The 288,358-nt window shown below is 30.0% G+C and overlaps 21 protein-coding genes and 1 non-coding gene across 28 annotated transcripts in view; 13 read left to right on the forward strand and 9 right to left on the reverse strand.

Annotated features, from left to right (window-relative positions):
* Positions 1 to 587: 587 nt before the first annotated feature.
* On the forward strand, positions 588 to 8,746 carry LOC137836873 (uncharacterized). Its single transcript, XM_068645648.1, has 11 exons — positions 588 to 812; positions 1,391 to 1,476; positions 1,694 to 2,139; positions 2,533 to 2,718; positions 3,859 to 3,966; positions 4,328 to 4,531; positions 4,619 to 6,447; positions 6,959 to 7,595; positions 7,686 to 7,832; positions 7,954 to 8,052; positions 8,173 to 8,746. Exons 2-8 carry the CDS (start codon positions 1,401 to 1,403, stop codon positions 7,506 to 7,508), a joined length of 3,399 nt encoding a protein of 1,132 aa, XP_068501749.1. The 5' UTR covers positions 588 to 812; positions 1,391 to 1,400; the 3' UTR covers positions 7,509 to 7,595; positions 7,686 to 7,832; positions 7,954 to 8,052; positions 8,173 to 8,746.
* A 1,710-nt stretch (positions 8,747 to 10,456) lies between these two features.
* On the forward strand, positions 10,457 to 12,313 carry LOC137836874 (pectate lyase-like). Its single transcript, XM_068645649.1, has 2 exons — positions 10,457 to 11,464; positions 11,645 to 12,313. Exons 1-2 carry the CDS (start codon positions 10,604 to 10,606, stop codon positions 12,107 to 12,109), a joined length of 1,326 nt encoding a protein of 441 aa, XP_068501750.1. The 5' UTR covers positions 10,457 to 10,603; the 3' UTR covers positions 12,110 to 12,313.
* A 6,671-nt stretch (positions 12,314 to 18,984) lies between these two features.
* LOC137836875 (probable auxin efflux carrier component 8) lies at positions 18,985 to 21,868 on the forward strand. Its single transcript, XM_068645650.1, has 6 exons — positions 18,985 to 19,606; positions 20,297 to 20,468; positions 20,694 to 20,779; positions 20,898 to 21,055; positions 21,403 to 21,479; positions 21,558 to 21,868. Exons 1-6 carry the CDS (start codon positions 19,087 to 19,089, stop codon positions 21,628 to 21,630), a joined length of 1,086 nt encoding a protein of 361 aa, XP_068501751.1. The 5' UTR covers positions 18,985 to 19,086; the 3' UTR covers positions 21,631 to 21,868.
* A 3,038-nt stretch (positions 21,869 to 24,906) lies between these two features.
* On the reverse strand, positions 24,907 to 27,325 carry LOC137836876 (uncharacterized). The gene has a single exon (XM_068645651.1). The coding sequence runs from the start codon at positions 27,094 to 27,096 to the stop codon at positions 25,060 to 25,062; it is 2,037 nt and encodes a 678-aa protein (XP_068501752.1). The 5' UTR covers positions 27,097 to 27,325; the 3' UTR covers positions 24,907 to 25,059.
* Positions 27,326 to 27,850: 525 nt separating this feature from the next.
* On the reverse strand, positions 27,851 to 34,527 carry LOC137836878 (uncharacterized). 3 transcript variants are annotated; one of them, XM_068645654.1, is made up of 9 exons: positions 34,213 to 34,527; positions 33,546 to 33,743; positions 33,272 to 33,455; positions 32,573 to 32,673; positions 31,334 to 31,442; positions 30,638 to 30,855; positions 29,665 to 29,707; positions 28,625 to 28,884; positions 27,851 to 28,438 (listed from the first exon to the last, which is right to left on the reverse strand). In XM_068645654.1, the coding sequence occupies exons 2-9, from the start codon at positions 33,728 to 33,730 to the stop codon at positions 28,054 to 28,056; spliced, it is 1,485 nt and encodes a 494-aa protein (XP_068501755.1). In that variant the 5' UTR covers positions 33,731 to 33,743; positions 34,213 to 34,527; the 3' UTR covers positions 27,851 to 28,053. The 3 variants fall into 3 exon arrangements, with proteins under 3 accessions (XP_068501755.1, XP_068501754.1, XP_068501753.1); XM_068645653.1 differs by having other exon boundaries at positions 33,546 to 33,776; XM_068645652.1 differs by having other exon boundaries at positions 33,546 to 33,836.
* A 7,688-nt stretch (positions 34,528 to 42,215) lies between these two features.
* Positions 42,216 to 44,431, forward strand: LOC137836879 (uncharacterized). Of its 2 annotated transcripts, XR_011085349.1 has the most exons (3): positions 42,216 to 42,520; positions 43,921 to 44,040; positions 44,174 to 44,431. XR_011085349.1 is itself a non-coding variant. In XM_068645655.1 (2 exons), the coding sequence occupies exons 1-2, from the start codon at positions 42,286 to 42,288 to the stop codon at positions 44,290 to 44,292; spliced, it is 354 nt and encodes a 117-aa protein (XP_068501756.1). In that variant the 5' UTR covers positions 42,216 to 42,285; the 3' UTR covers positions 44,293 to 44,431. The 2 variants fall into 2 exon arrangements, 1 of the variants encoding a protein (XP_068501756.1); XM_068645655.1 differs by lacking the exon at positions 43,921 to 44,040.
* Positions 44,432 to 48,515: 4,084 nt separating this feature from the next.
* On the forward strand, positions 48,516 to 52,619 carry LOC137836880 (plant cysteine oxidase 2-like). Its single transcript, XM_068645657.1, has 5 exons — positions 48,516 to 49,295; positions 50,456 to 50,574; positions 50,674 to 50,836; positions 51,743 to 51,961; positions 52,229 to 52,619. Exons 1-5 carry the CDS (start codon positions 49,076 to 49,078, stop codon positions 52,351 to 52,353), a joined length of 846 nt encoding a protein of 281 aa, XP_068501758.1. The 5' UTR covers positions 48,516 to 49,075; the 3' UTR covers positions 52,354 to 52,619.
* A 7,314-nt stretch (positions 52,620 to 59,933) lies between these two features.
* LOC137836882 (uncharacterized) lies at positions 59,934 to 63,221 on the forward strand. Its single transcript, XM_068645659.1, has 5 exons — positions 59,934 to 60,270; positions 60,380 to 60,429; positions 61,642 to 61,765; positions 61,953 to 62,060; positions 62,375 to 63,221. Exons 1-5 carry the CDS (start codon positions 60,093 to 60,095, stop codon positions 63,019 to 63,021), a joined length of 1,107 nt encoding a protein of 368 aa, XP_068501760.1. The 5' UTR covers positions 59,934 to 60,092; the 3' UTR covers positions 63,022 to 63,221.
* Positions 63,222 to 64,402: 1,181 nt separating this feature from the next.
* LOC137836883 (uncharacterized) lies at positions 64,403 to 69,289 on the forward strand. Of its 2 annotated transcripts, XM_068645661.1 has the most exons (10): positions 64,403 to 64,886; positions 65,596 to 65,762; positions 66,020 to 66,118; positions 66,254 to 66,322; positions 66,393 to 66,533; positions 66,622 to 66,711; positions 67,203 to 67,370; positions 68,385 to 68,460; positions 68,538 to 68,615; positions 68,733 to 69,289. In XM_068645661.1, exons 1-10 carry the CDS (start codon positions 64,505 to 64,507, stop codon positions 68,747 to 68,749), a joined length of 1,287 nt encoding a protein of 428 aa, XP_068501762.1. In that variant the 5' UTR covers positions 64,403 to 64,504; the 3' UTR covers positions 68,750 to 69,289. The 2 variants fall into 2 exon arrangements, with proteins under 2 accessions (XP_068501762.1, XP_068501761.1); XM_068645660.1 differs by having other exon boundaries at positions 68,538 to 69,289.
* A 2,220-nt stretch (positions 69,290 to 71,509) lies between these two features.
* On the reverse strand, positions 71,510 to 89,242 carry LOC137836600 (probable serine/threonine-protein kinase PBL11). The gene is made up of 6 exons (XM_068645261.1): positions 89,050 to 89,242; positions 87,955 to 88,286; positions 87,467 to 87,602; positions 74,175 to 74,311; positions 73,963 to 74,086; positions 71,510 to 72,051 (listed from the first exon to the last, which is right to left on the reverse strand). The coding sequence occupies exons 1-6, from the start codon at positions 89,240 to 89,242 to the stop codon at positions 71,510 to 71,512; spliced, it is 1,464 nt and encodes a 487-aa protein (XP_068501362.1).
* Positions 89,243 to 93,673: 4,431 nt separating this feature from the next.
* Positions 93,674 to 98,183, reverse strand: LOC137836374 (probable serine/threonine-protein kinase PBL11). The gene is made up of 6 exons (XM_068645101.1): positions 97,878 to 98,183; positions 96,516 to 96,814; positions 96,277 to 96,412; positions 95,930 to 96,069; positions 95,541 to 95,664; positions 93,674 to 94,301 (listed from the first exon to the last, which is right to left on the reverse strand). Exons 1-6 carry the CDS (start codon positions 98,062 to 98,064, stop codon positions 93,778 to 93,780), a joined length of 1,410 nt encoding a protein of 469 aa, XP_068501202.1. The 5' UTR covers positions 98,065 to 98,183; the 3' UTR covers positions 93,674 to 93,777.
* A 13,659-nt stretch (positions 98,184 to 111,842) lies between these two features.
* Positions 111,843 to 124,371, forward strand: LOC137836601 (serine/threonine-protein kinase PBL34-like). The gene is made up of 6 exons (XM_068645263.1): positions 111,843 to 112,038; positions 112,449 to 112,780; positions 113,050 to 113,185; positions 122,566 to 122,702; positions 122,783 to 122,888; positions 123,857 to 124,371. Exons 1-6 carry the CDS (start codon positions 111,843 to 111,845, stop codon positions 124,369 to 124,371), a joined length of 1,422 nt encoding a protein of 473 aa, XP_068501364.1.
* Positions 124,372 to 139,901: 15,530 nt separating this feature from the next.
* On the forward strand, positions 139,902 to 140,063 carry LOC137838925 (U1 spliceosomal RNA). The gene has a single exon (XR_011085566.1). It is a non-coding gene; the product is annotated as a U1 spliceosomal RNA (small nuclear RNA).
* Positions 140,064 to 141,602: 1,539 nt separating this feature from the next.
* LOC137836885 (homeobox-leucine zipper protein HAT7-like) lies at positions 141,603 to 144,847 on the reverse strand. The gene is made up of 3 exons (XM_068645662.1): positions 144,308 to 144,847; positions 143,365 to 143,741; positions 141,603 to 142,135 (listed from the first exon to the last, which is right to left on the reverse strand). The coding sequence occupies exons 1-3, from the start codon at positions 144,435 to 144,437 to the stop codon at positions 141,815 to 141,817; spliced, it is 828 nt and encodes a 275-aa protein (XP_068501763.1). The 5' UTR covers positions 144,438 to 144,847; the 3' UTR covers positions 141,603 to 141,814.
* Positions 144,848 to 179,839: 34,992 nt separating this feature from the next.
* LOC137836887 (uncharacterized protein At5g39865-like) lies at positions 179,840 to 182,095 on the forward strand. Its single transcript, XM_068645664.1, has one exon. It carries the CDS (start codon positions 180,407 to 180,409, stop codon positions 181,694 to 181,696), a length of 1,290 nt encoding a protein of 429 aa, XP_068501765.1. The 5' UTR covers positions 179,840 to 180,406; the 3' UTR covers positions 181,697 to 182,095.
* A 15,714-nt stretch (positions 182,096 to 197,809) lies between these two features.
* LOC137836888 (transcription factor PRE5) lies at positions 197,810 to 200,156 on the reverse strand. Its single transcript, XM_068645665.1, has 2 exons — positions 199,551 to 200,156; positions 197,810 to 198,219 (listed from the first exon to the last, which is right to left on the reverse strand). The coding sequence occupies exons 1-2, from the start codon at positions 199,671 to 199,673 to the stop codon at positions 198,067 to 198,069; spliced, it is 276 nt and encodes a 91-aa protein (XP_068501766.1). The 5' UTR covers positions 199,674 to 200,156; the 3' UTR covers positions 197,810 to 198,066.
* A 24,568-nt stretch (positions 200,157 to 224,724) lies between these two features.
* On the forward strand, positions 224,725 to 227,227 carry LOC137836602 (protein FAR1-RELATED SEQUENCE 6-like). Its single transcript, XM_068645264.1, has 3 exons — positions 224,725 to 224,951; positions 225,054 to 227,121; positions 227,184 to 227,227. The coding sequence occupies exons 1-3, from the start codon at positions 224,799 to 224,801 to the stop codon at positions 227,225 to 227,227; spliced, it is 2,265 nt and encodes a 754-aa protein (XP_068501365.1). The 5' UTR covers positions 224,725 to 224,798.
* A 799-nt stretch (positions 227,228 to 228,026) lies between these two features.
* LOC137836889 (protein MAINTENANCE OF MERISTEMS-like) lies at positions 228,027 to 230,636 on the reverse strand. The gene is made up of 4 exons (XM_068645666.1): positions 230,348 to 230,636; positions 229,692 to 229,925; positions 228,388 to 229,617; positions 228,027 to 228,315 (listed from the first exon to the last, which is right to left on the reverse strand). The coding sequence occupies exons 3-4, from the start codon at positions 229,027 to 229,029 to the stop codon at positions 228,148 to 228,150; spliced, it is 810 nt and encodes a 269-aa protein (XP_068501767.1). The 5' UTR covers positions 229,030 to 229,617; positions 229,692 to 229,925; positions 230,348 to 230,636; the 3' UTR covers positions 228,027 to 228,147.
* LOC137836603 (protein MAIN-LIKE 1-like) lies at positions 229,186 to 229,925 on the reverse strand. The gene is made up of 2 exons (XM_068645265.1): positions 229,692 to 229,925; positions 229,186 to 229,617 (listed from the first exon to the last, which is right to left on the reverse strand). The coding sequence occupies exons 1-2, from the start codon at positions 229,923 to 229,925 to the stop codon at positions 229,186 to 229,188; spliced, it is 666 nt and encodes a 221-aa protein (XP_068501366.1).
* Positions 230,637 to 237,272: 6,636 nt separating the features above from the next.
* On the reverse strand, positions 237,273 to 248,342 carry LOC137836890 (ABC transporter B family member 19). The gene is made up of 10 exons (XM_068645667.1): positions 247,705 to 248,342; positions 247,521 to 247,575; positions 246,873 to 247,048; positions 246,088 to 246,288; positions 245,183 to 245,442; positions 244,773 to 245,089; positions 244,379 to 244,602; positions 243,437 to 244,256; positions 242,824 to 243,065; positions 237,273 to 238,707 (listed from the first exon to the last, which is right to left on the reverse strand). Exons 1-10 carry the CDS (start codon positions 247,948 to 247,950, stop codon positions 237,499 to 237,501), a joined length of 3,750 nt encoding a protein of 1,249 aa, XP_068501768.1. The 5' UTR covers positions 247,951 to 248,342; the 3' UTR covers positions 237,273 to 237,498.
* A 21,478-nt stretch (positions 248,343 to 269,820) lies between these two features.
* On the forward strand, positions 269,821 to 274,350 carry LOC137836891 (cullin-3A-like). 3 transcript variants are annotated; one of them, XM_068645668.1, is made up of 3 exons: positions 269,821 to 270,036; positions 270,129 to 270,318; positions 272,180 to 274,350. In XM_068645668.1, the coding sequence occupies exons 2-3, from the start codon at positions 270,158 to 270,160 to the stop codon at positions 274,218 to 274,220; spliced, it is 2,202 nt and encodes a 733-aa protein (XP_068501769.1). In that variant the 5' UTR covers positions 269,821 to 270,036; positions 270,129 to 270,157; the 3' UTR covers positions 274,221 to 274,350. The 3 variants fall into 3 exon arrangements, with proteins under 3 accessions (XP_068501769.1, XP_068501771.1, XP_068501770.1); XM_068645670.1 differs by having other exon boundaries at positions 269,853 to 270,036; positions 270,137 to 270,318; XM_068645669.1 differs by having other exon boundaries at positions 270,007 to 270,318.
* Positions 274,351 to 286,919: 12,569 nt separating this feature from the next.
* The window catches only part of LOC137836892 (uncharacterized), a 9,914-nt gene continuing 8,475 nt past the window's right edge, over positions 286,920 to 288,358 (forward strand). The window contains exon 1 of the mRNA XM_068645671.1: positions 286,920 to 288,358. This exon is cut by the window's right edge and continues 2,160 nt beyond it. Coding sequence (XP_068501772.1) covers positions 287,222 to 288,358 — 1,137 coding nt within the window. The 5' untranslated portion in view covers positions 286,920 to 287,221.

Genomic DNA, 288,358 nt, shown 5'->3' on the forward strand with positions numbered 1-288,358 from the left:
ATTGACAATAAATTTTTTATTCATCACTGCGAGGACTAAACTAAAAAATGTACATATACTTAGGAACTCTAATATCGTAAGAATTTATTTTATATAAAAAAATTAATAATACATTTACTATAAAAGAACTAAGTCAAATATAAATATACAACTTCAAAATACTTCAAATAAAAAAATTCATATAAATATTATAAAAATTAATTTGTTTAAATCATAAAAAATAAATAATTAAATTAGACATAGATAAATATTCAATTTATAAAAATTAAGTAATTAAATTAGACATAGATAAATATTAAATTTCTATGTTAAATTCTCTAATTATTATGTTAATTAATATTTATCTCATGCTTTCATCCCTGATATATTTCTTTTGAAGATTTGTACTTTTATTAAAAACAGAAAATACATTTAGATTGTTCAGTTGAATTTGATTTACTACCCACATTCCTTCAAAAATATACTACTCCAAATTTAATTTCTGGCCAAACAATATAAAATTTACTCCAAGTTTTTCGAATTTAAAAAAAAAAAGAGCATTCCCCAAAAAAACTCATCCCAATAAAAAAAATAGAACCCTAATAACCTAAATCACAATGCAACCCTAATTCCACACCACCCAACGGCACCACCGGACCACCGTCGACCTGCAACCGGCGACCACCGCGCGACGTCTTCTACCCAATCGCCACCACCGCGGGACCTGCTTCGCTCGATCGTCACCACCGCCGCACTCGTTCAGAGAAGACGCACCACCTCCGCACCAGAGAAGACGCAACGAATGTGACTGAAACGCAACGCGAAACCCTAAAGTGAGTTTATTCCATTTAATTTTCCCATTCAGAACGACACCGTTTTGGGTTAAAACAAAAACCCAACTGAACTCGCCAACTCGGAGCAGACTCGCGAGTTTGAACGAGTCACCGAGTTCACTCCGAGTCTGCCGAGTTTACTACCGAGTTTGTTATTTTGATTTTGGTTAATACAGTGAAATTGTGGAATTAATGTGGAACAAGTGAAATGTAATTATGCTTTAAAAACATTTAATAGATACATTTAATATTATAGAATTCGTATATAAATATTTTTTTTATTGAAACAACCGCCTGACGGAGTTCCGCCGCCGCGATCACTGTTTATAACAACCGTTCCAACGGCGCTACGCAGCCATTCACCGGAAAATCCAGCAATAGTGGGTTTCTTCTTCAATTTTTTATTGAAATTATATCTTAGACTATTGTGCTTTCAGCACGTGGTTGCTTCAATCATCTTGGTTCTGAGTCCACTCCTTACACATTATTCACTATATATGAATTCCGAAAACCAATTGCATTTGCTTGTTTCATGAAGCTTTAATACGATATAACACCATTGCATTTGCCTGGTGAAGAAAACTCGCCATGGAACCAACTTGTGCTGCTCGTGCCATGGAATGGAGCATTCAACTTGAAATGGGCCTCCGTTCTGCAAAACCTGGTTATTTAATTCTCTTCTTTCATCCTTTTTTTTTCATCATTATGTTCCCCTTTATTCCTCTGAAATTTGGGCTATCCAAGCAATGGTGCCTATTCAAATAATGCCTCATTCACTGTGTATTATCATTCCATTCAAAGCCTTAAATTTGAAACTGTTATAGTTTTTGTGTTATTTGTTTGTTTTGTTTTTTATGATTTTTGGAATTTATCACTGTCAGGTGCTCCTGTCAAAGCCATATTGGAAATGGAGCCTCGACTTTGGCAATGGAGTAGAGAGCCTGAATATGATGTTGCTCCCTGTGCTATGTTTGGTCTTGTTCCAGGTGAAGATAGAATATTTGCTAATGCTATCCTCTTGCGCCTTGCTGATGCCTTTAGGGGTGGTGACATAGAGACCAGACTTTCAGTTGTTAGGGTTTTCTTGTCTGAACGGAAACATCGCAATAAGGAGAAGACAAAGCGGTGCAAAGGGTTGCTGTCAGAGGCCAGAGTAGCTAATCACTTGGAGTTGTTAAATAGAGTGAAATCTGTTTTTGATATTGGGGATTTGGAGTCGAAGGCACTGGCTTTGGTTTTGTTTGGTTGTTGGGCTGATTTTCTGAAAGACAATGCTCAGATTCGATACTTGATATTTTCTAGCCTTGTTTCTGCTCATGACTGTGAGGTAAAATAAGTACCTTAGTGTTGCTGTTGTTTTAGATGTCTGATTTCTTTCATATTGACGTCTCTTGGTTAGATATGTTTACTTTGATTTTCTACCTGTGTACCTAAATCATGTTTTCCAACGTCTCAAAAATATTTTCTGTTAAATTATATTGCAAGTGAGAAACTGCAATCTTAATTTGATTTACATGACTCTACATGGATGGATTGACACATGATAGTGATTTGCTTGATTGCATTTAATAAAATGGGGAGGTTGACTGCCTTGGAATATTCTCCTAATTTTCTTTAATTGTGAATTCTAACTTGTTTACCTGACCCTATTTGAAGACACTTTTATTATAATTAATTTTCTGTATCAATACATCTAAAATGCTGGGTTGAGATTTCACAGGTGAAAGCATCCTTGTATGCCACTGGTTGCCTTTGTGAGATATCAGATGATTTTGCATCTATTTCAGTGGAGATGCTATTTAATATAATGAATTCATCTTCAGTGTCTTTGCCAGTAAAGTTGGCTGCTGCCCAAGTTTTGGCAAAATGCAAATCCTCTTATTCAGTTGCACATAAAGCGTACAAGGTATTTGATAATTATATATGCTATGACAGCTATAATATTGTGTGACTTTCTCCTAATGTTGGAACTATAATTGTCTTGTTTATCTGTATTTCTAATAACTGTGATTTTATCTTTTTCTGCATATGTCTATGTTCTCTTCCTTTACATTTTCCTAGGGACGTGATTAACAAGATACCAAGTGGAAACAAGGTGGCCTAGAGGAATTATAAAGAAAATACCTTGATTTTTTCTTGTTGAAGCGGAGTTCTAATTTTTGAAATTGGCTCATCTAGTTTATTGTAAATATTTCTTGACATTGTGCCTCAGCTAGCTGTAATAAATCATAACACTAAGCTTACATAAAATGTGTGAAGATAATTCAGTAAAATCTTGTCAAGTTCCTAAACTTCCAAACTTGATCCGATTGTCCAGTAGAAGATGTGCATTTCCAGCATGTGATGGATAGTTTTAGTAGAACGTCTAGTCTCATAGTTTCTATTGAGATTAGTATCGTCTGGAGCAGCTGTCTAAGTCAGAAGCGGAAAACACTATTCATGTGCCTCTCCACATGTTTAGGTGCATTTCATTGTAGTTGGTTACGGTAGTTGTATGCTATATATATAGGAACCTGTAATGACAGTTAAACTAACTGAGTTCAATTGTAAAATCAATAAACTGTGAGAGTTGAGCGAAAGTTCACTGAGAGAGAAACTTCGTGTTATAATCTTTGTGCATAGTCAATTCTGTCATTGACGTAGATTGAAGTTCAGTAACACTTCAATTGAACCACATTATTTCTGTATGTGATTCTTCCTTTGTTTACCTTCTATAATTTATTTTTACGGCTTCTCTCTGTTATGTATTAGTGTTTATGTGGTAGACTGTTCTGCAGTGAATTTGCTTAATTTTTGTTTGAAACTAATACTGTGACTTCATAAGAAAATAGAAATCAGAACTAATTCTTGCAGTACAGTGCTGATATATACTTTTTATTGCCAATGAGCTCCCCGCACTATGTGCCTTGGTTCAATATCCAAACTTAATAGCATAACAATTGTTAAGTTTAACCAACCTAAAGAAATTTGTTACTTTTTCTTTTGTCTGTTTCATCATTGGAACTATCATATTTGGTTTTCTGATATGATGATTGATTTAATGCAGACAGGTATGGAGTTGGTACTAAATTCGTCAGATGAAGATTTTATGGTTGCTATGCTATACTCGCTCTCAAAACTGGCTTGCATTTTAATTCCTTTTACCTCTTGTCAGGTATGTATCTGTCCTACTATATGATTTTGAGCATCCTAGTTGAGCAGGAGGAATGAAAGGTCACTTATTACTTTATCCTTGCTTTAATTTCTGTTTGAAATACTTTGTGTGACCATTTGCGAAGTGTTGTTTTGTTCCTTCAACTGAATGTGATTGTTTTAAAAGTTATCCTTAACATGAAGTTTATGAAACTCATTGCTAGATTTTTTCCTTTGAAAAGGGCTAGTAAACTATTTAAGGCTTGTGGTAAAATAAAGCACCACGCAGCCAGCTTTAGCATATGCATGGATGATGGTCCCAATTCAAAATATATACTATTTCTATGGTGCTTTCCTTGTGTAATTAAGTCATTTGGATTCAGGTGGACTTTCTTCTTTTGTTTCTCAATCGAGAAAGAACTTCACATGTAAAAGAAACATCATTAAGATGCTTGCATTTTTTATTCAGAAGAGGATTGTGTAAGAACTCAGATAGTTCGGCTCTAATTCGTGGGCTATTTTCCATAGTGGAGGAACCTGAAGTTTCATTTTCCATTCAATATAAGGCTCTAAGAGTCTTGCACAAGGTTTGAGTTTGGTACCTGGCAAAATGAAACTCATTTTTATTTCTTATGATATATGAACTTGTTTGACATGCATTAAATGATTGTCAGGTCCTTCTTTCTGTTCCGCCTTCTTCACTTCAAAAGGAACTTCGAGAATTTATGAGGCTTCAAACTGTTATTGAAAACACAAGTCAACATCCAGCTTCTAGGAACAATTGCTTGGCCATTTGTATTCTAGCAGATTTTTGTTGTAGGACAAAGGACAGAGCAGAAATTGAGAATGTTTTTGGTTGTTCTTCCCTGCCATCGCGTGTTATCTCTTTAATCAAAGATCATATCAAACTTATGTTGATGCCATTGTTGGAAGGTGGTCAAAATGATTTGGCAATTTGTCAGGAGCTCCAGTATCTGCTAAAGATTATATTAACTGTTGTTGAAAGTCATCCTTCTCTTGGTTCTTTGGTACTTGATAACATAAAAGAAGTGATTGAATATTATTTTGTGACAATTGCATCTACTGATCCTGCAGTACCATCAACTCTTCTAGCTGTAAATTTTAAAGGAGAAAAGCAAAGTTCCTTTCTTGTTAAATTTCTTTCCAAAATATACAGATTTCTGGTGGCATACCTTGAAAATCTTTATGTAGTTGGTGCTGTTAATACTGAAGTGTTTAGTAAAGTGAATATTTTGGCTGAAATTGTGTGCCAGTGTAGTTTAATTGATTGCTATACACACATATTGTACCATCTGCTATTGCACACTCAACCTATTTGTGATGGCTTAGTCCATGAGAATGATGAAACCCGTCCGGTTAGTTGTCTTGTTAAATGCACAACGTTTGTAAACAAAGTCTTGACAGGAACAAATGGCTGGACTGCTTACAAGGTTGGTGCTCATGCTGCGTGTCAGGGTGAATGGTTGCTAGCTACTATTGTATTCAGGTCATTAATAGAGAAAGTGAAATCTGATTCTTGCTGTAGCTGGTTAAAAACACTGTTCCATTATTCTAGTTCTGAAGAAAAAATCCAACTTCTTAGGCAGCCAAAACAGGGAACCACATCAGTGGAGTTGGCGGGGACTATCAAATTTCCTTTAACACATTATTACAAGGACGATACACATCCGAGACTTGCCAGGAATATCAATGATTGTAATTACTATGATCAGCTTTCTCAGTCTCATGTGGAAGTATGCTCTTCCTTGAAAATTTTGGATGCATCTGTAACAAGTTCTCAAGCATTTTGTTTTCAGAGGTGGTTTTTATCATTAAGAGCTAGAGTGTTGGAAAATTTAGTGGGTGTGGTTAAAGCTTTGAGGGAAGTTTCATTGAATGTGGATCAAAATTTAAATCAGGTAGAGATTGAGAGTAGTGATAAGCTTCAATTCCTGAAGTCTTATCAAGATATTACTCAATTTTCCTTACAACTGTTCAGACTAGCAGAAGAATTTGATCTACTTAGAGCATCTTTCATTGGGATGGACAGTGAAAGTTCTGAAGTCCTTGCAGCTCATGGTCTGAGTTCTTCAGTATTAGCATTTGTAACTGCTTTTGGAGTGTCTAATGTAGACCAAGATTCTCAGAGAATTTTTATTGGTGACAAAACCTCTAGTAATTTACAAGCTTTGACAATACAAAATTTAAGGAGGCTATTTTGGTGTGTGGATCATGGAACCAGAGCGAGTTTCTCTTTGCTGTTGAATTATTTTGATCTAAATGAGATCCGTTTATCCCAAGGATCCGGTTACCGAACTTGTAGCATTGCCTATAAAGACAGAGAGGTTCTCAATGTTTGTAGTTATGCTGTCTCTAGTGCTGCCTGCTTGCTTCAGAAAACTGCATCTCAGTTTACCAAGAATGCTTTGTCACTAGCTTCTAATACTTTGATAAAATTGATGCACATTCATCTTCGGATTCCAAAGTACTTCTTCAAAGTAAGGTATGTGTATCAATTATTCAATGGAATCAGTGTAAACTTTTTAGTGAAAGTTTAAATGAATATGTAGTTTTTATTATGATGTAATTTTTACTGTAATGATCCTCACATGGACTATTATTTTTTCCTTCAATATTCTCCCTTATCTTCCTTTTCATGTCAAAATGAATCATATAATATAACTTTAAACGAAAGGAATTGAATAGTTTGCTTTTGAGTTTGTTTTATCTGAGTCTCAAGAAATGGTTTCCCAATTTTGTTAGTATTTTAAGCTGAATTAGTTTTTCTTTTGTTGTTTAATAGATGTTCTCTTTGTTGTGAACCTTTATACGTTTAGTGCTCTCTGATTTTATGATGTAGTCTCCTTATATGCAAATCTAGAACTGCTGTAGTCCATTTAAGTTCTTAATTTGATCAAGCCACGACCAAGAGTTGGAAATTTGGTGTTTATTTATGTTTCCTAACACTTAAAAATACGGTGTTGAAATATATCTGTTTTGCATTATTTGTGCAGACCATTCATTGGGTCAGAACTTTTTCTCCACAACGAGGACTCTGGTAATGGGGTTGAAATATGTGTTTCGCAAGGCTCCCACATCAGTTTGAATATTTGTCTTCAATTGAAGAATGTGCCCCCAAACCTTGTGGTTAAGTCAACTAAGTGTTACTGCATCCTTCATTGCAGTACGTCCTTCCTCGTCCCATGTGGACAAACCTTGGGGCACTCACAGTCTAGATCTGAAGCTTGGAAAGATGATGAAATTGTTGAGCTGAACCAGAAGTTGGTTTGCCATGTCTTGGATGGTGTGGCCGGTAAGAGGAGAATTTCTATGCATAGTAGGGGCCATGGTAATAGTATGGCTGTGGAGACATTAATGGATTTTAGACCTAATGAGAAAGGGCAGGGGTTTTCACATTGCTCACTCGATGTGTCTAACTTTCCCGTGGGTTCTTACAGAATCAAATGGCATAGTTGTCTGGTTGACAGTCAAGATTCCTATTGGAGCCTCCTTCCTTTGAACCCAGGACCTGTATTTTTTGTTACAAAACCCAGAGTTGGCTAATCTGCTAACAATTTCACAAAGCATATCCATTAAAATAAATATTATTCATATGAAGTATGCTCACTTTATGGCCAACCGATCTTGAAGGTTAGTCCATTATTTATCACTCTTAATTTTCTGCTTTAATTTATGGCTACAATTCCTTCCTGTTGCTGATAATATCAACGGTCTCATTAGCTGCTATACAGTGAACTTGGGCTCTATCCACTTTGAGACTGCTTTTTAATCTACTGCTTCCTAGCAATTTTGTTTCTTTATGATTGGGTACTCATTTTAGAATCAAAATGCTCAGCTTTCAATTCTACAGCAACCTAACTTAGTCAGGTGTGTTCTTGATTTAAGGAAAACAGAAGAAAATTTCTGAGTTATTATATAGTTTTTCGTCGTAATTGTGGCTGCATTGTTGGATTTCACTGATTCTGTTTCATTGAATGTGAACCATCAGGGATGGCTCTCTTGGGAAGAAAGAACTGGATTTGGTAAATAAATGGGCCTTTGAAAATGAGAAGATCATTCATAACTGCCCCGCGGAATTGACAACACAGTAAGGCTGTCGTTCATTTGATGCAGTTCCAGCGAGTGTCATTCCTGATCTGAGCTTATTATTTTTTATTTAGGGACTAGATCCACTAAACTGTATATTGTTTACCTATTGAATGCACAGTGGAAGAGAAGGAACCATACGAGGCAAAAGCACGTGAAGATAAAAAACGTTACAATTACAAGGATGAAATCAGTGGCTACAAGAATCCCAACCCATGAATATTGATTCTGGAAATGAATCTGACAGTGCCTAAGGCTGTTTCTCGACTCTGTCAGTTAATGCACTTCCATAGATGCCTGTTGTCATGGCATGGCATGCAAAGTTCACCCGTGTTCCTTATATTTCTTACCCGTGATGGCATCTCTCACATGCTCCATAGATTGACACATGTTTTTGCTCTTTGAAATGGCTTGATGGCTTGTGAATGAGCTCAAGATTTTTGTGCTGTGCTGGTTTACTGAAGACAGCTGAAGGACGAGCTTAGTGCGTTGGTTAGGTCCCATGCTAATTAAATTAGTGGTCTCTGTTTTAGACCCAATTTCCTAATATATTGTGATAAAATGACAGTCCCTTGGGTTTTTGACCCACGAATTTAGGACTTGTAACATAATTATACCTTCAACTTTTTGCTACATGATTTGGGGCATCCGTCTAACAGTGATATATCTAAGATTGAAAGTTGTCTTTTCTTCAATTGTGTATAATTTTCTCTTTCATTCTGTATAATTTTATATTTTGGACAAAATAACCAGTTAAGAAAAAAAAGTTTAACTTTGAATTTGCTTACATTTTGGAGGTCATTTAAAAGATTAGGTTTCTCTTTTCCAGATGTCCATACCACTTTTAAATGTCTACAAGTTTTTTAATACATAAATATATATATATATATATATAAAAGAAAATTATTACTATATGAGAGTCAAAGGAGTAAGTGATAAATACCATTCTTGACTGAATGGGGAAGTGATTAAAAAAACTATGACTTATTTCATAGAGATTTATTTATATTATTTATAACAAGGGATTCTCTTATTTGATATATATTTATACTTTACACTTAATTATATTTTAAAATTAAAAAAATGATAAAATATATGGTATAAATATAAAATAATTACACATTATAATAACAAAACACATTACAAATAGCTTGTTTGAACATAATAATATATTTCCAATAATGTATTTTTATATAATCATCATTAATTAAAATTATATACAATAATCTCTTCTCTACCGGTTTAATCTCTCTGCATGAACACTTCATGAAACACTCTCCTCGTGTACTTCATCCCTTGTAACACTATTAGTTTAAGGTATATAATTTCAGCTTTAAAAAACATTAATTATAATTTCAGAACTTGGGACAAAAAAGTTCTAATATATATATATATATGTGTGTGTAATAAGTTATAAGGTTATGAACATACCAATTAAGTTTTTGCCAATTTTATCTGTATGAGGAACAAAACTAATAATATTCACAAAATTAGGAAAATTGCAATGTTTCCATGAGAATGCGTCAAATAAACTAATCATAGAAAGTTACTGGAGATTTTCCCGGCTTAATATTTAGCTTAACTTTTTTACAAGTACAAATTGGGCCAAAATACATTCACAACGACTTTTTAAAAATAGTTTATATCTTGAGAACAAAATAACAAAATAAAGTAATTTTTAGAAAATTTAATGGTAGTTTTTAAAATTTAAAACGTTTATTTGAAATAAGTAGTTTTGAAAAACTAGTTATTTAAAAGTATAAAATTTATTTTTATTAAGATAAGCATATTAGAGAAACGCATAAAAACAAAATGGCTACTTATTTTATGGGATGTGATTCTCAAGTAGTAAAAAAATAACAACTAAATTTTAAGAGCACTGAACATTTTCTAATTTGAATTGGAAAACAAAGAAAAATACATTAAATATGATATTCAAATTACATATTGTTACTGTTATTACTAAATGAAAACACAGCACTTTTGGCTCTATAATTTTATTATAAATAAAAAATAAATACAATTAGGAATTTTAATTAGTATGAAAACGATCAAAATAAAAATTATCATTATAAACAATTTCTTATAAGTTAAGGAAAATAAAATCTCAATGCTTTATTATTGTTAAAACCATTTTAAAAATAGATTTGATTTAATAATTCTTAATTTACAGATAAAGATTTGAAGGTATAGATTATTTTGAAGTTTAACCTAAAAATAGATTTTACAGAGAAAAAGTTGGGTGAAGCTGATGAATAGGGTAGTTTGGTGGATGAGATTGAACAGAAACTACATGCATGGCGGAAATCCCATTGCTAAATTTGAACGAAGGTTCCACCTTTGAAGGGTTATCGTTATTCTGAAGCATTTGGGTCCTATAAAAGGGATGCAGTGATGAAGCAATAATCATCAAGCCAAACAACAATCTTGTGTTCTTACTGGTACAGGCTTGCCAAGGTTTTTGTTGATTCTTTCAGCTTCAACAAGATCCCTGACAACCTTGCCACACAAAAACTAAAAAAAAAAAAGACAAAGAAAAATCCTAAGCATTAATGTTGGGAGGAACAATGGCATCAAAGGTTGTCTTTTCCCTGTTGGCCACTCTCGCCATTACCATTCCCTGCCTCGAGGCTGGCATTGCAGAGTTCGATGAGTTTCTCAGAGCTCAATCTGAGAAAGCCCACGAAATCGCTCTTCAATCCTACGTACCAACTCCTGAGTTCGTCACCAATGACCTCAATTACCACGTTCATCTTTCCATGCAGAACGTCACAAGAAGGGGACTGAAGGAAGGGAACAATGCCATTGGGAAGCCCTGTGAGAGCAGCAACCCCATTGACAACTGCTGGAGGTGCAACAAAGACTGGGCCAAGGACAGGTACCGGCTAGCCAAATGCGGAAAAGGGTTCGGAAGACGCGCCGTCGGAGGCCTCGGTGGACCCATCTATGTCGTCACTGATAACTCCGATGAGGATATGATTAACCCCAAACCAGGAACCCTCCGTTATGCTGTGACTCAAAAGGGTCCTCTTTGGATCACCTTCGAACGCAGCATGATCATCAGTCTGCAACAGGAGCTGATGATTTCCTCCGACAAGACCATCGATGGTCGTGGCGCCAATGTTCAGATCAGGGACGGTGGTGGCCTCACCATGCAGTTCGTGAACAACGTTATCATCCACGGGATTCGCGTGAAGGACATCGTGCCTAAGGAGGGTGGCCTGATCAGAGACTCGTACAACCACATTGGACAGAGAACGAGGAGTGATGGTGATGCCATCTCCGTTTTCGGTGCCTCCAACATCTGGATCGATCATGTTTCGCTATCTAACTCCGCTGACGGACTCATCGATGTCATCCAAGGCTCCACCGCCATCACCATCTCCAACTGCCACATGACCAGACATAACGACGTAATCAAACTCATTTTTCTACCCTTATCAAACACTTCACGATCTCAAACACTTCAACCTACACACATTTTTCAAACTCTACAAACAATGCAAACTCATGCATTGGTTTATATATATAGAGAGAGAGAGTGTGTGATGCATTGGTTTTTGGCGAACTAAAGCATTTTTTGATTACTGCAGGTGATGCTGTTTGGTGCTGCTGACAGCTACACTGGAGACAAGATCATGCAGATTACAGTGGCATTCAACCACTTCGGGCAGGGACTTATCCAGAGGATGCCAAGGTGCAGAATGGGATTCTTCCACGTTCTGAACAACGATTACACTCACTGGATGATGTACGCAATAGGAGGAAGCGCAGGGCCTACGATTCTGAGCCAGGGAAACAGATTCATCGCCCCCAACAACGATGCTGCAAAGGAGATAACCCACAGAGACTACGCAACACCAGAAGAGTGGAAGAACTGGCAATGGCAATCAGACATGGACCTTTTGATGAACGGTGCGACCTTCAACAGTTCAGGATCTCCAATAGCCATGAAACACAAGAAGGGTTTCATAATGAAGCCAAGAGACGGCACTCACGTCAGCAGACTCACACGCCATTCTGGTGCCCTCAACTGCTTTGTTGGCTTGCCTTGCTAGGGTTTATATATTTATATATATAGATACATATATACACACACCAACATAATGGTGTGCGTATTCAATTTTTCTTTGTTCTTTTCTGTTTAAACTCTTAACACATGCAGAGAAGACGAGTTGAGTCTTCTGCAACATGCATTGTTGTTTGGCCTTTTGAACTTGGGGTTCAAATTGCGACTAATAAATTTCCAAGTTACGTTCCAATTTTGGCATAACTTTTCTCTTCTCCTCTCTCTTTTTCATACCTACTAAAACTATAAAACTATTTTCAAATTATATATTACAACTCCACAATCACATTATAACTCTCAATATTATTATTTTAATACTTTTTCATATTTTTTAATTACAAATTTATTCTTTATTATATATAATTGTATACAATTCTAAAAATTGTCAAACTATCATTTTTCTTATATATTTTCTTTGTTAATTAAAAAGTAATTAAATTGAGTTTATATATATATATATTGATTATGAAAAAAATTTGATTTACATAGTTCTATTCACTCCATAAATTTAGAATGAACTTCTTATATTTCGAGTGCATCAAACAACCTTAAACAAAAAATAGAAGGGAAATTTTTTATTTTGTTTATCTTTTTGGTTTAACACTTTACAATGAATGTAAAGTAGGATAAAACAAAGTAGTTTCAACTAACATTTCCCAACAAATAAAAAAGGAAAGGAAAATATCATGAATTTAGAAATAAATATATATAATATAGAGTAAATTTTAATTAAATTATATAAAAAAAATAGTAAAATAATAATGTTGGAAGTTGTAAGGTTATTGTATAAAGATTATGGATTGTGAATGTTTGATTGCGTGAAAGGAAAAAACACTATAAAACTTTTACTAATTAAGGAAAGGAATAAGAAGAAGTAAAAGTGATTCCAGCTTAGAGTTTCAAGTAATCTCACTTATCAAACTTAAAATAGAAGAAGTGAGGATTAAAGAAAAACAATTTTGATTAAGAATGCCTGAAATTTTAGTATCACGTTTTGTTCGAAGAATATTTTTTGTCGGATTAAGATAGTAATGATGTTTTGATTTGTAGGTCTAAAACAATTTAGATAACATCTGCCAAAAAAGAGTTCTCTCCAATACCAATTGAGAAAGTAGAAAGAAGAGTGATTTAAAAAAAAATATAATTCTAATAATGTGAGTGAAAAATCACTCATATTAATATAAATAGAAAACTTTTTGTCGAAATTAATTAAGTGCTCCCTTTTTGGTTAGAAATTTTTTAACTAACATTATCACAAAATATCTTAGGCTACATTAAAAAAAATCTTGATTAACATAAAATAACCTCACCTTACATAAATTAGAAGATAGTTTGTTTGACATAAGTAAAAAAACATAGTTAATGTTAACCAATAAAACTATAACTAATATTGGTTGGGAAATATAACTTTGATCTAACATAAACAATAATATAATTATGATGATGTCGATTAAAAAAAAAATAGTAGACTTTTAGTTCGAAAGAAATATTCACTAAGATTTATAAAAAAAATGTTGAGATTATGACTTGTCAATCAAGTTAATAATATTTGGATCTTAATCAACTCAACAACATTCCAACCAAAATTGATTTAAGGAGAGAATAAAAAAAAATTATATGATTTTAAAGATATAAATACCATCAACTCATGCATAGAACTATGTATTTACGAGTAGTACGATAATGATTTGATAGTAGATGATCTAATAAATTTAACAAACTTTCGCTACGATATACTTCAAATAACTCTAATAATATATTAAAAAATGAATTTTTTTCAATACAGTTGAGAAAAAGAAAATTACAAGTTGAAAAAAAAAAAATTCCCTCCACATAATTGAGAATATGAATGTCACCATTAATTAGGAAAAAAAAATGAAATATAAAAAGCAAGCATGAAACAAGTAGAATCTGAATGTCCCTACATGACCCCCCAATTGGAAAACATTTAAAAGGGTTACTAAATATTGTTCTCCTCTTTCATGACATTTTATGCAAACGTCATTACAAATTACACAACTCTTCTTTCTCAATTTTTTCTTATATTCTTTCTTATCTCTCTAGCTTCCTTAATCAACTTCTTCTTTCTCAATTTTTTCTTTAACACTACAAGAAAATCATTAAATAGAAACCAATTTTTAGATACAAAAAATAATTAGTTACTATAGTGACTAAATTAGAGACAATTTTAGAGACTAAAAAAATTTGGTTTCTAAATTAGTTTCTATTATTGTTAAATAGTTTCTAAATTGACGTCCATTTGGTAGCAAAAACATTGGTTGCTAATTAAACACCAATTTAGAAACCATTTAACAATAATAAAAATTAATTTAGAAACCAAAATTTTTTTAGTATCTAATTTAATCACAATAACAATTAATTATTTTTGGTTTTTAAAAATTAATTTTTATTTCATTATTTTCTTGTTGTAAAGTAAACTCAAGAACTCAATTGTTGAATATCATTGCACCACAACACAATTTTACTTTTTTGTTCTTATTATGTGTGTACCAATTAACTAGCATAAGTAGATGTGTGGTGGAATCATTATATGGAACATGGTTAGAGGTGGAATTTTATGGACCACTTAACACGTTCATTAATATTGGCACAAACTAAAAAAAACTATAAGGATCAAAATTAGGACGATTTTATAAAGATTAAGAAAATTATACTACTATGATTAAAAAAATAATTAAATAAAAAATTAAGTGAAAATTAAGTGAATTATACGTGATTATTTGTTAGAAAAATCTTATATTTTACTTAATGGTCGTGATCACTAACAAAACGATTAAACAAATCCGAATGATTAACCTTTTAGTATTAAATGTAAGTGACTAAACATTTAAAAACATTGATATTATTCGTAGTAATATATATAACAAAAAAAAAGTGATGCAAAAATAAATCAAAGTTACTAACTTTTAAACTTTAAAATAGGGAAAGGAATGTTATTTTGTGGTTTGATGAAATCTTCCAAAGCCTAAATAAATTGGGAAAAGAGAAAATAAAAAAATAGGGAAAGAGAGAAAAAGAGAGGAAAACCTTAGATTAACTTAGTTCTTTAATACAGAATCGCGACAAAAATGGCTTTGGAAAAGACTAATTTTAGCATTCATAATCTAAGTGGTGGGGTTATACTCAAAAGCCTCTCCACAGAATATTAAAAAAAACACTTCATATAAAATGTTTTTTTTACTTGTCCAAATTATGTTTTTTTCATATGGATCTAATTATTAAATTAGAAATATATATGACTAAATTTTATTAAAATCCAATAATCATGAATATAATAAACAAAATATTACTTTTATACATTTAAAAATATAATAAAAGATTTTGGAAAACATAACCTATATGATAAGAATTTGAAATCCAAACATTTAAGGTTAAATATGTATTTTTTTTTATCTTCATGCGAAATTGTTTTTCATCTCTAATACTAACTTTAGATCTTATGAATAATTGTAAGAAGAAAATCATTGAAATTGATATCTTATGAATAATTGTAAGAAGAAAATCATTGAAATTGATCTTTGTCAATTTTTTCTAAGTGATAAACGAATTTTTAATGTGGAATATGATGTTAAAATATTTCATGCTGATGGATCACTGGCGTGAATACAATCTATGCTGAAAATTTTATTTGTTACGTTAGAAAAAAAATAGCAAATACTCACTCAAATAATTTTCTTACTACAAACATTTACAAGATTTAAAACTTAAATTAAAAGACAAAAATAAATTTCAATACAAGACAGGGAAAAACATATTTAATCCAACATTTAATAGAATAATAGTTAGTAAATTTTACAATAATTAATCTAATACAACACACACTTATAAATTTATCAAAATGAAAAATAAGTTAGACATGGAGAAAAGGAGTTTATGTATAAATTAACACATATAATACTTTTAGAATAAATATATGGATAAGTTGACTATGATGTACTGTTGTTTTTGTTTGTTTTGAGACTTTCTTTTCCAATTTAAAACTGAAAAGTTGTTAAATGAAATAGTTTATTAGCAATATAAAGCTTTATTGGAAACATTAAAGCCTGCAAATGTGGATTAATAGTGAAGTTAAGATTTGTGTGGTCTATAAGCATTCTGTCACCAACTTTGTGTACACAATAAGTTTTCTTCCTCTGATTATGCCCTCAGAGAATGTGCAATGCTGCAACATTCAAGAATCCTCCAAAACAAAACTTCTTAATACACTCTTAAAATCATGCAACATTAACATTAGCAGCATTAAAACAAAAGGGTAGTCTCAGATATTCACAATTCCTCCATTATTGTTCATTTTACCTGTAATCATCATGGAAAGTAAAGAAGTGTTGCAGAAAAAGCTTTAATGGATGGAGAAGTAAAGAAAAGAGATGATGGCTCTTTTTGTGGCGAAAAAAAATCTCACTCTGAAAAGCAAATTGCCTGCTGGAACACATATTCTTGCACTTTTCATCAAAATTGGGAAATTATTCTTCTTCACATTGTTTTGAACCAAGTCTTTCTTTCATTACTTCACTCACAATTCACTTCTTTATTCTTCTCTGCATTCAAAACTTTCTTTATACACAACATAAATGGAAAACATGGCACATGAATATATTTTGAGTGAATGTCTATACACTCTCACTGTAAACATTATCATTCAATCATAGATTATTATGATATGATAAATATGTTAACTTACATTATAATTGTTTTAAGAGTTATATCAATAATGATTTTTAATTGTATTGAAAAAATATTAATCATTATACTGTAAAAAAATCATTCAATAAATTAATTATAGAGACATAAAATAATTAGTGAGAGAGAAACAATAATTAGTTAATATATTGACTATTATTTTATAGACGGAATATTATTGATATCTAGAATCGTTTATATTATTTTAATATTAATTTATAAACTAATTTATAAATTGATATCTAATTAAAAATTAATCTAGATTCTAAAGTTGAGAAATAAAACTTAATTATATATATATAAATTAGTTTATAAATTTGTATTAATAATAGAAATTATTTAGATCAATATTTTTTTTAATTTTTAAAATAATATATAATTTAGTATATAGTGATATAGTATTTATTGTCTCTAAAATAGTTTTTATTTAATGATTTTTTTTTTAATATTAAATATTTTGAAAACAAAAATTTTCCTTCTTTAATTTTTTATGTTCTATATTGACCTTATTTTTAATGTCATTTTAGTATTAATATTTTAAAAAATCACAATTTTAATCTAATTCTTAATTCACATATATTTGTTTAGTTTATTTTCACTCAATTAAACCTTAGATTTAACCTATTCATTCAAGATATCATTAAAAAATTATTTAAACATTTAAAATATAACAAAGAAGAGGAACACATGTAAGGATTATATTAAAATTACATATTTTTTTCTTATCTAAAATAAAGAAGACTATACTAACACAGAAAAAGGGTCATTAAAATGACCAAAATAATTTATGATTGAATAAGGACTAAAAATTTTTATATATATATTTTTTTTTGGAAGAAAGAAAGAACAAAAGTAATTTATGAAATCGATCTAAGAGGGATTTATGAAATTTGGGTGAAGATGGAATTGTAAATCTTTAGAAATTTGTAAGGCAGCTTTGCAAAAGAATCTATGAATCCAAAGACATGTCAAGATCAAAATCAGAATCTATCTTCTTTAGCTCGTGTGAACATAAATGCCCTCACTTTTATTTATTCATTATTATTCTTTTTCATTGCATTATCATAAAATCATTATATGCCCAAAAAATCAATTAGATTCTCCATACACCATGCTTAAACACACATTTCTGCCATATAAAAAACATGAATAATCAATTTGTTTATTACAAATTGAAAAAATTAATTTCCAATATTCTAACAAGTATTTCGTGTACTATTTCAGTATTTTAAATCATAAATAAAATATTAATTTTTTAAAAGAAATATAATAAAAGAGTTCGTTTAATTGAATAAATAGGTGGCATCATGACATTAGACTATTAAAAAAATTATTAAATAAAAATTAATTTTAAAAATAAAATATAATTAATAATTATATTGATAAAATTAGATATTATTTGAGAGAATAAAAAAATTATTAATATTTAAAATAATTTCTAAATTTATAAGTTAGTTTTTAAATTAGTATTTAATTAGTTTGAAATTAGATATAAATTTAAAAATTAGTTTAAATATTTAAAAACTACATTAAATAATAATTTTTTTAATATATTTTTAATATTTAAAATTAATTTATATTTAATAATTCTTTTAGTGTTAAGGATGTTTATTGTGAAACGAGAAATGTACTAAAGAAATTAATCATCTTCTTCTAAAAAGAGTTGACTAAAATCTATATTACAAAATCCAACAGAGTCGACCTAAAAGACGAAAACTTCAATAGTTTCATTGTTGTAAAATCGAATTTTGGTTAAATTTTTAAAATTTTCATTTTAAATCCTAAAATCAGTAATTTATACAGTAATTTGATTAAATCAGTGTGGAGTGACAAAGTTGGAAGAACACCATGTTAACAAAAAATGTCACAGTTAGTGAGAAAAACTAACAGAAAAATCTGAAAGAGAGACACTATAAAAGACGAAAGTGGGATATTTTAAACTTAAAGGGAAGAAATTTTTGTAGAAAAATTGTATCTTAGTCCTAGAAAAATGAATGATGGATGAAAGGGTTATATATTTGATTGTTGTGGTTGAGAAAAGCATGAGGGCATTGGGAGAAGAATAGAGAGAAAGAATAGAGAAAAGGGTGATGGGTGAGTGTGAGGAAGCATCTTGTAAAATAGATTATTCTATGCTACTCCTAGTGAGATTATTCTATCCTAGTAATTGAAAAATCAGCAAAGTAGCCTAAAAAGCATGTAGGATAGCATATTATAAGCTGTAGATCATGTCCTAAATCTTTCAACAGTTGTTAGTTAGGCATCATGATTTCCTTAGCAGATGTCTACCATGTTGTCACTGCCACTGTCCCATTATATGTCACCATGGTTCTAGCCTACATCTCAGTCAAGTGGTGGAAGCTCTTCACACCAGAACAATGTTCAGGCATAAACAAATTTGTGGCCAATTTCTCAGTTCCTATTCTCTCATTCCAAGTCATTTCATCCAACAACATTTACAAAATGAGCCTCAAACTTGTCTATGCTGATTTTGTTCAGAAATTGCTTGCATTCCTCATCTTCACAGCAATCATTAAGATCAAGGGCAGGGGGGGTTTGAAGTGGATCATAACTGGTCTCTCACTCTCAACACTTCCCAACACTTTGATCCTTGGAATTCCTCTCATGAAGGCCATGTACAGGGATGAAGCTTCCCTTCTCCTGCCCCAGATTATTTTTCTCCAGAGCATGCTCTGGTACAATCTCTTGCTGTTTCTTCATGAGTTGGATGCTGCAATTCCTGCAAGAACCATGCCTGTTGTTGCACCACCATCACAAGACACAGGTGAACATTTACATTTTCTTGATTTGCTCTTACATGGAAAGAGTGGCATATGAAAAAAGGGATGAGAAAAATGACAGGTGCTTGATGAACAAATCTACAAATTCTTCATTTAATTTTCCTGCATGTATCCTAATCCAAAAATGATTTTAATTACTTGATGTCTGATATTATATACCTAAATTATGTATTTATAAATTATTCTTTTTCAGTCAACTGAAGTAATCTATGACAATCAAAGTGGGGCCTGAACCTATTTTAAATTTCTCATTTTTTTTTTCTATTCTTTTCTTTCTTTCTCTCCTCAATCAGATTCCATTTGAATACCTATTCCTCTAAAATGTAATTAAAAGTTGACAAACTATCATACTGTCAATGCATCAAATTAGTCATAAAACTGTGTTCTGTCATTCAAATGTCTTACCTTCATGTTAATAGTATTGTCTCCATATATGTCTTTCACCTTAATACTCAGATAATTTAACTCTTTGAATAAGAGTATTTATTCTTGATTATATGTGGTTAAAGGTGTTTATTATCTTAAAAGACAAATAATGCACCATAGAGTGATTCTATGAAACAAAATTTAGATACAATGCAGAAAGCATTATCATGGTTGCAGTACATTGTTATTGCTGCTATGAAAATTGTGTTACATGTGTATGATGTTCCATTCTTGATTTCTGCATGAAGGAGAATCTGAGACTTCTCAGGAGATACAGTCAAAAGAAGAAGAAGAAGAACATAGAACACAGAGTAAAACAAGGATGTTGCTCATTCTTATGAAAGTGGGGAATAAATTAACCATTAATCCTAATACCTATGCAACTTTCATAGGTCTTATTTGGGCAAGCATACACTTCAGGTATATTGCTACAAATCATTGAGACTAAAATGTAAATGTTTCTTACATTTTCATGATAAATTTATTCCCTTTTACAATAAATATCTTAAAAGTGATATGAACAAAGGTTTCTGATTGCTTGACAATATTCCAAATCTTATACTAATAGTGCATAGAAAACAAACACTTCATATGATTGCATACAATTAAGGAAGAACTAATGATGATTGAATAAATGTATTGCAGGTGGGGAGTGGATATGCCAGATGTTGTTAATCAGTCAATAGAAATATTGGCCAGTGGAGGTCTAGGCATGGCAACTTTCAGCTTAGGTAAGAGAAATTAGTTAGATCAATGGATTCCTGCTATGAACTAATGAACCAACATATCAAGAGTTGGATTGTGACTTAAGAAGCCTTGTTCCTCATTCCTTGAATGAAATTTCAACAGGTCTATTTATGGCATCAAACAACAGAATCATAGCATGTGGGCCAAGGATGACAATGGTGGCAATGGGCCTGAAATTTCTTGTTGGGCCTGCTATAATGGCTGTAGCCTCCATTGTGATTGGATTAAGAGATAGAATGCTCAAAGTGGCAATTATTCAGGTGATCATTACTTTCTTTAGAGAAAATTCTATAATGGTACTTAACTCCTTTGACAGTTATTGCTATCAAGTAAGATATTATTAGATATATTGTCACATACTTCTATGTAATAGGCTTAGCCCATTAGTCCATGTTTTCTGTATGTTGTTCTCTACATAACCATAATCATATGTGTTCTTTTTTTTTATTTTAGCAAAGTTGAATAGTCTTATCTTACTTTTATATAAAAAAAACTTAGTTAAGAAAGATAATTACTGATCCTTGTAATCCTAAAACACTGAAAAATTTTCCCTTTACAGATGATGGAAAGTTACTTGATATGTATTAAATGGTTTTTGTATGTGCAGGCAGCTCTACCCCAAGGAATTGTTCCATTTGTTTTTGCTAGAGAGTATAATGTTCATCCAGGAATTTTAAGCACAGGGTCAGTGAAACTTCTTAGCATATTTCTTTGACAACCTTTGCAAATAAATGATGACAGTTGTTGCTGTTTTGGTGACAGGGTCTTGCTAGGAATGCTCATGGCCTTGCCTGTGGCATTGACCTACTATCTCCTCTTGTCTCTCTGCTTCTGATACACTATGTTGAGTATATATATATATATTATATACCAGAAACAATGACAACAGAGTTTGCATTGGTGTAAAACTAACAGTTTAAACATAGTTGTATATTGTCAGTATTGATTCATATATAGTTAGAAAGAGAAAAAAAAAACAAGATATATTTATTACAAATTGCATGATAAAATAAATATTTTGCCTCAGTTGGTTCAATAAAGAAATAAAGCATGATTGTGCTTTCATCTTTCATCATCTTACAAACTCAAACTACCTAATGCTGTAATTAAGGTTTTGGTGTATCTAAATTGGATGAAGTGACTTGTCGAGTGTGTTACTTAGGATTATAGTTTTGATGGATTGAAGTCTAAGTTGGCTTGAAGTTAAGTGACACTAAAGTGTGATTCAGATGTATCTTAATTTTTTATTAACTGAAGATTTACTTTTAACAGAAGATTACCAACAAAATACACTTAATGGCATTTAGCTTCCTACCTTCTTTAAAATTAAAATGAATAGCTATATTCCAATCCTCTGGACTCGCGAAACACTTGTCTTATATATATGATGGCGCTTGTTAGTGATAAATTTAAGTAGGAGTAATGACAATATGGGTAATTTCTTTAGTCCATCTTATATAAGACTGACCTTCGAACTTGCGAGTCAACTCGCATACAAAATGTTATTTTTTTTAAAAAAAATGAAAAATAAATTTTTAAATTAATTTATTTTTTTGTTTATTAAATTATTTTTCTTCTCATTTATATGAGTTAAAGTAAATCGTCTATCATATTATTATTATTTTTACAAAACACATGTATAATAACATATACGTAAATTGTTTTATTATAATGTTCTAATTTTAATTAAATTTTAATTTTAATTATACTAATAAATTGACTAATAAAATATTTTATTAAATATATACACTTTTTTAAATTAATACATGTAAATACATTATTATTCTAAATGAAAGTAGTATAAAATAATATCTATATATATAATATTATATTTAAATTTTATTATAAAAATGACTTAAATTCGGATGAGTATTGAAACCTAAATTTTATTATATCACTAACTTTTATCAAATTTCGTAAAGGTTTTATGAATTTGGGATTGCGAGAAGTTTCTTTTTGCACCTCATTTCGAAAAATACTCAAATTGTCCATTTTTTCTTTCATTCCAGAATATGGAATCGAGTTATACAATTTTGGAATAAAAACTGAAATACAAATTTGTGTTTTGGATTGTAAAATCTGGAATGGCTAATTTTGAAATTTTTGAGAGTACGAAGGTGCAAGAATAAATTATAGGGGTACAAATTTATTTTTTTCCAAAATAGCGGGAAAGTAAAAAGCATGTTGAATTATAACTGGATCAGCATAACTGAAAGAGGCAATCAAATTATAAAAATCCCAAAAACTAGAAACTTAGAATTATAATGTTTGAAGTACAAAATACAACTTAAAAAGAAAGACACTTAGTCTTGCACCTGTTAACTTGTATGGATCGTCAAAACCCTAACTTGGTAAATGATGATCTCCAACATTATGCTTAAAAACTAAACAAGCAAGAAAGATACGTTTATGATAAATTAATTGTAAATTTTCCAATTGTATTCAATTTATGAAAAAAGTAAAAATAAATAAATAAAAGATGTATATGGAGGAAATAATAGATGATCATGGATTCATTTCTCCTTTATTTTAAATGCTGTTTTATAGAACACAAACACAATTCACTAATATATGTCAAACCCCCAAACTTAACACAAAAATGAAAGAAAAAACAATTTTAAGAAAGCAGAATGTAAAGCAAGATAGAACAACCGAGTATCAAGAATAACACACAAAAATAATTTAACATGATTTGACTGAAAATCTAGTCTACATCCACAATAAAAAAAATTCAGTATGAATAATATATGATATTAAAACACTAAGTTTCTCTAAGTTTCACAAGGAACTATCAACTCACGTTTAAAAATAATCATCAAGTTCAAGTTTCTACATCAGACAAAATTGTTAGTTCAAGTTTCTACATAAGACAAAATTGTCTTACAACTTTCAACTAAGAATGTTTCTCATAAGAACTAATGATTCAGTTACAGTAAACATGAGGTGCCAACATTTATTGAGAAATTTCAGAGAAAAAACGATCAAGATTTACTCTTAAAGTTCTTCATAAACGATAACTAATTCATGAGACAACTCATTAGACAATGACGAACCACTAGATAATGAGACACAAGTAGAAGATAACAAATTGATATACAATCTCAAAATACTAGACAATCTAACACCTTTCCTTTAGACTGTTTAGGAATCTTGAACTCAGATTTTATTTAAACCAAAGCTTCACATTGTCAAATAATTTTACACTATCAACAATCAATCTTACATTTAATTTCATTAACTTCAAAACTTTGTTCCATAAAATACCTGTAATAAAAACCAAAATAACATTGAAACAGTCTTCTCATTTTCTTTAAGTGTTCTGTTAAGGGGTTAGGTGATAATTTTCTTTTAAAAAAATATGCTCTAGAACAGGCACTTCCGAAATATTAAGGAGCCAAACAAAACATACTATGCAAAATAAAATAAAATAAAAAACAATTTTCCAAACAATAAATAAACAAGGCCTTCTAAACTTTCATACAATTTTCCCTTATTTGAACATGTACAATGAGTCATTCATAAATTTAAGAAAGAAAAAAAAATACTATTCCCATTGCAGATAGTGTAAAATATTATTCCCATTTATTTGATAGATACAAGGTACTTTCTACCCAAAACTCTTATCACTAAAGCATCAGTAACAGTATAAAATTCTCCAGTGTATGCAAAATCAATCAACACTTGACAACTTGAAAGCATAATGAATGTTGCAATTAAGGGGTGTGATAAACTGCAGCATGGACATATTGTTTAAGGCACTGTCGCCAGATGATTGCTAACACTGGTCTAGCATGCATGAACTCACTAAGGAACGAAAAACCATAGATTATGAAATTGATGCAGTTTTACTTCAAGAAATAAATGGTTTTCTTTTTTACTAACCAGAAGGCTGGGTCTCACTGGCTCTATATCCTCCTCCTCCATTTTTTTCTGAGCTCCTATTTCTCTTACATTCTACAGATTTGATTCTAGGATGTCTAATCTACTTATGTTCTCCTAACAGCGATATCAATGATATGCTATATAGCCATGATCAACTAGTGTCATAATGCTGAAAAGGCAAAGGGAAGATAAACCCAAGAAAACAATACCGATCACAGCATGAAAAAGGTAGGAAAACGTATGGTTGAACTGGAGTAAATAGTTTAAGAATCTAAATACTTTAATCCATCAGCATACCTCTCTTGTACAGTGAATACATGTTTTTTTGTGTGTTTTCTTTAAATCATACAAACTTCTGTTCTGTTCTCCTCTAGTCATAGCATCAAAATTGCTTCCTTTTGTTCCTGAAAAGTTTGTCCCGTCTTGCATAAACATAAGAGAGAGCAAAGAAAGCGGACACAGAAACTGACACGGAACCCCAGGGAAACGGAGGATCGTTGAAGCACACAAGGGAGGCCTCTATTTCCTGCGAGGCGTGGTAGACGATGGAATGAATGGCATACAGATCATGATCAGAAGACCTCAAGTAAAACAGAGACATCTCAAAATCCAAATGCGACATAGCAGAAACAGCCTTGTTCAGCTTGTACTTGAAAAAGTTCCACCTCTGGACAAACTCCACATGCTGCTTCTGCTTGAGCAGATTCTTAGCCCCACCATGAGTGTCGATGCTCTGAAGAACATCAATGGCACTGGTTATGCTGTAATTCAGCGACGTCAACAGAACATTCCTCCTGGCAGCATCCTTCTGCACAAATGACAAACTCAACATCTCGGAAAACGGCCCGAAAGGCGTCTGCCCCATACTCCATGTATAATCCACCAAAGTCTCATTATGCTGGGGGCTCCAATTCAAATGCGTCGGAGACACCCCCCACATGCTCTGCAGAATCGACCCAACAATGGGGCGCTCAAGCTCCCTGGTCTGCGTGAACACATGCCGTCCATTGCAACTATAATCACTCACAGTCTGCGTGTTCCTCGTCCTAACCGCAATCACCATGTCCTTAAACGCCACCGACTGATGATACCGGTCGAGCAGCAACAGCGAAGTGTAATCCAAGTCAAAAACATACACAGGCACAACCCTACCAAAATCCTCCTCCGGCACGCCAGCCAGCTTCCTCAACTCATCACCAGAATCAGACAAAATCTGGTGCAACCGTTTCGAATCCAAATACTCACTCACAATCAAAGTGTAATTATCAAACAAAAACCTAGAGGTATACGAATTAATCGACCTCGCAATAGCAAACGAGCAAATCGAACACTCCGAAAACTTAATTTCATAATTCTTAAAACTCAAACTCTGATCTCCCAACAGCAATCCATTATTGTTATCAGTGTCAAACCTAAAGCTCTTCTCGATTAACTTCCAATCGAGGCCGGAGATACCCTTGCCATCCGAATCGCTGTGGATGTGGATGAACTGGACGGTGAGGGAATTCTCGAATGTGACAGGTATCCTGAGGGAGGGAGCGAGGAACACGTGGTAGGCGCTCCAGACGAGGGAGGCGAGGTCGGAGGCGAAGGCCTTGTTGGATTTGGGACGGCCGTGGAGGGCGGCGAGGGGGTGAAACTCGCCGCGCGGGATGACGCCGTCGCCGGATATTGCCGGGCCGTAGTCGACCGGACCGGCGCGGAGGTCGATCCAGAAGTAGCGATCTCCGGAGGTGAAGAAGGTGCCGGAGCACTTGGTGACGGCGGCGGAGGATTCTCCGGGGGAGTAGGTGTAGGCGTAGGGTTTGGGATCGGAGAAGGGAGGGAGGTTGAGGAGGTAGAGGTGGACGTGGTTAGGGTTAGGGTTTTGTTTGCGGAAGTGGTCTTGGATGATGGTGTCGATGGAGGAGTGGGGGATGGTGAGGAGAGGGGAGCGCAGAGAGGAAGGGGTGGAGCGAATGCTGGAGGTTAGGGTTTCGGTGAGGAGAGAGGAGAGGGAGGAGAGGGATCGGGAGGGGGTGATGTGGAGGTGGAGGGTGTGGGAGAGGGAAAGGGAGTGGGAGAGGGGGTGGGAGTCGAAGGGGGTGATGACTTGGAAGGCGGTGGGGGCGGCGGCGGAGAGGAAGTCGGAGAGGAGGGAGTGGGAGTCGGGGGGGAAGTCGCCGAGGAGGTGGAGGGAGAGGGAGATGGGGAGGGAGAGGGAGAGGAGGGAGGAGGGGGAGATGTCAGAGAGGAGGGAGAGAGGGCCTTTAATGGAGGAAGGCAGGGAGACGAAGGAGTCGTGCGAAGCCTGAGGGTCGCTGCGGGATTGCTGGCTCAGGAACGAGTCTAGACCGATTATCGGTGCGGCGGAGGACGCGGTTGTCAGAACCAGGATCAGGGCCAACGGCCAGAGGCCGACGGCGGAAGAGGGCCACATGGTACGGTGGAGGACAGCTGAGTGAGAAGTGTGGACTCTCAGGACTCCATTTGGGGAGGGACTGGAAAAAATGACCGAAGGTAATGTTCAGAAGGAGAGAGACAGAGAATTTACTATTAATTGAATTTCTTATTAGTTTTTTTTGTTTTAGAAAATACATTTTTTTTAAATAATTAGACTAGTGTGTTTTTTTAATTCTTTTAAATATGTATAAAAAAATACGTTTTAGTGTGATGGGAAGAGGGGATTGCACTGAGAGTAACTTAACTTGTCAGGTTTTTTGGACTGTTGAAAATACTAGTTCATATTAATCATTTTAAAAAATCTAATTGAACCATTTTGGTAAAGTGCTCTCATTTAATCACATTTTTTTTTGTACATTTAATCCCTGGTGTGAATTCAGCAACTACACTGAACCCTCTTATGGTGTTATTTACTGGTTTGGCCAATTTGACTTTCCTTCAAAAGGGTTGAATTTCTCTATTTCTATTATCCTGAACCACCACCAAAGACATTTAGTGTACTCACAACTCAAATTTAATAATGAAAAACACAAATAATTCCAAATAATATTTATTTATGCCATTATCCATAGCTTTTTCACAGTTGAAATGGATAACCAAGTTTTACCCATAATTTTCTACTTTTAAAGAGGATTTGTTTGACTTGAAAACACATTTGATTGGGTTGAAAAATTGGTAACCATAAACAAAACTGGTATCCTTTGAAAATTTTCACGTCGAGTCTAAAAGAGTTTGAAATAGCAATATCCATAAAAAGAAGTTGGTCACATACAAACTAGCAAATGCGATGATACAATTTCAGAGTTCAATCTTAAGACGTACTGAAGAAAAATATAACACTGTATTATATTAGATCATCCGAAAGCGAAACCCCAACTTCACATGACCAAACTGAAAATTTTTATCTATACAATTTTGGGAGCCACCAAGATAATTAATCATCATCAGATATAGAGTTCCAAAATTTTGATGACGATTCGTTTTCTAGTTTTGCAACAGGATTTGTAGCATTGTTGAAGTCCCTGAAGCACACAACAGCACATTCTTCAAAAGAGGTAGCAGTAGTAATTCTACACCCATCTACGGCCATGGCATCACAGCCAGATTCAGCACCATCATTTGAAGAGCAAAGCAAGGAATTTGTTTGTACACCCGTGTCCACATCCCATACATTCACGAAAGCATTTTTAGGCCCCCCAGTAACTATTTTGTATGAATCCATGTACAATAAAGTTACTTGTCCACAATGTCCGTCCAACTCAGCTATAGGTTCTGGTTTTAATGATTGTTGATTTCTCCTGATGTCCCAGAGCATTGCCCTGCAGCATTGAAGTTGTGGTCAGTGCCGTGCATTGAAAAATACTACCTACCAACTAAAAGATAACATGATGTTTCACCATGATCTTGACAGAGTAAAAACAACTAAATAGACAAGAGTGATTCACTAATTTAGATGATTGCAACAACAGCGAAGTTTCTTCTCTCAAAATAGTAATTGATCATACCTGCCATCACCACCTGTGCATATTAAATATTTTGAAGGAACGGCATCAAATGAACACAACTTGGGTTGATGGACAGCTGCTGTGACAACTTTCTGCATTGTCCTTAAATCAACTATAGTGACAGAGGAACCAGACGCCACATATAATAGTGATTCATGGCATTTCATGTTTACAGGTGTACCAGGAACAGAAGTCATGCCCACACAACAGGAGGCACGTACAGCGGATGATGTAGCAGTACCAGTATCCCAAACCCTCACCTATTAAGATTTAAAAGCTCCAATATTGTTAAAGAATAGCCAAATTTCAAAAAAAAGCATTAAGATTTTATTTTGATTCATTAAACAATATTTACCACTACCACTGAACCATATAACGTCATCTAGTTTAGAAACTGTAAACTTCAAAAAGAAATCTAAAAACATAGATTATAGGTTTAAAACCTAATCTTAGTTACTATAACAATGTGCCACTTTTCTCTAACTGCTACGGTAAACTACAAAAAAGTCACCTATTGTACACCAGATTGAAACTCAAATTGTCAAGAGGCATTATATTTTAGCAAATCCTTATCAACAACAGAAAAAGAAGCACAAGGCAATGAATTTGATATACTAGCAATCAAATAGCATTTAAATAAAAGTCTCCACTGTTTTGTCTTTTCAGTTCTTTTTTTCCTTTCATAAGCCAGTATCCTGCATACTAGACAGAAAAAATGTTCAACTAGTTCAAACAGTAGGTACTTATCACACCTAAGGAAGAAAACACACAAGATCTTGGTTAGTTTGATAGCTTCTAATATTAAGGAAACTAGTTTAGGTTATGTATTTCAGGTAAGCTTTTTTTTCATTTAGTTTTTACAGCAGATACCGTTGCATCCATACATGTTGACTATTACCATACTGATTTTTGATAAATATATGACACTATGTATGTTAAGTTTATCCTTTAGGAAACCAAGGTAATTAACAAAGAGTAAATCAAATCCATTAACAAGTATATTAACATGACAACATAAAAGACAGGAATAGAAGAATTACCTTAGAATCTCTTGAGATGGTCGCCAAGAGTGAAGTTTTGTGCCTAAAAAATGAGGGCATGAAGAATCTATATTATAGCTGAAGATGACTAATCTCAAGAAATTAGTAATGGTGAATACAAACATCTGAGATTTCAACACTTCAGTTGAACTAAATGCACAAATTATCTCACGAACCTTTTCCCCAACTTAAGCATAGCAGTATTAGTTGGTAAACTATAAATAATAATAAAAACTAACCACTAAAAACATGTTTGATGTTACCAAATTATTTTCTCTCCAGTGCTTAAGTGATACTAATAAACAACTACAAAATCTGTTAATAAAAGATAAAGAAGTGATAAAAATAAGAATTTATCACAACATCATCCAACACGTAAATTCCCAGTACCCTCAGTAGTTTAGGATCCTAGAACAATTAATCAGCTAATTGTGCTACCATTTACAACAAAAAAAAACCTTTATTAAAAAGTGGAACTTAAAATGTATGTCCATGTCATGAAGATCGACAAATTTTATGTTGGCCATTGACAACTGTGTTACAGTTAAATTCTAAAGCTGGTTTTAACAAACATGAAGTTAAGTCAGTTGAATTGCATCACTACAAGTTAATCAGGCAGAACATACAGATGAAAATTATAAGAATCCTCAGTATTCAACTTAAACCAACCATGCATCTCTAAATTAAAGTATATTTTACAAGGTGGGACATAAACAAAACAGAAAGTAAATGCAAATGAATTTCTATACAATAACCCTCCCTTCGATGTAAGAATTATAATACATTGAACATGACATATATCAAATACATAAAAACTTTCTAAGAAAATAAAAATAAAATGCATAAAAATTAGACATGACATCTTACTAGAATACTGTGATTAATTTACCAACATTCAACCCCCATAGTTCACTACCCTAACACAAACAAGGAAAGAAAATCATAGTGAACACCAAAATATATCAACTCGTACCCAGCAATGGACATTATATTTACAGGTTTTTCATGCCCATAAAGTGTAGCCTTCAAAGCATGCTGTCCTCGTCTGCCACTAGAGCTAAGAGACCATAGTCGAACGGTACCATCTTCTCCTCCACTCGCTAATACTCTGCTGCTACCCTCACCCAATAATTTATTTGACAGAGACAAGACAGGACCATTGTGGCCTTTAAAGCACCTCAGGCTTGAACCCTACAACAAGGAAAATATGAGAAACACTATCAGCGTAAAAATAGACATGACAAAGAATAAGACTAACTTGCCTTGACCGTGTCAAGGTTCATCTTGCTAAAGTGCATCCAAGAGAAATTCCACAAAAGAAAATATTTCTAGGAGCAAGCATAAGTCTTCAAATTGTGGTACTTTGTTTATTGGTAGAACCCAGAATATACTAGAAATAGAACACAAGGGACAGAAAATTGAATTGTAACATAAAACAACTTCAAGTATTTGTTTATATTTATTTTACCTTTGATCCCACAGATACACATAAAGATGGATATACATACTTATCACAGATATCATTATTCAACTTCTTTATCAAGTATAATATTCCCATCCTTTCATTCTCCTTTCCTACTGGAAACACCTCAAGCATGTGGAATAACAGGAATAAGAACGTTGACATACATTTGGGGACCTATAAAATGTTTCCTAAACTATGTGATACCTTCCACCACAGGCGAATGGAGTGATCGCAGCTGGAGGTAACTAAAACACTTTGCTCTTCTAGTGTTTTGCCTCGAAATTGCGAAGTCACTTCATTAAGGGGAAACAACCTGCAGTTTGATCATTTTAATTCAGCTTAAGCCAATTCACTCCAAATTCCATGGAACTTTCGTTTCTAGGAGGGAAAAATAACTGACTCAAAAAATCAAAATAACAGATAATAATTCTAGGAATATCGTTACTAAACAACAAACCATTCAAATGATTTTATGAAGCAAGTAAAGTTAATTTACTAACAACTACAGTCATATCTCACTAGGTGAGATCAAAGGAATACTATTCACTGTGAGATCCCTCTTACTAATTTCCTCAAATGCCCTTTTTGGTCTCCTTCTACCCATTTTACAAGGCTAAAAAACCTACGATCTACTCTCTTTACAGGTGATTTCAGTTCCCTTATTTGTACATGTACAAATCACCTCAACTGATTTTGTCATGTTTTCCTCAATCTATGTCATCTATTATAAGCTGAAGAGCATAATGTGATTCATGCAGTCGACCTCACCATGTGGGACTTTGGCCTACCATAAATGTCAACTCCCTATCAATCTTCCACAATATTTCCCTTCACACTCAATCATATATCTTTTCTAAAACTAAAAAAAAGTTTATTTTTTTGCCTTTGGTACCTATCCATCATCCCCATTAGAAAATAAAAAAACTTTTGGTGTAGACTTTCCAGGAATAAAACCAAATTGGTTCTTAAAAGTCCTAGCCTCTCTTAATCTTGGCTCCTAAAATAAGGTAATTCACCAATAGTTAGAAAGATGAGAAAAAGAGTCGACCAATTGATAAGTGTCAAAAATACATGTTCATATCATTGAACTTAGGCACTTAAATCTTGAAAAGTTGAATATCTTTTTTGTAAAAAGAACTCCTATCATTGTTGGATACTGGAAATACTTGAAGTCAGAGAAGTTACTTCAAATTTATGAGTTTTTGTTTTACATGTGTGCAACAAGAGAAATCCAAGTCAGCTAATCTGCTGAGCAAAAAAGGGCTAGATTTGTGTATAATCATGCAGAATGTAATTTCTATGTAACTTTTAGGTAAGGAATCAATAAGTGAGAAGGCAATTTACAAGGAAATAGACCTGCTGCCATGATCGAAATTAATTTAAACATGTAACAAAACTAATAAAAACTAAAAACGAAAAAGCAACAAAGGTTACCTAATTTACCTCATACAAGTGATTCTTGCTTTATGATCACTTAAGGTGTTGAAAAAACCTGATGATCCTTTCAGATAGGCATCCAAATCTATCATTTTCACAAGTGAACCCTGCTCACCACACCCGACAAATCAGCAGAGAGCAAAATTCTGAAGATCGGAAAATACTCAATTCTTGAACTAAAACTACACAAGTTTCATTCACTCAGAAATACCTAAGAACACTTTGAGGTAATATTTCACCACATTAAGGAATCAATTTGGTATAAAAAATTAATTCAGTACTCTAGGTAGTTTGATCTTTGGATAGACAAAACCACTAAACTTCACTTACGTTTAGAATATAAAACATTCAAACATAAATCACTTTACTTCAAAACCAATCTCTGGACATCAAATTTAATTACTCATTTGGTCGGCATACCTACACAACCTTCCTGTTTTAATCCTTAAACCTAGAAACTACTCATTTTAGTCTCTACACGTACACCTTTTTAACTGGTTTAAAGGTTAGAACTTAAGGCTTAGGGTGATATAATATATTTCATTGCATTAGAAAATCCTTATGGTTGTATTAGTGCCGATAATTTTGGACGACATAAAACTAAAACGAATTAAACTATACCTTGACCCCAAATATAAGAACCAAATGAGTAATTAAAGCCTGGAATCAATTACATTCAAAGTCAATTTTGACACACAAACTAACCTGTGAGAAGAAAATACTTTTTTCGAGGAGGAGCAAGTGGTTGCAAGGCTTAGCCTGTTGACTAATATCGAGATGGAAGGGATCGAGAAACTTGAATTGTCGCAAGGCAGCGTATCTGGCCAGATACACCTCCCTCGCTCCGTTTCCACTCGAATGGAAAGGAAATTGCTGATGCCACTGCTCACTGCGACATTCCGTTTCAATTCAGTAATTCAATAACAGAAAGCGAACTGGAAGAAGAAACGAAGCGAAGTGAAAGAGAAGGTGTCGTGACCTGAAGAAGCGTTGCCAAATGGAATCGGAATAGGCGAGGCGTTTGAGACCGGAGGATGCCATCGCCAAATTGCAAACGTCGCGGGGGCTCAGGTAGGTGGCGCAGTGAACCATGGAGTCCTCGTCCAAATCGGTTATCGTCGTTTCCGGCGGCGCCGCCGCCGGCGACCGCGATGGCTCCGCCATTGAATCCTAGAACCTGAAAGTTGGGATAGGATCGGAGAAAGCGAAACTGAAGTAGAAAATGGTCACGCGAATAACATTGGCACCACGTAGTTATCATTTCAGTTTGCTAGGACAAGAAAAAATTCAAAAAAAATTAACTAAATTAATTAAGATACAGGGTTTTATTTTATTTACATTTTTTTTATTACTACTAAATAATTTATTCCAAATTTATTTTAAGAAACAGCAAACTATTTACAATTTTTATATTTTTTAATTCAAATTTAATTATAGACTTTTATAAAACGTAATATTTTATTTTAAGGATCAATTGCTTATAAAAGTATATTAAAAAAAAACGTTTCTGAAACCATGGTGAATGAAACGGTGTGCGTGTGGGGGAGATACATTGAAAGCGGAAGCAACAAAACGCAGAATAATGAAAGAAAGAAGTAACGGCCATGCACGTTTAAAACATGAAGGAATAGCTCTAGGGTTTTTACCCTAGGTGTTTTCAGCCGTGCCGTTCTCCTCCTCCTTCTTTCTCCGGCGATGATGAATCTCAGGAGGTGCTTTGCAGATGAACGTTAAAGCTCCTTGAGCTTGATGCTTCCATGGATGAGAAATGGCATGAGCGTGAGTGAAGGAGTGAGTGAAGGCGTGAGTGTATTTATATGGAGGGAGATTTAGGGTTTGTTACGCTGTGGCAATGGTAGCAGGGGACACGGAGAGTGCATGTGGAGACAGGTGCAGCATAGCATGAGTTGCAGAGCTTCTGTTTCTGACTTTCCTGTTTGTGTTGTGCGTGATGAAGAGTTGGAGAGTGAAGGAGAAAAACAAAACGTTAAATAGGATGGGTGAGAGTGGGGTGCGTGGAAAAAACAATTTGTGTGAGGGGTGCCCAAGTAAATTAGACTTTTACTGTAATAAAACAGTAATGTTTGCTATGTCCACTAACATTGTTATGGGCCTGTATTACTTTCTTCCTGCACTTCCAACAAATTTCTCTTTACATCCCATCAATTTTTGGAAACAACTGTTTTACTCCCTTTCAAAAATTACTTCTAAATTAATTTTTTTTATTAATGATTCCGGAACATACATTCCGAAATTAATAAAATATATATTTTTAAAAACATTTTCTGAAACAATAGAATTTTTTAAATAAACTTTTCAGATACTATATACGTTTTGGAATGTATTTTCTAGAGAATCTTCTGGAAAGAGCTTTCCGACATGATGACAAATTACATTGTTTTTTTTATATCAGCAAACAAATTACATTAAGTATTTTGATCATTTTACCTAATTGATAGATTACACGAAAAAAATTGATGGAATTCAAGAAGAAACACCCAACATTATGCTTCAGGCAGTTTTTTTTCCTGTATCCCTACATTTTTCTTCCTGCACCCCCACAATGTTATGTAAAGAGCAAACTATCTCTATTATTTTTTAAAAATCCTAAAATGCACTTGAACTGTATTTATTTTTTTGCATTCTGGATTATGAAATCTGGAAAAATTTTGGATTGACACTTCTGGTAAAATTTCGGATCCACTAATCCGTAATTCAAAATATACATTCCAGATTTAGAAATCCATAATTAAAAAATAACATTCCAGATCTACCAATCCGTAACAGAATTAAGCTTTTAGATTGGAAATCAATAATTTATGCAAAATTTGTTTTCAAAATACCCCTCTCATCCAAAAAAAAAATGATTCAATTTCGGATTGATGAATCTGTAGTACACTCCCAAATTGCAATTTTCGATAACCACGGTACCCTTTTTCAAATAAAATATCAAGGTCAGTTTCAAAATTTTAAAAATTGTGGGGGTGCAAAAAGAAAAACGTAAGGATGCAGAAAGAAGAAACCTTTGCTTGATATTAATATTGAAAGCCCATACAATTCGACTTTTCTTATGGGCCTAAAGTCTTGTGTTTGTTCTCTTTCTTTATTCTTATGTGTGGCTTCTTCTTCCTACACTCTTTACGTTTTTTTAATAACGATGTTGAGGTTAAAGACACTTTTAACACATTCATTCTTTAATTTTTTTTATGTCTTTTAAAAATAAAATTGTAACGGAATTAAAAAACAAACAATACTTCAAATGTAATTATTAACCTTAAATATCGTCTCAACGAGATTGAAAAAACAATTTTCTATCTTAACCACTAAAATAATTTATGTCGATATTTTATATGACCAATTTGATAAAATATTTTATGTACAAGATCTTGTTTATGCTAGTAACATAAATATAAAGATTCTATTAATTTTTGATACATTGAAATTATAAGAAAATTCATATTCTTTTTAAATACTAAAAGAGATTTGGAAAGTATAACCTAAACATAAAGTCTCTATATATGATAAAAAAAACTCGTTCTTATAATTAAAAACTAGTTTGAGAAGTATAATACGACATGTAGATATAGTCCAACAACCAAATCATGAACAGCATCGAATCTTTGAAATAGAATAGTGAAGAGTGGTAGGAAACATGGTGGATGTCTCCTTAAAACAGGCAAAAACATTTATCCAAGAGCTTAGGGATATCATATACTAATACAAGCCAACCATTGTGTTCCACATGTTAGGGCTATAAAACTAGGTTTGGTTTTCTCTTTGCAAAGGGTTGAATTTCTATGTTAGGGTTTGATTGGAGTTGAATCCAAGATTAGCAAAAACAAGACAATAATAATATGAGAATGCATGATTCACGATCCTTCAAAGGGCTTTGAAAGAAGAGTTTTGGTGTTTTTTAAGTGCTTAAACAGAGCATCTTCGTAATTTGCTGTCAAAGGGACCATGTATAGATGTGTGTGCTATGAGTAAACAATTTTTTATTTTTACTTTTTTTTATAAGTAAGAAACAATAATTAAATATGAATCACTTATTTCAGATACAAGTTCAAAGCATTTCATAGTACATTTAATTGTTATGATGTTCTTCTCATTATTCTTACAGTAAAATATATTATCATCCGCAAACTGTAGCATATTAATCTCAATCTAATCCTTTTTCACTTTAATCCGATCATAAAGTCTTTTTTAATGGTTTTTTTTTATAACTTTTGTCAATCCTTGTGTTACTATAAGAAATAAGAATGGTACTAAATGATGAGAATAATACACACGGAAGCAACACACATAATCACGAATCAACTGTAGAAAATAAACAACACAAGATTTAACGTGTTTCTCATTATTCTTATAGTAAAATATATTATCATCCGCAAACTGTAGCATATTAATCTCAATCTAATCCTTTTTCACTTTAATCCAATCATAGAGTTCTTTTTGTTGGATTTTTTTCATAACTTTTGTCAATCCTTGTGTTACTATAAGAAATAAGAATGGTGCTAAATGATGAGAATAACACATGCGTAAGCAACACACATAATCACGAATCAACTGTAGAAAATAAACAACACAGGATTTAACGTGATTCGGTCATCAACTGCAACCTACGTCCACACGGACAACTATTAAGTTTTCATTTCTGTCTTGTTATACACAAATTACAAGTACAATGATCTCTTTAGATAGAGATTATAAAAGAGACACAATGATTAAGCACACTCATTAAACATATGTCTGGTCAGTCCAACCCAATTGGTCCTGACTTCATACCCAACACTAAATGATCACCTTTTCTTAGACCCTTTCTAGGATAAAATTGTTTTCACAAGTGATGGTAACTCTAAGCAACCATGTTATTCTTTAGAAAAGAAAGCTTTCCTTGTATAATGAACACAATACGTTTTAATTACTGTGCTAATTTGCTAATTATACATTATAATCGTGTTTTAATTTTATCGACCTATTATTTTCATTTTAATGATTATTATAGTTGTTTTAATAATTTTAATAGGAGTTTGTTAATCGAAGTTATAATAACTATGGTCTTCTAAATTCCTGGTAAGTGTTGATGGTATTTTAAAAAACCACAACAAAGTTATAATATTTTGATTTCCTATTTTATTTTTCAGTTCCCACGTTTTCTACACACATTTCAGAGGCATATTACATAACTTTTATCATTGACTTTTGGTAGCACACATCTCTAGAAAATGTCTCCCATTCAGACTCTACAATTCAAAACAACTCTTTCCATTTTCATCTCCTCTTAATCATAAGAAAAAAATTCAGACACACAAAGATTTCTCCCTACTAGTAAAAAAAAACTTTTATTAAGACTTTTTATTAGTATTTTTTTTTTCTGTTTGATTTTTTAAAAATGATTTTCTACCTATTTTTTCATGTCGTACTTCTTTATATAACTTTTAGTGGTATCTCACTAAAAGAAATCATGAAATATAAAACAATTTTTAGATACCAAAATAATTAGTTGCAATAGTAACTAAATTAGAGACCATTTTAGAAACTAAAAAAAAATAGTTTCTAAATTAGTTTCTATTATTGTTAAATAGTTTCTAAATTGGTATCTAATTAGCGATCAAGGTTTTAACTACCAATTTATTTAGTTTCTAAATTTGGTAGTAAAAATCTTGGTTGCTAATTAAATACCAATTTAGAAATTATTTAGCAATAATAGAAACTAATTTAAAAATCAATTTTTCTTTTAGTTTTTTAAATGATCTCTAATTTAGTTATTATTGCGACTAATTATTTTGATTTTTAAAAATTGATTTTTATTTCATAATTTTTTTTAAGTGTGTTTTTCTTAATAATATGTTTTATAAGTTCGGAACCTATGCTTATTTATATAGTGGCACATCTTCAAGTTTCTTTGTATGTACACTTACAAAATTGAGTTGCATAAGTTTTAGTTTTGATCATATTATATTTTTAATTTAAAACCTTGTAGTCTAACACAGTAATTATACTATAGCTGAGTTAGTAGTAATCTTTGATTGATTATTATCTAGTTATTTGCATCAAATTATTTGGCAAGTGCAATAAATACTTTTCAGTTGTTGTTTAGCAATAATTAACACACATAGATAAAATTACATGGAGTTGAATAGTGTAAAAGTCAGTAAGGTAATTATTTCATCAAGGTTATGCAAGTTATTGAAATTTGATAAGAATTGACAAAATTAAATCTATATTCATGTCAATTCACGTGTAAAGACCCCATTAATCAATTAATTGTCTCAAATTGATTTTGAAAGTTCTATTGTATTTGTTTTGACCTATGAAGTTTGTTAAGATAACATCGTTAGGATCAATCACCGTATTTGAGGTTGTTCTTAAAAGACACCTAAGTAGGTTAAGAGAAGAAGATGTATTTAAATTACCATTGACCTTGACTCCTAAATAACGTGAAAGTATATACTGATTGTACCAGTATCGAACAGTACTATTTTCACTGCAAGAAAAAAAATAATAAAAAAAAGACATGCTTAAGCACCAAAAAGAAAAGTTTTCCCACTAAATTACTATTTTTCTTTTTAAATATGTATAAAGAAATCTAACATAGAATTTCTCCCTCAGTTTTTGCTCTAGACTTGATAAATATTGACCTATAAGGTTACGTTTTTTAGATAATACATACACACACTGATATTTTTAAAAACTTTCCTGGGTGATTCAACCATGGGTCATTCCCTTTTCCTATAAGTCATGTTTACGGTTTTTAGGTTTTTGTTTATTTTATGATTGAATATTTTTTTGTTAAGTATGACTGAACATTAAGAAAAACAATGGTTAATCTTCCAATCATATATTTTTGTTTGTATGACTAAATATTGTCTATCAATTTTAATATTATTTAATTTAACTAATTTTTATTGATTTAGTGTTTTAAAACAAAATTTTTATATTCATTCACAAGTCAATAAAATGAAGACAATGATATTTTTGTGTGTGTAAAACTATCAAAAAGAATTGTCTTGTAACTTTGCTATATTTCATGCATCACCGGTAATATTTAAATCTTGATTAAATTAATATATATATATATATTATATTATAATTTGAAACAAATGACCAAGAACATTCAAAAATATTATTTAGTTTTTCAATATATTTAATTTTATGACTGAGAATGATATTGTAATGTTTCACTAATTTTAACCTTTAAATTTATTTTAAAATTAAATATGCTATGAGAATTGTAATTAAAGTTACAATTAAACTCGAAGTCAAGTCTCTTGAGGAATGTCCAAATAAGCTTTAAACATTACATCATTCAAGTTTTGTTATCATATTATGATTATTATTATACTTATTACTAATATTATTAATTTTATTATATTATTAATACTATTAATATTACTAATTTTATTATTATTATTATTCATATTATTAATATAATACTAATTATATTATTAATTTTATAATATTAATAATATGTTATACTTATTAGTTATTATTATTATTTATGATTTTATAATTAATTATATTATAATAATATTTTTAATATTATATATAATTATTATGATAATAGTTGGTAGGTAATAGAGATTCGTGGGTAATAGTTGATAGGTAATAGAGATTCGTGGGTAAAAGTTCGTATGTAATAAGATCCGTGGATAATAGTTGGTAAGTAATGTTGAATTTACTCACGAATTCATATATGTAGATAATATTCGTAGGTAATGCTGAATTTACCTACGGATTAAAGTTCGTGGATAAAAATCTGTAGATAATACTGATTTTTTTGTAGTGGCTTAAATTTATGGGTTTGAGATTTGTTAGGTTTGTTACGGTTTCTAGGCTATTGTTTTAGAACTTTTGGGTTTGTTGGATTTTTGGGTTCTATAAGGTGTAAGGTTTCAAAAGTTTAAAATGGTTAATTAGGAAACATGGATTCTCGAATTCTACATCCCTAAGCTAAATTTGCCTTGATTTTCAAAACCATTGGGACACATTGGGCAAGATCCTAAAGAAATTAAAGAACACTTATTAATTAAGCAACTCGAACAATATATAGGAATTTTTTTGGAGGCTTTCGAAAAAGATGAACTAGTATGTAAAAAGGACAGACAATGTGTTGTTTGAATAAATGTTTTTGTCGTCATAAAAAACAATGGTTTGATGAACAAGATATCATATGTTGTGTTTATGTTTTTATGTTTTTTATGATAAAAAATGACTAGATGACTTGTATATTAAAATATCTTAGGAATATTTCTATAACTGCAATATTCATTAGATGGTCAGATAGATGATATGAGAGTCTATAACATATATTTATTAGACGGTCCGATAAGTTTTGTTAAGAGCATAACATAATTCAAATTGAATGTGTTACTTAGTTCTAACCATGATTTGCACAAATATAGTATAGAGTACATCCTTCAAGCATTAACAATTTTGTTCATGATAAATGATCTGCCTAACATGTTGAACAAATAATAGTATTTTTATTATAATTGTTAAAAAATATTCTAAATTCACATATATTTTGAAACCGCATTCAATTAAAGAAACATGAAATTAACTATATTGACTTATTTCTAAGAAGAATAGGATCAAAGAAACAAAATTTTAAAAAATATGACTTAAAAAAAACTATTTAACCTAAAAAAAACTATTTGAACATGTAAATTAATTGGTAGAAGGGGATGACAACAATCTTTCTCAGCAAGTACGATTGTACTAATAGAGAAATATTTACGATCTATACTTAGATACATGTGACTTTTTTAAGTGATCATATAACCACTAAATATAAAAGTTGATATATTTTTTAGGAAATTAATTAATTTTTTATTAAAAATTAATAATATCAATCCATTTATATATAATTGAATGGAACTTCAACACTTACACCGCATCAAATTTTATGAAATAAAAAATCAATTAATATTTACTCTTTCTACACTACAAGAAAATGATTGAATGGTAACTAATTTAGAAACCAAAAAAAATTAGTTTCTATAGTAACTAATTTAGATACCATTTTATAAACTAAAAATTATTGGTTACTAAAATGGTATCTATTATTAATAAAAATTATAAAATAATTAGATACTATATTTTTGGTAGCTAATAATAAAAATAAAAAAAGTATTTTTATAGAAACCATTTTTTTAGTCTCTTGTTAAAATGTAATTGGAAACCATTTTTTTAGTCACTTTTAATCTATTTTAGAAACTAATTTTTGGTGTTTAAAAATAATAAAATTAGAAACTAATTTTATAGTTTCTAATCACCATATAATTAGATACTTACATTTTTAGTCACTATTATTTGAATTTAGATACTAATTTTGAGATAATTAAATTTTATAAAATTAATTATTAATCATTAATTTATAAAATATTTTAAATTAATATGAATGAATTTCCAAATTTATTAGTTTTAGTATAATATTAAAATAATTGATATCAATTTAAAAATTACATTTAAAATAATATTTTAACCTTTTAATTTTATTTAAACATAGAATTAAATTAATAACAAATTCAAAATATTGTTTAAATTAAAAAATTTATGAATTAATTTAAAATAGATATGTATACTTTTTTTTTAAACTAAATAGTGCAGTTTTCAATTTCTAACTTTAACTCTCTTTAATATTTTATCTTTTGTACTTATCTCTCACTAAGCACACACGCACTTGCACTCTGCAACACTCTGCAACGACGACGGAAATGGCTACTCACCCTGGAGCAAGGACGACGGAAACGACAACTCACCTGCAGCAACGACAACGGCAACGCACCTGCAGAAACGACGACGGCAACGGCAACGCACCCTGCAGCAACAGCGACGGCAACACACTCTGCAACGGCAACGGCAACGGCCTCTGCAATGGCGACGACAACACATTCTACAACAATGCGTTTCTCTGCTCCGAAGGAGGCCAACCTCTTCAACCTTATCATTGTAAGTTTCGATTCGTGATCCATTCTCGCCTTTGCTTATCTTTCCCATCTTAAAACATCTTAAAACCCTAGATCTGTTATTTGTATTCCCTCATTTAATTGCTAGTTGAGTGTTGTTTGGCTTCTCTTTTAATCAATCTGATATATTGAAATTTAATTAAAGAGCATCACACAAAGTATAATCCTCATATGTCATTATTTTTCTACCACTGGTCGTCACTTCAAAGTGAGTTCAAACAAACTGTGCTGAAATATGAGTTTCGGTGCTATAGTTGGTACTTAGAATTATGATAATATAGTCCAGAGTATTCAGTGACTGATTGTAGATGATAGACACACATGCAGACAGGGTCAGTCACAGATTCTATTGTTCAACACTTTGCATTTGCATAGCCATAGATATTAGGCAGAGAAAGAAAAGAGAAAGGAAGAGGGAAGCACATACACAGTGGAAAGATAAACTCACACTATGGATTTCTTTTTAGTCTACATACTAATATTTTTTACTTATTGATGATTAAATCTTTGTTAAAGAACATGGTTGGTCATTTTTAATGATTGTTTCATCTGTACAAAAGTTTGATTCCAAAAGTGTCTTCAAGGAACTTGTGTTCAAATTCAACTTAGCCACTGTCATATATAGTAAACTTTGTTTTAGCAATCAAAGAAATGTTTGAAACTATTGTAGTCAAGAAATATTTTCTAATATGAAATGTTTGTATGATTATGAAAATATATATTTTTTCAAATAGAAAAGTGGTAAGAAAGAGTATCAAGTTGGTTTTTATTTTTGTTTGAGGGGTTAGTGATACTTAGCACTGCTATGTGTTGCTGTTTTTGGGGTTTCACCCAAAGGACTGCCTTTTGCCTTTTCAGACCACCTACAAACAGATACTACCTAACAAAAGGGTGAGCATCAGCCTCTTTAAAGTGAAGCCAGATTCCAGTTGAATCACACTTGGGAGAGTCTACCTCTGAACCCAGTATAGCTGTTGAAGGGTAGGTATGAGTTGAGTCTTGAAGCTACCTTTGGGTTTAAAGAGATGTGAATGGATTCTGTGCCTCAATTATTTAATCTAAATTGTGGAGTATTAATTTTGTTGTACAAACAAGCCCAAGGGTGCTAGAAGAGTTTGTTTAATTCATTTTTTTACTCACATTTTCCCTTTTACTTGCTTTTCTAGATAGATAACTTAGAATCTAGTACTCACAATAGTTTATCGTGGGTTCCAATCAGCTTAAGCGATTTGGACAAGTATAACTTCCAAATTCAAAGAACGTGGATTATACTACCGTACTGATAAAATTTTATAAGAATGGTCACTTATATTTTCATTTTAAAGGTTTAATTTGAGTCTGACTGTCTACTAGCTGCTTCAAGACATGTAATTATTTTTTCAGCTGTTAAGGCATCTCATGAAGACGGTTTCTCAGCTGGACACTGGAAATAAGTCTGTTGGTACTATAGCTTATATGGCTCGAATGGAACAACTGATGTAATACCACTATGATGTTAAAAAGGTTATAGTGAGATTGGAGATTATGCCTAGTCTAACCAAATCAGTTTCATGATATCCAAATCAAATATGGCTTTATTTAATATTTCTATTACTAATTATGAGTTGTAATATTATGCTTGTTTTATTCCCTGCAGCTGAGGATTGGTTGAAGCCTAATGTTGTGTTGGAAGCATTTGAAGCCAGGGCTGCTAGGATATGTGTTGCTTGTGCTCAAAATCTTAGCAAGTTCTCTAACCCAGAAGAGAGTAAATGATTTAATCATCTTTTAAGTCAGAAGCCTAGTGTTTGTATTATTATATTCTTAATATTATCTATAAACTAATTTATTGTATGTAATATAAGAATCATTTTTTGAGTAACAATGCATCCTTTGTATATGTTTCAAGGTATCATATATATTTGTTTATCATAGCTTAATTTATTTCTAATGATTTATCTATAAAAGAGGAGCTAAAACATATTGGAATCTGAATTCATCTTCTTGCATGAGAGTAAATAAAGTGTTTGAGTTACTTTTAAGTAAAATCTATCACATTTGTTGTGACAGACAGCTTCGAAAACTTTTACTGGCTAATTTTTCTAATTTTTATTTTTTTTCTTAAACCTAATAAGCAGTTCCAAAGTTAGTTGTCTGTTTATAAATTTGCATGAGAAACATAAAATTAATATTTATATTTACTAAAATAGAAAGATAAAGTACAAATATAGATCGGTGAAAATTCCTCTTGAAATAAAATGCATCTAACAAATGGCAAAAAGAATATGTGATGTTATTTATGGATTACTAATGTATATATTTCTTTATCTTATAATGTTTAAAAAAACTATGAAAATAAAATAATTTTAACTTGGGTTTATTTGATTATCTTTTGTTTCTATCACAATCTTAGTTCACATTCACAATTTATAAAAAAAAAATTGTAAAATTTGAAAAAAATTACTCACTTCTTACCATATCTCGATTATGAACATAATTGTTTTGAGTTGACAAACTCTATAAATTTATTTTAAAATTAGTAAACTTAAATTTACAAATAAATATAAAATAGGAAAGAGTAAGTAGGTAAATAAAATAATATTTTATAATAAATTATATTATTTAGAAACCAATATAGTGACCATTTTTTGGTATTTATATATTTGGTCACTAAATAAGTTTCTATATATTTTGGTCACTAAATTGATTTCAATGAAATTGGTTGTTAATTTGGTTTCTATATAATTGGTCACTAAATTAGTTTCTATATATTTGGTCACTAAATTAGTTTCTATATATTTGGTTACTAAATTGGTTTTTATTTAATGGTAACTAAATTGGTTTCTAAATTAGAATCTAAATTGGTATCTAAAATTAGCGACCATGATTTTAGCCACTTAAGACTATTAGTTTCTAAATTGGTCTCTAATGAAGTTAGTGACTAATTTTATCATTTTAGAAACCAAAAAATTAGTTTCTAAAAACACTTTTTCTTGTAGTGCTACTTATTTTGACAATTGATATTTATTTAAAATCTAAATATCATTTGATAAATAATAAATATTAAAATTAACAACTGTCTCGTTTATATGAAATTTCACCTGAATATAAAGTATGAAAAACGTTTAAAAATATACTACAAAAATATTAATTTATCGATGCTGAAGACATGCAGAAAAATATTATCAATAAATTTGTATTATAACATATTTTTTATAATAAAATATATGTTGAGAAATTATCATTTACACGTGTAATTGAAATGACATTAAAATACATGCATAACTTACATATATACAAAAAGAAAATAAGGAGTTTATTATCAACGGATAAAATAGAATAATACAATTATGACTTTTAACAATTTCCATAAAAGTTTAGAATTAATTGATAATATGAATTTTTTTATGTGATTTTTATTTGGAGATTGAAAATTCACATTGTTGTATCAATATTTGACACATTGATCTAAATAAATTTTAATTTTGAAATAAATAAGTTTACTTCATCTTTACGAAAAAGGTGAAGATATTTTGTTCTTGTTGGTCTCACTTTTCTCTTTAATAAAATAATAAAATATAGCATAGTGCAAGCTTTTGCTTTCTACCAAAGTTTATATTATATTATCACCAATTCAATTTGGACACACAGGTGGGTCAAATACTTTATATTATCAATTTATAATACTATAAATATGTCTTTTTCAATACATAAATATTTATTTTAACCAGTAATAAAACTATGTACGCATCTGTATACAAAGGATATAAATTAAAAATATACATATATTAAAAGTAACCCTTCATATTTAAAGAAATCATATATATATATATATTAATCCAATTAAATAATTTGGTTTCTAAAATATAATAATACTAATACATAAATCTCTAACAAAACATAAAATACAAACTTTATGTTGATATTATACTGTTATAGAAATTTACAGTTGTGTATATCCATTCAAACTATTTATTTATAATAAAATTAAATAAGATCAAATAAATAAATAATAGAATTAAGAAAGGTAGTTAAGTAAGAAAGAGTTTATATATGAACTAATACATTATTTGTGAACTTTAAGTAAGAAAGACAAGGGTGATTTCGTTGACTGCATATTATAAATGTTGCTGATTCCAAAATATATATATATATATATATTAATTAATTAATTAAGGATAAACATGAAAATAGTTTTCTAAATAAATAATTGTCATAAACTAATTTGTTGATCACTGTATTATTCATCAAATATGTATTAAGAGTTATTTTCATTTTCATTATTTTATGCATTAATTTTTTATATTTTTTTTTATGTCTCATAACGTCTCTTCGAACACATTAAACTATATATATACTAACTACATTGATCAACACGAAATCCTTATAAAAACATTTGATATGCATGATTTGATAAGTTCAAGAAATATATCAAATAGACTTTTTTTTATAATTTTTTTCCTAAATATTACATTACCCTAATATGTCACTAAAAAGAATAGATTTAAAATAATAATGTAAAAAATGTAGAACTTATTTTTTCTTAATTTTAATTAAGTTAACAAAGTGTTATTTTGTACTTCATATTTTTATGGTATTTTCAGCGGAATTGTTTTTATATATTTTAGTTGTAGAGTGTCACTTATTAGGTGTCTGAGTGGTAAACACAAATTTTCATGCATGTTTGGTTTTTTTAAGTTAGACATAAATTTTTCATGTGATAAAATTAAAATATTTTTAAAAAATCCATATTTATTTATTTACTAATAAAAAAACTATTTATAATTATATCTAAATTATTAAATTTTAACAAACAAATATAAATATTGCATATATTATCACATTCCTCTTATGAGTTTTTAACTATTATCTCATATTCAAAGCAATAATATTTATCACCTTAGTGCACTATATACTATTTTTTTTAATCATATCTCAAATGCAAAATATTTTTTTTGGAAAACCAGCTTTTTTTAAAATGAGTTTTTCAATATAATATATAACACTAATTTTTAGCTATATAAATTGTGTCATATTATATGGGTTCAACATATTTTATTGTTAAATTTTAAAAACTTCATTTATAATTTTTAGTGAAATATTTTTGTCTGAAATATTTTTTATTTATTAATAAAATTCAGACTCAAAATCGTATTTATAATATTAAAATTTATCATGACAGGCACCACAACTTATTTATCAGTAAAATATAATATAATTAAGAACACTCAAATACTTGTTTATTTATTGGTTTTTGGAATAAATCATTTACTGCTATAAACTATGTAAACTCCCTTATTTACGTGAAGATATCTGAACTCATGGTTTTTGGAATAATAAATAATTTACTGCTATAAAGATGTGTGCAGATTAATTAATATAATAAAAACAAAATGCAGAACTAGGTGCCAAAAATCAATTAAATAACTCATATTTCAGGTTTCCCACTTGTGTTGAACATAATAATATTTCAAATGGCTTCACTAAAGTGAGATTTTTTTTTCTTTGTTAAATATTATCAAATAATCATTAAATAATTCAAATATTATCCTAATTCTTACTAATCTGTATGTAACAGATTCCTTCTATCTGGAATAACAGTAAGTAACTTTAGGGTTTTAATTTGTTTTTTAAGTTGATTGCTTTTAGTTTTCTTTTAAACATTAACTTTTTTATTTTAAGATAAGATATATTAGTTAATTAATTTTCTGACTGGGTAAAAATAAAGATAAGGCATTATTAAAAAAATAATATATAGAAAAAAACTTATATTACAGTTACTATAACTGATGAAAAAAAAAATTGAAACTATACATAAAGAAGGATTATGAAATATAGAATACAGTGTGTAATAAAGAAAAAAAAAAGAAAGAAAGAGAAGGAGTATATACTATATACTATATACTATAGATTATGCAGATATTGATATGATACTACCAACATTAATATAAGATATTAAATGATGGTATATAATAAATTATATATATAAAAAAGAACCCGCTGTTGAAACAGCCCACTGGAATGGCAAACATGGCCCCTGGTTTTCTGATTTTGCTTCCAAAAATCAACTGTTTTTCTCTCTCAACTAACCCTGCCACCACTTCTTCTACCTCTTTTATATCAATATCAATCCACATTCCTTACCCACCTCTGCTTCACCAGCACAATTTTTCATGCCAATTTGTAAAGTTTTCACACCAATTATTATTGTTGTTGTTATTACTAGGATCATATAAACCTTTTACCCCTCACACCAACACAACACTACCAACAACATCAACTGTGAAAAAAAAGTACAAAGAAAATAGTTGCACATGTACACAGTTAGAGAAACTCTACCCTTGTAGCTCATTATTAATTTTTTTTAACTTGTCACATATCACTCTACCCTTTTCCCCTGTTTTTGCTCTGTTTCTTCTTCTGGGGTGTCTTTGTTTTACATATTGGAGAGGCTTTTGGGGTGCCCATTTGGTGAATTTGAGGCTTTGGGGTGTTTTGGCATTGCATTATTGAGTTGGTGGGGGAAAGTTGAGACCTTTTTTGGTGGTGGTGGTTTTGGATGGGGATTGAGAAGGCCTTAACTGAGAGAAAAGGAAGAGAATTTTGTGGAATTTCGAGGGAAACCATTGCCAGCAGCAACTCACGGCGGAACCGGCGGCGGGAGAGGAAGAAGCCGCCGGTTCAGATGCTGTTTGAGACTTGCAAGGTTGTCTTTGCCTCTGGGGGGACAGGCTTTGTTCCTCCCCTTCGGGACATTGAAAAGTTGCGGTCTGTTCTAGGTACTATACCATGTTGTTGTTTTTCTCTTTTTCTTTCTTCTTTTGATTTATGATTGTGGCATGTGTTGTTGCTTGTTATTGGTTGCTTTCCCTCTCATCTGGGTGTCAAAATTTTGATCTGGAATGAAAATGTTTCAATTTGTGTGTTTTTCATCTTGTTGCAAAATGTAATCTCAATTCTAATGTGGTATGGGGAAATATGTTGGATTTTTCTCTTCTTATTGGAATTGTAATAATTTAGTTTGGTCATGGAGTTTGTATTGTTGGAGGGAGGGTGGGTGTATTTTATTTATTTAGTATGTCTATTTAATGTCCCAATACAATAAAATAATGTGAATTTTGATGTGTATGCTTTTGGCAATTGCTTCAATATCACAAATTGCACCAAACTTGTGTGGGGTTTCTGCCTCTTTTATATTCTAATTCTGTGTCTTAACGTGCATGCATGTGTCTTGCATATATGTTCCGAGGTTTCTGCATTGGCTATCAAATAAAAAATGCTTGTTATCATGTGCCTGGTGTGCCCCCACGGATATATATTGACATTGAACCAATTTCACAGTGTGATGTCAACTACGTGTTTAATTCTAATATGAATGACATCAAACATAGTGAAATCCCTTTCTTCTCTCTCCTCCCTCATTTTCTCATGTGGATAATTTTGATTCTCTATATCATTATTTTGGGGCTATTAAGGTGATAAAATTAGCTAGATTAATGGTGATCCAAGACTTGAAATCCTATTATTAGGTGGGAGACAAGACAACCAATCAGTGGATTTGCTAACAAGTTGAATGCTTGTAGCAATTTTTTTGTGTGATGATGATTGCCAAAGAGGGAAAATAAAAATTATTCTGTTTTGGAGGCCTATCACAACACTCATTGTTCAGTGGGAGTTGTTAAACATAGGAATGCTACTCATAGTTGGTTTTACATGTCTGAACCATAATTAATGCACATAGTGAACTTTTGTTGTATATATGTTCCTTTGAAACCACTAACTTGCTTAATCAGTTGCCTGGACCACAGGTAGCTGTACAGTGATGTCAAGAATTATGAACCAATTGTTTTTAACTGTTCTTGTTTTTTTTCTTTGAGTTTAATTATATATGTGTCATGAAAAACATGCAATGCAACTCCTGTGGTCTCTCTTTGTGCAGATGGAATAAGGCCAGAAGACGTTGGTTTGAGACCTGATATGCCGTATTTCAGGACTAGTGCCTCTCAGAGAGTGCCAAAAATCCAGTACCTGCATATTTATGAGTGTGAAAAGTTCTCGGTATTTGCACATGCTAAACCTGAAACTGATTTCTTGGTATGAGAGTGAGTGCTGTTTTGGTGTTGATGGTGACCTTGTTTTGTTGTGTCTTTTGTTCAGATGGGAATATTTTGTTTGCCACCTTCTGGGGTTATCCCTCTTCACAATCATCCTGGAATGACGGTTTTCAGTAAGCTACTTTTTGGCACTATGCACATCAAGTCATATGATTGGGTAGTTGACATGCCTCCTGAATCTCCTAAAATCATCAATCCCCCAGAAAGTGAGCATTTTCCTGTTTTTGTAGCATATCCATGTACTTTTTCACTGTGCTTAGAACATGTTTCCATAACTGTTACACGTCTTTCTAGAAAATGCTTTTAGAACAAAAGATGCAAAGAATATCTTTCTTTAAAAGTACTTTCAGAATCCAAATGTACATTCAAAACGATTATCCAAGCATAAACTTATAATGATGCTTTAAGATAACATTTGGTACATGCCCTTCTGTGTTGAACATGCTGTCTGGTTTAAGAATTTGTTTTTGTAATGGAGAAATGTACCTAGAAGGGGTTTTGTTGCCAACTAGAATTATCTTTAATAATCCTATGGTGTGTGAGTTAGAAACTTCCTTAAGTAACCCCAATAGAACTCTCAAATACCACACAAATCTTTCCAATAGTAAAAAATCATCGTGTACTTTTCATCTCAGAATGATGTGATGTGAATATTTTGGTGATGAAAGATTGATTGCTATAGTTCATGGATACTATGTATGGTCATGTCTTTGTTTACTTTTACGGTGTCTGAGTTCAAGATGCTTGGTGAATATATCTTCTCAGTTGATTTTTTGTATTTGGTCAATATATCTCCCAAGTTTCTTTCCTGCTGAAAGAGAAATGCCAATGACATACTTTTTTACATGCCTTTTCATTAGTCTCATTGAAAATAGAGTGGGATCCACATGATTCAGAGGGCCCCACATAAATTTTACTTAATAATAAAGGAGTTTGTTAACAAATATATTCCCTCCTCTCTATGGAAAATGTGAGAGGACACTTTTAGCATGAAAGGGGAATTGGTAAAGTAGCACCAGTTGCTCTTTCATAGTAATTTTTTACTAATTTGTAATTATAAGCACACCTTCTCTAACAAAAAGGCAACTAATCTTTATATTCTAATTCTGCAGACCAAGCTCCTGAGATGAGGCTAGCCAAAATCAAGGTTGATGCTGATTTCACTGCTCCTTGCAACCCCTCCATCCTTTATCCAGAAGATGGGGGCAACATGCACTGTTTCACAGCAGTGACAGCATGTGCATTTCTAGATGTTCTTGGTCCTCCATATTCTGATAGTGAAGGCAGACACTGCACATACTACCACAATTTTCCATTTTCCAACTTTTCAGGTATCTTGCCACTAATGCAGGCATGCATGCACTGTTATATATACCTTCTTTCAAGAAAAATCAGGATATTCATTGTCATCCAAACACAAAATATCATATAAGATTAGTTTGTTAACTTTTTTCTAATAACTACTTTAAAAGTTATACCAACCATGATTTTACAGATCTGTGCATAACATACACTAAAACCAAATATTGTTGCTACTTTTTATTGTAGTTTAATTATTTCTATTAACAATTATGGATGCACATTATTTCAATTTCCAGTGGATGGATTATCCATACCAGAAGAGGAAAAGAGTGCTTATGAATGGCTACAAGAGAGGGAGGAACTTGAAGACTTGGAAGTAAAAGGAAAAATGTACAGTGGTCCAAAGATTGTGGAGAACTAAATGGCTAATAATCTTATCTTCTCAGATCACATACACTATCTTTCAGTTCCTGTGCTTAGTTGCTGCAGCTGCTGCTGCTGCTGCTGCCAAATACCTTTACAGATAATTTTTCTGTTAATTTCTTTCTTTTTCAAGTAGAGAAACAACTCCTGTGTTCTTCTTGTACCTTTTTTTTTGTATTCTTAGTGTTTTTGTTTTCTTTATGAAACATGAGGCGCTTGCCATGCACTTGGTGCTGTTTTCAGTCTATATAGTTCTTTTGTGTACATACCAAGAAACAGAAAAGGATAAAACTCACTGAAAATTAAACTTAAATGAAGTTGCAATTTGTAGGCTAGTTGGTTATTTAATTTAGTTCACTCTCTTATGATTTAAAGCAGCTACTATATATACAATTCATGTATATTAATAACTTGGTATGCAATGCTTCAGTAAAGAACACCAATATATAGTTTTCAAATATAAAAAGGTTGAGATATAAGATAGTGATAAATTTTGGTAAGTTTTATTTCTCACTTGGAGAATCTCTTTTCTAGTTTAGGAATGAAACAATATTTAAAAAAAGAAAGAATATTAGAAGTGTTGCTATTCCTTTTCAAATGGTGGAAGCCTTTAGCAATTAAGAAGATTATATAATAATATTGTATAGACTTTTTTCTTTACCTTATACATTATCATACTAATAATATACACTATGTAAAACATTTTAAGGTACTATGTTTGTTTTCTAGACAGGACCATTTTCATAATAACTTCAATATATATAACTTTATCATTTTAATTTTATTACGAGTAAAGACAAAAAAAAGCACAATGAAGAGAACAACTAATGTAAAATACAAACCATATTAAGAAAAACAAAGAAATCAACAAAAGAAATTAACAAAAATATAAGTAATATTGCTTATATGCAGCATATTTTCGTGCCTATGCCCTCACAAAATCAGAAAAGAAGAAAGAAGATAATGCTATAGTCGAATTGCTTAACCTTTAATTATTTGTATTAATTATAATGCTTTTGTGAATTTGTTTGAGGACTTTTGAATGTAACAGAAGATGTTTTGTGTGTATTGATTTGACTAAAAATTGGTTATCACATATCTTATAGGGTAGATATTGTTTTCTGTTTGTCGTAACTTGTATTTGAGAATTGGTTGATGATATGTAGAGATTGTAGTAGAGTCTCTAGTATAGTTGTAGGTCAGGTGTTACTAATTCATTTTGACTTGTTTGTATAAAGGTTAAGATAATTTTGAAATGTCTGTATAAGGGTTGGAACACATCTAAAGTGTCTCATTTTGTAAACATCTTAAATTATACAAAGACAAAAGACAGTTCAAATGATTTTCTGTGCTGATATATATATATATATATATATATATATATATATATATATAAAGCTTTATGTGTTATCTGTGAGAATAGTTGCATGCATGAATGAATGATGCTGACATCATAATTAAAGTGATATATATGTGTATATATAGGTATTAAACTAGGCACGTAGCTCCCATGGTGTGTGTATGAGAGGGTAACTGTAGGAAAATGTTGCTGCTGAATTATATATATATAGTTTATTAGGTTCTTCTTGACCTTAAGGGACAAGGAAAGGTGAGAGAGAAGATTTGATGCACGTGACAGAGACATGAAACCTTAGAATGCAAGTTGAAGCTAGCTGGAATGTCCAACGTAAGGTGACTCCTGGAGCAACAAGAGGGTCAGAATTTTCACACACAAAAATAAAACATTAGCAGAGAAAATGGAAATCGTTTTCCATTTTTAAGATTCCTTCGTACAACTTGATGTGTATAGATAACTTCATTTTCGTACTTATCATTTAAAAAATAATTTAATAATTCACAAGAGGTTTAAACTATGAACCAAATAAATTATTTTATTAATTAAACAAGTATTTTTGGTTCTTTGATCTGATCAGGTTTGTAGCCTGGATTCACAACAAAACTGCAGGGTTTTGGCCCAACTCAAACTTTGCTATCAGCAAAGAATTATTTAACATTTTTCGTACATATCAAGATATCATGTACCCTTCTTTTGGATATATACATTTTTTATAATAATCTTTATTCATGGCTACAATAAAAATTACAAATATTTTAAGTTTTAGTTTTTGCTTATGTTTTTATAATGTGATTCAAAATTTCTGAATGTGAAGCTTATTCCAATGTTTTTTTTATCAGTAATAAAAAATAAATAAATGGGAAGCACTTCAGGGATGGTCCAACCCTTTTACAAGAATACATAGAATCTAAGATCTAACTTGACACTTAGAACAACCAGACAAAAGACCAACCAAATCAAGCGCTAACTAGCTTTACCGAATCAGCCGTATACAAGTCAAAGGATCCAGAACCCAACAAGGGTAGGAAAAATAAACTACGCGGTACTTTGCAGAAATCCAAGACCACACCTTTACTTGCGCCGAGGCAAAAACTTCTAATACATCTGTCACTCCTCCATTAAAGACGATCGAGTTCCTATACTTCCAAATTTCACTCACAATTCCAACTCAAATTGCCCCCCCAAACATCATTAATCGAATCAGATGCCTGACTCAACCTGAATTGGATAAAATTTTGCATATGATCCAAATGGATTACGAATGACACTCCAAGCCACTCAAAGCAAAGACACCAGACCCTCCAAGCAAAGTCAGAAACGGAGAACAAGTGACTCGGCGACTCTTCAACCTTCCCACACAAGCAGCATACAGGGTTTTCAACCACCACCCCGCGCCTTACCAAATTAACCCTAGTCGCAATCCTATTCTCCAACACCCTTCAGGCCAAAAATACAACAAAAGGCAATACTTTACACCTCCACAACCTACAGTAGATCGGAGAGAACTCCCCATCACTTTCTTACCTTAATATAAACCGAGTTAACAATAAAACTTTGAGCCCGCCTTCGAGATGCTGCTATCCAACCCCAACCCCCCAGCTTATTCCGATGATAGACATAAATAAAAGGAGTTATTGCTATTAGTTCATATATGGGCAAGTGGCATGAATAAATTATATTATTCAATATAATTAATTTGAGTTAATTGTATACTTTGATATTATTTTCAGAATTTTGAATATTTTCAACAATGTTATTAGTTGATTGCAAATTTAACATGTTTATGTGATGGATGATGTTGATGTGGATTGGAGATGTGAGATAATAACAATAAATACACAGGACTAATGATATGATAAAAGAATTACATATTTTTATTTACTTTCATATTTTTATATATTTTGCCATTCAAAAGTTAAAACCTTACACATTTTATTGTAGTTTAGATTTTTGCATTGAAATAAAACCAAAATATAAAATGATGGACTAAAATATAAAAAAAAAATTAACTAGTTTCACTCTGATTAATAACACCAGCCCAAGAATATCTTTCTGTTTATTTTTAATGATTTTTTTAATTATTGATATCAAGTTTCAATGAAGAAAACATGAAGAACAAAACTTTCTTTTGTTAAATGAAATTAGTTAAAAATATATTCATTAATAACAGAATTAACTACTTTTATTTATGTTTGAATCTGGAGGGATTAATTGGTAATATTATGGTTTTGGTTTCCCACTGTTCCTTGCTGATGGATATAAGCATATGAAGTGGGCTTTTTTAGGTAAATTGGTGGCAAGTTCTTCCTGCACCATATCAATTTCAACCTAACCCTATCATTATTCATTTTTTTCAAAATTATTTTTTATTTTGGATTTGAATATCCAGAATTCAAAAATTATAATTCAAAAGTTAAATTTTTGTTTCAGAAAAGGAAATCCAAAATGCAAAAAATATATTATGAGAAAAAAAATCCAGAACATAAATTCTGAAAATACATTTTGGAAAAGAATTTCGGAAATCAAAAATGTATTATGGAAAAAAATTTCTAAAACACACAATCTGAAAATGCATTACAAAAAAGAATTTTCAAAATTGAATTTTTCTTTAGGAAATTTAAATCCAGAAGTATTCAAGAAAAGGAGATCTAGAAGTATATTTTTATCCACACTCTTATTTCATTTAAGATATTTTTGTCATTTCACAGAAACATTTTCGTCATTTTTAATGACAGATTGACTGCGGCTTGAAATTGATATGGTGTAAGAAGAATTTTCCTAAATTAGTTTGAGAATGGTTTTTGGGAAGAGTATTTCTTTTTCACCCCTATGGTTTCCTTTTGTATCCCAAGGATTGTTTAAAACACAAAATTAACCTTAGACATCCACTGTCTCGGTTAGTCTCTCTTTTGGGTTATGTGATATAGGAATTTTTCAAATTATAAAATTAAGAAGTGTTTTTTTAAAGAGTAATTTCATATTGTGTAATTATAAATTTTACAAAGCCTATTCTAAATTATAAAAATCTAAAAGTCGTTTATTTTTTGAAAAAAATGACTTTTGAATGTGAAATCTAGAATAGACTTTTAAAATAACTTTTGGATTGTATAAACTTATGGATTTGAAAGTTACATATGAATTGTACAATTTAGAAGTAGTTTATTACGAATTGTTCAATTCCAAATTATGACTATGATTATGTGTGATAACTAAGTAGGATTGAAATTTGTACATGATGAACATCTAATTGAAAACTTCCAACAATTTCACCTTATGAACTTGAAAAAAAACAAAATAGAGTGTGCAAATGAATGTAGATAAGAATTATATGGATGATATGGAACCATAGGAATATAATTATTTTTAAATAAGATAGTGTAGATGTAGAAGAACATTTTTGTATAGCCCAAATAAATGTTTGGACATTGATAAAACATAAGATACCTAAAGCCTATTTTTCTTATTCTGATTGGGTACAATGCCCAAAGCTATGTCTAAAAAGGTTGTAAACAAAAGTTTAAAGCATTTTGTGAGGTCAAAGTTTTTTCTAGTTCTTGTCCCTGGATGTGGTAGAACTAGCATACAAGTACACACAAGACAACAACAATGATATGCAACATGTTGTTCTTAAAGCATAGGTATCAATGAAGAGGAAAGGAAGACAAGCACCAAATAACCCTCTCTCTTTAGAGGCACCTCAAAAATACATGATGATAGTCGCAAATGCTTTTAAGTTACATGTCAAAATTATGCTATTTGGGGTCTTGTTCATATGAATTACAATTTGCTATCTATGTAGCACAAACACTGATACGACACAGTACATAAAATCTCTAAAATGTAGGACACATGGACACAAATCTATATATTATAATTATGAATTATATAAATTGACAATAAAGATTTATGTGCACAAGTATGTTCCAGATTATTTTTTGGAGTAGATGTTTTTCATGATTGGTTCACAAGGATTTGTTTCTTATTTTTATAATCATCATAGCAATTTATACAATAAAGTTTGAATTTTGAGAAAATTAATGTATTTTTCTTTTTTAAAATTGTGTTAGAACCGTACTAGAATTATCTTCTGAATTACTTTTTGAATTGGACACTTCACGGATACGTGTCCTACAGGTGTCATACGAGTGTCGGTGTACGGTATCGAACACCGACACGTCATTTAAGAGGAGTGTCCGAACTTCATAATTTGCTATATTTTTGTTAGATGTATATGTTTTCAATGATGAAAATCTGTTATGTTTCAACTTGTTGGGATGGAAATGAAGGACCTTTGCCAAAAGGAAGCCACCATGTTTTTTGATTCCTAATTTAGGTGATCATTCTCCTAAAACCTTCAGTTTTGTCATTTTATATCCACCATCAATATGATGTATTAGCTCATATGTAAAGTAGATGCAGGATGTCTATGAGTTGTATTATTTGGTCTATGACTTTTTTGTGACACATATAGTTTATCCTTTTATAATAGGATTAGAATATCCATTAAATATTTTATTTTATTATATTTTGCTATACCTAAGTAAAATTTTGGAATAAGTTATGAATTGTGCATAAGGAGCTTTCCAATTCATAAGCCTAATTTTGAATTATACAAGTCTTCCTATAACAAGGGTAAAATAGGAGTTGCAATATTTATAGGAGTACAAAACAAAAACATTGAGATGTAAAAGGAAATCCATTTTTGGAATTTTGGTTTTAGACTCAACTAGCCCAAACCATTGAGCCCCTTATTCAAGAATTTTACATCAATCCATCTTTTTCATTTCTATTCCCTTGTTATCTTTCATTTAAAAATTGCATGTTGAACTTGAATAAAGGAATTTGAATAACTCTTTAACCATAACAAGTGTTTTTATTTTTCAACCAGCAAGCCAAGGGAATTTTGGCTTCACCTTTTGTATACACTTGAATCCCTTTTGCCTTTTTATCTAAACAACAACATAACTTGATTATTATATATGTTTACTGGTTTTCATTAGAGGTATCAAGAGTAAAAAAAAAAAAAAAACTCTGCACGATTTTTTAATATTCATATCATTAATATATATATATATATATATATATTTTTTTTTTTTGGTGATGTAACTTTATAATATTGAAATGTATTTATAATAAGACAAATTTTCATTGACATGAACATCTAATAGTTTTTTTTTCTCTCTAGATAAAGTGGTAGTTTCATTTCCATTTCAATGTTTAAGTTGGAGATGAAATTACAATTTTGGTCAAAAATCCAAATATCAAACAAGAACTTTTTTTTATAATAGTTTTCTTACTAACATATGATGTAATTAGTATTAATTAATATTCTTATTGGATAGTTTAAGAAGATAATTTGAATCATAATTTGCCCCCAATCAATGAGGGCCGGCGGCGGCTATATATAGATAGATAAATAAATAAATAAAAAGTATTGATAATGTACATTTATTAATTTATTAATCAATAAATTATGCAAACAAGTTATTTAATCATAATTAAAATAATATTTTAAGAGGGACTTAGAAGATTAAATGACCACTTAAACTTATTGAAATAGACATCTTGTTTATTCATTATTAAAAAAGGAATTAATTTCGTATTTAATCTTACTGAAAGTAAGAATTTGCCGAATTAACAACAGTATAATAATATAAAAAATATGTCTAATATTTTGTGGGGTTTTCTTTAAGTGTTTTAAAAATCCATTTCCATTTTACTTGCAAATATATTATTACTCCCTTTAGTTCTTAATATCTAACAAAAACACGTGTCAATTAAAATAATGAATTTAGTTAGTTCTGTTGATTTTTTTTTAAATGTTATTAATATACCAAATTTACTTTCATTGGTTTTTAATTTTTTATTATTCATTAATAAAAAATACGTATTCATAATATTTAATAAGAACAAGCAAAAAAAATCTCATAATTTTTTTAAAAATATTTTATAAAAGGACCATCCTTTTTTTTCTTCCAAAATGTAACTATTACTTATATTTTTCGATTACATGGAATTTTCCCCCTCCAATAAAAAACTATATATCAAAATAAAATTTGGAAAACTTAAATTAAATCCTAAAAAGTTCAAGAATTATTTAAATTTGTTGAGTTGGTATTAGTATTACAGCACATGATGACAACTAAGAACCACTCAGTCAACTTGACTCCACAAATTTATTATCCAATTAGATCTAGTTTGAATTTTCTTTTAATTATATTGAAATTGCAAAAGCTTCAAACAACTAAACTTTTATCATTGATTTATGCACTTTATTTGTTTTCCCTTCATATTAGGTTTTTCTCTTGCTATCCCTCCTAGCTCTATAAGCCCAGAAAACACCATTCTCAGTTTCCTTAAATGCTTGGTACTATAATACAATGACCAAGATCTTTGTCTTGTTGAGTCTTCTCTTCTTAGCTACTTCTGGGTTTGTCCATGGCTCTCATAAGAAGAAGGATCATATCAGGTTATTTGAGCTCAAAAAAGATGATCTTTCTATAAAGGTCACCAACTGGGGTGCAACACTTGTGTCCCTCATACTTCCTGATAAAAATGGTACACTTGCATCTTCCTTTGTGTTCAAACCTTTTCACTATAATTGTTTTTTTTTTTTTCTGTTTTTATTCATTTTAGGACATTAACTATGTTTTCTTTCACCATGAAGGAGTGTTGGGTGATATTGTTCTTGGATATGATTCTCCCAAGGCATACACTGTAAGTCATAACATGTAAATATTTCATTATATAATTATATATTATGCTTTTTTTTTTTGTAAAAGATATGAGATATGGATACAGTTTTCTTCTTCTTCCAATAATAATGCTCTTCAATGTTAAAAAATAGGTTTTTAAGCTTAACTCAACTTTATAAAACTGGCTCATGGGATGAGGGTTGCACCCACTTATATACGATGAAATGTCCTAATCTTTAGTCGATGTGGGATTTTCAACATTCGACATGAATTGAGACTAAGGACATATTTTTGACAAGTTTAGAAGAAAAGAATAAGAAAAAAACATGAATTTTAACTTTTATATAATTAAAATTAGTTTATTAGAACCCTCTTATATAGCTTATTTAACTTTTTATTTTTAATTTTTGCATAAACTAATTTTAATTAGTGTAAAGAAGTCAGTTGAGTTCTTATATATATTTTCTTCTAATAGTTTTCTAGAGATGTTTGTTGAAAAATACCAAGATCTTTTTCATTTTAATGACAGAGTAAATTTTTTTATTCAAGTCTCAACACTAAAATTTGAATTTTCTGCATAGAAAGTTCACAATAAATTGATTTAACCATATCATAAATACGAGGAACAGAAGATAAATATAAAAGGAGGGAAAAAAGTCAACAATGAATGACTTTGAGATATAAAAAATTTGTTAATTTATAAAAAAGTGATAAATATAGTTTTGTGTGTCTGATATAGATCCAGATATCAAGGGAAAAGTCCATACGTGTTTAGTCAACATCTTGGTATATTTTATTGAATAAAAGTTTATTTTAATGTGAAGCATTCAACACGAAATCAGTATTATAATTTAAAATTTCAATGAAAATGACTTTGAAAATTTTGTATCTCCTTCATTTTCTTTATAAAAAATTGCAAACTTCTCTTTCTTCTTTTATAGAGTAACTAAAATGAAGAATATTTTGTGTAGAAATGAAAGAGTACCAGCTGAAAAACACCAGATGATTTTGAAGTGTTAAGATAAAAACACAATTTCAATATTAGGTCCATTTAGATATAAGGATCAGGGTAAGAGTATTTTTCATGCATTTGTAGTAAAATTATAAGAAAAAATGGATTAAGTGAAAACTAAAAATAACATTTATTTTAACACTTTCTTTTTCTACAAGAGAATTATCATGGGACAAAGAGGTATAATATTAACTGTGGTTAAAATTGCAAAACATTTTGCAGAATGATTCATCATACTTTGGAGCTACTGTTGGTCGTGTTGGTAACAGAATAGGAGGAGCTCAGTTCACTTTGAATGGAATCCATTACAAATTAGTAGCTAATGAAGGAAACAACACACTTCATGGTACACATGTTTTACCATAAATATAATTTTGAACACAATTTTTCTATAATTTATGGTCCATGATGCTGCAACATTATTCAACACAATTTTCTACAATCTATGGTCCATGATATTGAACAATTTGAAGTCTTAGTTTTCTCATATAGAAAGAGAAACTCATGCTTTCTCACTTACCTTATACTTATAGCTGGACCCAAAGCATTCAGTGATGTTCTTTGGACTGTGGAAAAGTATATAAAAGATGGAGACAGACCAAGAGTCACCTTCAGTTACCACAGTTTTGATGGTGAAGGAGGTAACTAAGCATGCTATCTGTTAACTTCATTTCTTTCATTTTGCTGAACCATGAAACCTGTATTTATGTGGTCAAATACACTTTTGCTTTCTCTTCTTATTTTTTTTTTCAATCAGTTCAATATTATACATCGACTAAAGATAAAGATAAGAACATTATCTAGTACATAATAGAAAACATACCAATTATATTTGTACATTTCTAAATATAGTATCAGAACAATTTAAAATTTAGTCTAATACAATTTGTTGAACTTATTAGGCCACCAATTATCAGACAGTTATGCTAATGATGATTCAATATTTGTGTTTCAGGATTTCCAGGGGACCTGATAGTAAGTGTGAGCTACATTCTAGGAAAAAACTCATTGAGAATAGTGATGAAAGCAAAAGCACTAAACAAGCCTACACCTGTGAATCTGTTGAACCATGCATACTGGAACCTAGGAAACCACAACAGTGGCAATATTCTAGATGAAGTGGTGCAGATCTTTGGATCCCAAGTGACCCTTTTGGATGATCATCTCATTCCCACTGGCAAATTTGCTTCTGTGAAGGGAACCCCATATGACTTCCTTGAACCACACATTGTTGGGGAAAGGATCAACCAATTGCCTAAGACCAATGGCTATGACATCAACTATGTTCTTGATGGTGCAAAAGGGAAAGAGATCAAGCTTGGTGCCATAGTGGTGGATAAGAAGTCAGGGAGAGTGATGAAAGTGTTCACAAATGCTCCTGGTTTGCAGTTCTACACTGCTAATTTTGTGAAGAATGAGAAGGGAAAAGGGGGGTTTGTTTATCAGCCACGTTCAGCACTGTGTTTGGAGAGTCAAGCATTCCCTGACTCTGTCAATCACCCTAACTTTCCATCAACTATTGTCACCCCACAAAACCCTTACAAACATGTCTTGTTGCTCAAGTTTTCCACCAAAATTCCACATTCCTTTTCACAATTCTAATTCCAATTCTGTGCTCTCACCCATTTTTTTTTTTATGTGCTTGTTGGTAGCATGACTCCTCTTGTGTTCATGCAAACTTGGCCTTGCTTCATTGAACTGAATGATGTCATATTTCAATTTTCTGCATCTATTGTTATTTCATCTTTACAAACTATGTTATGGTTATCATATTCTCCTATAGAATGCATTTTTTTCTAAAAGAGTACAGTTAGAAAAAGATTAGTCTGTATTATACTAGTTATCATTTATTATTATTACTATTATTATTGATTTGATATCATACTTCTTTATTTGTGAATGCCTTCCTGCATTTTCATCTTCATGTGTTTCTTCTTCTATTTCTATACTTAAAAAAAAAACAATAACTAAAATTACCTTTTTAAGTTAGGTTTTATTAATATTTATATTTTAGAGTATACAATCAGAATGTAAAATATGTATTTTAGATTTTACAATCCAAAATACAAATTTTATATTTCATATTACATAAAACATAATACAAAATTTGTATTTTTGATTTCTAGAATACAAAATTTGCATTTTGGACCTTACAATTCAAAATACTAATTTTGTATTCCAAAATATAAAAATCACAAATAATAACTTCAGGGATTTGTAATATAAAAAATCTCTGAATTACACATTTCTGAAATTAAAAAAAAAAAGTGAGAATATGAGGATAATTTTGGTAATTTTGGCAGTATGGGGTGTAGAAAGAAAATATAAAGGTGCAAGAAGAATTTACCCATTATTAGAAATTGATAAAATTCAGGCCCATATGGCCTATATGATGTAGTAACAAAAATGATATTGGCACACCCATCAATTTATCAGACACTTATAAAAGAGAATGAGAAAAAAAAAATGCAAGTATATAATATAAAATTATGAGTCTCAGTAGAGAATATAAATGCAACTATATCATGTGAATCATATGAATCTTGAAACGGTTTTATATCAAAATTTAGGTTTTAGTTATAAACTGGGCCATATAACTTGAATTGATTTTATAAAACTCTAATTTTAATTTTTTTCTTTCATTTGACAAAGTGATTAAACCGTATAACCCAGCCCAGTCGAATAATTATAATATTAACCTAATCTAATTAACACAATATTTTTTTTAATATTTTTACATGTTTTATGATATATTTTTTAAATATTATATTATATTTTTTAAATGTTTATGAATTCACCATTCAAAATATAAGTTTTCCTATTCAACTAGCATGCTTTCTACACGTATGATAAGTAAGTAAACTGAATCTTATACTAAATTATTTAATCTGAAAGACTTTTCCATTGAAAGAAAGACAATTTAGATTTTATCTATATCAGGGTGCAGCAAATAAAAGCGATTATGGAACACCAAAAAGAAATATCACGTGACTGAAGCAGACAAAATAGGAAAAAAAGAAAAAGAAATGAGGTTGTTGCTGACACAGTCACTAGTTGCTGTTGCAGAGTACAACAACAACATAGGATGGCACTGCTCTCTCATATTTGCATCTCTCACTTCTCTTCAATTGGACCTTCTTCATCTTTCTCTGTTTCACCGACCACTTTTCTCCAATTGTCTTGGTTCTCCACAGACTCTCCAAACCTTCGAGCCACAAACCATTGTTCCAACTTCAATTCTCTTCATTCTGGGAAGACCCTTTTGCAGCACAGGCATAATAGTCCTTGTTCTTCAATGCCGTCTCCTTCTTCTCCTTCTTGGACATCGTTGGATGAGAGTGGTAAACCATCCAAGAGAGTGTGGATATGGACCTCAAACAAGCAGGTCATGACTGCGGCTGTAGAGAGAGGATGGAACACTTTTGTTTTCCCATCACACCATCGACAACTTGCTCGAGAATGGTCGGGTAAGTTCTTCATTTGGAAGGCAATTCTATCTCCCATTTGTGTATTTTTGGAAGAATTTAATTTGGATTGCCTGCAAATGTAAGAATATTTACAATCTCAATCAATTAGGAATCCATCACTATGAATGACTTTGGAAATGATAATTATAGAACTTATGAATCTTGTCATACATGAAAAATCAATGATTCAAGTTGCAAACAAAACATACAACAAAAGCCTTATGCTATTAGGTGAGGTTGGTTTCATGAATCACACTATGCTATTCTGCTCCTTTAAAGATGAGATTTTTAGAGATATTATTTACTATGAGACCCCTCTAAACAACTTTCTCCAATGTGTTTCTTTCTTGGTCTTCCTCTCTCCCTTTTCATAGCTGGTCGTAATCCTAGTAAAGGAGGAGAGCTATGTTAAGCTCTTGGCTGCCAATGTAAAATGAATGTGGACCATGATTGAAGAATTCATTCTGGTGAGCTTCGATTTGTTAATACATGATAGTGGGAAAATGTTTTGTACTGATTTTTTGTGTGTAGAAAGTCAAAATGAAATCCCTTTAGTGTTATGCTAACCATAAATAAGATAAGATGACCATAATTGTTTTGTGCACAATACATTTTCGTGCTCGAGTTTGTATTATTGGTGGACCGGTATATAATACTACTACCATGTCTAATTGTATGAATTTGAAATTTTGGTCTTGATGGGGTACAGAAATTGCAGTAATATGCCCACTTTTTGTTAATGAGGAAGAGGTTTTGGATGAACAGAATAAAAGGGTAGCCACAATTTTTGACGTTTCGAACCCAGAGGAACTAGAGGGACTTAGACCAGAGGATGAGCACGCAGAGAGCATTGTAGTTAATTTACTAGATTGGCAGGTATGTTCATTGTAGGTTGCTATAACAATTATGATGGAATAGTTTGCACAGTTGTTATCCATGAATGATTTTGTCTATAGTTTATTTTTATATCAATTTTAACTCTATGACTTTGACTGCATCACCTCAAAAACCATTTTTTTTTATGGTTTGATCTTCTCTGACTTCAATTGCTGCAACAAAATCCACTGTCTTTTAAAAGTGTAATATAGCTTTTTTTCAGTACATTTCTAATTTTCTTTGTTTAATTTTCTCAGGTAATTCCTGCTGAAAATATAATAGCTGCTTTTCAAAGAAGCCAAAAGACAGTGTTTGCCATCTCTAATAATACATCTGAAGCTCAGTTGTTTCTTGAGGTATATACAAGGAGACTAATTAATGAAGTAAATTTTACAGAGTTGAAGCTTGTGTGTGTGACTGTATATATAATACTAGTCTTTTTCTTTCAGCCTTAAGTCTGTTCTCACAGTTACAACCCTTGGATTTTGTAGGCGCTTGAACATGGTTTAGATGGCATAGTAATGAAAATTGAAGATGTTGAACCTGTTCTCGAGCTAAAGGTATTCTGTACCTAGATGAGACTTCTTCAGTAATTAGGCGTTACCTCTTATTTCAGTTGGAAACTTTCAGGCTTATTTTGACAGAAGAATGGAAGAAAGCAATCTACTGAGCTTGACCAAAGCCACTGTGACACATATTCAAGGGACTGGAATGGGGGATCGCGTTTGTGTAGATCTCTGCAGTCTCATGAGACCTGGTGAAGGACTTCTGGTATGTATCAGTTTCCTCTGCAACATTTAAATTATTTCTTGGCTAATCAGTGAAGCTTCCATTCTTATTGTCCAAATATTTGCAACAGGTTGGATCTTTTGCCAGAGGATTATTTCTTGTTCACTCAGAATGCTTGGAGTCAAATTACATTGCAAGTAGGCCTTTCCGGGTGAATGCAGTAAGTTGTGCACACAAACTTGAAATTAATATATTCATTTCCTTTGATCTTGGGTAAAATCATCTCCCTTTTCATCACAATTCAATGTGGTGACAGTGTGAGAACAGCCATCACATCACATCCCTTTTGGGAAAAGGTATCAGTTATGGTGTTGTGTGCATAATACTCACCTTCCAAGGCCAAGCTTTTATTTAGCAGTACATTAGTCATGATAATTGTTTCCCCTTATTTTTCATGAACGTTGAATAAAATTTATATGTTCTAGAAGTTCTAGTCACTTGATAGCTGAATATTTTCTATCCTTGCATGTCTCATTTTGTAAGGTTAGTTCAGCCTAATTACTTTCTTGAAGCTGAAAGTTTGATGTTTCTAATGTGTTTTTTTTTGTACTTTTTGCATTCACAATGTTTTGGAGTTTCCAGTTAAAATGTTAATGATGCTGTCTGGAGAAGTTGTATGAACCTTTTCTAACCAATCACTTATCATAACAGGGACCAGTGCATGCCTATGTTGCTGTTCCAGGAAGCAGAACATCCTACCTGTCAGAATTAAAGTCAGGAAAAGAAGTGATTGTTGTTGATCAGAAGGGTCACCAACGAATTGCAATTGTTGGGCGTGTAAAGATAGAAAGTAGACCACTAATCCTAGTGGAGGCAAAGGTTTGTGAATGCATTACTGAAAAAAATGATTGAAAAGTGTTTCTTAATGATTTTTAGCTTGATTTCTTCAATGAGTGTGCTATAGTGCACTTGCTGTGGAATATGTCAAGTTAATCTAAAACATATTCTTGAAAGATGTAGCAGTTGATAATACACTGAGATTATAACTTCTCCTTAGAGGTGTATGGAAACTCGTAAAAACTAGATATCAAAGCGCAATGGGTCAGTTTTTAACAAAATTTCTCATGGAAACTAATTTTGAGATAAAATTGATTCTTAAAAAACCAATTTCAATGTTGATCTTTTTCTTGATCCAACTATTTTTTTTATTTTGCTCTCTCTTCCTCTTCATTTTGCCCTTGTCCTCCTCATCTGGTTTTATTGGATAAGATAAAATTGCAAAAACCACTCATTTATCAGTCAGTAAACATGTCAGGTGTTTTTAATTTAAAACCAGAAAGATAAAAAGTGGCTTAAAACAATTTTTAATGGAAGTTTGGGTTAAACCTAGTTTTATAATAACCTGAATTTATATGGTTATCTTATTTTAAGTAGTTCTAAATTAGCTTTGAGAGTTCTCAAATTTCCCCTTCTTTAGCACTTGTAATGAAACCAAGGTGTCATAAAGTAGTATTTCATAATATTAAGGATGAACATTGTGTTGTAATTTTGAGTTTTCCAACATTATCTTGATTCACGTAATGTTTCTCCTTTCCTTGCACAACATTATTTACATGGTGGTTGAGAGCATGTAGCCCTGTAGGTCAAGGTTGGTTCTTCTAAATATAAGTATCTCTTCTGTCCTCCAAACACCTTCACTCACTCTTTTTCTCCTATTGCGGATTGCGGATAAGTTCTTAGAGATAGTGCTATGTCTCATGAAAACATCAAGCAATTTTTTTACTACACATTGTGTGGCAGTAACTTCGTTATCACTATTTCAGGTCCTTTTATTGCTGTTTGCTGATACCTATCCAAAAATCTGATCTGGTAATAATAATTGTTTCATTTCAGATAGAATCAGATACTCAAACTATCAGCATCCTCTTACAAAATGCAGAAACAGTTGCATTAGTTTGTCCCCCACAAGGTAATGTAATCATTTTTTCCTTCTATTTTCTCTTAGTTTGTTGAGTTTGCTAAAGTGTTGTGTATTTCCCTATTCAGGTAATACAGTGTTAAAAACAGCCATTCCAGTGACCTCACTCAAAGTTGGAGATGAAATTCTGTTGAGAGTACAAGGAGGTGCTCGGCATACAGGAATAGAAATTCAAGAATTTATAGTTGAGAAATGAACTAGTAATAATGTATTCAAGTTGTAATAATACTCATTCAAATTGTGAACTTTTGTTCTCCCTGCAGTTATGATGCTAGAGTAGATTATGATCTGGCCAGAGACATGGAAAAGGGCAGCTTATATTTTGCTCTACACAATGACATTGAAGTTGTTGAGTTAGGTTGCGCCAAAGGGTTAACATGATTGCACAACAGCACTCACTCACAGAATTGTTACTGCAATCACCAAGTGTCTGTTAATTTCACCATCATGATTCTAAATGCATCTTGGATGGAAGTAGCTCTCCATTTCCTTCTTTCAAATGCTTTTGGCCTATGAACTGAGGGTTTACATTGGGATTTAAATCAAACATGTTGCATGCATTTTCTTCAAAATTTAAGGTGTCATCTCTGATTTTGGCATTATTGGACAACTAAATTATAGTTCATCCAATTGAACACTTTGTGTCAGCAGCACCTATGTCTTGAAGCAGGTGACTAAGGTTTTGTTATGCTGCCTGCATCAGTTTCCCATTGTTCTCTTCTCTCAGAGCATGTATATATATTTGCAATAGAAGTAATCATTCTCTACTATAAACAAATGAAAGCACAAATGATATCTTTCTAAAAGATAGTTTACATTAGATCCTAGACCTTCTCTTGACTATGATAAAACTGAAAATAATATATATTTTTTATAAGCAACAACTAAATAAAATAAAGTAAGACACTTTAGGAGTATATCAACCTTTATATAGACACTTTAAAGATGTTTCAACCCTTATACAGAAAGTGGTTAAGGCCAACTTGCTCAACATTTGACCTATAGACACTCCTCAAACTTTAGAGACCACCAAACCAATCCTAAAGATTGAAAGGAATGGTAAGTCACATCAAATGAAATCATCATCTATCTTAATAGATCCTTATAACTAATATTTAGTCAAAACAATAAAAAAAAACAATAAAATGAATATATAGCTATATGGCATAAGAAAAGTGGGATTGATGAACACAAGTAACAACAATATTTGAAATTCTAGTATAAAGTATAGGAGTGACATTCTTACCTAAATTTTAATTCAGATTATAATGTATAGGATAAAAATAATTTATTAATTTATTTTGATTCATTAAAAAATTATTCCAAATTTTTTATTCATCATGATTCATTTAAAAAAAATTCTATCCATTAACCATTTTTTTTTCATATCTCCTTATTTTCATCCTAATTTTAATTAAGAAACTAAAAACATGCAATTTAAAACTTATATAATATATTTATGGTTAAAAGAATCAAATTATATATGAACTATTCATTGAACTTTAGCTCAATTTTATTATGAGTTGGAAATTAAAAGTGGTAATAATCAGAAGCAATAAGCAAGAAAAAATTGAAGAGAGTGAATGGGAAAGAGAGAGATAGGTGAATACTATATGGAGAGAAAACATTGCTTCTGGAGATAGTGAAAAACAGGTTAAAAGGTTTTATAAAATATTAAAGCTTTAATTTGGATTATTAAAAAATAAAAACCTTTTAAAATATTATAAAAGGTATATTTTCAAAATATTCTCAAAACATATATTTTTGAACATTTAAAAAAATCAATTTAAGAAAAAACTAAATATGTAAAATTATTTATATTAGTTTTGATATACTAAATATTGAGTAGAAAGTTCATTAGATTTTTAAATATAATGAATGGGCAATTAACCATCTATGAAGAAATTAAATAAATGGATGGATAATCTATCTATTTTTTTTAATTAATTCAGCCATAAAGAGACATATCTATATCCAAATTGGATTTAAAATAAATAAATAGATTTGGATGGAAGGCATTTGCTTCACTTCAAAATCAAATTTGCATCTCTCTTGATCATAATCTTTTGTGTACTGAGAAACATATTTTATCATTTTCTTTTATTTCTCCAAGTATTATTGCTTGAAAAACTTTTTTTTATAATAGTAAGAAAAAAAGGCTTATAACTCATTCTGTTTTTATTGGAAAGATATAAAAGGGTTATAAGTTACAAATGAATTCATTAATTTAATAAGCATGAAAAGAAAAATACAAAAAATACACTTATTAATTTATCAAAATTAATAATCCCAAAAAATCTAGATGATATGATAAGTTTTCCCTCCCTTCTCTTTCTATACATTATTCACACATAAATTTAAATTATGTAATTAAAATATAAAAATAATTTCTTATAAGTCTAATATATTTTTAGAAAAATATTTGGATCGTAACATTAATTTTATAAAACTTATATAGTGAGAATTTAGAGAGAAGAAATTTAACTGAATGGTAATACGAGTAAGTTTCACAAGAATGATATGGAATCCAATCATTTGTTGGTATTCCTTGAAATCTAATTTAGAATTAACTTTGCCTTTCCAAAAGAAAGTTTCGTGAAACAATTCCATGAAAGTCAACAATCAATTAAATTGATAGTGTTTTGAAAATTATTTCAAAATAAGAGTTTTGAAAACCAAAAATAGTTGAGTGAGATGTTTCTTCACCCTCTAGTTTTGTTTTCTTAAAGTTCCTCAGAAGGACAAACTTTTAGAAAACATCAATGTGCTAAGGAGACAAATGCTTTGAAGTGTACTTGGAATCAAATTTTTTAAAACAAAATTTAATAACAAATATGGTAAAGATTATAGCATTCATTATCCATAAATAAAGGATGAGATAATCTATATAACAATTTAGGCATGCTTATACTTTATACTTTGAATGATATATAAATTTCTAGATTTTTTTCTACAACAACATTACATGGAACTAGAAAATAATGTAATTAATTCCACTAGATTTCACAATAAAAAAAATAATATGCACAAGAAACTAACACTAAGTTGGATGAAGTTCCAACTTAGGATTTGATGAAGATGTAACTATTGGATTTGGTGGAGATGGAGGTAAGGGTAGAGGATAGTCTTGGCACTGTGGAAAGTGTTGAAAGCACCTTCGGAAATTTGATGATGAACCTATTCCAAGGTCATACTTGCAAGCACCAAGATGGTTGAATGGACCTATATGAATTCTCCCAAGTGAGGCTGAGGGAGATGAGGTGGAGGCACCAACCATGTCATCATGTAAACACTTCAACTCACGAACTACTTCACTCATAAGGGGTCTTGCTTTTGGGTCAAGGCGAAGACAATGAATAGCTAACCTCATTGTCTTATGAGCAAATTTTGTAGGGTATTGGCCTTCAAGTTTAGGATCCATCAAATAATGAAAATTTGCTCTGTTCCTAAGACGAGGCCTCAACCAATCTATTAGGTTTTGCTCCTCTGTAGGCATTGTTTGATCTATAGCTCTTCTTCCTGTCAACAGTTCAAGTAGAACCAAACCAAAGCTATAAACATTGCTCTTCGAAGTAAGGTGTCCTGTGTCAACAACACTCTCAATGTTTACAACAAATGGAGTAGCAATTTGCATTATATGCAACATTGAAGCTTAAATCATTCACACACTATTACCAAGTACAATGCATTATGTATATGTTAGTAGTGAAATAGAGAGATAAGAAGATAATGTGTCAACAACACTCTTAATGTTTACAACAAATGGAGTAAAAACTTGCATTATATGCAACATTGAAGCTTAAATCATTCACACACTATTACGAAGTACAATGCATTATGTGTATGTCAATAATGAAATAGAGAGATAAGAAGACAATGTGTCAACAACACTTTTAATGTTTACAACAAATGGAGTAGAAACTTGCATTATAAGCAACATGAAGCTTAAATCATTCACACACTATTACGAAGTACAATGCATTATGTATATGCCAATAGTGAAATAGAGAGATAAGAAGACAATGTGTCAACAACACTCTTAATGTTTACAACAAAATGGAGTAGAAACTTGCATTATACGCAACATTGAAGCTTAAATCATTCACACACTATTACGAAGTACAATGCATTGTGTATATGTTAGTAGTGAAATAGAGAGATAAAAAGACACAAATAAAAAGATGAGAATTTTTATAGTATCCAAATAAAATTGGATGATTTTGGTATAGTTAATTTTTGAACCTATAGTTGTATGAGTTTTCATTTAATGAAGCCAATTCATCTATATGTTTTTCCATTTAGTAGGATAGCTAAAAAGTTATACAAATATTAACTCGAAAACTAGTTTTATGCACCAAATGCCCTATATTTACTTTGGAATCATTGCAACTCTGCAATCTTATACTTTTTGTAAACAAGTTTTTATCCTTTTTTTAAAAGAAACATAAATGATGTTGTCTCAATCTTAGGCAGAAAATCACAAGTTCATAGATCCTATTACATCGATTTAATAAGTTTACCATGAAAACATATTAAATAGGATCTTAATAGGTATTTTCATAAAGCTTGTGATTGTGTACTACACATGAATCATTTGGTTGAACAAACACATTGGTATTGGTGTTGATGTTTTTCTTTTTCCTTTTGCAGCTTAAGTATATTAAAGAGACTTAGTGATATCATCTGTGTGGATAGAAAATAGGAAAGGAATATATAATTAGCATATTTGTTTCCAATAATGATTATCCTTTCAAATAATGCCTATTTATAGAAATATTAATCTAAACTTTCTATATGCCTTTCTAATGGATAATCATGTAGTCAATACAAGATATCGTCAATGAAAAATAAAAACGATTAAACTATTGTCTTGATGATCATCAATTCATATTATTGTAATATGGTTCTTTATTTTACTCTTATCATTTATAAATATAAATTTTTTCTTATTTTTTTCCCAAAAGAATCAAGAGTAATGCAACCATGTATGCTAGGGGTCATGATTTTCATAAAAGGGTTATATGACCCAAACGAATCTATAAAATTAATTTATGTGTGGTGACTTTATGAATTGGAAACTATCCAGGCTCAAGGTTTAGGTTTAGGGTTACTCATATTTTTCATGAAGGGAAAGCGTGTGCTGATAAGTTAGCTAATTTAGGATTTATTCATAGAGAATCATTTCATTGGTATAATAAGTTTCCATCTAGAATGTTCTTAGAATTCTTTTTGAATATGTATAGTCTACCCATGTATCGTTTTTGTTAACATATGAGTTTTGATCTAGTCCTCTCATTTTTTTTCTTTTTTTTAATAATACTTTTTTCATGTGATGGTAGATGATTGTTGTTACTTGAGGTGTCAGCCTAGCTGGGATGTCAAGTTGCATAGTGATGCCTAACATGAAAACTTTTATATATAAAAAAAAACTATCCAGGCTCAAGGATCATATAATTTTGATAACAAATTGAGAAGTTTAAGTAAACTAATTACCTGTCATCATATACTCTGGGGCTTCATAGCCTTTTGATCCTACCACTTTAGTTGTTTCATGGATTTCATGTCCCACTGGAGCATCTTTTGCAAGACCAAAGTCCCAAAGTTTTGTGTTGTAATCCTTATCCAATAAAATGACAATATCAAATGTAGGTAATGCTATATATGTGTTGAAAATTAGTAAGCATTGGAACATTCAAGTAATTTACCTTATCCAATAGGATACTAGATGTCTTAAAATCTCGAAATAGTAATGGTCTTGAAGCTTCCTCATGCAAAAATGACATGCCATTAGCAGCACCAATTGCAATTTTCATTCTCATAGGCCATGTAAGGTGCACAGCTCCTGCTAACAGTAATATATCTCTTAACATATAAATAATCAACAACCCAAATGTTAAGCAAACTAAGTTGATTATGTACAAAAAGAAAATAGATTAAAAGTGCAACTTACATTAAGATAAATGTGAGTTTAAATGGAATTGGTATTGTTTTGTTCATTGGATGAAGACAATAACATAAGGTAATACTATAAAGGTTAAATAATTGCAATCGGATCAATAATATTTAACATTCTACTAAGTTGTCTATTATGGTAATATGGTGTGCTATTTATTTAAAAGGGTGTTAGCTAGGGAGATTCTCTTTTTCCTATTCTCATTTCTCTTTGTTAAAGAAGGACTTAGTAAAAAATTATTAAAATTGGTCTCGAATTGTAGGATTGATTTTAGGATGTTATCTAAATGTGTTTATATTCTTACAAATGTTTTTAATGCGGATGATGTTATGATTTTTTGTAAAGGTAATAAAAGTTATTTGAAGATTACTAGTGAACTGATAGAGTTTTATAGGTTGCATTGGGTTAATGGAACAATAGAGAAAAAAGTTACTTTTATGTTGCTTCTAAGGCTTCTACATTTTTAAAAAACCACATATCTCCTCTGAATTATGTTAAAGGCTCTTTTCCTTTATTTTCATTGGAGTTCAAATCTTCAAAGGAAAAAATATATATGAAGCCTATTATGAAAAAAAAGCAAAATGCATTTGGAGAAATAGAAAGGTAAAATGTTAAGTGATATTAAGAGGATGGTAGTCCTACAATGCTGGTATTTATTCAAACAAGGTAATAATCACTAGTTTAGCTCGAGTCTAAGTCTTCTTTTAGCTAGATTGCATGTTCCTGATCTGCAGGTTCAATTTTAACCTTGAATTTACTCTATTGATCTTTGTGACTTGGTTGAGAAAGGTTTTGTCTTCATGTTTTGCAAGTGGAAGTCTTTTGATCAATTTTTGAAGAAGAATTTGCATGATCCTTATTGGAACATATAAGCATATGTAGTGAATGGAGGAGGTTCAAAATTGCAGTGAAGGTAGCACCACATAATAATCAAAGAGTTGGATTCATGAAGGAAGACCTGAAGCATGTATTGTTAAGGATCTCTGTGGAGAGTGACAACATCTTAATTGATATTTGAAAACTAAGGTTGCATGGATAAATGGTTACCACACAAACAATCAGCTATGAAAGCCCCTCAAGAGGAGTTTAGTTTGAACAAAAAATGATAGTTTGAATAACAACTGTTGGCCTAAGCTTGAAACTGATATATTACATAAGATCTTTGCTACAAAGCTGGAAATTGATACACTCTTGGTGAGCCTGCAAACTCAAGAACCAGGTGCAACAAAATGTATTTGGTTAACCAGTAGGCACAAAGCACATGCACAATTTGGTTGTAATGCATTATGTTGGTGAAGTATATTAGGATGTTGACGTTGATAGAAAACGACTACCTGTACTAAAACTATTTCTAAGGAATACTAAAAGTAATAAAAATAGGGTTACTAAGTTATTATTTTTTTGATTTAGAGAAACCATGTCATCTAAATAGGTGATTGAGTTTGGGCCTGTATGGTATTGGACCTGCCCTAATAATACTATTAGCCCTAAAAGACACTTTGTCCTCAAAGTGGAGTCTTGGAGTCAATTGAGTCACATGGATGTGACTGGGTAGGAGTTGGACACTTTGGATATTATGTTTAACTGGTGGGGTGTCGTTGGGGAAAATGAGGGTGTATTATTTTCATGGGCTGCATGGTTAATATTGGACTCATGTTGGGTGGGATAATTATTAAGCTTAAGTGTGGGGGGTTATGTGGGGGTCGTTTGTTAGGTAGGTTTAATTGTGGGAGGTGCATGGGTAGAAGTAATATTAGGTTTAAGTGCGGGATGGGATATGTGAGATGTCACTTGTGATTTAGGTTTCGGTATGAAAGACATTTTTTCATAGGGTTACAAGAGTGAGGAGTAGGGCTTGGTTGGAGGAAGGTTTTGGGAAGGGTTGAAAATGCTCATTAATGAGCACAGTTGTTGCTTTGCTTTTTGGGTTGTATTTGAGTGTGATTTGCGGGAGAGATGAAGTTAGTGGGAAAAACACTCTTTGGTGCTTTAAAGGGACGAAGGAGGGAGACGCAAAAATTGGGGTGGATGCGGGAGGTGTTAGTTGCAGGCGGCATTGGGTCGCGTAGCGACGATTGGGGTGCTAGCAGTTTAGGGTGTGCACGAAGGTTGTTTTAGGCGACACTAGGTGGCGCGATGGTTGGGGTGCTAGTGGTTAAGCGACTCACGGTGCAAGGAACGGTGTTGCGGCGTGCGACCTGGTGTACGCAGAAGTTGTTATAGGGGCTGGATGGTGTGGTGTGGCGGCACTGGTGGTGTGGTGCAGGTGGGCGTGGGGGTGGGGGTGGTGCTGGTGGTTTGAAAATAATGGGTCGTTCTATGAGGGGGAACATGTGCTTCTATGGCCGCTTATGGGGTATGGTGGTTCTCAAGGCGCACTTCAATAGTAGATAGGCATATTTGGATGGAGTTTAGGATTTTATTGAGGACTTTTGTTTGGGTTTTGGGAGGCATGCTAAAAGCAATGAAAGCACCAATGATAGAAAGCGACTACCTATACTTAATCTATGTCTAAGGAATACCAAGACTAATAAAACTAGGGTTACTAAATTCTTCTCTATTTTTTTATTCAGAAAAACCCTGTCATCTAACTAGGTGATTGAGTTTGGGCCTGTATGGTATTAGGCCTGTCCTAACAATGTACTGCATTATTGATAACAAATTTAGGATACCATGTAGCAAGCAATCCCACTAGCATGGGACTAAAAGTGTTGTTTGCCACACACGCAACAATGATGACTCAAATTATTGTATCTAGGTGTAGTTTTATGGTATTGAGGCTACTAGAATGACAAGTAAAGTGAGGTGCTATCAAGCTTGGTTCAAGTTCCATTTCTCGATGAACAATTCTTGTTGGTTCTTCTGCTGAGAAAGAATATGACTAAGATTCTGCTATTGCAACAAGAACACAATAGAAGAGTTTTGTTTCGGCAATTGGTCTCTCTCTTGCAGTTGTTATTGGATGATACTCCAATGCAACATTTTTTTCAAAATTATGTTGTTCTATTCATCAAATTATGCATGCCATTTGCTATTACTACTCAACCAATCAAGTTTTTGGCATTTAGCTTTGTGAAGTCATTTATGAAACTTCTGGTTTTGGTTTTCCGCTTTTCAGTGGTTATATTAAAGATCATTCCTATACAAATATTTCTCCTTAGGAGCAAACAATTCATAGGAATATGGTATGCATTAACCAAATACATGTTTTCTCATATGTTTGATGGCATATGGAGGTCTATGGGTCACATTATAAAGGCTTATAACTACCAGAGGAGAACCCTCAATTCTGCAAGTGTTCATGTGGAAAGCAATATAAGAAAAAATAATATGCATATTTGTTAACATTGGAGAAGGGATGAATAACAATTTTTATAGCAAGAATAGGGATTCCTTTTTGGTATCACAAAGTTTCCAAAATGTGTTGCAAAGGTAGTTTGGAGTCCCCACTAGTTTATGGAAACAACGAGTATATCAATTTTTGGGGAGGAGATAATTGTTGTTGTCTTGTTAGTTTGTTAATAGTAGGTTTCCCAACAATGTAATACTTCTAGTTCATCCTCTTAAGTGTTTTAGGGATATTAAAATACTTTGGAGATCAAGTTAGCTTGTCTATGGTTCATGTTTTTTTATTAGGGTTGGAATACCCCCTAAAGTGTTCTATGTTAATTTTATTAATTTTTTTTCCGATGAAAAAATGATGGAGAGGATTCAATTAGTTATTTTAATTATTAGAATAATTGAGGGGTAAAGAGTTGGATGCATGGATCCAAAATTTTATTTGAACTGGAGATTCAGCTTCAAGAGGTTTTGTCAAGGAAAAATGGAATGCCTTATGTTATCATAAGGTTGAGAGTGGTTTGTTGTGATTAGCTTGAGAGAAGAAAACCTTCATCTCTTAGGTTAGCTTGAGATTTTCTTTGTAGTTCTTTGACTTGGGAAATCTTGATGAAACATAAATTTTTGAGTGTCACAAATACCTAACATATAGACCTGCATCTTTAATATAGTTTTGTATGGTATAAAACCTTGGATTCAGATAAAAAAGATAAAGCTCATTAGGTATTAGGTGATGGTAAATTGTTAATATGTGGATTGATGTTTGGTTCTCTATGTTTCTTTAGATAAATTGTTGAATATTCCAAAGAATGTATCTGATAAACTCGTGGTTAATGTAATTCATATTTGGGATAAAGATTGGTTCATTCCTTACCCGGTGAGTTCACGTTTACCTTGGATACAAGCTTTCTAGGAAGATTATGTTATTAAAAACCATATTGATGAGGTCATTTGGAATGATACTAATGATGGTTTTCTAACTAAAAAGTCTACTAAGAAATGTTTTTATACAAGTGAGAGGTTCATCCTTAGCCTGGTAGAATTTGGAAGGCTTATATTCCTCTTTCCAAATTTTTTGTGATATAGTAATTTTTTTTACTAGATTGTCTTTAGATAGTAATTTGCACAAAGTTGGGGTTCATTTATTCTATTTGCAATCTATGTACATAAACCATCAAAAGGACTAAGACAATGAGATTCTATGGTCCCATTTTTGTTTCTAATAGTATGAGAAGGATTTTCAGGAATAGTAAAGGGGGTTTACTAAGAAACAAATGCTTAAGAGGGTGAAAGTTGGACAAGAGTAGGTATTTATTGGCATGCTACAAATTGCAGATGATACATTGTTTATGTGCAAAGCCAACATGAAAAATGTCACAGTCATAAAATGCATCCTAAGATGTTTCAAACTTGTCTCAGGACTTAAAGTTAACTTTTTGAAAATTAAAATAGGGGGTTTAGGAGTACATGAACAAAATTTGAATAGGTTCTTAAATGTCATAAACTATAGCCCTAACTTTTACATTAGGTCTTCCTATCGAGGGTAATTTTAGGAAAATTATTTTTTGGCAAGGTGTTCTTTATAAGATTAGGAAAAGACTTGCAAGATGGAAAGGAATGTACCTACCTTTTTCTAGAAGGGTCTACCTATTAAATTCAATTATAACATCTCTACCTTTTTATCACCTATCAATGTACAACACACCAACAATTGTTTGTTGTTGAAATAAAAAAGGATCCAAAATAATTTTCTATGATATTGGGGTCAAGAAGGGAGGAAAATAACTTGGGTTAAATGAGAAAAATATATGCAAAACAAAGGGAGAGGGGGACTAGGAGTTAAAGATATAAAGTTGTTTAATATAGTTTTTTTAGCTAACTAGAAGTGGAGGTTAGGCACAAAATAAAGGAGATTTGGTAGTAAAGGGTAAATTCAGGAACATGGATAAGGTTTTGGGAAGGCAAATGGTTTGGAGAAACTCCTCTTACGTTTTTGAGATTGTATCTAAACACAAAAAAATAAGACATTATGCTTAGTGGAGTTAAGAGGATGGATAAAAAATAAATGGAAGTGGAACATAGAATGGAGAGAGAATGATTTGAATAAAAAAGCTACATGTGAGGGTGGTGATGGATATTTTGTCACAAAACTTACTACGTAGAAGTAAGAAAGATGAATGGAGGTGGAAAGACACAGAGACAAAACAATACACATTTTGTTCTGCCTATCTTTAAAGACATAACCAATTCTGGAAAATAAAGACAATACCATTGGCTCAACATTTTTCCTAGAAGATGCTACTAAGCAGGGTTTCAACAAAGGATAACCTATCAAAAGGGGAAATAATGGTAAACAATGTGCGAGGATGGGGAGGAATCTTCTAGTGACCTATTCTTTAGTTGTAAGGTAGTAGGAAGTGTGAAATAAGTGTTATCAGTTGATAGGCATAAGTTCAATAAGTTATAACTAACCAAAGTTGAAATTCCAACAATTGATTCTAATGGACGTGAACAACAAAGAAAATAAGGCATGAAAGAGCATATGTGTAGTCATAATATGGAATATATGGAAACAAAGGAATATAGTGGTATTTAAGGATGACAATGTAGCCATTTCTGAGATTTTTAGTATGACATAGTTAAATGTTTGGGCTTGGTTGAGAAATATGTATCCAAAATCTTAGTTTTCATACTCAAACTGTTGTTTTTGCCCCTCTATTTATGTAAGGTCTTTGGCAACATGACTCATTGGTTACAAGATAGAAGTGTATTTGGGTAATTTTTATAACACAACTTGTGTAGTAGAATTATGATATATATATATATATATATATATATATAAAGATAACATTAAGCAATGTCATTAGGTGGTAGGCAGAACAATAACCAGACGGCTAATCTTGGTTGCATCTCAATAACATCTTTATTTTCAAACTAACTTTCCTTGAATGAGGTAATTTACGTGTGAAAAATTTTCTTACAGGAATCTTGGAATTAGGTTATGAAACTGGCACAACAGGAATCAGGATGAAAACTTAATGAAAAACTCATGAGTATCATTCTTACAACACAAATATATTACTATGGCAAGTAGAAATTAGCAACTAAGGAAAGTATGTACACTCGAATAGAAGACTACAAGGTAAGTGAAAGAGATGTAGGAACTAGTTAGATATGGAGTATAGGTATGGTGAGCCAGATTTCCAAAAGCAAGTTTTGAAAGGAATCAATGGCCACTTTTTTGGCCCAACCATAGTAGAAGTTGGAGACACCCTTCATTTTATTCTAACCAACAAGCTCTTCACAGAGGGAATAGTTATTCACTGGTCTGGAATCATATAGTATGGAATGCCTTGGGCTGATGAAACTACTTCCAATCCTCAGTGTGCTATAGCCCTTGGAGAAACTTTTTATTACTTATTCTTAGTTGTGAGGGCAGGTACATAATTGTACCATGGAGACTATGGTATGTAGATAACAATAGGGTTGTAGGATTCTCTGATAATGGATTTACCAAAAGGAAAAAAGAAACATCTCATTATGATGTGAGTTCAACCTTATGTTAAGTGATTGGTGGCATAAAAGCAAACATTATCAAGAGGTTGGTCTCTCATCCATTGTGGTTTTGTACTGAAATTGAATCTCGTAGAAGTTTATTTAATTAATAAAAGAACCATGGGTAGTAGAAAGTGTGATCTGAGTGGATCATTAAAGGTTGAGAGATATTAAACTTGTACAGTTTTATGTAAAAAGGTTATGGCACCCCTAGTGTCATTGTTATAGTAATTCCTTTTTGCCTATAAAAAACATTAGGAATCTTCCCATCTATTTTTTGAGTGCACAATTGTTGCACAACTTTGGGATTGGCTACAAGGTATGTTTAGTTGTGTTATCAATAACAACTCTCTTCTTTCTATTTTTTGCAAGTTTTGCAAATTAATAGAAGCACATAGGTTTGTGACATCTATTTGGCTACTATAATTCATATGGTGTGGCACATTTTAAATATGAAAAATGCATACAAGTTTGATAATCCTATACGAGTTTAATTTTTGTCAAGAATTTGATTTTGATAGGGATTTGTATGGCTAACAATTTATCTAAAAGGGTTATGACTAATAATTTCTATAGTTATTCAGAAATGTTCGTCTATTGGTTTTGTTAAATGCAATGTGAATGGCGTTGTCATGGAAGCCTAAGGTTACTGCTTGTGTTAACCTTTCCAAAGTTGTAGAGGTGAGTATATAAGAGGGTTTTCTTCTTATATTGATATTGACAGTGGCTTGAAGGTAGAGTTGATGGGAGTTATACTTGCTATTGAATTAAATGTGGTTAATGGTAGGAATTTTTTATGGCTAGAAAGCAACTCTATGTTGATGGTGCATTCTTTTCAAAATCCTGGGATTGTTCCTTGATATTATAAAACTTGTTGGAAATGTTTTCTTACTGTAAGTAATTTGCTTTATTTCAAAGTCTCATATTTTTATTGCAGGTCATAAATGTGGGAATAAGCTTTTTAATCTAGGGTGAATTCTAAAATGTTTTTTTTTTTACGAGAAATTGTCTACTTATATTTGTATAGATTTTATCGTAATAGATATGATTTTCCAAACTATAGGAATTTCTTATTTACATGGATTTGGGTTTGCTCCCATGTGTGTATGATTCTTTTCTCTTTAATAAAATTTATTATTTGGAAAAAAAATTCATGGGAGGCTTCCTACTAACCAACACATCCAGCGCAAAGGTTTGCATATATGTTTTTTTGTGTACTCTTTGTGTAAAGTAGGAAGAATCAATTCAACACTTATTTTCTGAATGTACTCATACTTTTCATATTTGGAACTGGATACAATTTTTTTTTCCTAATGCTCATTTCTCTAATGTTGATGATCTCATTTCTTTTATTAAAGTAATGGTAGTCCTTTGGTTAAACTGATTTAACTTGTTATGATGATCTTCTTTATTTAAATAATATGTTGTATGAGAAATTATGTTAGATTTCAGGTTAAGATTGATCTTTCCAGGGCCATTTCCACTATTAAAGACCTCATTTTCTTGGTGAATAACTCATCTAAAAGCTTCATCATAAATTATATGTTTGACTTCGCTATGCTTAAATTCTTTGACATCAATACTAGAAGTAGAAAAATCCTTCATCCTCTTTCTGTTAGATGGGATTTTCCTTCCCCTGATTGAGTTAAAATTATTATTGATGGTGTTGTTAGGGGTTCTTTTGGTCTTGCTTCTTGTGGTGGTATTTTTCACGGGAGTATGAGAGAGTTCATTGGTGGTTTCTCTGTTTTCCTTGATATCTAGAATGCTTTGGTTGTTGAGTTCTATGGGGTTATTCATGCCATTGAAGAAGCCAAAAAGAGGGGTTTTCCCGGTGTATGGCTTGAATGTGATTCTGCCTTAGCTTGTGCTGTTTTTAATGCTAGGATTGATGTTCCTTTTATTCTTCGTAATAGGTGGAACAAATGGCTGATTATTGTGAGAAAAATCAGATTTAGAATTTCTCATACTTTTCGTGATGGTAATGCTTCTACTGACCAACTTGCTAACTTAGGTTTTATTTATAGGGAACAATTTTATTAGTATAATAGGTTTCCTTTTAGTCTATTATGAGAATTCTTTATGAATAGGTATAGGTTCTCTAAGTATCGCTTTACTTAGGTTCTTTATATGGGTTTTGTCCTAGTCCCCCCATATGTGATTGTATTTTCTTTCTTTTTTTTCTCTTTTAAATAATACTCTTTTCATGTGGTGACAGATGATTGTTGAATCTTAAGGTGTCAAGCTAGATGAGATGTCAAATTTTGTGATAATATCTAACATGATAACTTTTATATAAAAATAAAAAAACAAAATAATTTTTTAGATATGAGATGTTAACCCAGTTGGGATTCATATCCTTATACTAATGATTGTATAAGAGGAATAGTACGTACACTTTAGAAGTGACAAAAATATAGAGAATGTCAAAGGGAAGGTGACACATCCTACATATTTTTCCTCCTTTGTAATTGAACCCTCATTCTTACATATAACTAGTTCTCTCACACCATCTTTACGTTTGATGTATGAATCCTACTTCCTTTTCTTATCTTTGATGCCTCCTAGTTTGTTTAACTAGCTCCACGTTCTTATTTTTTTCCCATACTACTCACATTTGATGATTCACCTTTTTCATGACAATTAATAATTGAAATTTTCATTTCAATGCCTTCCTTTAAGAAAGAGAACCTTGTTTGCATTGTTAAAGTGAGAAATGTTATGTTGGAACTAAACAATATCCTCATAAGAAGCTTTAGTTAGTGTGTCATTGTCTTACTAGATAAGGACTTGTGGAACCTCGTTAACATTATTTAAAATGATTTTGGTTTTTAAAATAACAGTTGAACATAGAAATGTGCATAACTCAAAAGTGGTTAATAACAAGTGAGGTATGACATAACAATGACACCCTCAAAAGGCTTAAGTTGTGACACATGAAAGACAGGGTGAATTTTTTTCTGATATAAACAAATGAAGTTTATAAGCCACTGCACCAATTTTAGCCACAATGAGAAATCACCTAGAGTATCTCAAATAACTTTTGATATTTATGCAATACGATGGAATTTTGACGATCTAGTTACAACTTCATTAACACTTGATTATTAATGCCAAATTGGAAGTCTAAAAACCTCTTATTAGCGTTATAATTCATAATTTTTTGTGCCTCTAACAAATTGCGACACAAATGAATTTGTAAAGCATCCCTTTACCAGGTATAACATTGTAGTGGGATCTAAAGGATTGACAATGTAATATGTTAGGGTAGGAGGATCCTTGCCATATAAAGCTTTAAAATGTGTTATTCTCAAGCTTATGTGAAAAATAGTATTATACCAAGACTTTGACCAAGCAAGTATTGTATACCAAGATTTTAGATTATGAAATTTGAAACAATGCAAATACATCTCAAGCTATTTAGTGCTTCTGATTCTCTATTGGATTACAGGTGGTAGGTCAAATTCAAGTTAAAAGTGACCCCTTACAACTTAAACAATTTCTTCCAAACGCTACCAGTGAAAGCATGATCCCTGTGAGAGATAATTAATTCATGAATTGTGTAGCTTGACGCTATGGAGCAACAATACTTTAACAACATTTTTACTCATAATTAGCCTTTATTGCAACAAAATGGCTATATTTTACTATCAATAACCATCATGATGATTGTGAACCCAAAGTAGTTTGGTAAGTTTGTGACAAAGTCCATGGCCACATCTTCCCATACTTGTTGAAGAATAAGCAATGATTGGATCAAACCAAATGGTAAAGTATTTGCAATCTTGGTTTACCATGAGATTTGAACAAAAATCTTAACATAATCTTTTAACTTTAGCCAAATAAAATTGAGCAATAACTTGAGTAGTTGAGCGTGCAATACTGGTGTGGCCATCTAAAAGGAACAATGAAATTTGTTTAATATTTGTAGAGTAAGATGTTTGTTAGCAATCAGCCTTGGCGAAAGAGGAAACCCCTTTTTGTGGTAAAATAGAAGTTATCCGATGTGAGGCTGGAACATGTTGTAAGAGTTCTTACAACTGAACATTGACATGTATTTAACATCAAGCCTATAAACTAAGAAAATTACTATATTTAGGGATGGCAAAGTGGGGCGGACCGTGCGGGCCGGCCAGCTGGTAAAAAACGCGGGGCGGGTTGACCTTTCCAACCTGCTAACCCACATTAGCCCGCCCCGCATTAGCTCGCGGCCTGCGCAGGCCAGCAGCGGGGCGGGGCGGGCTGGCCTGCTAACCCGCAAGAAAAAAAAAATTGCACTTAGCAACAGCAGGGCAACGTAATTAGGTTTATGTTTGAAAAAATGGATGAAAGTTCTTCTAAAGCGACATCCAATGTTATTGAAATGGAAGAATGTCAATAATGTTTATGTTTAATGTTTTTGAATTAATGTTTATGTTTATGTTTATGTTTATGTTTAATGTTTTGAAATTAGGTACTTTTAATGTTTTGGAAGTAGAAGAATAGTGATATTTGATATTTATCTTAATGTTTAATATTTTGATGCTTAACTATGTTTGCAAAAAGGAAGAAAAAAAAAATTAGATTTGATAGTAACAAATATATAGATTTAATTTGACAATTTTTTAAGAACAAAATGTAAAAAAAATATTTAATTAAAAAAAAATGCGGGTTAGCCCGCAAACCCGCAGGCCAACTCTTATGCGGGACGAGTCGGGAATTCTAGCTCGCAATAACTTTGCGGGGCGGGCCAACCTGACTCGCATTTTTGCGGGCCAATGCGGGGCGGGTTGGCCCGCTTTGCCACCCCTAACTATATTCAACTGAACATGTTTAAGGTGATGAAATTCCGCCTCACCAACCTTATTCCAACAAAAAGCCTTCTTCTTTAACAAATGTGTAAGAGGTGCTGAGAGAGAAGGAGAACAGGTGCAACTATAGTACACAAGACTTGATGAAACATTAATAGTATTTTGTAAGTCCAAGAAAACCACAAATTTGTTTAATATTTGTTTATGGTGGTCATTCCATCACCTTTTGTGCCTTGGAATCTTCATTATATCTTCCATTGCCACATCTGAACACGAGATTTCATGACCAAATATTCAGCCTCAAGCATTCTAAAAGAGCACTTGGATAACATACCAAAGACCTGTTGCTGAAGAGACTCAATGTGTTGTAGATGAGAAGACCAAGTTGAACGATAAATTAAAATGTTGTTGAATAAAACCAAGACAAAATGCCTTAATTTCAAACAAAACACAATGTTCATAAGGCATTGGAATGTGGTTGAGGTGTTAGTGAGCCTAAACAACATTGTCAACCACTTTAATACCGATGATGGGTACCATAATTTGATGTTAACTGGATCAAAGATCTAGTTTAGAAACTATTTGGCTCCAAAATGTTCATCAAGTAATTTGTCTACGTATAAGAAAGTTATTCTTGATAGTAATGATGTTTTAAGGCCATATAGTTAGTACAAAATCATCACTAGTTGTCCTTCTTCTTGATTAACACAATCAAAGAAGAAAGTGAATTTTGACTTTGTCAAATAATGTCTTATTTGAATATGATATGTTTGATTGAGTAGTTATCATTAGACTAAAATTATAGCTAACATTTAAAGCACAATTGCTTCTATTTAAGAGTATAATAGTTCAAACATCACAATTCGATCGTGACTTGACCTACCTAACATTAAAAGTAGACAACAAATATACATAAACAACTAAATCATAACCTAAAAGAAAAACTTTTATTTCTTCTATCTAACTTTGTGTCTACATCGTGTGACTATTACTAACAATTATGTGAAAGCATGAAATACTTTCAAAAAATGTTTTTAGAAACCAGCTCCAGCTCCTTACCTTTGGTGTCTCCCCATCTCTTATAAACTAACTCCACACTTTTATTTTTCTTACCACATCACTTACTTCATTAAACAATGTCATTGTAATATTTTTGACATTTAAACAATCACACTAAATAAGGGTTAATTAGTTTTTTTTAAGTAATTTTTTTTTATTTTATTATAGGATTTTAGTTATAAAATAATAATTGAGTGATGAAAAATAAAATAAAAACAAAATATTTCTTTTTTAAAAGCATACAAAGTACAATTAAAAAACTAACATGAATAGTGCATAAATAAATACATTAAAAACATACTCTTGAAAAGATGCTTCTCTAAACTTCCTTCACACATATGCTCATATACAAGTACCCTTTTGTCATCCTCAAGGCAAAACCCTACTAATTTAACCACATTTAAATGATGGAGTTGACTAAGATAAATAATTTCATCCTGCATATATACATAAACACAGATAAATCAAATTTTTAATTAACAATATATATAGTAATAAGTATGTGAAATATAGCATTATATATAAAAAAAAATAAAAGCAAATTACGCACTAACACCTTTCCTAATAATATCTTGATATTATGCACCCTATTCATGAGGATACACATTATAATTGCCTTTTTGGAATGAGTTATGAGTGTAATATATTTAAAACAAAAGGTGTTAAAAAGATAGAATGAACTCTTGAAGACATGTCAATGTAATTTGCTTAATAAAAGAATGGTGAAAATAAAATAAATAGCAAACAAATAAAGAAATATATATAGAAAGGATTATAATGGTGACATACAAGCCATTCCTTGGGATGTTGAAATTCATTGAAGTTGAGGGACTTCACTGCAATTGGAATTCCTGTTCCAGGCCTTGCTGCATAGTTCCCATATGGATTAATCCAACCTTTCAACAAAATTCCGAACCCTTCTTCATCATGGAAATTCTCAACCTTAAAAGTTCTTGTTGCCAACATAAGATCATGAAAGGTGAACCTCCGAAGAAGCAAAGAAGCTTCAAACAATTCTTGATCTGTAACACACCATGTTTCATAGCTACTTAACCTTGTGTTGGACGAGGATGTTGGAGCAATTGGTTGTTGTTCATCAACATCATTGGTAGCATTTTCTCCTGTTGATTTCGGGTTTAGGATTCAAAATAAAAGCAAAGTTAATAAGCAACATAAAATGCACATGAATTAGACACATCAATTAAATCTAAATTTGAAATCCCCAAAGGATTAAAAAAGAACTTGATTTGCCCATTTACATTTTTTTTATGAACAAAAAATAAGTAAAATAAAATAATTTTTTAAGGAATGTTCCAACTAAAAAGATGTATACAAAAGATGTAGAAGCTAGTCAACTACCATACTAAAAAGAAAACACACCATTATACCCTATTTTAAAAAATAAAATCCTATTTATACAAACTGATATAATGGTAAAAACATTAGTAATGTTGATTAATCTCCAAAAAATAACATATGATTTTGTTATGTATTTTGTACTAAAAAGATGCACATTCAATTTTGTTTCACAAGTAATTATGTTAACATGTATACAAAATCTATGTAGATTAGTTCAACTTATACAAGAAAGAAATTGAAAAATTTAAGTTAGTTTTTCAAAATAACTTTTGTGTTTATATTATATTGTGAGAGGAAAGAGTGGTGGACAAACTAATGCAAATTAAAAACCATATCTATAAGTGTAATAGCTAAATATGATTTGAGAACAAGAGAGAAAAAAAATGTGGAGTTTTCAAGTCTTTTAATATAGTGACTTATATAGACCAATCCAATGTATAAATCAAACAATTCAAGAATTTTAGTTTAACAAAGAAACGTGTGTGAATTCTAAGAAATAATGGTGATAAAGGTATAGAATATTACCATTAGCTTGATTGATTTTGTTTCTGGAGGAAGCTTCTTCTTTGGAACTCCAAAACATGCAACATAAGAAAATTCTCAATTTCTTCAAAAACCTTGAACCTTCTTCACCTTGAACAACATCTTTGTTGTTTCTCCCTCCATTGGATTTGTCCCCAATTGTAGAACTAACCCTAATACCAGCAATGCTCCCCATTTTCCCTAAAACATTCAACAAATACAAATTTCAGCACAAAATTCTTAAAGATGAAAACAAAGAAGATACCATGTAATCACACACTTCGTAATCTTTTGTGTTAACTGATCTTAGTATTCTTCAGTACTTAATAAGGTATGTGCATTAGATGTTAGCATTATGAGCTTATTAGATCATCTGTGTCTGGATATTTTATGTGGGTCTATACTTTTTATTAATAAATAACAATAATAATAATAAATAATGTTAGGGTAAAAAAATTATTTTTTTGAAAGATTATTTGGAAAAAAATCCATTGGCAATTTTTTTCAACAAAACTCGTGATAAATTCGATTTAATGTTAAAAAAAATGGATAGATTAGTCTCATTCGTGATATTGTAACTGCGGAAAACTTGATTTTGTTTTACTAAAAAAGATATTAAAGATAAAGTTTTTGTCAAATGCTTTGTCATTTTGATATTTAAGAGTTAAAGTTTTTTTTTTCTCAGCATTTAAATGTAACTATTTTAGACATGATGAAAAAGTTAAAAAAGCTAACCTCATTGAATATGAGAAATGATTATGTATAAATAAAATTAATAGTTTAATAAAATCGATGAATTTTGAGACGGAGAACACGTTAAAATGAATAACATTAACATTAAAAATTAAAATATTAAATATTTTTCGGGTGAATCAATTAAAAAATATAAGATAAAATGACTAGCAGACAAAAAAGATATTTTTTTAAGTATTATGCGTTTCTTTTTTTTCAATTTTTTTAATCAGCAATAAAAGTAGTATGCGTTTCAATTGTAAGTTAATCGAAATATTGGTATTTTAAAGTAAGGTGATTATTCTATCCTAATTTTCTTTTTTAATAATATTTTTGTAGATTAAGAATAAAAAAGTAAATATATATTATCTTTAAATTTAATTTAAAAATCATGTAAGATTTTCAGACATGTTTTTTTAAATAATATAATCATTTCTAACAATTTCTTTCATAAATTCAGGCAACAATATGATGCCATTTTGAACTTAATTAAAGTTTATGAACAAAAAATTATCATTGAGTTTACTAAGCATTAACAACTAATGACTGAATTTTCACACAGTCAGAAATTAGCAAATTATTTCCCAACTATATAAATTTGTTAAGATAATTATTAAAATATATTAACATGTGATGGTTTTTTATTGAATAACAATGTATAAGAAGATTTTACATAGTGTATATATTATTTTCTTTCATAAAGTAGACAGCAGAATTTATTAAGATAATAAAAGTTTATGAAAGTTAGAAAGCATATATGAAAAGCATCACAATAAACAGAATTTATAAACACATGCAAAGAAAAATAGAAGAAACAATGGATGCATTAAACAGAGTTGTAAAACTATTTGAAAAATCAGAACACAGAATACTTTACTTGTTTAAGGAATGGAATGAAAGAACAGTGATGAACTGCATTATTTCAGAGGAAGGATAGAACCATTTCTGATCCAAACACCAATACATGTCTTTCTGATAAGAACTGGTTTGGATTCAAAGTGCAGAGAACTTTGAAAACCACACTGCAAAAACCATTCCTCGTTTGTGTTCATCAACTTTGTAATATGCAAGAGCTGCATAAACTTTTAACAGAAACTAAGAACTTAATTATTATAGTAATTGATTATAATTATCATTGACCAGGTGTTTATTTATGTATCTGATTTTTCAATGATGTAAAATAATTAAATATTGAAAAATAAATGTGGTCAAGGTTATAACAGCAACACATGTAATTTTTTCTTAATTAAATTTAACTTCATTGCTTCACATATTATTCATTGGTCAATGGTCAACAGCCTCATCATATCACAATAAAAAGTTACACGTGTCACTACATTTTCCTATATTACATATACATGTATTTATTTTAATTGTTTATAATATGTTTTTAGTTTTTAGGGTGCTGAAATATTAACACTATTAAGAATGAACACTTCATATTATAATAAATTAATATTTTATTTATTTTTAATTTATTTAAAAAAATTATTATATTATTAGAAATAGTGTCAAATGTATGTTTTTTACTATTTATGTCAACAAAACTTTAATGATGTTCTTAACAAAGGAACATTGGTATTTTTCGCTTCAAAAAATCAAAATGTTTTTCGGAAAAGTTTTATTAAGTTACTAAACTAAAAAAAAACAATCAAGTACTTAAATATTCCTTATTTTTTTTAGTTTAATGTACTACTTAAAACTTCTCAAAATTGTTTAGGAAGTTGCTGCTTAATTCAACCAAAAGTTATTTATTTTATTTTAATTGAAAAACAGTAAGAATAAGTATATTACTATATATTATGAAAAAAATAACCACTTCCGCACTAAAAAATAAATAAACATAACTTAATCTTGAATTTATTGCCTCTTTACTTTTTACGTCCAACTAATATAATAAATGATTTTTTTAAATTGTTTTCATCTTTTACCTTTTTATTTATATTTATTTCTCCTTCCTTTCCATATCTTAATACATTTATAAGTTGTAAATAACTTAAGATACCCATGAGTTATTAGGTTCTGATTGATAAACAATGAATAAGGCATTTTATTTAATTAAACAAAGTTTAAATTTGAGAAAAAAAAAATCAACTATGAACTATCTTTTGTGTCTAGTTTCCTCATTTTCTAATAAATTTTCATCTGATTTTATTTTGTTAAAAAAATTATTATTGATTAAACTCACATTAATTGTAATAAATATTTTTTAAAATAATAAATGAATAAATTGTTTAATTAATATAAAGTTAATAAGAGAGGAGAAAAATTACACGTTCGCTAAGACTTGTTTTTATGAGTTAAATGGAAAATAATAATTAAAGTTAAGTATTTAAGCGCTTCTTTATTTAATTATGTATTTAAGGGATTTATAAAATGTATTCGAAATGAGAATAGTATTTTAAGTCGTGGGTATAGTAAAATATATTGGGCCTTGAGGTTTGGGTTGAAACAAACTTATAACCCAAAACAAAAGAAGGTGAACTGCACCCCTACATTTTTCTTCCTGCACCCCACAATATTATGCAAAGACCAAACTCTTCCTATTATTTTTTAAAAACCCTAAAATGCACTTGAACTGTATTTATGTTTTTGCATTCTGGATTATGAAATTTGGAAAAATTTTGGATTGGCACTTTTGGTGAAATTTCGGATCCACCAATCCATAATTCAAAATATGCATTTCACATTAAAAAATCCATCATTCAAAAAAAGCATTCCGAATCCACCGATCCGTAACAGAAATATGCATTCTGGATTCAGAAATTCATAATTTAAAAAAAAAATTCTAGATCCACCAATGATTAGGCTTTTGGATTCAGCAATATGAAAATCAATAATTTATGAAAAATTACTTCCAGAACACCCCTTCATCCAGAAAAAAAAAAGATTCAGTTTTGGATTTTTGAATCCATAGCACATTTCCAGATCCCGATTTCCAGTAACCACGGTGCCCTTTTTCAAATAAAAAATCAAGGTCAGTTTTGGGATTTAAAAATTGTGGGGTGCAGGAAGAAAAACGTAGGGATGCAGGAAGAAAAAGCCAACTTATAACTCAAAACAAAAGAAGGTGAAGCAAGTGAATGGGTACTAATAGTAATCTAAAAAAAATTCCTTTCTTTGCTTTCTCGAAAACTCAAACTTCTTTGATTCTTCATTCCCTTTTATTCAATCCTTCTTCCCTTCTTCAAACTTTAAAACCTATTATTTATTGCTCGTGTAGAATATTATATAGAGTTTTTTCTCTTTTGGTAATTTTTTTTTCACTCCTTTCTTCAATTTCCATCTCTTTGTAGAGAGACACGCATGGATTTGGGGTTTGTGGGTTGTAGGGAATTTTGGGATGTTATGGATCTTTGAGGTGATTAAGGGATTCCTTGAGTTCTTTTGATTCATCATCTTCTTAAATCTCTAGTTGCTTTATTATATAAGGAAAACCAAGTTATGCAAAGTTATCTTTATTATATATACAAGTCCATTCAAGTTATTATTGATTATTTGAAGTTGTTTGTTGTAACATTTATCTAGTAAAAAATGTTAGGAAAATAGATTTAAAAAAAATAGAAATATTTGAGTTATGCCTTTCTTCAAGTAAATTCAATTAAGTGGTGATACTTTGACATCATTAAAAAGAACAAGAAAGATTCAAATGAAAAATCAAAATAACAATATTTTAAACATATTTGTTTTATTTTAAATTTAAAATCTTAATATATATTACTATATTTTTTTTATCAGAAAAATATATTACTATATTATTAAAGTTGGTTTAAAGTATTTAAAAAAACAGTTGTTGTTTAAATAGTAAACTCTTTTCTTTTAGACAAATATGAAAATATTATATAATTCATAGCAGAGGGACAAAGTTGAGACAATGAGTTTATACATTAAATTAACTACAAAATGAAATTGGATAACATGACTGGATTATATAAAAAGAAGTTATATGTACAAAAACTCAATATTAGGGTTTGATGAAGGTAAACCCTAGTATTTGGATTATTGTTCAACACTAGGATTCTGAGAAGGTGGAGTTAGAGGGCTATCTAGGTCCAATGGTGAGGCTTGAAAACGCGATGGAACATTTGGTTCTGAACTATTTCTAAGGCCATACTTGTTGGCAGCAACATGGTTGGAAGGACCTACATGAATTCTCCCAAGTGAGGTTGAAGGGATTGAAGGTGAGGTAGCTGAATTTGAAGGACTATAAAGCATGCCATCATCTATCAAAGACTTCAACTCAGCAACCACTTCACTCATAAGGGGTCTTGCTGTTGGATCATGGCGAAGACAGTGAACAACCAACTTCATTGCCCTATAGGCATGTTTAATTGGATATTGGCCTTCAAATCTAGGATCCATCACATGATGAAAACTCTCTTTACTCCTAATACGAGGACGCAACCAATCTACCAAGTTTTTCTCTTTTGCAGGCCTCTTTTGATCCACAGCTCTTCTTCCTGTCACCATTTCAAGGAGGACCATCCCAAAGCTATACACGTCACTCTTGGATGTAAGATGTCCTGTGTCAACAACATTTTCTTTTATCAGCAAGAAAGAATAAATAAATATGAATCACTTCGATAATATAACCCTATTCCAAATCAAACCGGAAACAACCGATTATTCCAATCAACCAAACTTAAGTAACTAAACATAAAAACACTATACAAACGTTTTACTAAAACTAAAAGTATGTAAAATTAAAGATGTTTAATCATAAACAAACACGTAAAAATGTAAGGTGTCCTGTGTCGTTTAATGTTAACCACCAAATCAATAGAAACTTGTATCATATTCAACATTGAGAAGATTAAACTATATTGTTTCCATGTGTAATGGATTATGTATTATGGCATAAATGAAAAAACGTGATAAGAAGTCACTGATAGAGAAAAGATAAATTCTATGCACCTTCATAGATTTGGAGGTTGCTTTTTTAACCAATAGTTGTATGAGTTTTCCTTCATGCCGTTTGTTTCTCTATTTAGTATGGAAACTGAGAATTTATGCGACCATTGACTAAAAACTACTTTTACCAAAATCCCTAGATTTAGGTGACTCTCTAATCTTACAATTTTTGGAAACAAAATTCTTGATTTTCTAAAGAGAGACAAGTGAAACTCTTTGTCTTAAAATTTTTAAAAAGTAGAATATCATATGTTCATATATCATGTTGCATTGACTCGATATAAGTTTACCATGATTATACAAACTACCTAAATTATATACAAGGAAATGCATAAGTTGCAATAATTAAACTAAATACAAGGAAATACATAAGTTGCAATAATTCCATGATCATCTCCTCAGCATACAGGTCATACTACAAGTGTTTTATGTGATTATATAGTACACATGAAAAGAAAAATTGACTGAACAAAGACATATATGGAATATAAAATAGGAAAGGAAAAACTATAATGACAAGGATTTGTTTCCAACAATGATTTTCACTAGAATAATTCAATATAAACATGTTTGTCTTCCTTCCTAATTTTATAAACATGAAGACTCTCCAAACTAGAAATCATAAGTGATAAAAAAAGTGAGGAAACTATTTCCCTTGACATATATATATATATATATATATATATTTCTCATTTTTTTTAAGAATTAAAAGTGAGTAAGTAACAATATGTGTCATCTGTGAACAAAAGGAGTACTTGAACAGTAAAATTTTCCAGGGCTAGAAGCTATTCAAATGCATGAACCATAACATTTTGATAACAAAATGATGAGATGTTTGAAAATGTACTAACCTGTCATCACATACTCAGGGGCTATATAGCCTTCTGTTCCCATTACCTCTGTAGATACATGATTTTTATCTCCCACTGGAGCATCTTTTGCAAACCCAAAATCTGAAAGTTTTGCATTGAAGTCCTGAAATGGAATGATGGTAAGATGAATATACATATGTTAAAAATTAGTGTGTGCATATCTTCTTCTATCATGTCTGTTTTTCTCATAATGTCTTACAGTGTCACATGAAACTTATGTTGGTCTCTTTTTCTTATAGTGTCAGATGAAACTTATGTTGGTTAGGGTTCAACATTTTCATCTTGATCTTTTCTTTTGTATAAGGATTTTCTCATATATGAAATGTCTCATTTTATTATAATAAAAAATGCAACATTAAAACTATAACCTTGTCCAATAGGATATTAGATGTCTTGAAATCTCGAAAGATCACTGCTCGTGAAGCTTCCTCGTGCAGAAATGTCAGACCATTAGCAGCATCCATTGCAATTTTCAGCCTGATACGCCATGGAAGTCGCATAGTTCCTCCTGATACATAAGAACATTTCGTGTTACTTTTTTTTAAATCTCTAGCATATTCAAAACATCAATGATCCAATTTGTTTAAACCAGTGAGTTTTGATTAAAATGTATAACTATAAACAAAAACAAGAACAAAAATAACTTAAGTTTTGCATTGATTGATATATTAGAACCAAAATTTGAATGAAACAGTGACATAAAATGACAACATACTTTGGAACAGATACTTCTCTAAGCTTCCTCGACACATGTATTCGTATATGAGTACCCTTTTATCTTCCTCCATGCAATAGCCCACCAATCTTACTAGATTTGGATGATAGAGTTCACCCAGGTATTTAATTTCAGCCTGCCAAATACAGAACAATGAAGAGATTCAATTTTAAAAAAAATAGTGAAAATTAAATAAAATGTTAGAAAGAAATATGTTTAGGGTTAGAATGGTGACATACAAGCCATTGTTTATGACCTTGAAATCCATTTGGGTTTAGAGTCTTCACTGCTACCGGAATCCTTGTTGGAGAGACTGCTGAGTAGTTCTCTCTTTCATCAACCCAACCTTTGAACACAGTTCCAAAACCTCCCCTACCAAGAAAAGTCCTGGAATCGAAATTGCTTGTTGCATTCTGAATATCGTGAAAAGTGAACCTCCGAAGATTGGAAGAATTTGCAATCAATTCCTCGTCTTTGTTGGTGGATGAGCTTCTTTTTGACCTCTTCTGCCTAACAATATCTTTTCTAACATTTCTTCCTGTTGATTACAGAGAAGAAAAAAACATCAAAGAAAATTCAATCAACAACATAAAATTGTACATGAACTATTCACATTAACTAAGTCTAATTCAATTTTGCAACATACACAAAGTACATTTTTTTAACTAAAAAGCCCTTATTCGGTTTTATTACAACTAATTCCATAAACATAATAATATCTATGTAGAAGTAGAAAGTTTTTAACTTATGTTGTTACATGCTACGCTTCAGGAGTGGTATTTGGAATCATAGGAACTGCGTGTCCTTCAATAGGGGTGGTAGATGCGCTCGAAGTATTGGTTTTGGTACAGGTAAAGGTTTGGTTGTGGATTTACGCAAAGTCCCGTTATGCTTCCTTTGGGTACTCTAATTAGGTTTTAAATCCAGTGGATTGTATGAGGATGATTGTTTAATGTTTTCCTGTGGTTAGTTTGGTTGTTCCTTAGATTAATCAGATAGGTGTTTCGTGGTAAAAGTATGATAAAGTGTTTTGCTCTTTATGTATAAGGATTGAACACCCCTGAAGTGATTTCCATTTATTTATTTTTTATTGTTGATAAAAAAAAAATACTACGCTATATAGTTTATCTTTTGTAATAAAATTGAGACATCTCTTAAATATTTTGTTTAATTTTTTTTTTCAAAAAAATCGTTTTTTTTTTGTTTTGGTTTCTCAAAGATCTAAAAATACAACATTTTTCAAAAATTGTAATCCAAAACTTTTCGTATTTTTAAACATCTGTTTTCCTTTTCTATATATATATATATATGGTAAATGGGGCTTGATTTAAAAAACGCAAAATGGATAGATTTTGATTTAAGGTATGAAATAAGAAAAAGAGAACCAGAAAGAGAGATCTAAAAAGAAAAAGGGTGAGAGATGTAATAGCACAGGAAAAAAAATTGTGAATTTTGGGTGGTGAATACTCATGGTGGAGAGAGAAAAAAACTAAAAAGAAAGAGAATTAATAAATGTCATAAATAAAACAATGTAATAAGAAGAAAAAAAAAATTGGAAAAGGGTGAACTCAGAGAAGAATGGTTGAACAAGAGTTACATACCTTCTTCACCTTGTGTGCTTTTGTCACTGGAGTTTCCTTTCTCTTTTGAACTGAGAATCATGCAACCCAGAAAAATCTTCAATTTCTTCCAAAACCTTGAACCTTCTTCAATGGCTCCTTGAGCACCATCTTTGTTTTTCTTTCCTTCATTGGATTTACCAGCCTCAACACCACCAATGCTCCTCATATTTTCAGTTCAGAACCCTAAAAGATTTCACACACAAAATTTAGCACAAAAAATTATTGAAGATGACAACAAGAAAGAAGAGAAAATGCTTGTGTTGTGATGCTTCAGTTGAGATGTGCAAGAAAGAAGAGCAAGGGAATGTTTATATAGACCCTGTGATTAACAAAGGATGCTTAGATGTTTAACTAATATGGGTCAATGTGTAAACATTTATTATTATTCTTATTACCAATTAATAATAATAAATAAATGAATGAATGATAAATTGATGAATTTAATGCTGATATGTTATTTCAGGGCCATTTAGACTCTTTTTTCCCTGTATGACAGTGGTTCAAGATTTTTTTTCAATAAAATTTAAGAAAATATTTAATTCTTCTATTTTTTTAATCCAGATTTAAATAAGTTATTTAACTTCTTTTAATATTTTTTCCTATTTAATGTTTAAACCGTTTTTATCAACACGGAAATAAGGGCTTAATTCAAAAGAAAATTATGTTGTCTTAAAATTTTAAAAATAAAACATAAAAAAGAACAATTTTCAAATTTATTGAGAAATGAATTTTAAGTCTAACTGAACCTCATAAAACCGACTTAGAAGATGAGGTTTGCATACACTTAGAGTATTAAATGATATCCTAATCTCTAACACACTCCGTTGGGACTATAAACTTGTGCGACTTGGTGAGGTTTGCACCCACTTATATATTATAAAATGTTTTTATCCCTCTTATGTCGAGGCTACCAACTCGTGTGTGAGACTATATATTATGAGTGATCCAATAACAATAGCGGGTGACATGATAAGTTCAACAAATTTTCGTTAGGATGAACTTTAAATGACTTTGATATTAAATTAATAAGTGAACTTTAAGTCTAACTCAACTTCATAAAACTGACTTTTAAAATGAGATTTGCATCCGCTTATAACTATGAAATGTTTTTATCTCTAGTCGACATGAGATATTCAACCTAGTTAGAAAGTTTTTTTTAAAAGTTATTTAACATAAAAGAATACTTGTTTTTTTATACACATTATTTTTGTAACGAATAATACTCCTTCCGTCTTAAAATAACCTTTTTGTTATAGTCTTTTAAAAAAAAATTGATTGGTATTTCAAATTTAAATGAAACCTAATTTTTCTAATTTCTTTTCCGATAAAATATAATAATGTTTGTAATTTGTAGTCGATAAATTTGTTGAGAAAAGTGGTGGACTTATTTTAGTATGCTAAAATTGTTTTAATAAAACATTTATTGTTACTTTTAATCAGATGAAAAAACTTAAATACCAGTCATTATTATGAGATAGGAAGAATAATAAATTATGTGTAATACTGATTGGACTTATTTAAGATGTTTAGAGGTAAAGAGGACAAATGTTAAGTACAAAGTAATTTTCCAAAAATATTATTTTAAAAATAACATTTATTTTAAAAAAATATTAAATAACAATTAAATTTAGAAAAAAAATAGTAATTATATTGACTAAATTAGATATTATTTTAGAAACTAAAAAATTATTAGTATGTAAAGTGACTTCTATTATTAATAAAAAAAATTTAAAACTGATTTTTAAATTGATATTTATTACGAAAGAGTGGACTTTAAGCGACTATATATTATGGGTGGTCCGATAGCGGCCCGATAGCGGGTGGCCTGATAAGGCCAATAAATACTCGCTAGGATAGGCTCGAAATGGCTCTAATACCATATTACGAAAGAGTGGACTTTAAGCCTAACTCAACCCCATAAAACCGGCTCATAGGGTTGAGGTTTGCACCCACTTATATACAATAAAAGGCTCTAATCTCTAGTCGATGTGGGATCTCCAACAATATTTAAATTAGTTACTAAGGTTTTAACTATTAATATTTTATATTATAATTTTTTTTATAAAAGATCTCATGTTAGGCATCAATATGAAACTTGACATCTCTAGACTGACACATCAAGTAACAGGTCACCACATGTAAAAGAAAAAAGAAAGGAAATACAAAAAAATATGGGGCAATTAGACCAAAATCCATATATTAACAAAAACAATACATATGTAAGAACTCTAAGAAAAGACTAAGCCTATTATACCAATGAAATTACACTCTATAAATAAAGTTTTAGTTAGTAAATTTATCAGTACATCCATTCCCTTCACGAGACTATTAATAAAATTTATTTTAGATATTAATAGATTTTTAGTTTATAAAATATCTTAAATTTAATCAAAAATAACTAATTATTTTGATCTCTAACGTTATTTTTTATTTAATAATTTTTTTCTAATGATTTATTATTCAATAACCATTACAAAATGATAAGCCTCTTTATAATGAGCCTAAATTGTAATTTTTACGGAAGTATATATAAACTGTGATAAAATAATGTGTTATATAATAAAAAAGTCTAAAATCAATTGATTGACATTCATCAAAACTATTAAAACTCAATAAAACTAAATCAGGAAATTTAATAAATGTTTGCACAGGTTAAGCAGAAAAAAAAAATTCAAGATCATTAGGAAGACAGAAAATGAAGATAATCAACAAATTCCTATCAGTTTTTTTTAAATATAATAACACATAAATTTAAATTGCAATAAAAACTTAAAAAAATTGTAATGAATAGTTTAATTAAAATTACACTAAAAATAGAAAATTAAATACTTTACTTAATATAGATGAAAAAATACTAGGAAAGTGTGTAATGTGTTTTCTACATGGGTTGTATTTGATGTATACAGGTTAGTGCTTCTTATTTATGGTGAATTTATCGTTTTTCTCTTTTTACTAAAAAAATATTAAATATAAATTAATTTCAAATATCAAAATAATTTATTAAATTAAAAATCATTTTATAAATTAAAAAATTACAGATATCTATATAATTTTTATTGTTAATATAAAAATTTAAAAAATAGTTTGTAGATATCTATTCATTGACTATCGAGTTTTTTTAAGTACTAATACTTTATATTTTAAATTAGTTTAAAATAAAAAAATATTAACACTTAAAATCTTAATGACTAATTTAGATTTTAATTTAAAAATTATTTTAAAATTTTTATTAATAATAAAAATTATTTTAAATATTAATATTTTTTAGTTTTTAAAATAAAATTTAATTTAATCAATATAGTAATTAATTATATTTTTTTCTGAATTTGATTGTTACTTAATATATTTTTTTTTAGTGTTTTTATAAAGATTGAATAATTTTTAAAATATTTAATTTTATTATAATTTTTTAATGATAAAAAAGGAAAAAATATTAAATGATATAAATATATATAGAATAGTTTTGACTGACTCAAGTGAAACGCTGATTTTTCAAACGAGATTTCGTGCGTTATGCATGAAAAAGTAGAAGGATGACTTAAGGCAATGGAAAATCATCAATGAAACATTTATAAGACCTTATTCAATACAAAACGCAATTAATGCATTCAAATAAAAAAAAATTATCATAAATTCAGTTTCATAAAGAAGAGTTTGAGGTTGAGTGAAGAAGAAGAAGATTATTTGAATTGGAGAATGTAACGTCACTTTTTTTTTGAAATTTTTTTTCCTTATCTCCATTTCTATCTCTCTATATTGTCTACTTTCTCTTTCTCTTAATTTTTTCTCACAATCTTCATCTATTTTAGAATCTGATCGGACCACCTTATAGCTGACAAGTTAAGGAACATTTCTATCCGATTAGATTTTCAAACTAAGTTCATTTTTACTTTATATATCTTTTGTTATTTGTTTTTTCTTAGAATTTAGTCATTAATATTTGTGGGGTCAGTTGAGAAGTTTAATCCTCTCAACTTATTCTATTATATACTGAATTTTTGTTCTGTTTGGATAACTTGCATTAGGCCCGTAAATCTTGAAGCTTATCCAAACTGTGGGAAATAAAATTTTAAAAGTTGCTTGGAAAGCAAACAATTGAGGTAAGGGAAGCTAAATTTAATTTTTAATAGCACCCTAGGATAGAGGATCTGAATGCGGAAGGGACGTGGTCCCAATATTGAATTTCTCTTGCAGGGGTGTTATTTGTTTATATATTGTGTGTTTGTTTATATATTATTTAAACTTTATAAATATTATATTTTGATAGTTTGAGAGTTAAATATTGTTTTTGACGTTGGAAAATTTCTGGAATGATATGAATTTTTAAATGTTATGTGATTGAATGATATGTATTATATACGAATGATGTAAATTGTATGAAATTGATGTCATACATTTGGGATAATGTACACGAGCAGATGACCATACAGGTGCAGGAGAGCTTTAGAAGTTTCAAATTTTTATTTTGAGTTATGGATATGTAAATATTTGTATTTCTATAAATCCTAATCATGTATTAGGAATGTTTTGAAAAACTCTAAGTTTGTATAGAAACAGGTATAACTTTTATTGTAATAGTTAGATGTAAATTATGAGGTGTCACAGAGAATGAGAAATTGTTCTAATTATTAAAATGGTTAAAATTTTCAGAAAATATATTTTTAAGATAAAATTTATTTTATAAAAAAATTTAATTATCAAAATATTTAAATTATTGACAAATTTAAATCTAAAATATTTTAAAAATATAACGGACTACATTACATTTTCAAAATATAATTGACTGAAGTCCATGTTTAAGTCAAGAAAAAGGTAACTGACTAATTTTATAATTTAGCCCATCATTATTTTTAAACTAATTATTATAAAAATAAATTAACAAATGATGTGGACCTGAAACTGTTTATATTTTTTATTTTTTATTAATAATAAAGAAAATATATGACCTGGTTAACAGTGTAAAATATAAACTTTTGCTTATTTTCCGAGTGTTTTTTCTTGTCATAAATGTAGTATAGAAAAAATTCAAAAGAATTTATATAAATTAAAAAATACAGAAGAATAGTGTTAAAATGAATTTGTTCATTACAAGTCTTTTTAAAAGCCTCCTAATTTATTTTAAAATTTTCATAAGAAAAACATTAATTTTAGAAAATAAAAAATAATTATATAATAATTAAATTAGAGACATTTTAAAGACTAAAAAAAGTTTTGATTTCTAAACTAGTTTTGAATATTGATAAATAGTTTTTAAATGGATATCTAATTAGTTACCGATGTTTTAACAATCAATTATTTATATTTTAAAATTTAGTAGTAAAAATATCGATAACTAATTAAATATCAATTTATAAACTATTCATAATAATAAAAATGAATTTAGAAATCAATAATTTTTTAATTTTTAAAATATCTCTAATTTAGTCACTATAGCAAATAATTATTTTTGTGTGTAAAATTGATTTTTATTTAATGATTTTATTATAAAATAGACTTTAATTATAATGACAGAGAGTTGTGTTTTTTTTTATTTGTGTGTAAAATTGATTTTTATTTAATGATTTTATTGTAAAGTAGACTTTAATTATAATGACAGAGAGTTGTGTTTTTTTTTATGTGTGAGAAATGGTCTCGAATTGAGTGATACTATATATTATTATAAGAAATCAAACACTAAATAACACAGAATTTATAAAGTGAAAGGTTAAGCAGAAGGTTAGTAAATCACAAAATAATGGTTAAGAAGAACAAGAAAACTAATTTATCAAATAGAGGTTCTTTAATTATATTTTTAATCTGTAAATTATTTTTAATAATATAAATAAATGTAATCAAGATTATATAACACAAGAACATTTTTTTTTGTGAAATTAATAATTAATCCTTCACATATACTTAATTATTGGTCAACATTCAACACACTCATCATCTTCCAGTAAGCACCTAAAAACATGTTACCTTATTTTCCTATAGTGATCATGCATGAGTTTACATTTTTAAAGATAAAATTATAAAAGGACATGTTATAAATTTACTTTGTTCTAATTATTTTATTAAACATAAATATGAAAATATAAAATATCAACTACTAAAAGATTATTAAATAAAAATTAATTTTAAAGATAAAAAATATAATTAATTACTATATTGATTAAATTATATATTATTTTATAAATTAAAAAATTATTAGTGTTTAAAGTATTTTTTATTAATAAAAAAATAATTTTTAAATTTTTATGTAATTAACTAATTATTATTTAATTTGCTATCAAGGTTTTACCAATTTTAGAGGAAAAGATAGTTGATAGCTAAAACCTTAAACCTTAATAACTAATTAGATATAATTTTTAAATATTAATTTAGAAACTAGTTTATAACTTTTAATTAATAATACAAATTATTTTAAATATTAATAATTTTTTTCTGTAAAATATTATTTAATTTAATCAATATAATAATGAAGTATTTTTTGTTTTTAAAATTAATTTTTATTTAATAATTTTCTTGTAGTATATTTAAATATTTACGTGCTTTATATTTTTCAATAGAATTGAAGCTTTTTATTTTTATTTTCATAATTTTGTATTTATCCTAATTAAAAAAAGTAAGATGTTTTTAACAATTAATTATACAAAAATAATTATTATTAAGAGAACTAATTGTTTTTATTGGAAGGAAAAATGTCCCTTTAAATAAGGTGTGAAAGAAATTTTCTTTTTCTAAGGTTTATAAATTATTTGAGGATGAGTTCCAACATATTGCTAAAACAGAAGAGAGGTCCACATGTAAATATAATTATAATAACTTGAATAAATGAGGTTAAAATAATTAAAAAAAACATTTATTTTTTTAAATAAAATTAATATGTAGTTTTATAATTAATTTGTCAATATTCAAGACCCCACCTTATCCAATCCTCCTCAGTGACAAGTATATCCTATTCCCATTCAGCTAACCTTGCCTCACATTTGTTCACATTTTTAGTTGAAGCCACTGTTAATTTAAAAGATCAAGGGTTCAATTAAAAAAACATTTTTAGTTTAGTTACCTAATTAAAAATTATTAATTTTTAAGAACCTAATAATTAATTTACCATGAAGTAATTTATTTAGTACGTTTTAACAGAAAAACAATGAGAGCACGTATTAAGATTACATATAAATCAGTAATTTTAACACAAAAATGGCATAAATAAATCTTGAATTTGTTACCATTTTACTCCCATCTTATCTTATATATGAAAATAAATTACTGTATTATTTATTACATTAATTGTATTCTTCCTTTGATCTTTTGTTACATCTATTCGTATTTAATTTGTTAAATTTTCAATCAAATTTATTTATTTATTTTAAATAAAGTTCTAAGCACTTTTTTCTTTCTTTCAAAGCTTGAATTCTTAAATTTCATAGCCAAGTATCTATGCGAAAATATCTTGGAATTTTTTTGTATACATGCGGACATCCATGGATACCAGCGAATATTTTTATATACTTTTAGTTAAAAAGAAATTATTTGAAAACAATTATTTAAAATATAAGCTCAAATAAAAAATTAATATTAAAGTATAATTTAAATAAAATTACATCGGTTGGAGATCCCACATCGACTAGAGATTAGAGTCTGCCTAACTCAACCCCATAAAACCGGCTTATAGGGTTGATGTTTGCATCCACTTATAGTTCATTTAAATTTAGTAACTTGTAACATTAATTTTATGACATGCAAAACAATTCATATCCATGTAAGACATTATAATGATATTGTGTTTCATTTTGAATATTTGTTATTAGTTTGACTGATTTTTGGTTGAAAACTAGAGATGATATACATTTTTCACAATTACACATATGTTATTTAAAACAACAAACAAAACAACATAGATATATTACATTCTCTCTTAAAACAACAAAAATGTCTCACTTAAACAATATATCAATGTGGTTTTGAACAAAAAAACTCGAGTATAAAGTGCCCAACAAATTGTGTGTCACTTGAAGCACCAATGAGTCACTCTAAGTGACATTGCACACCTTTTACTTAAAAGACTTGCTCTTTGCTCCAAGTGACTATGGTTTCATGTATTGCTCCAAAGGCATGTTTGTCACTTTAAGCAACAATCACACTCTATTCACTTAAAAGTGATATGTCTTTATTCCAAGTGACTGTCGTTATCTCTCGCACTTGAAGTGTGTAATAACTTGCTTAAGACAAATGTAAACACTCATTTAAAGCATGAGTTATATCACCTTAAATGAACATTATTTCGCTTTGAATATTTTTTTGTATTGCTTTAAGAAAAGTATTGTTTCTCCAATCAAGGCTTGCGTGAGATAAGTTAGAAATCTCACATCGACTAGAGATAAGAATTTCATAGTATATAAGTGGGTGCAAACTTCACCTTATAAGTCAGTTTTATAAGGTTGAATTAGGCTTAAAGTCTACTTCTTATGGTATCAGAGCCATTTAAAAATCTATCATAATGAGAGTATGTTGGGCTTATCAGGCCACTGTCGCTATCGAACAACCCATAAATATATTGTCTCATGCATGAGTTAATAGCCTCGGACATAAGAAAGATGTGTTGGAGATCTCACATTGACTAGAGATAAAGACATTTCATAGTATACAAGTAAATGCAAATCTTACCTTATAAATCGATTTTAGAAGATTGAGTTAGATGTCCACTTCTTAATAATAATCATATATTTGCTTAATTGGTTGAATAATTCTTTCATGGTCATCACAATTTGCAATAGAAATTATTTTTATATAATAATATTATTTTTTACGACAAAATATGCGTTGCTGACAACATTTGTTATGTTCTTATTTGTGACGAAGTGATTTTTTTCCGTAATAAAAAATTGCAACATCTTTTTTTATTGTTTTCAATATAGATTCTACCGCATATATTTTTGTGATGATATTTTCTCTATATTGTGACCAATTTGTTTTCGTATCAAAATTAAGTTTTTTTTAGTAAAGCACCACATAAATTTAGGAACTTTTTCAAAAGTCTTATAATATGAGTATTCTTTCATAGAGAAGTTCACTCTAGATTTATATTTAACTTCTATTTAATATAGATAATATACTTTAAGATATGTTTTTTCAAACCTCAATCTTTGGATGCATTGTTTGTTGACTTTTCTTTTTCGGATATATTCCTTGCATAAAAAAGAAGATAGTGCATCAATTATTTTTTTAGATATTAAATTATGAAAATTTTTAACGTTTATTATTATTATTCTTATTATACTATATATATATATATATATATATATATATATATTAATAAGAAGATAAACTCTGAAACAGAATATCTATTTTTTAATAAATAAACTAACAACTATTTTCACTTAATCAAAAATAAAAAAATAAAGTATGTTAACTTTTATTTTTACACATTTGTTTGTTTGCTTGTATGTTTTCAACTTAATATAATTTTTGTATTCTTCTTAGCATGAGATTCGAATGGTATTGTCAATTAAATGTGACTACTTTCTTACAACAGAAATAAGGTTTAAAATAGGAATGAAATATAGTGAGGATATTTTTAGTTTGATTTACCTATGTAATGTTTGGTCATTATTGTAACATATAAATAGTATCATTTTTTAAAATTTAGATACCCAATTGTGAAATTGTGATTAACCTCATTAAATTTTGAACATAATTATGGCTGACTAATAAGTTAAATTTTTTTAGCTGATAAAAAAAAGTTAAAAGTTTTTTTTTTCTTTCTCGTATTTTGAATGGTATGGGAACGCAATTATATGTTTAAAGGGCCATGAAGAACATCTATTTATCATGTTCGGGATAAAGTATAGATTCTTTGTTAAGTTTTTGATGTTATTACTCTATTATGCAATTAACATATACACTGATTTTGATATATTAAAAATTCTTTTAATATATTTTAAAATATTAAAATCATTGTATTTTTTAAGACAACACTAAATTAAAGAATCTAAATTCGTTGAGATATCATAATATTAACTTTAATGTCTTTGAATTTGGAATTTTTTACCATGATGAGGTTTTTTTCTTTTTTTTTGCTTTTTATCAAAATGGGGTCCGTTTAAAAAAAATTACAAATTTAGGCAAGTCGTGCCAATTCGGCACGACTTCATATGCACAAATCGTCTCAACTTGGCACGACTTCTGTCCTGTCATACTGAAGTCGTGCCAACTTGACACGACTTCTGTCACGTCATAATGAATCTTTATTTTTTTTTAATTTTATTGTTTATATATTGGGTAGTCAGTTATGTAATGTTAAAAATTAATTTGATACATAATTTTCTAAGAGTGTTAGTTTTAAGGAACAAAAAATTGGATAATCGTGTATGGATCATGTTTGACGGTAATGTAATACAATAATCAAGTTATTTGATTAATTAAAAAATGAAGAAAATTGTTATTGAATTTTGGAAATAAATAGATAAATGAAAATTTATTTTATTTGGAAAATAAATAGAGAATTATTGTTGTGAATTTGCAAAATAAATAGCTTGAGAAGTAATGATTTTATAGAACACGTAATGATGAGAAGAGATTAATTAGAACTAAACAAATTAGTAAGATTCATTACAAGATATAAAATAAAAATATAAAAGATTCATTATGACGTGGCAGAAGTCGTGCCAAGTTGGCACGACTTCAGTATGATAGGGCAGAAGTCGTGCTAAGTTGACACAACTTTAGTATGACAAGGCAGAAGTCGTGCCTAATTTGGACGATTTGTGCATATGAAGTCGTGCCAAATTGACACGACTTGTCTAAATTTATAATTTTTTTAAATGGACTCCATTTTGATAAAAAAGGAAAAAAAAAACCTCATAATGATAAAAACCCTTGAATTTGTTTCTTTCTTATTGACTACCATTGTACCTCTTTTAGCTTTGAGTATAATATTATCTTTGACTAAAAAAAAGTGAAACACTTACATAGTTTAATTTCTCCTATCTTATTAACATTATATTAATTAAACACTATATATATATATATTATTATAATTAATGTGTGTTTACTCAGTAACGAATATTGTTGACAAAATAAATTGAGAGAAGAATTTATCATAAAGAGATGAAACTAATATATAAGTAATTACTGAATTAATCTCAAACTTGAATTTATTAATTTAACCAGAAAAAAGAGTTTAATTGAGAATTTAAGAACTCAAACATAAGTAATGGATATCTTAACTTATTTACCATCTTTAAATGTATTTGGAGACTAAAATGAAAGAGAAATAATATAACAGATTCGATAAATGAAAAATTCAAGTTCAAGTCATTTTATATATCAGAAAAGTTTGAAAAGTAAGAAGGTAATAAATTCAAGATTTTTTTTTGTGGGTGTGGAAGAGATTAATCTATGCATAAAATATAATATTTAATCTTTATTTTAATTAAAAACATACGAAATAAATGACGTAAGATTAAATTAGACAGTAGGGTGCTAAACTATTTGAAAATTTTCAATTGCTTCATTAAACTAAAAACAATTGTAAAATTCAGCTCTTGATCTTGTAAAATTTTCAATGGCATTTTTTTAGTTGAGGGAAATAATAAAAAAATCAAATAGTTTATAAACTACTATTATCTTTTAAGAAAAAAATCATTAATAATAAATCTTAAATTGAGTACAGTGATGTGTCCAACTTAAGATACCGATACATATTTAAACATCCTAAATCAAAATTACAACACTGAAAACCAATATTCATATTTTAAGGCATAAAAAATTTAAGTAGATGGATAGGTAAAGATATAGGGATATATAATGACACGTGTGAGGGTTTATTATGTGAGGAAGAAAGCTTTGAATGTTGACCAAAGAATAATATTGGAATGAAAAAATTAAATTTCATTAAAAAAAGTACTAGTGTTAAAGTTATAGTCTTGACCACATATTTTTAAAATATTTAAGTATTTAAAATCATTGATAAGTTATATATAAAAAAATAAACACTTGGTCAATGATAATTATAATCGGTTACTATATTAGGTGATTAGTTTGTTATTTTTAAAAATTTAGAGATATCTTCAAACCCTTGCATACTTACAAAATGATGAACACAAAAACTGAGAATGTTATAGCAGTGCTTAACAAAGTTCTCTGCATATCATTGAAATGTATATGTGGCTGTTTGGATCATCAATGGTTCAATCCTTTCTCTGAAATAAAGCATTTCAGTGTTCTTTTATTCCATTCCTTAGCCATGTAATGTATTCTGTGTCTGATTTTTTTAGAACTGTTTTTAATGCATCCATTTTTTCCTATGTTTCATTGCTTGTATTTACAAATTCTCTTTGTTTCTGAGAAAACTATAGGAAATGAACAAGAACAACGATTTATGAATGCGTCTATAACAATATTTACATTTGTAAATGCATTACCCTTAAACCCTAAATTTTCATTCAGAAGTATATAAAAGTGCGGCTACCAGAAATAGTCGTTTTTATAAATATGATTTACAAATACGATTATATAACCGTCTTTTTATTATTCGGTTTAAGAATGCGTGCTCATCAAATGCAACTCTATAGCTATATTTATAAACGTAAAATAACCGTATTCGCTTTGTCTTTCTATACTAGTGATTGAATGTAAAATAACTGTATTCACTTTGTCTTTCTATACCGCTGGTTGAATGTTCAACTAACTGAAATATATATATATTTTTTTTAATTTGTTGTTCTTATGAATTTTTATTTATTTTTTATTATGGTTTGTAGTCCTCGTAAACTTTATAATAAGTTACTTTATAAATGTTTCAATAAAATTTATTAAACTTTTGTCAAATTTTACTTACCTATGCATCTTTCCACCAACGAGACGAAGTCCTAAGATATTGATCTAACATTTCTTCTAATAAAATAAATCTTAATAACTTTACTGGAAATTTATAGAAAAATAATGTAATATATTTTTTATATTGCTATTCAATTATCTATGAATTTATTGACTTCAGTATTATTTTCTTAATTTATCTTTAATTTTTTAGTTATATAAAGTCAATCTTTATATTGGTATTTAATACTTATCAAACTCAATAAGAATTGAAATTACTTGAAATACATTTACGGTGTATTATTAAAAATCGTCTCATTTGTGATAGGTTACATGTTCAAGCTCTCACTCGTCATTTTTAGTGACACTATAACGTGATTTTTTTTCTATATATATAAATGTTCTTTGAGTTCAAAAACATTTTTATAAAAAATTAAGTTTATATCTAAAACAATATTTTTTAAAATCAATCGTTCATTATTCATATGGTAATTACTTAGAAATTATAGTTATGATATTTTTTAATTAATTAACCATATAAAAAATATTTATATATTCAAATCAAACTCTCGTGTTCTTTTATATAAATGTTCAAAACTTTTTCAGGTTATTTAAAAAAAAAAAAATACGTCAATATTTTTTCTCTTTCTCTCTCTCAATAATCATTGATTATTTTCATTGCCTCCATTTGTAAACATTCATCTAAATTTTGTGTAAAAAACCTTCAAGTCAGCAAATTTTTAACTGTTATAAAAAATGGTCTCTTAGAGTTTTTTTTATTTGTGTTGCTAAACTCAATTTTATTGGTGGAATGGTTGACTTTCATGACGATTTTTTTTACTAACGGACCCCATAAATAACATCTTAAAAATGCATTTTCACCACCCTAACATTTATTACTATTATTATTATTTAAAAAAAGTACACACATTGACCCACATAAAATATATTCAAACACTTAACAAGCACATTCTCCCTCTAATACTCATCTTAATAAGCACGAAGCATACTCTAAGATCAATTGACAAAAGGTTTCAAAGTGCATTGTGGCTACCATTTTTGTCTTCTATATATGTTTTCATCTTTAAGAATTTTGTGCTGAAATTTTTATATGTTCATTTTTTAGGGGTTTGAACTGAAAATATGGGAAGAAACATTGCTTGTATTAGGGTTGATACCTCAATTGGGGGCAAATCCAAGAAAGGAAGAAACAACAAAGATGTTGTTCATGGAACTTCTGAAGAAGGTTCAAGATTTTGGAAGAAATTGAGGATTTTCTTAGGTTGCATGCTTTGGAGTTCCAAAGGGGAAGCTTCAACCAGAAACAAAATCAATCAAGGTAAAAATGGTGTATAAATATAGATATTCTTACCTTGTTTCACCATTCTTGTTAAGAGTTCATATTTGTTTCCTGTTCCAATTAAAGATTTTCTTTTAATAAAGGCTTATATTGAATTACTTAATTCCTATATGGCATGTAATTATAAGAACACTTACTTCAAATCATATCAATTATCACATTAGTTTTCTTTTTCTTTAATTAGGTGTTAATATATGCATAAACCTTTGTTCTCTCAATATATAGAAAAACACACACAAAATCAATTCCTTTCTAAAAATAAGTTTAACCAAATCTATGCATGTGTCAACAAAATTACTTCAATGGCAATTCAATATCTTCTTGGGATTGCAAATTAACTACATTTTATGTTGCTTATTATAACTTTGCTTTCACTCCAAAATCAGCAGAAAAAAATGTTAACAGTGATGTTGATAGACAGCAATCAATTGCCCAAAGATCCTCATCAAACAGAAGCTTAAGTAGCTATGCAAGATCGTGTGTTCCAGATCAAGAATTGTTTGAAGCTTCTTTGCTTCTTCGAAGGTTCACATTTCAAGATCTTATGTTGGCAACAAGGACTTTTAAGGTTGAGAATTTTCATGATGAAGAAGGGTTTGGAATTTTGTTGAAAGGTTGGATTAATCCATATGGGAACTATGCAGCAAGACCTGGAACAGGAATTCCAATTGCAGTGAAGGCCCTCAACTTGAATGAATCTCAAGATCATAAGGAATGGCTTGTATGTGATGCTAACCCTAACTAAATTTCTTCATTTGTTTGTTATTTTTTTATCTAAGCAAATTTACATTGACATGTCTTGTGATTTCTTGAGATTGCACACATCATTATTAACCCTTTTAAATACATTCCAATGGTATGTGTAATCTCAATATACTAGAGAAGGTGTTGATGAGTAAATTGCTCATTTTTTTTTTGTATAAAATGTTTACATCACTAACTGTTTATATTGTTTGTTAAAAAGTAAAATGTTTTCATTTTTTTTTTCAGGATGAAATTAGTTTTCTGGGTGAACTCAATCATCTAAATCTGGTTAAAATAGTAGGGTTTTGCATTGAGGATGGCAAAAGACTACTAGTGCATGAATATATGTGTCAAGGGAGCTTAGAGAAGCAACTATTCAGCAGTATGTCCCAATGTACCAAATAATTCATTATTTTTAAGTTATGGTTTGAAAATTTTATTTCAGTCTTTATTTTTTATTACTCCACTTTAACTTCATTGCTTTACTTAAAAAAAAAACTATTTTTATAATTAAAAATGAAAATATTTTTTTTTCTTTATAAACTTGTTTCCGTGCCACAAAAAATACATTATCATTGTTGATTTCAATCATTACCTTCATATCTCCAACCCTTCTTTTCTAACATACATTCCTTCCTTTTTCTTCCCATACACCAATTAATTATGCATAAACCATATTTCAATTTCTCTTTTGTACCTTTAATTTCATATTAAACACATGTTTTCAAAAGTGATTCATTTATGGGGAGAGTATCTCTCATTAGATTGATGTTTGCATTACCTTTATTCTTTATGTATCTATTAGATGGCAGAAGAGGTTATTAAGAAGGTTAAAATACTTCATAGAACTTTTCGATAAAAGGGAGAATAATAAATTAAATGCGTAAGTTGGGAACAATCTATAAAACTAAAAAGTGTGGAGAACTAGAAATTAAAGATTTAAAGTTATTTAATAAATCTTTGTTGGCGAAGTGAAAAATGAACATTGATTGTGGAGGTGGCAAGATCTAAGGAGAATATGTGGGTTTAGAGAAACAAGTTGTTGGTTCGAGGAAGTTGTAGAATGGAATATAAAAGGTGGTTAGTGTTGTTGTGTATTTATTAAAATAGAGGAAGGAATGTTTCACAAGCATAAGCCTATAAGCCTACACATGGTGAGAGTTTTCTAGTACTTGTATACGGGTTAGGACACTCTTAAAATGTCTTTTTTTTAATTTATTTAATACTTTACTGATAAAAAAAATTAACATGTGGTTAAAAGAAAGAACTCATGGATATGTATAATAAAATCTACTCAAAACTCAATTATATGGGTAGGATACAAGAAAGGATATGGATATGGATATGGGAGTTGGAGTGGAGATGGTCATGACCATGGTCATGGTTTTATTAGGAATAATAACGAAGTAGAGAACTTGATCCAATGGATTAGTCAAATACAACTAAAACAATTTAAAAAACATAAGTGATTGTGGAAAATCATACTGTTTAGGTACTTTTTTTTGATAAAAAAAATAAACATATTTAATAAAGCAAGAGTGTTTTGATGGGAGAGTATGGTGTGAAGATCAGTAAAATCTTGTCAAAGTTCCTAAACTATCTAACTTTATTAGAGCGTCCAATAGAATGTAAGCATATTTTAATATCGGTGGTGGATAGTCTCAATAGTGTCTAGACTCTTAGCTTCTATTAAGATTAGTGTCATTTGGAATAGTTGTCTTAGTGAGATTTCAATTTAGTAGTGGAAAACATTGTTTACATATCTTCTTTACTTGTTTAGATACCTTTCACAAAATTTAGTTAAGATAGTTTTTTACTACATATAGAACTTATAAGGATAATTGGAAACTAAATAAGAGTTGTAAGTTCAATTGTTACACTTTTTAAAGTGAGTTAAGTGAAAGTTCACTAACAAACATAAACTTTGAGTTGTAATATCTAGTTCATAATGAATTATATTCAAAATTTCGATTGAAGTTTGTTAACACTTCAATTGAACGACGTTATTTCTACATGTTGAATCTTTCTTGTTTCTTCCTTTATTTAGCTTTTACTTCTTATTTACAACTTTTTCTCTACTATCGTAATTTTATTTGTGTTGGTAGATGATCTTGTAGTGATTTATTTTTGTGTATATTCCACAAAAAAAGTGGTGTAGTGAATGTGAAATTCAATCACCATGACTTTCACAAAAGTATGGGGTTGAAAATTCACTAGATTGAATTATTTTGAATTGTAACAGTTGAAACTGCGTGCTTTTCTAATTCAATAAGTCCTCATTGAAGCACTCAAAGGTGAATTGAAGCTTAATGTAGCCACAATGGAGAAGGGCAAGAAAACGTTATTGGACAAGTCTCACAATGTGATTGTTCTTAGCTCAATAATAAGGTATTGAGGCAAGTTTGGAAGGGAAGATCGTAGGGAACTATAGACAAAGCTCAAGAGCTTGTACATGACAAAATTCGTAGTTAATTGTCAATATCTAAAGCACGTGTTGTACTTATACAGTGTTACACTGGTTCAAATGATTTTGGAATATGGTTGTTCAAATGTGAGCTCTTATGGTTGAATAAGACCTACTTGAAGCTCTAGAAGGTGAATCAAGGCTTGATGTATTCATGGCGTAGAAGGGAAAGAAAACATTGTTGGGGAAGGCTAAAAAATGTGATTGTTCTTAGCCTCGATAACAATGTATTGAGGCATATTTAGAAGAGGAAAATCACAACAAAGATTAAGGATGAACCTCATGAGCTTATACATGAAGAAATACCTAGTTAATCATTTATATGTTAAGTAAATGTTATACTCATACAAGGTGAGTAGTGAAAACGAAATTAATAAACAATTGGATAAATTCAATTAGTTGATTCTTGATTAAGAGAAATTGAAGTTCAGGTTGATTATGAGGATCAAGCATTCTTGTTGTTATGTTTGTTGCCTAAGGCGTATAATCATTTTAAGCAAATCTTGTTGTATGGAATATAGACTCTTTGTAGCTTCTTTCTCTCTTGAGGAAGTTCAGGCTGATCTAAGCTTGAAAGATATCAACGATAAGTTTGATGTTAAGTCATCTAATTTAGAAGACAACCTTGTAGGAAGGGGAAGATCCTCTACCAATGATAAATGAGGTGGTAGAAGGATGTTGAAGTCAATGTATTTCAATGGTGGGGGTGCATCGAATATTAGATGTTTCCATTGCAAAAAGGAAGGTCACACCAAAAGGTTATGTCTTGAGAATAAATAAAGGTTATAGATTATCTAGTTCGAATAGACCACCAACATTTGGTGAAACAACTTTAGTTGAAGACTTTTATAAATCACCAGAGGTCTATATTAGTGTAAAGTGATTGTGATTGGATATGGATTCTAATTACTTATTTCACATGACACATAATAATTTATGGCTCTAGGAGTTTACAAAACTTCAAGGAAATTCAATTCTCCTTGGTGATAACAAATCCTGTAAGATAACTAGAGTTGAAACACCAAGTCTTTTCCACATGATGGATCTAAGAGAGTGTTTGAAGAAGTTAGGCTTCCACCTAGCTTGAAATGTAACCTAATATCTCTCAGTGAACTTAAGAAGAAAGAATATATGTTTAAAGGTGAGTGGGGAATCTTGATGCTAATGAAGGAGTCCATGGTAGTGATGAAGGGTATGAGGAAAAATGACTTTTATGCCTTACAAGGTGTTGTACTATTTGTATTAGTGCTTCCTACTAAGAATACCATCTTGCCCAATACTGAGATATGACATAGAAATTTAGGTTATGTACGCAAGAAAAAAATAGTTCAGTTGTATAATCCAAGCTTGTTTGGAAATGACAGAGTTGAAATGTTGAAATTTTGTGATCATGGGGTCCAAGGGAAAGCTTGCAGGACCCAATTTAATGTAGAAAAACAGAGAACAAAAGGTATTATTAACTATGTTCATGCTAACCTACGGGGATTGTCTACAACTTGATCACACTCTTGCGAGATATTACTATCGATTGGAGATGACTATTTGAGGAAGTTCTGACTTTATCCTTAAAAGGCTAAGGACAAAGCTTTTGACAATTTCAAAATTTGGAAATATCTAGTAGAAAACTAAATCGATAAGACAATGAAGTGGTTTAGAATTGATAATAGTCTTTAATTTTGTTTAGAAATGTTTAAAAAGTTTTGTAAGAAGAATGGCATACAAAGGTATCAAATGATAGTCGGGACTTCACAACATAATTATCTAGTTTAAAGGTTTAATATGACCATTCTAATATGTTGGTGTTTCAAAGATGTTTTGGGCTAGAACTATTGTTGTTGTTTCCTACCTTATCAACAGATGTCCCATAATGACATTTCACTTGAAAAATCGTAAAGAAATCAAGTCAAGGAATTCCTCTAACCTTAAAAATTTGCAAATCTTTAGTTGTGTTGCTTGTACTCATATAAGGCAAGGGAAGTTAGATGTGTTTGTCAATAAATGCATGCTCCTATGTTATCCAAAAGGTGTGAAAAGGTATTGCCTGTGGTGTTTTAAGACAGGATTTAAGAAGTGTATCATCAATCAAGATATCATCTTCAATGAAATCGAGATGTCTCATAAGCCAGGAGTTTTAGAATGTGAGTCTAGATGTAGTTGTCATGGTGTGAATTTGAACATTAAGGTTGAGTTTGGCATAGAAAAAGCACCTGATTTTCTACAAAATGAAGATTTAAATGATTTGGTAAAAGATAGAAAAGGAGTTTCTGATGGAGATAGTTGGGTTGATGATTACAAAATTGATACAGTCAGAGCTAGGAGAACAATCGAAGCTTTGGAGAGGTATAAATACGCAGAGCTTATTATGTAGTCCTTAGTGGCTACAAGTGAGGTGTTAGAAGATGAACTTTTTAGCGTATGATTTTCCCTTACAAGTAAGAAGAAGTCTCAATAGTTAAAAGTCATGAATGAGGAGATAAAGTCACTTTATCTGAACAGTGCCTAGAATTTGATATGTACTCATTTTAGCCATTTGTTGGTCAGTTTTAAATGGATTTTCAAATGCAAGGATGGAAATCCCCTAAGAAATTGAACAAGTGGTTTGACAAGTTCATTACAAGTATTGATTTTAAAAGGAGCAAGTATGATCCTTATGCCTAGTTCAAGTTTGTAACAAAAAAATCATTATTATTGTTGTGTGTTGATAACATTCTAATAGCAATAAATATTAAACCTAAGGTTTAGAAGGTTAACGTTGAGTTAAATGACGAATTTGACATGAAGGATCATAAAGCTACTAGGTGATCTAGAACGTCTATATGTGTCTTAGGAGACCCACTTCAAATAATCCTTGACAAGTTTGGAGTGACGAACTTAAAGTTTGTTTTCCACCTCTTTCTTCACACTACAAGTTGAGTGATACACAATCTCCTAAGATGGTGTAGGAACAAAACTTTATAGAGTAATTCCATATGCAAAACTTTATAGAGTAATTCCATATGCAAAACTTTGCACTCACCCTAACATAGTCTATGTTGTGAGTTTTGTTAACAGGTTCATGTCAAACCTTAGACAAGCCACTAGTAAGCTCTTAAGTGGATCCTCTAAAATTTGAAAGGGAAACTTGGTAAAGTTCCAAATTATGATGAAACAAATTGGTATGCCAAAGATTCTCAACAGAAATTTATTTTGACTCATACCATATTAAGTGTTTGGACATCATAAAAATCTCTTACAATTTATGTATTACCTAGTTATGGTATTGTTATTAGCTGAAAGGTCAATGTATAGAAGGTAGTGATTTTGCCAACCACTGAAGTAGAGAACATTGTCTTGATCAAAGTGGTAACGAAATCCTTGTGGTAGAAGTGTCTAGGTAGGGAGTTGAGGGTGCAAGACTAGGTTTGAACTGTCTGCTGTGAGAACAACAATGTTATACAATTATCAAAGAATCAAGTATACATCAAAGAACAAAGCACATTGACATTAGGCTACACTTCTAAGAGAAGAGATTTCTCAGGGATTTGTGAAGGTGTGGAAGGTCTTAATAGGTTATACTCCTTTTATTATGATTGTGAACACTTTTCCAGACAAGTCTTCCATTGCTTGGATTTCATCCAACTGATTAGTGATTAAGCTTGTAATGAACTTAGTTGCAGACAAAAGTCTTACTCAAAAGATTTGTGTTGAACTAAGGTGGATATTTGTGAAGATTGGTTCATAAAATCTTGTCCAGGTACCTAAACCTAATAACTCCACCTGGGTGTCCAATAAAAGACATGTGTCTTCTCATATCAGTGGTAGATAGTCCTACTAGAGTGTCTAGCCTATTAGCTTCTACTGAGACTAATGTTGTCTAGAGTAATTGTCCTAGTTTTTTTTTATCGGCGAAAAATTAATTTAATAAAAATGAGCATTTCAGAAATGCTCCAACCCTTATACAAAGAAAAATAAAAAACCACTACAGCATGGAACACAACCAGAATATCTAACAACCTTGTAATAACATCCACCTAGCCCAAACCCAAATTGGCTTACTTACCTATCAGATATTGTTTTCTTACATAAGAAAACTAACTAACCTTACTTATGATTACAAAACTTCCCTTCTAGAGATCCCCTCAACCACTGCCCATTTGCCACCCCTTTATTAATCTTTGCTTCTGTCTCAGCAAATTGGGCACTTCCCCCTAATCCTCCTCCCCTCTACATAATTACCTTTTCCCAGCCATGTTCAATTTCTTGTTTTAGATCTGATCCATACAAGCCTAGATTTCCACCTTCTCTCCTTTGCATAAAGATCTTTGTCCAACTATGTTCACCATCCAGCTTTATCCAGATTTGCATAGGCTTCCATTTTCATATGCATTCTCTCCTCTTTTAATCTACGATATTCCAACTGCATTATGCCTAATTTGTCGCACCTTCACACCCTGAAAAACAAAAAACCAACCTTCCTAGCCTTTAGCTAAGACGTTGTTTCACATCTTTAATAAAAACACGTGTAATTAAGACATTGTATATCAAGATCTAACCCACACCGGCATAAATTTAAGTCTATATTCACCACCACATCCTCCACCCAGCCAACCTATACTTCATGTTGCAATCACATTGATGGTTGAGTTTTATGTCCATACTCCATCAGTATCCAGAAGCAACGCAACATGGTGACTTGGCAGTCATCTCCTATCAGTTAACCATTTAGCCAAAGCCCTTTTGCTAGCTCTGCATAGGATTTTTCGACAAGCCTCCTCATCTTTTATTTCTTTAAAACTTTGTTCCCAAGCCAAACTCTTTAATCCTTCTTTACTTTCCCAATTTGCACCTGTTGTCCCTCCTTCACATTGTCACTCAATACTTCTACATTAAATTTTACCAAACCTTTGTTTTTTATTCCACTATTCTATGCCTCTGCTTCTTCAATCTATTTTCACAACTTGTCTCTTCAATCCTTCACAACCTGCATAAGTGAAAATATTTCCTAGCCTTTAGCTAAGATAAAGTCATTCTACTATGGTTATAAACCACATGAAAGCATTAGCAAAAACAACCAAGTAATATACCAATAACCTCCTTCAAAACCTACAAAAACGTGAAATCTCCACCGTTGAACATTGTAACACTATCTTCTTTACTAACACCAATCCTTGTGTCCAGTAATGACCTACCCTTCCCAGCACTGGTTTTAAACTACTCATACTTCCGATAGAATTCCCATTTCTAATCATCTTTCACCCCTCACCCCTCACCTTCCACATTAAAATAAGCTTTTGATACATGAGATGAGATTCATAAGTCACTCTGAAAAAGAAAAACTAAAGGATTTCATCATGTTCTTCAACTAATTGTCCTACTGATGTTTTAACTCAGTAGTAAGAAATGTCTTCTCCACTTGTTTATGAACATTTCACGAAAGCTAATTGAGATGGTTATGTTATACTTTATAAAGTGAGTTGAGCAAGAGTTCATTGAGACAAAATATTTGATTTGTAATCCTTGGTTCATAATGAATTTTATCATGGACATGAATTGAATTTATTTTAAGGCTTCAATTGAACCATGTTACTTTAGTATGTTGATTCTTTATTATTTCTTCCTTTGTTTACCTTCTACTGATCTTTTGTGATTTCTTCTCTTTTATCGTAATTACATTTATGTTTGTAGATAGCTTTGTAGTGATTTTGTTCACTACATTCCACAACATATGTGATAAGTAATAGTCAAGTAGATATTCAATCATGTGGTCGTAATTCAACAAAGGAACATTTGTTGACTTTCTCTACTTTATAGTTAATCCATAGATATAACAAGAAATGGGTGATCATGTAGGTGACAATAATATATGGTATATAAAGTCGTAAAAATGGAACCATCTTTTAAAATAAACATTGTGAATGAAGAGGAATTTTTTTCTTATAACACAATAGAAAGCTTGGGTGTGGATCACATACCACATATATTTCTAGTAAAAGAATTTGAGTTTGAGGACAAAAAATTTCAAGGGAGAGTTACTAAATTGAATTGAGTGTTATTATGTTCTTGCAAGAGTTAGAGAAGTTCATTTTTTTTTTGCTTGTTCAGTTTTAGATTCAACAGTAATAATTACAACTATTCCTATTGGTTGGTGTACATTTGGTAAGTTTTTTTATATATGTTGTGTATATATAACTTGGGGGGTTAGCCGAAATCTTTATAAAAAAAATTAGGATTGATTTACAACAAGTGGGAGAGATTTTTCGCATTTGTGTATCCCTTGTCTGGTTTCATAGTGCATTAATTGTTATAGTTGAAATTAGGGAAATACATATGTGAAGTCTAGTAGAGGAAATAGTGGCTAGGTTATGGTATTCTAAGTGCATTGTGGATAAGCCAAGTGAGGTGATCATATGTAGAAATAGAAACTTGCGAGATAGGTTGAGTATTTGGATTAGAACTTTGGAGGCCTTAGGAATACCAATTTTTCAACACCAATGTATGTTAGGATTGGGTTGAAACATGTTGGAAAATGATGCTGACTAACCCCTTACATTTTGTGTAAATGGGTTAGGACATCCCTAAAATGTTCCACTTAATTTAATTAATTATTTGTTGATAAAAATATTTCTAAAAAGAGTCATATGTTATTTCAGAGACAACTTTTCTAGACTCCAAAAGACAATTTGTTTTTTTATCAATTATTCTTGACAATACTCTCTTTTAGTCTCTTAGTAAAAAAATGTTCTCAATCCATCACATTAAATATATAGGTGTAAACTCCCTCAAAGTTTCATATTTGGAACTACGAAAATGAAAGATGAAATACTTCGTCTTAGTGTGACGTATAACACCATTAATATAAATTGTTTTATTAATCTTGTTATATCTTCCTTTTAACATGAATCAATTTTTTCTTGTAAAATTGAAACATAACAACATATATTGACTCTTTATATTTCTACATTCCCCACATTGTTTCCTTCAATCCCATCTCAATAAACATAGTCGGCATCCCATAATTATTCTCTTTAATATATTTTTAGGCAAATTAGTACAATCTAAGGTTAGAAAATGATAACTTTCCACAAATCAAATGTACATTTACTTTTAAGTTTGGCGCAAATATTAATGTGAAAGTTGCCTTGTTATTAATGTTATTTTTTATCTCTATTTTAATGTTACTTTTTTAATGCGCTAAGTTGTACTTTTAATCTAATTTTGGATACCATTTCAAATTTATTTTGATTAAAACAGGATTAATTATTATTATACATGCTAGATAAATCATTGAATTAACAAGTTATATTGTGATGTATGAGCAGAAACTCTTCTACTTACATGGCCTATGAGAATGAAAATTGCAATTGGTGCTGCTAATGGCCTTGCATTTTTACACGAGGAAGCTTCAAGGCCAATAATATTTCCAGATTTTAAGACATCTAAGATCCTATTGGATATGGTAATAACTTTGCAATCTCTTACTATGTTAATTTTTATATAATACAACTTTTCCTACATCTTAATATCATTTTATCTCAGGACTACAATGCAAAACTTTGGGACTTTGGTCTTGTTCGAGAAATTCATGTAACAACTAAAGTAGTTGTAACAAAAGGCTATGAAGCTCCTGAGTATTTGATGTCAGGTTAGTCAGAATAACTTCTACCCAACATAAACTTGTCTAATTCGTTGGATCATCAAATGTTGTTTATCCTAAAGTAATATAGAAACATTAATTATACATAAAATAGAATATAGAAATCCATTACTCAAGTATAGACATATTATTCCTTTGTCTTGTTTTCTATCGTAGAACTTACTTGTCTGTAATACTTACTTGTCTGTAATACTTACTTGTCTGTAATAACATTTGTTCAAATAGGTTTTATGATAAACAACAAGACAAAACATCTGAAGATAAAACCTTTTTTAATATGGACTTACTGGAGCTCTTTCAAACAGGTAATTGGACAAATATACTAGTTTGAATATGAAAAGTTAGTTATGGTGTGTGTTGGTTATCCATACCCAACCATTTAGCTAAGCTAATGCAAAGATTTCCTCTACATTTGCCTTTTCAATGTGAAAAATAGTTCTAGTTATACCATTCTCACTTGGACAAAATAACATAGGAAATAGTCTTTTAGTCTTGGTTAGTTTATATATATATATATATATATATATATATATATATATATTAAGTTGAAAGATAAATATTAAGTGACTAAATGATGGAAAAAGTTTTGTAATCTTTGCCTATATGGGTTTTTATGTTCTTGTACCTACAATTAGTATGTATATTATCTTTGTTGATTACAAAAACATTAAACTAGTTTTTGGGTTAAAAGTTGAATAAATTCTTCTTACCAAATGGCAAAACATATAGATGACATAACTTCATCAAATAGAAACTCATACAACTACTGGTTAAAAACTCAACTACATACCAAAATCTCCATAATTAATTAGGGTCACACAAAATTTCTCCTTTTTAATTTGTCTTCTTATCACATTATTTGACTAATGACTTATGCATAATTTAAGCTTCCATGTAGTTTATGGTGCAAGTTTTTACTCAAATGGTTATTAACATTAAGAATGTTGTTGACACAGGCCACCTTACTTCTGAGAGCAATGTTTATAGCTTTGGGATTGTTCTGCTTGAAATGCTGACAGGAAGAAGAGCCTTGGATCAAACAATGGCTACAGAAGAACAAAACTTGGTAGAATGGTTGCGGCCTCGTCTAAAAAACAAAGCAAATTTTCATTATTTGATGGATCCTAGACTTGAAGGGCAATACCCAACAAAATGTGCTCATAGGACAATGAGGATAGCTACTCATTGTCTTCGTCTAGACCCTAAAACAAGACCCCTTATGAGTGAAGTAGTTCATAAGTTGAAGTATTTGCATGATGAGATGGTTAGTGAGGTTGGTCCCTCAACCTCACTTGGTAGAATGGATGTAGGTCCTTCAAACCATGATAGTGCTAACAAGTATGGCTTTGAAATAAGTTCATCACCAAATGTTTTAAGGTGCTTTCAAGCTTCACCACAGTGTCAATACTACCCTCTTCCTCTACCTCCACCTCCACCAAATCCTTGGCTTGGATCTTCATCTAACTCTTAAGGTTTCATCTTCATTCAACCTTTGTATGAAATTCTTGAGCATTTAACCATTTTTCTCCAAAATTTAGTGGAATTACCATGTTGTCTAGTTTATATTGTGGTTAACAATTTCAAAGTGTTAGCAATTTAAAGTACAAAGTAAAAAGAGCCTTTGGGTAGATTGTTATGGAAATTGGTCTCATGCATTTTTCTCATCCCTTATGAAAGCTATAATCTTTATTATATTTGTCCTAAAAAAATAGGAACTTTTTTGTTTACTATTTCTAAAAATAATTTTTTATTTTCTAAACTCTTTTTGACCTACATTTGAAAGTATTTGTCTCCTTAGCAAGTTTCTATTTTCCAAAAGTTTGTCGCCCTTCAACGAATCGCTTTAAGAAAACAAAAGGATTGAAACATCACTCAACTATTTCTGTTATTTATTTTTTAAACATTTTTCAAAACTTAATAAACTTTTCAATTACAATTTTATTGTTAACTTTCATGGAATTGTGTTGCATAACTTCTTTTTTAAAGCAAATTTATTAGTAAATTGAGGTGCAAGGAGTATCTTATAGCCCAAGTCAATTTTTTTATTACTCCATAACTTTTTTATTTCCAAAATTACTTTTTGATGAAAGAGTAGGATTTTTTTTTTTCATTTTTAAATTGTATAATTCGTACACTTTCAAAATTCTAAAATTCGAAATATGTATTAACACTTTTTTACATTTCTCTGCAGCTGGATTTTGAATGGTGAAATTTTTCGTACATGAAAAAAGCGAAGAAGAGAACAAATGAGGGTGGTGGAGGGTTTTTTTACTAAGGTTTAAATGGTAAATTCACCACCCATGGAGGTGCTGAACAAGATATGGAGGTGTAAATAGAAGCTAGCTTAGCCCAATTACATCGAGGTTGGAAGTACAATAATAAGGTATAAATAGAAATTTTTTCGCCAGTAGCACCTTGAACATAATTTTTACTGAGATAGTTCAAATTATATATAGAGATAGCACATTTTACTTTGCTACGCCATTTCGATTAAAAATACAGAAAAAAGAATTCTTTCAAAATTATTTATATAAGAATTTTTGCTTCAAAAATTGTTTGTATTATTAGAAACTTCTTTAGTTTTTAAAAAACTGAAAATGTAAAAAAAAAAGAATTTAATAATTAAGTGTGTATATTTTTTTTCAATTTAAATTTTTAATTTTAATAACTATTTATATATAAAGGTTGAATCATGAAATGGAATATTTCAAAAACTTTGAATAATTACATTAATTAAGAAAATAACAGCTATAAATAAATATAAATGAACATTTAATAAAAAAATTCTAAAATAACATAGAAAACAAAAATCATGTTACATTATTAATTATGGTTTCATTATTTTTATAAATATAAAAATTATGTGGAATTGAAATAAGCAATGTAGTTTGAAAATTTTAATGATGTGTATAGATAATTTGATATTTAAATAATAAATTATATATGTAATTAATTGAAGTAATAATATTAAAATAAAATAACGCTATTTGACTATGAATACTTTAAATGTATAGATTTTTAAATAATGAATTAAATTAAAATTAATTTAAATAATAAAATAAAACAATTGCATACATATATACATTATTCAAAGTACTTTAAAAAATAGTGTAGGAATATACATTAATAAGAACGATGATATAGAATTAGTGGGAAAAAAAATAAGAAGAATATAAATTATGTTGAATATGTTTGTAAAATGATTGAATAATTATTAATTTAAAATTGATTAATATTATATTTTATTATTATAAATTAAAAAAATAATGTGTAATTAATAAAGTAATGTATGAATTTGTTATTATGTGAATATTATATATATATATATATATATATATATATATATAATAAGACATACCTATGTTCATATTTCTTCTACAATAATAGTTTGGCGTCACATGAAATTAACAAAGTTGAAAAAATGACTTTAATATTTTGTTTGAAAGAAGAATTATCTAATACAAATTTTTTTTTATCTCTTTTAGATTTTCTTTAAACTTAAATTGATTTTATTACTGGACTCTTCTAATTAGTCATCAAAAGAATGTGACAATAACATAATGAATTTGAAAATAATTACAAAAAAAGTAATAAACATATACATTTTTTTAGATTTTCATGTATTTTTTTAATCAATTATATTTTATAGTATTTTCAGGAAAAAAATTATAACATGTCCTTCTATAATTTTATCTTTAAAATATATATGTAATAATATAGACAAATATAGTAGGAGGTGTAGTGGGAGATGGTGAAAGTTTTGAATGTTGACCAATTAATTATGTGAAAGATTAAATATTAATTTCATTAAAAAGTAAATGTTCTTATTTTATAATATTGACCACATTCATTTATAATATTACAAATTATTGATAAATTATAATAAATATAAATAAAGGACCAGTCTCTCTAATTAGATAAATTATCATTTATTACTACTAATAAAAAATCTGTCTTTTTTTTATATCTGTTATGAGGCTTTTGAAAAAGGCTCCTAATAAACTTGTTGAATATATTTTTATATTTTCTTAATACAATTTATTTTTCATTTGAATTTCTTATTAAAACTTATTGATGTATAATGACACTTTTAAAATATTTAAAATGTATAAATATTTGATGTTTGATATTTTTTAGTTTGAAAATACTTATGAAAACTCTAGAATCCTAAAAACAAAATTGTATTCTAAATTTTAAAATTTTAAATATATTTTTAAAATTTTAAAATACCTTTCGAATTCTAAATTCAAAAATACTTTTTATTCTAAAATTCAGAAAAAAATTATTTTTTTAAATTCTAGAGTTTATAAGGTCAATGGATTATACAATTAAAAAATGAAAAAAAAAATATAATATTGTGCAGAAACTATAAAATGTCTTAAAAAAAGACCATTAGTCTCCTCTAAAATATGTCTCGTAATAAGAATTAGGATTATATTAAAAAAATTAATGTGTACGACTCTGATGTTAATAACTAAAATAGCTAATAAGTCATATTAAATACTGTATAATTAACTTCAAATTTTTAATAATATTTTGTTAATATTTAAATACCCTTTTGTATTACAATTTGTTTTATATTTAAAACTTTGTTAGGTTCATGAATAGGACCTTATAAAAATTACTAAAATGTTTATCAACAGATTATTTTAGTTAGTTAAATCCATAAGGTTAAAAAGTGAAATTATTAAATTAATTGAATTGGATGTAATTGGGTACAGAGTTGGACCTATTTGCCTAGTCTGATTGGGCTGATCAGTGGGCTTTGATAAAAAAGGTACAAAGAAATTAGAGCATTGTTAGGTCCACACTTTTGCTATTTAACTTCCCCTATTTGCTAACTTCATTTTCCCTTCCATTCTTTTGTATGTAAAATTTACTTATTAACTTGATTTATTTTTGTTCCCTTTTTCACACAATCCTGATTAAACACTAATCAAGAAGTTACTTTCCAAATTTTAAAGCCATTAAATTTAATTCCTAATATTCATAAGATAAGAAAGTGTTTTCTAGGTTTGAAAATACTTTTCAAACTCTAGAATTTGGAATAAAAAATTGTATTTTAAATTCTAAAGTTCAGAATTTTATAATGCAAAAGAAGAGAAAAAAGAATGTCATAGAAAAAATGGTAAAGTTATTATTTCACGTTTTTTTAATGAAGTACCTTGGAGGTGCAGGAAGAAATTGCCTTTGTATTAGGGATAAATTATATATTGGGCCTAGACTTATGGGCCTGCCACGATCCAATATCATACAACATAAGTGTTATTTATAAGGAAAGGGGAGAAGTTTATATAGTGTAACTATTTGTATATTAGATACTCCCTTATATTTATTATACCTCTTTGCTATCTTTTTCCAAACGAATTTCAAATGCATAATATATATATATATATATATATATATATATATATATATATATTACATCATCAATAAATTTATATAAAAATATATTTTGTCAATTCAATCATTCAATATCATCACAATTATTTATGTTAAATTTTGTTAAAATTGAACTATAATATTAAAACTATCAAATAAATCATATTTTTATTATAATTTGAAAAGCATATGATACATTAATTTTTATTTACATAAAAATATATCAAATAATTTAAATGTGTATATAAGATAGGAACTTTTCGATTCAATAGTTAGTTTAGAAAAAATATATATGATTTAATTCAAAAGATATTAAATGAGATAACATGAAACTTAAATGGATTTAATTAAATTTCTCCTTCTTTCTCTCTATATGTATATATGATATAATCTATATATTATTAATTTGAGAAAGCTTTGCACATTCTACCTTATCACTTAGTGTGATATAGACCCAGAAGAAAAGAAAGAAGCACAAATGAGAGATAATATATAAATATATCAAGTAATGTAAAAAAAGTGGTTCCACTTAAAAATCAAGTTCAGTCACCATCCTTAGAAAGTAAGGTCAAAAGATGCATTCTACTTTTTTTCAAATATGAAAAAAAAAAAGTTTCCTCCAATTTTTAATGTGTACTATTTCACAATGTTTAATTTATTTATATAGAGATTGTAATAGGATTGAAATATATATGCCTAAAAATTTATTCACTATATTTATTTATTCTTTTATTGTTGATAAAAAAATTTAATTGTTTCTCTTATTAATTTTACTTTCTCTTATTATGAGACATTTTGTATCAAATAGAACTTTTTAATTTTATCCAACGTTATATTATTATAAGGTACATTTCGTAACGAATAGTTTTTATTTTTAACCTTATTATATTTAAGACATTTCGTAAGAACCATATATGATTGAAGGGTTTGATGAAAGTTGAGTAGACTTTAAAACTAATTTCTTAAGAGATTGCTAAATTTAAATTAAAATGGTCGGTGATAAATCATAAATATGATAGGTATATAATAGAGAACATTCACATGATAAAGAAAGATTCTTTTGTAGATATTTGATTACAAATTCATCACAAGTTCAACACACAAACACACATTTCAAATGTATACATTATCTAAATTATATTTCAATAGTGATGTTAAATTTTTTAAAGTTTTTATTTATTTATCGAATGAATTAAATTATTTGAAGTATTTGAGAGAATTTAAAAAAAAAATATTGAATAAGGTTAAATCAATGTTTCAAATTCTAATATTATAGATAGAAAATGTGATTTAGAAGAAAAAATATTAGTTATACTCTTTGAAAAAATTAATTATGAACAAAATTTATAGAATTTTTGGATCCCATATTAGGGTTATGCGTAGATCTCGAATTTGGTTCCTTTAATGTTACTCTAAAATACATTGATTTTGATATTTTTAAAATATATTAAGAAATCAACCAGTATATTTTGAAGATTTATTAAATGGAATAAAACTAAAAATACAAGAGAAAATCTGAACTTTTAGATCATCTTAAAAGAAATTATAATTATTTTATTAATTTTTTTTAATTAATGGTAATTAGCAAAGCCAAACATGCTTTTGGAAAAAGAGTGAATAATGATGTTGGAGAAGAAGCAAGAGATCTGAACAATAATTTATGATAATGAAAAGATTAATTATATATATTGGAGTTGACCGATCTCATAATCATGTGTGCTTTAATCTTGAATCAATAAGAAAGCATTAACACTTTATTTTTAGAATATCTTCTATGATACTGTTAACACTTGTCACATTAATATAAGCTCTTTAATTTAGAGTTTTATTTTATATACAACACTTGCCACTACCACTTCTATAAAAGCATGAAGCACATTGCTTAGCAAAGATCAAAATCACAATCACTCCTCCTTAAACCTAATTAAGTTTAAATAATTAATATACATAAAATGATTTTTTTTAGGTATTAAAGTATAGTTTAAATTTATTATAAAAAAATTATTAAACAACAATTAATTTTAAAAAAAAATTATATTGACTAAGTTAGATATTATTTATAAACTAAAAATATATTGGTATCTAAATTAATTTTAATTAATAATAAAAATTAATTAACTAGTTTTTAAATTGGTATCTAGTATTAGCTATCAAGGTTTTAATTATTAATTATAACTACATGAAAATCATTAAATATAAATCAATTTTAAAAATAAAAAATAATTAATTACTATATTTACTAAATTATATATTATTTTATCAAATTGTTTTTGCTTTGAAGATAAATTTAAATATGAATGAACACCTTAATATTAAATTAATATATATATATATATATATAATATTAAAAAATTAAAAAATATAGTTTTAAGTATGTATTTCATTTATTTGAATCTTCAATTCATTTTGGAATATAAAAAGTGAAAATTATCATTTACTGTATAAAGGACTTTTAATAACAATTAAAGGTAGGTTTTTTAAAAACAATTTTCCACAACGTTTGTAATAAGATGTTTATAAGTTTAATAGATGAATGATAGTCTAAATTGTCATTATGAAATAACATTTTAATGACAATTTTTTTTTAAAAAAAATAATTATAAATGAATTTAGTAACAATAACATAATCAACAATTGTTATTGAAATTAAAAATATTTTAAAAAGATTGGAGAAATGAAGATCATTCTACGTAAATTGCCATTACATATCCTTGCAAATGATCATGATTATGCACGAACTGTCATTAAAGGTCCCAAAATATGATAATTTTGTCATCAAATAAATTAATTTACAAGTATAAAGGTATATAAAACATAATTAGTAATTTCAAAAACAAAAAGTTTTATAAATGGTTCGTCTTGATATCTTATCTTCAAAAGGTTAGCCAAGGTCATTCTTGATTCGTCAATTTTAATACCAATCTTATTGTCAACCCATCTATATTTAGATATAAGTACAAAAACTTGTAACTAACCTCCCAATTTTCTTCCATCACACCATGATATGACATCGATCCCACAACAAGATTTTGATCTTTTGAATTACATAATTGCATGAACTTTTCCTCCAAAGTGACTCTACTATGTTGCAATGCACTTTTATCCTTTAAATGTATTAGATAAATAATCATTTGTTTCGTAGCCAGAAAAACATAAAACATCAAAATTTAGTTCATTTGCAAGACATGTCAATGTTTCAGATGTTGATGGATCATTGATGATTTATTTTTTAAACAATGACATGAAAGTCTTGTTAAGCTTCATTGACACCCATTTATCTTATTACCTTAGATTGATTTCTTTAACAAAGACTTTGTGTGCAACTAAGTACCATAAGACCTCATTTGTTTTATTCAATATACATAAATGTGCTTGCATAACCTCTTCTCTATAATTGTTTACTACATGTATGCCTTTTGAGGAATTACCTATTGATCTACGGGAATGCCAACATTTGTCAGAAACTCCTATACAATTTGCTTTAACATGTATTTGGAGCAAAACTCAATGGCTTCCTCTTAAATGTATCTTTCAATAATAAAATCTTCCAGACGATATTGATTCTTCTCATATCCCTTCAAAATCTTCATGTATTGTTCAATTGTGTACATTCGTTGCAAAAAACTGCCCCACACAATCTAAGTTCTCTTACAAGAAGAATAACCAAATGTACCATGATGTAAAAAAAAATAATGGAGAAAAAAACATTTATAGTTGAAACAAATATAATAACAATATATTCTTCAAGGTCATCCAACTTTTGGTGCTCAATAACTTTATTACATATCGAATTGAAAAATGAACGCAATCAAGTTATGATATGCCTACCATTTTTTTGTAAGATTCTGAACAACCACATGTAGTAATTGTTGAATTATAACATGAGAATCATGAGACTTTAAGTTAATTAGTTTCAAATCACGCATATATACAAGACTGTTAAATTTTGAAGAATGGTCTTGTGGTACCTTAACAACTTTAAGACATTCGCAAAAGCTTGTTCTCTACTATTTGGATAGAGTGTAAAATGGTGCAAGCAAATATGTACGCTTACCAACCTCTCGTGATGTCAATTCCTCTCGTATATCCATCTCAATCAAATCTAAATGAGCATCACATTATCATTTGTCTTACTTTTAATGTTACAAAGTGTTTCAATTAAGTTATCACACGCATTCTCTTACGTGCATTACATCCATACAATGTCTCACATCTAACTTACAACAATACAAAAGATAAAAAAAAAATGATCTCTTCTTCCATATATCAGTCACAATTACTTCTTCATTCTACTAAAACACATATTGGAGGAGTACTACACAAGTTAGTGTATTAAATCTGAAACAGAAAAGTAAGGATCTCTCAATGAGCATATCTAACCAAAATTGAACAATATAACGCATAAAATATGAACTTCATAAATCTAATAATATTTTCTGGGAGTCAGACACTCTAGACTCAATACCAACACGTTCAACAATTAACCATAAACTATAAACCCTATATAAATATTAATGAAATATAATAAAACCTACTAATTTTTTATTCACTTTTTAAATATTGTAATTTGATATTGTTAAAGAAGTATTTTGCAGTAAACTTGAGTACACATTATAAATTTTTTTATTTTATCTGCATAAAAAAATGAAAGAGGTAGTCGAATCTTGAAGATGGATAAGAGAGAACACATGATTTTCACTTCTCCTTAATAAATGTGATATATAGGAAAGAAGAAACGGTGAGGAAGATGTTTTGGTTTTTCCTGGAAATGCAAGTGATAGCAGTGATCGAAATTAAGGAAGACAAATGACTAATGACTCGTACCTTGTCTGTTGAATATGTTTATTGCATGACACAGGCACACATGCATGCAGTGCAATGGCCACATGTGTTGGTGAATGGATGAATCAGATACGCAACCATTAATGGTGATTGTTGTATATGCTGTCATGGAATGGCTTCACTATCAGTTTCTCTGTCAGTTTGATGGCCCCAATCTCTTAAATACATTGCCACTTCATCCTTTTGCAACCTTGTAATGCTGGATTTTTGTACATTTCTTCTTCACGTGCTTCATAACAGTTCCACCAATGCCTTTCACCTTCCTTTTATTTTTTCAAGGCTTCCTCTTGTCCATTTCATCAAATTATAACTAGTTAGATCAAACTTTGAAATATATTAGGAATTTCAAAGTTGAAAAATTATGACCTACTTTGGTTAGATTAAAAGTGTTTGATGAAAACCTATTTAACAGATTAAGGAAACATTTGGAGCAAATTCTTTATAGTTACTTTCAAAAGGAGAAATATAAACTAAAATTAGCTTCTTCTATATCATAATTTAAAATTAACTTATTATATAAATACTAATGAAAATATAATTTCAATGAATTATTTAATTTATAAATCAATACTAGTCATTTTAGACAAAAAAATTTACATCAAATTTTAGTAGAAAAAAGTAAGAAGATAAACAATAAATTATTTTTTCTGAAAGTTAAAATTACTTTTTACATAGGTAAAAATAATAAAAGGATAAAATAAATTATTTTTTTTCTAAAAGATAAATTTAGTTTATTCATATGCTAATGTTTAAAACTTTCTGGTATGAATTTTCCAATTATTTTATTGATGTGTAAAATAATTTAATTTATAAAAGTGTTCAATTTTTCCTTTTATAAAAAAAATCTATCCGAACATATTTTTAGATAAATACCTAAAAATAAGTTAAGAGTTACTAAAATAAACTTTCATATTAACTAAATAAGGAAGATTGTTTAAATAGATCATTGGATAATTAACTTATGACAATAAATTAAAAATACTAAATAAAGTTTTTTTTTTGTTAAATCAACCTATAAGTTAGTCAAACTAATTTTTAAATTAGAGTTACTGATGAAACAAATTATGTAAAATGTATAGAGAATTATTTAAAAATTGACCCCTTTTAATAAATATTTTTTCATGTATAATAATATATGAGAACTAAGGATAACAGGTTATTATTATTATTATTCTTATTATTATTATTATTATTATTCTTCTTCTTCTTATTATTATTATTATTATTATTATTATTATTATTATTATTATTATTATTATTATTATTATTATTATTATTATTATTATTATTATTATTATTATTATTATGTACCCGTAGCTAATTTTTCAAACATAAATGTCTTGATAAGGAATAATTACGTAGTTAAGTTTTATGAACTTTGATTTGCCGATACAGATACACCAGAGAGGTTTACATTAGAAGAAAAATAAAGTTCGATATATTTCTTTCCATTTCAATAAAATGAAAATTTCAATTAAAGAAGTTACAAAGACCAAAATCAAATAAATTCATCAATTTCCTTTAAATAAAAAAATATATTGAACCCTAATTTCATTGTCTATATTTGAGTTTTATATTTACTTTGCGGTGGAACTAATTCATACCGTTAGCGGTAACACTCCGCCTGATCAAATTTTCAAGAATTTAAATTGACTAAAGAAAACAAGTGAAAAGAAATTATTATAATCTTGACATTTACTAAGAAAAAAGTTTAATATTTTAATTAGTGATTCAAAATAACTAAATATAAAATATGACATATTTAGTATGTAAGATGATAGTTTTATGAAAACAACACATCATATAGGATACACGTGTTTCATATGACATAATATATTGTCCTGCAATTTTTTCTCAAAGTCTGATAAGCCACGCATGAGAATGGATGAAACATACATCAAACATTAGATGATACTCACCAACAAAGCAAATTTCATACTTAAAATAAACATTTATATGTTTACTCTGTGTTTCTAGAGAATGTCCATTTGTTAAAGAGATTCGTTCAAAATCAAATATAAAATAAATATAAAAGATTTCTCAAGGTATGAGCTAAAACTATTTTCTTCATCAATTTTTTGTCACAACGAGTCTTTCAACTCGGGCCTAATTACATGCCCTATACGAAATGCACGATAATATGAATTTGTACAAAAGGCTATGCTACCAAAGGAGATTAGTGTTATCAATTATCAAGGATTTTAAGAAGAGAAAGGAGCAAAGATCAAATGTGCAATAAATGCAACAATAATATTGAAACTCATTAGATGCAGAATGGACAAACATGGAAGCTAAAGATGCTCAACACCTATAAACGACCTTTTAGCGAACACCTTCTTCCATAATCTATTTAAAGCCTTACAAAAAAAAAAATAAGAAGTATATACACAAAGGAATACTTGATGCCAAAATGTTGCACAACTAAGAGCATCCCTCTAAGCCTAGAAAGTCTAAACATTGTATTCATTAGCAAACGCAATCCTCCCTAAGCATTAGACCCAATGATCAGTTGATTATTGAAACACCAAACCTTCATATCTTAGTCAGGAGTGGTTGTTTGACAAAGAATACTCAGATTTAGCTAGAAGTGGTTTGAGTAAAGAATACTCCTTGACAGGGTCAACCTGAAGTGGTTGTTATCCGAAAGAATAATCAATTAGACAAGAGTGGCTAGGTGTAAAGAATACTTAGGGTCAACCAACAGTGGCCTTAGGAAAGAATACTCAAGGGGTTAGCCATGAATAACTACAAGGTCAAAGAATACTCAGTTAAGTTAGAAGTGACTTGTGTTAAAAATACTCAGTTAAGCCATAAGTGGTTTGTGTCAAGAATACTCTAAAGGTTAGCCAAGAATGGCTACAAGCCCAAGGAATACTCAACGCATACTTTGCAGCATTTGTTTGCCAAGTTGAACTTGGTTGGTTGGCCATGAACTGGATGTAGTCTTTGCAACAAACGAGCAAATATAAATTGTTGTGTACGTTTTACTTTCCCCTTATCTCTTTTATATTACATGTTACCATCATCTTCACTAATCTAAGAAGAAGACTTAATATGCGAGTACATACCAAAAAGGTTTTTACCAAAATTCTCTTAAAACTTGGTATTTGATTTTCTTATATATTGGTTAGTCAGACGCTAAAACTATGACCTAATCACATGTTAAAGCAAACACTAATATAAGTTAGCCAAGTGATTTAGTTGAGTTGTAAATCCACGTTTGATGTGAGCACTTATAATGGAGAAAATAAGGAGAGTATAAGCATTTAATCATGATTCGTCCAGTCATATATATCTATTATAAGATTATTTAAGGAAAATCATTTTATGCTTAATTAGACGAAACTCATTGAAAAAGATTTTGAAAAATGTATCTCTTGTGTTTAATAAATCATGTTAGGTCAAACCTACATCTAGAGTAGCCTATCAGATGCATAATTTATAGTCTGATCTTCAATTAGAAAATAACATAGACAGATAATTCACTTGAGTTAGCCAAGTGCATACGAAATGACACATCAAATGACAAAGTTTGAGTTTGATTGTTTTACACATCAAATTTTCATCTTAGTTTCATTAATAAACTGATATTTGAAAAAATTATTAAAGTTTAATAAAATATCAATTCCACCCTCAGTTCTTGTGATTTCTCTACTTTTCACAGGTTGTGTGAGAGTAAGCCTCTAAAGGGTTGGGCACCTAACAATGTCTAGATACAAAGATCCAACACAATAAGAAAAACACACCTTAAGACAATAGTTTCATCCTAGTAAAATCTTTTTTACTTTATGCAAAGAATTATATTTTTCTTAAAATAAATTTCTCTCACATGCATTTAGGAGCATTAATGATGAAATGACAAGTCCCTCTATTTATGATCTCTAGAATAACTAAAAGAACATTAAACTGTGCATGTTGTCATGTATGCATCCACATAGTCCAATAGAAAAATCATAACCAATGTTTTAGTTGTTCATTCTCTTCTTATCAAGAGAGATACTTTTTTTCCCTCAAGCCTTTTCTCTTACATACACCTCCCTTTAAAAAATAAAGTTTGAAACTTTGAGACAATTCATCTCTCTTTCCTATGAAACTCCAACCTCAGAACATCAATGGCTCAAAAAAAGATTGCTCGACCCACAACATTTATCTCCAATCCTAGTGAAGCAATGTCCACGTTTCCTGAAACACATTTTATTCCTAAAAGTACTTAAACTTTTCAAGCCTGGAACGAGCTAGATACCCCCTTAACATATTTTATTGTCTGGTGAGATGAACTAAGTTATTTTTCTAAGAAACCATTGGAACCATTAGGCCTACACTAGTTTTGGCAAACACGTAATCTACTAGAAATTGTAATGAGGGTGAAGTAGCTTATAAGTCAATAAGAATTTCCACGTCAAATATTGCTAAAGTGGGTTATTTGAATGAAGAAGGAGAAGTATTCTCGAACAAATGGGATGATGATATAATATTTGAACAAGTTGACATCTTGTTGTATGGCAAATCATGAACATCGTCAAAAACATATGTTATGACAAGAAATTTTCTAAAATTTTTCAACTTGGTTCCCATAGGAAGAGTAATTCATAACATTGTCTACAATATCATTTTGCCTCGCACAGGCTCAAAGGACCATGTTTCAAAGAATGTCCACTTTGTACTGCTTCATTTGCTTTAGAGAAAACTGATCAACCTGCCTTCTCTCATTTTGGAACTTCGAGAGACAACCTTCAAGGACAAAAACTAAATTCAATCATGTGGTAATCCTAAATTGAACTCATATCATGTGGTATTCAGAGCATGGTTCATTTGAATTTTATAGTTGATTTGAAACATCTTGTTTAATCCTTTCATATTTCACTTGTGCACAAATTCAATTTGGTAGGATTTCTACTTCTGATATTCATTTGTCTATTTCAATTTTGTATGTTTTGTTTGTCTTTTAAATTTTTGCAACTTTATTTTGCTCGAGTCATATATTCAATAGGTGTTTTAGGAGTATTAATTCTCGACTTACTTGAATTAATTGATAAGAAATTAAAAATATAATTTGCCTTGGTTAAAAGTTGGTTTAATTCCAAACATAGAGTCCAAATGATCACATTACTTGAATTCGTATAATACTAATTCTAAGTTTGAAAAGTAAATTTAAAAAGTGTTTGGAATTTGAATATTGACTTAATAAAAACAAAATGAGAAAATGAAAGTGCATTCATTCACATTTCAAACTATAACTTTCAAAACTAAGGATTCTTTAGGTGTGGCAAATTGTATTATACTTGTGGAGTTTTATCCTTTTACCATTGGTAGATTCTATTTACATACTTCATAGTTAGTATAAGTAAGTTTTCTTTGAATTTTTAAAAGTGTTTTGTTGCTTGTCTTGTTCAAAGTCTTGTTTACATATCCTCATACTTTGGTTTAACTTTTCTTGTTTTATTTTTTTCTTATTTGTCTTTTAAAAATCCTCCCATTCAATATTCAATATAAAAATTGAATACTACATCTAATTTCAATTATTCATATATTTTCTTGTATTTTAAAAAAATGTAATAATGACAATCATTATATTGAACTTGAATTGTTCGTTTGGACAAATCTCGATAAATACAAAAGTTTATTTTCTTGACAATTTGGTATGTCTGTAATTTACAAATACATGTTGGAAAAGAAACAAAACCAGTGAAATTATTTTAAAAATGATAGCATTTTATATTAGCTGAAACCTTAATCAATGTAATATCGGTTAGATCGTGAAATGCTGTAAAAATGATACATATTACATCAATTGTAACCATAATAATATAATATGTGACTATATTACACCTGATTGGATATTACATCTCTTCAAGTGGATTGTAGTCTTAATTATTTTTTTATCTATAAAATTATTTTTTATTTAATAATTTTTTTAAGTATACGTTTATAAAATATAACTAAAAATATATTTTTAGTTTAATGATAAATCTTCAAATAAGTTTTCAATCATTCATAACTATAATAAAAATAACATTTTGTTGAAAATTGCTAGTTCTAATAATTAACCATGGTGTGCATGTACAACTGTTTTGTTTTATTAAGAGATGTATTGTATAAGGGGTGGTTCAATTTATTTATTAATTTTTTTTCTGATAAAAAAAAAGTGTACATTGTTTTTAAGAAAGCAGAGAAAAACTTTCTGTGAGAGACAGCTACTGAGAAACTTAGGATGCAGAGTTAGGAGAGAGAAAAAAGAAAGAGAAGAGAGGGTTTTGCTTTTGATTGTGGCAGTACCTCACATGGGATCTTCTTTAGGATTCAGAATCAAGTAGTTTCACTTGTCAGATTAAAAAAACTCCCAAACATCTTTTTTTAAAGCAACCTATCTTCCCAATAACAAATTATAACCCTAATCTTTTTCCCACTATAAACTATTAAACTAATCCTTCTTTTTTTATCATTTTCTAAAATCACACACGTTTTTCATTTTTTAAATTATTTTTTTAACATTCCAACAGTGAAAAAAAAAACCATTCATTAGAACAAAATATTTTTTTGTCAAGTTGATCATCAAACTAGTATTAAAATATTGTTACTTCTTTTAGAGTGGAACTTAGAAAAGAATGTCAAATTATAATAACTTTGTTAATCAATAAGACAAGTTAATTAAGTCTCCTAAATGTGGTGGAATTTGTTTTTATAAAGTTGGGAAAGTTGACTCAATGACTCATTTGTAGTAATTTTTTTTTCTAATAACTTTAAAGATTGTATTATTAAATAATTTTGAAATTATATATATTTATCTGGACGAGGTCGATGGATGATCAAGAAGGTCTATGGTCTAGGGAAGTGACTTTCATTGCATATAGAAAGAGTGCTTCTTTGAAGTCTGTCCAAGTGACCGAGCTTATGTCATAATTTGTTGCAGAGGCGGACCTGCTTCCGCGTGGTCCCTTTTAAGAAAAAAAATAATAAAAAAATTGAAATTATATTAAATAAAATTTTAATTTATTTTTGTTAATTTGTTATTGTTTGTTGGAGTGTGTGAAAAGTGAGAATGGTAGTCTTGGTAAAGTGGGAGCTAGATTTGGCTGTTTCTTTGATCCCATAAAACGACATGGCTCACTCTCTCGTGAGTACTGAAGTCAGCCATGGGCTTTATCTCATTAGCTAAACTTTCTCCAAACACCTTTTTCCATGCAATTTTCCATGACACTGTATCATGATTCCAAAGCACCAACATCAAATAAAATAATATGCATTTATATCTATCTCTCTGCTTAAAGAATGCCACCAGAGAATCCTATTTTCATCTCTGGCCCCATGCTACATTCCACACCTGCAAATCCACTTAGGGCCACCATATATATATTACCACAAATCATATTTCTTTTCCATAACTCTCAACTTTAATGCAACACCAATCACATTTTTAGATCTCATTCATAAACAAATGTGTTTCAAATCAATTCTTTAAACACTCTCTCATTTCACCTCTTACTTCTCACAAACACATAGTTTTAGTGGTAGATTTGTTTGTCTCTCTATTTATTGATTTGGGAGATCAGTGAATTTGTCTCATATTTTTTAGGTATGTATAAGAGTTGAATCACTCCATTATTCAATCTTTATTGTTGATATAAAAAATATTATAATTACTTTTTTTTTCTCTTTTTAGTTTGTCCTTTAAATAGGATTAGTTTTTTTTTACCAATATTTATTTTCATATATATCGCAGATTGTTATTATTTGTAGTTAAAATGTCAAATTATATAGTGTTATCCAACATGAAAATTTTTATATAAAAAAAATACTACAAGATTAGAAAATTCATGCCAACATAAGATTTTATTTCGAAAAAATAATAAAGTTGTGTTAAGGTGTAATAATTTTTTTATTAAAAAAAATTAAATTAATAAAAGAGATTTCAAATTTTTTTATTAAAAAAAATTAAATTAATAAAAGAGATTTCAAAAATATCTTAACCCTTATGAAAATATCAAAATCAAATTCCAAACAGATCTAAAAATATCACAACTTTTATATAATCATCTTAATAACACGACTTTTTTAATACTTGATATTTTAAAAGAGAACCAAAATTTGATAATAAAGAAAATAATTAATTGCCTTGAGTTGTGTACAAATTCTTTTTCTCGCATAAATTTTTCTAATTTTGTTAAAATAGAGAGTAATTTTATTCACAATAACTTAAATATTATTAGTTTAATAATTTTTATTTGTGATGAAAATTAAACACGAAATTTTCGTTTTAATACGTTATTTTTATAATATGTAAGTGCATGTTTTAATCATTAACATTGATCCATTAAATTGCATAAATTTATTTAAAATAAATTACTTGTAATTCACTTTACTGTAACTAATCAATCTACTTAAATTTTGATGCTACAGATTTTCATATTTAATGACGATGTTTTGAATATAATTTTTGTTACACGTAGATAGAGAGAGAAAGAAAGAAAAAAGATGCTCTTACTGTTCAAAGTTCACCACCTCTCTTGATCATGACTCAAGTAAATGTGTTCAAACTCTTTCTACACCAATCTACATCATAAACATAAACTGAAAAACTGGTAGGGAGAAAAAAGAGTTGAGCTAAGCCTAATTAATGAACTTAATCACTTCTCATCACAACCTTTTTCAACTTCAAATCATTTATAATATCCAAAATCATCAAGTTTTGATTAATGAAACTGGTGCTGCTGCTCAGTCCAGGGCCAAAAATTCTGCTGCTCATCAATGTTGTGGAACATGTTGCAGAAGCTCTCATCTTGAAGATCTGATCTTGATGAGCATTGGAGGAGTTGAGTCATGCTTGTTGGCTTAAGGGAAGTTGGTACAAGGCTTTTTCCATTCTGTGAAGACACAGGGCTGTTCATCACTGGTGTTCTGTCCAAGTTGATTTCTGAACTGTTGTTGCTTCCATTGCTCCATGAACCCTCAGTTTCTTTCTTCAGGCTAACTGTTCTGGTTTCACAGCAGTCCCTATTTTTCAGATTCTGTAGCTGCAAACACCACACAGTTTTTTTTATCAGCAAAAAAACAATTAAAATAAATCGATCCATTTAAGGAGGGTTACAACTGTGTAAAACCAAAACTGTGTGTTCATGTTAGTTTCATCACAGGTTTTTGATTCCAAGCCTTCATCATGTTACATTTGTTCCATGTGAAGGATCAAATGCAGCCTTGTCTTTTTCATAGCTACCAACATGGAACAGTTATAACACAGAGTTTGTCAATGGAAAAAGGAAAGCAAACATTACTGTTAATTCGCAGCTCTCAGTTCTGACACTGTCACACTGACACCTCCCGAGAATGATCAACTCAATCACCAAAAGCAAGTTAATGATGGAGCCAATCTCTTTAAAATTGCTCACTAACGCTTGGGATCATCATAACTCAATCAGTGAATGGAGTTTTCCCACTAAATAACACCAAAAACTCAAAAATAAAAAGAACCAAAGATCCTCTTATAGTTAAAACACAAATGTGTGTATAAAGGACTAACTTTCTTTTTTCAAACATGAAAAAAAGATCAATTTCATCCATTGTTTATGGAAAAGGAAGAGCACTGAAACGGCTAAGAGGGCCTTTACAAAATACAATTTTGTTTTGAAGATTGATTTAATGATTCGTAGAATCTTGAGAATGTATATAGATCAGTAGATTTTCATGGTTATTTTTTTTATAAGAGTTAAAATACTCTAAAATATCATTGTGTCATTTTATTTTATTTATTTTTTACAGATAAAAAAAATATAAGTTTAAGCATATACAGTTCAAAACCAAACATTTGGATTTTGGATTCACGACAAACTCTATGAATATGAAGATTACATGGTCGTTTAATGATATTTTGAATCAAGATCAGGATTTAAAGAGTACCAAATTAACCCCCCAAGATCTCAAAAACTTCAAGCTCACTTTTCTCCAAAACCATTATTATTAAGACCCACAAAGGAACCTTAGTCCTACAAACCAATGACTAGTCAGAAGACACGTTTCTGATATTGAAAATAATAAGACTTAGATGCAGTTCTTTAAGCAATTTCGATAGTATTTTTCAATCAGAATTGAAGTTTGCCAAGTAAACCATCTGATGATCTTAGTGTAAGTTTTTTTTCAGAATAGTGGAATTGAAATTCCAATCGTGATGGGAGAGCAAGATAAAAGAAGTGCATCTAAGTTTTGTGCTGAAAACTGAAAGAAAAGGTACAAAAGTAGCATTAATTACCTCTGCATGTAATTTCTGATTCTGAGCCTTGAGGGAGTCATTATCAGCTTTCACAGCTTCAAACTGCTTCTTGAGAACTTCATACTCCTTCTCAAGCTGCTTGGTCTTCCACCTTGCTCTCCTGTTCTGGAACCATATAGCGATTTGCCTTGGTTGAAGCCCCAAAGCCTTGGCAAGCTGCATTTTTCTCTCAGGCTCAAGCTTGTTCCCCAATTCAAAGCTCTTCTCAAGTGCCTTCACCTGCTCCAAACTCAGCCTCTTCTTCTTCTCCCCTAGCTGAGATCCATCATCTGACAACTCGTCGTCTCCATGCACTTCATCGCACTTGTTCTCTATGCCAGAAAACGACATCGATCGCTTCATCATGAAACCTGCACCTGCACCACCCCCTCAACACCACACAGAATCAACACCAACATATCCAATAAAAAAATACACCCTTCCTTTACCTAAAAACAAAAACTTTTTTCTTTATCAGATGACCCAGATAATTTTTTTTTTTAAATAATATATCCCAGAATATCAAGATTTTAAAAAACAATCCATGGTTTCAAAGTTTCTAAGATCTTAGATACCACAAAGCAACTGCGCCTGTAGTTCTATGGACTACATTTATCAGCAATCATAATCAAACCGCGACTGCAATTTAAAAACTTGATATATATGCATACACATCAAGGTTTCAAATTGTGTTAGTTATCACAGTTTCATCATGATTCTTGATATTACAGATAAAAACAGTTGATGTTGCTGAAACTGAATGATGTCAGATGATTCATGTTACTTTTAGATGTCAGCCTATTTAAGATGTTATAGTAAATAGTGATGGTGTGGTTGTAATTGCATATACAAACGGTTTTCTATGTGGAACAAAGTACAAGAATTGAGATGGAATTAAAGTTGTAGAGAGGGGAGATGAGTGAGTGTGGTTTGTTGTGATTACCTTGAAAGTGATGGGGTGGGAAAGAGGGGAAGGCGTTGAGGGAGGAAGAGGTGGAGCGCAGGTGTAGTTGGTGGTGGTCGTGATCTTCATGGGTTTGGAACATGAAGGTGTGAGAGGGAGGGAAGGCCATGGTGGAAGAACAGGGAGAGGGAGAGGAAGAGTGTGTTGTGGTGGTGTTGTTGTTGTGGTAACAGTGATGTTATCACTATTAATATGATTCATTCATGCAAGGTTTTAGGAGGGTCAGAAAATCACTCACTCAAGCTTTTCTCTTTGTTTGAGGTTGGGTTTGCTAGAAGGGTTAGAAGAAGAGGGTGGTGGCGATCACAGGAGTTTGGCTCTCACTCTCATGGTGACAGAGTTTTCAGAAAGAGGGATGGTGATGATGATAGGTATGCAGACCGAAAGACAGCGATTTTTAGGTTGAGAGACAGACAGCAGAGAGAGAAAAATAATAATAATAAGAGGTGTAAAAGCAAACTGTGAAATGCTAGTATACATCAAATTCATATATTAGATCTTTCATGGTCCCATCTTCTCTCTCATCATCCATCATCTCTTGTTCATTTTTTTTATATCAATACACACTCACATACAAAGTCTACATTCATAGCAATTATGCATTCAAAGTTTTACATCATAAATTTTAATTAAATTTTTATGTTATAATTTCTATAAAACCTATTTTTTTTTCATTTCTTTCTCTACTTCAAAAGAACTTTTTCTTCTTTTATTATAATTCCTCCATATCTCATCTCTTTTAAAATATAATTACATCTTATAATAGTTCGAAGCTAAAAGAACATTTTCAATCGATTAACTTTTCAATCAGATTCTTTATTTTTATTTTTTGTTTAATTTGTTATCAATCTTAATGAGTTTAGTTGAAAAAAACGATTCTATCAATTTTGTTAAGCTTATATTGATTTTTGTTATGTTTAGATATTTTGTTCTAGATTTCTAGATTTTGAGTATTTCTCTTTATGGTGTTGAGAGTTACTTTAGAGAAAAAAATTACAAGTAAAGAAAGTTATTTTTTTTATAAAATCTTATAGGATATATGATCTTGAAATAAAGGTAACTTGGTCATAATAGTTTACTAGTATTGGTAATTCTTTATACAATATTTTTTGTATAATATATCACATATAAGTTTGATTGTGTGTGGATGCAAGAAAAGATGAAAATCGATTATGCTTGAAGAAAACTAAAATTTTATGGGAAAAATTACCCTACTCATGACATAATAGATGGTGGTAGTGGTGTTGCCTTCAAGATCTCAATGCACTATTTTTATGGTACTCAGTTTCACATGTTCAGTGATCATAAGAGTCTCCGTACTTATTTGCTCATAAAGAGTTAAACATGAGACAAAAATAGATTGATGAAGCTTCTGAAGGATTATAATTTCAAGTTTATGGACAATTTGGGGAAGGTGAATCTGGTTGAAGATATCTTTCATATATCACAATTAAGAACACATGTACCCAATCTCAATCATATTATAGAAACTGATTCAATGCAAGTAAAATAAAATCTATCTTTTGAAATGAAGCCAATTAGAATTTTATATTCTCAAGTAAATAAACTTCATGGTAACAATATAAACATGGTCAAAATATTGTGGAATCTCATACCGGATTATTCCATTTGGGAGATAGAAGAGAAGATAAAAGAATCCACACTAGTCCTTTTCTTGGTAAGACAATTTTCAAGGATGAAAATTTTAGGTGTTGAGGATAGTTGCAAAACCATTTTTTTTTTCATTTCAACTTTTACGTTCCTCTCTCTAGTTCAAAAAAATCCTCTTTCTCTCCCTCTAACTATTTTATAATTTCGTTCCTCCGAACTTCATCTCTTTGAGAATGTGATCATACCTTGCAATAGTTGGGAAGCTAATGATCATTTTCAACCAATCAAATTACAACTTTATTACGTACATCGTTACTTTTGAGCTTTGGATTTTGACTTAATGAAGACTCTAACCTCTCACTTAACCATTTGGTGATCAGCAAAAACTACCTTAAATTGCCTACTACAAATATGAATGTCATCTATTTTCCTTAGCTGGCAAGAACTTGTTGAGGGAAGTACCCACAATATGCTTACTAGTGACACTATCTTTGGACTCCAATACATTTCACTCTAACTCTCCTATTATCGTTTTTTATTTTTTATTTTAAATTCCTCCCTGAATGGACAACATAACTTTTGATGGCATCTTTGAATAGTGTGTAAAATATGTACCTATATTCTAAGAGAAATTTATCATGTTCTTGGACATTTTAAAAGATGGAAATTGACCACCACTACTGATGAACATAATTTTATTAACACTTAATAGCCTTAATCATAGATTATTGGACTGTAATAATAAAAAAATTCATTTTTTTAATTAAGATTATAATTATGTTTATTTGGGCCTTAACTATTGTTTTTGTTAATTTTGTGTTTTTAGAATAAATGGTTTGAAGGAAGTGTCTACCTTTCTGAATGAGTCAAATACAAACGTCCAAGTTGTTTCTTTGAATCAAAACAGAAACAAATATTTGAGAAGATTTTATGCAAAGTATGAGAGATTTTCTCCACCTAGTAGGAGAGATTTTCTCCACCTAAGTAGGAGTTGGATTTTCTCCATCATCTTCTCCATTATCTTCTCCACCAAAAGTAGTGCCTCCACCATGGAATGTAAATATGGTTGTTGATTTGTGTCCTATTTAAAGGAAAGTCAAGGAAACACACAAAATACACCAATCTCTCTGAGTGCAAAGTTGTTTCCTTTGTTTATTTTTCTACATTTTTTATCTTTGTAATTTTTTTTCCTCTGCATGAAAGGCTAAACCTTTTTTCTTGATGCCTTTATAATTCCCCCATTGATTTTTGAGGTTCTGATCAATAAAAGTTTCGTTTTTCAATTTTCTATAGCAGTTGTTTTAATCTTCCAATCTCTTGGAAAACTGGTTTTTGTGAGAGGTTGTACTTGGACACATGATTGAGAGTTTTCCTTATCTTAAACTTCGGTTTCTTAGTTAGTTCAGATTGTTCTATTTAATTTTTTGAGCGCATGATTCAAGAGAGAGGATATAACCATTCCCATGGATTATACGCATGGAACAAAATGGGTACTGATTAAACAAATAGACACATGCTTTACTAGTGAGATTCAAGTTAAATTAGATTGACGCATGTTCAATCTAACTTAGGTCTATGTGAGAATTGAAGGGTGATACTATTTAGATAACTTGTAAGGAATTCATTTGTGGAGGAACTTAGGAGTCAACCTGATACAATCCAAGTGGTCAACCAGATGACCAAGGACTCAAAAGACAATTCACACTTTGATCAATTCAGCAATCAAGACAAGGTCCCACCAAACATCAGACGGACCTCAGAAGAAGAAGAACTGAGCATAAACCAGAACATCAAATGTTCTTTCTTCTAGTCTTCTTAAAAGACAAAAACATGTTTTTAAATAAATTGGGCTCACTTTGGGGATCCAAATAGAAAAATAGGCTAAAGTAAGTTCACATAGCATAAAAGGGAGTGTAATTAGCGAAATGGGCTTGTGTCAAGCCCACTTTTTCATAACAAGGCACCTAGGTTTAGGAAGGTTAACCTACCTTCTAAAAAACCTAACTAAGGGGCGGCTTTGACCATAGTGAACCCCCCTTGGCCGCCCCTTTCCCTTTTCCCTTTTTACCCTTCACCATCTTGCCCATCAAGGCACCCCTTCCTATAAATAGGGTGTTTTGCCTCATGTATTTGGACATTGAAATTTGAAGTAAAGAAACTCTGCTTGAGTGAATTTGTGAGTCTGAGTACTTTGAGTTGTCTGGGTTTTATTTTGGGTGGGTAATATCTCAAGTGGCGGTTCTTGCATCAATCATCTTAGAATCCCTCTGCTCCAAGTAGTGTGACTTCCTTTCTTCCCATAAGCTTCCTTCAACTCTTCCTCTTTTTGTCTTTTTATTTTGCGCCATCCATTTCCATTCCATAGATATCTCCTTCTCTTGATTTGTTCTTTACTTTGTTCTTCTTCTTTATTTGTTCCTTGTCTCTAATTCCGTCACATCATTTGTCACCTTATAATTGTCTTTTCTCTTTGCCCTTCTGAAGTGAACCTTCAGACTTACTTAACTACTTGATTAAGTTTGTGTCCAGTGGGAATCTTCTTAGAGTTCTCACCATAATTTTTAAATAAAAAATCATAAACAAAAGTAAAACCTTTAAAATGTGCAATCTTAAAATCAACTCACATCACAACCTTCATTCTTTACTATTTTTAATCTCTTTTATATTCTCCTACTAAACAAACATAAATCCCCCTTTTTACTTTTACTATTATTACTAATCCAATTGTGTTGCAGATAGTTTGAGAGTTAGTTTTCACTGGATTCACACTTGAGTTCGTTGGGAGAAAACTTGGGGTCAATAGACCTTCTATACTACAATTCCTCATTGTTAGACAAATCTCTTTGGATAGTTTGGTTACGTAAAGACTTTAATTTGAATGTCAGACGATACGCATATCAACTATTGATATCCTCATTCACATTGTCCAATTGTTTTGATTCACAAACTCTACCTTGCACACTTTTATCTTCAGTCTCATCCACAACATCAACCAAATTCTCCAAATCATCTGCAGAATTTGGTTCATAACGTTCTATGGGAATGTTTGTTTCCCTTCTACTTCTTTTCCTCCTTCTCTCAATACCCCTCGTGCCTTGAACCTTAACAAATCTCTCACCCTAACCCTCACCTTTTGCATTGTCAGTCTCACCATTATCATCCCCAGCATCAACTTCCTCAATCAGACTCTTATAAACCTCACCCTCCTCAGCATCAGCTTCCTGAACATCATCCTCCTCATCATTAGCTTTCTCAATCTAACCCTCATGAACCTCATCCTTACCTTGAACTTGACCCCCACCCTCACCTTCACCTATATCCTATATTCTATAAAATAGTGCTCCACAACTTCGGCCTTTGACACATTGTGTACTAAAAATAAATGAATTTCATCATATCTATATCCAACTTTATGCATATATATTGCACATCATCAGCCAAAACCTGCAACCAATCTTCAAACACAGAACACCCTCCACATGAATACCACATCTGGTTAATTGTTAAAACCACATCTTCTTCACTATGCCTACTATTTCAAAGTAACTTCATCTATCTGAGTCATATGACCATGTTGATGTCTGACCACTCACATATCTCACTCTGTCATCTTCCAAAAATTTCTCACTATGGTGGAACACAAGGTCAAAAAATCATTCATACACGAATTTATAAAAATTATCCCCATCAAATATAGATATAGACAAAAATATCAAACAAATTATAAATCAATCCTTCATTTAATAAACTGAAAAACAAATGTTTGACCACACACACAAAAATTTTGCACATGGTGGAACCCTAAATTACTTTAAAAGTTTCCTCAAAGTAATCAACTACACAACATACCACATATAAAAAAACTCAATTAAATAAACAACATTTCAGACCCACCGTAAAGTCATAAACTCACAAACCAACGAATCGCTTGATACACATGGTGAAAATGAAGAAAAACTAACCTTACAAACCCAATACGTAACCACGAACTGCACCACAAACGCGTAAACAGTGCTGCAATAAGAACACCAAAATTCCTAACAGCAGAATCCAAATCACTTATTGCAATTGAATGCTTAATCTCTTTTCCCCAATTTCGTTTTCTTTAACTATATCATTTAACCTAAATCTCCAATTGCCACATCAGAAAATGACATGCTATAAATATGTCTCATGTGTACCTAACTCCAGAGTCCACGTGTGCATACTTGTGACATTTAGTGTGTCATATCATCACGAGTTAATGTGGTTGATGAAAATTTAATATAAGGGTACATTTTTAAAATCCATATGATCAAATTGATTTTTTTTAAACCAATATAGTAAATTGATTATTGACTCTTAATGTAGAAACCCAAAAGGTAATATTCAATAAATATGATAGTTTCCTTTTTAAACCAATATAGTAAATTGATTTTCAAAAAATATTCAAATTGATTTTTTTTTAAACCAATATAGTAAATTGATTATTGACTCTTAATGTAGAAATCTAAAAGGTAATATTCAATAAATATGTGGGTGTCATAATTTCATGATTAGAATTTGTTTCTTTTTTATTAATTTTATATATATATATATATATGAAAACTTATTTATACAGTTAATTTAAATAATTTTTTTACTAAAAAGGTAAAATGGTGAAGAAATGAAGTGAAAGTTAAATTATAATTCTAGTGACCCTTTCCTTCTTTTTTTTTCAATTCACGAATTTGTTTTCGTAATTTTAATCAGTAAATTTTAAATAGTTGTCAAATTTAGCTTAGTATACGTTTATTTTTGTATTTTTATAGTCTAAACGAAGCTACTTATATTTTGAGGAGGCTATTCCCAAATTAAAAAATAAAAATGTATATTTAAAAGGATAATAATTTTTATTTTATTGTATTTTTTATTTTTGTTACAATTCATTCTTTTAACTTTTTAACTAATACTCAAATCCTTCTATCAATTGTCCTCTTGTTAAAACTATTAAATTTATATTTTCCTTCTCAAAATGTTTATAAGTTAATTAAATTGATTAGACTATCTAAAGTTCTCTTTCACTTAATAAATCTTGTTATAACATTATACTTAATTGAAAATTAAGAAATTGTAAATGTTTTTCCTTATTTGAAAGACTAACATATAATTTAAGCATACTTTGGAAACTTGCAAATGTTTTTCTATCTCAAAAAGCACTTAATTATTTTTTATGAGCAAATTTTCATTAGGATATAGTAAAAGAAGACTAAGTTTGAGAAAAAATTAACAAAAATTATATAAATAATGCTTCGATCATGGTGTGGATACAATTAAACTATCAAAATTTAAATTGATACCTAATTTAAAGAACGGTAAAATATTAAAATGTTAATAATTTATTAGTTTAAAATACGTTCTTATATTTAAAATATAAGCAATAATATTTATTAAAGATATTTTTCTATTGAAGCCACAATTATCCTCCGGAAAAGACGAGACTCTATTAATTCAATACAGGTAAGATCCTTAGAAATGATAAAATTATTCCTCCAAATATTTTAAAATAAATATTTATAAATCTGTAAAATTTAAAATAAAGTTATATAATCATTTTAAAATATTTTCTTTAGTTATATTACATTTTTTACACATAATTTTTATAAGCATAATTACATTAAAAATACTCTTTTCTAAAACAATTGTTACAAATACTATTTATAAAAATTGACACTTATGTTGATTGATTATATATATATATATATATGAACAGAAAAATCATAGATGTGTATGATCTGTAACACAAATGGTTTTGTCAAAACTAGTTCAAATTATAATAATGAAAATGTTTTTTTTTTATACATATGGCTGCTGATTTGTGTATCCTTCAACATGGAAGATTCATAGCACATATTTTCAAAATATTTTAATATCTCTCTCTTCTTTAAAAATTTATACGTTTATATAACTTTAGAGATAAGTTGAAATCCACAAAAAATGAAAAATAATTCAAACTGAGTGATTCGATAATGAGTTCCAGCCATACAAAATAACTTATTTCATGTATATATATTATATTATTTGGAATTTTTGGCTTTTTATTGATCAATGGAAATGAGAAATTGGAATCATGCAAGTCTGGTTTAGTTAATATATGTCTACATCAAAAGCACAAACAATCCCAATAAAAAGAAGAAAACTTGGTCTCTTTAGAGAAATCTAGACGTAGCTTGACATATATACATTATTGGGTATAATCAGTCCAAATTAAATTTCAAATACTTGAAACCAAAAGGAATTTTATTTTAGTATAAAAGAAATTTAAATTTTAATGAATTTTATTTTAATTTTTTGTAAGAATGGTTTTCAGCATTGAAATTTTTTTTAAAAGAATCTTACTATTGTTTAAAATGACACATGTTGATTATGTATAGTTTAGCAAAAGGTTGAAAGACGATCTCGGGTAATTAACATCATATAATGCAATATAAAAAATCTCTGAATTAAATGTTCTTTTTTATATAAAAATGTTAATTTTGAATTTTTGAAGGGGTTAAATTTTTTTTTCTTAGAAGGTCCAAAATTAAAATTTGTTTATATTATAAAGATATAAAACAATATCTTCATTAAATAAAAATCATCAAAAATATTAACTACATACTATTTTATAAACTAAAAAATTATTAGTATCTAAATTAATTATATTATTAATAAATAGTTTTTAAATTAGTTTCTAATTAACTATCAAATTTTTAGCTATTAATTATTTAAATTTTAAAGTTGATAGAGAAACATTGATAGCTAATTATATATCAATTTAGAAACTATTTATCAACAATAGAAATTAATTTAGATACAAATAATTTTTTTAATCTTGAAAATATTATCTAATTTAATCAATATAGTAACTAATTATTTTTTTCTTTCTCAAAATAATTTTTATTTAATAATTTTCTTTGTAGTGATGTGGATTAGTAAAAAATGAATTTTTTTATATAATGTTAAAACATATAGCCAAAAGCAAATCAATTTTTATTCCAAAAATAAAATAAAATAAAAACTAAAATTTCTACACTTAAGGCAAACCAAGCTTTGATGAAAATGCCAAGTTACATATTTGATAATTAAGTTGGAATCTTCCGAAAAAAAAAAGCCACTTGATTTTAAGGCAATTTAACTGGTTAGGTCATGCATGTGTGTGAAGAGGAAACCTGCATTTTGCAACGTGAAAATCCAGAATCCAAGGAGAGAATTATAATAGAAAAATACTTTGAAATGCACACTTCATGAAGCAGTGATTTTATTTATAAGTACTATTTTTTTGTTTCTGGGGAAAATTATTATAAGTATATAAGCATCAGTGATGGAACTTGCACTAGGAATTAAATTAATTAAAGTGATGAGTCTGGCATCTGCTGGATATATTTGTCCATTTTCTATCAAACATACACTAAGATTTTCGAATATTTTCACTCCAATCCTGCTATGGTAAAGATAGATTTTATTGTAAAAAAAATTATAAATTTCATCTAATTTTTTCAATGAATATAAAAGATGATTTCATGTAATTTTATTGTACACCCTTTTTCTCGTATAGTATAACATATTAATTTTCAATAAATTAATAGTGTAAATATGGTTAGACTTGAGTATTTTTGTTTTGTTTTCGAAGATGTTTTGATTTTTTTTAGTCTCTAATAAAAGAGTAGTGTTTTTGGTCTCTGAAAAGAATAATATTTTATATTTCGTCTCTGGAAATCTTTAACTAGACAAATTAAAGGTTCCTAAAAATATAAAATATGTTTCATGAAACATTGATAATATATAAGTCAAATTAAATAGTCAATATATGAAATGTAAAATAAAAAAATTCAAAACAAAAAATTAAAAAAATATATTATTAAAATTAATTTAAAAATTATTTTATAGTTTTTTATTAATAATATAAACTATTTTAGATACCAATAATTTTTTATTTATAAAATAGTAATTAATTTAGTTAAATAGTAACTAATTATTTTAATATTTAAAATAGTTACTAATAGTTACTATTTACTATCTAGTGGAAATTTTTACACAAAGATATGTAAAAAACATTTCAAATGTGATTATTTTTTAAAGAGATCAATATCCATGATTTCTTTAAAAGAAAATTTTTATGAAGTGAATTCTAAGCTTAACTCAATCCCATGAAACTATGAAACTAGTTCATGAAGTTGAGGTTTGTATCCACTTATATACAATGAATTGTCTTCATCTCTAATCGATGTGGGATTTCCATCAAAAATATTATAAATTGGTAATTAATTTATGTTAGATGATGATATAAAAAAAACATATTAATTATATATATATATATATATCAAATAAACCACATAAATAAAAGATTATATACTAGTTAACATTTAAATGCCCTGAAACAATAAAGATAAGTTGTTAGTTGGTATAATTGGGGTTGATCACGTTACCATGTACCCCACTTTAATTTCTTGGATATATATATACCAATAATTTAAAGGTAGAGCTATAAACATATGTATCTTGAAGGATCAAATCAAATTTGAGAGTATCTTTTTTTAGATCACGAATTTGTTTATTCTTCGGGATGAGTAGTGATGAGTCATGATATCATAATTTTCACACAAGCATTGTGAATGAATGAATATATAGAGTTGTGAGGGAATGTGATAGAATATGTCTTTTATCCATTGATGGAGAAAGCATTAAGTGCTTTTACTTTTCTAATGCTAAGCGTATCTAGCAGAATTTAACTCACAAGAATCACACCCTACCTAGGTACCCTCTCTTCTTTTAATTATTTCGATATTTAAGAAGAGTTTCTTGAAATTAAATTATCATACTTCTACCTTATTCCATCCGTTTTTAAATTAATGTAATGAAATTTAATTATATTTTCTTAATTTTGTTGGGTTTATCGTACCTCGTGTTCTCGTTAAGATGAGGTCGAGTGATTTACGAGATGGTCATCGAACCGAATCCTTGCATACTTTGTGGATCAACTATAAGGAGAAGAGAAAACTTTACCTGCAAAAGATTTTTCGACATTCAAGTCAATAAAAATATAAAATATAGTGTATAAAGTGAATATAGTGTAAAAAATATGAGTTGAGTTCACTTCCTGAGTGTGGTGGTCTATTTATATGTCTTTATGAACTTGAACAATTGATATTGGTTTTGAATGCGTGTGATAATAAATTTGTCAAATTTTTTAATAAGAATCCTAAATATCTTGATTAAATCCAAAACGAAAATAAATGTTAATTTTTGGAAATTTTCACCCTTCATACATTCTATTTCGTTATGAGTCTTGGATGTATCGTGATTTGGATCAGACATGTTTGATCTATCCATAACAATATATATCCGATCTGGACCAGGTACACACAAGTTAAAAAACAAAATATATTTTACCAATCCGTCAATTCATAAACAAATGATAATTAAATCAATAAAATATAAAATATTATTACAAAGTGAACTTTAAGCCTAACTCAACCCCATAAAATCGGTTCAGAGTGAGGTTTGTACCCACTTATATACAATGAATTGTCTCAATCTCTAGTCGATGTGAGATCTCCAACACACACCCCTCACGTCGAGAGTGACAGCTCGTGCGTGGGATAACATATGATGGGTGGTTCGATAACAGCCCAATAGCAGGTGGCACGATAGACCCAATAAACACTCATTAGAATAGACTTTAAATGACTCTAATATCATATTACGAAGTGGACATGGGGTGAGGTTTGCACTCACTTATTTACAATGAAATATTCTTATCTCTAGTTGATATGGAATCTCCAACAAATATAAGTTAAATTATACAAAGGATAATTTTAGATGACAAAATTCACTCCAATTAAGTCCTTTTTTTTATCTCTTTGATAACGAGTCTATGAGAATGTTCTTCTAACGAAACGTAGAGGAAAGTTTGAATTTTGCTTATTTTTTGTTGTAATATTTGTGTTGCAATTTTGACTTATAATGAGTACAAGAGAGGGTAGTAAAAAAAAGGGAGAGTGTTTCACCGGTGTAACGTCGCAATTAATTTAGTTATACTAGTCTATATATAGTATTATATGACATACATACATTAATATATTTGTATAAAATATATATAATACAGACATTAGAACATTAAATTTCCGACACAATATATTTAAACAAATAAATTACGAAACTATTAGGAAAATTTAAAACATTTTCCCAATTTGCTGGTATCTTATTTATTTTTGAACCAAGTTTAATTATAGAAATTAATACGTATACAGTCATTTAATTATTTTAAAACTATATATTTATAAACAATGCGTATATACATTGTTCACGTCACAATCTCAACATAGCACACACCACCAATAAATTATAATTAAATTACTTTCAATTAAGAATAAAAGAATTTTCACCTCCATATTCAACATCCTTATTAAATATATTTCATCAAAAATTAACATCTGACCCATTAAAAATATAATACAATTAATAAAATTTCATTTTATTTTGAAATTTTATTTTTTTTTATGTTTGAGTGACTTCTTATATGATAAAAAAGTCTTTAAGTTTTTCACTATCTTAAGTCTTATCTATGAAAATAGATTATTAGTGAAATATAAGATATTTCTTTTTCTTAATGAGCTTTGTGTTCAATACGAGACCACAATATCATCTCTAATATCCTCACTATACATCCATAAAAAGGCATATCATTTAAATATCGCATACAATATACAACACAATGTATATTATACAAATATATGCATTTTATCATCGCATAATCATTCCACGCATGCATCTCAACACATCAATCACATTTATAATAATATATACATTTACACATTCCTTATCAATATTATCATCATCATACAATATATATATATATATATATATATATATCGTCAGGTTTTTAGAGAAATTGTTCTGATGATGTTGGTTTTGGGACACAAGGGTATGTAATTCTCTTAAGTCTTATAGGTTTGGCTGGAAGTTCTCTTTGTTGCACTTTCTCTTTGTAATAGGATTGGAGCACCCCTCAAGTACTCCATATTTATTTATTTATTTTTCCGATTAAAAAAAATACAATATATATCTCTTGAGCGAGCTTTTTCTCCCTTAAGTGACTTTGTCCTTTTAAACTAAATAAAAGTTTTTCACTTAAGTGTTTCATATTGCTTAAGCAATACAACTCCAAATGGAAGAATTTAGTTCATCTTTCTCGCTCAAACGCTCATCTGAGACTTAAGCGAAAATCACTTGAGCGTCATTTCAACACTTTAACAATACTTGTATCATTCAACAAAATCCATAATCACTAATATTACCGCTTGAATGACCATATTGTTGCTTAAGCATTGACATACAATTTCATTATCTCACACATTTCAGAATATCATGTACCACCGTCATTTCACCGCTCAAGTGACTTGACATTGCCTCTATATTACCCAATCCTCAAATCCTTATTTCAACTATGCACTTTATTGCTTGAGTGTCCACACTGATTCATCACATGGATGTCGCTTAAGTGGTGGTCCACCACTTAATCGATTTTAGCTTAAATAATAGAATTTTACTAGAAAACATATAACACATCATTGCAAATACTTCAAAACCATCGATTTCAACATACATTATTTCCTAATAATTCACCTCATACGTCAACATATTCAATGTAATTATATCCACAAGTCAATTAAACAAACACAATAATAGTCATTTTTTTATCGGCTAAGAATGAAATTATTAAAGAGGAGTATTTCAGGGATACTCAAACCCTTATATAAAACCAGTATCACCAAGCCTCCACATGCACTAAGCCTAGAGTGATACTATACGGATGGACAATACTAAAAACCAAAGCAAAACCTATTAACCTAAATCTCTTACAAGTGATGTTCTCCTTTATTTGCAGTTCCAAAATTCAATCACAAACTACACCAACAAAACCAGAAGCTACATCAATCATATTTCAAATTTCGCTACATAACTTATTTTAAATGTATACAATAAACCCTAAACCCTAAACACAATAATAGTCATGAATATATACAATAACACATTCACACTACAATATTTCATATATCTATTTCAATATCAAATTGAAGTAGACACTAAATTCTTTTACTTTTGTTTATTTAATCTATTTTTTCATGTTATGATTTTTGTGTGTGTTTAATTGTCAATTTTGTAGATTTTTTTTTTCATTTCTTTTATTAAGTTCAATAAATTTAACATATTAATTAGGTATAAAAAAAATACTTACTTAAGAATATGTAAAATTTCAAATAAAATTAAAATTACAAAATTTTCAAAATCTAGAAACCAAGATAACAATTCATGAATTAAAAAAAAACTTAGGAACATGCTTATTCTTTTATAAGTAACCCCTTTTTGTAAATCCATTGTGAAAGACTAGTTTGTTTGTTTTTTTCACTAAACTAAAAATTGATTGATAAGGTTAAAAATGATTAAGCAATAAAGTGATTAGTTTGATTGGTATAGAAGATGAGGGTGGTGTTAGGGTAGTAGTAAGATTAGAGAAGAAAAATTGGTAGGTGGTAGGGTAGGTTGGTGTTATAGTTGGACATTGAATTGTGTGGTGGTGAAAAAGAAGGGTGGGTAGGTAATGGGGTATGAGTTGGGGGGGGACTGGGGCCCACCAGGTGTACCTCTCTAGCTAGGCTGTCCTACAGCACCAAAGTCCCTTTGCAATTGCAGCCCTTTATTGGAAGTTTGGGGGCAACCCCTTTGGAATAGGGTGAGACCATGTTATTCCCTGTTGCTCTTTCTCCCTAAATTAATTCATCAAAGTGCTCTGAATCTTCTCCACATGCTTCTCTGTTCCCATGTGCTTCTGCTTCCTCTCTCTCTCTCTCTTCTTCTTCTTCTTTTCTTTCTTCAACCAAAATCATTTTCAATCACAACAACACAAACACATTTCAGCTCCATGTTTACTTCATTTTTAATGCCCCTACTCCTTCCATTCTCTCTCTGATTTAAATTATTAATTATTCTTTCTGTCTCATATTATTTGTCTTTCAGATAATACCTTTTTTTTTAAATCTTCTTACAAAATCATATTTTTCTATTCAAATTTTCAAATGGTGTGCCAAATCTATTTGTTTTAAAAAAATATTTCTATGGGTTTTCTGTAAGGTGGAATTTCACTTGTTTTTATGCAAAATTTTAGGTTTAAACCTTCTAAATGAAAAAAGGAATTGACATAATTAGTTGTTGGCATGATATTCCATAAAAATATCAAAATGATCCAAAAGTTATAGGAAAAAAATACACACTAGTTATGCAATTAAAAAATAAACTTTATCATGATAAAAAAAAACTTTTATTATAATTTTTAATTTTGTTAGATATTATAAAATATTATGGGATATTATAAATATTGTTAGATATTTTTAATTGTGAAAAATTTGAGGTTTAAACCCTCTAAATGAAAAAAAAAATCTGTCAAAATTAGTTGTTAGCATGATATTCCATAAAAATATCAAAATAATCCAAAAGTTATAGGAAAAAAATACACTAGTGTTCTAGTACACTGGTTGTGCAATTAAAAAAATAAAATTATCATGATAATTTTTTTAATAATTTTTAATGTATATATTTATTCGATATTATGATATTTTTAAGGTTTAATTCATATTTTTTAATGTTCTCTTTATATATAAATATAACTTTATGTGTTTAATAGATATATGAGATTTATCTTATTATTTTTGTTTTATTTTAATATGAAAATTAAGGTTAATTTCTTTATTAACCCCTATTATCGATATTTTAATGAAATAAGTTATTATTTAACTTTTTAACCAATATTTTATTTTATTGGGTAGCAAGACCTAAAGAATATACAACTTCCAATGAAAAATTAAACTTGTTAATAGATGGTAAGGGATAAGTACTTTGAGATAAACTAAAGAATTGATATATAATAATTTATTATTCTTGATAAGTAGTTATATATGTTGCAGCAGCACATTCACCCATTCACAAAAATCTGGGATCAAGCACACACACATTCACAATTTCCTATGTTGTAAATCAACCACTGTTCCCCAGAAGACAATGATGAAGAACAAGTTGTGTAAGTGTAACTCACTTCTTTAAAAAAAAACACTTTATTTGTTTATCATTAGGGGAATCTAAATAAGCCATTCTTCTTTTGAACTTTTTAATCACATAATTTTATTTTATTTTTTGTGGCTAAGCATCATGACTCAAGAGTCCACATACTATGAAAGATTTGAATAATAAATAAATAAAAAAAAGTTTAAAAAAAAATATGAAAAGCTAGCAACAAAATGATGCCTTCAAAAGGCTTCCTAATTATTAACACATTATTTGAGTCTTTGTCTTTCTATTTCTATCTCTATAACCTATATGACCATGCTTCCCTAGAGTAGAGTTCATAAAACTATTCATAGGTACCTCCATGATAAGAAAATCATAACTATAGCTTCATTTTCTGCTTCATATATCCCTAGCTATACCTAAACATATTGGAGACATAACTTTAATTTTCTTCATCAAAATAAATATTCCTTCTCATTGTCTTTTTCAATTCTTATTGTATTGTTATAATTAGTTGTGTAAAATACGTGTTTAACTGCTCAATTATTTTTAATGAATTTCATCATTCGTAATTTTCACATTTTACTATTACTTTTTTTTTAATTTTCTCATATTTTTTCAATAGGTTAAATTTATAACCAAGAAGTGGTTATGTGTGATAAAAGAGTTTCATAAAATTATAAGATTATACAATGTTGTTTTGCAAAAAATAAAAAAACTGGTATCAAATAAACGTTGTTTCGGTGTTTTATTTATTTATTTAACTACATTTTTTATTCAAATTATTGTTGTGAATTTTATCACCCTCACGTAATTTATTATCATTTTTTAAATTTTTACATGCTTTATCTATTCATTAAATTTATAACAAGTGATAACGTGTTATGAAAAAAAAATCTGGAAAATTAAACGAACGATATTGTTTTGCAAAAGTTGGTCACAAAAGGACGTTATTTTGTTTTAATATATTTTTTTTTTTTTGCATGTTTGGTCGATCTATTTAAATTTAAAGTAAGTGTTTTGAAATTCATATTTCTAAAAAATACTTATTTAGAAAATAAATAACGTTTACTAATTAAAACAAGTTGAAGACTTCTTATTAAACAAAAAAACATAAATCTAGTTATTTTATTAAGTAAGCATTTTTTTTAAAATAAACTCAAATAATTAATCGTCCGGTTATCACTCTTTTAGAATTTTAATGGATTGTAAAATGTGAGAAAATTAAAAATTGAATGGTAAAATATGAAAAAAAATAGTAAAACTCATAAAATGGTTTTTAACAGATTATTACTTCGTTAAAAAGATTATAAATGCAAAAAAAAAAAAGTACAAATTTCAACGTTCAAATACATGTAAAGAAAAGATGTGATAAAATTTGCAAAATAAGAAGAGGTAAGTAGTAAACTATGGTATTGAATCAAGAGTTTTATAATAGATGTTATTAGGGTTTTGATTATTTTTGCGTGTAGGATGAAAGTTCTTATAAAGTAATGTGTTGTTTGGGTCTATAAATATTCTCTATACTACATACTTAGGTTTGTGTAGGAACAGATCATTTTCCATCACGTTGTATTAATATTTGAGAAGTTTTGGAAATGATTTAATAAGTGGTTTTCTATTTTAGGGTTTTGAGATGATGGAATTTGGAAAGAAAAGAAAGAAAGGCATCTTCATTGGAGACCAAGTGTTCCCCAACCATGTTACTTGAGTCCTTGGATGCAAGCCAACCACCAATCTTTTATGCAATCCCAACAAAAAAACATGGCCATGGCTTGCAAGGTAAATCCTTTGAATCACATCATAACTATATGTTTATTCACTATGGTTGGTTGACAACTTTTCTTCCTTCTCTTCTACATATATATGCAAATACACTTAATTATATATTTAACTATTATGTTTACCAACTTTATTACCTTTCTTCACATTTTATTGTTATAAATTTTTACTAATTTATGGATCTATACGCACTACAAGAAAATGAAAGATTAGTTACATAAGAGTTTCGTCGGTCAAGAGAATGACGTAAATTGCGTCGGCCAAACTTATGATAGGTAGACGCAAAACGAAAAGTTGTGTGGATCGGTCCGACACGTGACAAACGCTAAGACAAAGTGGAAGAGAAAAAAAAATTGTGTCGGCTTAACCGATGCAAAAAAAAAAATAATTATTTTGAAAATTCTTGTTAATAAATTTTATTTATCATGCAATTTTAGTTAATAAATTAAATAAAAGTATAAATATATGTGTTGGCCTAGTCAATGTTATAGTCGTTGTTGGTTTTGCGTCGGCTTGACCAATGCAAGTTTTGTATAAGATTTTAGCGTTGTTTTGCATCGATCTAAGTCAATGCAAAACTATTAATAAATGCCAACTCCTTCTCCTCGTGTTCAGTTTTCCCCAAAATTCAAAATCTTTTTTTTTTCTCTCTGTGCAACTTCCTCCCTTTGTCGCTTCCTCTCTCTATCGCTCTCTCTCTCCGTGGCATGTTCTCCTCTTTCGTGACTTCCATCTTTCTCTTCTCTTGATAATAATAACAATAAATAAAATTTTTATTTTTTTTATTTCAGCTCTATTTATTGTCTCAGGTGAAGCTCCCTCTTCAGTTTATACGTATTTTGATTTTGAACTGCTAAAATGTAAATTTAAATTAGAGTTTCAGTTTGAATTGTTGAATGAGCTATTTTGGTTTATGGTTGTTGGTTTATGATTTGAGGTTGGTTGAACTTTTTATGGTTGCTCGTAGTAGTGTTTTTGTTGCTTGTCTTCCTCCTAAAGTCATGACTTCGTTTTTCATGAAAATGCCTTGTTAAAGAATCTTTATATTACTTGCTATTATTTTTTAATTGTACAATTAATTAATTATATAAGGTTATCTAATTCATAAATTTATTCTCACTCACTAAGAGAGTGTCATGTGATCATCGTAATTTTTTTCCAACTCTTATGTGTCGGCCTAGCCCACACATAGTTTGGGTTGGCTTAGCCCACGCAAATTGTGTTCTCTGACTGGTCGACGAAAATTCACGTTGCTTCCACTATTTTTGTTACTTCGCGTTCATTTTGGTCAACATAAATATAACTTTTTCTTGTAGTGGAAGTATAGGGATAAGAACTTCTTAAGTCCCCATTTGATAAGTATTATTTTAAGAAAAACATTAAATAGAAATAAATTTTAGAAACTAAAAATAATTAATTATTATATTGATTAAATTAGATATTATTTTAGGAACTAAAAAAATTACTAGTATCTAAAATAATTTATATTATTAATTAATAAAATTTATCAACTAGTTTCTAAATTAGTATCTAATAGCTACTAGTTTATAAATTTTATTAATAATAAAAATTGTTTTAGATATCAATAATTTTTTTAGTGTTTAAAATAGTATCTAATTTAGTAATATTTTTAAAATTAATGTTTTTAATGATTTTTTTATAATGTATGTTTTTTTATCGATAATAAATAAATTAAATTAAAAAAAATCATTTAAGTGATGCTCTAATTCATAACACCATAGAGAAGAGAGACTATGACTCCAAACCAAAAAAAAAAGCTTATAGTAGAGCAAAGCAACTCAAGAACAAGCTATGTACTGTATTTTAATTAGGTTGGTCCAAAGAACTATATTTTTTTCTTTTAAATCTAGTCTGCAAATCAAATAATCTTTAATTTTAATCAATAATCTCCAAGTAAATCAAATAAGATTTGTTTCAATAAAATAAATTTTAAAATTTTTTCAAGTAACTCACTATTTTATATTTTTATTTAAATTTTATTATAAATAGTAATAATAGTATAAGTTAATAAAAAAATAATTATTTTATTACGATAAATTTTATTAAAATTTAAGTATTTTTTATAATTTTTTTAAATTAATTGAAAAATCTTTTGTTAAACAAATTAGTTGATTGAATAATTGATAATTTGTAAAAATATTTAAATTTAAAATTATGTCAATTACTGAACATTTAAATAATTGGAAAATTATAAAAATTATATAACACTAAAGAAATGCAATATGCTTTATATCATTAACTTTCACTGTTCTCTCTTCCAAATTTTTCTTAAATATGTTTGATTAAATGTGTCTAGAGTTGGCAATGGATGTCTCTATTTCAAATCTCTCTCCTTTTTAAAAGTATGTCAATTATCATAATTAATATGGTTTTGATAAGTGTGTCATGATTCTTTCTACCTAATTCAGTAAAAAAAAAATTGTCTGTTACTTTTGAGACATGTTAGACTTGTCCTCCATGAAAATATCATATTCCAAATATTTTTTTTTGTAACTCTTTTAATTTCAATAAATTCATCTAGTTTGATCTATTTTTCATTTATTGCACTCTCTATTCCAAGATGATGGACTATCATTTATACTTGCTTCCTTTGTCTTTTTCTTTTAGCTACTTTTTGTCCTATGTGATGAATTATTGCTCATGTTATTGTATTGTATATTATGTTCATCAACTTTAATAGGTGTCTTCAATTTAGAAGAAGATGAATATGTATCTAAGAAGAAACTTTAGTTCTTATTTAAATAATTATTTATAAAGATTGAGTATCATTTTTATTCATCTTTCATAAAACCTAATCTTGAAGGAAGCATAATTTTATATTTTTAAATAATTTCAGTTGTATTTTTATATCTCATATTTCTCTTACAATCTTAACACTTTTATTCTTCTTAAATCTTAGTATTTGAGAGAACAATTTTATCATTTGAGCATGTGTGAGAAGGTTGAGAAGAAGATTCGTTGTATTCGACGTTCTCCAATGCTAAGATAATTTTGTTTCGAGTTTTGTAGTTCATTTTCACATCTCTCTTTTCTGGTTTTCGTGATCACAAAATTTACCTCCACCACCAATATTCACCACTAACTATCACAAACTACAACAAACAATCACCACCAGACACCACACTCTCCACCATACTCAGAAGGTATTGTTAGAATTTAAAAAACTATGAAAGTGTAGGGGGAAGATATAGAGGTGTAGAGATAACTTCTCAGAAAAATTGAGTATAAATGTGATATATTTAGTATATGAGGTAACTCAAGGAAAATTGTTGAAGATGTTTAATGCTCTTTCAAAATTTACTCATCTTTTTACATGTGATTTTTGTTTTAGGAAACTAAATGGGCTAAGCCCAATAAACAACTAGATTGACATCCTTTTGAGAAAGAATGACAACCACCTTCATCAACCCAAAAGTAAATCGTGTAGCTTATACATTACGATATTTAACATATTTTAAAATATTTCAGTCGTTTTAACATATTTAACATATTGTTTAAAAGATTAAATTGTCATTTTAGTTTTCTAAAATTGTATAATAAAGAAGATTTAGGAACCAAAATGAAAAAACAAAATCTAGTGCCTTAAATAAAATCTTGTGAAATTCAATATAGTTTATTTAATTATTTTCTTAGTTTTAGAGATTAATATAACAACGAAATAGAACTTTAAGAATTAAATTGATCATTTTGAAATATAATCATGGTTGGATGCCGGATATATATATATATAATAACATTGATTCATTATATTGTTTTTGCACCTATAAATATCTTTACCCACTCCCTTGTTATTCTAAGGGCGTCTCTTCTCTAAAGCGGCCCAAATTTCTAGTTTATATTAATGGCCCAAAAACTGAACATAGTGCAGACTGCTTCTTCCTGCACCTCCATCACTTCTTCGACCACCCCATGCTAAACCCTTCAGTAACTAATATTAAAAAATAAAAAACTAAATTCAATTTTTACTTTAACCTATCTTCTAACTTTTCCCATTCTGAAAATATTGCCACCCAGCAGACCTCCACCTCCAAAGTTCTCTTCCACAACTCTCTTTCAAACACTCTCCTCCAAGCATTCACCACACTGTCCTCTTCATCCATCATAGAGATTACGCATGGGGAGCAACAACACTGACAAATCTATATTTGAGTAGTTGGGGATGCATGTTATTTTAACACAAAGCAGTTTGGCAGTTATGCGACGCTGGTTCAGGTATGAAATCATATAAATAATTAGCAATTCATGTTACATTCTATAATATTGTATTAAATATTTTATAATTAATATAATCGATGAATTTATAAGCACTTCTCGGGCATGAGAAGAAGGGGTATTAATCCCTCATATGACAAGGTACACCCGCGGACAACACGATACATCGTTGCCCATCAAATTTGTGTTGTCGGTGGTGTGTGGGTGCAGTTGGATGGACTAACACATGATGACATCAGTTGGACTTTGTATGAGGACCACAAATTTTGGCTATGAACAGAGCATTCCACCATCACTGATGCTGGTTGAGGGTCTTGGTGCACATGTCATTAACCAAAGGTGATTGCAGTTTGCTAACCACTTGGTGACAAGTTTGATACTTGCTTCTAGTCTATCTACATGTGTTCCTGAGTACATGTCTTGATTTAGGACAGTGTCACACTCATACATTCGCAATGGTGAGCTTGGAGATTGGCCCAGTGTTGTACCTCATTTCAGGAGGAGCGTGCACATTCGGTAATAATTTTTATTGTTATGTGATCAAATAATATATTTTTATTACGAATTGAATAATCTAGATTATTATTTTGGATCCGAAACTAAGTTTCGTGTTATGTAATCTAGAAGATGATTCCTTCACATTAACAAGTACGGATCATATAATTCGTTGATTCGATGAATTACCCAATCCATAAGATAAACATTTAAGGGCACGGGGTTGAAAAACTCACCTAAGAATGACAAGCGAAGTCGCCAACCACCGTCAACACCACCACCACCACAGCAACACCGACCACCACCACCACCCTCTTCTTCACTTAGCAACTAAGTGTAAAACATTACCTTCAATTTTTATCTTTTTATTGAAGCGTAACTTTAAAATTTTAAATTTTGTAGGAGTGGCTGAAGAAGTGGTGGAGGTGCAGAAAGAAGCAATCCATAGTGCACCATATGTGAGCTTTATATACTCTCTCAAGTGGCAAATTTTTCTATACCCAACTGTTTTGAATCTGCACCCTATATACTTTTAAATTTTTAAAAATGTTTTTCATTCCAAAATTGAAAATCTAAAATAAATAAAAAATAGATTCTAAAAAAAATCTTGAATAGGTCATTGAGTTTTGTAAATAAAATTTCAAAATAGAATTTGAAAATTAAAATTTCATTTCAGAAAAACAATTTTGAAAGGCAAAAAAGATGTTATAAAAACAGAATAAAAAAATAAAAAACATATTATAAAATTTAGAAAAATATTACAGAAATCTTAATCTGGAAAATATTCCAGAAAAGGAAATTTTGAAATGTACTTTTATTCACATCCATTTTAGTTAAGTATATTTTTTTTTATCATTTTACATAAAAATTGACTGCACATATTAATTGCCCTCTAAAGTTTATAGGGTCCATGGGCCTGTGGGCTGAAGGGCCTGATTTTTCTATCATTTTCGCTCTGTGTTCTCTGTAAAGGCAAATACTCCCGGTACCATATCAATTTCAACTTGCACCCAACCTGTTATGGAAATGACAAAAATATCCTTTCAAAATGACGAAAATAAAAATTATTTCCAGAATATTTTATCCATAAATATTTTGGATTTGGATATTCGAAACTTATTTTTGAATTATGGAAATTTTTATCCAGAATGTTCCAAAAAAATTTATCTGTAATGAATTTTTTTTTAAAATTATATTTATCATTCTAAATTTTTAAATCTGGAATAAGGGTAATTTTAGAAATTTTAAAAAATATAGGTACAAGTGATATGGTTTAGGAAGAAATTGCCCTCTGTAAAATAGTTTAATTTCTTCTAAACAGAATCTGGACCCTCTCTTGTTTAAGGTTAATATAAAACATGTATAATAAATCCTAGTAATTTATTATAAAATTTAAATATTAAAATAAAATTAATCATAAAAACAGAGAGTGACTAATTATCATAGTTTTAATTATAATTAAAATTGTGATAGCTAGATACCAAAATTAAAAATTAATTTTTAATTAATAATAGAAATTATTTTAAATATCGATAATTTTTAAATTTTTAAAATAATATTTAATTTAGTCAATATAATGACAGTTTATTATATTTAATGATTTTATTATAATAATAAAATGTGTATAAAAAAATTCAACAAAAATCTAATCTTTAACTATAATCAAAAGATATTCAAATTTAACAAAATATAGTAAAAAATACTCATTCAACAATATTCAATGCACTACATACAAATCATGGAAATAATTTATGAAAATCACATATATGTAAATCCGAGTTCTTGGTTTTTTCTCCATCTAGTGAATCGTGACCTCAAATTCAGTTTTGGTTTTGTGTGATAATGAAAATATTTTTATTAAAAGAGGAGAAATATTGAAAAAGTGTGATCTTATTATCGAAGTCTTTGTATATAGACATTTTTCAGTCATTATTCATATGTTCATTATTTCAATCACAGCAACTACTAAGATTATTTCAATCCCAAAAAATCTCATTGAATCATATGTTCATAAAGATAAAGTGTGTCCCACATTCCCACGTGCAAACCTCAAGATATTTCACAACCCAAAAAAAAAGTAGTTAATATGAATCTTGTCAAATTGAAACTAGATCATCAATGCAAATTTATTTGTATTTTTACTTCCTCTAATTTAATCAATTTCGATTTTGGTTTATAATGTTAGAAAAAAGTATTTTGGTTTATGTAGTTTTGATTGTTGAATTTTGGTTCACACATACAAAATTTTAGTGTCATGGCCAATTTCTAATGATCTTGGTTACCAAAAAAATTCCGATGCTAATTATTTCTAGTTGTTAGCATTTTTTTATTTTATTTTATCTTTTTAAGTTATTTAATATTTTGTTTGGTACTAAATTATAAAATCAAATTATTAACATTATATATTATATATGTGTGTTATACAGAAAAATCAAAAGACAATTTTTATGTGTTCTCTCTAAATAACTTATTTTGGAACCTTCTCTTATTAGGGCCATAAATATTTATACACATGTGATAAGTAACAAGTTGGTCCTTTGATTATTAATATTATTTATTTAAAACTTTTTAAAAATATAATTTTGTAACATGATAACCACCAATTACTTTCTTAGAAAAAAAACAAAGTCTAACTTCATCCAACCATCATATTTCTCTTTCTAGAAAGGTTTTAGGTTTTGAGGAGTGTTAGGCTTGTGATGTTATTGTTGTAGGGCATTTGTTAAGATAGTGATAAATAAGTATACACAAACGTTGTTGAATGAGCAAATTTTAGAGAAAAAAAAGAAGAAGATGAGGTGGAATGGGAAGGCATGGAGAAATGTTCCATAAATTCTAATTTATAAAGAAACCCTCTATTACTTATCCAAGACCCCAGATAATCCAACCTAGAACCTAACCCTTCCACCCTTAAGCCTAACACATATGAGGGAATATTAACTTTGCAATGTAGCCTCTTTTTTTTTTTCATTTTGTGTTTTCTAGATTGTTTGTTCCAACAATACAAAGTTGATGTCTAGGATCAAGATGTTGGAGGAAAGGGAGTACACCAAAATATTCATAAGTGTAAATAACGTATTTTACAATAATATATTAGGTCAATTAATTGAGAATTTGTACAAATAAAAACACAATGATATTTGACATATATTACATCGTTGTAAGGATCAATCGATGTAATATATTCTTTTCAGAGTAAAAAAAAATATTTAAAAAAATAATAATTTTGGCGCTAAACATATATTATATCGATTATCCATACCAGTGTAATATGTCTTTGAGTAAAAAAAATTAAAATTTATTGATTTTGATGCTAGACATATTACACCGGTTGGTCCATCCAATCGATATGTTTCTGAGAGTTAAAAAAATTTAAAATTTAATAAATTTGGCACTACATATATTACACCGGTGATCCATCCAATCGGTGTAATATGTCTTTGAGAGTAAAAAAAATTAAAATTTATTAATTTTGACGCTAGACACATTACATTGATTGGTCCATCCAATCGGTGTAATATGCCTTTGAGAATAAAATATATTAATTTTGGCATTAGATATTACACTAGTTGGATGGATCAACCATTGTAATATGTCTTTGAGAGTAAAAAAAATTCCAAATTAATTAAGTTTGCCACTAGACATATTACACCGGTTGGTCCATCCAACTGGTGTAGTATGCCTTTCAGAGTAAAAAAAAAAAAAAAGTTTTAACAAAATAATTACACCGATTGTTACTCATAACCGGTGTGATATGTTTATTTAACCTATTTTCTTCACTCGCGCTCTCACTGCTCACTTTGCACTTAAACAAATTTTTCATTGCCTTGTTGTCTCCATCGCTACACTGTTGATGCCATTACTCTCTTTCGACCCCACTACATGCTCAAATGGTGCTCACACGTACACTAGCTCTCCTCCCTCGCCACCGCCCTCCTCCACCTCGGATCTTGATGGAAGAACATCAATGCTCATCGACACCGCCTTTAGAAGCTCCATCACGAACAAGTCCTCCTCTGTCGCCTCCCTTCGCACATTGTACCCATTATTCTTCCCGTTGCAGTACATGGTCCAGAAGGGTTCCTCCTCGATCTTGATCTTTTCCTTCTCTGAATGCTTCTCACACTCGAGCACCAACCTCACCGTGTCGCTGGAAGAGGGAGAGGGAGATTGGTGGTGGTAGTCGTGGAGGAGGTGTTGCTTATGCAGGTCTTGGCTCCCCCATTGGTTGGCTTTCACAAACCTAGAGGAAGAGAAGACCAATGCCATGAAAGACATAAGAGAAGACCAGTGCACATATTACACCGGTTGGACCTTACAACTAGTGTAATATCTCCCATCTGGATGCTATATTTTTGAATTATTTTACTCAAATTTTGATACTTTACATTGATTTTTACAAATATGATCACATATTACATCGTTGAGATCTACATCGTTGAGATCTACATCGGTGGTAGAACCAGTGTAATATGTCTCCTAGAATCTATATAATATGTGTTATTTGCACTAGTGAGTGGAGGAATCCATATTAGAATACAAAGATCCACTATTTGTGTGGGCCTTCAACTGCGACATAAGTGTGGTTGTGTCCATTAGTTTTGCATCCATTATTTATGAAATGTTAAGTTCATGAAAATTTTCATTTTACGTCGACATTTTCTTATATTTGTCTGTTTTTGGCCTACCCAAATCTAGTAATTTTGTGTAGTGCATGTAATCCCTTATTTCAAAGAAAGTTCCAGAATATGGTTGCGGGAGGATTTTACACTAGAAGTTTTATCTAATAAAATGATTCTTATCTTTTGTTTACATATATAATCTAAATTGATATTTGAAAGAAACCTGTTATCTTATATGGAAGATCAGAGCAAAAGTTTAGAGTATAGTTATGAAAATGGATGTGGATGAATAGAAAAAAGATAATTGATCTAATAAGAGAAAAGTGAAGCCCAAAAGAAAAGCATAGACACTATTTATTGATATAAGAAAATGTAGAAGAAGAGAAAAGGTGAAAGTGTGGATGAATGAATGATGAGGGCATGGTTCCCCAAACTAGTGAAGTCATGATTATTGGAGAGGCAATATCCATAGCTAGGGCAACACAGCACGAGAAAGCTGGAAAGAGCCATTCCCACGTGCCCTCATCTCATGTGTTTCACAAAAATGTGTTTTCAATTATGTGATGCCCCATTTCCAATCCATCACACCCACGTGTGAATATCCCATTCTCATTTTGGATCATTTCATGCTTTCCAATTTTAATACATTTTATTTTAGTAATAAACTAAATATGTAAGGAGGTATTAATTTTAATGGATATTAATTTGAAAAAACATGAAAAAGTAGATGATAAAACGGGACAGTCCGACCTATTTTGGCATGATGCGTCAATGACGTGTTAAGGGGATACAAACTGAAATTAGTAACCAGTCCTCAGAAAATGAATTGACAGGCTCATCTGCCACTTTTAAAAAAAATCATTTTTTGTTTTTTTTAATCTATTTACTTAGTTGTAGTCATTAATACTACATTTTGTACAATAAAAATGCAAGAGAAAACAATAAAATTTAATTAAATTTTAATATTTTAATAAAAGAAGGTTTAATAACTAACAAAATAAAGTAAATATCAACAATACTTTAATGAATTAAATTATTTATAAAAAAAAAATAATGTAAATAAAGATGTATATAAAAATTAACTAGCACCAAGTTTAATTCTATGAAATTCCTTTTTAAAAATGTCAAAAATAAAGAAGAGTTGTCAAGTGAACTATCCTGTCAAATTGACGAGTTAGACGGATCAGATCAATGCGAGTTGGTGGATTAAAAAAAATAATTTACTCGTTTAAGTAAAGGTGGATTACCACTTTACCTTCCCTAATAAAAAATATACTAAAATAATAAAAATCAAGACTATAAATAAATAAATAAATAACAAGCTAATAAAGCTAATTAAGAAAAGAAGGCAAACCAATTCATGAATTATAGTTTGAAGCTTCAATATGGAAATAAAACAACTGAATTATCAATAATTATTTAGAATGTAACTTATTACATTTATGTTAAGAAAATCGATTTAGAAATATTCATATCAATATTACAAAAAATATAATCCTTCTTAACAGCTATAACCTAAACTAGAAAATGCAATATATATTTGTTTTCTTTGAAGTAAATTCATGGAATATTAAATTAAGAACATCCTTAATCTTTGCCAAACCCACTTACCAAATTACTTCAGTTTTCATATCAATAACCAGGCGCATGGTTTTTTTTTTTTTAATTATACAATAAATATTTCAAAAATATATTTAGAAAAATACATATTTTATTGAGTTAATTATTGTGCTAACCTTTAAATAATCTGACAAATTATAGAGTTAATAATATCACTCTTACCTTATTAATAATTAAAAAAGAAGGATAAAAAACTATGTTGTTTTTTGGATATGAGATTAGTTAAAATTTTGATTAAGGATTAAGAAAAAATTAAAGAAAATATCTAAAAATTAAAATAACATTTTTTTATAATATTTTGTCCATGCACCTATAATGTCGGTGGCAAAAGCCAGCTAAACAAAAGAACGCGAAACTGAAAGCCGGCCCCACGCGCCAAAAATTGGAAAGTGATGCTACTGTTCAACCAGGGTCTTAAACACTATATTTTAAAATAATCGAGAAAAATATAAATAAATTGTAACTTTAATATTTTTTATTTTATAATATAAAATTTTATTATTTTGAATATTATAGGTAAACCTGTGTAATGTTAAGCAGACAAAATTATAATCTTTTCAATATAAAAAATTAAATTTTAAAAATCAAAATTAACAAAGGACTAAAATACAGAAACTAAACAGATTTCTATCTATTTTCTTATTATAAAAAATACATGCATTTTTTGTACAATGTCTCTGCATTTCTACATATTAAAATTATAATTTCAAAATTCAAAATATAAATAATTTTGTAAATATAACCATTCCAGAATTATGTGGATGGATTACATATTTATTTTTTATTAAAAATTGTAAAATTATGTATTTTATTATATTTATTAAAAAAATAATTTATTTTGATTTAATAAAAGGGAAAATTATTTTATTAAAAATAAGAAATACTTATAAAAAATTATGTTTACTTTTATAATTATATTAATAAATAAATGAAAGAAAAAAAAACGTGTGATACATTACACATAACGTGGCAACAACTACAAATACAACGGAGTGGAAGTAACTTCCATTGCATTTTGTTGTTAATTCATTCTTATATAGTTTACCAAACAATTGTTATTTTTTTTTTGTAAATTCTATTACATAAATCCCTTTAACATATTTTACTATTATACTTTTAAATTTTTATATATTTTACGAAACTTGAAAACTTGGTAATAAAAGAATAACTTGAACGTAAAATTGTGAAACAATTATAGTTAAATGATAAAATATACAATTAAATTAAATCAAAAAATTATGGTTATATAATTTTTAAGATGAAAAGACATAGTTATATATAATTTTTAAGATAATTATTGTGATATTATAATTTATGAATCTTTATAAGAAAAATTATGAAAATTATGTTGATACTTGATTGGTTGAATTAATAGGGTAAATGTTTTGCTTTATGGTTTTTGTATTTTTAGACAGGTTCCCATTACCATTATTGTATTTTTATTTCACACAAATGCGTAGAGTATTTTTATGTTTAGCTTTTTTTCCTGATTTTTTAAAGTTTTATTTGTTTCATAGTATCATAAATTAATTTTGAAAAATATATTTAAGATTATCATATATTTTTAATACGAAACTACTTAAATTACAAATGATCTAAGGATATTGATACAAATTGTTAGAGCACTTTCTAAATGAAATCTTAAGAGATGCAAACAAAAATTTAGAAACATGTTTGTTCCATCCTTATAAAATTTATTGTCATTTTTAATTTAGTTGTTTACAAAATAATTCACTTCACAAAATTTGTTAAATGAACAAATATAAACATGGTTGATTTAAATATAGCTCTCTCTTGAAAGAAAGAAATTATATATATATATATATATATATATATATATTTAACTATAAGATTTACAAAATTAATATAAACACCCGTCTTATTAATTTTAATAAAAATATAAATTCAAGACAAATTTAATATTATCAACTAGATATGTATTTAATTAGGATTTTAAAAGAGAACATTTTTTTTAGAAACAATTACTATAATCAATAAGAAAGATAATAAATAAATAATAAGAATTTAATTAAAAAAGTATTTAATTAGGATTTTAATAAATAAAGTATAACTAATTATTTATTTTTTATTATTCTTATATATAACATTTTCTTTCACAGTTATTATCGACTACTTCCACTTTATAAAATTTAATTTATATATATTAACTTAAATTATTTTCACATAACATAAATATCTAATAAGTACATGCAATGGAATAACAATGGACAGGGGCAGGTGGGAATTTGACAATTTCATTCAATTTATCTAATCACTATCTCCATATTTAATGGTATGAATTTTCGGGCTCATCTTCATCTTCATATTTCATTCATGATATAAATATATGTTAATGTTGCAAACATTTATTAAATATTTTTAAAAAAAATAAAAATAATAGCAAAGGAAACATAATATTATCAAAGATCAGTGTCAAAAGATCAGTGTCAAAATATATATATTTTCTTTTTCCAATGTCAAATATCAAGAAATAATTATAATTATATAAATATAAAATGAGAATATCAAATAATAATTATATAAATGTCAAATAATTATAGAAAATAGTAAAAATGATAATATGCATCATCTAGAAATAAGTTACAAAACTACGTAACTAAGAAAAGGTAATATAAGTTTTTTAGGTTACCCAATATATTAAAGGTATTTTAGTAATTAAATTAATATTGGGATGGGAACGAGGCTAATATGTACATACCATCTCCATAATTTAAAAAATTATATATTACCCATACTATACTCGTACCTAGTCAATATATAGATTTTCCATCAAAATCGAGACGAATTTAGACGATACCCATGGGACGGGTTTATTTGTCATCCCTACCCCTTGTTTCAACACTTCAATATTGGTTCCTCTTTTAATTTAAAAAGAAAAAGGTTATTTGATAGATTTATTGACAATTTTAAATTATTCTTATATACATGTTTAATAAAAAAAAGTTTTTAGCACCTAGCTTCAAACACGTTAATCCTTTCCCTCTTTCTTAGAGAGATGCGAAAAATGTCAAAGGCATGTTGATTGACATCTTGCTCCTCCTGAGAACCTACACTCCACAAGTACCCATGTTGTTTCACACATGAGACATCAAATTCCTTCGATCGTTTCCGTAGGCAGTTCCACAATTGAAGTATCTGGTGGTAGCAGTTGAATATTTCACTAAGTAGATCAAGGCCGAATCTCTTGCAGTTATTTATATGCCAAAGGTTCATAACTTCATATGAAAAAACATCATATGTCAATTCAAAGTAAAAAAAAAAAAAAAAAATCTCTTATGTTGGACAATTGGATATAATTTACAAGTAATAATGTTCGTCAAATGTGCGAAGAACTAGGGATACCATAAGTTTTTACCTTGGTAGAACACCCTCAAACTAATGGACAAGTAGAGCCACAAATAGAGTAATACTTCAAGGATCAAAAAAGATATTAGACTTAGCCAAGAGAAGATGGCTAGAGGAAGTAACGGGGATTTTGTGGTCTTGCCATACCACCCTCTAATAAACTACTCTTAAGACACCCTTCAATTTTATCTATGGGACAGATGCAATACTACCAACAAAGGTCATTGAACCTTCTTTCAAAGTTAAGCAATTCCAACCCTTCAGCTTAGATAGAGGTCTTCATGCCAACTTTTTGAATAAGTATGAGTGAGAATGCATCGGGATTGGAGAGGAAGCTTTGAAATGAATGACAAAGTTAAAGCATAAAACCAAGCTCATTTTAAGAAATTTTGAAGTTTCTGACTTAATTCCACGAAAGCCACAACCACCTTGCTTGTTTCTTGTAAGACATTCTCATATTCTTTTAGGTATTTCATCTCTTTGAATCGACGAACCATTTCTTTTCTGGAGATGACCATTTGATTATCTACGTAGAGGAAGAGTTAGAATAATTGATAATCAAAATTCAATTTAAATAATAAATAAAATATATACTGATGTAAACTTCCAGGTTTACGACCCAACATTCAAGTTTCAAGATATTAGTCGTATAAAAAATAGTTTCAAGTTTTTCAACTTGTCACAACACTTGCGCTCACCCAATTCCAACTCTTCCATCCGTCGAGCACTTTGAACATATGGGTTTTGGATCCAATAAAGAGGAAATCCCTATAATAGAGATGAGTTATGACTAAAAACTCTGACTTTTAAGAAATTACCCTTAAAACATTTGTAAGTAGATATGAACAAGGACAAGAGACCTTGACCACTAACGCTATTTAAGGACACTCACAATTAACGAGAAGAGGTTTTGAATTCAAAAAAGTAGAAGAATATGTTGGAGGTCGATGTTATGCCAAAGTGAGTACATAAAATATGGAAGGCATGGAGGAATTACCAACTATTAGGGTGAAGTAGGGCCAAAGCGAAATTCATACTAGTTAATACCTCTTTCTTGAACAAATTAATGGGCAACCTAAGATCGGGCTTTATGAAAATAGTTTCATAGCAAAAGAAAAATCTACCTTTCTGATCATCAACCTCGTTTTTACATACTTATGATAAGTGTCATATTTTAGTCATATTTTATATTAAAATTCAAGCACTTAAAGGATATTAATTGATAAAATAATTTTAATATAACCCCTAATTTATAAATTTAATTTTTTTTACATAATTTGTGATTATAATTTGAATAAGAACGATTTATTCCCAAATTTGTGTTAATTTCAGGATTTTAGGGAAGAATGAAAATAAAAGGGTCAAAAGAGAATAGACAAAACTAAAAAGGGAAAGTTGTAACGCTCCAACACTCACCCAAGCCAGAAGCTCTAGAGGATCTCACCCAAGCGAGCCTAATCTCGCCCAGGCGAGATCACTCCAGTGATGTTCTGCTTGTTTTCGTCCAACTCGTCCAGGCAAGTCCAATCACGCCTAGACGAGAAGTCACTTAGCCCAAACCCTATTAGGTTAAATATGAGGCGTGGGGTACAACCTTAAACATTCATTGGGAGAATAGGAGGTGTTAGAAAACCCTAGAGGAAGCAACCATCAAGGAGAAACTCCTAGATTTTCTTTTCTTGCCTGTAATGGCCAACAAGAGTGGCTAATTCTATCATTTGGAATTGAGAATAATCTGTTCAAACCCTTATATATTGATGTGATATTTAAATATAATGTTTTGTTCTAGATTGATGATTGGTATTGTCATTTTGTTTGTAATGCTTGTTTCTATGATCTAGATCCTTAGATTTGACTGGAAAGTACTTCTAAGTTTTTGACCCAAATGATAATGCTTAACATATTTGAATGCTAGGAATAAATTTGAAATGTTAGTTGCTATCAATGTCTAATCGTAATGATAAATATGTGAGAAATCGATATTTAGGAGACTCTCTTAATAGTTTTGTATGCGAGGAATAAATATAAATGACTTTTATATGGACAACAATATCAATCAAAAGATAAAATATTACTATGTTTTTCAAAATACAAAAGAGTAAGAAGGATGAACTTCAATCCCAATTTTTTCAATTGAATCGACAACTCTTTACTTTGCTTTTATTTAAATTTCATGCAAACGATTGTCAATATCAACTAAAATCAAATTCTTGAACATGTTCTTATACTCAATGTTACTATTAGGATTTTAATTAATTGTTCCTTGTGGGTTCGATATTCATTCTTAGGGACAAACTTACTCGTCCAATTCACAAGCCATGAGAATTATATGTTTTTCTACAATCTTATTAATGACTTGGATGTTGCATAATGATTTTTTTTCTTTTTCAGGTTTGTATAACCTAAAGTTACCCTCATCAACTTCATCTTAGCCCAAGGATATAACTTGTCATTGGGGTGATAAGCAATAACAACCACTATAAGAATTTTTTTATTATGAATAGATAATCACCTATGAATTTGGATTCGTAGATAAATTAGCACTTACAAATTTTATGTAAGATTATTATTCGTAGGTAAGATTGAGTCACCTACAATATTTTTCGTAGGGTTTAGGGTTTGACATCAATAATTTCTAGGTAAAATCCATAAGTAATTTTGACACGTTGAAATAAATTTCTTTTTAAAAGATCATAAGTAATGATAATATGATCCATAGATAAATAAATTTATGGATGCCTAATGATTTTACTTACAAATTATAATAAATATGTTACTTATTTTACATACAAATTATAATAATAGTATTCATATTAAAGTAATAATATTAATATTATTAAAAATACTAATAATATGAACAATATTAATATTAATAATAATCATAATATAATATAATATGATTACAAAGTTTTATTGATATATTGTAATCATGAGATTTGGATTTGATTAATAATAATATTATTGTTAATAATAATAATATTATTATTCATGGTACTTGGATAAATTTATATTTAATTATAGTAGAAGTAAGAGTACCTCAAAGAGAGTTTACCTAATGAAGAAGATGCAAAAATCACAAGGGAACTATGAATGTTTTGGAATTCGTAACCGTTCAGAAGATACAAACCTTCCAAAAGATCTTTGTTTAGTCTTTTCATACTGAAGAGTGGAGTTTGTGTATCATCATATAACTTTTTCTAATCTTTTAACATATTACTTGAATACTATTAAATTATGTTTTCCTCCAAAAATAATACTAATAATTTTACTTGAATGATATAATCTTTTTAATCCTTAAAATTCTTAATTAAACACTTCAATACTTCTTCTTTTTTTTATAAATAGGAGTCTTTTAAAATATTTTCAAATCTCATATAATACACCCATAAATCAACTTTTTTTTCCACAATGAATTAAAAAAACATAAGGTACTAAGATATTTATGTTTGTTTACCTTTTACACTTGTAATAATAAAAGATGTATTATCTTATATTTGTTAAAAATAGAAATTACATCCTAGTATGAGTCATAAATTTTTATTCCTAATTCATATTTTTACATTTATTTGTTTAATTAAATAACTTTATTTTTTCTTAAATAATTAAATATCTATTATACATGTTTACGTAATAATATTGTTAAAACAATATCTATTCCTGAAGATGTGATTCATGGAAGTGGAACATTATACCTTAAACTGCAGTTTATGTTTTGAGTTCTGTGATTTGTGTTGTGTCTATACTTATAAACTTCTCTAGTCAGAAGTTACGTCCTAAGAATCTAGTTTATGGTTTTTGTTTTCTCTCTCTAAAACTATAGAAAGAGAGAGTGAGCGTGTGGGGTGGGTCGATGATGAATGGTTGTTGAATTATTGATTTCTCGCCCTCTTTCTTTGACTTCCGATTCATTTCTGTTTCCATCACACTTTCCTTTTCATTTCTGTTTCCATCACACTTTCCTTTTCATTTCTATCCTCGCCTCTGCGTGTGTGTGTTTCTGAGTTTTTTCTCTTCATCTTCTTCATGCTCTTCCATCCAAGTGTAATTAAACATTCAAACGCTTTATCTAAATCTCCATTTCTGGTATATGAATGAATCTCGGCATCAAATTTTGTGCAAACTTTTTTGTTTTCACTTTTCTTTTTGGTTTGAGAGGACTGGGTTTGTGGTAGTCCTTTTGTGGTTGTTTGTGGGGTGTTTTTGATTCCCCAAACAAAGTTTTGTTTTTTTTTGCTTTGTGTGTGTTTGTTTGTTTGCCAATTCAGATTTGTGTTTCTGGGTGATAATTATGGGTTGTGCTAATTCCAAGCCAAAGGGGTGTCAGCATTGTCACTGCGACACCCCTTATTATTCCTCTGTGCCTAGAAGCTTCTCAGTGCATGTACATCACCCTCCTCAAAGCAAAGGAGACAGTTACCATGTTGTGGCATTGACATCAACCACTCTAGGTTCTCTGGACCAGGTGCCCCACATCAACCATGGCAATGGTTTAAGGCTTCCCAGTGGCAAGGTCATTGACAGTGACAGTTTCAGGCCCCAGAATGATGAGGAGGAGGAGGAAGAAGAAGAGGAGGAGGAGGAGGAGGAGAAGGAGGAAAAGGGAAAGGAGGAGAGTGAGGAAAAGACATGGTCTGAAATGATTGCGCAAATGCTGCCAAAAGCAATCCTCAAGACTCCAATCTCAACACCACCTTGTGAGCCAGAGTCTATCAACACATGGGAACTGATGGAAGGCCTTGAAGACACAAGCCCTTATAGATCACCAAAGCACCTCAAGAGTTTCTCTTTTGATGTCAATGTCAAAGGCCGTGTTGATGATCCACCCAAGCCTGGTGGTTTCGTTGATAATGGCAATGATTCAGCCAAATCAATATGGCATCAGAAGAGTGAGGAGGAGGGATCAATAAAGGCTGCAGCTTCAGATTTTGATGACCCTCGAGTGGTTGTTGTTTCCTCATCCGATGAATCATTGCAAGGAAACATGGCTACAAAGGGGTTTTCTATTGAGGAAGAGAAGAAGATCAGCAATGATGATGATGCTGTGGTGGATTTGAAGGCTACCCCATTTAGGAAGGAGAAGGTGGTGTTGTATTTCACAAGCTTGCGTGGTGTGAGAAAGACTTACGAGGATTCCTGCCATGTGAGGCTAATTCTGAAGGGGTTAGGTGTGAGGGTGGATGAGAGAGATGTGTCGATGCATTCAGGGTTCAAGGAGGAGCTCAAAGAGCTATTGGGTCATGGGTATGGTAAGGGAGGATTAGGATTGCCAAGGGTGTTTATTGGGAGGAACTACATTGGTGGAGCAGAGGACATTCAACAACTGCATGAGGATGGGAAACTTGAGAAATTGCTTGATTGTGGTGAGAAGATTAAAGACAGTGTTGATGATGAGGGAGTATGTGAGGCTTGTGGGGATGTAAGGTTTGTGCCATGTGAAACTTGCTATGGAAGTTGTAAAATCTACTATGAAGGTTATGATGATGATGAAGATGATGATGAGGTTGGTGAGTGTGGATTCCAGCGTTGCCCTGACTGCAATGAAAATGGACTAATCCGCTGCCACATCTGCTGGTTCTAGTTCCCACTTTTTGGATCAAATTCACAATCACAGGTATCTTTCAAGAGAGACAAACCTGATTGAGCCAAGTAGGATCAATGTGAGGGACAATGATGACATTTAATTTAACACAGGTAATTGAACAGATTTTTTGAGTTGTGCTTGTGGTATTTTGTTTATAGTTTGTACAGTGAGGTTTTTTGGTGTGGTTGATCATATTACAGAAGAGAAATGAGATACAAGAGTGAATAATAGAGTGCTCTAATCAGTCCCTATGCATACCCAGTTCAATGTACTGCATAGTGTATACTTTTATTCATTTTCCCTTTTCAGAAAACATAAAGGCTTGGTGTATACAATTTCCTTTCTTGCAAAAGAAATGCAGAGTTACAAGGGTACAGTGCCATTCACATTCTTTCACTTCACAATTTGTTCTTCTCCATTATGCAATTTCAAAGCTACTGTGTTCTTCTCTTTCACTTCATAAAATTTGATGTTTAATTTCACAAAGGGGAGCTTCAATGCTAAGGTTTAGTTGAGTTGAACCTACTTTGAGATAATCTCATAATGCATCTACAATTTTATAATGGATAACTATTTGTTTCTTTGGAACACAAGAAATTTTTTTACTCATTTTCTTTTTTTGTGCAGAGTTGTTTGCTATGTTATTTGTCTTGATTCTCTGCACAACCAACTACAAATAACTGTTCTGAACTGATAACTGTTCATTTTCAATTTTACTAATAAACTTCAAGGGATGAGAAAGAAAAGGGTGATAAATAATACACCAACATTATTTTTTTAATTAATAAACACATATTAGACCCTTCTTTTTTCACATCTTTTATAAATCTATGACTTTTTCTGCTATTTTTCTGAAAAAAACAGACATAGATGATCATTTTGGATGGCATAAAACATTTTCCTAAACAATATTACACAATTCCTTACCTATGTGGCCAAGTCAAAAATATTGTTTTTTCTAGACTCAAGGAATCTGTGACTGCTGTAACCAAATACACGGTTTCTTGTGGAACCAACAGAACCGTTCAACATCCCATAAATAATTTTAAAGTTCAAAGAAAGTTTCAACATGTAACAGCTTTAAGCAGTTATTTGCTATCTATTTAAGGGGGTCGGTTTTTTCTCTCTCTTATGGTTGTCCTCAACCATTTGCTTTAAATTATTGCCATTTGAGCCTTTTGCACAGAATTTCTTATAAGCAAGAAAAAGACACTGTCATAGGTTGATGCACATAAATATAGGAGGCATCAAAACTCACCAATTTTGACTTTGGTACCATACCAAAGGTGCACTTAAAAAGCAGTAAATGATTTCTACACTTTTTCTTTTATAGTATCATAATAGAGAGGTGCCCCATTTGAGCCACTTCATTATTTCACTGTAAAGCCAAAAGTTATTAACATATATATATAAGAACAGTTATTAAATTGAATTTGTCTAGCCATGATGATGAATTCCTCAATGATAATCATGTGAAATAAATATAAAGTATCAATTTATGAAATTTAAAGCTGGAAATCTAGTTGTGCCATTTAGACAAGGATGAACCAGCATGGAGAAACTAATGATACAAAAGATTTGTGCCAAAAGAAGTGAACTTTTTCTTGAACCTATTTTTCAATCATGCATCATGTGTTCATGCAGAAAAGGGGGGGGGCCAATTGGTAAGAAAATCTCAGTAGGTTGTAAGTTTCTGTGTCAATGTCATAGTCATTCCATCAAATCATTATCAGTTTAGGAATTGGTGGAAGATGACAATTACACTGCAATAATGAACGAAATGTTCATCATATATGTTTATGTTATGGATAATATGGATAATGGACAAGAAGAACAAAGTGAAAAAACATTAAATTTAGGAGATTTTATGTTACTTTTCATGTTTTACCTCACTGATATGCTTTACTGCTAAGGATGTTAGAACTTGTATGACTTACAAAGAAAAACACCAAAAGTTTTCATCACTGACCGAATAGTTAATGCCTCATACTTGATAACACGTCTCACTTTTTTTATACTTTGTTGCAAAAGATACATAACTTGATACTAATAATCAATCATCAAAAGTATTTTATATAGTTTTTATAGAATAAAATAACAACAAATCATTCCAAATTATCACTTGTTCTTTTATACAAATCACATATATCCTATTAAAACTAAATCAAATCATTAAGACACAACGAATCACATCAAATTTTTTTATTCTAAGTTTGTTTGTGATATTGTGATTATTGTTCAACCAACAAGTATTTTTTTTATATGGTGGAGTTTAGGGTTTATATTTCCCACTACATAAATTGTCCCAATAGCATATATAAACAATATACACATTTAATTTTAAAAAATTTACTACCTTCAAAAAGTGAAAATCGATTATGTTTTTCTTCCTTCCTAAAAATTGTTCCTAAGCAGGAATGGAACCAAATTTAATAGTGTAGGGATTTATTTTTTATAAAAATAATATATATATATATATATATATATATATAAACAAAACTATTTCATTAGAAAACCTTAGAAATCATTTTCAGGTATTAATTATACTAGTAATTTTCAAAACATTTTTAAAAATAGATAAACAAAGTATTTCTTTTAAGGACTTAAGATTGCAAGTCTGATCATGAATTTCACATGTTATAAATTATTTATATTGATTATAATAAATACTAGTGTCCTAACCAATAACTAAATAATAGAATTTATAAAATATCATGTATTAATGGACGTGAACCGTTTATGTAGTTATGACAGTTTACCTTATAGTTCAATAAAAATTGTTCATGTTACACAATGATCAGCCTTAACTACGAAATGATTGCCTAATCACCTTAATAATAAGGCACACATAAAGAACATGGTCTAAAAATACTTTAATCCTCTCAAGAAGTAAATTTATCTTATTATTTATTGATTTATATACAAAATCATTTGTATTCTTACTGACTTGCGTCGGAGAATCTTTTGCAAGTGCACCATCACTCATTGAAACAACTCAGAAACTCTTGACATATCCACATACACCTCGAGAAAAGGACAACACATCCTCGGTAAGAACATTTGGCGTCCACTATGGAAACAAAATGAGGTTCCAAAGACGAATCTTCATTTCCTTAGCTCTCAACTAGGAGGAATCCATTCTCCTTATCGATTGGGAGGCTAGTTCCGGTACGCCCAATAATCTCACATTGCTTAATAGTCGAAGTCAAAGACAATTTATATATACCTTATTCCCTTAACCTATTGGAATGTCTTTTTAAGACAAAATTGTAATAAGAAATTGAGATCAAAACAATTAGTATCAATCTTTTTATCTATATTTTTTTTTTAAATATCGTACTAATTATTATGTGAAATTTTTAAGCAAAATGTTTTCAAATTGTGCAAAGACAAAATGAAGTATTAAAAACAAATCGCAATAAAATCTTTAGTGTAGCTTGGTATTCAATTTGTTTGTTTAATATTTACATTAGAGCTTGTTTACATACTTGAAATTAGAAATACAATTAATATGCCTACAAAAACAAGGCTAGCAAAAAACAAATATAGGAAATTAATGAAGAATGTAGAGTTATCAATGTATCTTAAACTTCAAACCATTAATTCATGTATAATGCTCACAATTTAGCTTCCTAAATTCACAAATAATTTATATAAAATAATATACTATAAAAATAAATATAATTTCTCCAAAAAAAGAAATGAAATATCCATCTGAAAACTTGATATTATTTTTACAATAAAAATGATGAAAGAGATAAAAAATAAAATAATAATACAATAATACAATAATATTATATAATTCTTAAATTTAAATAATCATCTTAATTTTTACAATTATTTATTTTAACAATTACAAAATGTCAGGGCCAAGGACCCTAGCCCTCTACAAAGTTCACTCACTGCCCTTAATAATTGGCTTTGGGTCAGTGGTCCTACAAAATATGGGCATCTTTGAAGTTTAGCAGTGAATGAGTGCATCACAAAGGGTGTGAATATTTGTATTGAGAATAAAATATTAATCAGCTTTATGTTCAGAAAAGAATCCCTCTTGTCATGTTACTCCAGATAAAAAGCTTAGTAACTATAGCTGTTAAAGACTGTTCTTGATCCACATGAGGGAAAAAAAAACTCTAACACAGTTATTTAAATATTTTTACTATTATTCTTTAATTATAATTAGAGTTTTATCATGAAAAATAACACTAAACACACCTAAAAGTATTGCATGTGTCTTAGGGTAGCCTTTGTAAAATTGGTTTTCAAGAAATGTAATTTATGTTTGTATGATTTTGTTCTTTAAATTTAGAAGTAAAATTTTGTAAATAATATTTTATCTTCAAAATTCACCTAGAGTTATTTTAACTCGATTAACTTTGGATCTAAAATGAATTATTTAACACAAAATTAACCATTTAACCATTTACTTATAATCATAGTGAGTACACATTTGAGCTTATTAGACAATTTAATGTGAAAGAAGCACTAATTTCATCTTAGTTTAAAAAATTAATTAAAATTTTAATATTTGAGATATTGTCATTGTGTAATTTTAATTTATAGTATTATCATTCATGGTTTTTTCAGAATCTAAATGTACAAATTTAATTCTCACAGTAAAATTTCTTCATTACACTACAAAATCATAAAATACAAAATAATTTTTAGTGACAAAAAATAATTAGTTGCTATAGTGACTAAATTAGAGACCATTTTAGAGACTAAAAAAATTTTGGTTTCTAAATTAGTTTCTATTATTGTTAAATGTTTTTAAGTTGGTATCTAATTAGCAACCAAAGTTTTTGCTATCAAATTTAGAAACTAAATAATAGGTGGTTAAAACTTTGGTAGCTAATTAGATACCAATTTAGAAACCATTTAACAACAATAGAAACTAATTTAGAAATCAATTTTTTTTTAGTTTTTAAGATGGTGTCTAATTTAGTTACTATACCAACTAATTATTTTTGTCTCTAAAATTGGTTTTTATTTCATGTTTTTCTTTGGAGTGTTAATTCATTCTTTGAATTGTTTGATTTTAATCTCTTATTGAAATTTATTGACTTTCATGTCTTGAATTAAAAACTACACAATGTTAGATATTGATAATGTTAAAAGCTATATGTATATATATATATTGATGGGAAATGGCATGGTGTTGTGGAGAAAGAAAAGGGATCCACATTGATCATATCCAGCAAAGCAAGGGTATAAGAGAAAGGTGAGGAAAAGAAGAAAAATGCATGAAAGAGTGTTTTAATAGTAAAAGTTGGAGAAAGATTGTTTATACTTTTCCAGTGGCAAGTGTGAAGAGTCAAGATCAATTTGGAAAAAAAGGACAATCAAATAATGGAGAAGTGAGGATGTGACATTATGCTCCAAGAAACCTAGGCCGGCAACAATGGCAATAACTTCATTGTTGGGTTGTAAAGAAAACATAAATTGGGTCTCATCATGTCTATCAACGATAAAGACATTGTGGTGGTAGGATGAAAAAATGTTCTTCAACTTGCTCCTCAAATCTTTCATAAACTAATTTATGTTCTCTTTTATGTTTTTTTTATTAATACTTTGTAATGACACATGATAGTTGAAACATGGTGTGTAAATCTATACACTAAACATGGTGTATAGTATGAAATATTTATTAAAACAATCTTTGATAAATATAAAAAAATATTTGTAATTAATATTCTGTATTGATCGAATATAATTAAATAATAATCAAATTTAGAGACAAAAAATAATTAGTCACTATATTAACTAAATTAGATATTAATTTAGAGACTAAAAAATTATCCATATCTAAAGTGGTTTCTATTAATAAAAATTTATAAAATAATTTTTAAATTTGTATTTAAATTAGCTACCTAAGTTTTAACAACTAATATTTTAGATTCTAAATTAGTCTAAAAAAAGACTAATAAAGACTAATTTAGAATATAAAGTAATAAATAGTTAATGATTAGATACCAATTTAGAAACCATTTTATAAATTTTTATTAATCATAGAAACTACCTTAGATACCAATAGTTTTTTTAGTTTATAGAATTGTCTCTAATTTAATCAAATAGTAACTAATTATTTTGGTCTCTCAAATTAATTTCTATTTAATGATTTTCTTGTAGTGATATAGGAAGGAAAATGAGTATGTATTTATTATGTGATATATTGACTCTTAAATTATGATTGTCTATAGACTACAAGTGTATTAGACTCCCTTCCTATGTGAATAAATGATATAAATAAAAAAAGTCCACTTGATATCTCAGTTAACTAAGTGGAGACAGTGTTGTGATATATACTAAACGAGGATTGTCAAAGACATATTAGAAAATGACCATTTAGTATATAGAAAATGATACCGTCTAATAGTCAAAGATGATGATTGTCTAACACACATTAGATGAGGATAGTCTAAAAGTGAAGACGAGGATTGTCTAACAATAAAAGATGAGAATTATCTAATACACATTAGATGAGGACGGTCTAACATATATTAGATTATGACTGTTTAGTGTATAGAACGACGAGATTGTCTTACACTTAAAAAACAATATCATTTCTTTACTTGTTTTTGTTGGGGTTTTCAAAATATATATAAACGGGTTATGTGTTTTAAATTGGTTTAAGTTTTTAGTGTGTAAAGTTTTTTAATAATATAAATAATAGTTTTTGTTTTCATACCTAGACCATTATGTTATTCTTCTTCTCTAGTAACAACTTTTCCCTTTCAATTAGTCTCAATGGAACCTTTCATGCTTTTATTTCGCACAATAATAGAAGTCTTTGAGAGGCTTCTTTTTCTATTTTTCAAAAATGTTGTGACTTTTACTGTTTTACCCTCCATATCTTTTACGTTTTTAATCTTGCTTAATGTCTTATCATCTTCCAAAGAGGGGTCTAAATTCAACAAGAGAATAAGAGGAAAGGTTTCAAATCACTTATAACACCAACATTTTGAGAGAGAGAAAAAAAAAAGTCATTCTCGATTTTCACATAACTACAATTGTAAAATCACTTATGCAAAAATGTCTTCACTTTTGGATCAAGTTGAAAATTTAACAGTTGGTTTGGAACACTCAGTTCTTCATTCTGAATTGTGGACCATTGATACAAAGTTTAAGTATGAAAGTTATTTTGTTAAATATACTTTTATTTTCTTAATATTTTGAAATTTATTTCATGGAACACATTTTTGTTTTGTTTTTAACATTCTGAAAGTACTTTCTTGAAAATGAAACAAGAAGGAAAAATAAGGGTAAACATGTAAATTTAAATAAAAGAAACAAAAGAAGAGTGTACTTGGTAAAAAAAAGGAGAGTATAGAGAGTAGAAGCCTCTCTACAATTTGGGGTTAAAGGGCTCGAACCAAGCAAACCCAAATAATTTTAGGAAATGTCTTTTCTTCCTGCACTCCTAGGATTTCTAATTGTACCTTATAATTTTCAAAATGACCATTTGACTCTTCATAAAGGTGACTTTTGGATTACCTGTTCTAGAAATTTTCCATAACAAGTTTTCTGACATTTTCAGAACATTATTTTTGGAATAGGATTTTCTAAATAAAATTTCTAAAACAGGACTTCTGGAATATATGAAATACATCTAGGAACTTTCTAAAATGAGATGTTTCTAAAATGAACTTTCTAGAATAAATCTTCTGAAATAGAATTTTTAAAAAAATATATATAATATTTTTGGAATGAGCTAGTATAATGGTGATGGAGAACGAAGGTGTGGTTGGAGGTGTTTTGCAGTGAATGAGGGTATTTCAGTCTTTTCGTTACTAGGGATGCTGTTAGTAATTAGGGATGTGCAAGAAGCAAAAGCCTTTAGGATATACTACGTGGGCTCTATAGAACAGAGCATAGAGTTTGAGCCCTAAATTATGTAAGACAACAAGGAATGAGCACTGGCTAGGTTTGTGAATTTAATCTCTGCAAATGCTTCCTGCACCATATCAATTTCAACATGCACCTAACCTGTTATTGAAAATGATAAAAATACCTTATAAAACGACGAAAATAACCTTGAAAGAAGAATGGTGTAAATAAAAATTACTTCCAGAACCTTTTATTTGGAAATATTCTGAATTTAGATATTCGGAATACATTTTTGAATTTCGAATTTTTTTATCTAGAATACATTTTTAATTTTGTGTTCCGGATTTTTTTGTCCATAATGTATTTTTTTTATTTTTGAATTATATTTACTATTTGTATTTTTAAATTCGGAATAAGGGTAATTTTGAAAATTTTGAAAAATAATAGGGTGCAGGTTAGAATTCATATGGTGCAGGAAGAAATTTTAATCTCTCTGTTAAACTCAAACCCTAGAGAAAATTTTGATCCAATTAGATTGTTTGTATAACAAGTTTTACAATACTTTCTAATTTTTATTTTAACAATAATGATCTTTTTAGTTTCTATAATGTTTGTCTGTTATTTGTTTTAATTATACCTGTCATTAGCTACAGCATATTTTACATTCCTCAAAATGTTTCGATTTTGTTTTTATGTCCATGTGAATTATAATGATTTTTCTTTGTAATTATTGTATAAATAATAATTTTTTCAATCACTACTTTTATGTATATGAAATATAATGATTTGTTTAAAATTTATTTTCTATTTTTACTTTCAAACTCAAAACCTCCATTTCTTTTATTATCCTCGTTAATTGAATAAATGAGATAATCTCTGTTACTTCTGTGTTATCGACCCTACCAAATACTTTCATCAATTTATTTTATAAGAAGAATAGAAAATTTTGTTGGTTTAATACTCATATAAAATCTATGAATATAAAGTAATTAGTAACTAAAATCTTAATATCTAATTAGATATTAATTTAGAAACTAATTTGTAAATTTTATAAATAATAGAAACTACTTTAGATACCAATAATTTTTTTAGTCTTTAAAATAATATCTAATTTAATTATTATAGTGACTAATTATTTTTTGTCTTTAAAATTGATTTCTATTTAGTGATTTTCTTGTAGTGTAGGTTATGGGTAGTCAAATATAAAAACACTCGCACTAAAATTTACCAAAAGGATTTAAACTCATACTTGCATACATTGCAAGTACGAGACATCTAAATATTTATTGAAATACGAAGTTAGTGTAGTCTATGCACGTATCGTCTAATGTTTTTATTAGTGTTAGACATAGGAAAAGACAATACATTGTTGTATAGTTTTTTCAAACGACACACTTGCATCTTACATGATCTATTATTTTTATAAGTGCATCGTCTTACAAACGAAGCACGACCATGTTTTATACTTAGTTGTAACACTCAATCAAAATCTTAGAGTAATGGAATTTTGCCTTAACTTTGTTAACTTTATCAGATCGAAACCCAAAAATCTCTATCATTGGATCAATTAGTATCATGTTTACAGTTCCAACAACTTCGACACATGTTAATCCATTTTATACTATATCGGTGTATATATTTCTTAAAAAAGTGGTGTAATCAAGACGTTGAAATTTTGTAGATACATATATGTAAACAACTATAAATATCTATCTTATGAAAAAATGTAAATGTACATATTTATTTCTAGAGATCAAGGTTCTTAGAATAAATAATTGTGAATTTAAATTATTGCTTGAGAGGTAAACTTGAAAAAGACACAGGTCATCTATTAGACGATTAAGTTTATAACTATTTTATGACCTTATAACAAGAAAGAACCTTTCGTTTGACACAAATAAATTTGTTACCTTAATATGATATATATTAATCTCATTTTATGAGGAGAATATTTTGTAATATATATGCATTTTATATTTGTGGACATGACAATAAATTTTTAATTTAATAATTGGTATCAAAATCAAAATCATGAGTTCGTTCGGTAATGAATGTCAAATAGGTTAAGTTACAATAAAAAAGTTGATTTCCTAGAACGTTCATAAAGAAAAAGGACTAAAAGATCCTGAGTCTTTGTGAAAGGTATTGAAAAAGATATATTCAAATCTTTTTATTGACTAGAGATGTATATGTTTATAAATATCTTCTTATAAGTTAATTTTACGTGATTAGTTTTAAATTCTAGAATGATATTATAGTTAATCATAAATTATTCATTTATATCATTTTATGTTTCAATCTCTTTTATATACATGAAAGAGACTTATTTGAATTTTTTTTATATTAAAACCCTACATTGATTAAAAATAGCATTAATGCATTTATTATTATATCTTTAAAAAAACTCATTCATATTTTTCTTTGCATAAATAAAGTGTGTAAAGAAATAAAAATGAAAATAATAAAGACATAAAATTATACAAATGGATTGATATAAACTTAAATAATGATAATGATGAATGAAAATGAGCTTATTTATGTGTCAATTGCAATACTTTTTTTTTATAAATTACTATACACTCAATATTTAAAGGTCAATCCAAATAGTTAGTTTAATAAATTCATTAGACCCACTTATATTATAAAATCGAGATGACTACAAATAATGTGTGTAAGATCACAAGAAAACTCGTGTTAAACTACCTTTTACAACTCTTTTCAAAATCATGTTAGAAGCAGACAAATACATTCATTTGACTTTCTTTACAACATTGTCTTTTGTACTTTTGTTTTTACACCACTCATGTGTAGGAGGTTATAAAGTTCATCTTTTCTTTCTTCTAGATAAAACCATGATTATTAAGCTATATACACCTAGTAACATATTTTTCTTAAAATAACATAGATTAAAGTAATAAGACATTTAATAATACATAGAAAGTATTATTTTTTTTTTATAAAGATATCACATTTTTGTGTCTTATTAAACTACACTCGGAAATCTATCATCACAGATACGCTTACCAGGTTTTTCTTATTCGAATTGATGTGTTGAATTGTTGGTTTGCATGAAATTCATTAAAAAACTTTGGGTGTGGGGCTTGTGGAAGTTTGACGTTTGACGTTTGTGGAGTAGTTGTGTGTTTTGTAGACATGTGTTTGAGAGTACATGCTACGATATAGTAGTTTTTTTTGTAGATTATGCTGGTTTATTTGATTGAGAAGCTTATCTCCCGAATGTAAGGAGCTTTAGCTATATTTTCTTTTATAAGGGTTGAGACACCCCTGAAATATTTTTATTATTTATTCTCTTTATTAATAAAAAAATCATCATCAAAATTTAATACAAATTAGATTTATTTTAAAATTATAATTTTTTATAATATTTATGGTAGACAATAGACCTCCTCACATGAAAAATATTATTAAAGAACAAAAACATGGAGACCAAATTAAATCCAACCATAAAGAAATAAAAAAAAAAATCTTTTTTAAAAGAAATTAAACAAAACTGAATAAACAGAGTTGAAACTTATTATAAATAAAAAAACTAATTAGTTTTTTTTATCATCAATTAAACTAATTACTATATATCAAATTACTTCAAATATTCTATTCTAGTTGATCATGCATATTCTTATGAAAGGAATGTCCCTTCTACTTTATCTTTGGCTTCAGAGAATGTGCAAGGTTTGATGTTGATCAAATAAAGAACTCCTTGCTTCAACTTTTTATATTTTTCACCAAAATTCTTTCTTTTTCTGTTTTTTAATAATAATTTTTTTTATACCAAATAATTGTTGTTACTTGAGGTCTTTTTTATTTTTTAATAATAATTTTTCATAATAAATAATTGTTATTACAACAAATGATTGTTGTTACTTGAGGTGTGAACCTAGTATAATAATAAATAACTTGAAAGCTTTACCCAATCAAACTCGTATTATTCTACAACTGCTAATATAAGTGCTTTAAGCTTTGAAAGAAAAAAAAAAAAAAAAACTCCTTTACTTGGTTTCACATTTTTTAAAGGTTTTTTTTCACCTCTTTCTAAAAATTCTAGACAATTCATTACTCTCTTTTTTATTTATACCCTTATCTTTCATCTAAGTTTTAATTAATTTACATATATGTATTTAATTAAAATTAAGAAAAAATATTATATTTGTTTTTGGATTTTCCAAAACAAATCTTAAATATGCTCCTTTTTTTTTATCATCGCTCAAGTCCTTTCATATAACCTGAATTGTACTTATTTAGGGTTCATATATTTCTAATTTTTGTTATAAACACTTTCAGACAAAAAAAAATAAACTAAATTTCTTCATGAAATAAAATAAACTTATGCACAACATAAAAAGAAATAGATAGGTCCTAGGAGAAAATATCCATAAATTAACTTGTATGACCTAATTTTAATTTACAGAAAATTCCATTTCATTTTATTTTTCTTTTCTAGAAGGAGGGTTGTGGAGAAATTTATCCAAACATAATACTAGAACAAATTTATACATAAATACTTATAAAAAATTAAAATTAATTTATGTTTTTTTTATCAGCAATAAAAAAATCAATAAATGGGAACCACTTTAGGGTGGTCCAACCCTTTTACAAGCTCACATAAAATTTAACTCCTAACTCGACACCTAAAACCGCCGGACAAATGACCAACCAAACCAAGCGCTAACTATCTTTACCAAATCAGCCGTATACAGGCCAAATGATCCAGAACCCAATAGGGATAGGAAAAATAAACTTCGCGGTACTTTGCAGCAATCCAAGACCACACAAAAAATTAAAATTAATTTATGTATAAATCTGTTTCTACAAGTTTTCTCATATTATTTTGTTTTCTTAACTTTATACAAAAAGTTTATCCTAGCAAAACTTAAAAAGAAAAATGTGACAATGGCTTCAGAACTCAAAATGTGTCAATGGCTAATCAACCAATAATTTATGTTCTATTCACAGGCACGTTTCTTCTCATGCTGGTTTTGTAAAAATTGGACTTACATGAATATTAACCTTTCCTTTTCTTATTTGTCGGCAGAAACCACACTCAATATTGCAAAATTATATATTTTTGGAGTATATATTGGGAGGTGTCAAATCATATCCATATAACTTTTATATATGTTACATAATTAAATATGTTTCTATTTAATTACAGTATTTTTTTTTATAATAAAAGATGTATTTTATTAATTTTAGTTGTTCTTTGAGATGTTTCGAATTTTAACTAGTATTATTTAATTTTTAAAATTTGTAAATTTATGATTAATAAGTTTATAACCAAATTTTTAGATAAGTTACATTCTTCTTTTAATAACTAATTAATATAGATAGTCATTCAACCTTGAGTTGAGTAGTGTGAAAAAGACTAAATATTTTTCTGAAAGTTCTTACACTCTTTAAGAGTCACGTTGATTTAGGCGTTTGGACACGAAATGTCGTGTTTCCTCATCTTTAACAGTTATTTTTCGATACGCTCTTACTTTATTACACAATTAAAATTTCAATCGACGTATTCAATGAATTTTTCATACTATCAACTTCATTTTATAACTGAGACAAACTGTAGCTTTATTCTAAAAGCATTTTGAGGAGAATGGTTAACCTCAGTTTGATCTAAGACTCAGCTCTAACAATGCTAATGCTAGTTGTTCGAATGGTCCACCTTAATTCGGTCTAGGTTAGACTCTAGCCACTCTAAAGTTGTTAAGTAGAATGACCAACTTTAGTTCAATATAAAGTTGAATTCTAGTTAAGTTAGAGTCGTTCAATTGAATACATTTGTTCAATCTATAAGGTCAGACTTTAACTGAGCTAGAGTTCGTTTAATGGTCAACTATGAGTTGCTAAAACCTTGGTAATTATAATCAGATACCAATTTAAAAATTAGTTTATAAATTTTATTTATAATAGAAACTAATGTTAAATTTAAAATTTAAACCATTGGTAGTTAAAATTTTGATAATTAATTAGATTTTAATTTAAAAACTATTCATCAATAATAGAAATTAATTTAAAAATTAATAGTTTTTGTAGTTTTTAAAATAGTTTTTAATTTAATCAATATAATAATTAATATTTTTTATCTTTAAAATTAGTTTTTATTTAATAAATTTTTTTTTTTGATTTGTTTATGATTAATTAATACTCAATCATTAATTTTTAATTTAAAAAAAACATAAAAAAGTGTTTTTTTTTCCTATGAGTACTTTTTTATGAATAAAAATGAGACTAATTGTGGCCATTAAAACTCATTTGAAAGGATATATGAATGTCCATTGCCGCCACATGAGGAAAAAAGTGATGTTTATTTTTTCAATATTTTTTCACACTGCATAATCCAAACATTGGGGAAAATGTTTCAAGGTTGATTGATTGGTGGCATCATTTTTTAACATTATCAATGAAAATATATTGGTCACATCAAAATAGCAACTGAGATTTTATATTTTACGTAATATTTTTCAATTATGTTTTGGAACTTAAAACATAAAAACCAATTCCAAGATATTTTTGTCAAAATGAGATGCAAAAGAAAGTAGGTTATATTAACTCAACATTTCTCCATCATTAAGCACTATTATATGAATAATTTATTTATTTAAACTATGGTATTTTGAGGCTCATATTTCTTCTTTCACATGCTCAAAGATTCACCAATCTAATTTTTTTTGCTTGCTTAAAAATAATTAAATTTAAGAAATAAAAGCTAATATTTTTTCATTCAAAATAAGTTAAATCAAACACAAATTATTGACTCTTCCACTATTACTCATACTACTTCCTATAGAGTTTCATCAACAAGAACAAAGGACAAAAGGTGCAAATCCTTAATTAACAAAAGGACAAAATAATAATGTTATAAGGTTAGTTTTAGAACAAAGAGAAGGAGACAAGTTGATAACTCTACACATTAAACAAAACCTAGTGTGGTACTCAACATGTCTAATTAAAGAAAATTAACAATTAAACACACATGAACTTTTGTACAAAAATATGATTTGTATAATACTATCCAAAATCATGTTAATTATAGGCAAAAGTAAACTTGAGCACGCTTCCTTGAGTAACCACTTTTTTTCTGAATTTTTTAACCTTTAACTCATAAAACCAAGACACTTTTGGGTTTGTCTCTTGGCTTGTTGTCACTTTCTGAATACAAAATTTAGGGTTCTCTTTCTATATTATATAGGCAACTATCCAACATTTAGATCAAATCACTTTCATGTCAAACTCTTGCACTCTGAACTTGTTTATAATATTGTCATATTGTAGAAACTTGAACTCAACTTTGCCGACAAACTTCAAGTAATCACATATATCTATGCATAGTGTTCTTGTTATATTTATACATAGCCTCCATTAACAAATATTTTTTTAAGAAAAATTTAGCATAGCCTCCACTTATCATAATAAGTCATCAAAGTACAACCCTAATAAACCCAACAAAGGACAAAACCTAATTATTCCACAAAATAATATAATTTAGAATAATCTTATATTGTTATTCCAATATGTTAAAGATTGTGTGTATGCTAAGTTTATTCATTTTTATAACAATTACTTAAAAAAGTATATATTAATTATGATATTTCATGATTGAGATTGATGTAAAAAAAAATTCACTAACTGTACTTATACATGAAACTATAACTTTTATGTCTTAAAAATATGGATCTTGTCTTGTGTCCCAAGAGCATTCATTAATAATTTTTTTTTCATAATAAGATTCTTCACATGAATTAAGAAAAACAATTAATGAATATAAAATTTATTAGAGCAATTTTACTAAATAACTCGTTATTTTTATGGCTAAAAATAAATAAAAAATAATATATTTTTTTGGGTAAATTAGAAAACAGTTAATATATTTTATTGAAAACTAAAATACATAAATTAATTTAGTTTTTTCAAAACACTAAAATTGCAGTTATTTTGAGATAAAGATAGTATATATGTAAGGAAATTTTTCTTTTGATAATTATGAAAAGGCACTTAAAAAAATTATAAAAAAAAGTAGTTTCTCACATCTTAATAATTTTTTTTTCTCTCTTTTTAACTCAGCTTAGCCTATGCTTAGGAAAATATCAGTCTCTATTGCTCTAACTGTTAATTAAAATAACCAAGAACAAACCAAAAACTCTAGCAGCACTAATGACAATAACCTTATTTCACTATCTAGATTAAATATCACACCATGTCTTCAATATTAATTAACCAAGTTCTTACACATAAAAAAAAAAGACTAAAATAAACTTAACAAACAATAGATTTTGGCCATGTATAAACGTGGCATGCATATATTAAAATATAGCACTATGGCCATAATACAGAGTCCTTAATTTTGATTATTACAAAAACTTAAAATTACAAGTGCACCATTCCTGCCATATAGTATAATATTGGAAGGACACAACTCAAACTGCACTCTATGGCACCTAATTAAGAAGAAGAAACTAACACACTCTTATATATCTCCTTGAATATAGAGGAAAATTAGATCATTACCTGCTTATTAATTATGATTACTAGTTAATTAGGCTCCTAATTATAGCAGCTTCAGGACTATCAGCATCAATTGTGGCCAACAACTGAGACAGTCTTTCACTCAAGTCATCCACTTCTCTGTGTAAGCTTCTGATGTAGTTACAGGTCTCTTGTAGGACCTTAGATGCTGATACCTGCAAACCATAAGTCAGTGTCTCAATTACCTATAGTCCCTTTCTTTTCTCTCTATTTATACAAACACATAAAGGACTCTGATACCATTCACTCATTCATATATATTTCACAACAAACCACTTCACACATTATAACTATCATTATCTTATATTATTAACATATATACAACAATCATCTGACACATAAGAACTAAGAATCTTGCTTGTGATTGCAAAATGTATCAACTGATGAGTGAGAAGGAAGAAGCAGATCACTGAGCCAAATGTTGATTACTGATATACGCTTAAGCCAGATAATTTTATCTGATAAAAGTGTTTTATGATTAAATTTTTAAATATATATGTATATATTGTAAAATATATGTGATTTTTTTTCTTTTCTTCTGTTCAGTGAATGATATGTATCTTTATGTACGATGCAATCCTACTGAGAGGCCATACAGGAACTTTGGTTTCACGAATTGGTCCAAATTAACCACATGATTGTTACACTGCACAGAGCTTTTTTCTTTTTGAAGTCTCTTTCTTTCTTGGGTTCTGTGTTACTGTTATTAATCTTTAACAATTATATATTTTCAAAACTATACATATATATATTTGTACCATCGAGTCAATGTGAACCCTTTGACGATTCTAGGGATCTGCATAAGATTTGGAGCTGTTGGTAACTTTTCCCTTAATATATGGTCAATTTCTGACTATATTCTTTGACCACTTAAAATTATCATTATTCATATAAATATATATATATATATATATATATATATATATATATTATATATGCCATTGATAGTCCAGAAGATGTCATATAGCAACAAACAAAAAATGGCAAAATACCATTCCATTGCATCGATTTTCTCTTATTGTGGCTTCATCTTCTATGTGTAATTATATATGCAAATACATAGCTGCTTCAGCCCACGTGAAACTATGTATAATATAGTTATATTATTCATTTATTTAGCACTTTTTACGACATCTTTTCATCTTCTTTACCTCTCTCTTCATTGTAAAAACAATACTTTATACGTACAAAATATCCATTGTTAAAACTATTTACCTATATATGGCCTAAACAATGTTAAGGAAAGTGAAAGCTCTTAAAATGATAATATTATTAATATCTTGACAAATAGTATCATATAGTTAGTAGTTTTTTTTTATATATATATTTTCAGTGCAATATTTACTTATATTTAAATGACATAAACGTAATCATCATCATCATCATCATGTGTAATATTATTATAACAGATATGTTATAGAAGTGGACACATGTTTTAATTTTGATAGACACCTAGAGAGATAAACAGAAAAGGGTTCTGAAATACCTTATCAGAGCGTCTATCACGAATCTCAGGAACAAGTTGACGCAACTTGGAAACAAGGTCGATGATTTGGTCATCTGAGATCCTTGTTGATGCAGATTGTTGCCTTGACCTTCTGCTAGACATGTTTTCTCTCTCTATATATATTTATATGTGTATGTATAGCTAGATAGAGCTGAATTGGTGAAATATAATTGTCTAGTAGTTAATTATGAGCACTTGCTGCTATGTAGGTTTGAGTTGAGTTTATTAGTATGCAAAGTAGCTAGAAGTGAAGAAAGAAAGTAAAGAAGATGATGAAGAAAGGTGGGAGAGGGAATAGAAGATTGAAAATGGTTTTGGTTTGGTATGAAGGGTAAGAAATAAGAGACAAGGTATATAATATGGAGAGGGGGAGAAAGGCTATGATATAGTAGTGTTGGGATAGAAGGGTAGGGATGCAGAAATGGAGAAAGTGATAAGAGGGATATAAAGAGAAGGAAAATCAAAGGACCACAGAGAAAGGAAGAGTGAAAGATGGAGAAAGAAATAAAGGGGGGGAGAGAGAGTACAATAACATAGATAGACAGTGATGTTGGATGAGAAGAAAACAATTGCATTGGGAAGGCAGTGTCCAAAACTTGGTGTTTAATTAAAATGAAGAGTAAGAGAGAAAAGAGAGAGAGAGATTAGGTTTCTTCTTCTGTTTGTGTTCCCATATTGGGGTTGGGGTTCAAGTGGGTTAAGAAGAGTGTGTTTGTTTTTAAGCTAACAAAGTGGGCCATTATGTACATGTCTCTATAAGCAGGACCATGTGATCATAGGAAACTCATCCTCTTCAATTCAAGGGATACCCTTTAAAATTGACCTTGCTAATCACACACTTCCAAGTAATTGTACCCCTAAACCTCTACCATCTTCAACACTCATCGCTCCAATGTTTCAGGCTTCTCAGTCAAACCCAAACCAGTACTGTAAGCTAGTAGCCACCTAGCTCCAACAACAATGCTTCACTTTCCCACATGGCATCCAACAATTGGTCAACACCCCCATGTTCATTCAAACAAAAACAAACTGCATTAATTTTCTCACTTCCATCTCAACCAAATTCATGGATGATGCTTCATTATTATTCTTCCATCTCATCTTAATGTCCCTAATTACCACACCACACTCATAATTATAATAGCTTTCATCTTAAACATAACTATGTAACTACTAGACGGTTAACACCTCAAATAACCTCAATCATGCAGCAAGTTTAACTAAAATGATTTCTGCAGATTTCTAGAATGCATAAAGGGAAGTAAAATAGGTGGAAATAATCGATGGAAGACATTCATAACTTGTTATCCAAGTATAAGAATGAAAAAATGGCATTGAATTGTGTGAAAAGTGAGTCTAGAATCGAAGAGGATAAATGTTGATGCTGTAGGTTGTGTTAATGAGTGGTGTTGGATGAATTAATTATCCCTCTTAGGACACAACAGAACTACGTGAGGGGAAGGTAGCTAGGGCCAATAGATTGAGAGTGAGGGCATGAAAGTGATCACATGTCATTTCCATGGGTCACTGGACATGCCACGTGGCATGTGTCTTGAGAGCCAGTACCTATATAATGAAGGAAAAGAGGTTTCCCAAATCAAGCAGAGATTGGGAATTTCACACTTTTATCAAGCACCACCACGTGCAGCTATACAAATTGGAGACCCCTCCTTGGACACTTGAGGGGACCTCTTCCTTTGTTAATCCTCCTGTCTCTGTTGTGTACCAATACCAAAACAACCTCTCTTCATACTCCAAAACTTACAACAACATTACCATTTCAACCCACTAAATCTTCTAACTAGCTTTTTTTTCCAAATACATTGTTTTTTTCGATTATGGAGAAAATCATAACCTACCTATCTATTATATGTAATATACTTCCAACATTATTACGAACGTCGAGAGTAAGTTCGAAAATGGCTCTGATATCATATTACGAAGTGGACTTTAGACCTAACTCAACTACATAAAACTAGTTCAATGAAGTGAGATTTGCACCCACTTATATACTATGAATTGTCCTCATCTCTAGTCGATGTGGGATCTTCATCAAACATCTTTATAATGTTACAATTTTATTTATTTATTTTGTTCTGATAAAGAATATACTTCTTAGGTTAGGTTATTTTGTTGGTGATAAAAAAAGTTCTTTTCATCTAATCTAGGTGGGGATTTATTTCAATTACAATTGGGTAATTTTTTTTTTACTGTGTAAACCCTAAAAAAAGAAAATATACAATTCTAATTGTGTTAGGCTGTGTGTGTTGATTTTTATGCATAAAAGAAAGCTCACAATGATTTTTAGCCAACAACAGGCAATTCGGCCAGATTAGTATTATATATATTTTAGGTCACTGATTAAGTCCTTTTGATCCCCACTTAATCAAAGTCAATTAACTTCATTTCCAACCCTCAACTCCCATATCCAAAGTGAGGTCCATAGAGAATAAAATGACCATAACTAATGTTTCCTACCTACTATATTAAATTATTAATCAACCTAGGTCCAAATAGCCTACATAACGGAATGTTCAAGAGATGATTAATTTTGTTGGATTAATTAATTTACAGAAGATGTAATTTATTTAAGTAGTTGCAGCAAATTATTATTTTAATTCCTATACATACATAGTTTAAAACATCTCATTTTAGTTATGTAGGCATAAGTTTTATATAGCTTCTTCATTGATCATTGATCGTACTAGATCCAATAAAATGGGTTGAATTTAAAATTTATATTCATTTTAACTAAATCAAATTTATTTGGATTTTTACAAATCCATTTAAAAGATTAAATCCATCACAATCTAAACACGGACTGATTTGATTCGACCTGGGTTCAGGCCGACTCGGTCTGACTCGACTAGACCTAGACCCGGACTGAATTGGCTAGACCTAGATCTGGGCCAACTTGGCTTGACCTGAACTCGGGCCGACTCGGCTAGACTTGAACTTGGGTCGACTCGGCTAGACTTGAACTCGGGCCGACTTGGCTCGACTTGGACTTGGGTTAACTATGCTCGATCTAGTACCAGAACAACTTAGATCAACCTGGGCCCAATTCGACTCGATATGGACTCGGGTTGACTCGACTCGACACAGGCCCAAATCAATTTTGTTCGACCTGGGTTTAGTCTGACTTGGCTCGACCTAGGCCTAGGCCCATTCTGCTCAACAAGGTCTTGGGCCCACTCTACTCAACATGGCCCAGGTTGATTCGACTCGAACAAACTTGGCTTTACTTGGGCCCGGTGCTGACTGGACCTGGTATCATGCTGACTTAGCTCGACCTGGGCCACGACCGACTCAGCTCGACATGGGCTTGGGCCCACTCAACTCAATATGGCTTCGAGCCCACTCGAATTTACATGGGCCTAGATCGACTTTGCTCGATATGGGCTCAGGCTGACTTGGCCCTAGTCGACCTGAGTCGGCCCGGGCCAAGCGTCTTGAGCCCATATTGGACCGACTCAGGTTTAGGCCCAAGCTAGCTTGATTCAGCTCGACCTGGGCACGGGTCGACTTGTCTCTACCTTGGACCGACTCAACTCTAAATGGACCCGGATCGACTGGTCTTAATTCAAGCTCGAGTCGAGTCAACTCGACCTGGGCTTGATCAGAGCCCAGGTCGACTCAGCTCGACCTGAGTGCGGGTCGACTCGACTGGACCTAGTCTCGTGCATCTTTGCTCAACCTGGGCCGAACCGATTCGACTCGACCTAGGTCCAAATAGACTCAATTGGACCTTGGCTCGAGTTACTGAGCTCGACCTAAGTCCAACTCAAAATCCGTTTTGGATAATCCAAAAACATATTCAATCTATATCTAATACATATCCAATTAAATGGATTTAGACTTAAATTCCAAAAATATGAATTTAAATTTGAGATAAATTCATTTAAATAAATATAAAAATAAAATAATTTTAGATAATTATGAATTGAATTCGACAATTTAAAATTTTTTTCATCCTTAATTTTCACTCTAAAATGATAGAAATTCCTTCAATCCATGTTTATCTCAAACAGTCTCAGACTATGTTAAAGTGTAAGGACAAAAAAAAGTAAAAAGATGATAATTATGACACGAAAATGAGATGATTTAGATGATATGAATGTAAAAAAAAAAAAAAAAAAAACATTATAACTATGAGATGAAATGGGTAATTAAACTGTTTTTCTTTCAGAAAGGAATAATGAATTTGTGTGTTGTTTGAGTATTTTATCATGATGAGACTTAGGATTATCAATGTGAGACATAAAAATAGTTGATATGGTGCAGAGGTGGGAATTCATTTTAGGCAGCGGAATTTAGTTTTCTAGCCTTTTTTTTCATGGATGGGATAAGAAGCACATGAATGTTCTCTTGGCAGCCCTCTATGAGTATGTATTTTTGCACAAATGTTGTATCTATGTGAATTGTAATATCTTAGTTGTGCTATTTTGGAAAAAGAGTATAGATGATCTAGGGTAACATGATGTCAAGTTTTGTGTGTGTTACCTTTTTGTTGGGATTAGATTGTTACATAGTGCAATATCTTCCCTCTTTATGTAATTGTGTAGATGGGTTTAGGGTACCCCCATATAACCCTTTTTATTTATACATTCTTTTTATTGATTAAAAGAAATGAAATGGAGATGCTACTGCAATCATATGTTTGATGTTGAGTTCAAAGTGAAATCTTTAATTATTGTACAGCAAATTTTTTAATCAAATATGACCTCCAATAACAAACTATGTTGTTGCTAGGTTTGGATGATAAATTGATAATTAGATTAATTAATACTGTACAAATTGTGAGTTATTATGACATGTGACTTCTCTCTTAGTTATATTATATACTACTAAAAAATTATTAAATAAAAATTAATTTTAAATATAAAAAATAATCAATTATTATATTAACTAAATTATTTATTATTTTAAATACTATAAAATTATTGATATGTAAATTAATTTTTATTTTTATAAATAATTTCTAATTAGCTACCAAAATTTTAGTAGTTAATTAGAAATTAATATAAAAATTATTTATCAAATCTTTTCATTCTTTAAAATAATATCTAATTTAGTTAAATAATAAATAGTTATTTTTTTTTCTAAAATTAATTTCTATTTAATGATTTCTTTTAATAGTATTATATATTATAACAATCCTAGCTATTATATAGGTAATATTAACTAATAGGTAATAGTAAGGTATGTTATTAATATTATAAATTAATAATACTAATATAATATTATAAATAATATTAATAATGTGAATAATATTAATTGTATTAATGATATTACTAATATTAATAATATGAATAGTATTATTAATATTAATAATATAAATAGTATTAATCATATTAATACTATTAATAATATGAATGATATTAATATTTTATTAATAAAAATTTATAATATTAATACTATTTATAATATTTAGAATATTTAATAACATTAATAATATTAATAATGCTTAATAATATTAATAATGTTCAATAATATTTAATAGTAATTAATAATATTATTAATTTGAATAATAGTATGGATGATATTAAATATATAAATAATATTAATAATGTTTATATTATTAATTATATTAATTTTGATAATCATACTAATAAATATAATAATAATTATAACATGACAAAAAAATTAACTGATGTAGTAGTTAAAGTTTCTTTGGTAATTTAAGGAATTTGGTTTCGAGTCGCACATGTTAATAATAATCCTAAAAATAAACATAAATAGAACACTATTTACAACACATTACATACGGATTTTATTTCGTGAATAATGCATAAATAATGTTAATTTACCTATCGATTTTGACTATTATCTACAAATTTCCTCCATTTAACTTCTTTTTATCTACTACAAATTTAGGTTTTCATCACATGGAAACAATTACGCAGAGAATACAGATACAAATGCACTTTTTTTTTATGCTTTTTTTGGCTTCTACTTAGTGTATTCTCAACACTAAATTGTTGGAAAATTTTTGGTTACTATTTTGCCACAAACAAGGAAAAGGAATAAGGGAAAGTCTAATATCCTACATAATATGAGCACATTGTACTTAAAATATCTTTTAAATATTCTCATTAATTCATTTTTTATACTGATAAAAAATTAAAATAACAAACTATTAAAAATTATTTAGGATTTTTAAAATTTTAAAATTCAAATTAATACATGTATGTTTACTATTTAATTTATTTTTTAACTGTCAATAAAATAATTTTATTGTTATATATATACCCCTTAGTTTTCTTAAATTTATTTAGGTTTTCTTGATTTTTGGTGGACATATGGGTGCTACAGAATGGGATTATTTATAGTGAGGCAATTTGTTGTTTCATTTAGTGAGATGTGGAAAGACAAAGTTCAAAGTGATACTATTTTGTATACATTAAATTGATGTTTCAAACCCATCACTTGTTTTTAACAGTGTTAGTTGGTTTTGCTTCTGTTTCTTACCCAATTACAACTGTAACTTTGTTTCTAATTTATTTATGTATCCAATTCAACTTCTCTTTACATCTCACATGAAATTTACACAATTAGATATTTTTTAGTGATTAATGATTCAATAATAAATAGTTTCATAAATTTAATAACAATATTAAATAAATTATTATTTTAGCTTCTAATTTAGATTACAAATTCTCTAAATATCTTCCCTAAACATGATAAATAGAACACTCCCCTCACTAAAATATTTTTTATCGACAAAGAATAAAAATTATTTATCACTTCACTTCAGGGATGGATCAACCTTTATACAACATAATGAGCATAATGATGTTCAAAGAGTACATTTCCATTTACATATCAACCAAATAGATCTCCTACTGTCTATTATCTCATCTCTACCAATAATAAAAAAGAATAACAAGGATCAACCCTTATAAAAATACTAAATTGAATACATACTAAGAGTTCTAGACACCAATCAGACAATAAGACATATTAACTTTTGTAGGCACCCTATTTTGCAGAACTCTCCAAGCCAGGACTTGTGTAGAGGGTAGTGATTTAACCTTCCAAAATTTTTCCAACATAACCCTTTCTTCCCCAAAAGCATCATATAGAAGCTTATTGTAAGTTGAATTTACTCTAAATCTGTGTCTTCTCTTCTTTCCACAACCATATATCTTTCCCTCACTAAAACATAACAATATCATTTTATCTCATAATATTTCATTTCTCTAATCATTCACACAACCATAAATTGGATTATGTGACATTTATTCAAGTGAATATTCCACACACAAAAATCATTAAATAAAAAATAATTTTTGAGACCAAAATAATTAGTTATTATTTTGACTAAATTAGAGACCAATTTATAAACTAAAAAGGTTAATGATATCTAAAACAGTTTCTATTATTAATAAAAATTTATAAAATAGTTTCTAAATTGTTATATAACCATTAGCTACCAAGGTTTTAACTACTTACTACTTTATATTATAAATAGTCTCTATTAGTCTTTTAGAAACTAACTTAGAATCTAGAATATTAGTAGCTAAAACCTTGACAGCTCATTTAGATACCAATTTAGAAACTATTTTATAATTTTTTATTAATAATAAAAATGACTTTAGATATCAATAATTTTTTAATCTCTAAAATAATATATAATTTAGTCAACTGGCGATTTTTTTCTGTCACTAAATTTTATTACTATTTAATGATTTTGTTGTAGTGTTATTCGATATTTAGTTAATTAAAAAAATTATTATTCAATCAATTGGGGGTTTCATCCACCAATACTAAAGAATAAATTGAATAATTATATTTTAAGAGGACAGATAAAAACAAATGACTAGATGTTTTGTAGCATCCTATCCTCTTCAATAATGAAGCTTCAAACATAAACAATTTATTGACATTAAAACTATATTGTACACACATCACTACATGATCATGAACTTTTTATTTCTTGTCGAATTATGCACATAAAAACATACCTAACTTGCAATTCAGTCAAACTAGGTTTACATCTTGAATATTCTAGCTTAGAATCTGCATATATGCATGTTAAACTTAATAAACTTAGATCTTGATTCATGATAGGTTTTGTTTATTGGCAAAAGAAGAAGTTGTCGACCTAAGTGATTCTTGATTTCACATGCATTTTTCTGTGTTGATGACTGTTGGCTTTATCGAAGGGAGAGTAAGAGGTGGACCATGATTGTTGGATACCAAACTGTGTTGTTCATACCAAACAAACGTTATTTAAAAGGGCATATTCCTCTTTAGGTTTGTCCAAGTAAAATATTTCACATCATCACTTTTCACCTTTTACGGTCAAAAAGGAGCCAATGCATGACATGACAATGTGTACACTTATCTCTCAACCCGACAAGAAGTTGGAAGTTAGAATTCTGTTGGAATCCATCATGAAGAAGAAAAAAAAAAGAATCAAAGTTCATAAAGTGAACAAGGAGAAAATGAAACAATTAACCTACTTTTTATGTTGCTAATTAATGCATGCATAGGTTACTTTAATATCAAGCCAAATCTCCTTTTTTTTCATCAAGTTCAAACCCAATCAAAAGAGTAATTAGTTCATTAATGCCACGCTTAAGGGCTTTTCATCATTTTGCAAACCCAATTATAAGTGATTTTTTCTTCTTTTTCGAATGGGTGAATATGGGGTTAGAAGTGCTTTAGGATGTGCAATGCAATTAAAATGAAATATGGTTTTTACAACATTGTTATAGGATGTTTATTCTCTTTTTAAATCTTAAAAAAATTATTGAATAAAAATTAATTTTAAAGATAAAATATAATTAGTTGTTATATTAACTAAATGAGAAACTATTTTAGAAACTAAAAAATTATTTGTATGTAAAATAGTTTTTATTATTAATAAAATTTATAAAATAATTTTTAAATTGGTATCTATTTATTTACTAAGATTTTAGTTATTAATTATTTTAGATTTTAAAATTGGTAGTTAAAACGCTAATGTATAAACTAGTTTATAAATTTTATTAATAATAGAAAGTGTTTTAGATACTGATATTTTTTTAGTTTTTAAAATAGTATCTAATTTAGTTAATATTAATTATTTTTTATTTCTAAAATATTTTTTTATTTAATGATTTTATAGGATATAAGGTGGTAATATTTTCTTAAAAGAAAAATGTTATTGACAAATTATTTCAAACACTCTTGCATTGATTTAAATTTATTGAGATTCATCAAAATAAAAATACAAAGTCATTGAATATAAAATGAGACCATAAAATTTGATATTGTTTTAATCAATTTCAACCTTTAATAGATAGTATTTGAAAATAAATTATCATAATTAACTCAAATTTAAATTAATATAAATATTATAAAAAGAAAATGAATAAATGTTTATATAATTGACATTAACTTGAATAAATATTAAAAATAAATTAAATTAATATCACTAATATTAGTTTGAATAAATATAAATATAAATATTAAAATTAAATAAGGTAATGCAAACTTAATTAACTCTAACTTTAATAAGTATTAGATTAGGATGATTTACTTCCATTACAAGAAAATCATTAAATAGAAATTCATTTTAGAAACAAAAAATAATTAGTTGCTATAATGTCTATCTAGTCTGTTCTTAAAATTCTTTATTAATAGGTATAGTCTACCTATGTATAGTTTTTGTTAACATATGAGTTTTGGTCTAGTCTCCCATATTTTTGTATTTTCTTTCTTTTTTCGTTTTTTTAATAATACTTTTTTTTCATGTGATGACAAATGATTGTTGTTACTTGAGGTGTTAGCATAGGTGAGATGTCAAGTAGCATAGTGATGCCTAACATGAAAGCTTTTTTATAAAATAAAATAAAAAATTAGAGATCATTTTAGAAACTAAAAATATTATTAATTTCTAAATTAGTTTCTTTTATTGATAACTAGTTTTTAAATTGGTATCTAATTAGCTATCAAAGTTTTAATTACCAATTATTTTGATTTTAAATTTAGTAGTGAAAACTTTAATAGCTAATTAGATACCAATTTAGAAACTATTTATCAATAATAGAAACAAATTTAAAAATCAATAATTTTTTTAATTTTTAAACAACTATTCTTTTTTTCTCTAAGTTTTTATTTAATGATTTTTTTAGTGTTCATCCTAATTTATATAAATATTAAAAATAAATTAAAATAGTATTGTTGACTTAAATAGTAGCCAAAATGCCAGCATCCTAGGAATTGGTTTATTTTATAGAATCTCTTCAAGAAAAAGAAAAAACATCAATTAATGACTTGCCATACTGTGAACACCCTTCTTTGTCTTTAGACAAATACAGTGTTTTTCATGTTTCAACAACTAAAAAAACAGGAGAATGAAACTTAATTAATTAGCTACATTAAATTATAGTCCTTTATAAATTCTATCCAAACCTTCAATTTTCTTTTCTTTTTGCCATGCCATAACAGATGGGTCAAACTTCCTTTCTCCCAAAATTACTGCATATTTTTGGGCACAAGTAATCATGATTTTGAATACCTAATTCTCCTAAGTGTGTTTATAAATAAACAAATATAAATATATATATATATATATATAATATATTCAAAATTTTGGTTGGTAGGTCTAAAGGGTGCAACGGATTTCATGGAACTCTACTAAAAAGTTACCCTTCAACACCATAAAAATGATTATCACCGTTGACCCAAAAGTTTGTGATTTTTCTCTCAATGAAATCCAGAGTCGTTATAATTTTGTTCTAAGGCTAAAGTTTTTATTATTAAATTGTAAAAAAAGTTTGATAAAGACTTGTGGATAATAAAATATTAATTGTTGGCCATGAATCTAGAACTAGCTAGGTTGCTTTATGCAATTTCTGGTTTGCTATAGAAAAATTCAGTTGCCAAATTTTCGTGATCGAGGAGAACATTAAGGAGTGTCATTTTCCAACGAAAATCAACTTTATGCTTATGTTCCGGTGATACTATCCTCAAAATGGAAATTATGTTTATCATTAAACATATGATTTTGTTGAAGTTTTTGTTGTTAATCAAGTTTTTGTTTTCTTAATTGCAATGTTAATCTCATTGGATAACTTGAATATGGGTGTTAAAATGTGTTCAAATCCATGAGTAAACTTGGTTTATCTCATGTTCAAATAACGTTGGGTTGGAAAAAAATTGATCTTTTTAAAGATGGAACAAATTGAATATAGCTTGGTTAATACATAATTTAAACAGATTTGAATTCAATTGGAGATGAATTGACTCGGAACTTTTTTTTTTATTGGTAAGAAAAAATAACTAAATATAGATCATTTAAGGGGTGATTCAACCCTTACACAAAAGAAAAAAGAATTAAAACTATACACTCTTACCTAATCCAATCACTCAGAAAAATGGTCTGCGGGTAAAATTCCAAAACAACCCATGACAACAAATAAAACTCAGACAAGACTAAATATAATAACAAAAACATAAACAACCACCAGAATATTGAGTCTCTTAAGGGTCTCCTTTATACAAAATTTCACACGTGATTTCACCACATACTCGCACAAAACACAAAAGAACCATTTTACCAATTATCTCTTTCCTCTTGCACTCTCCCACCAATAAGTTGCTCCCCTCCTTAGGACCACTATAGGTAACAGAAGGATGTTTCTTCCAACCTGCAAAACACACAACTTCTTCCTTTCAAAGGCAAAGGGTTAACTATTCAAAAACACAAAAAAACTAAAGCATTACTTCTTAGCATATTTCATTCATACTAATGACATAAAAAAGTATACCTTGCATCTATCTAGCATATACTAATTTTATTTATTTTTAGTATATTTATTTATTTAAGTTGGCGTCAATTTAGTTGACACTAATTTATAATCTAAAAGCTCGTATTTAAATATCATAAACCCCATCCCTCACATCTCACTTTCTATGTAAATCTCCTTACACTCATCTTCTTCATTCACACTCACAAAAAACTCCTCACACTCATCTCATTCATATACATTCATCTCATTCATTCAAAATCATCTCCTTCACACACACTCATCTTCTTCACCCACCCTCATCTCCACACACTTCACTAACGCAATTTAAATTAATATTGAAAATATTTATTTAACGTCGGCTTAGTCGACACTAAATTAAATAAATTTTTAAATAAAAAAATAACAACGTCATCTTAGTAGACACTAAAATTCCACCTTGCATAGGTATTTCTTTGGTTTAGCCTACGCTAGTTGCATTCCTTGGACTAGCTAGTCAGCACTAAACCATTAGCTTCCAGCTCTTTAGCGTCTATCTACTATTGGACGTTAAACTGATGTTAAATAAGATTTAGTGTCTGTTTTTTCTCTTTTGTGTCTGTCTTGTTCCCACACCAAGTAACATCATTTATTGTAATGGTAGAAATTGGCTTAATTTTATAAAGAAAAAAAAAACACTTCATTTTAAGTGAGGGTAGTAATTTTTTTTCTTTATCTCTTAATTCACTTAGTTTTCTTTCTATTGTTTATTTTTAACAAATAATTATACATTAACTCGTTTTAGACTCATCTTATCAAAATCATGTTTTGCTCTGTTGGGTTGTCGATTTAATTGTTTTTAGTTTTCAGCAAATGACTAAAATTGTAAAAACAAATAGGGATAATTATGATGGAACATCAACAATTTCAAAATCACAACACAAATATTTGATTGTAATCAATTAATATGTATTACTTATTTCTGCATACAAATAATATATGATATTTAGTTATCACATTTCAATCCCTATACAACTTTTATGTATTCTCTATGTAAAAACTAGTAATAGAATAATAAAATTTGGTAGGGTAAAATAGAAAGGCATTAAAATACTAATTTTCTTTATGTGATTATCGATCACTAAAAAAATTATTAAATAGTAAATAAATTTAGAGATAAAAATAATTAATTATGATATAATATTATTTTAGAGACTAAAAAATATTTGTATTTAAATTAATTTTTATTATTAATAAAAATTTATAAAATAATTTTTAAATTGATATTTAAATTAGCTATCAAGATTATAACTATTAATATTTTAGATTCAAAATTGGTCTCAATTAGTCTTGTAGAGACTAATTTAGAATGTAAATTGTTAGGAACTAAAATATAAGTAGTTAATGGTTAGATACTAATTAAAAATTAATTTATAAATTTTTATTAATTATAAAAACTATTTTAAATATTAATAATTTTTTTATTCTTTAAAATATAATCCATAATAACTAGTTACAATCTTATTGTTTTCATATAGTGGATATAATTAAAATCATAAAACTAATTTAAATGGAAGGGCTATTCCCAAAATTACTTTTGTGCTTTTTTGGAGAAATATTGAAAATTTCTATGTAAACTCATAGAATGGATCCGACACTAACTACAAATATCAAGGCATAAAGACAATCAACAACAATATAGTTCAAATGGATTAATTAGCAAGACAACATGATCACAATAAATAGTGAAACTTGTACAATTTTTAATTTTTTAATATAAAAAATATTGAGTCTTGAGCTTCCTAAAATTAAAGTAGACTTTAAGACTTTATGACTGATTATACAAATATTTTTTAGTAATTCATAATTGAACTTGTAAATAAATTTCATTTTTTCCTCAATAAATTTCAATTCTCGTGTTATTCATTACTGTTGAGATTTGACATCTCAGTTAAACTAACACCTCAAGTAACAACAATCATCTATTACAATATAAAAAAGTATTATTAAAAAAAAGAAATAAAAAAAATATGGAAGGACTAGACCAAAACACATATATTAACAAAAACGGTACATGAGTAATCTATATTTATTAATAAAGAACTCTAAGAAAATAGTATATGGAAGTCTATTATACCAATTAAAATACTCTCTATGAATAAAACTTAAGTTGACAATTTTAATAGCGCATCATTCCTTACACGAAAAATGTAAAAAACTCTAAATCTGATTTTTTCACCGTAGTTAAAACAAATATTCTACCTATTACAAAGCATTGTAGGAAAATCACCAATTAATTAAAGTTAAACTATTTGAATAATCTATTTTTAAATATTTTAATGGCATAAATATATAAGAGGCCATTTTTAAATAAGTTTGATACAACTCATACTAAATGGCTATAGAAGTATTTCTATTAAATGTGAAAATTATAACTAATTAAAATTAAATCATACGGAAACTAAAAAAATATTACCTTCATTTTAAAAGTAAAAGTAAATATTTTTTTATTGAAATAATTTCACTCTTTCAATGAATTAGTTACTTATATTGTAAATATAAATAATAAGATAAATTAGAAAAAAAATGCATTTTATCAAAAACGGAAAATGTTAATAAATTTAATTTTTTTTTCTAAATATTACTTTAAGAGAAAACATATAAATATAAGTGAAAATATTAATTACCTCAAAATTTAATTGATTCCAACTTTATTTTACCACCCTTTGACTCAACAATAAAAGTTTAGTAAATCAACTTGATAAAGGTTAGAGTTGAATTCTGCACAGAGAAACCTGGCAACTATCATTATTTTCAATTTATTTTTTTGATGTCTTTCTTTTTCTAATGCACAATACGGAAAAGAGATGCAATATTTCCTTTTTGACTAGCTAATTATTGATTATCATATTTTATATATATATATATAATACAAAATCATTAAATAAAAATTAAGTTTAAAATTAATTATTTATATTGATTAAATTAAATATTATTTTAAAAATTAAAAATTATTGATATATAAAGTGATTTATATATATTATTAATAAAAAGTTATAAAATAATTTTTAAATTGATATATAAATTAACTATTAAATTTTTAATTATTAATATTTTATATTTTAAATTAATTTTTAAAAAATTAATAAAAACTTTGATAGTTAAAATTTTGATTGTTAATGATTAAATATTAATTTTAAAACTATTTTATAAACTTTCATTAATAATATAAATTACTTTAAATATTAATAGCTTTTCTAATTTATAAAATAATTTTTAATTTAATTAATATAGTAACTAATTATTTTAATTTTTAAAATTAATTTTTATTGAATGATTTTAGTGGTATATGATTGAAAAAATATCTTGTATCATAATAATATTTTATAGAAATATGAACACACTGGAAGATAATTACTTCTATAAATTTTTCTTCATACACAACTTAAAACTACTATTTTCATCCTTACATTATTTTGTTTAACGAATGCATATTTATCAATGAATAAAATTATTAATATAATTTGTACTACTTTTAAAATTATTGAGACTTACCATCTAATTCTTTCTACTTAATTTTTTTCCTAATTAATTTATCTGTATTTATTATTTAAGATTATACATAATTAATCCGTCTTTTTTAGCCATTAGATTAAATGTGGGTGATTGTATAAGAGTTGGGATACCTCTGAAGTATCTCTTTAATTTACTTAATTCTTTGCTGATAAAAAAGAAATATGTCTTTTTTAATAAAATTAGATATCTTTAAAATATATTTTCTTTATTATATTTTTATAAAAATTTATTATTTAAGATACTTTTAGTAAAAAATAATTAATAAAATAAATAACTGAGAAAATATATTTTAAAAATATGCAATTTAGAAAAGAAATATATGATATTTTATATAGAGGAAGGTACTAGTTGTTACTAAAAAAACTAGAGACTATAAGAATTTGATTGATTAATTTTGCTTTTATTTTATAAAGGAAAAAGAAAACATTGATGTGTCCTACATCTTAGGGAACAAAGTGTAATGTGGTAGGTACATCGTCGATTCGATGCTTTTCGTTTCATGCTTCCTTTCCTTGGGTCATCCATAATCACTGCACAAATTCCACCTCATCATTTGAATCTTTTATTATTATTTTTATTTAACTAAAAAAGTTGGAATATATAATAATAATATAATAATAATAATAATAATAATAATAAGTTGATAAAATAATTGTGTGAAAATCTATTACATTAATTGTTGATTTTTTAAAGAAAGTTACTGAAGAGATTGACATCAATTAATCATATTTAGAAAGAGATTTTTAGAATAAGTCTAAGTTGAGCAATGAGATGAAGGGAACAACACGGCCGTTGATGAGGGGATTTCTCGAGTGGATCCTCCTCGAGAGCAGGGTTTTCTTAGGTCAAAGCATACATGGCGAGAAGCATTGGCGGCAGGCGATTTTGCAGAGATTGTGCTCCTCGTGGCACTTAGTGTTCACCAGAGTAAGTTACATGGCGAGTTATTCCGTGCATGGGTAACTCGTCGTGTGGCGAAGTGAATGTAGGTGTGGCATCGGTTCTGGGTGTTTCGGTAAGGTCGAATGTTGCTTTGAGGTAACCTGTTGGTTATATTTTTGGGTATGTTTTTCTCACTTTAAGGTTGTTCTGCTCCAACCATAAAGGAGAGTTTCTTTTCTGGATGATATAGGAAGTCCACTTGTGGTTACTGTATATGGGTTGGGATACCCCTGAAGTATCCTTTAATTTTATTTATTCATTGCTGATAAAAAAAAATTAGACTAATTTTGAAGTAAATGAAAATTATTAAAATGAATAATATATATATATATATATATAAATAAAAGAAGATTCACTTATTGTTTTAAAATTTTAGATGTACGGTAATGTTATAATTTTTTATACAAATTTCTTTACAATGAATGCCAAATCTCTCCTAAATTTCTTCTTAATAAATATCCAACATTAATAACAGTTATCATTAAAATCTTATAAGTGAAATAATATATAAATTTAACAAAGTAGGTAAGAAAAAAAATTAGAATACAACCTTTTTAGCAGATATTGATTTCTTAACTAATATTATACTCTTTTTTATATAAATTTATAAATTTATAAATTAATATCACGTATTTTCAGTATTTTCACAAAAAATACTAACATTAACAAAAGTTATGACTGAAATTAATTTATTTTTCTACCTCATGTTCGTTGAGATGATTGAGATAGCATTCGCTCATCTCAATTGTTCGCTTTGAAGGTTGGAGTTCTGTTTCGGAGGATTTGTAAGAGATCTCACATCGATTAGAGATGAAGACACTACTATAGTGAATGCAAATCTCTCTTTATAAGACGGTTTGATAAGGTTGAGTTAAACTTAAGGTTCATTTCTTAATATGATATTAGAGTCATTTAAAGCCTATTTTAACGAAAATTTGTTGGGCTTATTAGGTCACCCGCTATTCAGCCACTATGGAACCACCCATAAATATATAGTCTCATACATGAGTTAACAGTCTCGATGTGAAGGGGTATTGGAGATCCCGCATCGACTAAAGATAAGAACATTTCATAGTACATATAAGTGCGTACAAATATCTCCCTATAAGTCGATTTTATAAGATTGAATTAGACTTAAAACTCACTTCTTAATAAAATTAAGAGAGGAATATGTATTTAAAGTATCATTGACCTCGACTACAACTACTAAGTATCGTGAGACTATTAAATATATCGTGGTACCATCTCTTATATGATTTTGCTAGAGCATCAATTTTGTGTTGTTTTGATTGTTACAACACTTGCAGGAAAAACCTTGACTACATATGAAGGTATATATGGTATACAATTAAAACATGATATAGTTATAATAACAACCAAAAGAATTGGTTGATATTAATAGAAGGTTTGTTCCCAAAAGAAAGTGCTAAGAAAATGACTTTCCACCTTATAAGTTTTGGTCTTATTTTCTTTTTTTTCTGAACATACATATAGAGTCCTCCCCACATATCTTTTTCAGGAAACTATGATTAAAGTAAAATTGGACCACTATGTATGACTAATATCTGTGTGGCTGCTTCTGCAAATAACTATTTTAGAATTTTAAATGTTTTACATTTGCATAAGCTTTTCAATAAAATTATATAGAATGAGAAAAAAGAAGAAGCTTTTGAAAAGAAAAGAAATTAAAAAAAAAATTGAGATGACTTTTTATAAATTAATTTATTTATAAGTTAAATTTAATTTCTGAAATAAATTATGTCCCTTTTTATTATAACTGTTTTTCAAGAAATTTTACAATATTCCATAACAAATAATGGTTTAATTTTTTCATAAAATATAATTATATTTTTTTGTCCATCAAAATATTTTGTTTGACTTTTCTATCCTTAAACAATTTATTTTTTTTCTTTAGTCCTTGTAATTTTTCTTTATTCTTCTTATTATATCTTTTTTTGGTCTCTATGATGTTTATTAGGAATTAGTTTCTATGAAAAACATTGGATAGGGTCTAAAAAACTATTATTTGCATATTATGGACTAAAAAAATAGGCATATTAAAAAATTCATACAAAATAACAAATAGAAAAAAAAATATAGAAACCAAATATGAAACAACAAATTTTAGGAAAGAAAAACAAAATGCATTTATATTTGAGGACCAAAATATAATCAAGCAAGAAAATCAATCAATAATATTATATTTATGCAATGGACCTATATGCTTTTGCTACTTTAATTAATCAAAATATCAAAGATGTGTTGTGAAACTGCTGCTCAAATCCAATTGGTTCAGTTTGATTTGATTAATTCCTAAAAACATATCTTAAAATATTAACTACTCAAGCAAAAAAAAAGGCTAAAAATGGTCTTGTAGTATAAGTTAATTGGTGTTTAATATTTTTTTTTAAGTACTTGTACGAAATGCACTTAAAGTACATATTTCAACAACTCATACTGCAGGTAATATATGTCTTGAAAGGGAGAGAAATTAAGAAAATAAATATTAGATCAAATATTAAGTAAATAAAAAGAAAAAAAAAATGCATGTGAATATGAATTTCAGGTGCAAGTTGATGGAATATAAAAAATAAAAATAAAAACTTTTTCTTTCTCTTTTTCCCCACATGCACAATAATGCAAGTAGGTATATGCAATTAAATATGGTGTTGATAGGGTCCCATGCAACGTGATCAATGTAGAGATTCATCAGATCCACCTAATTCTTATTTTTCAGATGAAATGTTTGGATATTCAAATTTAACTACATTGAGAATTTCATTTATTAATTATAACCAAAGAATAAAGGCCAATTGTACCTAATACACCCTAAATTGGGATAAACAAAATTCCAAAGCTTCATTAATTAGAATATTGATGTATAAAATTTTCTAATCAAATTTATTATTTGATTTTTTTTATCATAGAATAGAATAGATTTATACATGGATATTTTGAACTTTTTATATCGGATTTCTTACATCGAAATTAGCTTATAAATTTAAAGATAAAAAATAATTAATCTTTATATTAACTAAATTGTATATTATTTTAGAGACTACAAAAATTATTCGTACCTAAAGTGAGTTCTATTATTAATACAATTTTGTAAAACAATTTTTAAATTGGTATTTAAATTAGCTACCAGTATTTTAGTTACTAATATTTTAGATTATAAATTAGTTTCTAAGAGACTAATAGAGACTAATTTAAAATATAAAGTAGTAAATAGTTAAAACATTGGTAGCTAATGATTAGATATCAATTTAAAAATTATTTTATAAAATTTCATTATTAATGAAAACTACTTTAGACATCAATAATGGTTTTAGTTTATAAATTTGTAGTTATTAGTGGAATAGAGTTTTATAGGAACTATTTTGATAATGTTGATTTTGAAACAAAGGGTATGTAGTTCTCTTGAGTTTTGTAGATTTGGTTGGTTGTTGGACCTTTTCTTTGTAATAGAGTTGGAGCACCCATCAAGTGCTCCATATTTATTTATTTATTTTGTCGATAACAAAAATAGTGTCTGAATGTTCTATGATGTAATGCTTATAATGTTAAATGATAATTAACATTTCATATAGAAACTTCCATAACTTCCACTTTCCAGTGCTTAAATGCTACTAATGTGTGCCACAACTTCTTTTTAATTGCAAATGTATTTATAACTCATTATCGATTCACTTGGTCAATGACTTCTTTCTTTATTTTTTTTCATTAAAATTCCTCTCTAACCAATCTTTAAGGTGGTTGAACTTTCTCAAGTATACATTAAGACAAGCTTCTTTGATTTACTTATCGTGAGTTTCATTTTCTCAAGATGCATGAGTGAGAATAGAAAAACTACAATAAAAAAAGGATGAATTGTGTTTAAAAAGCTTTGGGAAAATTTTCGCAATTATCGTTTGAATAAGTGTAGTCAGATGATAGAATTTGCAAGTCAGACGAACTAACAAAAATTTTCACAAACTGAATTCTAAAAGCTTTTCCTTCTTAAGTTAGAGCAACACTTATAGCATGTAATGTAATAAAATAAATAAGGGAATAAATTACTTAGATGTTTTTATATTGGTTCTTCTAATAGTATAGATTATGCCTAGTTTTCAAACAATTGTTTGAGTTTCACTAGCAGACTAAGCTGCAAGATACAAGAGTATTCTTTCAACTTGTAGTCACTCTTAACTAACTCGTGTGATTATTGTTTGACAACAAGCTACTTCTGCCTAACATAAGTATTCTTTAAACAACAAGACACATTGAGCTTAACACGAATATTCATTTAAACAATAAGCCTCTTTTGGCTTAACATAAAGAAATTGTCTAGTGTGTGGTCAAAAGATCACAAGATTTCTCACTAGAGAGTGATTGCATCTTTTGATGTTTACAAGGTTAAGCACTCTTTACTAATTTGCTAAATGAATACAAGAATGTTCATACCAAGCTATTTAAGACATGGAAATATGTTGACAACATTTTACGACTTTTGCTAATCAAATCATTCTCTTTTTCTTCTTGATGGGGGATTTTATATAGGCACAAAGGAAAAGAGTCATTGCAAATTCTTTTATGTTAGTTGATCAACTTCAAACTCACTTAAATGTCTTCCTTGCGTCTGATGAGCTTTGACGTAGAAGATGTATTAAATATTTTTCATGCATGCACTAAGTGTTCTTCTTTTCTTTAATCAACATCTCAATAGCTATATGTACTTATCTCTCCTTAGATAGAGTTTTTTTTCTTAAAATTGAGTAAAGCACATACTCGTTGTTTTTCAAGGTTTGACAATGCTACCGTCATGGAGTTGTTGAAGCAAATAGTTTTAACTTATTTTTCAAGAGACCTTTGATAAGACATAAGCTTTGAGCGAGTCTTCTTAGTCATACTTAAGAATTGGACATTCCTTGCAACATAGAATAAGCTTATATATATATATATATATATATATATATATATATTCATGGATACTATGTTAGCTTAAGATTTTACCAATGTAAAACAAGAATGCACAATGTTATTTCGTCTCAAAGATGATACATGATCGTATTTTATGCTTTATTATTTTTAACATTTAATCAAAATTATGGACAAATGAATTTTCCCTAACAACATGGTATCTCTCATACCTTCTCTGTTTTTTCATGTTTTATATTCAATCTTTTATTCAAGTATTGAGTGAGTTCATTTCACCTGATATCATTATAATAAGTTGTTATAAAATATTATTTTATACTAAGGTTAGATATTTTTCTTCACTTATAGAAAAATAAATATTTTTTTAATAAATAACGAATAATTAATATATGAGATAGAAAGCCATTGTTTAGATAAATTGATACTAAAATGTTTTGTACATAAATCAATGAAGGCATTCATTTCATCTTTCTTTGTTATATGTGAAGGAAAATTCATTTTAAACAAACTGTGCTAGTGAAGTCTATATATGACTTTAATTTGCTTTCAACTTTTAGTTTGTCAAAATTTATTTTTATTTTATTATTTATGTCAAAATTGGACAGGTTTGGTCCAGAATGGGCTAGTAATACATAGCAGATTTTAGAATATTCAAGATACATATATATTGAGGGCCACACTATTGAGATACATACATATATTTCACACTATTATTTTGAGGGCCACACTATTATTTTGGTGTGAACATGTTATGCTTTATAGATTTCCATTCATTTGGTGTTTGTCATCTTTATGATACAAAAAAACAATCTCAGTTAGGAAGAACAAACAAACAATTAAAAAAATCTTAATCCTATTTCTTAGGATAATATTAAGAACTTTAACTTATAATAATGTGATTTATATGTGGTTTAAGGAACCCCAAATGATTAGTTCTTTTCTTTCTTTTCTTATTTAAGTGTTTTTGAATGGATTATTTGACTCATAACTTTTTCTATTTAGGCCACTATCATGGGATAATTTAGATTTCTTGAAAATGAGATTAGGATTAATTTATTATAATGTGCCAAAAAAAATTTGTCTCTCTTTAAGCATATAGCTGAAATCATGATTAATTGGTCCCGGGATTTGTCATTTCATGTTCAAATCAATTCTATTTATCTAAATATTTGTCCCCCCTTAATCCTTAAAATCTCACTACTTTCATGTTATTTTTCAGTTTAAGATGCATCACTAGGGACAAAATTTAAGGTTAATATTATATGGGTTGTTGATGTTGATTTCTGATCAGAATTAGAGCTTTATTTTAATAATTTATACAGTAAAATAATATTAACTATTATCATCTGTGTTATTAAAGTGAAAATTTAAAATTAATTAGAGAACACTATTAACCATGTTTATAATTTATTATCTATGTTTTGTAATTCTATGTGAAGTGAACTAGAGACAAAAAAAAATAGTCTAGTAATTTGGAAATAAATTTATATTCCACAGGTTTGAAAATTTTGGAACATGACTTGTCTCGTTAAATCAAACTCTGAGAAACATGATAAGAAAGTTTTTTGTTTTTGTCTCTTTTTTTTCCTAATTCTTTGGATTTAGCTTCTTAATATGTTCCACATGCCGACATGCAATCAATTAATTTTATGGTCAACAATACAATGACATTATTAACTGTTTTTAATGGGCTTTTACTTTTGGTCCAACTATCTTATGCGCCCAATAATACATAGGCAGTTTCTTCCTGCACCCCCACAATGTTATGCAAAAATCAAACTGTCCTTATTATTTTTTAAAAACCCTAAAATTCACTTGAACTGTATTTTTTTTTATTCTGAATTATGGAATCTGGAAAAATTTCGGATGGACACTTCTGGTAAAATTTTGGATTCACCAATTCGTAATTCAAAATATGCATTTCACATTCAAAAAATCCATCATTCAAAAAAAGCATTCTGGAATCACAAATCCATAACAGAAATATGCATTCTAGATTCAGAAATCCATAATTCAAAAAAAAGCATTCCGAATTCACCAATCTGTAACAGAATTAGGCTTCTGGATTCAGCAATCCGGAAATCAATAATTTATGCAAAATTTGCTTCCGGAACAATCACTCATCCGAAAAAAAAAATGATTCAGTTTGGATTGATGAATCCGTAGCACACTCCCAGATCCTGATTTCCAATAACCAAGGTGCCCTTTTTCAAATAAAAGGTCAAGGCCAGTTTCAGGATTTAGAAAATTGTGAGGTGCAAGAAGAAAAATGTAGGGGTGCAGGAAGAAGAAGCCTAATACATATAGGCCCATTTTTTAGGGATGTTTCTTCCTGCAGCCTTACATTTTGCTTCCTGCACCCCTCAGAAATGTGAATTGATAAAATTAACTCTGGTCAGATTTTCTATTCCAAAAACACTTTTTGCTTACAGAACATCTAAACTATCAAAGATAATTTGGGTATTTCAAAAATTGTAGAGGTGCAGGAAGCAAAATATAAGAGTGCGGAAAGAAACACCCAAATTCCAGACGAAGTTGAGATCAGGTCCATAAGTTCTAATGCCCACTAGAGCATGTGATGGCCTACACTCCCAATATTTGTTTGGGTACTGTTATTTACATTTCTAATTTTATTAATTCACTTTTAAAAAATATTTTTCAAAATTACGAAAACTAAGTATTTTTTTCTCAAAAATATTTTCATAGAGAAGTATTATACCTTTAAAACTTAATTAGCTTTTTAGTTTTATCATTTATTTATTTTATTAATTTTTTTTAATTACTAAAAAAAGTATAAACTTAATTGAACCTTAAAATGGTTCCATTGATATATTTTTTAAATTATAAAATTTGATTGAATATTTTATCCATGGAGGAAACAAATGGAATAAAATTAAAGAAATAATAGAACGAAAATGTAATCAAGTCAAATTCTAACATTTTATTAGTGAAATTTTAGGGAATAAAATAAAACACCAATTTAATTTTTTTGTAATGCTTCGACACACTCAATTTCTTAATTTTTCCGTAAAAAATTCATGCAAAAATAGAATTTATAAGATTCTAAGAAAAAGTATTAGGAATATAAATATATATATATATATATATATATATATATATATATATATATATTGTATATACATACGTGAGAGATTAAAAAAACATAACGACTAAGTCTGAATGGTATAATTCAGATGAAAGATTAAATATAAAATTAACTAAAAATAACTATTTATATATTTTCTAGTTAAAAATAGGTTCTTTTATTGGATATGTGCTCAATATTATTTTTCCATAATATACTCTTTTTTTTTGAAGTAATATTAATTAATAATCACTTCAAAAAAAATGAAAAGAAGGAGAGAAAACTGCTTCACACCAGTCCCAAGCCCAACTAAATAAACAGATTCATACCAACGATAATTCTTGGGCAATTGCTTCCTGCACCCGATCAATTGTGATTGGCACCCGACACATTTTTTAAAATCCAAAAATGTCCTTGTCTTCTTCATTTATGAAAACATTGAATGGTGAGGAAGAAGAAGTTCATGAATGTGTGAAGCTTTGGTTTGAGCTGCAAAAGAGAAGGTTGTGCTTCGTTCATTGTTGCTAAGTTGAGTGTAAGCTTCGTTTGGCAAGTTAATGAGGTAAGTAATCCATTTTCGTTCGTCTTTGGTTATTTTCTCGAGCTCAGCTGGTCCCGGATATCGGAATCCGGAATTCAAATTTTCTGCCTACGGATATTAATATCCGGAAGTCAAAATTTTGTATACGGATAATAATATCCGGAACTAGGATTTGCCTACGGACGCTGATATCCGTAGTTCATATTTGCCTTACGGATGAAAATATCCGGAACTAGTATTTGCCTTACGGATGCAAATATCCGTAGTTCATAATATTGCCTTACGGATGAAAATATCTGGGACTAGTATTTGCCTTACGGATGAAAATATCTGTAGTTCATAATATTGCCTTACGGATATATGTATCCGGAAGTTAACTGTTGATATTTTTTTGGTTATGGATTAATTTATCCGGAAGTGAAGTGTTAATTTTTTTCAGCAACCGAATGGATACAACAGAGTCATACATGGGAGTTTTAGGGGAGATTGATGTGTGGGATGGATTAGATGATGTTGATCTGGAGCAGTCAACAAGTTATAACGCATTAGATAATGAACACAGGGCACATGAATGTAGTGAGGCATTTTCTACAAATGAGGTATGGTCAATGTTGGGTTGTGAATGTTTTTTATATGAATTATTTTTAAATTTGGCATGATGATCAAGATGTTCTTTTAAATTTTTAAGAATGTTATTGTAGGTATTTCGTGATCGAGATGAGCTGTTAGATTGGGCGAGAAGTGTTGGCTATAGTTATGGGTTTGTCATTGTTATATTAAGGTCAGATACATGGACGGGCCAACGAGGAAGGATGACCTATGTATTGTTAGGTTGTGAGAGAGGAGGTAAATACAGACGGTATAAAAAAGAAGTAGATGTCAGTCAAACTGGAAGTAGGAAGTGTGAGTGTCCTTTCAGATTGCGAGGCAAACCAGTCAAAGGTGGTCAAGGGTGGAAGGTTGAATTAATTTGTGGTTCTCACAATCATGACTTGGCAGAGACAATGGTGGGTCATCCCTATGCTGGAAGGTTAAGTATAGAGGAAAAGGTTATGGTTGAGGATATGAGTAAAACTGCGGTGAAGCCAAGAAATATTTTACTAACCATGAAAGAGAGAAATGAGAAGAATGTGACAACGATTAAGCAGGTTTATAATGCAATCACTGTTCACCGAAGATCACAACGAGGTCACAGAACAGAAATGCAACAACTGATGTTGTTACTAGAGCGAGACAGGTACGTGCATTGGTGTAGGTGCGATGAGGTCTCTAATATTGTGCAAGATATATTTTGGACACACCCAGATTCAGTAAAATTGGTGAACTCATTTAACATTGTCATATTAATGGATAGTACGTACAAGACGAAAAAGTATAGGATGCCGTTACTTGAGGTTGTTGGGATTACGTCTACAGGTTTGACTTTCTCCGTTGCATTTTGTTTACTAGCAGCAGAAAAGGAAAATAATTTTTTTTGGGCCCTTGACAGACTTAAAGGGTTGTTTTTAAGAGTTGATTCATGCCCTAGGGTGGTGGTATGTGACAGAGATGTTGCCTTAATGAATGCAATTAGAATGGTGTTTCCTGAAGCTTATAATTTGCTATGTCGGTTTCACATTGATAAAAATGTGAAAGCAAAATGTAAAATGTTGGTGCATCCAAGAGAGGCATGGGATCAAGTAATGGAAGTGTGGGGATCTGTTGTGGATTGTGATATTGTTGAGGCCTTTGAAGATCGTGTCAATGCTCTTCGAGTTGTCTGTTCTCCTTGGCCTATATTTGTTGATTATGTGATGGATACATGGTTACGTCTACATAAAGAAAAATTTGTCAAGGCATGGATAGATAAGGTGATGCACTTAGGAAACACAACAAGTAACAGAGTTGAGTCGGCACACTGGAGCCTAAAGAGAGTTCTTCAGAATTCAATGGGGGATTTATGTTTCTGCTGGGATTCCATCAATAAGATGATTATTTTACAACATAATGCAATCAAAGATTCATTCCAAAAGAGTTTGCATGTGGTTGGACATCGGTTCAAGGTTACAGCTTACAAAAAATTGTTAGGTTTTGTGTCTAAATATGCTTTGAACCTTATTTCAGAAGAACTTGATAGGGTTAAATCAGTGGGGTTTGATAAAAGTAGGTGTGGATGTAGTCTTACATGTACTCATGGTCTTCCTTGTGCGTGTCAATTGGCTTCAATTGGTGTTGGTAGCATACCACTTAAATCAGTACATGTGATGTGGACTCGTTTAAGTTTTGAAGACATTGCTACTGAACAATCTTCATCTGAGTTGTCAATTGATAAAGAGTTTGAGGTCATCGCGAAGCGGTTTAAAGAGTTGGATGTTGCAGGTAAGGTTAACATCAAGAGTAAATTGCAGGATATTGCCTTTCCAGAGAAAACATCTATTTACGCACCAGATCATAAGGTGAAAACAAAAGGTGCTGTAAAGATGTCTCGTCCTACCAAATTCATGAGATCAACTAAGCGAATCCCTTCTTATTTTGAACATGTGGATTTCTTACACTCACAACATGATAGTTGTGCAAGCAAAAAATTTAATGAAGAAAGCTTACCAGAAATTGTACCAGCAAAATGTATTCCTTTCCTTGATCAGTTCCCTGTAGGGTATCATCCATATATTGTTGATGTTGTTGACGTTAGGGCTGATGGCCATTGTGGCTACCGTGCTGTTGCTGCCCAATTGGGAATGGGAGAGGAGTCATGGGCTGTTGTTCGAATGAATTTGTTAAAAGAACTAAGTGAATGGAGACAAGAATATGTTCAACTCTTTGGTGGTGATGATAGATATGAATACTTGAAGAACTCACTTCTAGTGGAACACATGTCTATGGTACCAACCACTAAAACCATTTCATTTTTACATTGCATTTCTTTATTTAACTTTGTTTGTCAATTGTACTTGCAGGCAGGAACAGATAAGTGGATGACAATTCCAGACATGGGATATGTTATTGCAAATCGGTATAATGTCATTCTTGTTTCTTTGTCCATGTTACAATCATTGAGTATTTTTCCTTTAAGAACCCAAGCACCAAGTAACTTCCGTCAACACCGAATCATTGCAATTGGACATGTCCACGGAAATCATTTTGTCCAGGTATAAACTAAACCAATCAAGATTGATGTGCTAAATCAAGATTTGTGTACCTTATATTTATTACCTTTATAGGTCAAGCTCAAAGATGGTTGTCCAATTCCACCTACGGATATATTGTGGGCATCACATCGTTATCCGGCGGCCCAAACTTGGTCAACATACTACACTAGCCGGATACAAGTTTATACCCAACTAATGTCCATTAGACGATATTTGTAATTATAACATTTGTAATAGCATAATTTAGATTTATGGATGTTTAGTACATTTGCAGTTGTCCTACAATATTCACTGAAGTCACTGTTATGCCTATGGATTAAAAAATCCGGAAGTCACTGTTATGCCTACGGATAAAAAAATCCGGAAGTCACAGTTATGCCTACGGATAAAAAAATTCGGAAGTCACAATTATGCCTACGGATAAAAATATCCGTAAGTCATACTTTTGCCTACGGATAAATATATGCGTAAGCCAGTGATTTCTGTACTAATGATCATATTGAAACATATAAGGATCATATTGAAACATATAAAATAAAAGTAACGTGAAGCAAGAACCGATAAGGATCATATTGAAACATATAATTAAGGTTCAGATACATTGTCATGGATCAAAATATTACATAAAAAGAAATCGTAATACATCTGACATATTGAGAAATCCTAATCAATCATTCCTATGTGCATGTCTCCTGACATAAACAGCTCTTTCATCAGTCGCTCCTCGTGCTAACGTAATGGCTGCTTGTATGCCTTCCCAAACAGGGCTGCCCTCCACGACATCGCCATGATCAAGTAATGGCTGCAATGTCTCTGTAATTCTACGACAAATACCCTACAAGCATAAATGACATACTATTAGAAAAAAACAATAGAAATTAATATCTTAACAAGGTTAGAAGCATACCAGAGCAGGATGTGACTCCTCATGATGACTTGGCACTGCTTCGTGATGACGTGCATCTGAGGGTACCGGTACAGGACGGTCATCCTCATCTGTATTAATCACATATGGATGTGATACAGATCTAAACCAACCCATGTACTCTTGAACGCAAGCGTCAGGATGACGTGCTATGGCATAGTCATGTATGACATAATCATTGAAATGTAACCATCGACGGTCCATTTCATTTGTATCCGGATGACCATGTCCAATTACAGATGGGTTGCGAGGGATGATCTGTGTATAGCCATACTGACGCAGAACACGTTCTGGCATGTGCAGCTGTGTCCAATTTCCAAGCCTCAAATAACCACAGAATAAGGAAATCCACTCGAATGGACGTTCTTCCCTGTGCTCGTTGTATGGACAAAACCGAATGGAAGCTGGTGTCAATGTATCCAACTGTGATCGTACAACAACAATTGAAGTACCTTTTCCAGCATCATACAGCCTGCACCGAGGTTGATCTTCAGAATACAATGCTTGCATACGTCTCATCCCTATAGACGGGAAATGCTCATAAATCCACCCCTGCAACAATGTTGCATAACCAGCTAGTTGCTTTGTATTTGCATAACTACAATCTCCTAGTTGTTCATACATGTGAGTTAGGGCAGCTGCTGCCCAAGAATATCCCCCGGTAAGCCTCAAATCAACAAAAAATCCAAGATAAAACACACTTACTGATGTAGCACTCTTGTCCGCAAAAATAGTGCAACCGACAAGGTGAAGTAAGTATGCTCTGGCAGCCACAGTCCACTACCTCCTTGAGCATGCATCTTGATACACTTCTCTTAACCAGCTAAGGCGCACATGAGCTCCCCGACAGTGTCTTGTTTCTTCAGATGCAAGTGCATGGTCAACACGGAGGGCTTCTACCAATAAATCAGTCGTCGAATCAGAATCTAAGGTTTCCTGTGTGTAAAAATGACCGACAATGGGTAAATGTAACAAATTTGACACATCATCAAGAGTGATGGTCATCTCCCCAACCGGTAAATGAAAACTGTTTGTCTCTGCATGCCACCTCTCTACAAAAGCACACAGCAGTCCTCGGTCTAGACTCTCATAACTAGCATGAAGCAGACCACCTAAGCCAGACAATTCTACAGCAGCTTCTATGCGCTCATGAGGTGCTCCTAACTTATTTATCTTCCTCCCATGTGAAACGACCTTCAGCTCACCACGATCCTACAATAATCAACATATATCATCAATAATCAGGAATACATAACAAATACAAAAATTTATTTTTCATTACTTACCAAACCATCCCACAACTGTTTGGCTACGTGATGTTCATAATTAACAAGTAAGGACTTATCCAATGGCCCTCCTGGATAGCCTTCATCATCAACTTCAACTTCTTCTTGTTCAATATAATCTTCAAACTCTTGATTTGGAATTGAAGTACTAGACCCACCCCGTTTTCTTCTAATCGATGCAGTTGGACGCACACGATCCAAATTAGAACTTCCTCCACCTCTAGTCCGCACCATCTTACATTTCATAAAAGTAACATTCAATCCAACATATATAACAAAATTATAACACATATAGTTTAAAACACTTGTGAAAAATTTCACACTAATACGGATATTAATATCCGCAGACCAATAACAACATTCCGGATAAAAATATCCGCAAGTCAAACGTAGCTTATGGATAAAAATATCCGGAACCCACTTTTGAATTACGAACAAAAAAATCCAGAACCAATTCTTGCACTACGGATAAAAATATCCGTAAGCCATTAATGAAGTCCGGATGAAAAAATCCGGATGCCAATATTCTTCTGCGGATAAATTTATCCGGAACCAAATGGTGGTCTACGGATAAAATTATCCGGAAGCAAATGGTGATCTGCGGATAAAATTATCCAGAATGTACTACTCTACGAAGAAAAATCCATGAACGGTACCTCAACTTCTTTGACGATGAAGCACTCACGACGAAGCAAACCAACTCTGCTCACGGTGGCTCACGGTGGCTAACGGTGTCTCCCTGCAACTTCATGGTGGCTGCTGCTGCTTCACGGTGGCTGCTGCTTCACGGTGAAGAAGAAGAAGAAGAAGAAGAAGAACCCTATTGTTGGGTGCAGGCATTGGGTGCAGATCATAATTTAAGTGTTTTTAATTTCATTAAGGGTAATATGGTCTTTTCACAAATCTGATTGGGTGCCAGTCACAAAGCATTGGGTGCAGGGAGAATGAGCCTAATTCTTGAACCATACACTTCTACAGCACAATAGCAGAACCCTAAAAATATATAAAAAATAAAAACAATTTATGGTAATCAAGGTTACATATATATTAGTTTTTTAATCTATAAATTAATTTCTAAATTAATATCTAATTAATTATTAAGATTTTAGGTACCAATTTTAAAATCTAAAATTGCTAGATAGCTAATTAGATACCAATTTAAAACTAATTTATAAATTTCATTTATAATAAAAATTATTTTAAATATCAGTAATTTTTTATCTTTAAATTAATATCTAATTTAATCAGTATATATTATTTTTATTAACATTAAAAAAAATTAACCAATTTTAGAAACAAAATAATTAGTTGCTATAGTGACTAAATTAGATATTGTTTTAAAGACTAAAAAAATTATTGATTTCTAAATTAATTTTTATTAAAGATAAATAGTTTCTAAATTGATATCTCATCATCTACTAAAATTTTATCTACCAATTATTTAGATTCTAAACTTGGTAGCAAAAACCTTGATAGTTAATTAGATACCAATTTAAAAATTATTTATTAATTATAAAAATTAATTTAAAAATTAATAATTTTTTCTAATTTTAAAAATAATATCTAATTTAGTCATATAATAATTAAAAAAATTAATTTTAAAATTAATTTTTATTTAATAATTTTCTTGTTACATAACAATATTGAAAAGGAAGGATAAAGGTGCAAACATGGAACACACATGGGAAGAAGAAAGAAGGAGTGACCTTTGGTGAGAGATAGAGATGAATGAAAGTTTAAAGGTGAAAGGTGAAACAGACATATAAACGTAGAGACAGACACAGTGCCATCAATTTGTTCTTTCCAGCAACAAGACAACTTAGAACAAATCGAAATTAAACAAAGCTTTGATTGATCCAACATTAGTTTCTCATTATCTTATTATATGTCACCTTTATGAATGCAAATATTCTTATCATATCAACGAAATGTTCTGTCAAATAATTATTGTTTGCCCATAATGGAAATATTCACTGTTTTTCCCCTTCCATCTCTCTTACTTTTCTTCCTCCTTCTCTTCTCCTTTAAATTCTTCCATTTTTTTCATCAAGTTTTTAATCATGCAATTTGATGAAAAATATGGTTTTGATATTAGGCTTGTTTTCTTAAGTATATAGATATCATGAACTTTTGACTTGAGACTAAAAAATTAAATTAAATTAAAAAATAAAAAATAATTAATCACTATATTAACAAAATTAAATTAAATTAAAAAATAAAAAATAATTAATCACTATATTAACAAAATTAAATATTATTTTAAAAATTAAAAAAATATAATTTTGAATAGAAGATCGAAACAATTTTCTCTTAAATTTAGAAACAAAAAGGTTGAATGATTATACAGTGAATATGTTTTGCTTTTAAGCTTTTAAAATAAGGTTCATGTGATGAAAAAAATTGAAAATTAAATAGATGGTTATTTTCTTTTTGTTGTTTTGGACACATTGATGTAGATAATAATAATAATTCACACATTAGTCAACAGTGTGCAGTTCTGAATTCCCATGTCAGCAGCTCCTCTAGATTCTGAACATGAAAGCCATTTGTCCATTAGCATGCAAATATTTATGAGGCTTAGCACCAAAGATATGGCTGTTGGATCCACACCTCTGCAATTGTCATTATCAATGCATCTTAACCATTGGATAACAATTTTAACCAAACACATTTTAACATCTTCTATCACTTCCCTTCTTCTCTTCTTCACCTCCATATTCAACTAGGTAAAAAACACTTTTGCTTGCCATAAATGACATAGCTCAATGATGTATTAAATATTTTACAACATCTTTCAACCATACTAGTTTTTTATATTATTGTTAAAGATATCACATCTCCTAAAAATTAAAATTTTTCATAATATATAAATTGGTACAAATCTTATCTGATGAAGTTGAATTAAACTTAAAGTCAACTTCTTAATATGGTATCAGAGTAGGTTTGAGCCTATCAGGTCATCCATTATCGGCTTGTCATCGGACCACCTAAATATATTATCTGACACAAACTGTTACTCTCAACGTATGGACAATATATAAATGAATGCTAATCTTACTTTATAGACTTTGTTCACTTTTTTAATAGTTACATACAACAGTTAATACAATGTTACTGCATTGGGACACAACACTGTGAGTGCAGACATGGCAGCAATGTTTTATATGCTTCTTAGAGATTGAAAAAATGCAGCATGCATTATCTTTCACTGGCCAATAAATTCAAAAGAGTGTGATATACAATGTTTTCTAGAGAACCGTTGCTCTAAACTCTAGCAGAGGTTAGGGCCATGAGAGAATGTCAGAGTGAGGAGTGAAAACAGAAGGGTTAGGAAAATTACCTAGCTTCATGTCACAGCAACCGACAGTGGCCTACTTTTTTTTTGTCTGTGCACTAGTGTAATGAACAAGATGTTAAATAAAAGAAGAGTAGTAATTGTTCAAAGGTTGAACTCATAATTAATCTTTAATTAATGGCTAATGTCTTTAAATAGTCAAAGGAAGTTGCGGATTAGGACTTAAGGATATAAATAGATTTAAGACAGTATTGTTAGAAATGTGGATTTGGAGAGTAGGTTTTGGTTGGATAAGGAAGGTTTATGGAATGAAATTTTAGATTTCAAATATAGGGTGGAAGAGAAATCAGGACCAGTAGTATGATAAAATCAATAGGGTGATGGAGGATTGGGGATACAATTTGAGAACAATATACAATGGGAAGATAGATAGGTATGGAAACACCATGAAACATAAGCATATACATGGTTGAGTCCATCTATAAGATATTTTAAAAATTATGTAGTACATTATAAGAAAATTATTAAATAGAAATTAGCTTTAAAGACTAAAATAATTTATTACTATTTGACTAAATTAGAGATATTTTATAAATTAAAAAAAATTATTGGTATATAAAGTAGTTTTTATTATGAATAAAAACTTATAAAATGATTAAATTGATATGTGATTATTAGTTACCAAAGTTTTAGATATTTACTGTTTTGCATTCTAAATGAGTCTCTATTAGTCTTTTATAAACTAATTTAGAATCTAATAGCTAAAACTTTGGTAGCTAATTTAGATACTAATTTAAAAATCATTTTATAAAATTTTATTGATAATAGAAACCACTTTAGATATAAATAATTTTTTAGTCACTAAATTAGTATATAATTTAGTCAATATAGTGACTAATTATTTTTTGTCTCTAATTTTGGTTACTATTTAATGATTTTCTTGTAGTGGTAGGAGAAGTCAAGTGTTTGTATGAGAAGTTTTTTAAGGCTAAAAGCACTCTCATCATCATAGTGCATACCTGAAGAGTTATACACAATAGAGTACCAATTAGGGAGAATCTTAGTAGAAGAAGTGTAAAGTTGGAGAACGGTTTATGTGTCTTTTGTGGCAAATAGAGGAATATGTCAACCACTTATTCCTAAAGTGTGAAACTACCTTGGCTATATGAAATTGTTGTTACAATTGGATCAGGTAAGTCATTGCTTTGCATTCTGAACCAAAGCATCACTTTTGCCAATTTAAGAGTTTGAAGTTGAATAAGGCTAGAAATAGAGCATGGAGGTGCACATGGATTGTCATTATTGCATAAATTTGGAAACAAGGGAATCACATTATTTTTAAGAATGTTAAACCTGATCCAGTAGAAATTTTACTCTTGATTAACTCAAAATTAGGTCTTAGATATCTGGTAAAGAAAAATATGCATTGTTTTCATACTCTAATTGGTGCTTTAATCCAATTACATGTTTGAATTCATTTATGTACAAATGTTCCAATAGGAGGTAAATGCAGGTTGTACATATATCTCTACCTTTATTGTGTCTAATAAGTTAATTGAGTTCTTTGTGGTGTAGTCCAGTTGGAAGTTGTTTATGTGATTGTAGGTTGACTAAACAAAGTTGGAGGTTACAAACATAACCCAACACCTACAGGACTAACCAGTATGGGGACATATCTTCCTCTCTCAAATGGCTACCACAACACTGCTTATGACAAAATTTCACATGATGAGGTATTGGAAATGGGATATATGGGTGGGGAGGGGAATGTTTTGGTGCAGGGACTCATTTTAGGTGTAGTGACTTTACACAACCGTGAAGGCTTTTGCATGCAAGAGTCTTGTAATAACTTTTTGTTGGTGTTTGAGTTTTTTGTATTGTTGGTTGGTCTTGTATGTTGTGATAGCCCATTTGGCTACATTAATTGTAAACTCCTTTTGTATATGGGTTGAAGCACCCTTTAAATACTTCAAATTATTCTATTTATTTTTTGTCAATAAAAAAAGGGTTAAATATGTTTTTTTGTCCCTTTTCTTTCACGCGAAATTGGTTTTTGTCCTTAGTCCAAACTTTAGACCTCCTAGATACTTGTAGTATGGAAACTATTGGAATAAGTCATTGTCATATTTTTTTTAAGTGGCAAACAAAATTCTAGTGTGGACTAAGATGTTAAAATATTTCATGTTGACTCATTGCTGACGTTGATGTCATAATATTATAATACAACTCATGTTAGAAATTTGTTTGTTATGTAAAAAAAACACTACTAAAGACTCAATCCAATAATTTCCTTACTACAAGTATCAAGGAGATCTAAAGTTTGGAGTATGAACAAAAATTAATTTAGCGTTATAGTACATGGACAAAAAACATATTTAACCCTAAAAAAATATCTTTAAATAGTATCTTTGAAAAATGGAGGTAACAAATCAAAGATAGTTAACATTTTAATCCTAGATCATTTGGTTAAAGAAGACTAAACCTACCATTTACACGAATTATTGGAGTAAAATAATTATAAATAATAAGTATTGTAAGGACCTATAAAATAGCTTTAGAATAGAAGTAGTATATTTAAAATGACACCTGAATATTTTATTATTAAATTAAAAAATATATATAAATAAAAAAAATGAGTTATTCATCATGTTTCATTTTAAAAGAACTACCATCTCTCTAATTTTTTCCTTTTTCTTTCCTCTCCCTTCTTTCTAACTTACCCATTTGTCATCACACTGACAATCGGAGTCCGCCATTAAATTTCTGACAACAAATATTGCAAGACTGCCCGATTAGAGTTTTAGACAAACTAAGTTCATTTGTGCTCATTTTTTCTTAGAGTGAGTTTTAAACATTTTAGGTTTGTATTTTGTAGATGTTTTGCATGTGATGTTTTTAGTTTCACAATTAGTCCCTATTGGTTCAGAGTCCTAGTGATATAGTTAAATTTTTTAATCTAAACTTTGTGCTGCAGGTTAAACTATCCTTGGACTTTGTAAGATTAGAACTCTTTGTGAGCACATCTACTTCTTCTCAGGTAATGTAAGTTAGTTTTATTTTTTTTCAATAGAACCCTAGGTTGGAAATAAAGAATATATATGTTGACAAAGTATAACTACCATTATGAGTAAAGAGTATTGCCATTCTAATGTTGTACGTTTGTGAAGATATAAGTTTGAATGTAATTTTTGATGAAAAATAGGTATGGGATCAGTTTTTGCTTAAACGGGGAATCTCACTCAGACGAGACCCATTTTCGTCCAAATGAGAGAAAATCTCACTCAAATAAAAATGGGGTGAATTTTGGAGTGTTATCGGGTTAATTATCGCTCAAGCGAGAGGATTTTTGTTCAAAAAAAATTAAAAGAACTTAAATTTTAAATATGCACTATAAAAAAATATTTTTTAAATGTGAAATCATAAAAGTTTGTTATACACAAGAAAAGAAATAAGAATTACAAATTAAAAATCGAAACCAATCTAAAATAAAATGCAAAAAAAAATAGTTTAGTTTAATCTGTATTTTTTTTATGTTAAAACTAACGAAATCATACCGTATATAATTTTTTTTCATTCATATGTATTTTTAATTAAAAATAGAACCATAAACACCACATTTTGGATGTATAAAAAGTATTTCTTATAATTAGACCATAATTTAAGTGTTAGATTGACTAATTATTTGGTTATTTTGTTAAATATTATAATATTTTACTTTAAAAGACTTGTATTCATGATTTTTATTTCTGATATGACTGCAGTTTTTTATTTTAAAGAAATTGATACTGACTAATATTTTATATTTTAATGAAATCCTATTTTTTTCTAATTTATTCTCATATTTATCATCTGCTTTTATCTATTTGAAGAAATGATGTGTATATTGAAAAGCAACGACATTTTAATAAGATTATTTAAAAAATTATATATTTATTATTGTTCTTTGTGTGAAAAAGGAATTAAGTCGTGATTGTGAGACTGGGAAAATACCATTTTAAAAATGTATTTCCTGTTTTTAACATCAAATTACAATACAAAATTTACACATAACAATTAAAATTAAAATAAATTTTAAATCTCCAATATATTAACTATTTTTACTTTGAATGTAGATAATAAATTATAACATTTTAGTTTAAATTTTATATATTTATATTTTGTTTTTTTCTCTAATCTTTGGAATAGTCTTACATTACTTTTTTAGGTTACTTTGGATTGATCTGAGAATTGGTTAATTTTACTTTGGTTTGAAGTGGTAGAAGAAAAGAAAAAGAAAAAGTGTTAGATTACATGCATATGCACATTGGCATGTGATTAATATAATAATTGATAAGCCATAATAGATCACTTTGTCCTCAAGGTACAAACCTCATCATCATATCCCACATATCTACACCTAAAAACACATGAGATAACATAATTATCACCCCACAAGGTCATATTTATCAAATAAAAAACAATAATCTCTCTCTCTGTTTCTCTCTCTGTTTCTCTCTGTCTCTCTCTCATTCATCATATGTGATGATGTTGCAGCTGCAAGAGTCTAGAATATGCCCCCTCTGGCCTGCTCACAAGTTCTGCATGGCTACCCTGCTCCACAATGCGCCCATCTTGAACCACTCCGATGCAATCCACCCCTCTAATGGTGGACAAACGATGAGCCACAAGCACTGTGGTGCGACCCCTCATTAGCCTCTCCAAGGCTTCTTGTAGCACACACTCCGACTCAGCGTCTAGGGCACTTGTGGCCTCGTCCAGAAGGAGAATTGCAGGGTCCTTGAGCACTGCCCTAGCAATGGCAATCCTCTGCTTCTGCCCTCCAGAAAGCTGCACTCCTCTCTCACCAACCGGGGTCTTGTAACCCTCTGGCAAGCCACTCACAAATCCATGCACATTGGCTGCACGTGCAGCCTCTATCACCTCACCCTCGCTCGCACCATCTTTTCCATATGCAATGTTCTCGAAAATGCTTGCTGCAAAAAGTGCTGGCTCTTGCTGCACCAACCCTATCTTCAGCCTCAGAGACTTCAGGTTCAACTTCCTTATGTCCTTCCCATCCACCATCACTTTCCCTGCAATAGGGTCGTAGAATCTCTCTATCAGAGCAATCACAGAGCTCTTCCCTGATCCACTTGCCCCCACAAGAGCCTGGCTCTGCCCTGCACGGATCCTCAGGCTCAAATCCTTGAACACCATCACATCAGGCCTTGAAGGGTATGCAAAATCGACATGCCTCAGCTCGATCTCCCCGCGCAGAGTCTCCACCGGGTCAGCATCGGGATCATCCGGGTCAATCCTTGTCGACCGGTCAAGGATTGAGAACACCGACCCAACGGCCTCCCCGCCGCGGATTATCTCCGGCGCCAGGCTGACGGTTTCCGCCACCGAATTTGCCGTGATCACGAGCACCACAAACACCTTGATGACCTTTGAGAAGGTTGAAGCACCTCTGCTCACCAAATGTGCACCGTACCATAGAATGAGAGCCTCTGAGGCGTAGAGGGCAAGCTGAGAGAGACCGAACAAGAAGCCGGATGTGAGGCTCCGCCGCAGACTCTGGCGCTGAGGCACTCGAAGCTCATTGCAGAACACAGATAACATCTTGGTTTGAGCATTGAATGCTGCAACTGTTCTGATGTTGCTCACTCCCTCCCCTGCTATCATACTTGTCTTTGCATGAGCCTTTGCAGTGTCTCCAGCAAACCCTTTTAGAGATAATTGCTGCAAAATTCAGAAACATCCATTGTTAGCTACCAACCACTGAATCAAACACCAGCATAAACCTAGTTATATTCCTAGGATTTTCTAGTTTCCAAGGTAAATGGTTCTACCACATTATTAATAATGTCTAAAAATTAGACAAAATAGGCTATATAAGTATACATCAGTTTACACAAATTATAATGTAAAGAAAAATTAAGCATATAGAACTTTAGAAACACAAAGGACAGTTTTTTTTTTCTGAAATCATTGAATTTAATTGAAAAAGTTGAGATATACTGAAAAAGAGGGGCACTATAATAATTATTGAAATCTAAAAAGGTTGTATCTACTTTTCTTTGTTAAACTTTCTTTGTTCATGTATAGTAGTGAGGGCAACTTGTGGGGAATTTTCACACACCTTCAACCTATGTCACTGGTTTTTGGCCTACTAAATCCATGCAAGGAATCAGGGTGAGTGTATCAAATAATAACTGTAAGTATAACGGTAAAACATTAATACTTGAAGACATGGTTGTGCCAAGATTGGTCAAAGGGATTTTGGTAATTTCAGTAACTGGACTATTCATTTATGGAAAAAAATTTCATCTGGGGTGAAAGAATTCACCAAAATCCACTGAAAAGAACCAAAAGGGACAAAGGGGTGGGACCCAGAGAGGAGAGAGAATGTCCATGTTCATCTAGCATCCATTACATGGACACCAACTACGTTGAAAGACATTGATTGTTAATAAGGTACATGTCCCTGATCAATCAGTCTATTTTCTTGCCCTGTGCCTATAGCATGCGCAGAACGTAGAACACTACCCTTAACAGTATTAAATCAGAAGTGATTGTTACTATTAGTTTGAAAATGATGCCTCAAAATGTGATGCTACTTTTTTTTCAAATACTAATTAATGTGTCACTCTTGTACCTTTATGTGTGGCAGATTTAACTGAAAATTTATGTAGAAATGCTTAGCTTTGAATAAAAAAGTTAACCCATTTTTCTTATCAGTAAAAAGTTAACCCTAATGAAAAGTAAAAACACACTTGGTAAAAAAAAATTGTCCAAGTTTACTTTTCAACATAGCATGCTTTTGCGTGGGAATCATCAACACAAGAGAAAGAAAAAAAAAAATCATAACTACTTTTACGCTTTTGCATAGTGTATGCACAATAAAACACTTACAACTCATGCTGGTTTGACTGTGCTCTAGTTTAATTTGTTTTTCTTTAAAAAAATTACTTTTAGAAGCTCACTTTGAAAATAAAATAAGAAAAACTAAATAATAAAACATTTCAAGCATTAAAATATATATTTATACTATTTTTTCATTTTCTTCCAAATCTACCTTACCAAACAATTAGATTGGAGCATGATAGAGAAATGTGCACCCGAAAAGCAAGATAGAATAAAGAAAGTCCATGTGAGACTATCTCCAGAATCATTCACATGCATGCCCTAATTAAACAACTGAGATGTTATCCATATACAGCTAAACCATGAAAATGCAGCAAGACCCAAATGGTCTCACGTGCATGGTCAAAAATATCCAATGGCTTAAAAACTAACATACAAGTATTTTTCACCCATTCATCCCCAGTAAGAATATAAGTGTATGCACGTGTGAAGAGAAAGATATACTGAAGAACATACACTATGAATAGTTTAAGATTATAAAAATCATAACTTTAGAACACACCCTTCTCCCAAAATAAGTGAAAAATTAAATCTTTAGACATTCGACATGCTTTGTGAAATCAAAATTTGAACTTGGTATTAAAATACTAATAAAATATAAGTGGGTGTACTTGAACAAAATACTATATATATAAAAGACTATGTGTGAAGGTCACATGTCTAGGACCTGAAAAAGACTGAAACCGATCACGGGTGGAGGAGCTAAAAATAAAAGTTCAGATTCCTAGACAAACTAAAAGGTTTGGGGTTTGTAGGAAATATATGAATAATAAAATGAGTGCAATGAAGTTTCCTCTTGCAGTACCCCAAAAATATTGTTAAAAAAATGGTCTACCACTGCAGGGATTTTCTACCAATGAAGAGCTTGTGTTTCTGTCATATGATGAAATATTTCTTTATAAATTAAACTAATATTTCACAGACAGCTGCCAGATATAATCAAATATTGTAATATTAGTATAATAATAAAGTATAGAAATTTGAATTTAATAATGGTGGTTGAACAAGTGCAAGACCCGTCTCAGTGTGAGACATCGAAGTTGATGATCAGGTATGGAATCTGCATCCATAAAAATAATATTATTTTCTCCATGCCCATTATTAACTAGCATTTTAATACACCAATCTGTGTTATTTCACAGAAGTTAATGCACTGGACTTTGAAGGAAGCACGTGCACTGTTCAACTTTGTGAGAGTCTTTGTTGTTTTAGCTTTTGTCGTCTAATGCAATCTTAGATGTGAAGTTGATTTCATTCCACGTTTAGGATTTTAAGATATTAGAAATTATCATTAATATTTTGAATTTCATCACAGATGTCATGTAACTTTTTACCATCTTTATCTCTCTTACTGATGCATCTATTGTAAACCGGTAACTAGTTTCTAGAACATGAAAGAGAATAAATATGGTGAAAAAAAATGCAGTATGCAAATTATCTATCCCTGGCCAAACTCCAAACTCTACAATAAATTGAAAGAGTGTCATATACAAATGTGTCTTTGAGAACCGTTGCTTGAAACTCTAGCAGAGGTTAGGGCCATGAGAGGATGTCAGAGTGAGGAGAGAAAACAAAAGGGTCAGGAAAATCACCTAGCTTCATGTCATAGGGAACTGACAAGGGACCCTTTTCTGTGTAATGAATAAGCCAAACACTAAGGTGAAGGCAGAGTGGTGCAGAGTGGTGCAGTGTGCATTAGTTAGCCAGAAGAACAGTGATTGTTTGTTGTGAATTATTTATTAATATTCAGAAGTGGCACCAAGAAGAAGAAGAGAGACTATTGAAATTTGCAGAATCTCAATTATCAAACCCCATATCCCAAGCACAAAAATGGGGTGTGGCCTTGCCAGAAGACATGGGGCTAGTAGCTAGCTGGAGTCTTCAGAATCTGACTTTCCCATATCATACCATATGGTCAAAAATGTAAGACTCACTAGTCACTACTACCTCACACCAAAAGCTGATACAACCTTCTGTACACGTACCATTCAAGAATCTAACTTGAATACGTAGAGGACCCCACCCCCCCAACTCAGAAAAATGCAGTGCTGTTGTTGCACCATTAAGCTCTCTATCATCCACATGCATTATAATCTCTGTCATGGTTGAATTTGGGAACTTGGGCCCTATCTCTTCATGGAGTACTTCACTATGTTGTTTCCATTTCAAAGGGTTGGCATGGTCATTTCATAAGACTAGTTTATGTGTGCTATGCAGGAAAAAAACATAGATGCAATTTATTTATTCAGTATTTTTGTTGGTGTTCTTCAATTTGAAGTTGAATTTCACTCTGTTAATCAGTTTATTTTAAAAACTATGGAAAAATAACCCTACTAAGTTTTAAAATTCTGGATTAAAGTTCTGTCCTTGTGTACCTTTTTCCCTCCATTAGTTGTCAATTTGAAGTACAATTTCACTTTGTTAAAAAAGTGAGCTTTTAATGGCCATTATTAATGAGATTTTATAGAGCAATATGTGAGTTATTATTTCCCAGAAGTTAATGCACTGGACTTGGAAGGAAGCACGTGCACAGTTCCACTTTGTGTGGCTCTTTGTTGTTTTAGCTTTTGTCGTTTAATGCCAGCTTGTTTGTGAAGCTAGATTCTCAGTGTAAAAGAGTAAGTGTAAGGTAAGGAATTTTGGGTAAAAATCTAGAGTAACCCCTGGCCCCACCACTATATGTTGTCTAAGGTCAAACATATGCAAATAACAAGAAGACAAATTTGTAAGTTCACTAAGCTTAACAATTTCCTATGCTCTTGGATGAAGAATAGTATAAAAATTTTGCACCAAAATTTGATCTGATTTTTTATTATATACAGTCTTGGCAGCATGTCATGTTATCGTGATAATGATTATTTTTTCAATTATGTGACATGATGATATGTTTGGTAGAGAGAGAGAGAGAAGAGGGTGTGAGATTTTGTTTACCTGAGCAAAGTTGGCTAGCACAAGTAGAGGGAAGGTTGCCAAGATGAGCAAGGAAACCCTCCATTCCACTATGAAAGCAACTATAAAAGAAGTAAGGAGAGATGTCATGTTCTGCAGAATCACTGATATCCTCTCAGCAATTGCAGACTTGACATCAGCTGCATCAGTGGCAAGGCGAGCTGCAACAAGGCTTGAGTTGTGCTCCTCCTCATCGAACCATCCAACTTCATTCCTCAAAATAGCTAACCAAGTACAAACACCAAAATTTAAGTGCTTGTTTGCTTTGACCAATTTTTGAAAAAATTCAAATAACCCCTTGTTTTTTTACTAGATTTTTTAATAAGGACAAAAGTTACTTGCATGGTTTTAGTGCTAACCTCGTCCAATTAGAATTAGAGTTTCATCTTAGTAATTGTTATAATAGAAGTTTGTATTGAAGATCAGCATACATTAACAGAATGAAACTTCAGTTTTGACAACATAGATTATAAGATGAAACTCTAATTCTGATTTGCCAAGAAAGAGTTATTTAAGTTTAATCTTTCAAAAGTGTTGAAATAGAATGCAGTTTAATCTCACTCAAACACACACCAAGACATAAAATAAACCATACCGGCAAGCATCATTCTTCTGACCCTTGTGGTGAGGTTTTCTCCCATGATACTAAAGAAGTAATGTTGTATCAAGTATGCACCAACTGCATAGAGACCGGCACCAATGTAAATGAAGACATACTCCTTAGTCTTCCTCTCCATGGAAGCATAATTTCTGAAGTAAAAGACCTCAATCATGTTGCTCATAACAATAGCAAAAGTAGGGCCAATGAATCCAGAAAGAACAGAACCAACAGCTCCCATGATTGAATAAGGCCACTCAGGAGCATTCAGCTTGAGCAACCTGAAGAAATATCCATCTGGGGCAGGATTTTTCTTGTCTGTTTCAGCATTTGATATCATCTCAATACGGCCATCGGCACCAGTGCTATACTGGTAGCTCAAGTTCCTCAGGCTTCCAGACCTGAGACTTAAGGACTTTGTTGACAATGAATGGCTCAATCGCGATGACCGAGTCCTGCGGGTTGATGGGTTGGAGAAGTCTCTATTTCCAACCATTTCTTGGAACCGAATGAGTGAAGCATATGTGCCTGTCTTGGCAATGAGTTCTTCATGTGTGCCTGTCTCAACTACTTGTCCTTGTTGTATAACTGCAATGGTATCAACATTCCTTATGGTTGATAGACGATGTGCCACAACCACAGTTGTTCTTCCAACCATGAGCCTGTCTAGTGCCTCTTGAACTATGCTTTCAGACCCTGCATCAAGAGCACTAGTTGCTTCATCTAGTAGAAGGATCTTTGGGTTCTTCAACATGGCTCTGGCAATTGCAATTCTCTGCTTTTGGCCCCCAGATAATTGAACTCCTCGCTCTCCTACCTGGTGAAAAACAGAAGACATTTTGATTAACACACCCTTGACTAGAACTAATGATCAACTTTACGTACCCAAAAAAAACTAGTACAACTTATTTATGCTTGAAAATTATTAGCATTACAAACCTGAGTGTTGTAACCATTAGGAAGCAAGGTGATAAAACTATGAGCATTTGCAGCAGAAGTAGCAGCTTCCACTTCAGCCATAGTTGCATCAGCTTTTCCATAGAGTATATTCTCAAGAATGGTAGTAGCAAAGAGTGCAGGTTCTTGATTCACCAACCCAATTTGATCACGTAACCATTTTAGTTGTAGACTCTTGATGTCCACATTATCCAGCAGAACCTGACCTGCTTGGCCATTTCAAAGATATCAACATAGCTGTTAATCCAAGAATCGAAAGTTAAAAATTTCCATACACTAGGATATTTCATTTGCTCCCAGAACCTTTCTAACATAGAAATGTCATGGTAGTACAAAATATTTTCTACTTCCAAGAGAGTTAAACGTGTTTGGTTACCTTCATTTGGATCATAGAACCTTTCTATCAAGGAAACAACTGTGCTCTTTCCAGATCCACTGCCACCAACAACCGCAACAGTTTTTCCAGCAGGGAAAAAGATTGAGAAACTGCGAAAGATAAACACATCCGGTCTCGAAGGGTAGCTGAAAGTAACATCTTTAAATTCAATGTTGCCATTAACATCAGCTAGGCACTTCCCTTCTGATGAATCTTCCACTATGGTGGGTTTCTGATTGATGATCTCCATCAATTTGTATCCCGCTGCTTTGCCTTTGCTGAAAGCACCTAAGTTGGAAAAGGACTGTCCCAAACTCCTGTTGAAGTAAACCAACATGTCATGATCACATGAATGGTGTCATTACAAGTTAACACAGAATCATCAAAAGTTACTCAGATTAGGCCCTCACATGCCACCAACAATGGCTGAGAAAATAGCCGTGAATGCCTTGCCTCCATCTGTTTGTCCATTCCTGATGAAAACTCCAGCATACCAGAAAACCAGTGCCCAAGACATGCATGCTATTCCATATGTGCATCCTAGGCCTAACCCTTTGGCCATTCCTGCCTTGTATCCAAGTTTTAGAGTGTTTTGTATTGCATCAGAATAAGAATTCAGTGCCTTGCTCTCCCCAACATAAGAGTAAACAGTTCTAGCTTGAGCAATGGCCTGTACAAATTGCACATAATGAAGACCAATTAGTCCCTACATTGATCTGTCACTCTTCTTTTTTTCCATGGAGCCCATTTTTGAGCCAATGATTATGGAAATCAATGTGAAGGACAGATCTAAACAATCAAAAAAGAAGAAGCAAGTTTAGGCAAAACATAATTTCGTTTCATGTACTTATTTGTGAGCAAGGACCATAGTTGGCATTAGAGCGACACAAGACCACAATCATCATCACCATGCTTTTTGATTATTTTACTCACCAAAGAGAAAAGCTGGCTAGGAACTTTCATGAGTGCTCCACACGACAAGACATCATTTTCACACACAAAAACAGCCACTGAACTTGAAATAAGGCGCAAATTCATATGAAAGAAGAGCATGCGCTCCATGTACTCAAAAAAGTAGTAGGATCAAAATTCAAAAAGCTTTTGAATAACCCCATAAAAACATACAGGAAAAATCAAAAACAAAAGGTACAAAAAAGAATAGAACAAAAAGAAAACAGAACCAACTCAGCCAAACCCAAGTTTTTTTTTCCTTTGATGAACACTTGATCTTTTGTTTCTTCCATAAAAAGAACGTGTGCAACATCCATGCACATACATGACATGTTCAAGTTCTTCAACCAAGAATTAACCTCACCTGCTCAGCTATTATTCCTGCATTTGCATAAGATTCACGACTCTTTGATGTGAGGCCAGTGAGTGTGTAAGCATACAATCCACCAGCAAAAGCAATCCCAGGAATCACTGCAACACTCAGAAGTGCGAGCCTCCATGCTGACACAAAACCAACCACCAGACCAGCCAGAAACGTTGATAGATAGTGTATGAAGTTCCCCACCTAAACAAATCACAAAACGTTAAACTAACAAACATAAAACTACAAAACTCATGAAAAAGCAGCGACATCAACCATGTGACTAAACCCAAGCGCACGTTAAACCCTGTTTTGCTAACGTGCGCCACCTTGTTCTATCATCATGTATGGCCCCACTTCGGTGGATGTCAATCAACAGCCCCTGAAGGCCATGGTTTCTATATGTTCTTTTTTCGTACCATGAAGGAAATGCAACATCAGCTATGTGACCAAACCCGGTGCAAGTTTAATAATGTGTTGCTAACGTGCACCACTTTGTTCCATGATCGTGCATGGACCCCACTTAAATGGATATCAATCAACTACCCTAGAAGGCCACGGTTTTTTTCTATTTTCTTTCTTTAATACCATCAGCTATGGGAATTAATCCCGGCGCACGTTAAAACGTGTTTCGTTAACGTGCGCCACTCTGTTCCATGATCATGTGTCGACCCCACTTATCAATGGATATGAATCAACTACCCCGTAAGGCCATGGTTTCTACTTCTGCTTTTTTTTTCATACCATGAAGGAAAAAAACACACAAAGATGGCAAATTTTCAAAGCACCTTCTCGCTTATAGCATCTTGAACCAGTAGTGTGTCTGTGGAGACACTGAAAACAATATCCCCTGTTCTTGCATCCGTGTCAAAGAAACCAACGTCCTGTTTAAGCACTGCTTCCAGGTACTTCTTTCTCAGTGTGCTCACTTGCCTCTCCCCGGTGTACATCCAGCATGCAATTTCTGGTCGGAAAGAAAAAAAAGACATCACCCAAAATTAAGAAACAGTACTACATTATTATTCTTTTTACTTTTTTTCTGGTGTTACAAGTTTGATGCATGGTACAATGGAAGAGGTTGAATTATTGATTGAGGTAATAGAAATGTGTAGCAATGATTAAGGGTAAAAATGCTACATGATAAAGATGAGAATGGAGTGATGGGTAGTGTTAGGCAGGAAAATCTGAAAGCGGTGAGATTGACAAGTGAAGGAGAAAAGGACGAGTGTGTTTTGTTGACACGGCACGTGGGATCGATGTGAAGTGGCTGAAACAACAACAGTCACACACGAAACCTTAGAAGTAATGGTCCAATAAGTGTGATCGATCTTGTTCACAGGTTAGGACCAACAAAACAGAGAGAGAAAGAGAAGACAGAGAAAAGGTTAAAAGTTCTTAGAGGGAAAGAAAGAAAGAAAGAAAGAAGATTAGCATACCTGCATAGGATGATAAGCAAACGACAAGCCCAAGGTACACGAAATAGAGAGCATACTGCAATCATGATCATAACAAAAAGGTAAAAAAAAATTAGATCTTGGATCTGAGATGGTGTTGCTTGCTAGTAAGAAACATTGGTGTTATTGAGAATTTTGACATGAATCAACAATTTAACTGATTAACCTTCGATACTTCTTCTGTCATTTTCTTCAAGTCCATTTGGTTCTTGCCAAAGCCATTAACCATTTCACCAAAGAGCAGGAAGAAAACCGGCATTGATGAGCCATGAACAATGGCTCCTAAGCTGCCAGAGATCATGAGCATCCAATCACACTTGTCAGCAAATGAGAAGAGCTTGTAAAAGGGCAAAGTCTGCTCCTTCTTCTTCTCTGCCTCAGGCAATGCTTTAGGCTCAGCAGCATCAGCCATGAGAGCAAATCACAGAAACACAGCTTCTGGGGCGGGGAGAACAAAAGGGTGGAAACAAAATAGGATTTTTAGACTGACTCGTGGCTCAATGCCATGAACAAGGAGATCTAGCCCTAGTGGTGTGTGCCATATGACTTTTTTCTGGACATTGAATGAAGGAGATCTGAAACAACAACCCCTTTTTCAATATACTCTTTTTTTGCAGTGTCAATATCGTTTTTGGTTTGGTAGAGATAGCAGAGAAGTTGAGAGAGAGAGAGAGAGAAGAGTGTGTGTGTGTTGTTGGACAGTGGTCAAAGGAAGTTGAAGAGAACAAGAGTTTGGGAAGAGAGAGATGTGTGAAGTGTGGTTTTATAGAGTTAGTGGTTTGGTTTAACTGTGGTTGTAAATTCACTGTTTGGTTGATAAAGCCACAAAGATAAAGGAATCGAGTGAACAGTGTTATGGGGTTCTGTGCAGTGTCTGGTTTTTACTTACAAGAACTACTTTTCTTTTTATTGCTGAAAAATCAAAACACTTTAATACACCTTAATTCATACTAATAACTCTTCTTTTGAAACTTCCAACGTGGATGGAATAAATTAGCTTCTCCAACATAAACTCTATAGTAGAATAAATATAACAGCTTTTCATCTTTATATTTCCAATTCTATTAACACTTACTATGTCAAATTCATGTCAGAACAAAATAATTAATTTTAGAAGATATTAGAAAAAACAAAATAACTTTCCATTAAGACAAAAACATCAGTCAATTTATATTTTTTAAGTACTTTTTTAATCTCATTTTATGTTAAGTTTTTTTAAAAATTCAAATTGATGATTATTTATTCTTTCACTCCAAAAGAAGCAGGAGAATATTTCATTGTTACTTTATTCTTAAAATTTTATAGGAGTCGAATAAAAATTATTTTCATCCTTCCTATGTGTGAAATAATTTTATTCAAAAAAAAATAGTAATATATTTTTTAAGATAAAATTGTGACGTAATTTTGAGTTTCAAAACAAATAATGTTTTAAATATATAATTGTTCTGTTAATATTATCTCAATAAAGTTAAATAAGAACAGGTTTGTATTACTAAATTAAAATAAATATTAAAAAGATAAATTATATCACTCACACAAAATAACAAAGACTTGATATAATAATATTAAGTATAGTGCGCAATCAAGATTTAAATTATATTGAATAAAAATTATCGTGGGTTGGTCCATTTCATTTCATAATAAAATAATTCTGTTTATGAAATGACATATTTAATAACTTTTAATAACTGTTATTAAATGTTGTATATAGTAAATGTACACTGACACCCTTCAACATTTACTACCGTAATATTCTTTATAAAAACTAATTGACTTATGTTTTCAATTTTAAATTAAACACTAATTTATTTCGCAATTTGTTTCTAAATTAATTATTTCTTTTTTATAAAAAAAATAATATTTGCAGAGGTTTAAAGCAAGAGTGTTCATAAAAAAATTAATATATTTATTCTTAGTTGTCATTTCTTTATAAAAAGTCTTCTATTGTGTTATTACTGAGAAAAGTGATATTTAAAATGAATCACTTTAAATACTTATAAAAATTCATCAAATATTACATTTGTGAAATATAATATACAATCAAAATACAACATATAAAAAAATATAATTTAAAACACTTGTCTAATTGATATGTTGTTGTAATTGATAAATAGACTATATTAATATTATTAGATTGAGAAAAAAAAATTATATTTATGTTGAAGATAACAAAGTATATAATAAGATTAATTTACCATATACAATTCATAATATATATAAGTGAGATACAAATTAGTTTTGTGACGAAGAATTAAACTTGTATTTATTTTTTATTATTGTATCGGAATATATTTTAACAAGATTTTTTAGATTTATTAACATCTTATCTTTCACATAGATTTTAGTCTCATAGACAAATTGTATATGTCTTGGTACGAACGAACTTATAAAAATCACACATCGAGTATGTATAAAATAAATTGACAGTATATAAAGACAATCTTCACATTTAATTTTATTAAAGAAATTATACTTAAATTTATTTTCTAATATTTTATAGTATAAAAAAACTTATCTGTTAATAATCATTGTATGATTATAAAAAATTTAATTAGATAACTCAAAAAGACTTGTGACAAAATAAAAAATAAAATATATTATGTTTAAAGTGTAATGTTTTTTATCATGAATTTTAAGGAGAAGATAGTGTTGAGTTTAAATTTAAGAAAACCTATTATACAGCTATGAGTATATTTTAAAGACATAAGTAAAACTTGAACGTTACTTCTCATACAATATTCTCTTTTCTTCAAATGATTAATATTGAAGTTAATCCATCAACGAGATTAAAATAATTAATAAAAAATTTAAGTCACTATGTATTACAAATTTAATGGTTTTATTCATAATAAATATTTAAAGTTGTATTTGTTCGATTACCTTTAAAGAGTTATTCTTTTCAACTACATCTTTATTTTTAAGTCTGGATATTACAATGATGTAATTAATTTATCAACAAGTTACTATGTATTACATATTTAATAGCTCTATTTATAACTAATATTTAAAAGTATATTTGTTCGGTTACATTTAATGATTTGTTCCTTACATCTTTATTTTTAAGTCACTTTGTACTACAATATTAGAGTTAGTCCATCAACAACATTAAAACAATTAGTAATTTTTTAAAGTCACTATGTATTACATATTTAATAGCTTTATTTATAATTAATATTTAAAATTTGTATTTGCTTGGTTTTTAATGATTTGTTCATTTCAACTACATCTGTATTTTTATTTGTAAAAAAAATCAAATTTAAAACGTTATTCAATATATTTAAAGGATGTTATGGTATCATTTAAGCGTGTAATTAAAAATTAAGTTTAAATATATTTTTCAATAAATATGAATTTTGATTTTACCTTTTAGAGCCTTCAAAATCTTATCATGGGTGTTTGAATGATCAATTCTCGCTTGAATGTTATACTATGTATGCATGAGTCTCTGAGTTTTTAGGATCTTGCACGTCATCATCTTTGACTGAGTAACCAACATGTTGCTTGAGTGGCATGTTTCCAAAGAGAATGATATCTGAGTCTCTCTTAATCAAGTTACAAATCTCTAGTTAAGTTGCATACTTTATCACGTGAGTGTATACTCAAACCTTGAGCGATAATAAGTGGTGAGTGCAATGATTACACACCACTTAAGCATTGTCATTTGAGCATTACTATGTCGCTTATGAGACATTTAATCCGACCAGAACAAAAAAAATAAAGAATTTTTCCATTGTTTTACATCACCAAAACATGTTTCAAAGCTTTCAATATAATAAAAGCATTTTTCATCATGCTTCAAATTACTAATCTCTAATTAATAATTTCACGTTTGATATACATATTGTTATCTATTACAAACTACACATATATAATAATCTAAACATTAATTAAATGTAATTATTAACTCTATAAATCTCTTACTTGAATATAAACATACTTAAGTTTTCCTTAACACTTCCAAACAAATCTAGATAAGTTTTCATATCTAAAACTCTACTTCAACAACATTTCCTTTTAATCAACTATCCAAGAAAGAGAAGAAAAAAAAAAGGAAAATCATATAAATGATATACTTCCCAAAATTAAGAGTTTATGAGTCCACAACAAATATTAATTTGACAGCACAAAAAATCAAATTCTTCCATTGGCTTATAAAGAAACTAGAGAGAACTATTTTAGATAAATATAAATTTTATAATGAAATAAGAAATTAACTTTTAACTTTTATATATAAGTTTCCAATCTTTATTTATCTATTTAAATTTATCATCATATAAAACTCGGATCTTACTCCTCATCTATTAATCTCTAGATTAATAACATTTTCCCTTAATCAAAATCTCAAATAGAATAAAAAAATTAGAAAACATATATAATAGGAAAAAAAATACTTATAGTTATTTAATTCAATCAACTTATTTTGATCATCATATTACTACATCCTCAAATTTGTATTATATTTACAAAACAAATAACTTCAAATTTCAAAATTTTATTTATTTTTTTTTTAAAATAATTAGTTTTAGAAAGAAATGTGAATTTGTATTATATTTACAAACAAATAAATTCAAAATTCAAAATTTTTAAAAATAATTACAAATAATCATTTTAGAAAGAAATGTAAATTTAAAGAGAGAAATTATAATGAAATAAAAAAAAATACTCATAATCTATTTATGATTTTCTTTATTCTTTATCTATTTAAAATTTATCTTTAACCAATCTTTCTTATATAACTTAATATTAGTTATTAATGGGTTTAATTGCCCTTTTTCGCTAATTATCATAATTATATAATTTTAATCCTTTCGCTGTATTAATGGAGTCTTTTAGATATCCTAAATATGTTAGTTTCGCATTTTTAATTGTGACATCTCATTCATTTCATCATTATGTGATTTTATTCTCTCTACCAATTGAGAGCATCGTTAAATTAAATAATGGCATATTTAGAAATCTAAAATTATACAATTATGATACTTAAATAACTAAATTGATGCAAAATTTTGAGATTATTTTTTTCATATTTATGATACTTAAGGACCTAATTCATAGAATTAAAGTTTGATTGAATAAAAGCTCACAATTATGATTCATGAAAAAAAAACAGACCTTAATTAAAAATATCTATTATCTGTTCTTTTAATTTATAAATTCATTTAAAAGTTTAAAAATTTACATGTAAAAACTTACTGTTTCTTACAACAGTAGCAAAAATAGTAAATAATAACAGTTTTCTTTTGCTTCCATGTTTACAAGACAATCCTTCCTGTTTATAATATATATATATATATATATATATATATATATATATATATATTAATCACTTCAATATCGACCAAAATAAAAATGATTTAAAAATGGATAAAGTTAGATCTACATTTTAAATATTGATTTTATGTATGGTATGAATTGAGCTTCATTTATGACTGGAGATTCCAACCTGTAATGTAAGGGGTAACGTTTATTACTTTATATGAAATCTTATATAAAATAAACAAATAATGAGAATTGAGAAATAATTTTAATTATAAACTATTTTGTACACCAAATAGAACATAATCAAAATTAAGCAAAAAAGCTATTTAATTCTGATGATTTTAAGAAGTATTAAATATCTACACATGACTTATTTAAAAGAATTTAAGTTTTAAATATAAAAGTAGATAGAAAATTTTAAATGATCGGTTTCTTTTTTCAATGAAAAGTTTGGACCATTTTGTTAAATTAAATATGATTTTATGAGATAAACTTATTTGGTATACTTTTTATACTACTTTTTAAAAAAATTTGAGAAAAATTGGAAATCGTTAGAATAAACAAACAAAACAGTTAAGGAGTTGCAATTTAGAAATCACATTCTAATTTAATATAAAATACGTACCACTTGAAAAAGAGTTAACATTTGATATAATTAATTCACATTTGCATAATATTACCAAAGAAAAAAATGCATCCGATTAAGCTCATAAGAATTAATAAAAAAAACTATTACCCAAATTAAATAAAATTATAAATTATTTAACTAAATTCTATATTTCAATTGATAAAGAGATTAATTAATTAATCTTACCGTGGACGAGTTGTCATTTTCCCGAGTTATTTGTATAAGCACTATGAGTTCTTGAGGTTGTTCTCTATCGAGTGACGGAATATTTGCAGAAAATTCTTGAACGCTCAATTAAGTAAAAATATAAATTATATGTGAATAAATAAATGAATATGAAAGATTATATGTACTTCCTGAAAGAATGATATATTTATAGACTTTTTATCTAGATATGAGTCAAAAAAGTGATTACTTTATTGTAATCAATTATACCACATTTTATGATGTGTAACTTATTTTTTTGATATTTGTGGATTAATGTCAAAAAATAGTTATGATGTGTAACTTATTTTTTGATATTTGTGGATTAATGTCAAAAAAATAGTAAGGTGGACAATTTAAACCGAACTATAAAGGGAACTGTGATAATTGTTAGTGATTTTGTCATCCAATAAGACATAATAAATATGTATAATAATAATAAATATATAATAAATACCTATATTTTAGGTACTAGGTAATAAAAAATATATAATTTAATTATAATATATAAATAAATATAAATGTCTTATTAAATTGATTTTGTCACATTGAATTTAAACTCTAATCTTTCAAAAAGTATTGAACAAATATTAAAAAAAAGAAAAAAAAGTAAACAAAAATAGAAAGTTAATATTAAATAGGGTAGTTTCTTATATAAACATTTATTCCTAAAATGATTACAAAGTTGAAGTAAATAGTGTTAGCTGAAAAATCAGTAGTGGAAGTTTCATAGGCATGGCCCAAAACACTTCTTCTATCATTTGAAAACAATCTTGGTGTTTTTCCTTTTGAGTTCAAATAAGATAGTTGTTGAAAACAAATTTTGTTACGAAAAGAAAAGAAAAAAAATGAAAGAAAAAAGTTGTGTTCATGATCGTAATAAGATTTTTTGTGGTCCCAAGTTGAAATGCAAATTTATGTCTCTTCTTGCATTTCATAAATGATCATCACAAGCATTCAGAGGAGAGAACAATCATTTCACACACCAAACACTGTGTGCTATATAATATTAGTAAGTACACATAAAATTGGAAAAAAAAAACTTTTCTTCAAAGTGCAACGGTCAAATTAAACCCACTTTTTCTTCCCATAAATATTCAAACCATTGCAAAAAATAATTAACTTCACTTGCTCCATCATATATGTGCTACTTCACTTGTTCTACAAAAAAAAAAATTAAAACTCATAAATTTAAAGCCTTTGGGACATTTTTCAAAATAGGTCAAACAGAATGTCAAAGTTAAAAAAAAGGGTGTTAGAAAAATAATCTCAAATGGGATAATAAGCTTGCTTTTTTGACCTATTTGTGTACTTTTTCAAACCCTAAAATCTTGGTTTCTTATAGTGTGCAAGTAGAAAAAGAAAGGTTTGGGTCAATTTTATTATTGTTGTTTTAATAAAAAGGGAATGTTGGAGTTGTTAGAATGGGAAGATCAAATGAAAACACATACTTTGCACCAAGGATCCTAGCTATGCCCTAAAATAATCTCACACGAGCTATGCTTGTCACTATCACACTTTGGAAGTAACAAATTCTCTACTAGCAACCCTACAAAAACATTCCTCACCCTTTACCAAGTCACATCCAAAGCCTTATCTACATTGCTTTTGCCTTCAATCAATCACACTACTTATCTATGGGCTTGGATGAGGCTTTAGGCCCAGTGGGCCCAATAAGATGTTATGGGTTTTCAAGTCACCCTTTGTTGACCCCTTCCCTATAAGATAAGGCCTAGCCTATAACTCTTGACCTACACAATGTTTTCAAACCTACATGCATATGTTTCTTGTTGGAATCCTTTTAAAGAAAAGATAAGGTAAAATTAATTTAGCACATTAGTTAAAAGGGTTTAGGGTAGTTCATTAGGCTACCTTCTCATACCTTGCATAGTGTCACCAAAGTTTCAATTTTAAAATATATTCACATTTCTTAAGTAAACTTGCCTCTAGAAAAATCATGTGGGAAGTACAAAATTATTAAATTTAACATTAATTAATAAGTTAGGAGAGTTAATACACCTACACCATCACCTACATTGAGTTTTTACCGCCATAAAAAAATCATTAAATAAAAAATAATTTTAAAAACAAAAAATAATTAGTTGCTATATTGACTAAATTAAATACCATTTTAGGTTTCTAAATTAGTTTCTATCATTGATAAATAATTTCTAAATTAGCTACCAAGTTTTTTGCTATCAAATTTAGAATTTAAATAATTAGTAGTTAAAACATTGGTAGTTAATTAGATACATATTTAGAAATTATTTATCAATAATAAAAACTAATTTAGAAATCAATAATTTTTTTAGTCTCTAAAATTGTTTCTAATTTAATCAATATAGAAACTAATTATTTTTTTGTCTAAAATTGGTTTTTATTTCATATTTTTCTTGTAGTATACCTTCTAAGCTAATTATTAAATAAGTTTAAAAAAAAACTATTTATATAGCTAGCTATGTATGATTGGATATTTTCTTCTTCTTCATATATCATTCTTAAAAACATTATTAAATAATTAATATGAACATTTCTTTTCAAAAAAAATAATTAAACCTTGATTTGTTAATTTTCCTGACATTTCGACTAAATTCAATTCCAAATATTAATTTCAATAAATATATTATTTATTCACTATTTTTTTATTAAAAACCTCATCATTAAAACTCATATTCCACCTTATATAACACAATTACTGCATGTAAAGTTTCGTATCATAGTATCAAGCACTGTTTAAACTTCTTGTAAAAAAATGGTTACTTGTGTTTTATATTTTTGTTTTTACTTATGCAAGCCTGAACATTGTTCAACCATTCATTGAATTCTAATAATTTCACACAAAATCCAAAATCATAGAGATATTTGAGATCACTAATGACACACACTATATGATAAATCCATGTGACAAGTTTTGGCATCTTTCTGGATATATATCAGTTTAGTTCAGATTTTAAATCACAGTCTTAAGTTTCAATTATATCAAGACTTAAAAGGTTTTTCATCCATCATAATTCTCTCATGATAACAATTACAATTGCATGAGTTGTGGTTAAATTTTGTTACAATGCCAAAATCTGTAAATAAAGTTACATTCTGAACTGCAGCTGCAATTTAGAAGCATGGTTGAGTTATAACTTTTGGTGTTGTTTATCCATTAATGTGTAAGAGATCACTACAAGAAAATCAAGAAATAGAAACCAATTTTTAGAGACCAAAATAATTAGTTAGAATAAAAACTAAAATAGAGACTATTTTAGAAACTAAAAAAAAAATTGGTTTCTAAATTAGTTTCTATTATTGTTAAATAGTTTATTGGTATATAATTAACAACTAAGGTTTTAACTACCAATTATTTAGTTTCTAAATTTGGTAGCAAAAACCTTGGTTGCTAGTTAAATACCAATTTAGAAACTATTTAACAATAATAGAAAATAATAGAAACTAATTTAGAAACCAAATTTCTTTTTAGTTTCTAAAAAGGTCTCTAATTTAGTTACTATTGCAACTAATTATTTTAGTTTCTACAAATTAATTTCTATTTCATGATTTTCTTATAGTGGATGAAAGCTTTACTCAATTGGAAAGAAATGATTAGCATTTGATGACTTAGTCCATTAATGAATGAAAAGAAGGTTATAAACAACACAGATGCTTGGTGCTAACAGCCTCAGAAATTGAGGTCTCACAGAATTTGGAATTGGTCGGGTAGTTCTTCAACACTGAATTGTACTTTGTGTGGCTCTTGGGACCTCTCTTGCTCAAAAGTCAAGGAAAACTTGTTTATAGTCTCAAGTGTGATGAAGCAACCCCATTACAGTTTTTGAAAGTTTTTTCAACAAAATATATCTAGAAACTCATGAAGTGGCTTTGGCTGTGTTGTAGCCACTTTTGGGAACATGGGATCCGTTTTGGTGAGCTAATTTAGTCCTTGTATATGTATTAATAATAACACCTTACATATCATATAGCATGTGACATGCTTTTCTTAATTAGGATTCCATTTTGTCCTTTAAATCCTTATTGTCCTAACTTGTGGATCATGTCTTATAGCCTTATCTCTTTGTTAATCTCACTATTCCATTGTTCCATATGATGAATACCATAAAAGAAAAATTATACTTATTTGTTTCAATCAAACATAAAAGACTCATTTTCTTAATATCTATTAAGAAGTGAACTTTAAATCTAATTTAGTCTTATAAAAGTGACTTATAAGACGAGGTTTGAACTAACTTATATACTATGAAATGACTTTATCTTTACTTAATGTGAGATCTTCAATATATTCTCCTCACGTCGAGACTTTCTAACTTGTGCGTGAGACTATATATTTATGAGCGCTTCGATAGTGGCTCGACAACAGGTGATTTGATAAGCCCAACAAATCCTCATTAGAATAAACTCTAAATGATTCTAATACCGTATTAAAAAATGAATTTTAAACTTAACTCAATCTTATAAAACCAACTTATAAAATGAGATTTAAATTCTCTTATATACTATAAAATGTTGTTATATCTAAAATAGACTATTTGCTCTTGGATGAAAATAAAAGTTATGTAGTGAGACTTTAAAATGTAGACTAAGGTTGAGGACCACAAACTTTGGAGTATAGTGTCCTACTCTATATAGGGTAGCTAGTTACACTATAATAATGTTAAGTAGCTGCAGTTGAAATAAATAATAGATTAGTATAGGTGTAAGTTGTTCTTTCCCTTCTTAATCACCATAATTAATTAAAGATCTTTGGGTTTTTTTATGAGCTATTAAAGATCTTTGATGTTGTGGTGAGCCTTAGTGTTCAAATAGGTAGAATCATATGAGCAGCTAAGATTAAATGATTATTGCTGCCCCTTTATTTTTTTTTAAACATGGCAGCACAAGAGGGTCAAATACAACATACTGCAACAAATCATTCAAAGTCTTTCAATTATTTACCCACTACTACTACTACTAATTTATTATTGCTTGCTTTTTTGATCATGTAGTTGTTCAGGGCACCATGAAAAATGTGCAATCCCTCTGTCCCATATGCTTGAATTGCATCATTTTTTTGCCTCAGTTTTCATTTTCTTGACCTAGTCCATTCTGCACATTCAGCTCAGGGAAAAAAAGGTTGTCTTCTACTTTAAAGGGTGCCCTACAAGAGTACCAAAATGTTACTTTCCTATTCTTTTCCAACTTGCTTGTGGCCCTAACATAGAGTGTCCAACTCTATTTAGAAGCATGGAGTACCATGAATCGTAGATAGTCCCTTCAACATATGTAGTGAGACTTTGATCCTTAGGATTGAAAACATATATAATATATACTGAGTAACATGCATGTAAATCACATTCTTCTAGTAAAAATGTCTGCTAAATTATCCACTAAAACGTCACAAAACAAAACACAGTTGTCACTCAAATGGTGGTTTATGAACAGCAAGACCTTGATCATAAATAAAGCTTCCCTTTTCTCTGTGATTTGTAAAAACAGTGCATTATGAAACATGCATAAGATATATACACTATTACCAAGTGTCGATTTGTCAAACTCCTCAAGTTTTCAGGAATCATGTTCACTAAGGTATATATGTCGACAACTCGATTTCTTATTCTGGTAAGACATATTTAAGAGTGTAATTAGGCAAGTATTGAACTTGAATAAACCTATAAGTGAGAGTTCTTAATGTAAAAGATAATGAATATTTAATCTTAAACTTATAATTTTAATATAATTATAACTTGAATGTCAAAGTATTTTTACAAGTATTTCACTTAGAACGAGAGAAAATCAAAGTGTTTTTGCAAGTATTTACAACGAGAGATCGAGTGACTAAACTTAAATACACTAATAAACCTAATAAACATCGTAAGAATATATATATATATATATATATATATATATATATATATATATATTCATCCCTTACAGAAGATAACCTCCTCCATGAAGCACAGTTCACAGCATACTTTTGGGGGGCCCTGGGATCCATCATTATCTTGATGATTTGACCAAACATACCTCACTGTTTTCTCACTTTACAAGCTTTGATTGCTGAGGGAAAAAACAACACTATTTTAAGCAATAACGGCGAACAATGAATGATCGAAGGCACCAGCAGGTAGCTTTTTGCATGTGGACACACCCCTTTGCAACTTTCATGAGTGGTCATAAATTTTACGACTCAAACTTGTCTGGCACCTCGTCACAATATCATCCACAACAAGAAGAAGCTTCACACACAAAGTTTTCTTCAACAACATGAAAAAACGCATCCTCTTTCTTTGAGATCTCCATCAAAAATGAAAACCATGTTACCATCTTTTAATTTACTTACAATAAATATTATGAGTTTCAGGAAATTTTTATGAGTGTTGGAGATCTCAGATCAGTTAGATATTAAGATAGTATATAAATGAATGCAAACTTCATCTTTTAAGTTTATTTTATGAGGTTGAGTTAGACTTAAAGTTCATTTTTTAATATAGTATCAGGGTTATTTCGAGTCTATTCTAAATTGGGTTTATTAGGTCATCTGCTATCGGACCATTATCGAATTACTAATAATATATAGTTTCACACATAAGTTGATAACCTCAATGTAAGATGAGTGTGTTGGTTTTATGAGATTAAATTATACTTAAATTTAATAATGAGTAAAATAATGTAGAAACTTAGGTATATTTATGCATTTTTTTCTTAAAAAATTAATAAATTCTTTTCCCACCAACTTTATCTCTTAATGCACGTTTCTGGATTAGACAACTCATTTCGTGACACCATATGCTCCAGGTTTTCTCAACATTGATAATGAGATAAATGTCTGGGGCTTGAATTTTGGATCACGAATAGTACAAAAAAATAATAATGCAAGATTATTTAGAAACTGAGACTATATGTAAAGTACATTATTTTTCCTTATCTTCTTTTTAGTTGCTTTTTTCATAAACTTTTCGATAATTATTCGTAGAAAAAAAATTCCATTCCCTAAATATAAGATACCATAACCAATTCATAATTATTAAAAGAAAAAATAATAACCATGGAGTTCTAATTTTTAAAATTAAACTTTTCAATTATCCAAATTTCATTTATTATTTATGAACTAAATTAATAAAGGGTATCTTAGTTAAAAAAATAATAATTCAAGCCGTATAAAAGAATTTATAAAAATGATAAGGAATTTTTAAACAATATTTTATAATTAGAGTAATAAAAAAACAACAAAAATAAGAAGTTATTTTTGAAGTTGAAGTCAACTATGTACTTTACTTTTTTTATAAAAAAAACATTTAACCTTTAAAATCTTTGTTTCGGTTTATACATAAATTAATTTTAGTTTATGAAAAAATTAACTCGATTTACATTTTCAATTTATTCTCCTTTTAAATACTTAGTGAGAAATTTATTCAAACAACTTATTAGTTTAATGTTCATTTTACTCTTGCACAAAAAAAATGACAATGGTCAAGAGTGTTACTGCATAATGACAAAGAAAATGTATTCTTCCATTTGTATGCTTAAGGTGAGTAGGCTAAAAAGGGTGGTAAAATAGACCACCATGGTCTTTTTAGGTGGTCGGCTATGTATTTTGTCAACTAAAATAGGTTGTTGGTTAATTAATTATATAAATATTTTACTTATAGATGTTTAGATGTCAAGTTATTTGAAATAGGATTATTCTGATAATCAACATATTTAAAAGTATTGTCCGTTTTAGAGATTGGAGGGTTCTGTCCTTAAAAAATATATCGAAAGATTAAAGAAGAAATATATTGAACGTATATAAATTGTTATTGGCTTTAACTCCTAAGCGATATGAGATTATATTGGAGGTACCAGAACAAACCTCCAGTAAAAAATTATTGTGAAAAGAGTAAAATAATTTATAATTTTATTAGTAAAATAATATTAAAATTATTGTGATATATATAATAAACAATTAAAATTATTTAATTGCTAAAAACTACAAAAATGTACTTTGTCCTTATTTAAAGTACATATTCTATCCATCAAGATTAAATACATTGTCATGTATATGTAGCAATTGTGACATATTTAACAAGTCAAAAGGTAGGACAAGATTAGTTTGCTGATCAGTCAATTAATTCTTTTTAAACATGATTTTATTATTTAAATAACACAAATATACAATAATATTGTAATATAAATATTAACATATTTAAATTAAGCTTCAATAATTAATTTTATACAAATATTTATATGATTAAGAATATGTCACGCGTACATATAAATTGTAAAAAATTGAGCAGGATGAGGGGATTGCTTTCTGTACCCCATTATTTCTTCCTATACCTTATATTTTAAAAAATACTGAAATTATTTATTATGATTTTATAATTTGAAATACAAACTTTTATTTTTGAATTAAATAATCTAAAATATAAATTTTATATTTCGAATTATGCATTCTAAAATTTAAAAATTTTATTTTTTAGATTCTATAATTCGAGAAATCTCCTAATTTTACATTTCTAAAATTAAAAGAATAATATCAAAGGGTAATTCAGGTTTTTACAAAATATGGAGGTGAAGAAAGAAACACATGGATATGCAGGAAGAATTTCTCCCACGATCATTATGTGTTGGGTTTCAATCAAGTGGCCCAAACCCAACTTCAATAATTGGGTTTCACATGCATACCTTATTTTTGTATCTTTTAACAACATAAAATAGACTGTTTCTTCCTGCACCTCCATAGGTTCTTCTGCCACCCCCATACATAACATGAAAAGATTTTCGAATTACATAATCTGAAAACTTATCATACATATAAAGAAAACTCTCGGATTATGTAATTTGAAAGTTAATTATGAATTTGAAAAAGACTTCTGGATTACATAATCTGAAATATTACAGAGGGGTATTTTTATAAATATGAAAAATTATGGAGGTGAGAGAATAATATATGGAGATGTAGGAAGAACAGCCCATAAAATATTAATAACATACTTTTTCTAAAATGTATTCTATGATTAGTTATAGTTTATTAAAACTATAAAATAAAAAAGCGTAAAACAAATACTATGACAGGAAGAATTTCTGAGTTTTCATAAAATTTTATCACTGTGTTGTTAATATTTTCCTTTTAAAAAATAGCCTCTTTCAAAAACTATTGATATATGAGACAATGAGACTAGTTTAGTTTTTTTATTTATCAAAAATTGAGGTGTAAAGGTGAGAGAGGACAAAATATTTTTGTTCAACATATAGAAAAGAGGAGGTGTGAACAGAAAAAAGGCTCAATAGAAATTACCCTAAATCATTTTAAGCGCATTTTCTCTCTCCATTTTATGGGTATTACTTTCTGCACCCTACATTTTACTTCCTGCACCTAATAAAAAATGTGCATTGACAAAATTAATCTTGGGAGGTTTTAAGAACCCAACTTTTTTTTTTTTATAAAAAGTTTTCATGTTAGGCATCACTATGCAACTTGACATCTCAGCAAGGCTGACACCTCAAGTAACAACAATCATCTTCCATCACATGAAAAAAATATTATTAAAACAAAGAAAAAAAAAGAAAAAACAAAAATTTGGGGGACTAGACCAAAACCATATGTTAACAAAAACGATACATAGGTAGACTATACCTATTCATAAAGAATTCTAAGAACAGACTAGATGGAAGTCTATTATACCAATGAAATGATTCTCTATGAATAAATCCTAAATTAGCCAACTTATTAGCATACACATTTCCTTCACGAAACTCAACTTCTTCTTTGCCATTTTCTTTGTCACTATTCAGAACAAACAGCGATTTCTAGGCGATTTGGGTTATTTTAGTGCACTCTCAATGAATATACAAACATGTGTGCTTTCTAGAGGCATTACAGTTGTTAGTAGGTTTTGGAAACACGGTTCGTCGGAGAAGAAAGGTAACATTCATTTTTTTTTTCTTTTGGAATTGGTAATCTATAATATTTGCATAAATGGAAATTTCGAAATGAAAGGCTGCATGCATATTAAATTCTGGAAGGAAGCCATTTCATAATACCCTTTCATAACACATTTTATTAATTATGAATTTACCATTCTGAAAATAAAAAAAAAAGTGTTTCGAAAAGGATATTTTGAAATGGTTTTTTTATCTTCTGGATTTTCTATTCTCGAAACATCTTTTACTTATGGAACACCCCTATTCTGGAATCACCCAAAATTGTCAAAGGTTGTTTGAGTCATGATATACGAGACATGAAATGAAAAGGGTTTTTATTATATAAGTCAAACAATTTTTCACTATTGTGTTGTGAAAAATGTCTAAGTGTTGTAAATATTTTGGTAAAAAAAATGTAAAAAGGTGAGAGGTTTAATAGCAATTTAGAAATGCTATAATGCTTTTAATTTAATGTATAGGCTTTTTCTTAAGGCTAGTCTTGCACCTTAGAAGTAGGTTTTATGTGTATTATATGTAGATTAGAAGAAAAAAAAACCTAGCCACTATGTAACACATACGGTCAAGTCATTTCTAGAAAAAAATCATAGAACATAAATAGGCTAAGTGGGAAAGCGGGGAAAACAGAGAAACCCAAAGGATGAGAAAACATAAACGTGAAGTGAGAATAAAAGAGAAAAAGTCAGGGAAACAACATAATGCAGATATAAGGTTTCAGAGAAAGCACGAAAAATAGAGAAACCCAATGAGAAAAAGTAAACATGTAGTGAGAATGAGAGAAAAAAATCAGGAAAAAGTGAAAACCGCGAGTAGTGTACGTGAGCTTCTCACAACGTGGCACGTGTTCATCGTAGAGTGAGTCATGCATATGTGTTGTATGATTCACACGTGCAAAAACTTCTATTTTTGGTAAAAAGTGTTTGAGAATTTTTTTGTAGAAATTTGTGGTGTAAACTCATGTCAAAGCTTAACTTGGAAGTAGGTTCTATGTGTATTATAAATATATATATATATATATATATATATATATATTAACCGTGTCAGAGAAAGATTTAATAAAAGTATTGAAGAAATTATTAAAAAACGTATAAGAAAAAAACCTAAAAACCGTGTACCACAGACAGTGAATCCATTTCTAGCAAAAAATCATAGCACATATATAGGGTAAGTGGGAAAGCGGGGAAAATAGAGAAAGTCAAAGGATGAGAAAACATAAACGTGAAGTGAGAATAAGAGAGAAAAAATCAAGGAAAACACATAACACAAATGTAACGTTTGGGAGATAGCAGGAAAAGCAGAGAAACCCAATGAGAAAACGTAAACGAAAAGTGAGAATGAGAGAGAAAAAATAAGGAAAAAGTGAAAACCGTGAATGGTGTACGTGGCCTTCTCACAGCGTGGCACGTGTTCATTGTAGAGTGAGTCATGCATATGTGTTGAATGATTGACACGTGCAAAAAAAATTATTTTTGGTATAAATTGTTTTATAATTTTTTTAGCAGAAATCTATGGTGTAAACACATGTCAAAACTTACCTTGGAAGTAGGTTCTATGTGTATTATGTATAGATAAATCGTGTCAGAGAAAGATTTAATAAAACTATCGAAGAAATGTTAAAAGTATGTATTACGGTGAATCCATTTCTAGCAAAATTCATAGCACATACATAGGGTAAGTGGGAAAGCGGAGAAAACAGAGAAACCCAAAGAATGAGAAAACATAAATGAAAAGTGAGAATAAGAGAGAAAAAAACCAGGGAAACCACATAGCACAGGTATAAGGTTTCATAGAAAGCAGGAAAAGCAGAGAAACCCAATGAGAAAAGGTAAACGTGATGTGAGAATGAAATTGAAAAAATAAGGAAAAAGTGAAAATCGTGAATGGTATATGTGGCCTTCTCACAGCGTGGTACGTGTTCATCATAGAATGAGTCATGCATACGTGTTGTATGATTGCCACGTGCAAAAAAAAAAATTATTTTTGGTAAAAATTGTTTTAGAAAGTTTTTACTTAAATTTGTGGTGTAAACTCATGTCAAATCTTACCTTGGAAGTAGGTATATATATATATATATATATATATATATATATATATATATATATATATACACTAACAGTGTCACAGAAAGATTTAATAAAAGTATTGAAGAAATGTTCAAAAAAGTATTAGAAAAAAACCTAGACACTGTATACCACAGACGGTGAAGCCATTTCTAGCAAAATTCATAGCACGTATATATGGTAAGTGGGAAAGCAGGGATAACCGAGAAACCCAAAGGATGAGAAAACATAGACGTGAAGTGAGAATAAGAGAGAGAAAAATAAGGGAAAACACATAACACAAATGTAAGGTTTCAGAGAAGACAGTAAAAACAGAGAAACCCAATGAGAAAACGTAAACGTGAAGTGAGAATGAGAGAAAAAAATTTAGGGAAAAGTGAAAGCCATGAGTGGTGTACATGGCATTCTCACAGTGTGGCACATGTTCATCGTAGAATTAGTCATGCATATGTGTTGTATGATTGTCACGTAAAAAAATTCTATTTTTGGTAAAAATTGTTTTATAATTTTTTTAGCAAAAATCTGTGGTGTAAACACGTGACAAAACTTACCTTGGAAGTAGGTTCTATGTTTATTATATATAGATTAGCCGTGTTAGAGAAAGATTTAATAAAAGTATTGAAGAAATGTTAAAAGTATGTATTAGAAGAAAAAAACTTAGACACTACGGTGAAGCCAATTCTAGTAAAAATTATAGCACATATATAGGATAGCTGGGAAAGTGGGGAAAACAGAGAAACCCAAAGGATGAGAAAACATAAACATGAAGTAAGGATGAGAGAGAAAAAATCAGGAAAAAAACATAGTACAAATGTAAGGTTTCAGAGAAAGCAGGAAAAACAGAGAAACCCAATGAGAAAACGTAAACGTGAAGTGAGAATGAGAGTGAAAAAGTAAGGAAAAAGTGAAAACCGTGAGTGGTATATGTGGCCTTCTCACAGCGTGACACGTGTTCATTGTAGAGTGAGTCATTGTATGATTGACACATGCAAAAAAATCTATTTTGGTAATAATTGTTTTAGAATTTTTTTTGTATAAATGTGTAGTGTAAATTCATTTCAAACTTACATTGAAAGTAGTGCCAGAGAAAGATTTATTAAAAGTATCGAAGAAATGTTAACAACATGTATTAAAAGAAAAAAAACCTAGACATTATGTACCACAGACGGTGAAGCCGTTTATAGCAAAAATGATAGCACATATATAGGGTAAGTGGGAAAGTGCGGAAAATAGAGAAACCCAAAGGATGAGAAAACATAAACGTGAAGTGAGAATGAGAGAAAAAAATTAGGAAAAAGTGAAATATGTGAGTGGTGCACATGACCTTGTCACAACGTGGCACATGTTCATCGTAGAGTGAGTCATGCATATGTGTTGAATGATTGACACGTGCAAAAAAATTTATTTTTGGTCAAAATTGTTTTATAATTTTTTTGGCAGAAATCTGTGGTGTAAACACGTGTCAAAACTTACCTTGAAAGTAGGTTTTATGTGTATTGTATATAGATTAATCGTGTTAGAGAAAGATTTAATAAAAGTATCAAAGAAATGTTAAAAGCATTTATTAGAAGAAAAAAACCTAGACACTGTGTACCACATACGGTGAAGCCATTTCTAGCAAAAATCATAGCACATATATATGATAAGTTGGAAAACGGGGTAAACAGAGAGACCCAAAGGATGAGAAAACATAAATGTGAAGTGAGGATGAGAGAGAAAAAATCAACATAGCACAAATGTAAGGTTTGAGAGAAAGCAGACAAACTGCGAAACCTAATGAGAAAATGTAAACATGAAGTGAAGACGAGAGAGAAAAAATCAGGAAAAAATGAAAATCGTGCGTGATGTACGTGGCCTTCTCACAACATGATACATGTTCATCATAGAGTGAGCCTTGCATATGTATTGTATGATTGACACGTGCAAAAAATTCCATTTTTGGTAAAAATTGTCTTAGAATTATTTTGTAGAAATTTGTTGTGTAAACACATGTCAAATCTTATCTTGAAAATAGGTTCAATGTGTATTATATATATATATATATATATATATATATATTAACTGTGTCAGAGAAAGATTTAGTAAAAGTATTGAAGAAATGTTGTATTAGAAGAAAAAATCATAGACAATGTGTACCACAGACGGTGAATCCATTTTTAGGAAAAATCATAGCACATATATAAGGTAAGTGAGAAAGCGGGAAAAGCAGAAAAACCCAAAGGATGAGAAAACATAAATGTGAAGTGAGGATGAGAGAGAAAAAATTAGGAAAAAAATTAACACAATGTAAGGTTTTATAGAGAAAGCAAGAAAAATAAAGAAACCCAATGAGAAAACATAAACGTAAAGTGAGGATGAGAGAAAAAAAATTAGGGAAAAATTAAAACTGTGAGTGGTGTACCTGACCTTCTCACAGCGTAGCACATGTTCATCGTATAGTGAGCCATGCATATGTGTTTTACATGTGTAAAAAAATTTACTTTAGGTAAAAACTGTTTTAAATTTTTTTTTACAAACATTTGTGGTGTAAACACGTGTCAAAATTTACATTAAAAGTAAGTTCTATTTGTATTATAGATAGATATTAATATGTAATAATCAATGAAGTGTATCCTACATATAATATATATAATATAATAATTATAATGTTATATAATATAATAAGTAAAATGATAATAACAAATAAATAATAAATTATAATTTAATATTTAATTAAGATTAATTTATAATAAAAATAATATGGTCATTTTATAAATATTTAATTATTTTAATTATTTTTAAAATTTACTACATCAAACATTTACAAACTTTTTATTTATTTATTTTTACTTTCTAGTTCTTTTCTTAATCAAAATAATCACATTTTTAATTTCTTTTGTTTCTTATTTTCTCTTTTCAATCCAACGACAAGAAATATATATGTAATTGTATAGGGTCTGAACATTACTTGCTAACAATTGAATCCTCTTCCTTGATTATATTTTATTCTTTTTCTTTCTTGTGTTTGGTCCTCAACTCTCCGTCGGCAGTGCACCTACCAAATGTTTTCTAACGATCAAGTAAGTACTCATTGTTTGAACATAGTTAATGTATTAATAAAATATACCTTATTATTGTATAATCATGTTTATTTATAAAGTTTTAATGGACTATGTCTTTGATGGACTGCATTTAATGTGTATTACAACTTAACTGAAATTACTTAATTTGGTGCGTATCTTCTTAATTTACCTTAGTGCATTAACTCTGGTTGGTCAAACAACCTCCTCCTATACCACATAATGTGCTTTGGTTGGTCAAACAACCTCCTCCTATACCACATAATGTGCTTTGTCCACTCTCCGACCGATACAATATATATATCAAATTTTTTATGAATAAATTTTAAAGGTTTCAATCTAATCTTCAATATAACATGCATAATATTATTTATAATAATAATATTTGTGGTGATATTAGTTTAGGACGTTAGGTTATTGTTATTAAATGACAAATGTTGTTTTTGATTATTATGATATGACATTTTATTGAATTTTTAGTTCAGTTTATCTAAATGTACTTTTATTTTTATTTTATTTTTGTCTGTTATTTTTTGGGCTACCTTTTTTATAAGAAAAAAAAGCTGTGAAAATGAAGTTGACTTGAATAAATTAATATATGAAACATTAGGTTAACTAAAAAATATTATGACATAAATCAAATGAGAGACTTTCTTTACTTACTCTATTTAGTTTAATGAGTTTACTTTAAGCCAACTCTAAATGTTTTATACAATAATAATTAAATTTAAAAGGATAATAGTGTTATTTTATTAAAATATATACAAGTATTTAATTTATACATTAAACCATTATATATAATATTTAAAATTACTTATTTATTTTTAAAACAATACACAACTTTCATCAAATATTAAATTTAAAAATAAAGAAAGATAAACATATGTATGTTAAAAAGGTGAAAAGACCAAGTTTATTAAAGACAGAACTGAGAATTAATAAAGATTTCATTACTAATTTGAAACCAAAATTTAACTAATTTTTTAAAAAATATATTTAATTTTTCCAAAGTGGTGAAAAGATATGAATCTTGACATTCATAATCCATTTTTTTTTCTACACCTACTTTACAATTTTAGTACTATTATTTCAATTATCTTTTATATTATTTATTTATGAATTTATATTTTATTATATATATTATTAGAATTATTACATCAAAATTTGTATATAACTCTTTTGTAAAATTATAATTTTTGAAAAGAGAAAGTCCCCTTTGTGAATCCCTCTTCTCAACTATGTGAGGTTACTTACAACTCACCACTCACTCACTCACTCACTCCCATTTCATTCTTTGCTTCCTTCAATCCCTTCCCTTCTCTCTCAAAAACCCTAATCCCCAATTCCTCCAATCGCTTCTCCCTCCGTGCTCCGTCGCTAGGGTTCGTCCTCTCTAATCTCTTCATTTCTCCAATTCCCTCTTCTCCGTCTCCATTTTCTTTCCTTCTCTCTCTGAATTCAACTTTGCGCGTAGCGCTTTAGGGTTCCGATTCGTCGGGGAAGATGAGCACGCAGAAGAAGCGCGCGTTCCAGATAGAGGCGTTCAAGCACCGCGTGGTGGTCGATCCCAAGTACGCCGAGAAGACGTGGAAGGTTCTAGAACACGCTATCCATGAGATATACAACCACAACGCCAGTGGCCTTAGCTTTGAGGAGCTTTACAGGTTAATTCATCCGGTTAACTGTCAATTAACGCTTCTTCGATTTCACTGCTCCAACTTCGGTGTGAATTGTGCCAGATGCGATTTTGGGTTTTTTTTTCCCAATAGTGTTGTTTTGTTGTGTTTTCTGTGCTTCTGTGTCGTGTTGTTTTAAGTAAATTGAGCTGACACCTTATGTTTTTGCACATGTTGTCTCTTCTTTTTCAACTGCTACACTGATCCCCTTGATTGCTTGAAAACATTACGTTGTCCATCCTTAATTATTCGAAAAAAAATTATATTATGACCTTATATAAAAGATGTTGTAAACGTTAAGTACGGGGATTATGTGCAATTTGAAAAACGTCGGGGCTGTGAGTGTAATTTACTCTTTATATATATATATACATAATTACTGTGTTATGGAGGATTTGTAGTTGAATGTTTAGCCTGAGGATGATAAAAAAGTGTAGACGAATTGCTTTACTGAAAATTTCGTTTGTCTTTGAAAAATTGAATTGAACCTACTGTGTTTATTGATCAAACAAGTTTTTTTTTTATAATTTTCAACCGTCTATCTGAAATGAGTCTTATGAAGTTAGTCTTTCACATAAGAAGGTTGTATGTAGAGAGATAGGCCTGCTGAGGGATTTTAACTTTGATAAGACCACATTTCTGTACTGTTTTTATTTTCACATTTGTATTAATCATTTTTTTCCAAACTTGTCTCAAACTGGTCTGTCCAGCTAGTTCAATAAAATTTACAATATTTAAAACTGCTGCCTTACTTACCTCAACTGAGTTGGATGACCGCTACAATTTTTAAAGCTATGGTATTAATCGAAAGGCTCTTTTTTAATGTTGAAGTTGTCTACCTGCAATCAGTATTCCAATCTTGGTCATTCACATAAAAAGGTTATATGAAGGGAGATAGTCCTAAAGTGATTTTAATTTTGGAAAGATCCCAGGATTTTTAAGCCTACAATCTATTTTTTTTAATGTAATCCTGTCATGTGAAAATCTAATATTTCCTGTTGTATAACCACCATACATGGATGGTCAGAATTATTTTAATGTTTTAGTCATAATCATCATTTTATTTATATTTTTTAAATTTACTCTCTAATCGCTAACCTAATATGATTTTGTATTATTTTATGTATATGTGTGTATCTCAATATATTTAGTATTAAGTTATTGATTTTTGATGAGTTTAAAGGTGGAGGGATGTCTTAGCTCTTGGCAAGCCAATTTAGTGTAAAACTCATACAGATACTGAACATGGACCCCTTCAAGTGGGGGTTTATGTTATTTGTGTATCCTGGAACGTGCACATGTTTCAACATTTCACTTTTTCTAGTTCAGAGCTACGCTGTGCTTTGGAGGTGTTCTTTTATTTCATCTGTTTCTGTGCTACAATACCGGAAAACATACTTCATCTTATCATGTTGTGGTTTCCTTGAGGCTTACAACTTGCAAATATTGACAGAGATTCTTATATGATATGACACATTATTTTGACCAGTTCCCTGTGATGCTCTTTGGCCGTTGTAGATTATTATGCTTTTTGTATGGTCAGTTCACCAGCTTGTTCTTATTCACATGGAAATTAGCATGTAATGTGTTCTCAGCCTATTTCATACCATTTAGTTAGAAGAAAAAGCACCAATCTATATTTAGTTATTTACTGATTGATACCACAGACCTCCCTTAAATTTGTTGTTTATTAATAATTATGTGATTTCCTGTAGTTTAGTTTTCTTTAAATTGATTAATTGCCTAAGCTTGCTTAATTAATTTGCCCATAGATAGATCTCTCTAGCCATCTTTGTATATTTGTATATATATTTTTTTAATTTCTGATCACTGTGATCTGCCCATTCAGGAACGCTTATAATATGGTGTTACACAAATTTGGGGAGAAACTTTACACAGGACTTGTGACGACCATGACTTCTCATCTAAAAGAAATTTCTCAATCAATTGAATCTGCTCAAGGAGAAATTTTCTTGGATGAGCTCAATAGGAAGTGGGCAGATCATAACAAGGCATTGCAAATGATCCGAGATATACTGATGTACATGGATCGAACATTTGTACCAAGCAACCATAAAACTTCTGTTCATGAGCTTGGATTGAATCTTTGGAGAGATGTTGTGATCCATTCCATCAAAACTCAGGCTAGGCTGCTAGATACACTTCTTGAGCTTGTGCTTCGAGAAAGGAATGGTGAAGTAATAAACAGAGGATTGATGAGAAATATAATAAAGATGCTTATGGATTTGGGTTTGCCTGTTTACCAGCTTGACTTTGAAAAGCATTTTCTTGATGTATCTTCAAATTTTTACGGTTGTGAGTCCCAGAAATTCATTGAAACATGTGATTGTGGTGATTATCTGAAGAAAGCTGAGAGACGTTTAAATGAAGAGTTGGAGAGAGTATCTCATTACTTGGATCCCAGAAGTGAGTCAAAGATAACGAATGTGGTGGAGAAGGAGATGATTGAAAGCCATATGCATACTCTAGTTCATATGGAGAACTCAGGCCTAGTTAGTATGCTTGTGGATGACAAATATGAAGACTTGCAAAGAATGTATAATTTGTTTCGCAGGGTGCCTGCTGGACTCACAATTGTTAAAGAAGTCATGACCTCTTTTATTCGGGATACAGGTAAGCAGCTAATTATGGATCCGGAAAGGCTGAGAGATCCTGTGGATTTTGTTCAACGACTGCTGGATTTGAAGGATAAATATGACAAGGTTATTACAATGTCTTTTAACAATGACAAGACATTTCAGAATGCCTTGAATTCTTCTTTTGAATATTTCATCAATTTGAATGCCCGGTCTCCAGAGTTCATCTCTTTGTTTGTGGATGACAAACTTCGCCGAGGGTTGAAAGGGGTTGGCGAGGAGGATGTGGAGATTGTACTGGACAAAGTCATGATGCTTTTCCGGTACCTACAGGAGAAGGATGTGTTTGAGAAGTATTACAAGCAACACTTGGCAAAAAGGCTTCTTTCAGGGAAAACTATATCTGATGATGCAGAAAGGAGTTTGATTGTTAAGCTCAAAACAGAATGCGGATACCAATTCACTTCTAAGTTAGAGGGTATGTTTACTGACATGAAGACTTCGCATGATACAATGCAGGGTTTCTATACAGGCCAAGGTACTGAGTTGGGGGATGGCCCTACACTATCTGTCCAGGTGCTTACAACAGGATCATGGCCTACTCAGCCTAGCCCACCGTGTAATCTTCCATCAGAAATATTGGGTGTGTGTGACAGGTTTCGAACATATTATCTTGGCACACACAATGGTAGGAGATTGTCCTGGCAAACTAATATGGGGACTGCTGATTTGAAAGCAACATTTGGTAAGGGCCAAAAGCATGAGTTGAATGTTTCCACATACCAAATGTGTGTACTCATGCTTTTCAACAACGTTGAGCAGTTGACTTGTAAGGAGATAGAGCAAGCTACAGCCATTCCCATGTCAGATTTGAGGAGGTGCCTTCAGTCTCTTGCCTGTGTGAAAGGAAAAAATGTTCTTCGAAAAGAGCCAATGAGCAAGGACATTGCAGAGGATGATACGTTCTTCTTTAATGACAAATTCACAAGCAAGTTCTTCAAGGTAAAGATAGGGACTGTGGTTGCACAGAGGGAGTCTGAACCAGAAAACCTAGAAACTCGGCAAAGAGTGGAGGAAGACAGAAAGCCACAGATCGAGGCAGCAATTGTTAGGATAATGAAATCAAGACGAACTCGAGATCATAATAATATCGTTGCTGAGGTCACAAAGCAGCTGCAGTCACGCTTTTTGCCTAATCCTGTTGTTATTAAGAAAAGAATTGAATCCCTTATTGAGCGTGAGTTTCTGGAGAGGGATAAAGTGGACAGAAAACTGTATCGCTATCTTGCTTGAACTGTGTATTTGCTTTTGTTTTGGCATTGCACCTATCTGATTCTGTCTCATGAGTTAGAGTGCTCATCATAAAATATTTCTACTGTAACTCTCCTTTGCATATCAACAAAACATAGACTTGTTAGGTTCACTTCTTTCAGCCTCCATAAAAAAATTGAAATGACAGTTCTACTCTCTTCATCTTCTCCATTGAGATCCATTTTTCACTTCTCAGTTGTAATAACCCGCACCTCCACCGTTACTGCCGCAATAGCTTCCCACCTCTATGTGTCATCATAAGCACAAAAAATGTCATAAGCATAAAAAATTGTATTATGAATTACACAAATTAAAAGGCAAATTTTGTATTTTTCAGATTGTGAATATAGATTTAGCAATTATGCAAGAAGAATTTGCCTTTTCTCCAAATAAAAAAATCGATACTTTTTTTAGCTTGTAGCCCTTAATTGACATATACTTTTCAATCATTTTGGATATAAAATTACTTCTTTAACTATTAAGAGGTTATAATATTAATTTGAGAGTTGAGTGACCTTACAAGTAAGGAAAAGACAGAGTTCAAGACTCTTCCTAGAGAGAAAATACTCCAAACAAACATATTTCTAACAATAATCCAGCCTGATTCTTCCAACCTTTCCCTCTCTCCAAATACCAAACTCTTTGCTACATATCCATCATGTCACTTGAACCTTGTTCTTCTCTCACCTCCATAGACTTTTGGTATTCCCAAAATACCCTGATGTAATATTATGAATTATGTAATTCATAAATTTTTTTCTAAATTCGTAATTAGCTTCTAGATTACGTAATACATAAGTCTTTTTTTTCAAATACATGATTAATTACTGGATTACATAATCTGGAAGTCTTTTCTCAATGGCGTGTCTGGATTACATAATCCAGAAGCTACTCTAAAATCCAGACTTTCGGATTATATAATTGAAATACCATTTTTAAAAAATATATTTTGGATTATATAATCTGTGAGCTATTTTGAAAGAAGATACGGGGAAGAAAAGCCATGACGTTTTGTTTTTGAAAAACAGATTTTGTTCACTCTCGGTCTGGGACTTACTGCGCCTTACTCCTTGGGTATTTTTGTCTGAAATTTTTACCAGACATTCGTCATTGTGTCTACTGAATTTTGACTGAGATTTGAGCCCCAGACTCGTCCCACAAGATTCGTAATAAATTTTTTATTCATCACTGCCCGGGCTGAAAGTAAGGTTCGTTTGTGTGTGAAACTGTTTCAATTTTTTCTTGAGGGTTTGATCTGAAATCTGTCGCATTTTGTCCCAAATTCAGTGAAGATTCTTACGCGAAATTTCAGGAAAAAACCATTTTGGGAGAATTTTTCAGAAATTTTGTGCAAACCAAGGCTATCCTCTAGTAAAACTTGTGAAATTTCGCCGTACTTTCTGCAACTTTTTTCTGGGTTTGTATTGCACTGAAAAAATTCACACAAGTACTTTCGTATGTTTTTTTCACCCAGGTAAGGAGGCACGTCCATAAACAAATCACAGAAAGAAGATACGGGGAAGAATAGCCAAGACGTTTTGTTTTCGGAAAACCGATTTTGTTTACTCTCGGAGTGGGAGTTACTGCCCCTTGCTCCTTGGGTATTTTGGTCTAAAATTTTTGCCAGACATTCGTCATTCTGTCTATTGAGTTTTGGCTTAGATTTGAGATCCAGACTCATCCCACAACATTCGCAATAAATTTTTTATTCATCACTGTCCAGTCTGAAAGGAAGGTTCGTTTGTGTGTGAAACTGTTTGAGTCTTTTCCAGGGTGACTACTCATCTGTTTGACCTGAAATCTGTCGCGTTTTGTCCCAAATTTAGTGGAGATTCCTATGCGGAATTTCAGGAAAAAACCATTTCGGAAGAATTTGTTCAGAAATTTTTGTGCAAACTAAGGCTAATCTCTAGCAAAACTTGTGAAATTTAGCCCTACTTTCTACAATTTTTTTCCGGGTCTGTATTGCGCTGAAAAAATACACACAAGTACTTTCGTATGTTGTTTTCACATAGGTAAGGAGGCACATCTATATACAAATTAAAGAAAGAAGATACGGGAAAGAAAAGCCAGGACGTTTTGACTTCGGTAAACAGGTTTTGTTCACTGTAGGTCTGGGACTTACTGCTCCTTACTCCTGGGGTATTTTTGTCTGAAATTTTTACAAGACATTCGTCATTGTGTCTATTGAGTTTTGGCTAAGATTTGAGCCCCAGACTCGTCCCACACGATTCGCAATAAATTTTTTATTCATCATTGCCGGGCTGAAAGGAAGGTTTGTTTGTGTGTGAAACTGTTTGATTGTTTTCCTGGGTGAATACTCATCCGTTTGACATGAAATCTGTCACGTTTTGTCCTAAATTCAGTGGAGATTCCTATGCGGATTTTCAGGAAAAAACCATTTCGGGAGAATTTTTCAGAAATTTTGTGCGAACCACTCTAGCAAAATTTGAGAAATTTCGCCATACTTTCACCAATATTTTTCCAGGTCCGTATTGCGCTGAAAAAATTCACAGAAGTACTTTCTTATGTTGTTTGCACCCAGGTAAGGAGACACGTCCATAAACAAATCACAGAAAGAAGATACGGGGAAGAAAAACCAGGACGTTTTGTTTTTGGAAAACCGGTTTTGTTCAATGTAGGTTTGGGACTTACTGCGCCTTACTCCTGGGGTATTTTTGGTGGAGATTTGAGCCCCAGACTCGTCCCACAAGATTCACAATAAATTATTTATTCATCACTGCCCGAGCTGAAAGGAAGGTTCATTTGTGTGTGAAACTGTTTGATTGTTTTCCTGGGTGAATACTCATCTGTTTGACCTGAAATCTGTCGTGTTTTGTCCCAAATTCAGTGGAGATTCCTACGCCGATTTTCAGGAAAAAACCATTTTGGGAGAATTTTTCAGAAATTTTGTGCAAACCACTCTAGCAAAACTTGAGAAATTTCGCCATACTTTCTGCAATTTTTTTCCAGGTCCGTATTGCGCTGAAAAAATTCACAGAAGTACTGTCTTATGTTGTTTGCACCCAGGTTAGGAGACACGTTCATAAAGAAATCACAGAAAGAAGATACGGGGAAGAAAAGCCAGGACGTTTTGTTTTCGGAAAACCGGTTTTGTTCACTCTCGGTCTGTGACTTACTGCGCCTTACTCCTGGGGTATTTTTGCCTGTAATTTTTACCAGACATTCGTCATTGTGTCCATTGAGTTTCGGCGGAGATTTGAGTCCCAGACTTGTCCCACAAGATTGACAATAAATTTTTTAATCATCACTATAGGGCTGAAAGGAATGTTCATTTGTGTGTGAAACTGTTTGATTGTTTTCCTGGATAAATACTCATCCGTTTGACGTGAAATCTGTCGCGTTTTGTCCCAAATTCAGTGAGATTCCTACGCGGAATTTCAGGAAAAAACCATTTCGGGTGAACTTTTCAGAAATTTTGTGCAAACCAAGGCTATCCTCTAGCAAAACTTGTGAAATTTCGCCTTCTTTCAGCAATTTTTTTCTAGGTGCGTATTGCACTGAAAAAATTCACACAAGTACTTCAGTATGTTGTTTGCACTCAGGTAAGGAGGCAAGTCCATAAACAAATCACAGAAAGAAGATACGGGGAAGAAAATCAAGGACGTTTTGTTTTCGGAAAACCGGTTCTAATCACTCTCGGTATGGGACTTACTCGTCCTTAATCCCTGGGTATTTTGGCCTGAAATTTTTACCAGACATTCTTCATTGTGTCTATTGAGTTTTGACTAAAATTTGAACCCAAGACTAGTCTCACAAGATTCGCAATAAATTTTTTATTCATCACTGCCCGGGCTAAAAGTAAGGTTCATTTGTGCGTGAAATTGTTTGATTTTTTTCATGAGTGAATATTCATCCGTTTGACCTGAACTCTGTCGCGTTTGGTCCCAAATTAAGTGGAGATTCCTATGCGAAATTTCAGGAAAAAACCATTTCAAGAGAATTTTTCAGAAATTTTCTGCAAACCAAGGCTATCCTCTAGCAGAATGAAGATACTGGGAAGAAAAGCCAAGACGTTTTGTTTTCGGAAAACTAATTTTCTTCACTCTCGGTCTGGGACTTATTGCGCCTTACTCCTTGGGTATTTTGGTCTGAAATTTTTACCAGACATTCGTCATTGTGTCTATTGAGTTTTGGCTGAGATTTGAGTCCCAGACTTGTCCCACAAGATTGGCAATAAATTTTTTAATCATCACTGTCGGGCTGAAAGGAATGTTCGTTTGTGTGTGAAACTGTTTGATTGTTTTCCTGGGTGAATACTCATCCGTTTGACCTGAATTCTGTCACTTTTTGTCCCAAATTCAGTGGAGATTCCTACACGGAATTTCAAGAAAAAAACATTTCGGGAGAATTTTTCAGAAATTTTGTGCAAACCACTCTAGCAAAACTTGTGAAATTTCACCCTACTCTCTGCAATTTTTTTCCGGTTCCGTATTGCGCTGAAAAAATTCACACAAGTACTTTCTTATGTTTTTTGCACCCAGGTAAGGAGGCACGTCCATAAACAAATCACAGAAAGAAGATACGGGGAAGAAAAGCCAGGATGTTTTGTTTTCGGGTAACCAGTTTTGTTCACTCTAGGTCTGGGACTTAATGCGCCTTACTCCTTGGGTATTTTGGTCTGAAATTTTTACCAGACATTCGTCAATGTGTCTATTGAGTCTTGGCTGAGATTTGAGCCCCAGACTTGTCCCACAAGATTCACAATAAAAATTTTTAATCACTGCCCGGGCTAAAAGGAAGGTTCATTTGTGTGTGAAACTGTTTGATTTTTTTCATGGGTGAATACTGATCCGTTTGACCTGAAATATTTCGCGTTTTGTCCCAAATTCAGTTGGGATTCTTACGCGGAATTTCAGGAAAAAACCATTTTGGGAGAACTTTTCAAAATTTTTTTGCAAACAAAGGCTATCATCTAACAAAACATGTGAAATTTTGCCCTACTTTCAGCAATTTTTTTCGGGTCCGTATTGCGTTGAAAAAATTCACACAAATACTTCAGTAAGTTGTTTGCACTCTTGTAAGGAGGCAAGTCCATAAACAAGTCACAGAAAGGAGATACGGGGAAGAAAAGCCATGATGTTTTGTTTTCGGATAACCGGTTTTGTTCACTCTCGGTCTGGGACTTAATGCGCCTTACTCCTTGGGTATTTTTGTCTAAAATTCTTACCAGACATTCGTCAATGTGTCTATTGAGTTTTGGCTGAGATTTGAGCCCTAGACTCGTCCCACAAGATTCGCAATAAATTTTTTATTCATCACTGCCTAGGCTGAAAGGAAGGTTCGTTCGTGTGTGAAACTGTTTGATTCTTTTTCCTGAGTGAATACTCATCCGTTTGACCTGAAATCTGTCGCGTTTTGTCCCAAATTCAGTGGAGATTCTTACGCGGAATTTCAGAAAAAAACCATTTCGGGAGAATTTTTAAGAAATTTTGTGCAAACCAAGGCTATCCTCTAGTAAAACCTGTGAAATTTCGCCCTACTTTCTACAATTTTGTTCCGTATCTGTATTGCGCTGAAAAAATTCACACAAGTACTTTCGTATATTTTTTGCACCCAAGTAAGGAGACATGTCCATAAACAAATCACAGAAAGAAGTACGGGGAAGAAAAGCCAGGACTTTTCGTTTTCGGAAAATCGATTTTGTTCACTCTCGGTTTGGGACTTACTGTGCCTTACTCCTTGGGTATTTTGGTCTGAAATTTTTACCAGACATTTGTCATTGTGTCTATTGAGTTTTGTCTGAGATTTGAGACCCAGACTCGTCCCACAAGATTCTTAATAAATTTTTTATTCATCACTGCCCGGTCTGAAAGGAAGGTTCGTTTGTGTGTGAAACTGTTTGAGTCTTTTTCCGGGTGACTACTCATTTGTTTGACCTGAAATCTGTCGCGTTTTGTCCCAAATTTAGTGGAGATTCCTACGCGGAATTTCAGGAAAAAACCATTTCGGGAGAATTTTTCAGAAATTTTGTGCAAACCAAGGCTATCCTCTAGAAACACTTGTGAAATTTAGTCTTACTTTCTGCAATTTTTTTCTGGGTCCGTATTGCGCTGAAAAAAATTCATAGAAGTACTTTCGTATGTTGTTTTCATCCAGGTAAGGAGGCACGTCCATATACAAATTACAGAAAGAAGATACGGGGAAGAAAAGCCAGGACGTTTTTTTCATCATTGTGTCTATTGAGTTTTTGCTGAGACTTGACCCCAGACTCGTCCCACAAGATTCACAATAAATTTTTTTTCATCACTGCCTGGGCTAAACGGAAGGTCCTTTGTGTGTGAAACTGTTTGATTTTTTTCCTGGGTGAATGCTCATCCGTTTGACCTGAAATTTGTCGTGTTTTGTACAAAATTCAATTGAGATTCCTACGCGGAATTTCAGGAAAAACCATTTCGTGAGAATTTTTCAGTAATTTTGAGCAAACCAAGGTTACCCTCTAGCAAAAAATGTGAAATTTCGCCCTACTTTCTACAATTTTTTTCCTGTTCCATATTGCGAAAAAATTCACACAAGTACTTTATTATGTTGTTTGCACCCAGATAAGGAGGCACGTCTATAAACAAATCACAGGAAGAAGATACGGGGAAGAAAAACCAAGACGTTTTGTTTTCGGAAAACCGGTTTTGTTCACTCTCGGTCTGGGACTTACTGCGCCTTACTCCTTGTGTATTTTGGTCTGAAATTTTTACCAAACATTCGTCATTCTGTCTATTGAGTTTTGGCTGAGATTTGAGCCCCAGACTCGTCCCACAAGATTCACAATAAATTTTTTATTCATCACTGCCCGGGCTAAAAGGAAGGTTCCTTTGTGTGTGAAACTGTTTGATTTTTTTCCTGGGAGAATACTCATTCGTTTGACCTGAAATCTGTCACGTTTTGTACCAAATTCAGTTGAGATTCCTACGCGTAATTTCAGGAAAAAACCATTTCGGGAGAATTTTTCAGTAATTTTTGAGCAAACCGAGGCTATCCTCTAGCAAAATATGTAATTTCGCCCTACTTTCTACAATTTTTTTCTTGTTCCATATTGCGCTGAAAAAATTCACACAAGTACTTTATTATGTTGTTTACACCCAGATAAGGAGCCACGTCTATAAACAAATCACAGAAAGAAGATACGGGGAAGAAAAGCCGAGACGTTTTGTTTACGGAAAACCGGTTTTGTTCACTCTCGGTCTGGGACTTACTGCGCCTTGCTCCTTGGGTATTTTGGTCTGAAATTTTTACTAGGCATTCGTCATTGTGTCTATTGAGTTTTGGTTGAGATTTGAGCCCCAGACTCGTCCCACAAGATTCGCAATAAATTTTATTATTCATCACTGCCCGGGTTGAAAGGAAGGTTCGTTTGTGTATGAAACTGTTTGATTTTTTTCATGGGTGAATACTCATCCGTTTGACCTGAAATCTGTCGCGTTTTGTCCCAAATTCAGTGGAGATTCTTACGCGGAATTTAAGGAAAAAAAAATTTCGGGAGAACTTTTCAGAAATTTGTACAAACCAACGCTATCCTCTTGCAAAACTTGTGAAATTTTGCCCTACTTTCTGCAATTTTTTTTCAGGGTCCGTATTGCGTTGAAAAAAATTCACACAAGTACTTTCGTATGTTATTTGCACCCAGGTAAGGAGGCACGTCCATAAACAAATCACAGAAATAAGATACGGGGAAGAAAAGCCAGGACGTTTTTGTTTTCGGAAAACCGGTTTTGTTCACTCTCGGTTTGGGACTTACTGCACCTTACTCCTTGAGTATTTTGGTCTGAAATTTTTACCAGACAATCATCATTTTGTCTATTGAGTTTTGGCTGAGATTTGAGCCCCAGACTCGTCCCACAAGATTCGTAATAAATATTTTATTCATCACTGCCCGGGCTGAAAGGAAGTTTCGTTTGTGTATGAAGCTGTTTGATTTTTTTCCTAGGTGAATACTCATCCGTTTGAACTGAAATCGGTTGCGTTTTTTTCCGAAATTCAGTGGAGATTCTTACGCGGAATTTCAGGAAAAAACAATTTCAGGAGAATTTTTCAGAAATTTTTTGCAAACCAAGGCTATCCTATAGCAAAACTTGTGAAATTTCAACCTACTTTCTGCAAAAAAAAAATTGGGTTCGTAATGCGCTGAAAAAATTCCTACAAGTACTTTCTTATGTTTTTTGCACCCAGGTAAGGAGGCACGTCCATTAACAAATCACATAAAGAAGATACGAGTAAGAAAAGCCAAGACTTTTTGTTTTTGGAAAACCGACTTTGTTCACTCGCGGTCTGGGACTTACTGCGCCTTACTCATTGGGTATTTTGGTCTGAAATTTTTACCAGACATTCATCATTGTGTCTATTGAGTTTTGGCTGAGATTTGAGTCCCAGACTTGTCCCACAAGATTGGTAATAAATTTTTTAATCATCACTGTCGGGCTGAAAGGAATGTTCGTTTGTGTGTGAAACTGTTTGATTGTTTTCCTGGGTGAATACTCATCCGTTTGACCTGAAATCTATCGCTTTTTGTCCCAAATTCAGTGGAGATTCCTACACGGAATTTCAAGAAAAAACCATTTCGGGAGAATTTTTCATAAATTTTGTGCAAACCACTCTAGCAAAACTTGTGAAATTTCGCCTTACTCTCTGCAATTTTTTTCCGGTTCCGTATTGCGCTGAAAAATTCACACAAGTACTTTCTTATGTTTTTTGCACCCAGGTAAGGAGGCACGTCCATAAACAAATCACAGAAAGAAGATACGGGGAAGAAAAGCCAGAACTTTTTGTTTTCGGAAAACCGGCTTTGTTCACTCGCGGTCTGGGACTTACTGCGAATAACTCCTTGGTTATTTTGGTCTGAAATTTTAACCAGACATTCGTCATTGTGTCTATTGACTTTTGGCTGAGAATTGAGCCCCAGACTCATCCCACAAGATTCACAATAATTTTTTTATTCATCATTGCCAAGGTTGAAAGGAAGGTTCGTTTGTGTGTGAAACTGTTTAATTTTTTTCTTGGGTGAACACTCATATGTTTGACCTGACATCTGTTGCGTTTTGTTTCAAATTCAGTGGACATTCTCACGTTGAATTTCAGGAAAAAACCATTTCGGGAGAATTTTTCAGAAATTTTGTGCAAACCAAGGCTATGCTCTAGCAAAACTTGTGAAATTTTGCCCTACTTTCTGCAATTTTTTTCCGGGTCCGTATTGCACTGAAAAAATTTCAGACAAGTACTTTCATATGTTGTTTGCACCCAGGTAAGGAGGCACGTCCATAAACAAATCACAGAAAGAAGATACGGGGAAGAAAAACCAGGACGTTTTGTTTTCGGAAAACCGGTTTTGTTCACTCTCGGTCTGGGACTTACTGCGCCTTACTCCTTGGGTATTTTGGTCTGAAATTTTTACCAGACATTCTTCATTATGTCTATTGAGTTTTGGCTGAGATTTGAGCTCCAGACTCGTCCCATAAGATTCGCAATAAATTTTTTAATCATCACTGCCCGGGCTGAAAGGAAGGTTCGTTTGTGTGTGAAACTGTTTCATTTTTTTCCTGGGTGAATACTCACCCGTTTTACCTGAAATCTGTCGCGTTTTGTCCCAAATTCAGTTGAGATTCCTACGCGGAATTTCAGGAAAAAACCACTTCGGGAGAATTTTTCAGAAATTTTGTGCAAACCAAAGCTATCTCTCACAACTTTTTTTAATTGGAAAATATGAAACACGAGATGAACTTGTGTTGTGTTTGGTAATTGTAGCTTGTAAGACACAACCCCCAACATATCCAATTATAGGGAATGACCCAAAGAATCATGCGGCCAACTTCTGATTAATTCTCCAAGCTACTATTTACTATTGATGAGGCCTTAATTTGATGAACACTTACTCTTCAACTTCAAATGTAAGAGACTTTTTTGTTAGCATATTTTCTCATCTAGTGTTGAGCTAGCAACAAATGATGCTTCAATTGTCTCAAAGTCTCATCTCTATCCACCAATTCATGTTCTACAACCTCCACCCTTTTCTCTCCATACGAAAATCATATCAGCAAAGAGGGTTTTCGCCCATAAACTGTCTTAAAAGGAGTGGTTCTTGTAGATCCATGAAAAGTAGTATTATACCACAACACCTCAACAATGGGAATCTTATTTGGTACACTCACATTATTTAATTCTATGTTATCCACACTCAAATTCCAAGAAGCATCTTTCTTCTTAACCAAGATGATCGAATCGGAGAAAGCACTAAGCTATGTTTGTTGATACCTTGTTGCAACATCTCATTCACCTGTCTCTCAATCTCATCTTTATGGTGGCACAGGTAACGATAAGGTTGAATACTCACTCACTGGTCCAATCTCCTTATACAACTTAATCGAATGAGAGGGAATGACTATTCAAGGGAGCCCAGCACCTTCCGGGTTGTCCCCTTGACTACGTTTTCCATTGGGGGCAATACCTGGATTGTCCCGACCAACAAGGCCTCGGTCGTGGAAGAGTTGAACGAAGAAGATGAAGAAGACGAAGAAGACGAAGATGAAGAAGACGTAGGACGAGACAAAGAAGATATGACTAACATTTTGTAAGACGAGGAAAGCGGCTTGGTAAGACGAAAAACACTCGAGGGTCGAAGCAAGAAATCAAAGTAGTAGCCTTGACATTTTTGGGACCACTATTTATAGTCCTTAGGGGTCTCGGGTGAAGCGTCGCATCATTCTCAACCGTTAGATCTCCCAAGATCTAACGACCCTCATCAAATGGTGTCAAAAAACCCCTCATCAATGCATGTCAGGTAACGCGTACATCAGACCTTGGGAAACCCAACCATCACATCAGGTCTCAGGAAGCCCGTCTGTCACATCAGTTTTAGATAGACTCTTCGAATTAACCATCCTCGAGCTTGGGAGGCAAGTGTACCAGTGAGACCTGTACGACTGACCGTACGTCTCCCCATCAATGGGTCGACCAATATCATGCATCGGTCCCCATCCATGGGCTGACCGAGACACAAACCCAATTACGCTCAAGTAGAGTTAATCGAGCTAATCAATTGTTAAGAGCTAGGTAATATATTCCTAAACATGACCCAAACCCTCTAATCTGGTCCTATAAAAAAGACCCACTAAAATAATATAAATAACACATATTCCAAGAACCATGTATGTCATCATACAGTGCTCTGACTACCGAGTACCGAATACTAAATTGACTTGAGCGTCAGAGTGTCTTCTGCAGATACCATCCGAGTCTGGGCTACGAGAAAAACAAGAGGTGGAACGAGTAGAAGGAAAGAATGAGCTTGCTTGGAAAAGAAGTGAAGTGTTATCCGACCGACCGAACAATGAAGGATAGGAACAGTCTCAATAATTCTCTGAACCACAACCCCGTTCGAGAACACTTAAACTCTTCAGGTTTATCATTGATATTGAAGGTTGAGAATCTTCTTTTACTCTTAATTCATGTTATAATTAATTAAATGTTATGTAGCACGTTAAGTAATTAAATAAAATAAATTAACAAATTAAAATAATCAATTAAATTTTAGCTGAATGACTTGTCTATCAATTTAATTATTTATCAAAGTTGTATTCGTCAATTATTTCCTTTTGAACAATCGATTATATAATAAATTTAATCCATTAATACAATTTAAAAAATCTATGCAGAGATAATTGGTATTATTTTATTTTATTTTTATATTTTATTAAATCAATTAAAGCCTACCACTTTTAAAATATACATAAATTTCTATATTCAATTATATTTATTTGTTTAATAAAAAAAAATAAACCTCGTATACAATCAATACAAGAAGAAAAAAGTGAACCACAAAATTCATCTTTCCAAAAAAATAACAACGAAACCCCAAAATCGACTAAAAGAAAATTTCAAAATCAACCCTTCATTCAACATTTTATTTTCAAATTGAAAAAATTTAGTCACTATAATACACATGGTTATTATAGATTTAGTGTTTATGATTAGTGGTGATTATTGTCTTTACTTAGAAAAAGTCACAAATTAATGATTTTTTTTACAAAGCTAATATTGCTACAAATTATCCATCATGGAATAACATTATCATAAATGTTGAACACAACATAAATATTCTCCATCCAAAGATGATTTATTGCACATGAAAAGTGATGTTATTAAAAAAACCAAAAATCACTTGTATTAATCAATGTTGGTAATTAGTTATTATTTATAACATTTATTTTATTTTATTTTCTCTTAAAAAAATTACAAAGTTATTTAAAGTTATAACTTTAAAACAAGAATAATTTGATTATAAAACATTTAAAATTATCATAATTTGAAGTGCTACAATGATAATTATTATTTGTATTTATAGCATATAATTAATAAAAATTTAATACTGATAATAAATACTTTAAAAAATTTAAATAATAAAAGTATCATATAAAATAAAAAGAATAATTTATGAAAAAATTGTTTTGATAAAAAATATTGTAACAAGTTATTAATTTTCCACGTTAGTTAGGATAATGTGATCATTATAAAAATAATGATCTTAGGTAACTAGTGTAGTATACTTAGGATCATGTCATTAATAATATACCACATTAGTTAATTTCATTGAAATATTAAACATAAACTAAAATCAGAATAAAAGAAATAAACTGATTTTGTAAATAAGAGAAAGAATAAAGCAATTAGGAACCAATTGATGAAACATGTAAGACCAATATTATCACTTGATGGTGACAGCATAAGACTTAAAAATATAGTTAAAAAACCGTACCCTAGTGCGGCGCCTCCTCCTCCTTCCTCTCCGTTTGAGTGAGGCATTTCATCGAACATCATAGCGGCACTTACTTCCTCTCTAAACACCGAAAACGAGCACGCACACATTCACTGTCCGTGTGAAGCATTTCGTCGAACACCATCGTTTCCCTTCCTTCAATTCTCTTCCAACACTATAAGCTAACACTGTCTGTGTGTTTGTGTGAGGCATTTCATCGAACATGTCGTCGGCGAAGTGGCGCGCCTTGCAGCACCGCCACCGCTACACCTACACCGCCGTGGTTTTCCCTCCGTCGTTCCTCTCCTCCATTTCCCTTCTCCTCTCCAACCCTCTTGTCTCCCCCTTCCACTCCTCCCTCCTCCACTTCACCTCCCTCTCTTCCACCCTCTCCCAACTCTCCCATGCCAAAAACCTCGCCTCCACCTTCCTCCACCTCCTCCAATCCCATCCTCCCTCCGAACCTCAATCCTCTCTTGACTTTGCCTGCGAACTCTACCTCCACCTCATCTTCCTCGAAAACTCCCAACCCCTCCACAAAACCCTCCTTTCCCCCCTTGGCAAACCCACGCCGTTCCGCTCCATCCTCGCCACCTCTTTCAACACTCTCCTCCACAACAACCACGCCTTCCCGCGCTTCGCCGTCTCCCGCGCCGCGCTCTCCGTCCTCGGCATGCCCAAGCTCGACTACCTCGCCGCAGTAGTGGAAGATTGCGCTGTCCTTGTGGCCTCCGACGCCGTGAATAGTCTAAGCGGCGTTGTTTCGGAGACGGAGAGGCCTTCGCCTGTTGTCATGGAACAGTGCCAGGAGGCTCTGTCTTGTTTGTATTACTTGCTGCAGAAGTTTCCTTCTAAGTTTCGCGAAAGTGAGGGTGGTGTTGTCATGGAAGGGATTGTGAGTGTTGTGTTGAGTGTTTTGAGTTCAACTGCGTTTTCGAGGGACTGTCTCGTGGCGGCTGGTGTGGCTCTGTGTGCTGCTTTTCAAGTTTGTGTGAGTAAGGAAGAGCTTGGTTCGGTGTTGATTCGAGGGGTGTTTAATAATAGCTTGCAGGGTTTGGATTTGAGTGGTGGTGATGGTGACATTGGCGACGTCAGGGATGTGATTGGGAGGATTCCTTGTAAGGGGGATTTGTATTTAGGGATTTGTGGCCTTTCTGCGTTGAGTAGGCTTTGTTTGATAAGAGGGGTTCTCACTGCGGTTTCTAGGGACTTGCTTAATGCTCATTTTAGTGGTGTGGGTGGTATTAAGACTGTGTTGTATGATGGGGTCTTGCCTGAGCTGTGTAGGTTCTGTGAGAATCCTGTTGATAGTCACTTCAATTTTCATGCGCTTACGGTGATGCAGATTTGTTTGCAGCAG

Source organism: Phaseolus vulgaris, chromosome 4 (genome assembly GCF_000499845.2).
Source record: "Phaseolus vulgaris cultivar G19833 chromosome 4, P. vulgaris v2.0, whole genome shotgun sequence".
Classification (NCBI taxonomy): domain Eukaryota; kingdom Viridiplantae; phylum Streptophyta; class Magnoliopsida; order Fabales; family Fabaceae; genus Phaseolus; species Phaseolus vulgaris.

What these genes read in the sequence shown, in the direction of transcription:
- LOC137836873 (XM_068645648.1), top strand. Translation starts at nt 1,401, where the DNA reads ATGGAACCAACTTGTGCTGCTCGTGCCATGGAATGGAGCATTCAACTT. An exon ending in TTGCACATAAAGCGTACAAG is followed by an intron (nt 2,719 to 3,858) that starts GTATTTGATAAT and finishes GATTTAATGCAG; the next exon opens with ACAGGTATGGAGTTGGTACT. An exon ending in AAGTACTTCTTCAAAGTAAG is followed by an intron (nt 6,448 to 6,958) that starts GTATGTGTATCA and finishes TTATTTGTGCAG; the next exon opens with ACCATTCATTGGGTCAGAAC.
- LOC137836874 (XM_068645649.1), top strand. Translation starts at nt 10,604, where the DNA reads ATGTTGGGAGGAACAATGGCATCAAAGGTTGTCTTTTCCCTGTTGGCC. An exon ending in ACATGACCAGACATAACGAC is followed by an intron (nt 11,465 to 11,644) that starts GTAATCAAACTC and finishes TGATTACTGCAG; the next exon opens with GTGATGCTGTTTGGTGCTGC.
- LOC137836875 (XM_068645650.1), top strand. Translation starts at nt 19,087, where the DNA reads ATGATTTCCTTAGCAGATGTCTACCATGTTGTCACTGCCACTGTCCCA. An exon ending in CATGGCAACTTTCAGCTTAG is followed by an intron (nt 20,780 to 20,897) that starts GTAAGAGAAATT and finishes AAATTTCAACAG; the next exon opens with GTCTATTTATGGCATCAAAC. An exon ending in CCAGGAATTTTAAGCACAGG is followed by an intron (nt 21,480 to 21,557) that starts GTCAGTGAAACT and finishes TTTTGGTGACAG; the next exon opens with GGTCTTGCTAGGAATGCTCA.
- LOC137836876 (XM_068645651.1), bottom strand. Translation starts at nt 27,096, where the DNA reads ATGTGGCCCTCTTCCGCCGTCGGCCTCTGGCCGTTGGCCCTGATCCTG.
- LOC137836878 (XM_068645654.1), bottom strand. Translation starts at nt 33,730, where the DNA reads ATGGCGGAGCCATCGCGGTCGCCGGCGGCGGCGCCGCCGGAAACGACG. An exon ending in GCAAGAATCACTTGTATGAG is followed by an intron (nt 31,443 to 32,572) that starts GTAAATTAGGTA and finishes ATCAAACTGCAG; the next exon opens with GTTGTTTCCCCTTAATGAAG. An exon ending in CCATTCGCCTGTGGTGGAAG is followed by an intron (nt 30,856 to 31,333) that starts GTATCACATAGT and finishes TCCTTGTTGTAG; the next exon opens with GGTTCAAGCCTGAGGTGCTT.
- LOC137836879 (XM_068645655.1), top strand. Translation starts at nt 42,286, where the DNA reads ATGGCTACTCACCCTGGAGCAAGGACGACGGAAACGACAACTCACCTG. An exon ending in ACCTCTTCAACCTTATCATT is followed by an intron (nt 42,521 to 44,173) that starts GTAAGTTTCGAT and finishes TATTCCCTGCAG; the next exon opens with CTGAGGATTGGTTGAAGCCT.
- LOC137836880 (XM_068645657.1), top strand. Translation starts at nt 49,076, where the DNA reads ATGGGGATTGAGAAGGCCTTAACTGAGAGAAAAGGAAGAGAATTTTGT. An exon ending in AAAGTTGCGGTCTGTTCTAG is followed by an intron (nt 49,296 to 50,455) that starts GTACTATACCAT and finishes CTCTTTGTGCAG; the next exon opens with ATGGAATAAGGCCAGAAGAC. An exon ending in TCCATTTTCCAACTTTTCAG is followed by an intron (nt 51,962 to 52,228) that starts GTATCTTGCCAC and finishes TTCAATTTCCAG; the next exon opens with TGGATGGATTATCCATACCA.
- LOC137836882 (XM_068645659.1), top strand. Translation starts at nt 60,093, where the DNA reads ATGACCAAGATCTTTGTCTTGTTGAGTCTTCTCTTCTTAGCTACTTCT. An exon ending in AGGAAACAACACACTTCATG is followed by an intron (nt 61,766 to 61,952) that starts GTACACATGTTT and finishes TTATACTTATAG; the next exon opens with CTGGACCCAAAGCATTCAGT. An exon ending in CAGTTTTGATGGTGAAGGAG is followed by an intron (nt 62,061 to 62,374) that starts GTAACTAAGCAT and finishes TTTGTGTTTCAG; the next exon opens with GATTTCCAGGGGACCTGATA.
- LOC137836883 (XM_068645660.1), top strand. Translation starts at nt 64,505, where the DNA reads ATGGCACTGCTCTCTCATATTTGCATCTCTCACTTCTCTTCAATTGGA. An exon ending in GGCCTTTCCGGGTGAATGCA is followed by an intron (nt 66,712 to 67,202) that starts GTAAGTTGTGCA and finishes TTATCATAACAG; the next exon opens with GGACCAGTGCATGCCTATGT. An exon ending in ATTAGTTTGTCCCCCACAAG is followed by an intron (nt 68,461 to 68,537) that starts GTAATGTAATCA and finishes TTCCCTATTCAG; the next exon opens with GTAATACAGTGTTAAAAACA.
- LOC137836600 (XM_068645261.1), bottom strand. Translation starts at nt 89,242, where the DNA reads ATGGGGAGCATTGCTGGTATTAGGGTTAGTTCTACAATTGGGGACAAA. An exon ending in CTAGTATCCTATTGGATAAG is followed by an intron (nt 74,087 to 74,174) that starts GTAAATTACTTG and finishes TTATTGGATAAG; the next exon opens with GATTACAACACAAAACTTTG. An exon ending in CCCAGAGTATATGATGACAG is followed by an intron (nt 72,052 to 73,962) that starts GTAATTAGTTTA and finishes TTGTTGACACAG; the next exon opens with GACACCTTACTTCGAAGAGC.
- LOC137836374 (XM_068645101.1), bottom strand. Translation starts at nt 98,064, where the DNA reads ATGAGGAGCATTGGTGGTGTTGAGGCTGGTAAATCCAATGAAGGAAAG. An exon ending in AAGCACACAAGGTGAAGAAG is followed by an intron (nt 96,815 to 97,877) that starts GTATGTAACTCT and finishes TGTAATCAACAG; the next exon opens with GAAGAAATGTTAGAAAAGAT. An exon ending in AAGGTCATAAACAATGGCTT is followed by an intron (nt 96,413 to 96,515) that starts GTATGTCACCAT and finishes TGTATTTGGCAG; the next exon opens with GCTGAAATTAAATACCTGGG.
- LOC137836601 (XM_068645263.1), top strand. Translation starts at nt 111,843, where the DNA reads ATGGGAAGAAACATTGCTTGTATTAGGGTTGATACCTCAATTGGGGGC. An exon ending in CAGAAACAAAATCAATCAAG is followed by an intron (nt 112,039 to 112,448) that starts GTAAAAATGGTG and finishes CAAAATCAGCAG; the next exon opens with AAAAAAATGTTAACAGTGAT. An exon ending in AGAGAAGCAACTATTCAGCA is followed by an intron (nt 113,186 to 122,565) that starts GTATGTCCCAAT and finishes ATGTATGAGCAG; the next exon opens with AAACTCTTCTACTTACATGG.
- LOC137836885 (XM_068645662.1), bottom strand. Translation starts at nt 144,437, where the DNA reads ATGGCCTTCCCTCCCTCTCACACCTTCATGTTCCAAACCCATGAAGAT. An exon ending in CCCACCCCATCACTTTCAAG is followed by an intron (nt 143,742 to 144,307) that starts GTAATCACAACA and finishes GGGGTGGTGCAG; the next exon opens with GTGCAGGTTTCATGATGAAG. An exon ending in ATCAGAAATTACATGCAGAG is followed by an intron (nt 142,136 to 143,364) that starts GTAATTAATGCT and finishes TGGTGTTTGCAG; the next exon opens with CTACAGAATCTGAAAAATAG.
- LOC137836887 (XM_068645664.1), top strand. Translation starts at nt 180,407, where the DNA reads ATGGGTTGTGCTAATTCCAAGCCAAAGGGGTGTCAGCATTGTCACTGC.
- LOC137836888 (XM_068645665.1), bottom strand. Translation starts at nt 199,673, where the DNA reads ATGTCTAGCAGAAGGTCAAGGCAACAATCTGCATCAACAAGGATCTCA. An exon ending in GTGATAGACGCTCTGATAAG is followed by an intron (nt 198,220 to 199,550) that starts GTATTTCAGAAC and finishes TATGGTTTGCAG; the next exon opens with GTATCAGCATCTAAGGTCCT.
- LOC137836602 (XM_068645264.1), top strand. Translation starts at nt 224,799, where the DNA reads ATGGATACAACAGAGTCATACATGGGAGTTTTAGGGGAGATTGATGTG. An exon ending in AGGCATTTTCTACAAATGAG is followed by an intron (nt 224,952 to 225,053) that starts GTATGGTCAATG and finishes ATGTTATTGTAG; the next exon opens with GTATTTCGTGATCGAGATGA. An exon ending in GAATTTGTTAAAAGAACTAA is followed by an intron (nt 227,122 to 227,183) that starts GTGAATGGAGAC and finishes GAATACTTGAAG; the next exon opens with AACTCACTTCTAGTGGAACA.
- LOC137836889 (XM_068645666.1), bottom strand. Translation starts at nt 229,029, where the DNA reads ATGTATGAACAACTAGGAGATTGTAGTTATGCAAATACAAAGCAACTA. An exon ending in AGGAGTCACATCCTGCTCTG is followed by an intron (nt 228,316 to 228,387) that starts GTATGCTTCTAA and finishes TTATGCTTGTAG; the next exon opens with GGTATTTGTCGTAGAATTAC.
- LOC137836603 (XM_068645265.1), bottom strand. Translation starts at nt 229,925, where the DNA reads ATGGTGCGGACTAGAGGTGGAGGAAGTTCTAATTTGGATCGTGTGCGT. An exon ending in AACAGTTGTGGGATGGTTTG is followed by an intron (nt 229,618 to 229,691) that starts GTAAGTAATGAA and finishes TGATTATTGTAG; the next exon opens with GATCGTGGTGAGCTGAAGGT.
- LOC137836890 (XM_068645667.1), bottom strand. Translation starts at nt 247,950, where the DNA reads ATGGCTGATGCTGCTGAGCCTAAAGCATTGCCTGAGGCAGAGAAGAAG. An exon ending in AAGATGCTATAAGCGAGAAG is followed by an intron (nt 246,289 to 246,872) that starts GTGCTTTGAAAA and finishes TGATTTGTTTAG; the next exon opens with GTGGGGAACTTCATACACTA. An exon ending in GTTCTATGATCCAAATGAAG is followed by an intron (nt 244,603 to 244,772) that starts GTAACCAAACAC and finishes ATGGCCAAGCAG; the next exon opens with GTCAGGTTCTGCTGGATAAT.
- LOC137836891 (XM_068645668.1), top strand. Translation starts at nt 270,158, where the DNA reads ATGAGCACGCAGAAGAAGCGCGCGTTCCAGATAGAGGCGTTCAAGCAC. An exon ending in AGCTTTGAGGAGCTTTACAG is followed by an intron (nt 270,319 to 272,179) that starts GTTAATTCATCC and finishes CTGCCCATTCAG; the next exon opens with GAACGCTTATAATATGGTGT.